Source organism: Watersipora subatra, chromosome 8 (genome assembly GCF_963576615.1).
Source record: "Watersipora subatra chromosome 8, tzWatSuba1.1, whole genome shotgun sequence".
Taxonomy (NCBI): domain Eukaryota; kingdom Metazoa; phylum Bryozoa; class Gymnolaemata; order Cheilostomatida; family Watersiporidae; genus Watersipora; species Watersipora subatra.
Window position 1 is genome coordinate 62,145,259 of NC_088715.1, and position 288,358 is coordinate 62,433,616.

At 34.7% G+C, this 288,358-nt stretch overlaps 5 protein-coding genes and 1 non-coding gene across 8 annotated transcripts; 2 read left to right on the top strand and 4 right to left on the bottom strand.

Moving 5' to 3' along the window:
- Window positions 1-1,636: 1,636 nt before the first annotated feature.
- Window positions 1,637-29,144, bottom strand: LOC137401733 (nocturnin-like). Of its 3 annotated transcripts, none has more exons than XM_068088195.1 (12): window positions 19,097-19,163; window positions 16,919-17,080; window positions 13,367-13,496; window positions 11,598-11,725; window positions 9,876-10,048; window positions 8,377-8,513; window positions 7,398-7,496; window positions 6,890-7,064; window positions 5,723-5,785; window positions 4,805-4,942; window positions 2,579-2,689; window positions 1,637-2,076 (listed from the first exon to the last, which is right to left on the bottom strand). In XM_068088195.1, the coding sequence occupies exons 2-12, from the start codon at window positions 17,002-17,004 to the stop codon at window positions 1,916-1,918; spliced, it is 1,401 nt and encodes a 466-aa protein (XP_067944296.1). In that variant the 5' UTR covers window positions 17,005-17,080; window positions 19,097-19,163; the 3' UTR covers window positions 1,637-1,915. The 3 variants fall into 3 exon arrangements, with proteins under 3 accessions (XP_067944296.1, XP_067944295.1, XP_067944297.1); XM_068088194.1 differs by lacking the exon at window positions 19,097-19,163 and adding an exon at window positions 17,198-17,317; XM_068088196.1 differs by lacking the exons at window positions 1,637-2,076; window positions 2,579-2,689; window positions 4,805-4,942; ... (6 more) ...; window positions 13,367-13,496; window positions 16,919-17,080 and adding exons at window positions 17,628-18,051; window positions 25,180-25,304; window positions 27,004-27,201; ... (2 more) ...; window positions 28,324-28,381; window positions 29,082-29,144 and having other exon boundaries at window positions 19,097-19,169.
- Window positions 29,145-52,323: 23,179 nt separating this feature from the next.
- Window positions 52,324-94,438, bottom strand: LOC137401630 (uncharacterized). Its single transcript, XM_068088072.1, has 14 exons — window positions 94,285-94,438; window positions 93,476-94,044; window positions 93,095-93,346; window positions 89,489-89,670; window positions 81,769-81,937; window positions 79,408-79,550; window positions 78,600-78,827; window positions 73,990-74,111; window positions 69,570-69,749; window positions 62,949-63,062; window positions 62,105-62,243; window positions 56,763-57,023; window positions 54,656-54,806; window positions 52,324-53,434 (listed from the first exon to the last, which is right to left on the bottom strand). Exons 1-14 carry the CDS (start codon window positions 94,406-94,408, stop codon window positions 53,360-53,362), a joined length of 2,709 nt encoding a protein of 902 aa, XP_067944173.1. The 5' UTR covers window positions 94,409-94,438; the 3' UTR covers window positions 52,324-53,359.
- LOC137401902 (uncharacterized) lies at window positions 90,141-91,211 on the bottom strand. Its single transcript, XM_068088376.1, has 3 exons — window positions 91,140-91,211; window positions 90,759-91,043; window positions 90,141-90,398 (listed from the first exon to the last, which is right to left on the bottom strand). Exons 1-3 carry the CDS (start codon window positions 91,209-91,211, stop codon window positions 90,141-90,143), a joined length of 615 nt encoding a protein of 204 aa, XP_067944477.1.
- Window positions 94,439-110,477: 16,039 nt separating the features above from the next.
- On the bottom strand, window positions 110,478-129,677 carry LOC137401494 (oligoribonuclease-like). The gene is made up of 5 exons (XM_068087871.1): window positions 129,657-129,677; window positions 116,460-116,534; window positions 116,073-116,212; window positions 112,893-113,064; window positions 110,478-112,601 (listed from the first exon to the last, which is right to left on the bottom strand). The coding sequence occupies exons 2-5, from the start codon at window positions 116,515-116,517 to the stop codon at window positions 112,348-112,350; spliced, it is 624 nt and encodes a 207-aa protein (XP_067943972.1). The 5' UTR covers window positions 116,518-116,534; window positions 129,657-129,677; the 3' UTR covers window positions 110,478-112,347.
- Window positions 129,678-130,223: 546 nt separating this feature from the next.
- LOC137401574 (uncharacterized) lies at window positions 130,224-197,623 on the top strand. Its single transcript, XM_068088002.1, has 15 exons — window positions 130,224-130,353; window positions 153,705-153,832; window positions 154,131-154,702; window positions 154,870-155,112; window positions 156,335-156,534; window positions 157,091-157,259; window positions 169,471-169,610; window positions 179,296-179,508; window positions 180,710-180,837; window positions 182,959-183,156; window positions 188,538-188,651; window positions 189,229-189,367; window positions 194,005-194,265; window positions 195,243-195,405; window positions 197,139-197,623. The coding sequence occupies exons 2-15, from the start codon at window positions 153,718-153,720 to the stop codon at window positions 197,184-197,186; spliced, it is 2,703 nt and encodes a 900-aa protein (XP_067944103.1). The 5' UTR covers window positions 130,224-130,353; window positions 153,705-153,717; the 3' UTR covers window positions 197,187-197,623.
- Window positions 197,624-227,617: 29,994 nt separating this feature from the next.
- Window positions 227,618-227,690, top strand: Trnaq-uug (transfer RNA glutamine (anticodon UUG)). Its single transcript has one exon. It is a non-coding gene; the product is annotated as a tRNA-Gln (tRNA).
- The last annotated feature ends 60,668 nt before the right edge of the window (window positions 227,691-288,358 follow it).

Genomic DNA, 288,358 nt, shown 5'->3' on the forward strand with positions numbered 1-288,358 from the left:
CCCAAAACACCGCTACACCTCATACTAGACATCAGCACCAAACTACATCTTAAAACATCACTATGCAAAAATTTTCTTTTAAACACATAATTAACTTTACTCTTTTTTGTTTTTGTCTTATTGTCTACTTTTTTTAAACAAGGTTGACCGGCGTAACTAAAGTTAATATTTATTTACCTACCTCCCTGAAGCGTATGTTAGGGTTTCATAGTGAGAGTCAGCCTTACCTGAGGCAAGTCCTTTCTTCGAATGTGCCGCAGTAAACAAGCAGCAGTCGAGTACCTCTACCATCATAAAAAATTCATGAAGCAAACTTGATTTCTTTTGTACGCGCATGCTCTTATAGTGAGAAGCGTTTCAGCAGAAAGTTATAAAAGCACACTCTATAGGTCAACAATTAGGGCCATGGTTGGTATAATGGCCTAATATCTGCCGCAGTGTAATTATGCTATAGGTCTAAGCTTTCTGTTATGATATACAGTAGTGTGAAAAATAAGCGGAAGGCTCTTGAATTTTGAACCAATTCAATAAATAGAGTGTCGTAGTTGCTAGCCAATTCTTTGAAATTGCGCCTACTATATATATCAAAATGAAGCTCTGTATCTTGTGAACGTGAACATGTGTTCCGAGTCTAGGCTCACCTGAGCATTGCTGACTGAATCATCACACTTTAAACCAGAATTATACAAATTTGATTACTGTTTTTATGTAGGACTTTGAACTGTATTATTAGGAGTTGTCAAATCCTTTAATCTGTTGCATCGGCTTGTCATAAAATTAAAGGCAGATTGCCAAAACCATAAACATATCATTCTAGGTTATTATTTGAGGACTTAAACAACATATGTATATATGTTTAATGCAAGTTTTTATAATTGGTACGGAGAGATTTAAACCCCTAATTTCACCTTGCATCCTTGTAGGAGCAATCCCATTAACACGGGAGCCATGAGCCTTTTGCTGTTGTTTAATCATTCCTATGTTATGTAACTGCTTGCATCACTAATTGTGGGCAGAGTATCATTTTATATTCAAGCTCTTGATCTCTACTATTTTTGGTTGATTCCTTATACAGGCTATTTATCGAGGTTCGTTTGTTTCTCGCACATACTACATAAAGGCGCCACTAGTGTCTTGTATGTTGCACATTTTATATTTATTGTATAGGCTATGCACTCTTCTTGATAAACCTGATGTACACTAGAAGGGCTATTGGTGATATTTGAATAAATTCCATTCTGGCACATCTACAGAAATACTAACTAACCTAGTTTATATTTACCTAAGAATTGTATTTCTTTCCTATTACGATAATATTTATAATTATGGAATCCATATTCAATTGTTTCAAAGAATTGAGTAATAACTTATAAAATAATGTTGATTTTGGTATAAAGTACTATCCATTGTCAATAATTTTTTAGAACAAAGAACAACAATGTTTATCATTTAGTGTGGAAGCTTTTTGCTTCATTTTCAGTTATATTCAACTACTCAAGGAAGCTATGAGCACCTCTGCCATGGCTAAAGTGTTGGGTCATACATCTTACAAACGATATTTTTATTGGCTAGGTTTATAGCTAAATGAGATCTTCACCCAAAATATCTATTTATCATAGGATGAGATTGAGTTAGCACTGCCAGAGAGAGATATTCATACGTGTTCAAAGAAGCATTGGCTTGAAACAAAGAAAGAGCAGTACGACTTTTTTAAAAACCATTTAAAAGGAATATTAAAGTACGATAATTGGGACTACTTGAAAAAAACTGAAGTTTAAAATCCAAATCAAAGTTTATTGATGCAACTGGTCCCATAGCCTCACCACCACATGATGCGGTGACAGTATAGAGGCTGCATTGTTGCACCACCCCTTCTGGGCCTTGTCAAAGAAAGTGAACTAACTCTAAGAGAAGTCTAAGAAAGAGGCTGTTTAGCAGGAGCAACAGTTATTTGAGATCCAGATTTCTTTGCTGTTAGAAGTCGCTTGTGGAGGGAGAGAATTCCAAATTCTACAAATTCGGCTACAGTCAGCAGGCTGCCTCCCACACAGAGACCGAGGGTTCCACCGAGGCTCGCTACAAGATTACAGAAGTAAAGTTAGCATCAGCAGTGTAGAGTTTAGTAATAATCTGCCTAGTTTGACACTTAAATCTGCTTCAGACATTCACGCTGTTGCAACATATAGCTATGGTAACATATAGCTTTGGAAGCATATAGCTATCTGATGCAATATAGCTATGACAGCACATAACAATGGCAGCATATAGCTATTGCAACATATAGCTATGACAGCATACAGCTATGACAGAATATAGCTATGGCATCATATAGCTACGACAGCATATAGCTATGGCGGCATATAGCTATGATAGCATATAGCTATGACAGCATATAGCTATGACAGCATATAGCTACGACAGCATATAGCTACGACAGCATATAACTATGACAGCATATAACTATAACAGTATATAGCTACGACAGTATATAGCTACGACAGTATATAGCTATGGTATCATATAGCTACAATAGCATATAGTTACGACAGCATATAGCTATGGCAATTAATCTACTAACATATCATATCATGAAAGGTATAAGCCAAGCGTTCTTCTATCCGTCTATAAGACATCTTCCCATAAAATATATCGAGGTAGACAGCATTCTTTTTCAGGTGGTTCAAAGTACCTATAACAATAATAACAATAATAATAACAATAAACATGTTCAGGGCACTTGTGCTCAATACTTCAAGGAAAGACTTGGCCAATAGACTACAATAAAGAAAGTTATCGGTATATACTTGTATAAACGAGCAACTTTACTAGCTTCATACGTATCGCTGTCGGTTGTCGATTGATGCAGCTGTTATTGCTGTCACAGTTTTGGTCATTGTTGCAGCTGAATATCCAGAAGTGAATCAGATTGATGCAGCAACCAGTGTAAAAATACAAGTTCAATTTTAGGAGTTTTTCTTCATAAATAACACAATTTTTCATCTGTAGACTTCCACTCAATGATCTTAACATTTAATGAATTTGAAGTCACAGGAAATTTTCTAAAAATACTCGCTGGTTTCGTGCTACAGCAAAACCACGACTTGCCATCACCCCAACATACAAATCTCTCGATATGCGACAAAAAACTTGAGCAAACGTTTTTCTGAAAACACAAAATAATTTTAATGTTAAATGTTTCAAGTCTCAACACATTTCAGTTTTATAAGTAAAAACAAAAACTGGTAGAAATTAGAAATAAAAAATAAATAATTTATGAATCGATTGTTACACACGTTGTCCTTCATCGCTAAGAGATAATTTAGAACATGTTATAACAGGTTGCATTCGCTAAACACATCCACATCATGAGTTTCCTATGGAAGTTTTCGCATTTTCAATGCTAGCAGTTTTGCGCGTCTGTGAATCCTCATATCCCAGTTCAATTTCCGTGTGGTGCAATCCTTTTTTCTAATGATTCTAGCATGACTTGAGACAGATGGACAGATGAACATTGCTCTTGTTACAGTAAAGATTATCTGAGCCATTCCTTCCAAGTTTCCATGTTATTCCATGTCACTCGAGTTTTCTACTATTTATTTTGTACAGTTTAACATAATTCTTTCCTTGACCAGTGACAAGGCTCCACCGGAGCAGCGTGAGTACAAAAGTGAACCCTTTATTAATGTGACAACAGAAATAAACCACTACATGAAATAACATGCTACGCAGAAACACTAGCCTATAGGAAGTTTTGAAGCAACTTCCCTTCACTACATAGACTGAGAACCTTAAATTATGCATAATTAGACATCATCTTTGTTGCAAATCTGTCGTATAATAAATGTATAACTTTAGTGGTATTAGCCGTCATCAACAAAATTATGTTTTTCGGTTCTTGCCAAAAGAGAAAAAACGGAGTAAAAAAAAGCAGGAACGAATGACTGAATTGAACAAACGTGTTTTAAAAGTTGGTAAACTAAAAGTATTGCGGACGAGTCAGGATGGTGTGATGAAGATTGTAGCAACAAAAAGTTTATAAACTGAAACATACGATGGTGAATATAGTATGTTGGTGTCACGGAATAGAAAACCATGTTGTAGAAAAAGATCGGCCAATAATAAAACTGGTATTTTTATGCACTATTGTAGCCAATAATGCTGGTTGAACACCCTCTGATAGTGGCAAGAGTAAAGCAAGTTCATCCAGATAATAAAGTTTGTGTATCCAGATGGAAGTCACATTAAATTCTATACCAATTGCTATCACATCATGCTTGCTATGAGTTGTGCCAACTATAAAATAAAAGTGAGTATTTCAAAAAGTCAGATGACCTTGAGTGACCTTCTTGATCTTTCAGTAGTGATGGAGACTACTTTAGAACTTTCATTGGTTGAAAGTACAAGAAAGAGAAAACGTTCTTGTTTAGTAAGAGCTGTCGGCTCCAACCCGCGGTTTGTGGTAAAAGATTGCTTTTCACAAGTTTCGAACTGACTAAATTCAGCTTACTAGCAGACACACGCTAACACCTGCACTGTTCAACCACCTCGCAACATTTCAGAATTATTGTGCGCGTAATTATTCTCTGTGGTTTATTAGCACGCCTGACCATCTCTTATGACACACTGGACTACCAGAGTAGTAATCGATTGCACCCTAATACATACGGTATATCACTGCTACGAAATAGAGATTGCATAAATTGGAGTTGCTCACTCTTCCAAACGCTTTACAAGAGCATCTCTCTTTCTATAGAATAAGACAATTATTTTAAGTTCGTCTGATTATGTAAAGCAGAAGACTTACTATTACTTAAGTTCAATTGTCGGATGTAGTTGGAACTTGGAAATGAATAGGAAGAAAGTTGGGCCGTGTACTCCGAGTCGATGCATGGGTCAGGACAGTTACACTGTCTGATACCTTCCGGATCAGTTGTGAATGTCTCTACAAGTTATACTAGCAATAACTCAAACATTCATTGGTAATTGCTTCAATATTCAAGAAGATCATATTAACTGCGAGGTGAGAAATCATTAGACCGCTAGCTCGGGCTTTCTTATAATACCACCTGCCTAAACCTGCCATGATGAATCCAAGGACAATTAAATAGACGGATAATATGGTCATTAAGTTAGATTGATTAAACTTTATGCTCTACAGTTTCTAATGTAGTAACCAAAAGTGTATCACTATGTCTCCATCTTGCGGATGATGTAGATTTGAAGTTGTGCGCACTTTGAGTTACCATGCAATACCATGTTTCAGTAGAAATGTTGCAGATTAATGTGAGTGCTTGGTTAAAAAAGATAAGGAATTCTACTCATAGCGGTGCTTCAGTAGCATGCTTTCAAAATAGGAGTGATTGAAGTGTGGAAAATGTTTAAAATGGAATAGCTTGCATGACTTTTCCAGTGCATCATTCATTTCTATCGTTTGAAAGCCTGAAACATTCGACAAAAAATTGCGTGTAACAAAACTCTTGTAAATTAGAGTTTTTTGTTATTTTTATTTTGTGGAGGACAAAAACTTGCGGATTCGCCTCATCGTAAAAACATGATGATTAACCTGATGGTTCAATCTCTGCAGAGTCAGTGTGCATTTGAGACTGGGCCAATCAAGTATGAAACTCATATATTCTACATATGTAGAAAGTTGTTTCACACCTACAAACAACTAAACAATACGAAAAATATACACAAAAGAAAGACTCAGAACCACACTCACGCAATGCAGGAGCAGAGCAGTTCAACATGATGGGCAGCCTACAGAGACTTGAACCATTCAGAGCTGTAAAGATAAAATGATCTAAGGTTATTTATCCTGTACAAACTATTCTCACATTTGTGTTTTCATGCTTCGAATAGGTTTGGAGTTGCCCGAACCTATTCGAAGCATGTTTCGAATAGGTTGTTGATGAATTCACACCCTTCCATTTCAACGATTCAACGATGTAGCACTATAGATTTTCCAAAAATTGTTAAACTAGACTCGCTATTTTACAGCAAATGCCTTCGCACAAATTTCGCGAAACGAAATGACGTCAAATGTGTTCAGATGCAACCGTTTCTTTCGGCGAGTGTGGAAGCAACTCGGAAACCAATCGAAGCATGGAAACACACACACACACGCACGCACGCACCACGCACGCACACTCTGTCATACAAACTCATTTAGTAGCGAAGTCTACAACTTAACTGTCCCATTCTACTAAAACCTGTGAAAACCTGCCCTGTAGTCTCGGGAAACGTAAGAATAAATGACACTTGAATACTTGCTAGCCAAGGAGCTGTGTTGTGAGCTTCAATGAGGGAGTACAAAACATCGAAACATTAATTTGAATTCTTGGTGAGATGCCTAGCAATGTAGTTATAGTATCAGTACCTCTTAGTTGACCATAAAAACCGCGGTCTAAAGAAATTGATAAAGAGAATGAACTCTGAATGGAGGTAAAAATCCCAAAAAGAATTATGATGACTTGCAATTAATGAATAGCGGAGTGAGGCTGACTTTTAGCTTGACCGAGAAACACAACGTATAAGTACAAGCCATACATAAATATAGCGGCCATAGTATTGAGGAGCAAGAGAGGACTAGAGTGTAGTAATCTGAAATGTTTAATATCACATACTAAATCACCTTATAAAATGTCAGGTATTTAATATTTTAACATGTATTTTATACTGTATCTTATATAATACGTTATAACGTACACTATAAAATATTAGTTATCTAATATTTTATAATGTATTACATAATGCATTATAAATATAAGATAGCAACTAGGCCTACTTGTCAACAACTGCGCCATCTTCACTCTGGTATAAGATACCATATTATAGCGAGTCAATTATGAATATCAAGAGTGGAACTAGAGAATAAACAAGAAGAAACCTGGCTGAAATGGGTGTCGACATTGACACTTCTTGAACACGTATGCTGCCTTGCACTCTACCATGCACGCCGAGTAGGAGTAATTGGCATAAAAATGCAGTGGATTAGGAAGTTTCAGAGTATCATAGCAGCTGGAGTTGCTTTTATCAATCCGTCTTGGAGGCATTCGCGAAAGCTGCAATAACAAAACTGGATAACTTCATGAGAACTTTAGGCAAGTCAAAGCCATAGGCACAAATCATAGCTCTGTGATTTGGACAAGACCTGCCAGAGTTCAGTGGTAAAGAGACCTAGACAACTGGAGACACGTCCAGTTGCAGAGAGCAAGTTAATGTTGGGTGTCATTCAACGTTGAACCCCCCTGTTTTTGCGGGTCGGGTGTTCTAGACCCGTACGCCACAGCTGCTCTCAGTATAACAGATGTTAACAACAAGTTACCAGCTAGTTTTTAGTTGCGACTTACGTTATGTGCAGTGAGGATTCTGTAAAAACAAGATTAGTAACATACCTCAGACTTTGTGAGTACAACTGAAGTTTGTGTTCCTGGTGAAGCGCCAATGCCAAGCTCTCTAACAAGAGGGACTTGATGTGCCTCATGAAATGTCATCTGTAACATCAAGTTGACAATTTGCAGAGATGAATAAAGTGAAATTAGGGTGATAACACTGTTACCAGAGCAAAGAGTAAAATTTTGAAACACCTTCAGTCCTACCAAATAACTGGAAGTTGCCATTTTATTAAGTTTGAGTTTGCTACTATTACTACTACTACTACTATTAATATTACTACTACTACTGCCACTACTACTGCTACTATTACTACTACTATTACTACTACTATTACTACTACTATTACTATTACTACTACTACTGCCACTACTACTACTGCTACTACTACTACTACTACTGTTACTACTACTACTGCCACTACTAGTACTACTGCTACTACCTCTGTCACTTGAACTCATCCAAAAAAGGATGCAGCCGGTCAGCTGCTACAATGCATAAGTTCTCTGCCTTTTAGAGCGGCTAAAGCTAGTAACATATTAATATTACAATTTATAAATCCTAAGGAGACCTTCTAAATTATATTTTAAGGAAACAAAACAAACTAGCCTTTGTCCCTATTGAATAGAGTATCTTATATATTACCAAAACAAAAGTGAAGAATATCAAGGACAAGGGTAAACCGATAATTGATAAATACAGGCATGTCAACGGGTCACAACGAATAATAGGTCATGGCTAGGAATGAGGTAGTTTAACTGCTATATGAAATCCTACAAGCAGACAGGGAGACAGGTTCTAAGAGGAGATGGGATACTAAAATGGCTACTAAGACTTAAATCACCTAAATAAGCGCACTCAACCTTTAAAAGCTTCGCGGACTCGGCCTTGACCTGAAATGGAAAGCCTTATCCCCAGGATGAACAGCTTCATTTATTACATCGCTAAGGCTATTACTAATAGATGATAAAATAGAGTTACTGTGAAGCCTTCAGCCATAGAAGTAGGTCCATTGAAGTATTCATCTACCAAGGCATCCATAAAGAATGAGACTCCCCCAGCACGTCCCGCCACTGTCGCATTGAATGTACCATCGGAGTTAAATTGAAAGCAATAACCTGTAAAATACATGGAATTACTATAATCACACGCATCATGTTTTAGAATATGTTCACTTTGGTATGTTTAGCAATGATGAAATGTTTTTGACACTCTTTGGTTCCAGCCAATATCTCATCAAGTTTCACCCTTAAAGGTGAAACCTTCAAGGGTGAAACTTATAAATTATAGAAATATGTAAGAGGTAGAAATAACTGAAAATGACTAAATACCTCGGAAGCGATCAGATCACTTCTGAATTTAAAAAAAGCTCATGCTAATTCATAGAGAGATGATATTTGAGACACATTTAGTTTTTTCCACAAATACACTCTATGAAAGTTATTTAGAATCTAAAACATATAAAGTTTAAAATATTATAAGAACATGGAGATGAACTAGTTAAAATTAACCTAAGCCATGGATCTTGAACGAAGAGGTATGAGTGTCAGCAATATTCTCATTACTGAGAGTTATCTACTCTTAACTCCATGGAAACTATTTTCCATAAGCTGCTGTTTGAACTAACCATAACAGGTCAGATAGTGTTTAGGGTTTGTGTTTAGCGTTACCTAGTAGCATTCCATTAAGCAAAAACGTGACAATTGTGAAATAAGGAGGGTTAGAGGAGCAAGTACATGTCTACAGTAGATAGTAGATAATATACTGTAAACTCGTTGGATAAGTTAAACCCCACAGTTATAGAACTGATACAAATATAACTACCACAAAAGTGTGACTATAATGTATGATGTCAAACTATTACAAAAAGGTGATTTGAAATACAAGCGGTAGTTTAGCTTAGAGTAACATGCCACAATAAATGACATACAACTAGAAATAGAGTCGTGATCACATGGTTCATGTTATCTGGAATCTGGAAGACCTTTGTGCAGTGGCTGAGTGACAAAGCCTAAGGTCCTTCACAATGCGCAGACTAGTTAAGTATTGTACACAAGTTCAGCAGATTCTGCCCTTTTTAGCGGTTGGAATTAAATATTTTCCATTCGAATGGCCTTGAGCTGACATGAAATACTACAGCGACTGCAACGCATGGTAGATAAATCGACTTTAAAAAGCTATGCACTTGAGTAAATTAGTTCATACTCAGAAGGCACTTACATCATCAGAATAGAGCTGACAATCTCATAGAGTTAACACGTATTTGTAAATAATGAGACATGGTGAAATGTGCTGAATCATCATGAAGGATAAGAGTAAAATAATGAACTAATAGGATGCAGGAAGGATAATATTGTTATCACGGATGGTCACTGAAGTACTGTGTGATTAACACCGACATAGAGTGATACAGTATAAACTAGCTTCCATAGAGTGAGTCACTTAGAACTTATTAACTGTCAATAGAGTGATTAGCCTACCTCCATCTGTTGGCACGACTTTGAAAATATCCGAGCAGTTCACTTCCCGTTCCAAGATGTAACAGTGGAGGAAACTATATGACATGGGCACAGCTGCCATCTGAAGGAACTCCTCCGCTTCGGCAGGAGATTTATGAGCAAGCGCAGCATAACCTGGTTGACTGTAGTTATAGCTGCATAAACAGAGAAACAAGCATACGTCTTGTATTGATCAACAAAGAACCTTTAAATAGAACAAGAGTGCATTGCTAGCAATGATAGCCGCTATCCATGATAGCTGCTAGTCATGATAGCTGCTAGCCATGATAGCTGCTAGCCATGATAGCTGCTAGTCATGATAGCTGCTAGCCATGATAGCTGCTAGTCATGATAACTGCTAGCCATGATAGCTGCTAGTCATGATAACTGCTAGCCATGATAGCTGCTAGTCATGATAGCTGCTAGTCATGATAGCTGCTAGTCATGATAACTGCTAGCCATGATAGCTGCTAGCCATGATAACTGCTAGCCATGATAGCTGCTAGCCATGATAGCTGCTAGTCATGATAGCTGCTAGTCATGATAACTGCTAGCCATGATAGCTGCTAGCCATGATAGCTGCTAGTCATGATAGCTGCTAGCCATGATAGCTGCTAGTCATGATAACTGCTAGCCATGATAGCTGCTAGTCATGATAACTGCTAGCCATGATAGCTGCTAGTCATGATAGCTGCTAGTCATGATAGCTGCTAGCCATGATAGCTGCTAGTCATGATAGCTGCTAGTCATGATAACTGCTAGCCATGATAGCTGCTAGCCATGATAGCTGCTAGTCATGATAGCTGCTAGCCATGATAGCTGCTAGCCATGATAGCTGCTAGTCATGATAACTGCTAGCCATGATAGCTGCTAGTCATGATAACTGCTAGCCATGATAGCTGCTAGTCATGATAGCTGCTAGTCATGATAGCTGCTAGTCATGATAGCTGCTAGTCATGATAACTGCTAGCCATGATAGCTGCTAGCCATGATAGCTGCTAGTCATGATAGCTGCTAGCCATGATAGCTGCTAGTCATGATAACTGCTAGCCATGATAACTGCTAGCCATGATAGCTGCTAGCCATGATAGCTGCTAGCCATGATAGCTGCTAGCAATAATAGCTGCTAGCGATGATAATTTCTATTGATAATGGCTGCTAGAGATGATAGTTTTTAGTGATGATAACGTCTAGCAATGATAGCTACTATTGATGATAGCTGCTAGCAATGATTGCTGCTAGCGATGATAGCTCTTAGCCATGATAGTTTATAGCGATGATAGCAGTTAGAGATGACATTTTCTATCGATGATAGCTTCTATCGATGATAGCTTCTAACAATAAAAGCTGCTAGAGATGATAGTTTTTAGTGATGATAGCTTCTAGCAATGATAGCTACTATTGATGATAGCTGCTAGCAATGATTGCTGCTAGCGATGATAGCTCTTAGCCATAATAGTTTATAGCGATGATAGCAGTTAGAGAAGACATTTTCTATCAATGATTGCTGCTAGCGATGATAGCTCTTAGCCATGATAGTTTATAGCGATGACAGTTTTTATTTAGACAGACTATTCAGATTTTAGTATAAGTTGGGACAACAATTTCGTGACAGGAAATGATTGAGTTCAGAATTATTTTAAGGCATCGCATTTATATAGCGAAGGTCAAACATCGATCGTCTGCTGCATATGAGTAAATTACCTGAGGGATGCTTTATATGGGTCCTCGCTATGGAGATCTGTCATGAACTGTGGTAGAGCAGCGAAACCGGAGTAGAGGACTGCGCTTTTGGTCCACATGTTTCTGTTGCACAGTGTAACCGTCGGAAACTGATGAAGGAAAACTTACTAGTGAGTCACTGTTATACTATTTTTATTAATCTGCATAGACCTAGCTATCGGGTACTCTCTGATAGTTATGATGAGATACAGATAGATATGAACTTCGTTATTACTGGTCGCTGCCATTCGAAGCAAATTAGACCATTGGCCAAACAAATTTCAATGACATCTTAAAAAATTAAACAAGTTACCAGTCTCGCCCTCTTTTGTTCCTCTCTCTCAGTCAGTGAGTTGACTATGCTTAAAATACTGTTGTACTAGTTAGGAGTCAGTCGCTAGTCGTGTTTATTAGACACAGAAAAAGTTAACAATCCTCTAGCTAAGGATGAGCCGAAAATGAGTTAGTAAAGAGATTTCCTCTTTAACCAAACTCTCATTCACTTCGGAATTCGTGACCGAATGTGAGTCGAAAGAAGATAGTTTTGTACTCTGAAATAGGAACTTTAAAGGAACTATAGATATAATGATTGCAGCAAGTAAATGAATATTAAAAATTTTAAATTTCATTACTTCATTCCAATAAAAAAACTTAGCAAATATAAATGCTTACTAGAGATAACTGTATCAATGAGTCAGGCGGGAAGGTACCTGCACTACACCCATTTTAAGCAAACATTCATACAAAGGATACTGAGGCTTTAATTTTTTCAACGACTCGGCTAAAAGCACTAGAATGTCACATTTCCATTTAGCTGATGCAGGTGTTAATGAACTTATATATAGCTAGAAGTGTGGTAACTATGATAAACAAACTAGACACAAACAATGTAATGCTAACATCGCTAATGGCTAAACAAGCAGCTTTCCGATGGCTAAGATCTGGTCTAAATTTATAGAATTGACAATAGAGCCCATCTATAAGCCTAGCACTTGCAAACTATAGTAACACTAGACTAGGCATTAGGTGTCTTTCTGAAGCGATTCGTGCAGAGAAAAAGGCAGCCATGCGGTTGCTGACAGCTGCCACTAGTTCTCTAAGCAGTACACCTTTATGCCGCGTTACATTTTATAACACCTGCCGTATTTGTGATATGCGTTTAGATATTTACAGTTGTTCTTCATCCTTTTGCTAGTTGCGTTGTGTTGCAGTTGATGCTGCTATTCAGTCAAGTTAGTTTGATGAGTTTTGATTGACAAGTGAACGAAAATCAAGTATAAACAACTAGAATTAAAAACACGATGTAAATCTCTCTGAGTTTATCATGAACTCAGGATAGTATGATCAGACTCGCTACTTCCTGCTAGCATGCAACGCTGTATCTTAGGAAAGCTATAAAATAATGCAAACAGCAAAAATATTTAAAGAAAAAAGCTAGCTGAAGCACAACTTTGAAATGTTATCTAGCTTGAGAATGTTTTGTACTTCCGGATGATTGTTAACGTCACTCATTTCAAAGTTTAACTCGATTGATGACAAAAGCAAAAACCAATAAAAACTTTTAACTCATAAAATTATACATGGTATTCAAACTAAACTAATATGCCTCCTTCTAGAAGGAAACTTGCTCAGAGTCTAGCACACAAAAATAGCTGGAAATCACATTTCTAAAATCTAAATCACGATTTCAATTGTTTAAGACTTGGTGTAGATGTGGTGTGAACAGTTAGCTGTTGGTTGTGCAGACATACCTTGAGTTGATGGGCTTTTTCGAGCTTGATAGTAGTAGTGAGAAGTCTGTCAGAGAAGTCAATGAGGAAAAGACCAAACGACCAGCAGAAGTAAGCGAGGAAGGCTAGGATCAGCAGCAGCCATATACTTCTACAACAGTGTTACAACTGATGAAAATCCAAATCCTTCGACGAGATTTTTTTACCTACAAATATTACTGAGGTCTAAACAATTTGCTGAGAGTCATGGCGATAACGAATAGACAAGTGCTCCAGGATGTCATACGGTCAGTCAGAAAAAACATCAGCATGTGCAACTGGTTTTGTCTTCTCTTTGTTTACAATTCCTACCAGTTCGCCTGTACATCGTTCTTTTAACTTTTGGTTTTCTACGATGTGTTGGAAATGTAGTGATACTAACACACATAGTTAATAGTGTTTCTGTAATGAGAAAATTTACTGAAAAAGAACACTAAGCGCGTGTTGGGGTCCCTTGGTTAAAAGTAAGGTATATTCTTAGCATAACTAGGATACAGCATATATAAGCATATAGTATAATAGTATAATATACTATTATACATATATTATACATATATTATTATATATATTATAATATACTATTATACATATACTATTATATATATGATTATACATATAATATTATATATATTATATATATAATATATATTATGTGCAATCGAGTTCCTTTCATAACTAAATTTACTTTTATATTTTTGTTCTTTTGGAATTTTTTTAATAAACTATAATATAAATTTTAATAATTTATATTATATAATATATTTATATTATGCATGTTTATATAATATATGTTTTATATAACTGTATATGTTATATATATAATATATATCTAACTGTATTAATAGATAACATACGCAGTTAAATTATTTTGGTAGATAATCAAAACATTTGTATTAAATTTTTGAGCAAACACACACATAGGCTATACATTAACTTGCAGATGAGATCAAAGAATTAACTGGCAGCTACTGATAGCTTCTTCAAGGTTGACTTGCAACAAAATTCACATTACAGTTATTTGGTATCAAAAGATTCACCATGTCTTACTCTGTTGTGTTGTAGGTGCAAAATATGTGGGCTTTAATTACAAGCTTTAAAAAGTTAAAAAACGAAAAGCCGCCGTAGATTGGAATCTCTTTATTTCTCTGACGTAGTCATGAAATTTGGTTATCGTCTTGTCATGTGATGCTCTCCCGTGAATTGAAAGGCCAATAAAAAGCTCAATATAAAACTTATCGTAGCACTAGTTTATGACAAACACTTTGGGTTTTACCGAAGACCCCGTATCAAATATAGATGCTCGCTACTTTATAGTTTTGTTTCTCTTTGGTCTAATCGGCAAGTCGTAATCTGATCATGTGATCCAATACTTCGCAAATAATTTCTGCATCACTTTTCGATCATCACAAATCGATCATCAGGCTCGTCATGATTATCAGACAATAATATGTACTCCTTCAAGCTAAGGCTAAAAAATTAAACGAATTTTTACGGTAAATTATAAGATATCATTGCTAAAAGTGACAGCATTAAAATGACGTTAAAATAGACGCATAAGAACAATAGACATGGTTTTATTGAATGTGTGAAGTATATTTGTGACATATTTCGACAAATAAGGTTGCATGAAAGTGTAAACAGAAACCGTCTAACACAGCTATGTCACATTTGAGTCGTTTTGGAAAGAGAACCCAAACTACGACGGTCTCGTGTGGCTGCGATTAACTGTTCGTTTTTTAGCTTTTAAGAGCTCGTAATCACATTCCCACAATTTTTGCACCTACAACACAACAGAGTAAGACATGGTGAATCTTTTCATATCAAATAACTGTAATGTGAATTTTGTTGCAAGTCAACCTTTAACCCTTTTTGTTTTTCAAGAATTAAGACTGAGAAAGAGTTGAAACTGACAGTAGTGACAAGAGCTGAAAACTCCATACTACTCTAATGTACATCGGCTGCAGTATTTGTATTTTGTTCTAGTAGCGCTGGCCATAGCTTCTGATCATTAAATTAATTAGTTGCATATAAAATTTTCATTTTTAAGTGCCTACTTTTAAAACAAATAGTTTTCTGGATGCATTGACTCAGGGGTATAGTTTTATTTCCTAAACATATGTCCATGAAACTGGTAAGAAATATCTTACATTTAATAGACTAGCGAATATAGCATTACGATGTTAAAGTTTATGACCAACTTATTTCCATAATCACTAGTACCCTTACAATCCGGTTTGCTGGGAGACATTGTCAGATGTGATGATAAACACAGATAATAAGTATGTACCCAACTATTCTACAATCCTGCGATGTGAACAATTAACAATGTCGAGAGTTTGAATCCCGTAATAAAATAATAGTTTTTCTCAACACCCAACTGTGTCTTCGGATAGACGAACAGACACAGCTATTATTATAGTAAAAATTTAGCCAATGAATATTCACAATAAGATGATGGACTTGAACTATGTATAGAGTCATGTGTGTGGAGGCCAGAGAAAATAAAGTCAGTATTGATGAATTCCGCAATTGAATGGCACAGCTGTCAGTCATTGTAGCCGTGATTAGGACAATAAAGTCACATTATGACATCTTTGTTCACGGCTAAGATCGATAAATGAAAGGGCTGCTTATAATAGCAACACTCTTGATCTGATCTCAGTGAAAAAGACCTTCGCATTGACAAAGCTCTCGAAAAAAAGTTAGGTCAAGTCTCATAAAAAGTCATCCATGCTGTTCTACTCTAGTTATAAATAAACAAAGGATCAGCACTAAAACAATGGCTTGCAGGGCCCAGCTAAAAAACTGCTTACAAATAAGAACGCATACTCTCTGCTCAGAGTAATAATTGGAATGAGTATTTATGTAAGTAAGACGTGACCAGCTTACTAAAACATCAACGGTTGGATGTCTGTAGTGAAGACTAAAAATTTTTTTATGCATGAATTCCCAATACTACAGTGAAAGAAAACACAGAAAAATATAAAAAGATTACATTTTTTCTACAAGTGGGAGGCTGATAATCCACAACTGATTGATCCAAATTATATGTGAGCTATAATTTATATACTATGCACCATATGAGCTTTGGTGATGTGAAACATGTACATGGATATAACATAAATGCCAAAGTTAGCTCAACCCAACAATATTGAAGACGCTACAATATTGTGGTCTTGATATTGATACAGGTAAATGTCTAAAAGTTGAAATGTATTTGTATTAGTTGTAGCCATGATATAGTTGAGATCTACAGCCTGATTACTGTGAACAAGAAACTGACAGTAGCTGGCAAAGATAAGTACACTGTCTAATTTTCTACTAACTTATACTGCTCCATTCTATGTTGAGCACCGTTATTTTAGTTCTAAGCATTGTAAATTTTAATATATATATATCTTTTGTATATACATATTCACTAGATCTGAGGGTAGATACCAGTTATAGACTTGTTATACAGGCTCTACTTACTGCTGTCAAGACTTTTCATGAACAACACTCAAAACCAGATTTGTTGAGCAACCGTAAACATACCTGCGTAGGGGGTTGAGCTTTTTATCACCGACAGACTTCAGCCCATGCATGCTCGCTCCTTCTGTGAACTCCTGCCATGTCGTCATATTCTCCGTCTATTTCTGAGTAGAATACAACTCCACTTGGCTAGACCTCTTTTTTCGGGTTGTTGATAATTTTACCCTGCTAAGCATCAACAATACATCAGTTTTGAACATTTACCTTAATCCCGACACCAAATAACAACAATTATGCAACACTTGAAATGATCTGATCGCCAAGACACTCGTAATAACCTACCAACCTAACTGTATGATAAACACAGATATAAAAAGAAGGTGAAGGCTGAATACTTGTTACGCGACTAGAAACTGATGACCTTGGAAGTCTTAGTCAGGGAGGAAAGAGCAGCTAAATAGTGTCATATCAAAAACGTAGGAACTCGTAGAATTGATTAACGTACATGAAGACTGTGACAACTAGTTAATTATTTATATGTAAGTACCTTGATAAACAAAACTGCCAGTTGACCAATCATAAACCTATTCAGCGCACTGAATAATATATGAGCCAATAGAATGTCTCGTTCACTATTTGAGCAAACACTCAGTTCCTGTCAAGGCTTCGGGTGGAGATCAATATACCCCGATGAATAGCTCAGCTGCAAGCTATCCTAGACAGCTAAATAGACCTAGTTTGTTTACCTGTATATATATATTTCAGAAGAAATATTTTAAGGTCCAAAAACAAAGAGAGATGATTGTAAGACCATAGTAACTGACATAATATATACCGCTGCTACTACTGTATAACAACAGCCATGTATTGAGTCTGCGACTTGAGAACTGGAAAATATTATGTAAGGAACTACTTCAAATGACTGAAAGTACTTTTACATAAAATAAACCATCAAATGAGCAAAAGATAAATGTTTGTAAAAAAACAGAACTACATGTAGACAAAGACAATATAAAAATAAATAAAATGCATGATTTCAGAGAGGACGGAAAATCAACTTTTTATGGCTCTACGATGGAAGCATAATCAGCGACCATGGAAAGGTGATCAGATGGGTAGTGCATGCTCGGGAGTCTCCCTTCTCCTAAGGCTGTTTCTGGAGGCACCTCAAGGATTCTGTCTACGATTAGCTTGTGCTGTGAAAGTAAAAAGGTCCTTGCCAGGATAAGGCAACCCTGATTGTCACATCACTCTCTCATGGAACAGAGAATGTATAATGGTGTTATCTGTGTCAGTATCAAGGTAAGTGAACGGGCTAGCCTTTATCGTCATTACACTTAGTGCTCTAAACACCAGATCTTGGGCAATCCACTAAATTAGTAAAATGGAGCCCCATATAAATGTTGTCCATACAATTAGTAATAGGGCTATTACGCTGCGAACGCCATGTTGTTGGTGGGCAACATATTGTAAATGCACTAGCCATTGATAATACATTTTGACCAAAGTCAGGCGCATGACAATGCACATAATTTGGATTTATAGTTTAGCAATATTACACAATAGAAAGAGTAAGTTAACTGTCCATTGACAACCACCTTATAAACTAAACAGTAGCAGGATGTTTTAATTTCTTTTTTTGCTTCACATGGGGTCCTTCATAGAGTGCCTCCTAGTGGAGTGCCTCCTAGTGGAGTGCCTCCTAGTGGAGTGCCTCCTAGTGGAGTGCCTCCTAGTGGAGTGCCTCCTAGTGGAGTGCCTCCTAGTGGAGTGCCTCCTAGTGGAGTGCCTCCTAGTGGAGTGCCTCCTAGTGGAGTGCCTCCTAGTGGAGTGCCCCATCGTGGAGTGCCACCTCATGGAGTGACCCCTCATGGAGTCTCCCCTCGTGGAGTACCCCCTCATAGAGTGCTGTCTCGTGGAGTGCTCTCTCGCAGAGTACCCCCTCATGGAGTGCCCTCTCAAGGAGTGCCCTCTCAATGAGTGCCCTCTCGTGAAGTGCCCCCTCGTGGAGCACCCCCTCGTGGAGTGTCCGCTCGTGGAGTGCCTTCTCGTGGAGCACCCCCTCGTGGAGTGCCCGCTCATGGAGTGCCCTCTCGTGGAGTGCTCTCTCATGGAGTGCCCTCATGGGTGCTACAGCTGACAGCTAGCTTGAGCGCTCTTGAAGTTCTGATGAGGAGCGCTGGTTGAAGTACCCGCTCCCTGTAACTAAAGTACGTATGCCCTCCCTCGGCCCTTACCCACCTTAGCTGACAAGTTCTTGGCATATATGTAGTCTTCAACCTTGCACTGCTTCACCTCAGCTCCCTCCACTGACCTGAGGAAATTAGAAAATTTTCCCAAATTATTTGCTTAAAGAAGACAGCTAAGGATAGAATATTGAGCACATGCCATGCAATAAAAGTGTCAAAGCAAGTTTCATTGTGAACATGCCAAAGCGGTGCAACATGTCAAAATATCAGTTACTGTAATGATACAATACAATATACTCACCTATGTACTTATATCGATATATAAATATTTGTATACATACATACTTCCATACATACTCATGTACCTTAGCATGCGCGTACGCACTTACGTACCTTAACACGTATGTACTTATGTACCTTAGCACGTATGTACTCATGTACCTTAGCATGTACATCAGGGGCGCTCAACAGGCGGCCCTGGGGCCGGATGCGGCCCTCAGCCTGATTTTTTGCGGCCCCCCAGAGACTTTACCAATTTAAAATTTTTATACTGAATTTTCTGCCCAAGTTCAGGCCCTAACTTAGCAGAAATGTAGGCCAATTGTAACCACACTTTCTGACCATGTTAACAGCTATGCTATGACTCTTGGAAATCCCCTTCCCTTGCATCACTTTTTTCTTCCTTTCTGATATTACTGCACATGTGGGTAAAATCCCCAGTTTTTAGGGAATTTCCCTAACTGACCTGCTAACTGTTGGTTTATAAATCGGTTCATTCATTTAAACACAAGCGTGGCAAGTAAAAGGAAGATAGACAAAGAGGGCAGAGAATTTAATAACGATTGGAAATTAAGCTATTTTGTGAAACACCACTCTGTAAATCAGGCTGTCTGCGTAATTTGCAACCAAATTATAGCAGTTCTCAAAGAATATAATATTCGACGGCATTATACTACTCGCCATGCACAACAGTATGACCAGCACAGTGGCCGAGAGAGAGCAGAGAAGTATGAAACACTGTCAAAAAATCTCGCATCACAGCAGCGCTTGTTCACCCGCTACACTGAAATCAGTGAAAAGGCTACAAAGTGTAGTTTGGTGATAGCTAACAAAATTGGCCAGAGGCAGCTGCCATTTCAACATGGAGAGTTCGCAAAAGAGGTAAGTTTATCTCTATTTCATCAATATGCTGAATATTACCGGTTCTTGTTTGGGTACCATTTATATGTGTATTATATTTGCATGCATTTTATGTTTTATTTAAATTTTATCAGCATATTCAACAGCGCATGAAAGTATTGTTATTGACTATTGTATTGTAGGTACTGACAGCATTTGTGGAAGAGTTTTGCCCCGACAAGAAAGAAGCACTGGAGAGCATTTCTTTATCAAGACACACAGTAATTAGAAGGATTGAAACATTGAGTAAGGACATTGAGCGCAAACTCAAAGAGGTTGCAAGCAATTTTATCTACTTTAGCATTGCGCTTGATGAGAGTACAGATAATTCAGATATAGCACAACTTGCCATCATGGTCAGAGGTATTGATGATCAGTTCAGCATCACAGAGGATTTTCTCCCAATGAGCAGCCTTCACAGCACCACAACTGGTCAAGACATATTCGACAACCTGCTCAAAGAACTTAAAGATTTCAATCTACCACTTGAGAAGTTATCACGGATATGCACTGATGGTGCGCCGGCAATGACTGGAGAACACACAGGCTTAATTGGCTTGCTGTTGAAGTCCAGAGTGTGGAATGTCCCTCCTATCGTGTACCACTGCATCATTCACCAGGAAAATTTAGTAGCACAGCACCTTAAGATGGGACATGTCATGGAATTGGTTGTATCCACAGTAAATTACATAAGGGCTCGAGCTTTGAGCCACCGCCAGTTCAAAGAGATGCTGAAGGAGATTGAAGCAGAATTTCAAGACGTGACATATTATTGTAAAGTGAGATGGCTCAGTAGTGCAAAAACACTTCGTCGGTTTCTCAGTCTTTTAGATCCCATCGATACTTTCATGAGAGGCAAAGGACGTAACCATGAAGAATTCAGAAATGTGGCATGGATAAATGATCTTGCTTTCCTGGCAGACATTACTGAGCATATGGCGGATCTCAACCGCAAACTACAGGGAAAGCAGCAGCATGTATCATCTCTGTGGAGCCATATAACAGCTTTCCGGTGTAAATTAAATCTGGGGGTCGGTCAACTTCAAAATGGAAACTGCACACATTTTAAGAGCCTGCTGGAGCGACAACATAGTGTTGAAAATCATGTCAGTGCAGAGCCATATGCGAAGCTCCTGACTGGCCTTGCTGCTGAATTTGGCAGAAGGTTATCTCAATTTGATGGCACTTGCATGCATATCAACATCTTTGAAGACCCATTCTCAGTCGACGCAGAAGCACCTGCTCCTCTACAAATGGAACTGATTGATATTCAAGCTGATAAAAGGCTGAGCCAGCATCACAACAGCCATGAACTTGTAGAATTTTACCGTGATTTTCTTCCAAAACAAAGATTTCCAGGCCTATACAAACATGCTTTACTCATGGGCAGTTTGTTTGGCTCGACTTATTTATGCGAGCAGTTCTTCAGCCGTATGAAGCATACCAAAGATAAATACAGGACAACTATCACTGATGAACACTTGACCCAGCAACTAAGACTGGCTTCCTCAGCTACCCAGCCTGACATTGATAGAATAGTCAGAGAAAAGCAATGCCAAGTATCACACTGAAATATCTAATTACATGTTTTAGTGTTTGTAACTGTCCATGAAATGTTCAATTTATGTACCTGTACATGTATATCTCATTTCCTTTAGTTGTACAATTTATTTTACTAACCTAAATAAAGTTTACTGTAAATAGAACTGTAAATCTTAATTAATCAGTTCACGGAACTCTGTGTGCAAACAAAGAGTATAGCAACTTTGACCTAACTTATGTAGATGTAATCTCGGCCCCCTGCCTACAGATAATTTTTCATATTGGCCCTCACTATGAAAAGGTTGAGCACCCCTGATGTACATAATTACGTACCTTAACACGTACGTACTTTTGTACCTTAGCATGTACATACTTACATACCTCGGCATGTATGTACTTACCTATGTATTTTAGCACGTACGTAAATAAGTACATACTTAGCATTGAAGGAATTGTCAGATTCATTATGTGCACCCTCAAGATTAAGTAATCATATAAACAATTGCTATCATGGAATGGGGCACGTGATAAGCATCAGCTTAGTCCTACACGCATAGATAGAATTGGGAGTTATCTTCTATACACTATTTTGATCAATACGATGGAAACAGTAATTATCATATCAATGAGACCCAAACATCCCAAATCAAACAAACCTAACAAAGCATATCCAGCAAGCACTGACCAAGTTTGCTATGCATCAAGCATTTGACTATCGTGGCCTAATAAAATGCAAATATTTACAAAAAAACCTCATGCTATGATCGTTAATGCTGCATCCCCATCGATGTATTTTTCACTGTCAACACGATTACAGTGGACCCTCATGTCACTAAGCAAAACATAAACTACCATAAGTCGCCTTCAATTAGAGCCATTTTGAGTGATTGGAGAAAAAAGATTGCATCACATTGGATTCGAACTCTCAAAATTCAACTTGCTAGACCACCACTCTAACACTTATATTGTATGTAAATCGACAACTTTCCAGTATTTCAGAATAATTGTACGTATAGTTATTACAACTGATCTCTCACGGCACTACGCGACATACTAGATTGTCAAGGTACTGGTTCTCCCACAATTGTGAGTGGTACACTTTTCAAATATGGACGCCTCACATGTACATAAAAATATCAGCACTTTAAAAAAGAAACCGAAAGGTTTGAACGCACCATGTTTTCTCTATTAAATAGTTCTTGTCTCTAGGAAAGCCTTTGAGAAAATGGTTGGGAAACAGTAGATGGTATGTGAGAGGTCTAACTATGAGAGGTACATGAAGCAATCAAACAGCGTCACCCTCGCTGTAGATAACTAGACATCGTCGCAAACTGCTGCCAGTAACTAATAGGTAATGCACTTGAACCCAATATCGTATTGAAGTTGCAAGCTAACCAAACTCAATGAAAAAAGCAGAAATCAAATAGAGTACCATATATCCCTGCATATAAGTCTATCTCGCATATAAGCCGACCAGGAAAAAGCGGCCCTGATATTAAGGAATTTATTAGAACTCGCATATAAGTCGACCCTATAAATCGTAGCACGCCATGCGTACCTATCAAAGCAAAAGGCTGCGGAAATGGAGCGCATTTTGCAAAATGTTACAAAAAGTACAAAAAGTACAAAATGTTTCTGATTGGTGAGTAGTTAGATAATTAGCCTATTGTGTCTCCGCTTAATTGAAAGGAAAGAATCATCTGTTGGCATTGAGCCAATGGAAAACATGTTTGTATTTAACGCTGACCTTAGGTTCGCTTAGCAAAAACACTTTTTATAGCTATTTTTTCTTCGCAATGATCAGCCGCATTCCAGCTACATGTATGTACGTTTCACAAATTGCAGATCAATGAACTTCTGATTATTATCTATTGGGTAATAGTACTAGCGATAGTGAATAATTATATTTAGCAGTAATAATAATGTCTTAAGCTATAGTAATAGTGGTAACTCGTCTAGTAGTGGTGACTCGGAACATGCTTAACTTGTCAACCATGGTAGTATGAAGAACACAAAAAGTGTCCAAACTCATTCTGCAACACATTTGCGGCCTTTTTATAGCAACAGATAATAATCATCAAAATGTCATCTTTCATCATCAAATTTGTGATCAACATCAAATCATCTAATTAATCTGGTCGAATGTTATGACAACACACAATGTCAAATATTTGGTTTTACCGAACATTTTTGTATTAGTAAAAATTTATTTGGTTACGAAAAATTTATAGTAGTGATCTATCAGGCCCGTATTCCCTGGGGCGGCTGGCCGGCCCCAACTTTTTAGGAACTTTCCGCGGCTAAGTACAGTCAAACTCGGATAACTCGCCCTTGGATAAAATGTAACATTTCATCTCAAACACAAGGTTAACTCGAACGGATTTGTTTGGTCCGTTCCCACGCAATGATAAATTGCTTCAGATAACTCGACCTCAACATCATTTATTCGAAAGGTTATTTGCCCAATGGCTATGGAGACGGTTTTTATTGCTGTAGAATATTACTTTATTCCAAGCCATAGAGACAAACATCAACTTTTAGTAGTTCTTAGGCGTCATTATTATCATCATCATCGGCAAAATATTCTTGTTAACGACTTTTATAAAGGTTTGCAAAATATCAAGTTTTACCAAACATCCGCTTGGCCATGTCCCACTTAATGAACTTAAAATAAAATCGGCAAAATTGATCTTTGTTAAAATGCTCAAAAGAAAAAGATGTCTTTTTTCTGAGCGTTTTGCCTGCATACAAGTTTTGCCTATTTTAATTTTAAAATGTCTCGTCAGTCACATCACCTAAAACAAAACAAATCTCAAAAAATAGAAAAATGTTGATACTTTCCGATAAAATTTTTTAAAACTTCACATAAGAGGCCCAACTGAGGCCCTACATAAGAGAAACTTGTTGGGGGCTTACACCACCCCCCCCTCCACACCCCCAGGTGTTCATAACTAGTCGCCTAACATTAGCCGCCCCAACTTGCAACCAGTGAATACAGGCCTGGATACTATTAATGTAATCGCATTTGGGTTTTTTTGGCCAAATGCCCAATGGGCTAAATTTGTATGATGACTCGAGCTTGCAGGAGTTATCTCCTAAATAGACAGATTGAACAAGTGCTCTGCCTTGTAATATTAGGTACAAGACAGCACCGCATAACTTGGGTACCCAGTGAGATTTTGTCGCCTTGCCTTCATTGGCTGAGAATGTTTGAACTTGAATATACAAATGATGAATAGGTTTCTCATTGCCAGTTTACACGGCCTAGCTTGCTTTACCATGTTAGCGTAGAGTATTCTACAATTATACTGAGACCACGATCTCACCAACCACTCTGCCATACACACTTTAGGTATTGAGCAGAGGTAACCTGTTGCAATAGCATGCGAACAGAGCAACACAAAGACATCTCACCGATATTTGCAGGTTGTATATGCGGGTTGCTTTCCGGTAACAGCCACATAGCTGGACTCGAAACCAGAAGATTCTAGAAGCTTGTGAACAGGCTCTTCTGGTTCAGAATTCAGATCACCAGCTATCTGAAGATGGGAGTAATTATGGTTGAACCAACATTTTAGGTAATCTGAGTAGATGAAGTGAGCGGAGAAGAAAGCAGTTACTAAACACATTTCAAATTCAAATGAGCCAACATGGCATCAGCTAACCTGTTACCTATAAACAAACTGTAGATGGGTAGATTTATTATTCAGTTCAAAAGGTCAGCAAAAAGGATTAGTCATCATGAGCACAACCCATTTATTTCATGCTTTTAAACACGTACAGTGAAACCCTTGTCACACAGTGTTTATATATGCCTACTCGTGTGTATGGTTTGTACAGTCACAGCCTTGACATACATAGTTTATATGTGCCTACTCATGTGTGGTTGGAGTACAGTCAAACCCTTGACATACATAGTCTCTATATGCCTATGCAGATGTGTGGTTGGAGTACAGTCAAACCCTTGAAATACACCAATTGTGTGCAGACACTTGTGCATGCTAAAAGCTAATGACCTTATAAGAATACCATAGAACACAATAAAAACAATGAAAATACTCTCAGTGATTATATTCTACATTAAAGAAAATGCATTATAAAAATTGAGTAATAATTAAATAAAGTATTAACTTGAAATAACAGGTTTTATTATTACTTTACTTAAGGTCTGAATGGAAGTGGAGACTCAGCAATACGTAGCTTCTCGACAGAAATGTTAGGAGTTATTTATACTAATCTACCGTATATACATGAATCTCAAAGTTTGTGTGTCCGCGTGTCTGATTCGGTTTGTCCAGTTATAGCTATTAAAATGTTGGAGTGAAGAATCCGTATTAAAGAAGATTTGATCTCAGAACCTCCCGTTCATCAGGCAAATGCCTTACCTATTAAGCTAGGCAAAATTGATCGATTCATTCGACAATATGTGTCGCAATGTGGGTGAAATACGCTACCGCTCTTTGTTATGACGCAAAGTAATTTTATGCTTGCTCTTACGGCTGTTATTAGTAAGCTTACTCAAATTAGCCATTGGCAATGTTCCAGGCTAATGATAGGCAACTATACTACCTCTCACTGTTTATAAGCTGATTTTTAATAACGTAACGCCGGGTATTCCACTAGTTAGCAAATTGAATTCACTTAATTTATACAGCGTTTATTATTAAATTATATTTTCAATTTGTGCCAGCTCTTGTTTTTATGGACTGTACTGTTTTCAAAGTTTCGTACATACCATGTTGAAAATTATTTCTTATGTTGAGAAAAATGTTTGCTCAAAATTCACATCGTGTGCCAAAAGATTTGTACAAAAAGGTGATAGTAAGTCAAGTAAGTCAAGATTTGGCTGTACAAATATGAATGCACTCTGTTCTCATTCTACAAATGAAACAGGGCCTATCAGGAAGGAATCTATGTATAAGACAGCTTACCATAAAGCTACACCTATTATTCACCATAGAGATACTTTTACCAGCTAAAATAAAGCTAGCCTGTAACTGCATCTACAGACTCGTCGACCTTGGTCACGTATGTAGTGATTCAAACAGGAGGACTTAATCAAGTTCCTAGTGCAAATCATAACAGATATTCAAGGAATTGCAGGTTGATAGAGTCAGAAATTCGAGTCTTGGTATAGCTGTATAGCTGCGGTACTGCACAAATCGATGATGTATGGATATGAGGAGACAACTCTCCAGAGTGAAGCAGCTAATATCAGCAATAGCAGCAAGAACTCACAATGACAGAATCGCACTCGGCTTGTTTAGACTTGAAAAAGTCAAGAGTATGCAGGCCCTGTTGCTGCCGAAGGTCAGCGAATGGCTTCTTGGCCTTGAGATGGAGGCAGATTAGGAGCACCTTATGGCCATTTCTCAGCTTCACATTAGCAGCTACCAGTATCTGGTTACAAGGCACACCATCAGCTTGCAGCGTCACCTAAAACTCACAGACCATAAATTGAAATATATGGTTTGGGCCGTTGGCTAAGGGGCTCACAGCCCCACCTTGACACTTGACAACTTGACACTTCAAATATTGTCAAGCACCATGGCTATTTCTGTTCAACTTTGTACATGAATGCCTACTTCAGCAGCAATCACTATGATATGAAAATACAAAGTTATAGTAAACGACAAAAACGACAGAAGTACCTACCGTATGCTGAGACAGAATTTTCAAGGTTGAAGTCTTGCAGAGTATGGCAGAGCCATCTGGGCCAATATTGTCGGCAACATTGAGGCATGGAGAAGAAACCTTTGGGCTCCAGTAAGACATATATTCTAACAAATACGAATGTTGACAAGGCTGTTCGAGTGCTACCGCAAGAAGCTCTTCTAGCAACATGACAAATTTTACATGAAAACAACGAACGGATGAGTAACTCACCAGGCAACCTGGCAGTGAGCTGACTATGCATGTCAACCTCCTGAAGGCATACAAGATCTGGGGAGAAACTTGAAATTTCTTTTACGATGCCGTCCAATCTCTTCTCATAGTCGAGGGCTTCAGGGGGACACTTGATGAATGAGTTAGATGACAATCCTAGCAGACAGATAGAACAGTTTACACTTAAATACTTATGTAAAAATCAATTAGCTAACCAGCGGAGAGTTGTCAACTCATAGAACAATAAAAAATGGTATAATTATCTGAACCGACATACATAATGTTTACCCTGAAACATGCAGGCGCCTATAAAGGAGCAAACTGACTAAGTACAGGTATAACCATTTCAATAAGCATCATTTTGAACATAACAAAAGCGTTATAAACTACAATAATAAATACAAAATAAAATAATACAAAATTATAAAAATATGTAATAATAAAGTTGGTTTCTGACAATAAAACCAAATGCTTCAGGGTAAACCTACAGCTTGACTGACACTATAACTCGGTGTTAACCATGTATATCAGTAATAGAAGCATAGACTATTAATTCACACTAAGTTATACAGCTAAACAAGATCAAGCTGACAAGGAGATGAACCTGTTAAAAGACAGAGTGCTACCTAGACCCTTATAAAGACCCATTAGACACACAACGCATTGAGTCACCTTGTGCTAGAACATTGAAGGTCATCACACGCAGGCGCAGAGAATCTTGTGAGGTCACCTGAAAGAAGAACAAAGAATGGAGAATCATCCATTCTTCAAATCATCCAGAATGAAAGATTGCGAGAGATGACTCAATCACATTGAAACAATGAGTGGACATACACTAGAAACTTTGTGGGTGAGTATCATTCATATGTACATTAATATTTTTAACTAACGAAGCAGACAGTGCACCACTGGAATTCCCCTGGCCTCGCTGACCTCACACCAGTATGCCAATTACTCGAGTTTATGGGGGAATATGGAGGAGAAACATCGTTTCAGACAATTTTATTTGACAAGGAGACAGGACACTCCACAATAGGCCTCAAAGGCAATTGAGAGCTTAGATATGTATCATTAAGACAGAGAGATGTATTTCCAATGATGCACATTCTATTTTGGCTATTTATCACACCCAGATGTTGAGTTAAAGCCGATCAAATCAGAATGGACGTTTGACATATTAGAAAACATGTTCATGCAAGAGTAAAAACAGCTCAACGCCTCCTAATCCGTTGAAACCAACAAAATTAGATATGATCATGGTTTTATTACAAAGTTGAACAGTTTAATTGCACTACCGAATACAAATAATAATAACAGCGTTCAGTTACTGGGGCATGGAACTGCTTAGAAAGTCAAATTTGATGTATTTGTATGATTCCATTGACCACATCCTCTTCCATCGCATTAAACTGCATAGGAATATAGTTTACCTTCAGATCTCTGGCAGAGTTTTCAACAAACTCTCTGGTGATGCTCATTTTGTTCTTTGAGCCTGCAACACAACACACTATTGTAGGCAGACCGGCCAACCTTGGAGTAAAGAAAGGAGTGAGAGTCTATTTTGGGGGCAATGAAAACACGAGGATTTGATAAGTGGGGTAAATTTTCATAGCGTATAAAAACAATACAGCGAAAGATAATATAACTCCATATGGAAACCACATGTCGTAGAGGTGGAGGTTATTGATAGATGAAAATGCCATAAACATGTTTATACATAGTTGTTTATTAATAGTAAGTATATGATTACTACTTGAAGATTGGGGCAAAAAACAGGGTTGCTTGAAAAAAGGGGGCAATTGCGTGACACGGGCGTGAGATGCGTGAGGCATGGGGCAATTGCGTGAGTCTCACATCCAATGCGTGAGAGTTGGCAGGTAAGATTGTAGGCGAAGTTCAACACACCAGTATTTATCTGATTACCCCTTCAATGCTTCAATAATAATGTTTGCACAAGATGGTCTGTATCAGATGTACCCTCTCCCACATACCTGCCAACTCTCACGCATTGGGCGTGAGACTCACGCAATCACCCCAAAGAAAAAATGAAAATGCGTGAAAAATGCGTGAGATTTTTGCCCCAATTTCCACAATTTTATATATACTATCATTGATACATCAATTGCCCCAAAACCAAATCTCACGCATTGCCCCACTCTTGGGTTGGCAGGTCTGCTCTCCCAGTAAAATCCATGAATTTCGTGTCGTCTTCCACTAGTAAGGGAAACTCAATAAAGGATAGATATTATCAACAGAAAAAAAACTTCTTCAATACAAGAAAATTGACTGCAGAGCAACCTTGAAAACTAAAAATCTAAAGTGAACCGTGAACAATTTACGTGTGGCAGCAGCACAAGGAGATGGTGACGGTGGGGTAAACAAGAAAAAGAGAGAACAAGGCATTGTAAAATGTGTTAAACTGAAATAACCTGAAAACCTATTTAATCTATACAAACCCAAATGGTTTTCTCTCAAAGCTTTCTTGGTATTGTGGCTATTGTATGTAATAAACTGTATAATTTAATAGCCGCCGATCTACAAATGAATACCGCAGCTAACTGAACGCAATAACACTTTCATTCTTGTTTCATTTATGTTTTGTTTGTGTATTAATAATAGAATGTAAATTATATTATAATTGTACTCAGGAAATTAGGTGAATTACTGTATATATTTTTATATTGAACTAATGACATTATCATCAACACGGACTATGGCCGACACAGCCTTTAGTTAGTTTTCTTCGTGTCCGGGCAAGTTTACACAGGTTTTACTCGCAATTGTTTATATTTATAATAAAAGAGACTCGAACTTTATAGCGGGCAGTTGGTGTTTGGACACGATATGATAAATACAAGTATTTTACCGGCAACCAGTCTTATTTATTAAACTAGATTATTATCTGGGAGTAATTTGATACGACCCGGTATCTACTTTAAGGACACAAAAACCGGACTACAATATATTACAGGGCTGTTGTCCGGACTACGCAACACAACACTAAGCGGCCCAGTGTCGTATAGGGAGAGTTACGCCAACTGGAGTTGCGTCATTTTAGAGAGTTCCAAACAAAGTCGCTTTGCTATATAAAGTTCTGTTGAAAATTAAGGTATCGAATCAGAAATACGACTTATACACAGTCGAAATCACTATTTTCTTAGTTTTTTTTATATACCATAAAGATCGTCAGAATTTTCTAATTTTTTCCATGTATAACACAAGCATCTTATCTGTGGTTAATTAGATTTACAACAGGCTAAAAGCAAAATTCCGTTTATACGATAGCGTGGAGTTATTTCGATCTTTGCGTCAACACTTTTCTCCTTTATTTTTTTTTTATAATTTTAAATGTAATTGTGATTTAAATAGCATCTTTATCACAATGGTTAATTGTTGGGCTGTGGGATACTCAGGCAGATCCGAATTTGGCCTACAGGTTTGTCAGTTCCCAAAAGATCCTGAAAGAAGGAATGCATGGATTGTTAAAGTGGGCAGATAAGATTCACGTTGTTTTTTAGTGTTTGCAATTGTATAGATTTAGATATTACTATTAACTTAATGTTGAACTGATTAGTAGAAAAGCTAAGGATAGCTGTAGACTATTATTCACAGCCATGTCAGGCCTATGTGAACGGAGTCATTTTTTATTATTTTATTTAAACAGTGTCAACGTGAAAATTACAGGTTGGATTCTGGAAGTAGCAAAAAGAATCCAAAACTTCTGCAGCCAACTGCTTCTTCTAAACTTTGTGAGGTTAGTCAAAATATAATTTAAAATTATCTTGTTTTACGTATATACGTATATCGGTTTTTAAACCATATTGGTATTCGTATTGTCATTGTAATTATTGCTGCTAGTTGTTAGAATACATTTTACAATTATAATAAATGCTATCATCACTTACTTCTATAACATTTTCCCTATTAGCATTACAGCAATTATCTTATCAGTTGTTGTGGCCAGTAGAATTTAGGGGCTCAGGTATAAGTGATATGTATGATTTAAATATCTGTCTAACATACATGTATTTACTAATGAATTCAATCCCTCATCGCCAATGATGATAAATTGCTTGCTGCACATTTTCAATTCACACAGGCAAACGTTTCTCACATTCTATTCATATTGATTTGCAAGTTTATGCACTGTTCAGAAAGTAACAGTGCTCCCCATTTGCTGATGCTTAAATCTTAAAAGTGACTATAATTGTCATTATTTTAATATGGTATACTTTGATTTTTAGAAATTGATTCACTGAGTGTCTTAGAATCAGAACTAGCAACAAGTAAGCCTACAACTTGGATCACATCCGAAATCGAGAGCATAGAACGAATGTTACGGAAGAAGCTTAAGAAAGTATGTTATAAGTGAAAATTATCGAAAACTATCATTTGATATAGATTATTTTAAAAATATAAGCTGATTTACGCTATTATGCATCGAGGTAAGAGCACTTCAGTCTCATATCGGTATAGAACAGTTTTATGCGAGCAATTTTGAGGAAATTTAAGTTCTCTGAAACCCTAACATGTATAAGCGTGTATATGCTTGTTGAGAATTGTGATCGATTTCACTTTGATAACATGCAGATCTATAATGTTGCTATTGATTATTTTAATATCAACTTGCGTAGTCGATTACTCAATAGGGTCAGTAGTGGTAATCAAGAACATTTTCAACAATGTAGCCACTTGTTTAATTTTTGCAGGTCCAACAAGAATATAGGGCTACCTTAGAAAAACTCCAAACCCATGAAATGGCTCTCAAAAAGTTGTTTAATAAAGATCAACTTGTTGCTCTTCAGAGACATTCAACTAGAGGATTGCAATGGCGACTCGATACAATAAAGAAAGGGCTGAAGTTGCGGTTTACTTGTGAGTCCACAGGTTACAATCATCTCCTGGATTCAGGAATGCCTCTTCCGTCTGTTAGGACACTGCAAAGACGACTTCAAACTATCTGCTTTGAGCCAGGAGTTTTCACGACTGTTTTTCAGTACATGAAGGAAAAGGTGAGCTTGTGTAATAAAGAGTTATTTTATGTTTATTTTCAATTTTATGTTTCTCATTTGTTTTGCTAATCGCTTTTTTATATTCTGATGTCTTTGCGGATTATACTGCATTTACAAGGTTGTTTGATTTAGGCTGCGAGTATGGATGAGAGGGGTCGACAGTGTTGCCTTGTGTTGGATGAGATGGAGATTACTGAAGCCCTTGAGTATGATGCTAGCAACAGCTCCGTAATAGGAGAAGTGACGTTACCTGGCCATAGTGGCCTTGCTAGTCATGGTTTAGTGGTTATGCTTATAAGCTGGTGAGGTTAATTTCTTGTTTAATTTATTTATTACTTTCCTCTTTGTGTCTGCAGTTTTACCACTAATATTACTTCGAATCCAAGTGTTGGCTGTATCTTTGCAGGAATTACTGAAAGATGGAAACAAATTGTCGCATTCCATCTCACTGGTAAATCTATTTCCGGGGACAGTCTAGCTTCTCTTATTATTGATATCATAACACATGCAAGCGGTATTGGTCTGAAAGTTGTTGCTGTTACTTCAGACACGGGGTCAAGCAACCAAGCGATGCGGAAAATTGATATGCCATTGATATTGAATATTGATATGCCATGTGAGCAGTGCCCACTTGTCATCCTATATTGCAGAAACTAGTGAGGAAGTTTGTGAATGTTAGACTTCATATTTTATGTAAAAACATACCTCCACCTCACAGTCAGTGCAGTTTGGTAGCAAAAGCATGGCCATGCGAACGCTAGCTCAGAATATTCATCATTAAGTGTTGTTGGAATTTGATGCTTTCTGTATTTTTACTGTACTCATTCTTGTTGACTAGTATAATATGTATATATGTTATAAACATGTGTAAGTCAGCCATTGCACACAAAATACTACGTTGGCGTACCTTACTATAGTACTAGTACAGCTTAGCTTCTTTGACTTGTTTATTCAAAGTTAATAATTTGTATTGTAACATTACTATGAAAGATTTTCTGTGTAGTGCAATATACTCTTTTAGTATTCAGTTTTTATTATGGAAAGTTGTTCAATTTTTATGTTGTACTGTACTTCATACTTCTTGCACGTTTAGTTAAAATCATTGTCCGTAATAAATTTGCGGTTGTCCATTAATTTGCATAAAACAAGCCTGTTTATGATTTTTATGAACAAAAAAATTGGCAAGTGATGATATTATAAATATAATTATCATTGTGAATACATTAAATTGTTTGTTTGGCCGCCCAATGTTGTGAAGTTGCAAGTAAACACAATTTAGCTAAGACATTCTAGTGCAGATAATAGGAGTTATTTACTATGAAGTAGCAGAAAACCTGTAAATATGGAGTTGTCACTTTTACAACTGCTATGTGAGTTAGAGCAAAACCTGAGCTTCCTTGTGGTATACTTGATATTGCTCTAAGGTTACCCAAAGTAGTTTTATTAACTGATAGACAAAAACAGGTAAGAGCAGTCCATTGTAACTCTATATAAAAGTAGGCGTGGCCGATGTTTGTTTGGAACTTTCCATGCGTTTGTATAGGCTCTGTTGATGGCGTAACTCTCCTTATACGACACTGAAGCGGCCAACGTAGTCAATGACAACAGGTAGTAACGATACGGGTACATTGTAGTTGCCCGCATCTAGCCTGTCTTGACAAACTGTTGTTTTTGCGGAGTTGTTCCCCCGTCGAGCCGGCTAGCAACACAACATTGTTGTTGCTCGCCCGCTCGACGGTAGAACAACTCCGCAAAAACAACAGTTAGTCAAGACAGGCTACCCGCAATCCATTACATGTAATCGTTGGTGTTTGTGTGTGTAGACTACGGCCCGGCCTCGGCAATTATCCCGCAAAAAGACACCTGTGTTTCTGACACACCTTTACGCAATGCGAGAGTACTAGGCTATGGGCCGAGCAGGCAAAAGAGCTCTAGAAATGTACCGTTGGCACCCCCTTTCAGTGGTAATTTCTGCAGTGATTGAGAATAATTTTGATATGGATAATTCAAAGCTGAAGAGTTGCTGCAGCTGCCATTCCCACTTCTATAAGAAATTTGACAAAAATTACATTTGAGGATTTATCTCCCCTGTAAATAAAATTCATCCCATAGAAGCATCAGATTTGCAACTTTTTATCATAATTATTTTGCAGCGATTTAGGATGTCAGTGGTGAAGACAAATTTCAGCTTCTATCTATTTTCGAACATTCCATATCCTACGACTGTTACACGCACATGTAAACTATATACATGTATATGCATATATGTACATGTGTATATAATTGTATGGTTTAATAGCTTTATTTTACAAAAAAAAACATTCAAAATACTTTAATTATGTTTATAACCTGACACTGATTAATCATAAAAAATAATAAGATACAAGATAAGTGCATTCATGGTTTGAGCTTTGACATGACTTGTGAAGCCCACATACATGGCTCTCAATAAATTTATTTGATAAACATTGACTAAGCACACAGATCAAACACTTAGTCACTGTTTAGAAAGCTGAAAAAACACTTTTTAGAGAGTGTGAAAGATCTGTTTTTAATTATGTATTCCTTCAACTTGTCTGCAAGGACTCCCAGATTCACAGAACATGCTATCAGAGACTAACTAGCAGTGGCAATGTTGAGCGTGCTAGGATAAAACACCGTGACGTGAGTGAGTATTTTTTAAATTTGTGATACTTTACCACTCAAACATTTAAGGTGAGATAATGGGACTTATAATTATTCTATAAAATAATTATTATGTAATTTAATTACATAATTAATTATTATTATTAAGGTGAAAGGAATGCTGACATAGTAATGTGTACAAACCAGTAGAGGTGGCTACTGATCAAGATATTTGTATTCAGTTTGAAAAACAACTCAATTTCCATCCAGCCAGGTATTAATCATTAGTCATTAATCATTAGTTTATCAAATGTACAAATCACGCATGTATTCACTCTAGTTTTTTGGTCTAAGCTGACTAAGTGATAGTGATTTCCCCAGTCAAAGTTGTCCGGGCATTCATTTAACTACATGAGGAGAGTCAGAAATGATACACCTTGTCAGGATGAAGACGAGCCACCAAACAAAATCACAAGATCCAATTCTGCTGTCCACTTATATGCATCAATACCTACATTTGAACATAATTTATATTCATGATTTGTGAAGAGAAGGTGCAGTATTACTCACACAAATCAACTACTTGCAAAGCTGTCCTTCATGTGACTAAAACTGTGTCTGCTGGTATGTCCATCTATCCTGTAAATTAACCTAAAATATGATTTCTTCAACAGCTTTGACTATGATTAAGTAATTGATAAGTAATTGATAAGTAGTGCCCTGTTTTGTATTACAGGCCAACTTGTACTGGTATGGCACCAATGATCATATCGCCCTACAAGCAACTATGGCCCTCACAACAGATCTAAACTCCTATTGACATCTTCAAGCATGGTTTCGCGTAAACAACTTGCTAATTTTGCTAGCTGTGCACCAGTCCACATATGCAGATGAATTGAAGAATGCTGCTACCATCAAACAGGAAAAACGTGTACTTTGTCGAACTTTGATCAAGATGTGGTTGCTTTAGAGATGGCCTCTCATAATAACAGGTGTTAGGACGAGTATATCTGCGTAATGCTCGATACACAACTGCGTAAGTGGAGGAAATGTTGATCAATCTTGCCTTAACAGAATCAATTAAAGTTGTTCATCACTTACCTATGGTGTCTTGGAACTTTTTATGTAAGGAGACAAGCAGAGAGCTGTGCCTCTATTTGCAGTTTGTAAATATTACAGCCCAGGTTCCCAGAGGGCAACTGAGTTAGAAACCTTATCAAAGGACTAGTTCATATCTATGGCAGACATGATCAAACTATCATAAATGCAGTGACTCCAAGCTATTGAGGATGTGGGGTCATCCTTGTGAATGCCATGGGGCTTATCCAAGCCTTGCCTGCCATTGCCATTCCTTCAACATTCGGACAACTTGCTGATACCATTATTGATGTGCTTATTGCTCATGCCAAGAAGTACCAGGCTGCTTGTGTGGATTTTGTGATCGAAAACTATTGCAAGAATAAAGCTACTAAGGCTACTAAGCTTGGAGATCAACTTCCAATGTACAAATCTCATAGGTTTGCACGGTTTCTCTAGCTGTGATGCAGTTTCATCCTTTGCAGGCAAAGAGAAAAAGAGTCATAGGAAACTCATCAAAACAGAAGTCGACTCTCAGTAGGCAATGAAAGGACTCTGAGAATCATTTAAGTTTCGGGGCAACTTTATTCTCTGTGTGAGACTTACTCATGCAGACTCTATGGCCAAAAAGATAGCACTCAGGAAAATGGCACAGATATCAACTGACTTTTTGTGTCTAGGTTTAGGCCAGTCAGTCTCTCCCTCCTTTCAATCACTGAAAAACATGTGCATTGTGTCAATTATGTAGCAGTTACTTACATGTATATGGAAAGAGGCAACAACATAACTTGCCAATGTACCATTTCCTTTTTCACATGTGTGGATACTGAGTAAGAAAAACGATGAGTATGGAGTAAAGTGTCATACCATAATCATTACCCCACCTGATATTCTACAAGCAGTTCTAAGGGATTGTCAAAAATCTAGGTGCTGAGGGAACTGATGCGCCAGTATCATGGCAAAGCTACCTCACACAGAGCTTTGCACATGCATGCACTAAAACAAAACTGAAACAGAAGTAGCAGAAGATCCCGATAGTGAGGACAATGGCAAAGAACTCAACATATTGAACAAATAGTTAGGATATGCGATATTTTGAAATATCCCAGCTCGTTTTGTAAGACTTGATATTAGCTACTAATAATACTACTACTTATAATACTAATAATAATCACCAATTATTATTTTCTATGATTCATCATTGTCAGGTTATAAACATAATCAAAGTGTTTTGAATGTTTTTTTGTAAAATAAAGCTGTTAAACCATACAATTGTATACACATGTACATATACGTATACACATGTATATAGTTTACGTGTGCGTGTAACAATCGTAAGATTTGGAATCTACAAAAATAGATAGAAGCTGAAATTTGTCTTCACCACTGACATCCTAAATCACTGCAAGATAATTATGATAAAAAGTTGCAAATCTGATGCTTCTATGGGATAAATTTTATTTACAGGGAGATAAATCCTAAAATATAATTTTTATCAAATTTCTCATAGAGGTGGGAATCTCAGCTGCGACAACTCTTCAGTTTTGAATTCTCCATATGAAAATTAGTCTAAATCATTGCAGAAATTGCCACTGAAAGGGCGTGCCAACGGAAATGCAAGATAAACTGCCTTGGCCCACGCCCTATACCGGTCGTTCGGGTTCAAAGAGCTAAGTCTTAATTACAACGAAGCCGAACGCGGTTTCGAACAGCTACTACCTAAAAAGGTTTTCAACTTTTTCTTGGCCGACCAGTATTGGCTGGCGATTAACTCTGCATATTTCTCTTGTCTTGTCAGATCTAGTTGGTTGCAATGTTATGTCAAGTGAGAAAAATCAATAATATTTAGATATAATATATTTAAATAAACTATTGTAATTAAAAAAATTATCTAAATAATTATTTAAACTATAAATTTGAGTTTAAAATTTAATAAGATGTAACTTATAAAATGTAATCGTATTTTCGTATTTTTGTGTAGTTCTATATAATGTTGTGTAAGGTAGCACTCCTGACTGAATTTCTCACATAACAAGTAAATGTTTCGAACTGGCAAAGTGGCTCTTCCTGCCAGGCAAAGAAAATTTTCTCTATGTTAATCAACTGTCAACTTCAATCCTGCAAACTTGTGTATTATCTGTAAGATACGTTATTTAAAATTCTGACACAAGTTGTCTTCTCCTGAATATTTGTATACTTAGCTCTCAGTTTAGTAGTTGTCTTGCCTCGCTTGGGCATCAATGTTGGTTACTTAGTAGTATGAGTGTTAGCAATGATATACAGCCCCCTTGTCTTGCTTGTATCTTATAGAAGTAATTAAAACAGTTACGACTTCACTTTGTATATTATGATGTAGTTGTAATTTAAAGCATTAAGTTATATTAAATCAGTCACAGCACTACATGATCAGAGTAAATAGCTGTTTTATGGTAAAGTTAATATAGCTATCTTATTTGAGCTGCCTGTACGTGAAACTTCTGATTAATTTGTAGAAAACAAAGTTAAGTTCAATTAACTTATGGCTGTCGGCATGTAATACCTTATTTGGCATCTACTCCCAGGCTTCATCAATCACCTACAAACTAGATCTACTGTTCTTTCTGAAATTATCAGTCAGATCAGCTCATTTTAGACACACTAGCAATATACACTTGTTTTGTCTAGTTGCTTCACTTTCTCTGCACTTACCAATCATATAATAGTATAGAACTACTACTGATTAGACAAACTTCTGTTAAGATACAGTAATTCTCAACTGAATGTGCTCATTAATTTGAAAAACTTTATGAGCATTTTTTTAGAGTGAAATAAGAATGATTACTACTATTGACTGGAAGAATGGTTTTTTCTACCACAGCAGATGTAAACAAGTTTTAACATAATGAACAGTAATTATACAAATTTTTGACCAAGTCTACTTAATGTCACCAAATTATTTGGATCATCTATTCTTTTTATTTACCTAGACTTTGCATGTGTGTTTATATGTTATAGTGTTACTAGGACGAGGTATTTTTATATTAATGTGTAACTAGGATATTGTGCTACTAACACAGTGTGTTACTCGTACAATTTGTTACTAGTGCAGTGTGTTATTGTACAGTGTATTACTTGTACAGTGTGTTACTTGTACAGTGTGTTATTAATATATTGTGCTACTAGGATATTGCGTAACTAGGATATTGAGTCAATAGTACGGTGTGTTACTAGTACACTGTGTTATTAGGATATTGCGCTACTAGGATAATGTGTCCAGTATCCTATTGTGTGATATTATGTGCGGAGAGTCTGGTTGGAGCCAAAAAAGCCTGAATAAATGCAAATGTGTTACTAGACTTTACTAAGTGGTAGCTTTTAACTACAACCTTCAGTGCTACCATTGAGTGACACCACACTAGGACAGTATGTGTGAACAAGTTCTATGCGAATCCAAAGAGAACTTTTGGAGCCAAAAAGGCTGATAACCAATCAGTGTGAGTAAAGGACAACAGCAGCTACTTCCTGTCTGAGCTCATAAATAGTACATCCAGTGAAAATGTTTGACTACAATTCTTAGTCAGTCACATTTAAGGTCACACTTCCTAAATATACTGATGACTAGCGTAATATCTCAACATAAAATATATTTCCCGCCATTGATTTATTCTCGTGAAAAATAATCATTGAATGTTTAGCAGTTAGTATTCAGAAGACAAAAAATTAATATTTTTGCCTGTAATTTTATATCACAGTCATCTACTTTTAAGGTCACACCTTAATCTATTAGTTCATAAGATAAATTTGTTATTTACAGTTTTATGTTTAGAAATGATCAGGGTGATATGTGTTTTAAAGAACCTTGCTTTGATCAAGCTAACCTCAGCGCTGACAGGTAGTTTCTCATCAAAAATCTTTAGCAAACACTAAAATAATTAAAGACTGACATCGATTTTTAATATCATTTTTTGATTGTTTTTTATTTTATGGTGAAAATCAAAGGCAAATTTTTTTATTCATCTAACATTAGACAAATCTTCAAATTATTTGATAATCTTCCAAATTTTTTTTAGCATGGATGAAACTATCGCCAACATTTCTCGTATCTAGTTTGATACTCAAACCGAATTACAAATCTTATAATAACTTCAGCAAGGGAAGTATCTCTAGTTTTTATCTGCATGAATACAAAGTTATTTCTGATACAAAGTATTTGATACTATGTTTTTGTGAGTTTCTCAAATTAAAGTTAGTAAACTAGATATCACAAAACTGATATTATAAAAGGTTTTTGGCAGTTTTCTATTTGAAAAACTATATATTTTCAAGGTTTCTTCTCAATTGATGAAATTGATGGAAAATGCCAAGTGTTTTGTAGTATACGCTTAGGGTAAACATAAATGCCCAACTTCATGTTTGTTGTTACAAAGTAACAAAGACTAAATGAATTAGACCTCTATAAGTGCAATTAGCAAATATCTTTCTCTAAAAATCTCAGTGAAATTAAACCGTTAAATATAACGTATTTAAGCAAACATCATACCTACATATATGCCTAATTTAAAAAAATCTAATTTAAAGAAATACTTGATCTAATAGATATATCTGTTAATCTCATCATAGGTTAGATAATTCCTATTAGGCAAGTACTTGTACATGTATCTCTGACATCAGAGTAATACTAAAATAGAAATGAACCAACCAGCAAAAGCTTAATAAATCATCTAAAGTTATCAAGTGAATATTTATATCGACTATTCACTACATCTCAAGTCTCCTTGATTAATATTCATTGTTCAGTCTAACAGTGTAACTATCAACAGCACGCTGACCGCTACCTCATCAATGTTGGCATATTGTTCTTATACTGTGAATGTGTAGTGAGTCTTGTTGTTCTGGATGTTTAGTTTATATATCTTTATTGGTAGATATTTATCATGCTATAATAACACAATGAATGAGTATTTCATATAAGTGTGTGCACTGAAAAACTGACTGGAGATGCTCAGTACACATGCATCAACAACAATTATAAAAGGTAAGATAACTGCTAAGCATATATAGTACGATAACTATGAAATGTAAATGTATGTATAAAGTGTGAGAGAAGCTGACTCTTAATTATATACAACATCTCCTTACTAAGCTAGCTCTTACAGTATGACTTGACATCTATTCATCTATTAATATGACTAACATTCCTCAACCAGTTCAAGTGGCTTGTGTATCACATGATTTTCTCATTTTAGAACCTGGTGCCCTAAGTGTAGGCACCAGGTTTCTAATGTAATGCTGTTGATGATCAGTTACCTTGAACTCGTTATTTGCTGACGGTATTGTTGATCTAAGTGTTCTGTTCATCATGAGTTCAGCTGGAGAAGAGCCTGTGGACAGTAGAGAAATTCTGTATGCCAATAAGTCTGTCGACTTATCCAGAATGTTTTTCATAGTCTGTACCATCCTATCGGCCGCCCCGTTAGCCTTTGGATACTGCGGTGATAGTCATTGAGCAAAACTGGTAGTTTTGGGTAAACTTGCGAAACTCTTCTGAGATATATTAACCAGCATTGTCTGACATAAATATACCCGGTATTCCATGTCTCGCACAAAAGCTTTTGAGGTGTTTAACTATTTCTTCTGATGTGGTGGATTGCAAGGCAGTTATTTTGGGATATCTAAAGTACAAATCCACTACTAAGAGATAATCTCGTCCGTTGCAGTAGAACAAATATGAAGCCAATACTTGCCATAGATGTTTTGGGGTGTTTAGGGGCCTCAAAGGCATTTTCACTTTGGATGCTCTGTTTCTGCATACGGAGCAGTGGCTTATCATTTCTTCTATAGCTTTGTTCAGTAAAGGCCATCACACTTCTCTTCTCTGGGTACATTTAGAAACTCCCAAATGCCCTTCATGAATCTTTTCCAGGATCTCTATTATTTCTAGTTTGGCAATGATTTGATCTTGGTATTAAATGAGGTCACGTTAATTAATTAATTATATGCAACACATCTGCCTCATCTTATTAAAATTGTGGCTAGCTGAGCCAGTATAAAGAGTCTGACAGGTATCATTCATAGGTAATTTCTATGTTACTAACTAAATCTTTTAAAGAGAAATTCTTTCAATTTCGCCAAGTTTTCAGTTTTTCGGATTTTTCAGTGCACAGCAGACTATCAAAAATAAAACAGCGTCAACAAGCTTTTATCAAACACACGCAGACTTTCACGCAATAAGCTTTCAGTTGTGCGGTTATGTTGGTACTTAGCATACAGACACAAACAAAACATAATGTGTAAGACCAGCACGTTTACAATATAAAAGCAATATTCTGGCCCAATGACAAGGAAGCGGTCAGTAGACAGTAAATGCAGAGCCATGAATACTAATTAGGGAAATTCAGTATGCAGTTACGCATCCTGAGTTTTCCATGAGTTAGTTATGCAGACTCCGTGAATAATTACCTAAATATATGAGGATTCATGAAGCGTAGGTTAGTTTATTTATTTATATTTCTGTGCTGACTTATGCCATCTTCTAACAGCAGAATCACAAATAGTTTTGTGCCATGTTTATGTGTATATATATATATATATATATATATATATATATATATATATATACTATACTATATACTATACTATATATATATATATATATACTATACTATATACTATACTATATATATATGTATATACTATACTATATATATATATATATATATATATATATATATATATATATATATATATATATATATATATATATATATATATATACTCATGCTACAGACAGTACTGTTTCGGCTATTGAAGCCTCATCAGTGCAGCTCAGAGCTTAGGCAAGGGACACAAATCCCATTACCAATGAGAGTTGACTTCCTGCCACGAAACAACTAAGTTGCCTCGTAGACTTTAAAAAAGTCAATGTGCTGGCACCAGAGTGCTCAAATCACAAAAGTGATGAGCTTTGCACAAAGGCTAACAGTGCCGCACCTCTCACAGAGTGCTCAACCAAACCGAAGTAAGGGAGCATATACTATATATATATATATATATATATATATATATATATATATATATACTCATGCTACAGACAGTACTGTTTCGGCTATTGAAGCCTCATCAGTGCAGCTCAGAGCTCAGGCAAGGGACACAAATCCCATTACCAATGAGAGTTGACTTCCTGCCATGAAACAACTAAGTTGCCTCACAGACTTTAAGAAAGTCAATGTGCTGGCACCAGAGTGCTCAAATCACAAAAGTGATGAGCATTGCACAAAGGCTAATAGTGCCGCACCTCTCATAGAGTGCTCAACCAAACCGAAGTGAGGGAGCATATTATACTCATGCTACAGACAGTACTGTTTCGGCTATTGAAGCCTCATCAGTGCAGCTCAGAGCTCAGGCAAGGGACACAAATCCCATTACCAATGAGAGTTGACTTCCTGCCATGAAACAACTAAGTTGCCTCACAGACTTTAAGAAAGTCAATGTGCTGGCACCAGAGTGCTCAAATCACAAAAGTGATGAGCATTGCACAAAGGCTAATAGTGCCGCACCTCTCATAGAGTGCTCAACCAAACCGAAGTGAGGGAGCATATTATACTCATGCTACAGACAGTACTGTTTCGGCTATTGAAGCCTCATCAGTGCAGCTCAGAGCTCAGGCAAGGGACACAAATCCCATTACCAATGAGAGTTGACTTCCTGCCATGAAACAACTAAGTTGCCTCACAGACTTTAAGAAAGTCAATGTGCTGGCACCAGAGTGCTCAAATCACAAAAGTGATGAGCATTGCACAAAGGCTAATAGTGCCGCACCTCTCATAGAGTGCTCAACCAAACCGAAGTGAGGGAGCATATTATACTCATGCTACAGACAGTACTGTTTCGGCTATTGAAGCCTCATCAGTGCAGCTCAGAGCTCAGGCAAGGGACACAAATCCCATTACCAATGAGAGTTGACTTCCTGCCATGAAACAACTAAGTTGCCTCACAGACTTTAAGAAAGTCAATGTGCTGGCACCAGAGTGCTCAAATCACAAAAGTGATGAGCATTGCACAAAGGCTAATAGTGCCGCACCTCTCATAGAGTGCTCAACCAAACCGAAGTGAGGGAGCATATTATACTCATGCTACAGACAGTACTGTTTCGGCTATTGAAGCCTCATCAGTGCAGCTCAGAGCTCAGGCAAGGGACACAAATCCCATTACCAATGAGAGTTGACTTCCTGCCATGAAACAACTAAGTTGCCTCACAGACTTTAAGAAAGTCAATGTGCTGGCACCAGAGTGCTCAAATCACAAAAGTGATGAGCATTGCACAAAGGCTAATAGTGCCGCACCTCTCATAGAGTGCTCAACCAAACCGAAGTGAGGGAGCATATTATACTCATGCTACAGACAGTACTGTTTCGGCTATTGAAGCCTCATCAGTGCAGCTCAGAGCTCAGGCAAGGGACACAAATCCCATTACCAATGAGAGTTGACTTCCTGCCATGAAACAACTAAGTTGCCTCACAGACTTTAAGAAAGTCAATGTGCTGGCACCAGAGTGCTCAAATCACAAAAGTGATGAGCATTGCACAAAGGCTAATAGTGCCGCACCTCTCATAGAGTGCTCAACCAAACCGAAGTGAGGGAGCATATTATACTCATGCTACAGACAGTACTGTTTCGGCTATTGAAGCCTCATCAGTGCAGCTCAGAGCTCAGGCAAGGGACACAAATCCCATTACCAATGAGAGTTGACTTCCTGCCATGAAACAACTAAGTTGCCTCACAGACTTTAAGAAAGTCAATGTGCTGGCACCAGAGTGCTCAAATCACAAAAGTGATGAGCATTGCACAAAGGCTATATATATATATATATATATATATATATATATATATATATATATATATATATATATATAAATAAATAGCAGTACTCTACAGCAGTACTCTACAGCAGTACTCTACAGCAGTACTCTACAGCAGTACTCTACAGCAGTACTCTACAGCAGTACTCTACAGCAGTACTCTACAGCAGTACTCCACAGCAGTACTCCACAGCAGTACTCCACAGCAGTACTCCACAGCAGTACTCCACAGCAGTACTCCACAGCAGTACTCCACAGCAGTACTCCACAGCAGTACTCCACAGCAGTACTCCACAGCAGTACTCCACAGCAGTACTCCACAGCAGTACTCCACAGCAGTACTCCACAGCAGTACTCCACAGCAGTACTCCACAGCAGTACTCCACAGCAGTACTCCACAGCAGTACTCCACAGCAGTACTCCACAGCAGTACTCCACAGCAGTACTCCACAGCAGTACTCCACAGCAGTACTCCACAGCAGTACTCCACAGCAGTACTCCACAGCAGTACTCTACAGCAGTACTCTACAGCAGTACTCTACAGCAGTACTCTACTCTATAGCGATATTCATATTTTTCTCTTCCTCATCCAATTATAAACAGTTTGAAAGATATCATTGGTTGAGAACTTCTGTTTGTGACTTCTCTTCTCGTTTAAAGAGGAATTCTTTTAATTGCATTAAGCTTTACTTGTTTTGATATCTAAGTGCGTAGTAGATTAAATAAACAAAACATAATATACAAGACACTCATGTTTGGATGCATCACTCCAACAAATAAATTGGTAATGAAAGCTGAAAAATTATGCAAAATGTGTACATGGACTACTTGGTGTTATCTCTCTTCATTTGCCAGCCATAGCCTTTCTATTTACTACTTATCAAACATATTTCAAGTAATAATTAGAGAAAATACATTTTCATACTACTGGTTAAAATATAATTGTACTCAGTGTTTTGATAATGTACATAGTTTTGTTCTTAATCTCACATTCTTTTTACAATAAGTGATATAATACGTAACTTTAAATATTATAATTACACCACGAAACTTAAAAAAAAATTTCTGATATATACTAACTCTTTCAGTTTTGGCGGCTATTGAAATAGTCTAAATGTGGTAACGCGTAGAGAATATTTGAATCAAAGCATAAACCGTCAATACACATACACTTTGAGACCTGTAATCCATCAGTTTAACTTATCTTCTTTCAGTGAGAGCCATCTGTCTATTTGTAATAAAATCAGTATGGAACCCGAGCATCTTTGATTAAAAGACCATAGTATGAGATGAGGAATGTAAGTTCTCCCATTAAATTCAACATGTATCAATGTAGTATCAATACTTTGAAACAGGGTATGATATACATATAATATTGTGCACATATAGGATGACGCTGAGTTCGTTTTCTCTACTAAAGTCAATCATATGCTTACTTCACCAGAATCTCATCACCAGTTTGTTTTCTCCTAGTGAATTTTTTTCCCTTATGAATATTACAGCTACTTATGAGATTGGACCAATATATAGTATTACCCAAGAGTATAGCTTATTACAATATGCATGAACTTAAATTAGCAATTTAAATTGTTTAGTGAATTAAATTGCGTACTTTTGTTAGACTTGTAAATGAGTTTAAACATCGAATTGTATATACCAAATGTAGGTGATAGTTTTATTCATACTTTAATGAAATCATTTAATTGTAATTCAGTGATTTGAATACTTATTTATTGTCATATATATATATAAAGCTGCAACCTCTACTTGCACAGCACAAGTGAGTTTTATTGTTCTGTTAACAGAACTTGACAGTAGCCATATTTCAAATTATATTTTAAACATGAACAAACTTCTCTTGATCAGTAAGTATAACTTGTTACCTATAACTTTATATTTTTTATTACTATGTTATTTGCTCCTCATTATAATATATAAATACTTATTGCCTATTTTCTTCATTTTCTAAATAGGCTTTGATGTATTTAGTTGTAGGGGTGGGGCTCATGTTACCCGCAGTGTCTGCTACTTCTCTACAGAGATATTTTCAGACAAGACCGATATCTAGAGAGGAGGCTGCGTATATTTCAGATGAAATAGATAATTGGATGGTAATTATTGTAATAATAAACATATCCTTTTTTACCTATAAATTGTCATAATTATTACTTTCCGCTATAAAATTTTGTAACATTGCAAGTCATCTTTATTAGACTTTTGAAAAATTCCTTGCCATAATGTTCGTAAATATTATTGTGTTTTTGAATAAGTTTACAAATTATTTGTGTATTAATTTGTATTAATTGTATGTATTAACTTGCAAATTACATGTAAATAGTTGAAAAAATTTATCAATTATAAAAGACTGAGCAGGTTTGAATTGTTTTAGGCTAAAAAAAGTTATTAAGCAGATATTGATAGTTGAAAGTGATATATTGATATTATATTGATATTGATATTGATATTGATAGTTGCCTTTATTGAAAGTTGAGATCATCAATCGTAAAAAACTTCATGATCTGATTTTACAATTTTAGTTCTTACCTCAACAGTTGGGATATCGAATTGTGCTGGAAAGTTCTGTTTCTTGCACTAACTTTCTTGCTCTGACTAGACAAAAGGTACAAAACTCTCTGTTCCATGATAGTAGATTGACTGATAATATATACATGTAACTATGAAACTTAAATTTGTGTGGTAATTCTTTTGACTAAAACTACTACTAAATCAATAAACTAGATAATCATTCTTAGTTTATTTTGTATAATATAACATATTATACTATAATAAGGTATATTATAATAGAATATAATTTAATATAATCTAACATAGCATATTATATTGTAATATAATACAACATAATATTCTGTTTTTTAATATACTACAACATAGTATTACACTATATTATAATATGGCATAAATACTATTTTATGCTCTATTATATAATACAATGTAATATAATATAGTATAACACATATAGTACAATATATAATGCAAATTAACACAATGTAATATGCTATGATTAAATTACTGCTGTACTATATTATGTTATATCATGTCATAACTTGTTAAGCTGTATTATGTTATTTCCTGCTTCAATGATATTATTGCACATAATTAAACATTATATAAAAATGAAATATGCAATGTTGTATTATAATATATGTTATCATGATCTACTATTATTTATTTTCTATTGACAGTTTATATTGTATAGTATAAAATACTATAATATAAAGTGATATAATTTATAATATAATATGATATATGTAAAGATGTAAACTACCATAATATAATATGCCATAGCATAAAATACTGTTATACTATATTATATTGTGCCATATTTTGCTACTCAGCATTATGTTATTTTCTGTCACAATGAAACTTTAGCAAATTATTAAACAGTATTTCAAAATGAAATATGTTACTTTGTGTTAAACTACATATTATTATGATCCACTATTTAGTTGTCTTTAATAAATTATTACTTCAGCTCAGCATCAAATATTATCAACTCAGAGGGTATCTCTCTTACTTCACTGTTTAGTTTTGAGTAATTCGAGCTAGTTCAAGCTCTATTTACTGCGCTTGATAACTCTATGGACAACAAGGTGACTATAATTCGGTTATGTTAATTTTAAAGGGGGCGGAGCTATTTGCTGACCTAACCAATAAATTTAATTGCTGTCTCTCTCGATTTGGTCTACTGGAGGTCTCAGATAGGAACATGTTCTCTAGGACCAACTCTAAACTCATTTGTGACATGGGAGGCTATAACCTGTGTGAAATAAGCATGGAACCCATTTTGAGAGAACGACTCCCAACATGTCGCTGTAAGTACTACATCAATAGCCACTGCCATCAAAATAGATCCCATTAAATAGAACATCTGAGATGATAAAATATCCTGACAAGTAAATGATATGAGTATTTCTAAAATATGATTACATCAATATTTTCAATTATTTTGCATGTTTATTTCGACATAATCGATTATTGAAATGATTTATAAGTGAAGTGATTTATGAGTCATTGTACATCAGCTTATGTCAGAGTCAACTTATATATTATATTTTAGATAGTGGGCTGACTGAAGCAGTTAAAGCATTGATAAAGATCTCTAAATACTATAAATGTCTGAAATAGAAGTTATCTTCCCCTTACCAATTTTTTTCTTGTCCAGCCTTAATGTCTCTATACACCAGATGTGTATAATGATGAACTCCATACTAGAAGATCCATAATCATGTTGCTGTAGCTGATTATCACTTTATACTCTCATGCATCACCTTATTGTTACTGTATCTATCCCTAGTCATGTATTTCCTGTTTCAGTGAGTTTAATCTCTCTTCAAAGTAAATCTTGTTTAATTTTGTTTATTATAGGAGTAGTATCACCAAAATGCTGTTATTCACATGTAAATTTGTGACATTTCAAAGCTACTTGGCCGCATCAAATGGTGTTGAGATCTTACATACCATATTGAACAATATAATAGTATTTCATCTGCGTTATCGATTGATTTTTTATTGGTCTTTGAATTATTTTCTGCAACAATAGCAATTAAACAAAAGAAACAAGCTGGAAAAGTGATGAAGCCCATAATACGCATTAGCATAGCTATTCGTGGCGTCGGGCTTGTTGTCATCGCTAATCAAGATCAAATTTTATGAGGTTGTGGAAGTTTAGGAGGTTGTGGGAGATTTAGACAGGAATTTGATAATCGGGTTTGATATATTGTGCGAGGGATGAAATTACAATAAAATTCATGATGGGCTAAAAGTATAATGCGATATTAATATTAGTGAACTGATAGGTAATATGAATGATAATTTGAAAAGAGGTTTGGTGTGGGTGAGGCGGGGGTTTTTGTGATGGTTCTTATTACGCGCTTTTGAAGTGTTATAAAATTCGTAAAATTGTTGGGAGATGCATTGCCCCATGCTTCAATGCAATATGAAAGTTGGGAATTAACCATAGAATTGTATAATCAAATCAGAGGTTTGTGGAGTAAATATTCAGATGTGTGGTAGAGTAAGCCTGATAAGGGTCTCAGTTATTTTAGTAAATATTTGATGTATTTTTTCCAAGAGAGATTAAAATCAATGAAAATATCCAATAACTTAGTGTAATCTGTCTGACAAGTTGGTGGTTAAAAATGAAAAAGGGATGAGTGTTAGCTAAACGAAATTTATTTTGGAGGTTTTTTAGTAACATGACACTAGTCTTATCAACGTTCAAGGTGAGTTCAAGAAGTGCACCTGTTTTGAATAGCAAGAAGTTCGTTGTTTAAACAATCTATATGCTCGTTGATGTTAGAGAACTCGAAAGAGAGATTAGCGTTATCTGCATGGAGCAAAGGTGTAAAAAGGTTGGTGACATATGTTAAACCGTTTATGTGAATTAAAAAAAGAGTTGGACCAGAGATGAAACCTTGATCACACCACATATTAGATCTAGTATGGAAGATAAAGTGTTACCAAAAATAGTGTGTTGTTTACATTTGGTTAGATAGCTTTTGATCCAGTTAATTGCAATGATGTCAAAATTACGATTGTGGAGTTTTGAGTACGATATGTTATAACCTCTGTCTCCATTGTTCCTAGTCCCTTAAAGAGCTTTGGAAATTCAGAAATCCAATCATTTTTCATTTCAATATTGTCTAACAGGTTCAAAAGTCCTAATTTTGATATCGCTGGCTTACCAAGTAATGGCATCACCAAGTTTTTTACTACATATACTTGTACATCTTCCTGTATGGTATGTGAACCAGCCGATATATTAGTCTTGGAAACGCCTAGAACTTTAAGACTGTGATTTCCAGCACCTTTCAGTGCCTTCTCTGTGACATTTAATCTTGACACACAGTATTTTAGCAAATCTGGTATGGCAGTTACAGCTGCACCCGTATTTAATTTAAAAGTTATTGGAGTTTGATTTACTTTAGTATTAGCTAACCAAGCCTTGGGTGTCTCTGTGATAACATTATTGTCTAAAGTGTCAATGCCTAGTCATTCTGACTCCGATCCTAGATACAGTCCACCTATCTCATTCTCTTCATCTACCACTTCATCTGCATTTCTATGTAGACTACGCCCCTTGCACACTGCAGATTTACTAAAATGGCCTTTTCTCTTGCATACAAAACAATTAGCATTCCTTGCTGGACACTTGTCTTTAGAATGTGCCTGTTTTCTGCCACAGTATTGACATTTACTCCTGCGATCGGCCGATGATTCATTTTTATTATGTACAAAATGTCTAGGGCGAGTTCTAACCTAATCTAGATTGTCATTTGCTGATGAACTACTACTCATTTGCAGTACTGAAGAGTGGTGCGTAACGTATTGCTTAGCCTTTTGAATTGCCTTATGTAGAGTAAAATCATCAATATCAATTAGGTATTCCCTCAATTTATGATCATTAACCCCCACAACAATTCTATTCCTGATCAGCTCATCTTTCATGTTTCCATAGTCACAGTTGTCAGCCTGTGTTTGAACCTCTGTTATGAATTGGTAGATCGACAAACTTCCTTGTTTCATGTCATTGAATTTGACATGTTCATAGATGACATTTTTAACAGGTTCAAAGTGTGCGTCAAAGAATTTTACTACATTTACTAGAGTTTTCTTTTTGTCTGTCTGTGAAGAATCAAATGTAAATTGATCATAAATTCTCACACTGTCAGGACCCATTAACAGTAGCAAGTTTGCTATCCTTTCCTCCTCAGTCATTTCGGAGTACTTCTTAGCAATCTTTACTATTGCAAACTGGGACTTAAAAGTTTTCCAGGAAGCTGATAATTTGCTACTGTCCTTAAAATCCAGGCGTTGTACAAATCTGTCGTCTCTTGCCTCCGCCATAATTTATTTGTTATGATTACGATCAATAAACAATATATATATATCAATAATAATGGTTCCTACAAACCCCAATTCACTGTTAAGAAATCAAATATTATTTCCAAAATGGTTCCTTCAAACCACTATACAATACTATGTGATATATATGTGACAATCTACTACAATGGTTACTACAAACCAACCTACGAGTATGAAACCTGATCATTAATACTTTATATTACCATTATAAAACCTATTATATTTTAGATAGTGGACTGACTGAAGCAGTTGAAGCATTGATGAAGATCCCTAAATACTACAAGTGTCAAGAATAGACGTTTTCTTCTACTTTCCAATTTTTCACCTGCCTAGCCTTAATATCTGTCCTTCTGTAATAGCGCTTGTGTACTTATTGAAGCTCAATTTCATCTTTCTGTAAAGAGTCAACAATTGGAGCTCTTGTATGCCATTATATTCTTGCTCTATCTATATCCAGCTTTATACTGGTTATCCTTGTTTTGAAATATTTGGTCTCTTTCCGCGGCAATTCTTACTCACTGGAAACAAGGGTTTTATTACAAACGTATTCTTCCGCCAACACGTATCACACAAACACATGAATGAACTGAGAACATTATGGTCATTTTGATGCCGATCGCTCATCGGCAATTTGTATTTGATTGGCTCTTATCCTACATATCTGCTGCAAGGTTGTCATCACAAATTGTTGGTTTTCATAATTTCATTGATTGTTTTATATTTGCATGTTCCTGAACAGTAGATGTATCCATAAAGTTATTCTACTATGATACCATCAAAGTAGCCACTAGCATTCACGTATATCGTCAAAAAGTGTCAAGCTTAACAATCTATATTTTCATCTAGCATAGACCTCTAAATCCTGCACTAAATCCTTAATAATAACTCTAGATATCAGTGATACATGTCAAATATGCTGAAACCAACATAGACAGACGTACTGCGCTACATAAGATAAACACTCCTAAAAGCCAATCAAGGTGCAATCATAAAAAAATAGATTATAAAATTTTGCAAAAAAGTAGACAGCAAAAATGTGAGAAAATAAGGCTATTAAACAAGAAAATAAAAAATTACTACTGATGAAAAAAAGCATGAGCTAAGAGGTTCCTCCCGAGCAGCTTTGTTATCATAAAATCTACCAAACTATAAGATTTGTCACAGCCAGAAATTTTAAACATGTATGCGATGTATCAAGGAATGCAGTAAGAGATGGCGGGCAATACAGACAATGTCAGCTAATTATAGCGCAGTATTGACATCATCTCAGAATTATTGGTCATTTTCCAAATTGGCGGCTGTCTCTTCAGGATTACTAACAACAGCATTTCTTGCCGCGTCATCATACTACAACAATAAGGAGAAATAATGATAGTAATGATGAATATTAAACATGAACAATAATAAAATCTGTAAATGCAAAGAAAAACTTAACAAGGTTCCAGCGTATTTAGTAACAGATCAAACACTAGGGATTGGCTATTACTGTTTAAAGAGCAGATGCGCAGAGTGTGTTTCTGTAACTATGTCCAACTGCAGTGTTGTCTTCTCAATCAAAAAACTAAGCAAATGTGGTAACTTTAGAACTGCTCTTAATAAAAAAATGATGAATCAATAACACGAATAGAAATAATAGATAATTACAAATCAGTTCTAAAAGGAAGGACACCTCAATGTCGCCTCAAATCTGATTCATCTCTCCTCCAGTAGAAGCTAAGTACAGACAAATCTAATAACAACAACCTCTATATACAAGTATTTGACATGACGCAAAACTGGAACAAATATTTGTCTCGCTAATACACACGAATTCCAAGATATAACCAATGTTTCTTGCCTCTCTGTAAATCAGTAAAGATGTCTGCAGATCTCCTCAAAAATGATACATTTCTTTATTTTTAAAATCATTGATCTAAAGAAAATATTACGAGACAAAAGGAAGGACGTGATGTTTTTCTTAAAGTTACAGCAAGATGCTATAATTATAAAAGAACAATAGTGACATTTTCGTATAAATTTTTACAAATGTCTCAAGAAATAACTGTTGGAAAAGGTGAAAGTGATGCAGAGAAAAAAAGTAGGAGGCTAATGAAATCAGAGTGTCGATTCGCGATAATTAAAATAGAACGTAAAAAAGTACAAAAAAAGAAAATTTAAATAAGTTATACGAGGTCAGCTTGAAGGTCAGATAGACTGAGTTAGACCAGCTCCAAATCTCTGTCGGCAAATTTACGACCGTAGCAAAGGCTAAACTATAGCTTACTTGTCTTTCGTGCTAAAGTGAAGTGACAAATAACTTTTTGTCAACTAATGCATTTTGTTTAACTTTTTACACATACATTATATTACTTTTTTATTCAGCTCATTTACATAATTCTATAGAATGCATTTGTCTCAGCATTGTATATAACTGTCTGGCGTGCTTGTTATTCAGTTGACGAGCTCTGGAACAGGTTCAGTAAAATACGATGTATTCCATATTTCTTATTTGAATACTTGCTCCAGCATGCAAAGTCAAAATCAGAATTGATCGGCCTCACATGTCAAAGAAGGTTAAACAATACTGACCTGGTTGAAACCAGCTGCCACAAAGACTTCCTGCATTACCGATAAATCAGAGTACTTATCACCAACATCGAGAATAAATGCGCATGTTTCTTTCACATACTTTATCCTCTCATAATTTTCTCCCTGTGAATTTGGTAGCAGACCACCATCGCTGCAAACACAACCAGCATCCGGCTTTATAGACTTGAGAAATTTTATGGAACATTTTATGGAATTTTATTTTATGAAACAAAAAACCACCTTAAGTTTTACGAGCGCAACTACTGAACCGTCTCAGACTTTGCTCCTTGCTAAAACCAGTGACGATATATTTTTCTTTCATTAAAATATTTGGCAGAATGCTCATTGCAGATAATTTCCATACATAATAAATGGAAACAGGCATACGATTAATAATTCAGACGTTTCTTCCGCCCATAAACATTCAATCACATGAATATATAAAAATGCACTGCTACGATTATATAAAAACCAAGTATACCATAATATTAGTGTAAACCAGTTTTTAAAATTGGGTTACAGTAAGTGGCTGACAGCTACATGTATTTAGACATCTACCTTGAAAGTTGACTTGCAACAAAATTTAAATTACAGTTATTTGTTATCAAAAGGTTCACCATGTCTTACTCTGTTGTGTTGTAGGTGCAAAATATGTGGTAATGTGATTACAAGCTCTCGAAAGCTCAAGAACGAACAGTTACAAAACAGCCATAGGTTGGAATCCATTGATTTTGATGGCGTATTCAACTCGAAGTGGTTATTATTTTGACACGTGATGTTATCACGTAAAATTAAAGGCCAATAAAAGGCTCAATATAGAACGTCTCGTAGCAATAGTTTATGACAAACACTTCGGGTTCTACTGGAAAGCCTTTATCAAATATAGATGCTCGCTACTTTACAGTTTCGTTTCAGTTGGGTCTGATCATCTAGTCATAATCTGATCATGTGACCCATATTTCCTACCAAATGACGCGAACAAGTTTTGGCGACAACAACAGGCTCGTCATGTTCATCAGACAATGATATGTAGTCCTTCGAGCTAAAGTTAGAAAAATAAATGAATTTTCACGATAGGTTATAAGATATCAGTACTGAAAGTGACAGCATTACAATGACGATGAGATAGACGCGTAAGAACAATAGACATGGTTTTATTGAATGCGTGAATTATATTTATGAAAATATTTCGACGAATGAAGTTGCATGAAAGCGTAGACAGAAGCACTACGCGTTCACCTACGTCCCATTTGAGCCGTTTTGAGAGGGATTCCAACCTATGGCGGTTTTCGTAATGGCTGCGATTAAGCGTTCGTTTTTGAGCTGTTAAGAGCTTTTAATCACATTTTCACATATTTTGATCTTACAAAACAGCAGAGTATAACGTGGTGAACCTTTTAATACCAAATAACTGTAATGCAAATTTTGTTGCAAGTCAACCTTTAAAGCTGGTTCACACTATATCGCCGTATGACGACATTTTTCTTTCGGAGTTCATCATCGATTATGTGAGCTGTAAACTGATGACATGGACAAAGCAACGCAGAAAGTTTGCATCAAGAAGGAAACATCAAGAAAGTTTGCAGCTGTCAAACTTCCCCGATATTTTGCCGAGCATCGACAGCCACTTTTTCAATATGAACCATTTCGGCGATAGTAATTCACGATCACGGATGGCGCGACTTAGTTTTCCGTTTAAGATAGCTGCTTTGGGACTAGTACTTGATTCCAGCATACGAAAAAAAAGAGGTTTCTTCGCGAAAATTTAAAAAGAAAAATGAGAAGACTACGTCACAGAGTATTGGCTGATGCAAACGTGGATGGGTTTTTGATAGTGTGAACATCGTTATTATTGACTATCACCGACATATTGTGGCATCAACGCCAAGATATGGCGATATAGTCTGAACCAGCCTTTATTTGTACCTCTGTATCTACAATGATAAAGTATGAAACCCAATAGACAATACAGACTGCCTATTCCAGTTTCTGACAGAGCAGCTAGAATGTGAGCTACAGCGGTTTAGTAACTCTTTGGCATACGTTAAATGACAAGCAAGCATTGCCAATTCTGAGAGAAAAAATTACTATATGAAGGAAAATCTACCTTGGGTTAAGGGTGTAGCTGGCAAAAAACTTCCGGAGCTTGGCAACGTATTTACCAAATCTTTTGTTGCTCTTGACCTCAGGTGACCCGTGGTCCTCGGTCCTCTCCCTCAGTTCTTCCCTAAGGTCTATGAATGCGCTGAGAAGCACTTGAATAGCTGTCCTGAGAAGGTGTGAACGTCGCGCTTTGTCCACATCTTCCATACCAGCCAGCTGTTCCTCCGTCCGGTCTCCACACCAAAACAGGAAATCTGCGTAGTTCCTGTAATAAATGCAAATGTATCACAAGGAAATCTTATATTGGGCTAATTTCTCAGGTATCTGCAACAAAACAAAGTCATCATATTTCTGGGTAAAGAAAGAGCGTAAAGTCAGGGGTTCCCGACTTAGACCAGGGGTTTTGAACCTTTTTTATTCAGTTCCCCCTTATGTCTTTTTATAAATTTGATTCCCGTCGCTCCTTTAACCGATTTCAACGAAACTTGCTAGAAAGGCTCAATTCTGTCTAATTAGATGATTTTGAGTGTTTTACAGCACTTAACTCACATAACTAAAAACAACCAATACAAATTATAATCCTATTTTATTGTACATATCTAAACATATAACAACATATTATTAATTTTTATACAGCACACATCCAACACACAGCATTACATGACCTTCGGCATGGCGGTGAATTGGTTTTTGACTAGGTTAACTTACTATCCAACCAAAATCTGGATAGACGTGTTCACATATATCTGGGTTCTGACTAGTAGCTCATTATTAGTAACATTAGTGTTATAAATAAAACCAACATGTTAAATGATGAAACCCAAACTCACACGGCACTGCAGGACATAAATTAAAAATTTAACAAATCAGACACCTCTCTGTTCCCCTTTGTATATTCAAAGTTCCCCCTAGGGGGGAATTCCTCTCTGGTTGGAAACCCCTGGCGCAAACGATGCTTGGACAATTTAGAAAAGTCAAGGCAAATAGATAATGTCTAAAGAATGTTAAACACTTATTAAACATTCGTTCATTCACTTTAACCACTTTCAAACAACTTTTTAAAATTTGTATATGTGTGATCAATTAATAACAATGACCAATTCCACACTATTTTACAAAAGACCTAAAGAGGAAAAGTATTAACATAATAAACAGGGAGTTTATGTGGTAAACTAGAGAAGAACTTGTGACTCGAACAGTCATGTCTCGAGGCTCGCGGCTAGCCTCGAGACATGACTGCATCTACAGACTGGGGCGGTGGATGCTAGGGGGTGCGAGGGGCCGGCTAAAAACACTAATTATCTAAAGAATTTATGTGTTACGAGTACCCTGACAGTCCAGAGTGAAGGACCGTCATGTGTAATAGCGATGTGCATAATTACTCCATAAAGCAGCAGGTGGTTAAGTGGCAAGGACAGGTTAATGCACCCGGGTGCTAAGCGGAATATCTGAGTTTGATTCTCGAGCGATGGATTTTTTCCTAACCCTTAAAACATGGCCTCAGATAGACGCATACAGCTCTTATTACAGTAAATATTGTTAGTTACTTGTGGATGCTGTGTAGTCGGACAATATTGTTAGTTACTTGTGGATGCTGTGTAGTCGGACAATATTGTTAGTTACTTGTGGATGCTGCGTAGTCGGACAATATTGTTAGTTACTTGTGGATGCTGTTTAGTCGGACAATATTGTTAGTTACTTGTGGATGCTGTGTAGTCAGACAATATTGTTAGTTACTTGTGGATGCTGTGTAGTCGGACAATATTGTTAGTTACTTGTGGATGCTGTGTAGTCGGACAATATTGTTAGTTACTTGTGAATGCTGTTTAGTCGGACAATATTGTTAGTTACTTGTTGATGCTGCGTAGTCGGACAATATTGTTAGTTACTTGTGGATGCTGTTTAGTGGGACAATATTTTTAGTTACTTGTGGATGCTGTGTAGTCAGACAATATTGTTAGTTACTTGTGGATGCTGTGTAGTCGGACAATATTGTTAGTTACTTGTGGATGCTGTGTAGTCGGACAATATTGTTAGTTACTTGTGGATGCTGTGTAGTCAGACAATATTTTAATAAACTAGTTAAAATGGCTGGCCAGACCTAAACTAAGTATAAAGTTTTACAAGAATGTTTTTTAGCAGTAACTGTTGTCTTCACACCACTTTTTCTCATCAGCCAGTCATTGCAGCTTTACCAATTGTGGTAGGTTTATATTTGTCCCCATTAAATATGATTTTTTGGACATGGGATTCAATAGAAGTTTGTTATAAGCGATAATACACCAAGAATTACAGGAAAGGTTTTGTGGACAGCTCCAAATTAAATTTACCACCTTCACATATCACTTATGAGTGAGAATATCTTTGTCTATGTACTATTAATAGTTGTTTGTATGAGGCCTAGTATTCATCATTTGAAAGCGAATTCCAAATGGAATCAGTTTGCTTTGGAAATGAGAATCAATTGGAAATGATATGAGGCTTGTTGCGAATCAACTATTTCAGCCAATCACAGATGTTTTGGTTGGATCTCTAGTGGCGTAAGCCAACTCGAATATTTAGATATGTAGAATGATCTGCGAGCCAAAAGATGCATGTCGTCAGTGCATGTTGGCAATAATGTCTTTAGAGAAAAAGCATTAGTAACGAGGTGAATAAGCGAAATTTCAAGTTTCACGTAATAAATTTCCAGCGCTACTATTATTAGACACATGAGAAACTTAATCGATCCTCCCACCTTGAATTTGACCATAGGCGCACTTAGTCTTTAAGACAAGACTGCATGAACATGTAAGCATTGCGGAGCTGCGATACAGGTAGTCGCTACAGTGTTTACTTTTGCGGCTTTTTATATTTTCAATATACAGAGTTGTAGTCAACTGGCACATTTCTCAGATCTAGTTTGTATACAGAGCTGTAGTCAACCGTCACATATCTCAGAGCCAGTTTATGTACAGAGCTGTAGTCAACTGTCACATATCTCAGAGCCAGTTTGTACACAGAGCTGTAGTCAACTGTCACATTTCTCAGATCTAGTTTGTATACAGAGCTGTAGTCAACTGTCACACATCTCAGAACTAGTGTGTATACAGAGCTGTAGTCAACTGTCACACATCTCAGAACTAGTGTGTATACAGAGCTGTAGTCAAATGTCACATATCTCAGAACTAATGTGTATACAGAGCTGTAGTCAACTGTCACATATCTCAGAACTAGTGTGTATGCAGAGCTGTAGTCAACTGTCACCTATCTCAGAACTAGTGTGTATACAGAGCTGTAGTCAACTGTCACATATCTCAGAGCCAGTTTGTATACAGAGCTGTAGTCAATCATCACATATCTCAGAGCCAGTTTGTGTACAGAGCTGTAGTCAACTGTCACATATCTCAGAGCTAGTTTGTATACAGAGCTGTAGTCAACTGCCATACATATCAGAGCCAGTTTGTATACAGAGCTGTAGTCAACTGTCACATATCTCAGAGCCAGTTTGTATACAGAGCTGTAGTCAACCATCACATATCTCAGAGCCAGTTTGTGTACAGAGCTGTAGTCAACAGTCACATATCTCAGAGCCAGTTTGTACACAGAGCTGTAGTCAACTGTCACATTTCTCAGATCTAGTTTGTATACAGAGCTGTAGTCAACTGTCACACATCTCAGAACTAGTGTGTATACAGAACTGTAGTCAACTGTCACATATCTCAGAACTGGTTTGTACACAGAGCTGTAGTCAACTGTCATACATCTCAGAACTGGTCTGTATACAGAGCTATAGTCAACTGTCATACATCTCATAACTAGTGTGTATACAGAGCTGTAGTCAACTGTCATACATCTCAGAGCCAGTTTGTATACAGAGCTGTAGTCAACTGTCACACATCTCAAAACTAGTGTGTATACAGAGCTGTAGTCAACTGTCACATTTCTCAGAACTGGTTTGTATACAGAGCTGTAGTCAACTGTCATACATCTCAGAACTAGTGTGTATACAGAGCTGTAATCAACTGTCACATATCTCAGAACTGATGTGTATACAGAGCTGTAGTCAACTGTCACACATCTCAGAACTGGTTTGTATACAAAGCTGTAGTCAACTGTCACATATCTCAGAGCCAGTTTGTATACAGAGCTGCAGTCAACTGTCACACATCTCCGAACTAGTGTGTATACAGAGCTGTAGTCAACTGTCACATATATCAGAACTAGTTTGTATACAGAGCTGTAGTAAACTGTCACATATCTCAGAGCTAGTTTGTATACAGAGTTTCAGTCAACTGCCACATATCTCAGAACTAGTGTGTGTACAGAGCTGTAGTCAACCGTCACATATATCAGAACTAGTGTGTATACAGAGCTGTAGTCAACCGTCACATATCTAAGAGCTAGTGTGTATACAGAGCTGTAGTCAAGTATCACATATCTCAGAACTAGTGTGTATACAGAGCTGTAGTCAACCGTCACATATCTCAGAGCTAGTGTGTATACAGAGCTGTAGTCAACTGTCACATATCTCAGAACTAGTGTGTATACAGAGCTGAGTCACCTGTCACTTATCTGAGAGCCAGTTTGCCCTTGTTCAAAGTCTTTGCAACCATCTAGTCAAACTTATTTACAGAAATTTCCTTTATGCACAATTTTAAATTTGCTAGCCGAGGTATCATCAATGTTTGCGCTAACAACTATCCTTTGAATTTAACTCTCTTCCTGCCAGACGGTCTGTTAAAACTTGGCTGAACTGCCACAGAAAATTCAGACCTAAGGTCTTTAGGAAGAACCCAATTGTTTTGTTGAATAGGAAGACAGTTACAGCCTTGAACTACCTACATAAACCCTAACACTAATGTCTGATGATATACTTACACTAATGTCTAATGATATACTTACACTAATGTCTGATGATATACTTACACTAATGTCTGATGATATACTTACACTAATGTCTGATGATATACTTACACTGATGTCTGATGATATACTTACACTAATGTCTGATGATATACTTACACTAATGTCTGATGATATACTTACACTAATGTCTGATGATATACTTACACTAATGTCTGATGATATACTTACACTAATGTCTGATGATATACTTACACTAATGTCTGATGATATACTTACACTAATGTCTGATGATATACTTACACTAATGTCTGATGATATACTTACACTAATGTCTGATGATATACTTACACTAATGTCTAATGATATACTTACACTAATGTCTGATGATATACTTACACTAATGTCTGATGATATACTTACACTAATGTCTAATGATATACTTACACTAATGTCTGATGATATACTTACACTAATGTCTGATGATATACATGTACTTACATTTCCAAGATGGAGATGGTCATGTGATTCTTCTTGGCTGTCGAGCTCCATTGGTCTATTAGCTGCGTAAATCTTTGCTTGATTGTCTCAAAGCGTTCCGGGTCCCAATTTTGAACAGTTTCTAGAGCAAACCTCCGACCTAGATAAATAATCAAACTAGAAGTATCCCATTCAGCTCATTAAACGGTGGAAACTAAGGAAATGGACATGAGATAATGGAATACCGTATGTTAGCCACATATAATGAATTAGCTATTGCAATATAGTAACAAGCTGATCGCTCAAGCAATAATGAAGTTATGCTAGAGAATGTTACGTAGAGAATGCTAAATAATAACTAACAACAACAAATGAGTAATTATGTCTTGCCCTTGTATATTATGACTAGTTGAATTCCCAGCGTTGTGCGGGTAATAGAAACGTTTTTTGCACAGAAAATTTATTTTTAACCAACAAATACAACATTTACCATTCTAACTTTTAAATGAAGGTGTTTATTTCTGTTTGTGCTAAAAGTTTAACTAAGGTTATGCAATATATACATGTATTTATAGTAAGTTGGAGAAGACTCGGTACTTATTTTTTCTTGTAGTTCAAGCGTGCTAGATGACGCCTGCATATTTTAATCAATCACCGTTAAAGAATGGCATGTGTAATAAGTAGGTCTACAATTGTTCCATAGCGTGGTGCAGCGGTTTAGGTACCTGTCTGAAAAACTGATGTTTCGGAATTCAATTTTGGTGCAAAGCGGTTTTTCTGTGCCTAACCTATCGCTATAATTAGACAGACCAACATGACAAGCAAACAAAAAAGTTAGATTCATATAAATATATTTATAGAATACCTTCGCAGCAGAGCATCTGTTCCTCACAGACGTTCTTATGATAATCATCAGCAAAAAAGTTTGTTCTCACTTTCCCATATTCATAAGCGTCATGGTCCACCTCCTCTTTCAAGGCTACAATAAAGCAGACATTATGAAGGCTAAATTATAAGGAAAGAGAGATGACAAATCACCTAATTGCAACTAAGCAAGTTCAAAGTTGCTTAGGTTGAGTGATTTTGACAAGCTTAACAAGCTGGACTGACTCCCAATAAGTTTGAATTATCTGCTGAAGACTATAAACTAAAGTAATACAAATATCTCTTTAAACTATACAGTGCATCTCCAGGATACAATTTTGATCCATTCCAGGGTCGGAATCTTATGATGAAAAAATTGTATGAAGGAGGTATAGAAACCATAGTACATGTAATTATATAATGCAAACATACCTCGGTGAAAATCATCAAAAATGTATATAAGTGCTGTACATACTAAAAATTAGTAATAAAAGAGTATGTTAACTCGTAGTCTGGCAATCTTGTGTGCTGTGAGTGATAGTCAGTCTCACGTGCTGTGATTGATAGTCAGTCTCTCGTACTGTGAGTGATAGTCAGTCTCATGTGCTGTGAGTGATAGTCAGTCTCACATACTGTGAGTGATAGTTAATCTCATGTACTGTAAGTGATAGTTAGTCTCGTGTACTGTGAGTAATAGTCAGTCTCACGTACTGTGAGTGATAGTCAGTCTCACGTACTGTGAGTGATAGTTAGTCTCGTGTACTGTGAGCGATAGTCAGTCTCATGTACTGTGAGTGATAGTCAGCCTCGTGTATTGCGAGTGATAGTCAGTCTCGCGTACTGTGAGTGATAGTCAGTCTCATGTACTGTGAGTGATAGTCAGTCTTGCGTACTGTGAGTGATAGTCAATCTCACGTACTGTGAGTGATAGTTAGTCTCGGGTACTGTGAGTGATAGTCAGTCTCATGCACTGTGAGTGATAGTTAATCTCGTGTACTGTGAGTGATAGTTAGTCTCATGTACTGTGAGTGATAGTCAGTCTCGTGTACTGTGAGTGATAGTTAGTCTCGCGTACTGTGAGTGATAGTCAGTCTCATGTACTGTGAGTGATAGTCAGCCTCGTGTATTGCGAGTGATAGTCAGTCTCGCGTACTGTGAGTGATAGTCAGTCTCATGTACTGTGAGTGATAGTCAGTCTCATGTACTGTGAATGATAGTCAGTCTCGTGTACTGTGAGAGATAGTCAGTCTCGTGTACTGTGAGTGATAGTCAGTTTCATGCACTGTGAGTGATAGTCAGTCTCGTGTACTGTGAGTGATAGTTAGTCTCGTGTACTGTGAGTGATAGTTAGTCTCATGTATTGTGAGTGATAGTCAGTCTCGTGTACTGTGAGTGATAGTTAGTCTCTCGTACTGTGAGTGATAGTCAGTCTCATGTACTGTGAGTGATAGTCAGCCTCGTGTATTGCGAGTGATAGTCAGTCTCGCGTACTGTGAGTGGTAGTCAGTCTCATGTACTGTTAGTGATAGTCAGTCTCATGTACTGTGAGTGATAGTCAGTCTCGTGTACTGTGAGAGATAGTCAGTTTCATGTACTGTGAGTGATAGTCTGTCTCATGTACTGTGAGCGATAGTCAGTCTCGTGTACTGTGAATGATAGTCAGTTTAGTGCACTGTAAGTGATAGTCAGATGTGCCTTTTGGTGATATTCTATCACGAAGAGACTAATTAGCTGCACAATTACTCAGACATACTGAAAGGTGGAGAAATTGTACAGGTGTTAGAGTGATGGCCTACGAGGGTGGGTGCCATGAGTTGGAATCCCACATGATGCAATCTGTATTCAACCGGAGGTACACAACTCTTATTATAGCAAAGAAGATTGTGGCATGTCAGAATAAGCATTTCAAGTTTTTTTTTAATGACATCAGCTGATGTTAAATTTTACGATGATTGATTGGTATCAAAATATTTTTTAAAGAACGAATGGTTCAAAAGTTTTGACAATTTATATGCAACCTTGTCAAATAGTAAGTTTTACCGAATATGTAAATTTGTCCAGGTAAAGAAGTTAATTTAGTCAAATAATCAAGCAATGCATACTGAGTGTGTGGAGTGAATGTGAAAAAAATTGTTCTGGCAAAAGAATTGTGCTGATTGAAGCTAATGAACGAGTTTACGGACCAGCTAAATTTTGCTCTCAGCAAACTTCACTTTATGGAGTCCCATCGATAAATGCCTTCAAGAAATATAGACCGTACATAGTGTGGAGTCAGACACATTCAACTGGATTGAACAACGAAAGGTAAAACTGTTATGTTTGTAAGTAGAGTGTAGGAATGATCTCTTGTACAGTAGACGCTCCTATAACAGATACCTCTTATAATGTATACTTCCTATAACATAAATTCCTGAAAACGCAAAAAATTATATGCAGTTTCGCTTCCTACTGCCTAAAAAATTCCATACAAGGTAGTGTCAAATCATGACGAGTTCCCAAATTCGATTTGAATAAAGATGATGTTGTGGTTAGCGTTAAATCGCTTTCTTTCAATGTACTTGTGAGACCAAGCGATGAGCGTATAGAGTTATTTCTCTATTAAATATGCAAGTTCCATGACATTATAGTTCACCATAATAGATCATCAGATGTGTCGATGAAACAGAGAATAAATAGCTGCGCAATTGTTAATGAGTACTTAGAGGAGATTGATTGGTGCAGGTGTTATACCGTCATACTTTCAGCTGAATGTCCTGAGCTGCACTATCATCGAAAGATATCTTTTATCCTAACCTTGACCTTGATCCCCTAGAGATAGATACACCCATATTTCCACCTACAGATACAAACTATCTTATTTGTCTTATCACTTTTTTATTTCTCTTTGTCACTTCACTTTCATGCAAAACTGAAGTGACAAACACCTTTTTGTCAATTACGTTTTGTTTAATTTTTTATATTACAAATTATTTTTAATTTATAATATAAATTTCATATAAATTATTTTTTTATTCAGCTAATTCACATAATTCTACAGAACACGTTTGTGTCAGCATTGTATATCACTGTCTGGCATGCCTTTCATTTAGTTGACGAGCTCTGGAATGAGTTCAATGAAACGCGATGTATTCCTTATTTCGTGACATGACCCACCTAGAGATAGAAACACGATGGACGTCCATCATGTTTCTGTCTCTATATAGGTGTCTGACTGCTCTTATTATAGTGAAAATATGTTTTTGTTTTACTTTATTGTAGAGGTATAAAATATGTGTTATTAGTTTTTATTTGTAGAATAGACTTTGCTGTCTATAAAAATAAACAAAGAATTTTAATGAGTATTGAAAATTTTATGTAGAACTTATTGTAAAACAATCTCAATCATAGTCTATAAAACTAATGAAATTGATCAGAAAAAAGAGACAAGTTGTTGATGAAAAGTAATAATATAACATTTATGATACGGCCAACAAACTGAAAATTAAGTCCAGTGTTTCTTTTTTGCACGGCCAAAAGGGTGAGTTTGGAAAGATCTTGAAACGGATCAGGCAATTTACATGTATTTTGCTGTTCGCAGAACCTAAAATCACTACAATGTGAACATTCCTAGAATGGATTACTGTAATGGCTTAGTAAATGTACAATGGACGCTCCTACAACATAAATAATCCATTCCAGGAACGTTTACGTTATACGAACAGTAAAATGCGTGAAAACTGTTTAATCTGTTACATGATGTTTCCAAACTCACCCCTTTGGCCACACAAAAATAAAAAACTAGACTTAACTTTTTAATATGTTGTATCGTAACTGTAATACTATTGGTTGGTTGTATCATAACTGTAATACTATTTGTTGGTTGTATCGTAACTGTAATACTCTTAGTTCTCATCCACAATTTTCCTCCTTTTTCTGATCATTTTCACTGGTTTTTACAGACTATGATTGAGGTTATTTTACAATAATTTGATGGGGAACACACATATTCGACGTCAATTTAGAACGATTGGATCATTTCTTTTCTAGACAGCAAAGTCTATTCTGGAAAGTAAAACATACCAAAAATTTTATACGTCTACAATAAAGCAAAATAAAAATATATTTTACTATAAAAGCTATAAAAAGAGTGGTGTCTACCTGTTCGTCATCCTATATGTATCCAGGGGTCAAGGTCTGAATGAAAAATAACTTTTGGCAATACTTCCAACTCGTGAAATTCAGATTGGTAGACCGATGCTGTAACACCTGCACTAATCAATAGCATTTAATTATTTAACAACAATTGCGCAGCTACCTATTCTCTGTTTTGTCAACACACCTGACGACCTATCCTGACGAACTAGAATGTCATGAAAGTTGTATATATAATAGATATAACGCTATATGTACATCGATTCTTTTCACAAGTGCGGCGAGATATGTCGCTATTCAAATAGAATTTGAGAAGTTGCCTCTACTTAATACTTTACGTTATATGTAATTTTTATTTGTATTTATTTATTTTTTATTATAATTTGCATGTAAAAACTTTGCATAATTTTTTTACGTTATCTGGAATTTTCATTAAAGGAGGTACAGTGCACTCTCAGGATACGATTACCTTGATATACAATTTTTTCACTTTAGGCGTCAAAATAACAAAGATGCCGACATGCTGTACGCCGAAAACTTTTTCACAACGCATGGATGTGACACGATGACCGATTTCTCTCAGGTCAGCAATTCTCAACGCATGGATGTGACACGATGACCGATTTCTCTCAGGTAAGCAATTCTCAACGCATGGATGTGACACGATGACCGATTTCTCTCAGGTCAGCAATTCTCATGTGTAAAACGGTAACAATTTCCCTTCAAAGCCAGTAACAAAATTGGAGTTGCAATCCCTTCAATCAACAGGAAACTGGTCAGACGACTTCTCGTAACCTGCTAACACAAATCCACATCATTACAGAAACAGCATCATTCGGGCCTTTTGCTGAATTAGATTGAGAAAGGTTTTAAACAGGTCCGCTAAAAGTTATTGCGAAAGCGAAAACAGAAACTAATACATGTAGGTGGTAAAATTTTAGCGAAAAAGTTGAAATTCAGTAAAATAGTTTAAAATACATACTAAAACTTAGCTTTAAATGTGTGTGTTTAGTAAGCTAAACTCATTTGAGATGATATCAAAGTTTAATGTTTATTGTTATACGTACGTCTGTCTTGAAGGTAAGAACCCTCTATAGTATATACCGTATCATGTACATGGTACACTATATACCATATCATGTACATGGTACACTACATACCGTATCATGTACATGGTACACTATATACCATATCATATACATGGTACACTATATACCGCATCATGTACATGGTACACTATATACCGTATCATGTACATGGTACACTATATACCGTATCATGTACATGGTACACTATATACCATATCAAGTACATGGTACACTATATATCATATCATGTACATGGTACACTATATACCGCATCATGTACATTGTACGCTATATACCGTATCATTTACATAGTACACTATATACCGTATCATGTACATGGTACACTATATACCATATCATGTACATGGTACACTATATACCACATCATGTACATGGTACAATATATACCGTATCAAGTACATGGTACACTATATACCGAACTATGTACATGGTACACTATATACCGTACCATGTACATGGTACACTATATACCGTATCATGTACATGGCACATTATATACCGTATCATGTACATGGTACACTATATACCATATCAAGTACATGGTACACTATATATCATATCATTTACATGGTACACTATATACCGCATCATGTACATTGTACACTATATACCGTATCATGTACATAGTACACTATATACCGTATCATGTACATGGTACACTATATACCGTATCATGTACATGGTACACTATATACCATATCATGTACATGGTACACTATATACCGCATCATGTACATGGTACAATATATACCGTATCATGTACATGGTACACTATATACCGAACCATGTACATGGTACACTATATACCATACCATGTACATGGTACACTATATACCGTATCAAGTACATGGTACACTATATACCGTATCATGTACATGGTACACTATATACCGTACCATGTACATGGTACACTATAATGTTACATTTTATTGCAGATCATAACCGATACATACAATAAACTTACTGTAGGTAACTATAGTTACTAAGGTTAACATACTATTTTGTTACAAATTTTTAATATTTATAGCACTTATATATAACATTTTGATTATTTTCACCAGGGTTTGTTTGCATTATATAATTACTATGGTTTCTATACCCCTACATATGATTTTTTAACTATATGATTCCAACTCTAGAACGGATCAAAGTCGTAACCTGAGGGTGCACTGTCATCATTAGAGGAGCATCTACTGTATTGTAACGACTGCCATGCTAGCTGTACAAGCCCAACGTAACAAATGTAACTACATATCTCACAATAGTAAATATGGAAGAAGTAGAACAGAAGATGAGTCAACAATGACTACTAAAAGAAAACAGCAATTGGCCTAATTGCAACACTAATTACAAAATATGAATACATGACAAAAACATCTCACCCTTCCACTGGCTCTCAAGGCGTTTGAGCTCTTGAATTCCTAGAGTCGTTTTCTGCATTTCAACCTTCAACAATTCCCGTTTTGTGATTGTCTCCATCATAAGGCGAATGTTTCCATCTATTTGAGTAACTTTTTCGCAAACTATGAGCGAAGCCTCTCCTCCTCTCCGCGGTAGGGACTCTGCAATTGATTCATCAACTGTAACTAAAGATTACCTCTTTTTGAACAAGAGCTTGAATAGTCTAAACAAATAAAAAACACCTCTACAGTTTCCCTTAACAATTTAAACGGATACCCCGAGCTTACATAATGTTATTAATAGCTTAAAATTTGTTTATCAGTTACAATAATGAGCACTAGAAGCTGATGGAATTAGTAATATTACGTAATAATATCGTTACATAAGATGCGAAAGCGCCACAAAACTATTGGTTCTTCACTTTTGCATTGAAATACTTGGTCCAAACAGGAGCCTAAAATTCAGACATAGATTGTGAAAAACAGGTATTGAAAAACTATCTCTGGCATCTTTTCTTACATTTTGAAGCAATATTTTACGTACATGGGTCTACAGCTTTTATCTACACACTAAACAACCGGATAAGTGACGTCAATTCACGCGAGTACAGTGCCATCAGAAATTATGAGACCACCTCACATTTTAAGAGACAATTGGTGGTAGCAATGATTTACTGACTTAGTTTTACAAAAGCTATCATAAACCATATACCATTAGATGCGGAATTTTCTACTGATTAATATGAAGCAAATTTCCATCACATAACAATCCATACTTATTTTTTATCTCAATCGAAAGGCATATGCAACTGACATGAATAAAAAAACGAAAAGATATTTTCGTTTTTTTATTCATTTTATTATTTTATTCATTTTTTATTTTTTTATGCCAAACTATTTGACTTTGTGAGATTACAGAATGCACAACACATAGCGATGACATCACGTTTTACCACTAACAAGCTATGTGGTCGGACACTGAAGAGATAACTTGATGACACTAATTCTATCACCAATGCTGTAAAAGAAGAATGAAAGACTCCTGATTTACTTTACTAGAACAAGGAGAAAATTCTGCATCTATTGATGTACAATATGTGGCAAATGAATGAATTAATATGGTGCCAGCAGAGGTGCAAAGTTGAACAAAGGCGAGAATTATTGGGTGGTCTCATAATTTCTGACAGCACTGTATATTTAGACTACAAGAAGTATTAACTGCAGAATTTTTTTTACTCCACAACTGTAGATTACATATTAGTTGACAGCCTGCCAGATTTTTTCCAATCACAGAAACATGAAGTAAAGTTCCAATACAGCTATACCTCGTCTTACAGTAGACGCTATGTACAATAACATAAATTCAAATAACGCAAAGAAGTGATGTGAAGTTTTTGCTTCGTAATACTCCAAAAAATTCCATATAACGTAATGTGCCAAGTCAGACAAGTTCGCAAATTCGATTTGAATGGTAACCTATCTCGCTGCACTTGAAAAAGAAAAAAACAATGTGCTTATAGCAATATATTGTATCTATATATATTTCTCAAAGTATGTTGTATGTGTGCATTGCGGTTATAGCTATTAAAATCTTAGATTAAAGAATCCGTACCGCATAAAATCTTCTGCGTACCGCAGAAGATTTGATATCAGACCCTGCCATTCGCAAGGCCGTCCCCTACCAATTAAGCCACAGAGATGGATTTGTTCACTAGCTGATATACGTCAGTATATGGAAGCAAACACTATATGGGAGCAAGTAGCTTTGCATACTATGCAGGGTCATAGCATAATGTCACGAGAAGCTGGTAGCTCTCATTATTAAGCGTACTCAAGTGGAAGGCAACTCTCATTACTTCTCCTTGCTTATAAGCTGATTTTTAATAGACGGGCAATGCCGGGAAGCACAGCTAGTTTATTATATATACTACTTCCATGACATTTTAGTTCGTCGTGATAGGTCGTCATATGTGTCGACAAAACAGAGAATAGGATAGCTGCGCAATTGTTCATAAATACTTAAAAGCTACCAATTGATGCAGGTGATACAGCACCGGTCTACCAATCTGAATTTCACGAGATGAAGCATCGCCAAAAGTTATCTTTTATCATAATCTTGGCCCCTGGATGCAAATGGACGATGGACAGGTAGTACTGCTCTTTTTTAATAAAAACATGTTTTTGTTTCGCTTTATTGTAGATATGTGAAATATTTGTTATTAGTTCTTCTATGTAGTATAGCCTTTTCTATTTAGAAAAAAGCAAATCTTTGTAAATGAACGTTGAAGATGTGCCCTCTCAATCAACCTATTGTACAGCTACCACAGTCATGGTCTATAAAACCAGTGAAGTTAATCAGAAAACTAAGCAAACATGTCGATGCAAACCAATAATACTGCAGTTACGGTACAGTCCACAAATTAAAAAGTCAAGTCTAATTTTTCCATTTTGTATGGCCAAAGGGGTGAGTTTGGTAAGATTTTTTAACGGATCAGGCAATTTATATGTATTTCACTGTTCGCAGAACCTAAAACCCATATAATGTAAACTTTTCTGGAATGGATTATTTACGTTGTAGGAGCGCCTGCTGTACAAGCTTAACGCTTTCTTGTATGCCGCTTGAGCTGGTATGTCAACTTTCTGGTCCTTCAAAGCAATATTTCCTATATAAAGTATTTAACTACAGATTAATCTGTTCCCATCTTTTAAAAAAAACTACCTAAAACAGGATAATGCACTGGAAAACTGTGTTTCATCGTTCTAATTCACTGCCTACACCCAAAAAGTAACAAATACCTTCCTAGTAGTTATGATCTGCAATAAAATGTAACATTATTATGTAGTGTACTTCATGAACTTCTAACCTTAGAGACAGACGATAGATGCTAACAGTGGTATGAGAGCGACTTGACGACAGCACATTCAGTATGCTACACTTTTGTGACACTGTGTAACGTAACATAAACTTTAAATTTAGCTTAATGAATTAAGCTCATTTAGCACAAACTGAAAAACATTTATTTTCACTTTTTATTTTCTCCTTCCATTCAGATGCTTCTTGACTTTTTTCACTATCACTTTCAGGCCCTTTTAAAACTTTGTCAAATTGATGTGGTAAGAATGACCGAACGAAACCGTTCTCTAAAGACCTCGTAAACGGCCTCTCGCATACTTGGCGATCAAGCAGAAGCATCCAGAGCTATCTCATACGCTTGAATCTTAAATTTGTCTCATATCTCAAGGTAAAAACTTGCTTAATATTTTACTCGTATCTCAAATTTCTCTCTTATGTTGGGGCACTTATATGTCAAGGTATGACTGTACGTGTAGCTGTAATTCTCCTCTACTTAACACGGCAAGATAAGACTTAAACTCGATAACTCAAGCCAAAAATCAAGCGACAGGATTACCTTATAAAACTTTTACACAGAAAACCTTACATGGTAAACAAGCAATACTGTAGAAAATACTGTGATAGAAGTTATCCAGATGAGCTGGGCGGGCTTACTAACAATCAGCCAGTCAAATAAGCCATCAGTAACTGGCCGACAGGAAAATGGCCTGGCACAGCCGAGAGCGACTCGGCTGGGCCTACTGGACCGAGTTGGCCAAGAGTATGACCAACCGGCTGCCAGATGGTAGGAAACGAACCGGTCAGCTACCAGGCCAACACTATAAAGACTGACCAGCTGCTGGGCAAGCAAAAGACGGCCATCTTGCCCAGATGAAAGGGAGGCAGAGCCTAAACATTCCAGGGCAGGAAAATGAGGCAGGACAAGCGTTGGTACAGCATGGGAAAGCCTCACCTTATGCAGTTAATTGTACGCACAAACTTTCAGTTGTATCCCATATATATATTTATTATATGAATATATACCTTTATACACAAACAAAGCGGATGGTTCAAGGTGAACCGCTAAAGAGTTTATGGCGGATCCAATACAATACTACACAGGCGAAGCTCACTTGGAATTGCTTTGGCTGCATTATTCAGCCTTGGAGCTTTTCTTACACTTGAATATATGAACAAGTGAGTTTTGTTGATGTATTGAGTAAAGTAACAGAAAGAATAAACACTATATTTCCAACCCAAACTGGCCCACAACTGAGAAACTACCGTTCAATCAAGGCTTGCTTCTGCAATACCTCTGATGGGGACCAATAAACCTTTTTGTGATACATTTTAATGTGAGGTTGAGATAAAACTATAGAAAAACCAATATAGCCCAAACACAATTTATATCAGCATTCTTAAATAAATTCTAGCGTTTATGACCGCTTTTTCTCTACCAAAGAAAATGTGGGGTTCGTCACACCCTCAGCCTCTCTATAGTCGTGCCAATATTTTTAAGGCATTCTGACATCAATTGATCAGGAATAAGAGAGAGAGTCAGGCTCTTACCAGATGACTTAGTCTTCTTAGAAGCGATGATGTAAATCTCAGCCAGGAGCTCCAAAGGATATATCTTCCTCATCGTTTCCTCATCCACAAGTTTATTAGCAGTCCTCAACTCATTCAAGCGACTGCAAGATATACGATAGGAAAATGATGAAAAGTATAATAATAAGAATTATCATTCCGTTAATAATATTATTATTAAATGAATAACAATTACTGATAACAAAGAGTCTCATTAGGAACCATTAGAATGTTGTACTAATGGTTGGAGAGTAAAGCTAGCTTCCTGATACTTGCTTACTAATGGTGCTTGCAAATGCTGATCATAACAAAGGAGGCGAGAAAAAAGGAAAAACCTAACATCGCGACTAGTATATGACATACAAGCGTATGATATACTAGTATATGACATACAAGAGTATGATATATTAGTATATGACATACAAGCGTATGATAAACTAGTATATGACATACAAGTGTATGATACACTAGTATATGACATACAGGTGTATGATACACTAGTATATGACATACAAGCATATGATACACTAGTATATGACATACAAGCATATGATACACTAGTATATGACGTACAAGCGTATGATATACTAGAATATGACGTACAAATGTATGATACACTAGTATATGACATACAAGTGTATGGTACACTAGTATATAACATACAAGTGTATGGTACACTAGTATATGACATACAAGTGTATAATACACTAGTATATGACATACAAGTGTATAATACACTAACATATGGCATAAAAGTGTATGATATACTAGTATATGACATACAAGCGTATAATACACTAGTATATGACATACAAGTGTATGATACACTAGTATATGACATTCAAGTGTATAATACACTAGTATATGGCATGAAGTGTATGATATACTAGTATATGACATACAAGCGTATGATACAATAGTATATCACATGCAAGTGTATGATATACGAGTATATGACATGTAAAAGTACAATATACTATTATATGACACGCGAGTGCACCATACAGAAGTATATCATATACAAGTGTATCATATATAGTCCAACCTCGAAGTAAAATTCTGTTTATACCGTAAAACTGTTATTTGAACGCCATGAGCTCTATTTTTCAACCTTTCCCTTAGAGTGGCGCTTTATTAGAGGTGATGGTCAAATAAAGGTTGGCGTTGCATTTTTTAAACCCCTGGTCAAGTGTTAGGAAGATAAATTTAACCCTTCCACAGGCGAATTGAATGTCACTTATATTTTGCACTCTCCTTCGGGTGGTGCAACATTAATCCTTCGGGAGGCAAAAAATTTGCTAGATTATCTCCACCTTGGTGATGTTTTAAATAAATATACACGAAGAAGCTGATACATGTCTCTACCAGTTGATATTTATTGCTTGCAATCAACCAACAATGATCTTATAGCTTGCGAGGCATTTTGGAACTTTTAAATGCTTTATTTCGTTTTAAATTTGAAGGTATATTTTCATTTTATAACTATATTTAACAAGGTTGCATAAAAGCTCATAGCACTCATCGATATTTTTTGTTACAGCTCGCAGCCAAAACTGGCTTTTTATGTGCAATAGAACAAGAGTTACGAGCGTTGATCCGTTGTAAGCCGAGTTTATACAACCGCAATGGTGCTATCAAACAATATGCTATAAATATGCAAAATTTATGTTTTATAATAATAATAATCTATCAAGTGCTACAAATATATATATTCAAAAACAAGTGATAACCAAAATTATAATACATGCAGCAACATAGACGATCATTTTAAAACAAAATTATCATTTTTAAAACAAAAATATTAGCATCATTTGCTCGGCTAGTTGTGTTCTGATTGTTGCCTTCGTTTAAAACCATTACAAATTCTTCTGGTTGTTCAATACCTTCCATAGTGTCTTCTGATCTCCAATCCTCTTTTGCACAGATGAGCTAGTCGATATTAGTGTCCAAACCATTTTTTAGCAGAGCAAAACTTGCGCGATGCCATTTTGAATAAAAACTTCTGGCGTGAATAAAGAGAAACCACGTATGATCAAAATAGCCTAAAAGTGTCAAATTATGGGTTGCAACATGTATATTTGTAGATATGTTTTATTAAGTGAAACACCTTTATTTGTCGAAATCCCGACAATTGACTGCCATAGTGACACGGACAGGGCGGGTAATGAATGCTAATAAGTGCAAAACAGAAAGGCATACAAGGTAAGCTAGAGACGCAGGTGGGTTGGCTAAATGCATGTAAACAAGAATTAGCTTCCTAAGACATCAAGTATCTCAGTATACAAATATGGGACAATAATGATGTATGGTCATAAAAAGTTAACAGTACCATTTTCAACACAAAATAAGTAGTTGCACATTTTCCATCGTGAATGCGAAAAGTTTGTCCCATATACATCGGAGTATCAAAACCGCGTTAGAATAGGAGCTAATATTAGCCCGATAGCCTATGGTTACTAAGTATCTCTATGGTGTTGCAATCAAAGCTTCTAACGAAGAAACATAAAAACTTGGAGTTAGAAAATGGACTTTACTACGAACAAAAACAACAAATGAATTAATTGTTATTGATGTAACCGAGTGACTAGTACAGTTTTGCTGGCACTTTTCTACTGACCACTTGCTATCATGGGTTCGGGAAGATTAAGAATGTCAAATAGTATCAAATAGAAGTGGTGTTCAATTAAGGGATAACGCTCTATTTTTCAACCCTTCTCCCATAGTGACCCTCAAATTGAGGTGACATTCAAATAAAGGTTTTACAGTATATACTAGAGTTGCCCCGATTTCAATATCGGAATCGGTGCCGATATGGGTGTTAAATATCTGAATCGGTATCGGCCGATCTTTTCTTAAAAAATCGGAAACTTCAGATACTTTTTACAGATAAACTATTTAGCAGAAAACCGTATTTTAGCCTGCTACACTAATAAAAAATCATCAGCTGCAAGTTCCTTACTTTTACCAAGTGAATTCCGGGCCTGCCACACAATCTATTTCATTTCATGTCTATAGCCTAATAAACATCCACACAGCGGAGGAATATTTTGGCTTTAGTCAGGACGTAATCACAAAGTGCAGTATCTCCAATTACAGTGATATGATTTATTGCAGCCAATCACGAACAAGAGAACAATGAGGAGAAACAAGAATGCGGTGTAATGTTTCTATTTACTAGCATTACAAAAAGTAATTTGAGCAGTCGATGCATAAAGTTACCTATCTCTCTCTTGATACCGACGATATGATGTATTGTTTGTATCACATAAAATAACCTCAGTGGCTTATCGATATTTAGCCTGTCCTCCATCATCTGTGGCGAGTGAGCCCTTCTTCAGTACGACTGGCTACATCGATAGTGGATAAAAGATAAAGATGTCTCACTGAGAGAATTTAATCACTAACGGTAATTAAAAGAACCATCTATTTGCTTTAAGCTTGTAAAGGCGCAGCAGTTCATTCAGCAGTAGAATAAAGACTTAATTATCACAGAGAAAGCTGTACCACTAACAGTCATTACCATTATTAATAACAGATTTCAAGAAACATGGACTGTTTTGTTACTAGATGCACGGTATGGCAGTATGTGAATATATATACATGTATATCTTTTTTCCATAAATACAAACAATACATCAATATTTATATTTTCTTTGCATTATATTTATATTTGCACAATAAAATTAACAATTATCTATGCAACACAAAAGATCTGAATCGGTATCTGAATCGGATTATTTTTCAATAAGAATCGGTATATCGAATCGGTATCTGAATCGGCTGGTGAAATTAGAATCGGGGCATCTCTAGTATATACATATAAGTCGTTTCAAAGAAAGTAAGTTTATAAAGAGAACTCTAAACTCTGTGAGTTGAGTATATTAAAACTAGACGATTTTTGACTAAAATTTCTCGCGGAAGCTATAACGTTGTTTCATGCTTGACGGTATTCAGACGGTAACTGATGGTTTGGCAAAATGGTGCGGCGTGGGGGCAGTGCCTTCACACTGCGCCATTTTCTCGGGAATCGCCTATCTTCTCGGGAACTTCATAGGCCCCACCCACACCACTCGCCATCTTGCCAAACCATCAGTCACAGCCTAACGAGTGCAAGCACGAAACAAGGTTGTAGCTGTAGCAAAAAATGTTAACGAAAAATCGTCTAGTTTACACATACATATAGATTGTGAACCTTATAAACAAAAGGGGGAAAAGGAACTATGAATAGGTGAGTGAGACAGACCACCTCCAAATTGATGAAACAGTTTAAGCAGGTTTTTATGGCATGAAATGTTTTTTGATACCCCTATTTTGCATCTTAGCATGTGGAATTACGCTGCATTATTCTCATGTGAAATTTCTTTTTTCGAAATGGCACTTTTGTTTGACAGCCATTTGTAACACTTTGAGCCTTAGTAAGCCACTGTTAGATGAGTCACACACATTGTTGGATAGATAAACTAACAGTTTGTCAACTTTCTTGTGAGACATGGAACGACAAGACAATATCCATAACAGATAAAAACAAGAATGTCGACAGTAAAATAGATTTGGGACGGAGCCAGATTGCAGTCAAAAGATAAATTTCTTACTCTGGTTTGAGATATCCAAAAGAGACATCAAAGAAACCATTGGCAAACCAATCCTCAGTACTATCATCACGATGACGATAATCGGGAAACATGAATCCAAGATCTTTGGTGGTGACGATGCTGTGTGCTACGACTCTATCCACAAAGTTCTTGTAAGACTCGCTGTTTAGGAGAGGCGAGTCATCAGAAGTCAACCGATCACAGATAGATCGAACCATCTCCTCCCTCCTAAAACAACCCATCAAGTTCATGAGCATCAGGTGGTTCAGCAGCTAGTTTATAAAAAAATGACCTGTGCACACTCATCACACATAACTGAGCACCTGCACATGCTCATCCCGCAGTGATGAGCGTGTGAAGGTGCTACGACTATGAACTAGTGCTACGACAAGTTTTATATTGAGCCTTTTATTGGACCTTCAATTTACGTGAGAAGATCACGTGACAAAACAATAACCAAATGTAATGACTACGTCAGAAAAATAAACTGATTCCGATCTACGGCGGTTTCATGATGGCTGCGATCAACTGTTCATTTTTGAGCTTTTAAGAGCTTGTAATTACATTTCCACATATTTTGCACCTACAACACAGCAGAGTAAGACATGGTGAATCTTTTAATACCAAATAACTGTAATGTGAATTTTGTTGCGAGTCAACCTTTAAAAAAGGAAATATTTTCAGATTTATTCACCTCTATTTACGTCTACGTTGCAGATAAAGAAAAAGGAAATTATTTCTGCTCTCGCATCTACTAAGATCGTTTATGTTTTATGAGTCAGGGTTTGAATAAACACTTTCAACTCACATAAAGTTTTCAGAAGTTGTCTCGAGTGAAACAATGGAAATTATCTCCTCGACCGCCTTTTTAAAGTGCTCACCATTCTCCTCTGACGTTTTCAATGTTTGCTGGCAGTAGGCCATGGCAGCGTGCAAACTCGCAGTTAGCAGCTAAATATAACAAAATACAAACCGAGAATACATGAAAAGGAATCTGAAGACAGTGAAAGTGAGACATAGCATTTCTTTGTGCAATCACTTGTGTAAAGTCAATACAGGCATGAAAGTGAACAGAGCCAGATGATAATATGTTTTCTTGAGTGCAATTGAGGTGACTCATTGCACTCAAGAAGCATGTTCACCAAATACTGTAAAATCTCTATTATCTCTATTGTTTAAATATCTCTATTTGAACGCCATGATGCTGTAATTAGAGGTAACATTCAAATAGAGGGAGGCACTGTATTTCAGGACTAGCTCGTCAAAATTCTTGGAAGATATTTAACCGTTTTATGGGTGAAACGATGCTAATGTTGCACCCTCCCTTGGGTGGAGCAACATTGACGGCATCGGCTTCATCATTTTTATTAAATCATTTTTCCATTAAACATTAAAACATTACATCGAAGTACCAGGCCGAGTCAAACAAGGAACTACTTTGATCAAAACATATTAGCCAGGTACAATTATTAATTATTTCGATGGTGTCGCTTTCAAGGTTTTAAAGAAACAACTGTAGAGCTTTGGAGTACAAAACAGGACTCTGATACACCATAACAATGGCTGCAATTATGTTGTATGGCGTTCTACAAGAGTATTCTTATTGTTCATCAAAACGCTTTGAAATCACTTTCCATTATAAAGGTTTATAAAGATCAAAGAATGTCAGAAGCACTCTATTTTTTAACTCTTTTTATAGTGGCGCCCAGATAGAGGTGGCCTTCAAATAGAGGTTTTAAGGTAACTCATAAAACTGCTTTGAAGATATTTACAGTAGAAGACATATCAAACGTGTAGATTTATGTATGATGGGACAACAAACATAAATGATGTTTATGATGCATATGACAGTATTTTACTTACAAAATAACAGTAATATAATAACAGTAATATAATAACAGTAATATAATAACAGTAATATAATAACAGTAATATAATAACAGTAATATAATAACAGTAATATAATAACAGTAATATAATAACAGTAATATAATAACAGTAATATAATAACAGTAATATAATAACAGTAATATAACAGTAATATAATAACAGTAATATAATAACAGTAATATAATAACAGTAATATAATAACAGTAATATAATAACAGTAATATAATAACAGTAATATAATAACAGTAATATAATAACAGTAATATAATAACAGTAATATAATAACAGTAATATAATAACAGTATTAAAGCCTTGTATCTACTAGCATCTCCAATTAACTAAACGTAGAATATCTTTTGACTGATCTCAGAGTTGTTTTCTCTTTGTTGTTTGCCCAAATTTTTAATTACAAAGCAAACAAGTTCATCTTTATGATAAGAAGCGGATGGAGTGATTGCCTACTGCTAATAAGGGCAACAACCAACTGCCAGGACTCTATCATAAGTACCAGCATATTAAATCTGTGTGACAAACACGTGTAGCCCATTAGCTTTTGAAATAAGGCAGCAGCAATCAGGTTGGAACATTGACAACACGATGCGATCTGGAATAACAGTGCATAAACATTCACAAATAACTTCAGTTAATCTCCACTCTTTACACAGAACAAATTTAATGTAAGTTTTTAGATACCCCTTCTGTCAGCAATACTAAAGGAACAAACGATTAGTTTTATTTGACATATCTATGCATTTGGACTTCTTTGGTTAGACTATTAGATAATGAAGAGCACTCTTCAAGAGTTAACGCGGTGTTTTAGCGACAAGACATGTTTATTCAACAATCTCATTTTATGTTAACCGCTGCTACAATGGGCAACTAGAATCATACCTTGACATACCATGTATAGCTCACTATACACACGCTTGATAATAAGGTTTAATCATGTACTAAACTTAATTCCAATTTTATCTTTGTTTTCATTTTTTATTATTTTCTTCTTGGCTCCTTTTGACTGGCTTTCACCTTGACCTTTTTTGAAAACCTTTTCGAAGTGCTCCAAGCGAAAGACCGAGTGATGCTATTCCCATAAATGGTAACAGAATCACTTGGTCACAGCAAGGGAACCTGCTGAACTGTTTCGTACGCTCGTATCTCAAAACTTCCGCATGTCGAGACACTCGTATGTCGAGGTATGAGTGTAATTTTGGCATGAGTTAATTTTTAGTGAAGCTACAATGATATAACAAGCGCTAACGATAGTTAATTAATTGCCTACTCGTATAGTCACAATCAAATCATGTGGGTTGAGGTCTCCTTTTTTGTGGAACTTTTCCACTTCTTTTATGAGCAAGTCCCCATGTTCGTACAAACAAGGGAGGATGTTACTGGACAGACGTGCTCTACCATCCTTTGGCATAACTCGGGTTAGCGCGGTCAGTGTTTCCCTAAAAAGCAAGAAACTTTTTTTACAGTTAGCTAAAATAGAGCTAAACATAGAACTAAGCATAGAGTGAACAGTCAAGCTACAGACTCCAAAAATTAGTAATACAAATAGGAATAAACTGCATGAGCTGTATCAACAAAAATAGTACCAAAGTGTCAGTTGTGACAACAGTATCAGTGCAACATCATAAAAATAGTTCGCAAATCTGGAGTCAGCCATGACTATAACAATATTTAACCTAGTTAAATAAACTAAATCTTTAATAATATTTAATATATTTTGTAAATACTATAACAATATTAAATAGCCACTCATTTCGGAAGTGAAAATGTAAACTAAACTTTCTAGGCAGAAAGTGCCACTGTTGTACTACTGTTGTACTACAGCTATACTACAGTTACACCACTGTTATACTACTGTTGTACTACAGCTATACTACAGTTACACTACTGTTGTACTACTGTTCTATTCAGTTTAAAATAGTTATACTTAAATAATCTCCTACGAAGCTTCTCTTCATTTTGTCAAAGCTAATCACCGTGAAACCTCTATTTGAACGCCATGGCACTCTATTTCAACCCTTCTCTCACAGCAGTGGTTAAATATAGAGGTGGCGTTCAAATAGAGGTGGCATTCAAATAAAGGCGACGTTCAAATACAGATTTTACGCTAACTTCAAACTGCACAAACTATAACAAATATCGGATGTATAAAACAACAGAGTAAAAATAATTGTTAAAAAATCTTTTAAAAATTCTACAGCACATGACTCCAATATACATCTATATATACACGAGTTAAATGCCCTGCATTGCCCGGGTAGTAAAAGTCTTTGCACAGAAAATTTATTTTTATTCAACATAAAACAACAGCTCCCATTCTAAATTTTAAACTTGAATTCACGAGAAAAGTGTTTTGTGCAGATCAAATAAATTAAGAGAAAAAATCAAACAACTACAAGGGTTTAAATGTAAAAGTGAAATATTTAGCAAGTATTAGCTAAAGTGTTTTGCTAAGACTACCATAAAAGACGATTTGGTAATGATACAATTAATAGGACTGAGAAAACAAAATAAAAACCCTGAATATGTTGAATTAATAATAGTAGTTCATGCGTAGAAGTGTGTGTGTATAAAAAAGTTACTGTTCCAACAGAAACCATCCATCAAAACTTTGAATACGACGATACTGGTACCTCTCGATACTGGTACAAATGTAAAAATGAGATATTGGACTGTCGTTGTCTGCTCAAAAGAAGAAAGAATGTAGAGGCGATTCCTACTCGCGATAATACAATTGTCCGCGTGAATAGTATTAGCCTTTACCGCGGAATTATCAATTCAAATTTACGAAAACTGGAAATAGAAGTTCACAAAAAAGCATCGTGTTTCATAGAGTTAATAGAATTTCAATTAATACATCATTCAGCGGGTGAAATCGAGAAAAGGGAGTACGGTGGATGATAAGAGCGATAGATCACTAAGTTTTGGACTTTATGGCTCAGTGATTAAATGTGTGGTTTGAATTTGTGGTTGTGACCTCTGTGAGTTCAAATCCAGCAGAGTGTGAGCTTTAAATTCCAAAATTTCAATAGCTACAGATAGACATACCTAAGGATATACCGAAGTATACAGTATACATAGAAAAGCTTTGAGATTTATATATATATATATATATATGTATGTATATACAGTAGTCTGCATAATTCGACGTGACTAAATCAAATAGTTTGAATTAACCAGAGTTTGAATTGAATTAACCAAAGTTTAAATTATAAGAATCATGCTGTATCTTGATTTTACATTAGATTAATAATGTACTGTTGATGGTCTATTAAGCCGAGTGAGTTCTCAATGCATACTATACTTGCACATGCAGAATTAAATGCTGTATTTTTTAATCTAAATGTTAATGTTTACTCAGGAATAGAAACACTATTCAGGTATCAGGATTAAAGTACGTATGTATTTTATTGATCATATATATTTATTTCATTGTACATTTACATTTACAAAAGATTTACAGACACAGACTTATTGAACAGAAGAGTTTGTGTTATCAGAGTTTGTCTCAGAACTTCACACTGTACGCTATTTTCAATGTCGAGTATCTACTGATCACCTTATACTGGTAAGTTTTCTTTTAGTAATTCTGTTGAAACTCTCAAGTCATGTTTGCCAAAGTAGAAATTTTTTTTAATAAAGCTTGAAACTGCAATTGTTGATTAGCCTTTGATTAATCACTTATGTATCCGAGATAACTGTTCACTATTGCCCTAGTTTTATGCATAGTAATAGCGCACAATCTTGTTTCAATGAGTCTATTTTTAATCTTTTTTCAAGGTCAGTGAATAAGGACGGCTTCACCAGTAGTGCAACTTGCTCTATCAAGGTTGTGTGTTAGCTGCCAATCTAGAGCTTGGCCTATTAAATTGATGCACCTATCACAATCACCAAGTAATATATGTCACAGCAGTTGCGCTGGATTCTGTGATGGCGACTAATACTATTGAAGTCAGCTGTTTATTTGTACACCTTTACTATCTTTTAGTTTGAAATCGCCAGAGTTGATTCATATTAGTCAAACTATTTACAATGGTGTGTGATATAGAGGGACAGGGAGCGTAACAAAATGTTCAAATTAAGCAGAAATTCGGATTATCCATGTCCGAAGTATTCAGACTCGACTGCAGGTGTATATTGGAGCCATCATTTTTTTGACGTCATCAAGTCGTTTGCACACGCACTCGTTAACGAAAAAGCGGCGTTTTTTTCATTTTTCTTTTATTTAATAGTACATTTAGGTGTTGTTTTGATACTATAATAAAAAAATTGCAAACAAAAGCAGCGTTTTCAAAAATTCACTGCAAAAGCATCGTGTTTATAACAATAAACATGTCTATAAAAATGGCCGACAACGATAAGATGACGTCACGAAAAAATGAAGGATAGAATATATATTATATAATTATACAGTAGCCGCTTCTAAAATGTAAATAATACATTCCGGCAACGTTCATGCTATACAAACAGTAAAAGAAATATATATTGCCTAATCTGTTCCAAAATCATCCCAAACCCCATCCAATTGGTCCTTCAAACAAGAAAAAACTAAACTTAAGCGTTTAATTTAACGACTATACGCTAATGGTGGTAATATTGGTTTGTATTAACGACTTTTCTCCTTTTCATCACTTTCAGTTGGTTTAGGGTTCATAATTATAGTAATGTTCCGTTAAGTGAAGGGGCACACACACCTACGATGCCAATTTAAACTGATATTCTTGCCCTTTTTTCTAGATAGCAAGGTAAAGCAATGTCTATGGTGCTAATGGTAGAATGAAAAAATATATAATTTTGTGGAAGCCTGTCTGTTTTGTGTCTGTCTGTCAAACCACTTTTCCAAAGGCATGGTTACAGGTTTAGATAAAAGATCGATTTCAACGAGACTCTAATTTATGACATTCATATCCTTCGTTTTTTTATGTCATCAATTCGCCTGCACATGCACTTGTTAATGGAAACGCCGCCATACAGTCATACTTTCGACTTACCTACGAGTGCCCTAACATAAGACAAACTTGAGATATGAGCACGCGAGTCAGTGGCAAAGTATGTCGGAGGTGTTTTATGAGAACAGAATCACTCCATATTTTTCAACTGCTCAGATTATAATTTTGCGAAGTGTTTTTTACAAGTTTATCAGTACAGAATTAGGTGTATTAAAAGTGCATAAACCGAAGTTAACAAGTGCAATAAAGGATAATGCAAAGATAAAGCGAATGATAATAATTGATATTAAATGTAAAATTTTTGAGAAATATGAAGAAGGTGTACGCGTGATTGAGCTGGCTCGTCAATATGACAGAAATACATCCACAATATGAATAATTATCAAACAGAAGGATTATATTAAAGGCATTTAGCCTACAAAAGGACTAACCATAGTTTCTAAACGACGTGGTGATCTTCACGATGGGGAGACTGCTCATGCTTTGGATAAAAGACAAACAATTTGCCGGTCACAGCGTAATTGAAACGATACTATGCGAAAAGGCCAGTGCTATCTACCAAGACTATAAAAAATAGACATTTGGACAAGTTGGCTAGTGGTCGTGCATTAGTCCTTTGTGACGACATCTGTGTTCATCTTTTTCGCAACATGTTGAAAGGGTGACAAAGGCAAACGCCCTTAGATAGGTTTCTTTTAAAACGACCGGCTGATGGTGAAAACGAAACAAAGGAAAAGCTAGCTAAGCTGCAAAAAAAGAGTTAGAACTGAATGCCAAAGAAATTTTAATTACATTAAGTTTAAAATGAATGTTTCCTTTTAAGTCTGTGCATCCTAATCCAAATTTATCTAAGTCAAATGTTGTAATTAAATATAACATTTCTCTCCCTCCTTGGCAAATGCTAGCTGCTATTGTATATTTAATTCTACATTTTAATTAATCACATTGCCTTGCACTAGTTTTCAATTGTAGCTTTTTGAAAGCATGTGGTAAGGTAGGACAACTACCAACATGTTTTTTTCTGTTACAATATATTGTTTTAAGTGTTTTTCAGAGTATGAAAACCAATCAACATATATTTAAATGTTCTATATACATGTATAAATAAACTGAACCAACATGCAGATAAATTGTCATACGAGCTCAGTTCCAGAACGCATTAAGCTCGTAAGTCGAGGTATGACTGTATTTGTAGACAAACGATCGTCATTCTCATTCACTTTAAAGGTTGACTTGCAACAAAATTCACATTACAGTTATTTGATATCAAAAGATTCACTATGTCTTACTCTGTTGTGTTGTAGGTGCAAAATATGTGGAAATGTGATTACAAGCTCTTAAAAGCTCAAAAACGAACAGTTAATCGCAGCCACACGAGACCGCCGTAGTTTGGATTCTCTTTCCAAACGGCTCAAATGTGACGTAGCTGTGGTAGATGGTCTCTGTTTACACTTTCATGAAACCTTATTCGTCGAAATACTTTCACAAATATACTTCTCGCATTCAATAAAACTATGTCAATTGTTCTTACGCGTCTGTTTTATCGTCATTGTAATGCTGTCACTTTTAGCACTGATATCTTATAACTTACCGTAAAAATTTGTTTAACTTTTTAGCCTTAGATTGAAGGAGTACATATCATTGTCTGCTAATGATGACGAGCCTGTTGGTCACTTATGATAATCGAAAAGTGCTGCAGAAATTATTTGCGAAGTATTGGGTCCCATGATCAGATCACGACTTGCCGATTAGACCAAACCGAAACAAAACTGTAAAGTAGCGAGCATCTATATTTGATACGGGGACTTCGGTAAAACCCGAAGTGTTTGTCATAAACTAGTGCTACGATAGGTTTTACATTGAGCTTTTTATTGGCCTTTCAATTCACGTGAGAACATCACGTGACAAGACAATAACCAAACTGTAATGAATACGTCAGAGAAATAAAGAGATTCCAATCTACGGCGGCTTTTCATTTTTGAGCTTTTAAGAGCTTGTAATCACATTTCCACATATTTGGCACGTACAACACAACAGAGTAAGACATGGTGAATCTTTTGATACCAAATAACTGTAATGTGAATTTTGTTGCAAGTCAACCTTTAAGTTATTGAAGAGTATTTTTGGTGTTATTTCGATATTATATCGGGATTCTTTGGAAAAAAAGTGTTCAGTGTCGCTATACAAAATTGCGAACAACAGCGTCATTTGCGAAATTTAATTGCAGAAGCTTCGAGTTTTCCACGATAAAAGTTGTCTACAAAGATGGCGGGCCACGATAGAATGACATCATGAAAAAATGAAAGATTGGTAGACCAACACTATAACACCTACACCAATTTTGGTACCTCTAAATAATTGTGCATCTACTTTTTCTCTTTGCTTTGTAGACATACCTGAGAATCTCCCATGATACACTAGACTGCCAGGGTACCGATAAATCTACATGTATATCTATATATATATGTATATATATATATATATATACTGGTGCCCTGGTAGTAATATAATATATATTCTGGTAAAAAATATATATAGATATGTAACTTATATCTATATATACAGTCAAACATGGATAACTCGAACTTCACGATACCGAGCGAAAGTGTTCGAATTATCAGAGCGTCCAAGTTATCAGAGCACTGTCACAAGTCCATGTATTTACTTATTTATTAGTAGATACATGTACATATACAAACTATAATATAAAGCAAAAGCGCAAATGGCTTGTTTCAAATTAAATGCTTCTAATGTAAAGCTTAAAACGTTTTTATCAAAAAGTATAGAGATTTTTCTATCACTTGAGATTGGTTTGTTGTTTGAGGTGATGTTATTGCCAGGACGTTTTTTAGATTGACATTGGCAAAACTTGATCGTTGTTGAAATGCTCAAAAGAAAAGACATCTTTTTCTTTTGAGCGTTTTACCCACGATCAATTTTGCCAATTTTTCTTAAAGTTTATGCAAAGATTACCTCACTTTATCTTGCTTCCGAAGGGCGATCACTAAGTGGATGTTTGGTATAAATCAAATTTCACCAAACCTTCAGAAAAGTCGTTGACAAAAATATTTTGCCGATGGTGGTAATAAAGACGCTTATGAATTACGAAAAGTTGAGGTTTACCTCTATGGCTTGGAATAAAGTGATTTTCTAAAGTGATAACAACCGTTTCGGTAGCCGTTGGGCAAAAAACAGTTCGAGTAAACAGTGTTGAGTTCGAGTTATCTATAGCAATTTATCATTATGTGGGAACGGACCAAAGAAATCGTTCGAGTTAACCATGTGTTCGAGCTATTCGTGGGCGAGTTAACCATGTTTGACTGTATATATTTTTAAAGTGTTGGTGTGTGCGCCCAGCTGTAACTATTAAAATCTTGGAATAAGGAATCTGTACCGTAGGAGATTTAATCTTGGAGCCTTCCATTCACAAGACCAACACCCTACCCAATAGGCCACAGAGATTGAGTTCTCCACTTGCTGATATAAGTCGCTATATGGGAGCTATATTCTAATGGTTTTGCATACCAGACAGTGTGATTGCGCAAGTGATTTTATTAGTTCGCTTACTATAATTTTCCATTGGAAATATGCCAGGCTAATGGCAAGTGTCAGGCAAGTGTCATTCAACTCTCATTACTTCTCATTGTTTATAAGCTGATTTTTAATACCCGGGCAGAGCCGGGAAGCACAGCTAGTATAATACATATCTCAGATACCCCACACGCCATTTCATTTTGCAAGTGTGGTAAGAGAGAAAAGGATACTTTCAAGGCTAACTATGGAACTCTCGGTATTCAAATCGAATTTGATAACTTGCACTGAGTGGACACTTTACGTTATATATAACTTTCTACTTTAAACCACATAAACGCTCTATGGTATGTGGAATTTACATTCTAGAAGGTTTATGTTATAAGAGCATCTACTGTATACACATATATATATGTATATATATACACACACGCATACATACATATTTATATATATACACGCTACATGCATATATATACAGAAAAATATATATGCAGTATATGTGCATACAATATCAACTTAGCCTCGTGTTCAGGTATCTCCCGTCGGAATGTCTTCATGGCTAACTTTATATTGTTATGAGTGTTGAAGAGCTTGGTCTTGTCAAACTTTATCATATCATCACACAACGATCTGTTCCTCATGGCTGAGACAAGCTCGGATTGAAGTGAGTGCGCTTCACGATATGAACTCTAGAATTATATAATGTGATAATATAGTACCAAAATACGACATAAAACACTACACACATATTTAATGTATGTCTAACACTTTAAAAACAATTTAAAATAATAATAACAGCCGTTTCATTGTCTAAATGAGATGCAGACATGCTTCAGTAGGTTTGCATTACGTTTAATGGTAACGGGGTTAGACTAATCATGGAGTTTTTGAAAAAAAATTGAAGTACTTGGTGATTAAATCATTTTTTTCCGATTTTTGGTGATTGAGTTTTTTGTTTGTTTGCTCACATATATTGATTGTGTATTGCATTGCACATCGGAATGCTGGTGAACCCAATTATCATTATTGTGACTTACATGCTTCAATAGGACAAATTCTTATATTTTTTGCATTCAACATTTATACGAGGGTCAGTCAATAAGTAATGGGAATTTTGTCATAACATTTTATTACAATAAGATATAGCGACAGTTTTTTTTCACTTTTCAATATAATCCCCTTCTTTTTCCATGCACTTGTTCCACCTTCCTGGAAGTTTCTCAATTCCTGCAGAATAAAATTCTAGCCGCTGGGTTCTAAACCATTCGCGCACAGCTTCCATGACGGCTGCATCAGTAGTGAAGTGCTTGCCTCTCATGTGGTTCTTTAATGGTCCAAAAAGATGAAAATCGCTTGGTGCTAGATCTGGACTATAAGGAGGGTGTACTAACAGCTCCCAGGCTAGTTCTTCAATTTTGGCCATTGTACGGGCAGCAGTATGTGGGCAGGCATTGTCCTGGTGGAACACGACATCTCTATTCTGGAGGCCTCATCTCTTGTTCCTTATGTCTTGCTTCACCACAGCCAGGAGCTCACAGTAGTTTTCAGAGTTAACAGTGTTACTTTGGCTCTTGAAACCCAAAGTTATAGGACCCTTTCTATCCCAAAATACTGTGAGCATTACTTTCCGTGTCATCCTCTGGGATTTGATCTTCTTCTTTACAGGAGAGGTTGTATGCTTCCACTCCATTGATTGTCGTTTTGATTCTGGTTCGTAGTGATACACCCAGGTTTCATCTGTGGTTACAATCCTAGATAAGAAACCATCTCCTTCCAGTCTGAGTCTTCTCATGCACTGTCTGGCAGCCATAACACGCTGCGCTTTGTGATCATCAGTCAGCATCTTCGGTGCCCAGTGTGCGCTGACTTTGTTGAAAGCTAGCTTCTTATGGACAATATTGTGTGCAGTTCCATGTGAAATGTCCATGGTCTCAGCAACATCATCTATAGTGAGTCTTCTATCAGATCTAATCAGCTTTTCCACCTCAGCTTCTGTGTCTGAAGTTGAAACATCCACTGGTCTACCACTTCTTGGCTCATCAGTAATGTCTTCTCGCCCATTCTTGAATTCATCGACCCACTTATATCAGTTTGTCTGTGACATACAGCTTTCCCCATATTCTTGTTTCATTCTTTTGTGTATGACTCTTGTGTTCACACCTTCAGCTCTCAAAAATCTTATAACAGCTCTTTGCTCTATGAGTGTGCATGCTTTCAGCTTAGTGGCCATTTTGAATATAAATAATATCAAAAGTTGAATCACTAAAATGATGAATTTTTGGGTCAGTGATGACAACTCCCATTTATAAAAATCTAGAAAATATTAAATTGCTAGATAAAATAGAACAAAAGTTATGAGAAAATTCCCACTACTTATTGACTGACCCTCGTATAAAATTATCATGTGCAAACTACACGTAGGTTAGTGGAGTAGAGCTTCTTGACGTTTCACACAAAGTATGAATACAAACCAAAGACATAAAAATGTACTACTGTATGAAATGTTTAAGCAGATTTTTCCTTGGTGAGATTGATGCTGCTGATCATGTGGAATATAAATGTCGGCTTGTCAGTTTTTTGGTACCCAGCTGGTTTGCTAGTTTGGAATGAAAAAACCGAAGGAGGATTTTAGTACTTGAGCTGATTGTCGTAAAGAGTTGGATGTCATAATGACATTTATTAAACAAAGTAGGGAGCAAAAACTGTACCAGTTGCTCACTCGCAATTAATAATGCTTGAGATTCACTAAATAAACTCTATGGTCCTTCCGAAGCATTGCACTACTCGTGCAGTCAACACACTCACTCATGTTGGAAAAAATTTATAGATTTGTTACAAACACATCAAAAAAGATGGTTTGTCAAGAAAAACTGATTTCTGCAAATTCATGAAAAAATTGAACAAATTATTTTTTTCCAAAAAAAGTCATGATTAAAATCATGATTTCAATCACTGATTTAAATCGTGATTTTTCATGCCAACCCTGAGTGGTACATTTTCGATTCTATTAATTACTGTTACAGCTGCCAATGCAATAGCCCATTTCGACCTAACAAACAGCTGACAAGTTGAACTGGTATTAGTTCTTGAAATGCGAATAAAATAGAATATTTTACAAATGTTGGTTTTACGATATTCAAGTACTTTTGACCAAAAAAAATTAAAGCCGAGGTAATAACTTTATGTTCTGACTTACTATAGACCAAAGACAAAATCAATGCTGAGCTCTTTCCTCAAAAGCTCAAGTAATCATCAACATAAATGACTGTTGACAAGCAGATTGTAATATTAGCAAACCATAAATTGCCGGAGATGAGGTGAAAAAAACTTGAATCGACTGTGACAAAAAATATGTCTGAAGGAAAAAAGATTGCCTAAGAGAAAAAATGCTGTCTGCGAAAAAAGACTGCCTAAGATTAAGGACTGTCTGAAAAAAATAGACTGTCTAAGATCAAAGACCATCGGAGAAAAAAGACTGTCTGAGATCAACGACTGTCTGAGAAAAAAGGCTGTCAGAGATCAAAGACTGTCTGAAAGTAAAAAGGCTGTCTGAGATGCAACTGGCTGTAGCGGCTGAAAATGTAACGGCTGAAATGGCTGCAACTGCAAAGGCTGTCTGAAAATGCGACTAAAGATTAATTAGTAGCAACTCTTGGTAGACATGGTGACGATCATGCTGTGCGAATTATATTCTACCTCTTCTTTTTCGCTTTTTCTTTTTGTTTGCTGCTACCTAGCATCATTTAAACACAATAAAACCCTTGTGCATCACCTTCTAAGAAATTACAAACAAAATTATTTAATGAACGGACACTCAGACATACATCACAAGTAAGTATAACAAGTGCAATACTAATTAATTTGTACTGGCTTATGCATCAAATATAATTTCAAACAGTCTCGTGATTTCCCCGAACGAATCAGACTCTAATTCGCAACTGTATGGTTCCTTTGTAATATAATTTGAAGCTGCTGTGTTACAGAGTGATTGATGATGAAAATCTTGTATGCGTCAAAAATCAAAATCTTCGCAGATGAAAAAAGCGGTCTAACCAAATTAACATAGTACTTCTTAGAAACTAAACCAGAGGTGAAGTTCACAACTGTTTTCACCTGATAAGAGGTGTCGGATTCAAGTACAACTTCAGCCAGTGCTATTAGGAGTTCCCTTGTGACTCGCCTCTCTCCAATCATCGTCAACAGCTTAATCAAGTGAATAAACTGATCTTTCTGTTCTTGAGAGGTGCATGAATCAATGATACGGTCAAAGCTCTTACGCAGCATCGCTAACGCAGGGTTTTGTTTCTGCTGTTTGTAATTATCTTCATGCAAGTAGAAAGCCACACCTTTTTCTATTGTAGGGAACTAAAATGAAATAGCATATCCGTAGTATAGCCATAATTAGCCATTATGAAGGGCCACAGCAAAAAATAATGTTTTAAAGCAAGTATAGTAGGTAATTTATTTTGCGCCTGGCTTGACCAAAGATTCTACCTGATCTGTTTCTAAGTTGGCTCGGAGAACTTGCAAGAACACAGGCAATCTTCCTATTTTTTGCTTAATTTCAGCTTTAGCAGCCTCACTCAGGTCTTTGGTGTGTTTTTTGTTTTTAAAGAATTGTTCAAACTCATCATCAGACAGTCCGGTCAGCATGACTTCATGTTTGGACTTGTTTATTAGGTCACAACCGCTGTATAAAGCGCTGTCTTGTTTCTGAGTTGTGATTATTATTGTCCATTGCAGCCGTTGGTTTTGAAGCTGCTTGCAAACATTTTGGTCGATGGAGTACAGGATGTGGTTTATTTCGACATCATCAAATATGAGTAGCTTGTTCTCGTGCGGATACTTTTCAATGAGTGCTTTGCAGATCACCTTCAAATACAAGTCTAAATCATCGCGATCTGGTAGTTCCAAGCCTTCTCGTTTTGTTAGTCTCCCCAGGCTGTTCTTCAAATCAATCTTGGTTGCGCAATCTAATCTGCCAGATATTATATTTGGGTGTTCAGATTCCATTCGCTTTTTGACTTGAAGAGCAACTTCAGATTTTCCGGCTCCACTGACTCCTAAAAACAATGCTAAAATAAAGTTTGCCAAGCAGTCAAGTTTTTAGTGAAAACCAAGCGTGAGTTGGTGAAGCTCACCATTGCGCGAAAGAGAGCTTGGAAGTGTTTTCTAACATACTCCAAAAGAATATTTTGATAAATAACAGATAGAACTTAAAAAGCAATAAGTTCACAATAAAGTAAAGTTTCAGAGAAATGCCATGTCTTCATTGATATTGTTGGCCAAATAAGTCAGTTTACCAGAAATAACTGCGACATTGTAATGATTATGATCTCCAGCATCTTGTTGCTTCGAAAGCACTTCATCAAGTTTATTCTTTTGGACGAAGTCATTTACATCAACGGGAATTGCAGTGTCCTCCATGCTCAAAGCGATCTATGGAAATTTTTCCAAGTAACCTGGAATAAAATTTCAACTTCGTATGAGCCAGATATCAACAATGCAATAATCCCTTTTACTTTTTGTGGTTTACATTCCGAATGTACATATGAAAGAAGAACATCCATGAAATAGAAACCAGATTTTTTTAAATGTGAGCGATAACTTTTTGTTAACATTTCAGAAGTCTTATATTGCTCTCTAAACTTAATCAACTACTATGCATTACTAGGCAATTACATCCACATGGACAAGTATATGTAAGTACATGCGCTTGTCTTTGCACATGCAGCATACAGTACACGCTCCTACAACATAAATATTATGTTCCAGGAGTGTTTACGTTATAGGGATTTTACACTATAACAACTGTTAAATACATGTAAATCCCCAAATCCATTCCAAGATCTTTTCGAACTCCCCCTTTGGCCAAACAAAAATGGAAAAACCTGACTTAACTTTTTTAGTTTGTGGGCTGTATCGTAACTGCGGCATTATTAGTTTGAATCGACAAACTAATGATCAATCTCACTGGCTTTATAGACCCTTATTGCAGTAATTCTACAATAACCTGATGGAGAGAGCACATCTTCGAAGTTCATTCATAACCATTCGCTTATTTTTTCTAAACAGCGAAGTGTACTCTGCAAAGTAAAACTAATAAGAAATATTTTACACGCCTACAAAAAAGTATGACAAAAGATATTTTATAAAAAGCGGTGCTACCTGCTCGGCATCTACCTGTGTCCAGGAGTCAAAGTTAGGATAAAAGAGAACTTTCGATGATACTCCAACTCATGACATTCGAATTGGTGGACCGACGTTGTAACACCTGCACCAATCGATCGTCTTTGTATTTATGAACAATGCGTAGCTACCCTATTCTCTATTTTGCCAACACATCTGATGGATCTATCACGATGAACTATGTAGATTATCGCAAAAGGCGTCAGCCTATATATATAAAAAGTATAACTCTATACACACGTCGTTTTGTATTTTGCAGATGTGACAATATAGATTAACTTTCAAATCAAATTGGAGAACTCGCCCGACTTGGCAATTAACGTTATATGGAATTTTTTTATTCAGTAAGAAGCATAAACTTTTTACGTTATCTGGAATTTATGTTATAGGAGGTATTCGTTATAGAAGCGTCTACTGTACTTGTATAGCAAGCTATATACAATAAATGTTGGGCACGGGTAATAAAACCCTGAACTCGCGGATTTATCTTCTCTCGAGTCTCGGGTAATAGAAATGTTGAGTATTTCGATCTTGCAGGTTCGAGTTTTGATTTGAGAGTTTGAGTTTTAGTAAACAAATCTGTCGAGTAGAGTGGACCAAAACTCGGTCTATTGCGCCCTGCGCTATGATCACTGTTTAACAACCCACCTGTTAACATTGCGAGCACAAATATTGGTCGATAGGAAATAGTAAAGGATAAATAAATTGAATAGAATTATAAATGCATTGAAATTTTTAAGATATGTTCAATGTTTAGAAATTTTACACATGAAATCTGTAACAACAATCCCGATATCTGAAAAACCCGTTGGCCGAGAAGTACTCGTACCAAGCACAACTAGCTTTCCGATACTCGAAAAACTCGACCAGAAAGGGGCGAGTCTAAACTCGTTGGCCAAGAAGTACTCGTGCCCAGCACTAATATACAATTATAATATCCACAAGAGATTAATGAGAACAGAACAGTGACAAATGATGGGGATGAAAACCTAAAAAGGCAGAGTCAATGCTAAATATTCTTGAGCCATCAATGATAAGATAGCAAAATGGTGGAAAGTGCCTGCTGACGATTTTATGTAGATGAAGGAGGAATTGCCAAATTCCCCTCAATAATTGAATAGCAGTCAAGATTTTATTGGAAGACATTCTATTTTTATTGCTGAAATCAACCAGTTGGTTGCCAGGGGATTTTTATATCTGATTATACTGTGGGACCTTAGTGATGAAACTAGTGTATTGCTATACATATTCAAACGCAGGTTGCCAAAGACCTGCAATACAGCAAAGCCGCTGCATTGAAAACCACATAATTAGACCATCTTCTAACTACATCTATATATATATATATATTTCTCAAAGTATGTCCGTGTGTCGTATGTCTGTCTGCATTCCAGCTATAGCTATTATTAGAATAGCCTAGCTGGGCAACAATGCTGAAGCAATGTCATGGAGTACAGTCATTAGAAGCCTAGCAGCTTACTGCAATTTTCCATTGGCAATGTGCCAGGCTAATAGCTTGAAAATTACAGTTGTTTGACAAAGTTTTAAAATTTTTACAGTTGTTTTCATTTTTCTCTTAATTTATTTCAACTACACAAAACACTTCTCTCATGATATGTAGTATGAAAGTTAAAATAGTAAATGTTGTTATATGTTAAATACAAATCAATCTTTTGTCCAGACTTTTTTATTACCCGGGCAACGCCAGATAGCACAGCTAGTTGTATATATAATTAATTATAGTCTGGTCAAAACCTCAAATTGTTAGGACTCGTGCATTTTGAAGGGCATTACCGATTCTTATGCAGGAATCTCTTTGAATATAAAAACTTAGATTTCATATAATAACAGTATTGATATATATTGATACTTTCATCCCACGACCAAACAAGAGTGAAACGATTGATTGTGAGAATTATGATAAATGCACATGTGCACACAACTCCCGAAAAATTATCCGTTAACGGCCGTCACCAAACCCTTGCAACGAAATCCTATCAACAAATTTAACTATTTTTCAGTAAAGTCGTTTAAGTATAATAATGATACAAAACACATATAAACCTATTTAAATATGTTACCAAGCCTTTGAAAGGTTACCGCAAATTCCTAAAACCAACCCATCTGATCGGATTATACATAAATAGACAGATTTATTAGGACGAAAATCGTCACAAAACGCTTGAAAAGCTTGGTTTAATAAAAGTTAAGACCGGAAATTGAAACGCCGAGCGACAGAGAATAGAACGATAAAGTCTTGCCACAAATCGCCACAAATTACTTGAACAGCTTGGTTATTAATAGTTTCGACCGACCTACGAAACGCCAATAAAGCCGTGCGACAGATAGTAGAACTGTTTACTGTGTACTGTTTGAGGCGTAGACCGATTTACAGGTACGAAAATGTGGTACACAGTTTATCAGCCTACGTTTTTGTCCAATTACCGAAGGTTTTTCAAATTATCTAGACCATCAGCCAGATTTCTTCACATCTTATCTACAAGGTAGAACGTTACTACAACGCCCTTTTATGACAAGAATACTTCTTTATTTCACTCCAGTTTGCATAAAACTTCCAGACGCGTAAATGCCAACGCTTGCTCTCTGTTACATGTCGCTGTCAAAACCATTCTACAGTCTTCACAACACAACCAATTTTCAAACTGTTATATTACACATCAGTTTGCCGTTTAACTTTTAATATTGCATTTCAGAGATATAATAAACATATTTCTTTATTGTTGGCATTGTTGTTGTTAGTTAAATTACGTACAGTAGGTTAGGTCTACAGCTTGAATTAATATTTATTTCATTATTGTAAAACATAAGTTTGAGATAGTTAAATATTTATTTTATTAATATTTATGTCTGTTACATATCGTTGTCAAAACTGTTCTGCATTCAACACAACCAACTTTCAAACTGTATATTACAATATATTTTACTTGTAATATTGCATTTCAGAGCTATAATAAACATATTTCATTATTGCTGTTGTTAATTAAATTACGTACAGTAGTTTAGGTCTACAGCTTGAATTAATATTTATTTTATTATTGTAAAACATAAGTTTGAGATAGTTATATATTTATTTTATTAATATTTATTTCTGTTACATATCGCTGTCAAAACCGTTCTACATTCAACACAACCAACTTTCAAACTGTATATTACAATATATTTTACTTTTAATGTTGCATTTCAACGATATAATAAACATATTTCATTATTGCTGTTGTTAGTTTAATTACTTACAGTAGTTTAGGTCTACAGCTTAAATTAATATTTATTTTAACCAACAACCAACTTTCAAATTAAACAAATTTTAAATACTAAACTTTCAATTACACGGCAGCTTGCCATTTTACTTTTAATACTGCATTTCAATATAATAAGAGATATGATAAACATATTTCATCATTGCTGTTGTTATTTAAATTACGTACAGTAGTTTAGGTCTACAGCTTGAATTAATATTTATTTTATTATTGTAAAACATAAGTTTGAGATAGTTAATTATTTATTTTATTAATATTTTTTCTGTTACATTTCTGTTGCGCCTTTTTAGAGTCGTGCTCCCTCAAATTTATTTTATATCATCTCAAACAAGTCTCATTTACATTATACTCTGTCAATTCCTGCTGAGAACTACTTTTTCAACAACCAACAGTACCCTTTATTTTTTCCATTATTACTTTGGTCGTGGGCTGTATGACAGTGGAATTTCTAGTAATATAAAATATATGTTTAAAAAACCTAAGGTTCAGATTAATAATCACTAGTGTTACTGTTGAGCGCCGTGACCAGGGCCGTAGCAATCGACCTCCTGGCTATCATGGTCACATGACCGAGCCTTCCGGACGCAGGAGAAGGCATGATCACTGTTGAGGACACCCAGACGACCGGGAAGACAGTAATAGAAAACCAAACGCAGAACAAACAAAAAAGGGATGGGGCCCAAAGAAAGAAAAGAATGAAAGAAAATATATAAAAAGAACACAAAACAACCGTTAAGGTAGAGTTGTATGCGCCCACTCTCTGCATGCCAGTCTTACATGTATTCTGATGTTTATTATTTATTTAAATATATATATCGTTGGAGTTTAACGCTCTGTGTTATTGCCTGACTGTTTTATGGAAAATAAAAGGATACCAGCAGTTTCTTTTACATTAGCACTTGAGCAATATTTGAGGTGAAATTTTATGGAAATTTCGGTAGTAAATTTAGGCTTTTACAGAACTGAGCATGAATTTGTTTCAGAAATCTGGCCAACTGTTTGGGCCTAGAAATGTTTGTGCAAGATTGCTAAATCTAAAGTTTATCTTTTCAACTTGGCCAGATTTTAGTTTATAAATGAAATCAACTCATATACAGCTAGAGGTTCATCAGCTCTGCTAGAGATGCAAGATTCCAGTTGTTAACTTCAGCTAAATTGAAAAAACTACATTTTTCCTTTATAACAACAATCAAACCGCTATTTTTATTAAAAAGATTTGCTTTGGTTTGAAACAGTAAAACCAGAACATGCTTGTAATGACACTACTGGACCACCCTATCAACGCAGGAGCTGAGTAGAAATACAACTAAAAAAATACCCTTGGTCTTACTTTGATGAAGTCCGGATACATTGTGAAAATACACGATCTATCGCAAAATTTGGATCTTTTGTCATGTTGGAACAAAAATATGATGTGCTAGTTTGCTACTGAAAACTATTGCAGACTCTGCAAAGAACAGTGAGAAAGAAAACCACTGACGCAGGGCAAGTAGTGAAAAATGAAGTATGGTACAGTGCAACCTCAAGATACGATTACCCTTTTCTACAATTTTTTCACCTTACGAAGCTGAACATGGTGATGTTTTCACCTCACCATAGGACTTCTATTTTACCATACGAATTCAGGAAAATTTTCGCCCGAGTTCAAATTTGGCAGTTGGTGTGCTTATTACGTACGTCGAAATAACAAAGACGTCAAAATTCGGATCACTGAAAACATTTTCACAACGTCTAGAAGAGACACCATGACCGACTTCTCTCAGGTCAGCATTCCACATGGGAAATTTTGCGAAAAGTACATAAGTGAGAGCAAATATTCATTTTTAGCGTTATACTCCCTTTTACTATAAACTTTTATTCAGCATACGTATATAACTACACATATCTATATTTAATTAGTTAGCTATGAAATCTGAGACCGATACAAACGTTACAAGACAAAGGAAAAATGATTTCCTCTTCAACAAAGTTGGAAGTCATAAATAAATAAAAAGAAGGCGTCCGTATTGTCAACATTTCCAAGGAATATGGTCGCAACCAGTTAACAGTTACAATTATAATTAAAACAAGAACTCCATTAAAGCAAGCACAAGGAGAAGCTTACGATTGATGACTTGAAGGAGTTCGAGGTCATACACGAAATCAGCATTCTAGAGGAGCAACCATTTAGCAGCGAGGAAGTAGAAGAGACAAAAAAGTGTTCAATTTACTGATGTAGACTGGTACATAAAAACAATACCGTACAATGCATGTATAATGTATATCATTAGTTATGTTCTTTGTGTGGCTGTTTTTCATGTTTTGTTCATTTTATGTTTTGCTTGATCTATTTAATTCTGATTTTATGTTTTTTATTTTCTTGTTTACCTATGTCGTTGCGGGCGGGTTTGTTTTCTACTATGTAAATACAAATCATCGTATGTATGTAACTCATATGTAACTAGCTACTCAAGATACTTGACGCGTCCACATTACTTTCTAGAACTTGCTAAAGCCCAGTCCTCTAGGGTATAAACACGTACAAACTTCGATATGTATGGTTACATTGATTCTTGTACAAATTTTATACAAGACAAACTACTGTACAACTTTCTCTGAATCCTTTTATAAGCGTTAGCTAGCTAGCAATTTTCTACATTGTACCAGCATTTACAGTGCACTAGCAACCCTGAAATGAATCAACATCGTATCCTGAGGGTGCAATGTAAAACATATCCTAATGATGGAGATCTACTGCAAAACCTCTGAAATTAAAAGTATCTGAACGAAACAAATAGTATAAATTTACTACTTCAAAGTAATGGAAATAATGCAAGTTTTAACTCAGCTTTATGAAATCATAGTATATCACAATATGTCGTACAAAAAATTGACAAATACAGGCTTCGCAATTAGAATCATTGTGAGGAAGATATTTGTTACCATCCACCCAGTTTACCAGACGTAAAGAAGCATGGACTTACAAAATAAACCTACATGATCTAGAACATTCTTCTTCTAAAATTGCGCTCAAACAATGACTTTGGAGTAATGATAGAGAGAGATGCTGATAGACTTGACATCCTTTAGAATCACCAGCCATCCTGGATGACAGATGAAATATGTGATTCATCATGAGTCAAGAATTATCCGACTCAAGTTTGAGCTTCAAATCGACCAGCTATAATCTTAATCGTGGAACAGCTTTGAAACAAAACATGTTCACTCTCACTTGCCAGTTACATAAAAAAAACTTAGATACATTGTCGGGCTTCAATAATAGGAGCCAGTGCAGTGTCAAATTTTACAGACATTCTTGTAACTTATTCCGTGCAGTTTACTTCTATTGCTTTAAAAGCTTTCAGTTTTGCTTAATCATATTAATTGTATTTTACTTGCCTCCTGAATGTAAAGGAAGGATTGGCCTTTAGCCGTTGACAAATTTTTAACGTGAATTATATTGTAGTGAATTTTTGCGCTTGTCTCTCGCTAATATAGCGACTTACTGCACTTGCAAACACTACTAAGCGGGTTCTGGTTACAAGTTGTCTTCCGTTGTCTTATACCAAAATAGTATTAGCTCTCATGCACAACTAATTGTTGCAAGCAAGATGACTGGAATAATTAGTATGGCGCTTTATTACGCAAGCTAAAGCTGCACAGAGATGAGTTAATGTTCAAATAATCCACAAATGCCCATATATAGTTTCTTCGACAGTAGACAGTATCTGGTGCTCTGTGCTCTTTGTTCTTCTGTCTCACTAGCGTATCTTCCTTCGTGACTTATTCTTACCCATCCTGTTCTACACTGCTTTAGATATCCTTATATACAGTGTTCCATTGGCTTTCCATGAAAGCTGGCTTGCATATTACTACGCTAATCCCAGAATAGCTTGATGCATGTGGCTATTAGAAATAGCTGAGTTTAGCAAATCCATAACAATATCTGGACTGGGCTAGATATTGTTAAAAGTTGCTAGATAAAAAAGACCTGTCTTTTTTATCTAGTAATCAAAACGTAAGCATACATTGCCAACAAAATCACTGATCACTTTGCAACCACCAATCAATTAAGGCAGTTCTCGTTAGTCTTGGAGCGAACGTAATTAAGCTAAAAGTTATCGGGAGCTCTTGGTCGATTTCAATCAGAACGCTCAAGAACACACTTTGCTATCGAATAACAATACGTATATCAAAGCTACTATGCATCTTTTTATAACAACATCACAAGTAGCAAAGGGCTTCACAGAGCTCTAATTAGTTCTTTTAGCGCATATGTACAACATACTTACAGAAGGAAACCGCATTTAGAATAAATAAACTACGGCTGGTCGCTAATATGAAAGCTCACAACCGGAACTCCAATACCGTTTTAAAGTGCCTGTACCCCTGGACGAACTAGCTACACACCGATTGCAACGGTGGCCGTGTTGATCGCCACCCGATAATACACATGACGTTAGCAATAGTATTCAGGTTAAAAGGCTTTTAGCCTAAAACGCAGCGCATTTTAGCGTAGGCTACGCTACGCAAAGGCCTAAGTACCGCAGTTTGTGCAAAAACCCTATTTGTTTTGTAAATCAATATTTTGTCAAGATCTACTCATATCCAAACGACTTCGGAACTCCTGAAATGAACCCACCTAATCATTTTGTTGGAAGTATGAGTCGCCATTTAAAGCCGTGGGTCTTATGTTTGTTTTAGCTTTGTTACCGGATCCAGAGAGTTAAATGACTCTACTGCATGTTCTAAATACTGCACAATGAATTCGAATGTCATTAGAAAAATCTATTATTTTTATCTGCCTTTCGTTCACTGTTTTTGTAAGTGGTTGTAGTAGTATTACCGGCACTTCATTATCATCATTATATTGTTATGAGTGGTTTGGTAGAAATTATGAATGCACAACTTATCCAAATTCAAACAACATCTTTGTATAATTTGCTTTATCATATTATTGTATTTTGACTATATTTAGTTTGTGCACTTTCGCTTAGTTTCTGTGAACTCATTTGATTATTACTTAGTTTGTGTGAACTAATTTGATTCAATTTGAAGCTTAATAACTTCACCCGGTACTAATGAAGGTATTAAGTTACTGTAAGCAATACTGATATTTACCAGTAAAATCTACTTCTTTATTCTATGACTACGCCAATTAAAACACACAACCAAAAAAATTCTAAACAATAATATTTATGACAAAAGTTTAAAATAGTTGCATCCTTGCTCGAGCAGTTGTCCCTGTTCTTTGCTCAATCTCATACGGCTGTGAGTTGCGAAAGTCATACAAGAGTCATGACAGTCCTTAGATATAGAGGCTCAGCTGGTGATGGATGTAGAGGGTCAAAAGACAGGAGAAAGAATACCTCAGCAGGCGGTGGGGTGAGAGCTCCACAAGTGAAAAAAAGAGTCGCAATAGGCGCTCGGGAAAAAGTGAGGCTCCACAGGCAGAGGAAATGGTCTCAGCAGACAGAGGGAAAAAGGGAGCCTCAGCAGGCAGAGGAAATGGTCTCAGCAGACAGAGGGAAAAAGGGAGCCTCAGCAGTCAGAGGAAATGGTCTCAGCAGACATAGGGAAAAAGGGAGCCTCAGCAGGCAGAGGAAATGGTCTCAGCAGACATAGAGAAAAAGGGAGCCTCAGCAGGCAGAGGAAAGGGTCTCAGCAGACAGAGGGAAAAAGAGAGTCTCAGCAGGCAGAGGAAATGGTCTCAGCAGACATAGGGAAAATGGGAGCCTCAGCAGGCAGAGGAAATGGTCTCAGCAGACAGAGGGAAAAAGGGAGCCTCAGCAGGCAGAGGAAATGGTCTCAGCAGACATAGGGAAAAAGTGAGGCTCCACAGGCAGAGGAAATGGTCTCAGCAGACATAGGGAAAAAGTGAGGCTCCACAGGCAGAGGAAATGGTCTCAGCAGACATAGGGAAAAAGTGAGGCTCCACAGGCAGAGGAAATGGTCTCAGCAGACATAGGGAAAAAGGGAGCCTCAGCAGGCCCATGGAAAATAAAGGCTGTCATTAAATCTGATTTCTATCGTAGATGTTAGCATGTGGGAAGGCTAGCCTGTGGGAAGTAGGTCGAGTGGTAAGGTTCTATGCTTTCTGTCTGGTGTGTAGAGATATCTCGCTTGCGTAAGTTTTTAGCTGGTTCAGATAATGTAAGCATGTAGGGTAGAGCTCATAGCTAACTCCTGGTATTTAGGTCGTGTGTGACAGAGGATGGAAAATCTGTATACATGTAATCATCTAAATCGTCATCAATGTCTCATTGGTGGCTCTCTAGCAAGACTATAGACTCGCTTTCTGTAATAGGTTCCTTCTACCATAGAGTTTATAATTTGGCTATTGTTGCATTTATAATTACTGGATCCTTTGATGTTTTCGGCATTATGTTGTTTGTCTGCATTGGATGTATATATTGTGGTCTGCCTGTTGGTACTCCTTGTTTGAATATATCAACTTCGCTATCTTGTTTTGGAGATATTTCCATACAACTATGTTATTATGATTATTATTTAGTATTCTTACTTACTAGTACTAGTTACTACACACTCACCCACTGTTACCACTGCTGACTACTATCACTTCCTCCTTTCAACCACATCCACCACTACTACTATTTTTATTACTACACAGTAGTTTTAATGGTTGTTTCCTAAATAGTTATTTTATAATAATAATTATTTTAATAAAATTATCATTTTATTTATTTATTGTCTGTCCTTTGACTCTCATCGATCAGACCACTAATTGATATTATTGTTATTATAACTATATTTGTAAATTATCCCACGAACAAACGAGCGGAGCGTATGTTTGAGAGTTTTTATGATAAATGCATGTGCACACAACTTCTGAAAATTATTCATCAACAACGTCGCAAACCCTTGCATCGAAATCTCATCAACAAATTTAATCATTTTTTGTAGATTCGTTAAAGTATAATAACGATACAAAACACATACAAACCTATTTAAACATATGTTACCAAGTCTTTGAAAGGTTACCGCAATATCTTAAAACTAACCCATCTGATCGGATTATACATAAATAAACAGATTAATTTGGCCGAAAGTCGTTATTAAAACTGGCCAAGCCTTACTTTTATCAACTTTAAGACCGGCAAACGAAACGCCGAGCGGCAGAAAAGAGAACAATTAAGTTGTGCGCATTTCACGAAAAAATAACGTGCACATTTCACCAGTCTATAGCATTGTCGAATTGGCAACGGTTTCTGTAATTAACGTAGAAGTACAGAAATCATTTCTTTTTTGCCGATTTCAAAGTAACTGACATTTTGGAAACTTTTGAGTACTTTGGTATTCTAACTGATGTCCAAAGCAGTGAAAGTAAAGGAAATGATGATGATATTTTTTTCTAACGATTCTTATGAGATTATTACAATATTTAATTATAAGTTTGGATATTCTTATCGATACTTCTTGATATTGTTAGCTATGACGTTTTGAAATGTAAAAAAATTTTGCATTGGTTTTATATTATTACTATATTAATAATATTGGTTATTCTAATAATATCAGTGCATTTTACTTCTAATATTGGCCAATATTGCATTTCTCCTATTGCAGGGAGAGAGATATAAACATATAATCTTTTCCTTTCATTATTGCTGTTTGTTGTATATAATAACACCCACACCCAGTACATTACAGCTACCATTGCAGTTATCCTATTGCACTGCAGTGCCATTTGACGGCTAATATTGAATTTCTCAACCATCAGTACCTTTTCTTTTTTCCAATATCACTTTGGTCGTGGGCTGTATGACAGTGGAATTTCTAGTGATAATGCATATTAAGAACAATGTGTGATCTCCGCTCTGTTACGAACTACTGCTGTCTCACTTCTTTCACCTACACTGGCCCCCCACTGGCCCCACATGCCTTTCATTAGTTGGAAGACATACTCCGTGTATCACTTATTGCACTACTGATAATAAAAATGCTATAATAATAGTAAATAAATGATAAATGGTAAAGATATGGTAAAAAATATTCACATTTTTTGTTTCCCTCCCATTTCGAACATTTGAATGAAATTAATTGTTGCTAAAGAAATAGAATATTTGTGTACAAAACATGAGAAAGCTGTTAACTAGTAATATTATGTGATATGGTGACAGTCAACAACATGTTCTTTTCGCCAATTTCTGACTTGCTTGAGATTTCCTGTCTGCTTAGTTGAGAGCAGAGATACCTTCTCTTCATTACACAACTTTTTTAAATGTTGAACAATTATAGAATTTTTCAAAGCATGCCATTTTAATTTTTACTATTTACTGCATTGGCGATGATATTGTTTCAATACTAGCATGTTGGTCTAACCAAAACCACGTCAAACATTTGTGCTGCTTTTGGCCGCAGCAACAACTCTTGGAAAGAATCTGACAAGTCTTACCACAGGCGTTTGGAGCGTTTCACATAGTGTATGTTCATCATGAAATGACTACCCCATGGAACAGGCATCCTATATAATATTCAAGCACATGTATGTTACTATTTTCAACATTACTCAAGTACATGGTATTGGTTGCAGGTTTGTAAGTAACTAGGTGATTGCGAATACATGTTCGCTCTCCCTCCTGTTCTGCTTCAAAATGTCAAGAGTCTTTGCAAGTTGATTTTACCAACCGATCTGGTTGTGCATATAATTACAGGGTGTGAGCAGGTGTTCACGCAATAAAACTCATAAAGCTTCATGCACGAGCAAAGTGTTGTGAATTGTCTTTTAGCTCTTATCAGCCAATCTTTCTTTGAGGATAGATAAAATTCAGGTTTCATCTATTTTAGCGGAGTTGAAGATTGTTAGTTAAGTCACTGTCATCAACAGGTGCGTTATATTATTTCGAAGTACATTGACATATGTTTGAAGTACAACTCTAGATGGTACAAACGAGGTAGTAGTGTAAAAGAGTCAAGAGAAGGACCGGTCATGTCTAAAAGGACTAGTTATCTTCATACATGAGTAGAAGGTAGTGTATGCATAAGATATGGATGCATGCATGCATGGAGATAACATGCGCTCAGAACCGTCAGTCATATGCTTATCAAAGGCAAATAGCTAGTTATTCACCAGTTATTTTGAAATTAACCTATTCTCTATAACGCTGTTGCTGTTTGATTTCACTATTTACTTGATCCATGCTAGGCCCTCCATTTGATGCATGATTCTATCGCACTGAATGCATCCATCAAAAGTCCGACTGAACACTAAATAAACCATTTTGCTTCCAGCCTGATGCTCTATGATAAAATTGAACTCACTTAGGGTTTCTAACCATCTTGCTATTTTAGATTAAGGAGTGGTCCTTAATTACCACCTCCTTACACAATAGTAATGTACAATGTATATACATGTATATATACATGTACATATATACATGTATATATGTACATGTATATATATATATGCGTCGGGAGTCCTTTTACCATTCAGTAGACCAACAAAGACTTCATGTATATACATATGCATACATGTACATATATATATATGTATATATGCATCAAATATATGTATTTCTCAAGTTTTTCATCTGTTTTTGGTATGTCCAGCTATAGCTATTGATATTTTGGAATAACGATTCCATATCACAGAAGATTTTCTGTCAGTCGTCGTCGTACCAAACTAGCCACATGCACTAAATCAATTCACTAGGCGATATATGTGAGCAAATACACGATGGCTTTACGTTCTACGCAGGGTGATTGCTTAACATCACCGAGAAGGTAGCTCCTATTAGTACGCTTACTCAAATTATGCATTGGCAATGTGCCAGGCTAACAGCAAGTGACAGGCAACTGTCATTAATTTTCATTGTTTAAAAGCTGATTGTTAATACCCGGGCAGTGCCGGCTAGCACAGCTAGTATTATATATTATCAATGCATATATAAATATACTAGCTGTGCTACCCAGCGTTGCCCGGGTAGTAAAAGTCTGGACAGAAAATTCATTAGTATTTAACATATTTAACCTTTGCCATTCTAACTTTCAAACTACATATCATGAATGAAGTGCTTTGCGTAATTGAAATAAGTTGATAGATGAAATATAACAACTGCAAAGGTTTTCAAACAAGTGTAAATTTAGAATATCATAACTTGAAAGAAGTGTTTCATTGAAATAAATTAGAAGGAACAATAGAAATGTAAAGGTGTTTAAACGTAAATGTGAACACATTAGAGAGTAATGGTTAAATATAGTCTATTTTGCTATGATTACAATTAAAGATTATTTGGTGTACAATATTTAATTTCAGTTTGTGTCAGTGTTGGCATGTGAAAATATCATAGGCTACAAACATGCATAGTCATATAGAAACCCAGTCATTATATAATGCAATTGCTTCCTGATAAAAATCATCATCACTAAAAATAGTACCAAAATAGTATGTTAACCTAAGTAACTATAGGTACCTACAATAATACCATGTTAACTTTAGTAACTATAGGTACCTACAATGGCTTTAGTGCTAGCTGTACTACCTGGCATTGCCCGGGGAATAAAAAAGTCTTTGCACAGAAAATTGATTTGTATTTAACATATATAACAACATTTGCCATTCTAACTTTCAAACTACAAATCATGAAAAAGTTTTTGTGTAGTTGAAATAATTTGAAAGCAAAACAACTGAAGGTTTTTAAACTTTGTCAAACACCTTTTAAACTTCCTATCATGAAGAAAATGTTTCGTGCATGTCAAATAAATTACAAAAAATAAAACAACCATGAAAGGGTTTAGATATGAATGTGAAATAATTATGAAGAAATAGCTAAATTAAGTCGGTTTTGCTACGATTACTATAAATGATGATTGGGTAATGATACAATTATTACGAACTGAGAAAACAAAATAAAAATCTTGAATATGTAGAAATGATAATAACAATTCTTGCAAAGAAATGTGTGTCTAAAAAGGTTACTGTTCCACCAGAAGATATCCATCAAAACTTTAAATACGACAATACTATTAACTCTTGATACTGGTACAAATGTAAAAATATGATATCGTACTTTGTCTGTCCAAAAGGAGAGGGAATGTCAAGGCTGTTCTCACGAAGACAATATAATTGTCCGACGATTAACTAGTATATATGCTATATATAATATGTATATAATAATATGTAACACATCAAATATTATATATAATATGTATATAGATTTGATGTGTCAATCAATCTTGGCGACCATTTCAATCTTTTCACCCAAAAAGCTTGTCTGAAACAACATGCACTGGACTGGAATTGTGTTTGAAACAATCTATCTTCAACACAGAATTCTCTACTGCTCTAGCACTAGTGCACAGCCATTAGCCCCATTTGCCTTTAGCTCCACATTTTTTACAAATCAGTCCTTGACATGAGCTTTATTTGCGCTCAAGAAGTGAAGGGTCCACTTCTAGTAGACATTGACGATGTAAATCTGTGCGTATGTACATTTTTAAACTAATGCTTTCATCAGCAAGAGAACTGCTCCACAGGTCATGGTTGCGTCAGCAAAACAACATTATCATACCGATAAGAAAGTCAAAAAATGGATGGAAGATCACAATGTGAGATTATTGAGCTGCTCTGCTTAGTATCCAGATCTTATCCTGATTGAGAATATCTGGTGTGAAATTGGTCAACTGATTACCACCGACAAACCAACAAAAAATAGGAGTATTCGAAGCCCCTAATACTCCTAAAACAACAGTTTACTTCAATGTAGTTTACATGTATACATATGTTCACAAACCATGATAGATTCAGCTAACTTTGTCGATAAATTTGCAAGTAGTGCTATTACACCAAAACCAGGCCGAGAAGCAAATATCAGTCTCTATTTAATAATATTAATGTGTGAAACATCCTTAGCTTCCCATTGATGTGCATATTGCCAGAATTCATCTAATCAACGCTAGACAAATGGAATTAATAACAAATAGTGTGCTTATTTGGTGATCTATAATTATTCACCACTATAAACCATTTGGCTCTACCTTTGTCTATACTATGGAGCTATGGCAAAAGTCAGAGGCAAGCAGATCCGAGGATATGGCATTCAAACAAATTTTTTGATGCAATTTCATAGGTAATTTTGTCGCAAATAAATACTTCATTTGCAGAAAGTACAAGAACTTGTTAATGACTCTCTGCATAGGCATTCAAGCAACATACAAATTCTATATGAAACTAGCTTTTTTAAATACATAATATGAAAATTTATCAAGATAATCATGAAATATAAATGATTAGAGAGGTAACGTTGCGAATGACTGAAGGCATCTACTACTAACAAACAAGAGATCAATGAAAATAGTTAGAAAATTACAGAGACCAAAGATCTTGAATTACAAAATGAGTTTTTTGTGTATACAGCAGGATCTTTGCATAGCAAACATAATTCTTCTGAACGCATGTTAGAAGAGTGATATCTAGACGGCTATCTACCTAAATCTATGATCCCAAAAAAAATACAGTAGAAACTTAATGATCTATAGCAGCCCTCAAAGCTGTGTCCAAATTGATGGCTAAGTTTATTACTGCAATGCCTGTTTTATTAGAAAATCTTTAGTAAAAAAGACATCGCTTATCTGAGTCGAAGTTCTTCATCTGCATCAAATGTTCAAACCTTTGTCTCTGAAATTTAATGACAATAGTCAATAAAATGAGTTTGAATAACTTATTTTGACTACAGCAAAAAATTATTTGATTTAATGTTATAAGCTAAGCGTGTTAAGCAAAATACAGATTTAATACCTGAAATATACCAAATGCGCTAATAGATATAACGGAAGGAAATGAATACTTCAATTGGTATGCACCCATTACTATTACTTGTATTCAGTACAATATATAGCGACAACTGATTAAGGGAAAAGAAGACACCTTTCTTGAAACCTGCCTCACTCTTTAAATGCTTCTGTAACAAATATTTTATCAAACATTCCTAAACCGTTATTGAGGGATTCGGAGATGTCTTGAATTGTGCGGCATTAGATGAGTGATTTGATTGGTTAGATATCATTAATTTGACATCCACATGTGCTTCGATTTCAAATAAAAAAGTAATTTGGACACAGCTCTGCTAACTAAACATAATTAATATGCACTCTCTATAACTACTATGCTCTAAAGTAAAATGCTACATTATCAATATAAAAGTTCTGTTGGGCTAAGTTCAGGTGAAACAATCAAATTAACTTCATTATGTCAAATAGATTCAATTAAATAAAATCAACAAATTTCTGGTCATTTCAAGCATAAGGTTTCTTGGAAATGCATATTTGACCATGACTAGAAAAAATATACGGTTTCGACCAATAATTTCAGGATGTATAAAAATAATTGCATGGTATTGTTCATAAGATGCTAGTATGAGCTCCTAAATGCTTCCACCAACAACAACCATATATTTTAGTGGGACATTCACACAGGCACCAAGAACGACCGCGAAACTAGTAGAAACTTGACCTTCAACGACAAATGGATGAAAAGAATATTCTAATTTATACAAGTCTACATCCTTTTTGAAATAGTGATGCTATTAAAAATGATTTAAGGAGATACCTTAGCAAATTATTCAGTTACGTTCATATAATAAATGAGAAATTCAGCTATAAGTTTTTTGAGCAATTACTTTGAATGAAAGTATGGAAGTCAATCCATTAATCAGCTACTCTAAGAATTGCCATAAAATGACTGTCTGGGAAGGTAATTGTTTTTTGAAGAGTGATGAAACATGTACATGTATATATTTCAGCCAGTTACGAAAAAGCTGGCGCTTCAAGTAACCTGAAATTTGGTGATAATACATAAAAAACCTACTTAACATGGCGTTAAGAAATTGTTGCACCTGAAGATTGCCTAACAAACGTGGAAATAAGAAATGGTACGTTACGAACATCATAAGATGAAAAGCAAACTTAGTGAGGAATAAATGCTGCACTCTTGTAGTACTTGAGTTCCTTGATACTCTCACGGATATCATCTCTTGACCGATGCGTATTGCCCTTCTTAGGCGCATTCTTCACCACCTCTGGCATCCAGCCTTTTATGAGCTCCTTTAGGGTTGAGACATCAACTAGTCGATAGTGGAGATGGTCACTGAAGTCTGGCATGTATTTCATTAGAAACATTTTATCCATATAAATTGAATTTCCTCCCAACACACACTTTCCTGAAATACAGTAAATGCAATAATGTGAGGTGTGACAGTGTAGTGGTAAGCCAACAAAATGAATGAATACAGACAGATTAATACGCAAGAGGGATTGAGACAAGGAAATTTAATACACAAAAGACTAGATACTTCGATAATGTGAAAATACCAAAGTAATGAAAGATCATTAGAAATGAAATGAGGGAAGGTTTACCGTCACTAGTAAAAATGTGTCGTGGCACAGCTGATACCACAGAAATACTTGGCCTGTGTTTTGAAGAACAATGACAGTGTCTAACTAATGCTTACCTTTAGTAGTGTAGAGCTTTACGAAGTCCAAAACTGATTTCTCGGCTTCAGCCTCGCTGACTTTACTTTCCTTCACGGCAGCGGTCAGGCCAGACTCTCCATGTGTTTTAACACACCATGGATCCATGGCATCTAACAAGGAGTCTTCTTGGTGTATGATGATATTTGGACCCTGAGTGAGAAAGAAAACAAAACTACAGGTAGGCCTATTCTCATCGCGCACGAAAACTCAACTGATGAAATGCTTGTAAGCTACGTCAAAACTTATTCAATACCTTGTAATAAAATAATTCTTTAATGTGTGTAAGTAAACAATAGCCAGGCAAATGAAGGTTGATTGCAGAGGAGATCTGGATATGATTAAAAACCAAAAAAAGAAACAATGCCATTATGTCCAAAATCATGCACAGAAACTTTGAAGTGCGTCTGTGACATACAATCTGTCTGTTTTTTATTTCAGGTAACTGGAAACTCTAATTTTAGTCTTCTATCTTAGTAAAAGCTAAAAAGTACATAGAGACTTCCATGGTCTCAACCAGTCATCTGACCCCTGCATATCACTGTTTAAAAGCATTAAGTCAACGAAATTGTACAATGTACAACAATGTGTTGATACAAACTACTAATAAGATTACGACTGAGCAAGTTAAACGTAGTTGGCAAGTCTCAACAGGTACCATTAGGCCGAGGGTTCCCAACCAGGGAGGAAATCTCCCCTAGGGGGGATATTTGAATATACCGTCATACTTCAACTTACGAGCTTAATACATTCCGAGACTGAGCTCGTATGTCAATTTACTCGCAACTTGGTGCAATTTATTTATAAATAGAACAATTAAATATATATTTATTGGTTTCCATACTTTGAAAAATGCAAATAAAACACTCAAAACAAGATATTGTAACAGAAAGAACATGTTGGTTATTGTCCTAACTTACCACTTGCTTTCAAAAAGCAACAAATTCGTTTTTAACTTAACGTAATTAAAACTTCGGCGTTCATAGTTTGAAGTTTCTCACTAGTTAGCTAATTTTTTTCACGACAAGCCGGCCGTTTTAAGATGAACCTATCTAAGGACATTTGCCTTTGTCGCCCTTTCAACATGTTGCGATTAGGACGAACACAGGTGTCATCACAAAGGTTTAATGCACGACCACTAACCAACTTGTCCGAATGTCTATTTTTATAGTTTTGATAGATAGCACTGGCCTTTTCAAATAGCGTCGTCTCAGTTACGCTGTCACCGGCGAATTGTTTATCTTTTATCCAATGCATGAGCGGTCTCTCCATCAGCGGTGGTGAAGATCGCTGCGCCGTTTAGAAACTACGGTTAGTACTTTTGCGAGCTAAATGCCCCGAATATAATCCTTCGGTTTGATAATTGTGGATGCATTTCTGTCATATTGCTGAGCTAGTTCAATCATGCATACACATTTCACATATTTTTCAATAATTTTCCGTTTAATATCAATTGTTATCATTTGCTTTTTCTTTGCATTATTTTTCATTTTACTGGCAAACTTTCGGTCTACGCTAGTGTTGGGCCGGCATTGGGTTATCCGCTCTTACCGATACCGAGGGATTCTCGGTATCCGAGGAAACCAATCACTTTCGGTGTCAGCTAGGTATCCGAGGAAACCAATCATTTTCGGTGTCAGCTAGGTATCCGCGGCCGGTTTGATATTATCGGTCTTTATCCGTAAAAGCCTACAGGTAAATGGATATACGGATATCCGGAGAGATTTTTAAAACGCTTCGTGACGAACATGCTAATCTCAGCACGCATTGGCGAACAAATTCAACAAAAATTTCTACGCTTACTGTATCTACTATTATATTACGTTACATTGATAATGCCACCAGCCTCAAAGGTTTGAGAGTTCTACACAGATGGGAGGACGTATAAAAACTCTAACGGGACTGGACTCTAATTGGACTGCGTATAATTATGTGATTACATTACCTGATTACAATATGTGATAGTAAGATTTTTTAAAACTGTTTCAGTATATTTAACAAAGAGAGCCCATTGCCATTATCTATCTGTTCTTTATTATACATAACGTTTGTATCAATAATTATATTTTTAGTAGAATAAACAATAAAAACATCTATCATGAAAATTATATTTCCATCTTTCTTTTCCTTTTTGGTTTTCTAAAACAAGGAGTTTCTTTGCCGTAACAATATACTGCTGACTAAAGAATGTTTTTTTGCACTGGCTACTTTTTGCACAACGATAAAAATTGTTCGAGACAGTTATGATTTAAAGTTTAAACCATTTAAAGACACACTGATAACCACATACCGAACAATAGTATAGACAATACCGAACTTTCTTAGTTGGCAAAGGATACCGAAGATGGTAAATACCGAGGATACCGGGAAAACCGATAAAAATGTGCAAGGATATCCGATCCGGCACTAAATTAGATACCGGCCCAACACTAGTCTACGCACAGTACTTTTAATTCACATAACTCTGCACTGAAAATCGCGAACAAAAACACGGCACAAAAGTATAACCTGTGCAGTTGAAAAATACAGATTGATGTTGTTGTCATAAAACACCTCCGGCATACGACAACTGACTCACGTGCTCGTATCTCAAACATGGCTCGTATGTTAGTGCTAAAACTTGATTAAAAGCTGGCTTGTATCTCAAGTTTCTCGTACGTTGGAGCACTCGTAAGTTGAAGTATTACTGTACAAGGGGGGAACAGAGAGGTGTCTGATTTGATAAATTTTTAATTTATGTCCTGCAGTGCCCTGCGAGTTTGGGTTTCATCATTTAACATTTTGGTTTTATCTATAACACTAGTTGCCAATAGTGAGCTACTAGTCAGAACCCAGATATATGTGAACACATTCATCCAAATTTTGATTGGATAGTAAGTTAAACTAGTCATAAAACAATTCACTGTCATCCTGAAGGCCATGTTTTGTTGTGTGTTGTACGCGTGGCGAATAAAAATTTATATTATGTTGTTATATGTTTAGATATGTACAATAAAATGGGAGTATAATTTGTATCAGTAGTTTTTAGTCATATGAGTAAAAAGTGCGGGGAGGGGGAATCGATTCATGAAAAGGCAAAAAGAGGGAATTGAATGAAAAAGGTTGGGAACCTCTGTATCAGGCAATGGGAGACTTGACAGTGGCAGCAGAATCTTACCTACCTCTGCAATCTTGGTTAGGTCAGCATTTGTTACAGCTACTGCTATCTCAATTATTCTTTCTTTATTTACATCAAGTCCTGACATCTCAAGATCCAACCAAATGATACGTTTATTCACATTATCTGTTGGATCTTGCGCATCTGTTGACATGATAAAATTGCATAGAGCATTCTTTATTTCATATGGTGGAGAAGGACAGTCAAAGGTTGGCACAGCAATAGTAAAACGGAGCACATTACATCATTACAAGCTCAGTTTCGATGACTCTATAAACCATTAAAAAAGTATCATAGATTTATCAATTTATGATTATAAATTATCGCTCAGTATTTGCGAACTCTGGTGCGTGTGGCAAAGATATGTACAAAGATCTTAATAAACGCATACCTGGACCTCCACAACCAACTAAAGGTTCTAAAGGTTCCATATTCTCCAAACTAGTCATCTTGTTTCCCTTCCTGGCTGTAATCAAATTGAACAAAAAAATTAACTGATTGAAACCGCTGTACAACACAGTTTTATATATGAAATATTTTGAGTTGGTGATTGTGTTCAGGTGGGTTTTAGTTTGCAACCCCATTGCTCTAGTTTTGCTTTAACACTTGCGCTACTGAATATCTAGCTCTGTCCGAATTTATTTTTTTATTCACACAAATGTTGACGTAACGCCACCAATTTTGTGATAACTTGAGAAAGAATGACAAAATTCACTTAATTTAAAAACAGGTTATTGAGAAGATACTTTTTTAAGAAATAAATAAAAATCTTAAATTAATTTCAATAAAAAACGATAAATCTTTTACAAACTTTATACAATGTCAGGGCCATTCCATCAGGTTTCACCAAAGTGTGTGCTGGCCCATCACAGATTGTTTCAAAACTAGTTCCATCTCAAAGAGCATGTCAAGTTAGGTACAAATCAAAGTTTTTAGGTTCCTACGTGGAGACGGTCGCCGGTTACGGCCCTTCAAAGTTGCTAGACAGGGGAGACAACTCAGTTTCTTTTATTTTTCAAGTATTTGAGAGTTCAATATCTTAGAAACCATTTCGATGATGCCATTCATATTTTCAGATTTAATACTCCTACATGTCTTCTACAAGTTTCTAAACTTTACTCACCTCCTAGATGCTGTTGATGAAGGTCAGGGGTCGTCAAAAAAGGTCACCAAAGCATATTCTGAGCTGAAAATACGAAATTGGGCTATTTTTAAACACTCATATTTGAATGATAAAGGTACAAAGGCCAGAAAGTAAATGCTTTTCTATAACTTTTGGTGTCTTTCAACATAACAAAGTATCGATTTGAAAAAAAAATTGCAGATTTGAATGCGCGAAAAAGTCAATTTTCAAGATGGCTGCCGACGCCATCGGGTAAATTGCGTCATCTTTGTTGCTGGATTTCACGATGTTCGCACAAAAAATATGGTGGACAAAACATGCGTCCTGCATAATTCATATGTGCTGATTTCAATTCTAGCATTATCATTCTTGCTTTCCCGCTATAAAATAGTCTAATGCATGAATAACAATTGACTATTTTAAATATTAATATTCAGTTACGCAATATAGTAATCGTATTAAAAATCCAATATGGCTATGTATTTCTATAAAAGCGCTCGTAAACTAACAGTCTCATGTGTTGCTTATTTTATCTCTCCTTTTTGTAATCTGTTTATCCTTGCTGAATCATATATAAATTGATAACATACTTGGTTTGTCAGTCTTTCCTAGATTTCTGGATCAAGTTTGTAGTCACAATGGCGATTGGTTGTCTGTAGAATTACTGGCATGAGCACACGTTGAATAGGAACATACAGTTTATCTGGTCTGATAGGATATTTGAATACAGCTGAAAGACCTTCTGGGTGAAGAAATTGTTTTTGAAGTCCTGCTCGTTGATGTTTATTTCAAGAACTGATTCAACATACCAATCGTTGTCATATTTGTAGGCCAGTATATCACCCAGCTTAACGGTAGTCAGATCTAAATGAACTTGCGGTGACACAGTGTTTGCTCTGGCTGCAACATTTTAACATGAACATGTGTATTGAACTGTGATAGAGACATCGCCACCTGATATCCGATGGCCACTAAATCTAGCAGCACTTATCTCAAAACAATGATGACTCCGCGAACTAGCCACAGGAATGGCACAGTCTCTGATTCTTTCCTCTTGAAGTGTACGATATTTAGCAATGTCCACATTGTCATACCATAAAATCAGTACAGACCTTATATTCTCCATAGCGTAACTATAAAGATCTTTAGGTTTTGAGATGAAGTCAGCAGAAGTGCGTTGCAGACTCATTCTACGGGCCTGATATTTTACAACAGCCGTTATGCCGTCACATACAGACTTGCCATGAGAGGTTGCGAAGTAATGCCATTTGGCAGGAATCCCGAAGTCTAGTGTGTGATGCATCAGGCTGCAGAAGCTCTTATAGGATTTATACTGCCCAGTGCAGCAGTCTGTAAAGTAGTGTACCAAATCAATCTCTGGTATCATCGATCTCAGTCTAGGTATAAATTCTCTCATCATTGTGTATACAGCAAGATGGTCATGCTGCATATGATCACTGATATAACAATAAGATATAAGTAAGAGTACTTTCAGAGGACTTATAATATACCACTATCGGGTGCAGTGTTGCTTGTTGCTTCGTTCTTAGTTCAGGATGCCAATCAATCATTTCATTGGAACAAGCAACACTGCACCCGATAGTGGTATATTATAAGTCCTCTGAAAGTACTCTTACTTATATCTTATTGTTATATCAGTGATCATATGCAGCATGACCATTTTGCTGTATACACAATGATGAGAGAATTTATACCTAGACTGAGATCGATGATACCAGAGATTGGTATGGTACACTACTTTAGAGACTGCTGCACTGGGCAGTATAAATTATATAAGAGCTTCTGCAACCTGATGCATCACACACTAGACTTTGGGATTCCTGCCAAATGGCATTACTTCGCAACCTCTCATGGCAAGTCTGCATGTGACGGCATAAGGGCTGTTGTAAAGTATCAGGCCCGTAGGACGAGTCTGCAACGCACTTCTGCTGACTTCATCACAAAACCTAAAGAACTTTATAGTTACGCCATGGAAAATATAAAGTCTGTACTGATTTTATGGTATGACAATGTGGACATTGCTAAATATCGTACACTTCAAGAGGAAAGAATCAGAGACTGTGCCATTCCTGTGGCTCGTTCGCAGAGTCATCATTGTTTTGAGACAAGTGCTGCTAGATTTATTGGCCGTCGGACATCAGGTGGCGATGTCTCTATCACAGTTCAATACACATGTTCATGTTAAAATGTTGCAGCCAGAGCAAACACTGTGCCACCGCAAGTTCATTTAGATCTGACTACCGTTAAGCTGGGTGATATACTGGCCTACAAATATGACAACGATTGGTATGTTGAATCAGTTCTTGAAATAAACATCAACGAGCAGGACTTCAAAAACAAATTCTTCACCCAGAAGGTCCTTCAGCTGTATTCAAATATCCTATCAGACCAGATAAACTGTATGTTCCTATTCAACGTGTGCTCATGCCAGTGATTCTACAGACAACCAATCGCCACCGTGACTACAAACTTGATCAAGAAATCCAGGAAAGACTGACAAACCAGGTATGTTATCAATTTATATATGATTCAGCAAGGATAAACAGATTACAAAGAGAAGAGATGAAATAAGCAACACATAAGACTGTTAAATTACGAGCTTTTTTCTAGAAATACATAGCCATATTGGATTTTTAATACGATTACTATATTGCGCAACTGAATATTACTATTTAAAATAGTCAATTGCTAATCATGAATTAGACTATTTTATAGCAGGAAAGCAAAAGTGATAATGCCAGAATTGAAATCAGCACATATGAATTATGCAGGACACATGTTTTGTTCACCATATTTTTTGTGCGAACATCATGAAATCCAGCAACAAAGATGACGCAATTTACCCGATGGCGCCGGTAGCCATCTTGAAAACTGACCTTTTGCGCTTTTAAATCTGCAATTTTTTTTCAAATTGATACTTTTTTATTTTGAAAGACACCAAAAGTTATAGAAAAGCATTTACTTTCTGGCCTTTGTACCTTTATCATTCAAGTATGAGTGTTTAAAAATGGCTTAATTTCGTATTTTCAGCTCAGAATATGCTCCGGCGACCTACTTTGACGACCTCTGACCTTCATCAAGAGCATCTAGGATGTGAGTAAAGTTTAGAAACTTGTAGAAGACATGTAGGAGTATTAAATCTGAAAGAACGAATGGCATCATTGAAATGGTTTGTAAGATATTGAACTCTCAAATACTTGAAAAATAAAAGAAACTGAGTTGTCTCCCCTGTCTAGCAACTTTGAAGGGCCGTAACCGGCGACCGTTTCTACGTAGGAACCTAAAGACTTCGATTTGTATCAACCTTGACATGCTCTTTAAGATGGAACTAATTTTGAAACAATCTGTGACGGGCCAGCACACACTTCGGTGAAACCTGATGGAATGGCCGAACATAATCTGGTTTACAACTAAACAATATTTGGTCAGCAATTTCTATCATCATATTATGACTGTCGCCATAATATTCAGTTACTATGACAGTTTGTCATATGAAATACATGCACAAAAAAAAGTCAGAATCACTCGATATAGAGTTAAGTCCTTATGGCTAATAAGGCCACCAGACAAGCTTCTACAGTTGTAAACGATCGCGGTATTCTTTTTTGTTTGTGCTTTTTTCACGATGAAATTTTTTGTTGATAATCAGTGAGGCAATAGTGAGAGGCCTGCTGATAAGTCTGTATCGTTAGCAACAAGCTTGTTTTCATGGAGACCAGATATTATTGGTCTATCTGAAGCGACAGCTGAGTAATTATAAATAAACTAACATACTGTCTTAAAGCCGATGTATCGGCATCCGGCCACAAAGAGAAGGTAACCCGAGTCAATACATAGGCTTTTGGTAGCAAAAGATTTGATGTATTATTCCATGTTAATTACTCGATGATACCTGTAAATTACATCTCAGGGGATACCTGAAAATTACATCTCAGGGATACCTGTAAATTACATCTCAGGGATACCTGTAGATTGCATCTCAGGGATACCGGTAAATATGTCTCAGGGGACACCTGTAAATTACATCTCAGGGATACCTGTAAATTACAGCTCAAGGAATACCTGTAAATTACATCTCAGGGATACCTGTAAATTACATCTTAGGGATACCTGTAAATTACATCTGTGAAATACCTGTGAATTACATCTCAGGGATACTTGCAAATTACAGCTCAAGGAATACCTGTAATTTACATCTCAGGGATAAATGTAAATTACATCTCTGGGATACCTGTAAATTACATCTCAGGGATACCTGTAAATTACATCTCAAGGATACCTGTAAATTTCATCTCAGGGATGCCTGTAAATTACATCTCAGGAATACCTCTAAATCACACTTGGATAGGTATCTGTAAAATGCTCGTTAAAACTTTTTTGTTTTCTCAATTCATTATAAATTAGTAAAAACTGTCCTTTCAATAAATCCTGACTTAAGTGGTTAATTTCCCAGATTCACACGAAGCTACGCCCCAGTATTATTACATGACTAAATTATATCTGTTTAAGAAGAAACAGTTAAACTAAACAATAGTTTTACGTAATGATAAATTTTCACAAGGTTGATTACCAATGAAAAACTACTAATCCTCAAACCATTGACCAATTTTATGGTTGCGAAACACCTTTCAGATTGTACACAAAAAGGCAAATGAGTTATGGTTCATTGACACGTTTGCATGTATTTTATTTCGATAGGTGCTTTTTTGTCTAACCTACACATGTGACAGCTGCAAATAAGCAACCTCTCATCTACACTGTATTAGGATAATGCAACAAATACATTGGATATCCTACTATAACAGTCAATTTCAAATCGCTTCAGCAGTGACAATTCATTTCTCATAATCCTTGCAGTCTTATGCTTTCAAGTTGATATTCCTTTGAACAAGTCATTTCAATGAGCTTTTATACCATCAAAGAAAATCATATGTAAGCAAATTTTTTAGAATCTGTTGGTTGTGAGCTGAAACTAATGTTGGTTTATGAATTTATAAACTGTGAAACGTGTTTTACAAAATTTTCCTTTATAACAGCTCCGTATTCCTGTTAACTTACCATAAAAATGACTATTTAAGAGTTACTTATAGCTAAAAACTTAGCCTGTTAAGCGTTTCAAATTAAAATTATTATGAAAGAAGCAAGAAGACAAAAATTGGGGATCTGCGACAGACTAGATATTACTACTACTAGTTGAAACCTTCAGAGATTTTTTGTTTTTATAAGTTGAAAAATATTTTGCACAAAAACAACCTGATAGAATCAAGAAGTTATTGCAGCCCCATCAAAATCACTTAGTAATACCAAGGTACTACTCACTCCATGTCAACAAAAGTTTGACAACTCAATTATTGTTTCAACTCTTAGCAGTGAATAGATCAAATGAGCCTTATTACCATCTCATTCAACGAAAAGCTGATTAAACCTACTTCTTGCAAACAGTGATTTGACAGGTGCTTTACATAATCCTATTTTGAACAAACAATTAAAATTGCCTCTTATCAACAGGGTGTGTTAGTACTTGGCAACCTACAAATCACTACCTGATAGAAAAAAATTATGAAATACATACAGCATAGGTATCTTGAGGTTACTAAACGTAAAAAATCACACTAGTTAGCCATCCAAAGTGATTACCAAGAGTATATAAACAAATCACAGATACCCGAATGTCTCAATCTTTACGATTTATAGAGATGGATTCGGATCAGGATTTTTTCTGAAAGTTATGGAAGGTCGGAAATGATCTGTAAATCATCATAAATCATTACTTCATGCTGCTTATTAGCTATCGTTTACATTTTATTTAACTTGTCTTTATTACATGATTGTGAAACAACAAAGCTAGATGCAGTAATTTTTGAATATGGGCCACAATCTGTGGCATAACTGTTCTATTATGAGTTTGTATTGGTATAGCTTGAGCAAGTTGGCAAGTGTGTGGGGTTTTTTCCTAATGTCTTTGAAGATTTATTTTTGTGAAGCGCTATACAACTTGCAGCCTTAGAACCTTTTAGTGGCATTGTTCTTATGTTCATTTTGCTGAGTCTGGTAAGCATGTATTTGCATTGCGGCAAAAAAAAACAGGATCAGGTTTGATCGATTCCACCGCATGACGGTGGAATCGATCGAAAGGGAAAAGACAACGTCGGAGCGGACTACATGAGCAAAATAGACTCAGAATCTTAATGCTGGAAATTTGACTATAAATTTCCTCTTGAATGGGGAGTTGTCACAGATTCTGAGTGCTGTATATAGTATCATAAATAAAGTTATAGCATGACAATAGCTATTGCGCAATACGCTGATGAGTCATGATCATAAATTTAGAAGCATTGTTCTATCACTAGATTTTTCTGAATGGATTTTCTGGAAGTTTCTAGAATAATTGTAAGGAGGTATAAATAGCCTGACTGCAGCAGTTCAAAACAATTCAGTTTACAGCGTGCATGTCTACAAGTCAGCAATAAAGGATTATACCATACTCTCACAGCAATCTTCTGCATATTACTTTATAGACATTATATTACTTATACATAGTTAGCCGCAATATTACACCCGGACGTCTTAACTCTTAGCCTTGTGCAGACATCAGGATACAATCACAACACCAGATATCTGGAACCTGTCACATTGCATCACCACTTTGTGACAATGGGTTTTCTCCGTAGAATTAATAACGAAAAGAATATTTTGCAAACAGTCCTGTTTTTCCCTCTTCCAACCTTAGCTGTTCAACTTGAATCAAGTTATGCAAGAGAATCAGGAAAATGAGAAAGCCGTGTGTCACCAAACACCGAGTCATTTGTCTTATCTTTTTCTAACAATGGGTGATAAAATCATAACACAGAAACCTTGATAAGCTTTCTAACATACCACAACGCAGGTCAAAAACTTCTCTTCATCACAACTAAAAGCATTTAATAACATCGCGTGACACTCACCTTAATTTTGCTTAGCCTTCATATGTTGAGCCTACCACATGCTAATTTAGACTTAGATTTGCTTCTATTTTTTCATACAGAGTAGCAGTATCCAATAAATGCTTGTATGCATTATGATTACCATAGTTAAATCCCTGCATACCCTCGCCTCAACTTAAGAATGTTCCACACTATTTTGCTTTATATAAGGAGTACTTATTAATAAGCATCAGAAATTTTAACAAAAAAACATTGCAGTTCTGTTAATCAAAGTGCAAAGGCTTATTGAAATTGAAACAAAAATTATTATAAATATCAATAAAATATAAGCCTATGAGTATAAAACTATAAGCCTATAAGTATATGTATAACTCATTTGATGTGGGTTAGAGTAAACAACGTGGCAAATCTCTATTGCCACATTTGCCTCTGATCCATTTATCCAAGAGAAAGTAACAAGAACCTTTCATTTCATAACAATTATTACATATTTTAATCTTTACATACAATCCTGGCCTTACGGAATAGCCTTTACCTATTGAAGGCAAATTTATTATGGATTCATTTTAGATGACTGGTCTGTGAAACAGGATAAACCAGTGACAGTGTATTATTATGGTTACAGGTTTACTTGCAACAAAAATCATATTACAGTTATTTGGTATCAAAAGATTCACCCTGTCTTACTCTGCTGTGTTGTAGGTGCAAAATATGTGGAAATGTGATTACGAGGTCTTAAGCTTATCGACACTTAGAGATGATTCTTCTTGATATTTTGAAAATTTCTCAATCAGTATATAGACAAGATGTTCAATAGAAGTAAGTTTCTGAAGTGTTGTGCCCTCTATTGCTGTGCCTGTTGGAGACAGACCAGGAACACAGCCTCCACAGTGCCATCTCACACCACGCTCGTTTACTTTGGTGATCATAGCGACTTGCTCTATTCCAATACTTTGACAAGCTCCATGATACCATTTCATGCATGTGTCACAAAATCCCTTTAAATATAATTTGTTTGTTTTTTTGATTAGCTGCTGTGGTACCAAAACATTCTTCACTCTTGCATTGGAAGCATATCCTATCTTTATCGTTCACTTCAGCACTACCGGAGTTTTTTTTAGGAGTACCCCCTCTTAGTATTTCTAGCAGTACCCCCTCTTGTCATAATGTAGTTCCTTTTAAACAAACCGTAATTGTTTGCCTAACAATGAAAATCTAATGTGAACCCAGGTAACAGAACAAATTGTAACAATTGTAACAACAATATTAAATGGTGGAAAAAAAAATGAAAGAAAAGCAAAACATAAAAAATCGCACAGAGAATGAGAAAAACCGAGGCAAAGTGATGAGCGAAAGAAAAAAATCAGAAATAATAGAAAAACGTAGTAGTAGGGGAGAGTGGGGCAATATGCACCGTGGGGCATTATGAATCGCCCCCTTTTTGTAAAAATGCCTAGATTTATTGGAATCATTATAACACATGTTGATCACATGACTGATGCTTACTGGGTAACACTTTTATTTCCTGTCTATCAGCAAAGCACATGTTTAAAAGTGAAAAAAACTAATTTTGGACCTCCAAAGTAAATCTAAAGGCCTCTCTTCACAACAAGGTAGCACTATTAAGGTGAGTGTGTAGTACTCCATATTTTTGCGAGGTATACTTTCTAATGTAAGCTTACATCATTAAACATTTTGTGAGGTATACTTTATAATGCAAGCTTTCATTACAACATTAAACATTTTACTGTTTTTAGCTACATTTTGCACAACAAATGTTTTTTGGCAAGTAGTCATTGTGGGGCAAAATGCACCAGCCAGTGCATATTGCCCCACTATTTCACAGACATTCTTCAGTATTTATATTTATGTAATGACCCCGGATGGGCTGCATGGAACAGTATACACAGTAATTTTTTGTGCATGTAAGAGTATTACCATGGTTAGAGTATATAAGAAAAAGTCCAGCCGAGGAAATTACTGGATGACTTCAAATGTTGGGAAGGCAGTGAATATATATGAAGTGGCCGAGTTGGCAGGCTTTGCCTACAACAAAGCAATGTCAAAAGACAACATTGCAAGTGGCTTTCGAGCTACAGGAATCTTCCTAAAGAATGTTGAAATTTTTTACAAAGGACTGTTTTCTACTATCTATGACACTTCTAGGGCAACACGAGGCAACTCCTCAAGTCCAGACATTCAAATTACCCAAGAAAGCAACCAACAGCACTCCTACCTGAAAAGTCGATCTGGTGCAGCTACAATTTTGACAGCAACACCATCAGCTGAAATAACTCTGGTAATGAAGGCGTCAACATCTGTTGGCACCCTATCATTTTCTCCGGCAAAGAAACCATTATATACCAGGAAGCGCAAGAGAGTGCAAGACTCAGAGTCATCTGATGATGACGCTGAAAACATTGTTTCACTGAATGATGAGTCAGATAGTGAAGGAGATATGGAAGAGTTAACTATGTCTACAACCAAAGTTGATACACCAGTAGAGCCCAATGCCATTGAAAAGGGAAACTATGTCCTTGTGAAGTTTGATGGAAAGCGTTGATCAGTCTGCTTTGTGGGTAAGGTGCTGGAAGTAACTGAGTTTGAGGTTTTCGTAGATTTCTATAGAAAGACTGAAAGGTCAACGCTCAAACTACCAACTAGCAAGGATGAGAAGCTTGTAGAAAAGGAGCAAGTGATACAGGTATTGCCTGATCCTTTCTTCAAAGGCCCTCAAACATCCAGAACACTTGGCACCGTTACCTTTGAATGACTTCGGCACAAAATACAATATCACCTAACTCTGAAAGCCAAAATATCTTCAATAGTTCATATAAAGTTTCTTGTTTAAAGCGTATACAATGTAGTTTTGTGTTTCTGTGAACCAATAAAACAAATTCTCAAACATATTCTACATACAAGAAATTAAATTTGTTATTTAATGCTGACTTACAACTGATTTGAAAGCAGTTCTAAAAAAAGAAGCTGATATTGTCCCATGAGTTTGATGCGGACCGGTATTATCCAGACATTTTACAGCAGTGATGTAATGAAAGAGCATCTCTTATCACCTCATGCATTATAACTTCAGTTGGACATAAAATAAGTGCTCTAGATGGACGTATAAGTAGCTACTGTTTCTTGTTCAAATTACCCCGCCAACGTTGCGTAATGCCTAGGGTTGCCATATGTCCTGTATTTGACAGGATTGTCCTGTTTTTTTTGTCTGTGTCCTGTATTTGACCTTGACTGTCCTGTATTTGCGTTTCAGGTGAGCATTATTTTTTATCTGTAACTATTTTCTATAAATACATGTACATGTAATACATATACAACAATCATTACAGCTGTATTGGCTATTGAGCCAACTGGAATATTATGTAATACATAAACCATCAATGATTGATAGATATATAATATAGGCAATGATATACAGCCCCTCCCATTGGTGGGGAATTTCCTTTTTATCTATTGTGGAGTTGACAGTAGATAGAAAGGAAATTCCCCTCCCTACCCCACAGATTCAGGAAAGTTCTAGTGAATTATGATATTATCAGTCACAGCCCCCAATAAATTTGGTCATTCATCCGTCAGCATATCTGAGGCAAGTTCTTCGACAGCTGAAAATCTTCACAATACTCCGCCAAACAAATCCAAGCGCTGGACAGTATATAGTAAAACATGGGAACAGAAATTTATGTGGATAAAGCCTGTGAGCAGAGATAAATACAAAGTGCGCTGCAGTCTTTGCAACAAAGACTTTTCCATCGCATCAAGAGGAGCAGCGGACCTTAAACAACATGAAGAAACCAAGTACCGTAAGACAAGTGTAAGCTCAACTAAAGATAATCAGCTGTTGTCTACGGTTTTTGCTTCTACAGAAAACTTTCAGCAAAGTCAAGTAACTGCTGCTGAGCTTACCAAAGTATTTCACACAGTGAAACATAGCTTGAGTTATAATTCATTGAACTGTGATATGAATCTTGATAGGATTATGTACTCTGGGAGTGTTGTTGCAAAGCAGATATCTTGTGGAAGAACAAAAGCTGAGGCTATTGTCAAGAATGTGTTGGCACTATACAGTGTAAGTGTAGCTGTGCAAATACTACGATATGGATTGCTGCCATTCAGTATTGCGGGTGGTGCTAGTAATAAAGGGAACTAAAAAATGTTTCCAGTGATGCTGAGATTCTATACACCACATGATGACATTTAATCTGTTATATTGGATTTCTATGAAGACCCTAAAGAAGACTCTATAAGCATAGCTGGTAAAAGCATAGCTAATTCAGGAATCGGAAGCTATTCAGGAATCGCTAGCTAAATTCAACATTGATATGTCGAAGGTGACAGCGTATAGTGTTGACAATGCATCTGTGAACTATGGAGTGCACCATTCTATTTACCATTATCTGAAGGTAGAACAACCGAACTTACTAAAAGCTAATTGTTGTGCTCATCTCGTGCACAATTGCTTATGAATGGACTGAGAGACTCCTTGATAGACAGAATGAAAGAAGTAGAACTTTAAAAAAGCGTAATGGGTCTCATACATGCATACAGCATACAATACAAATAATGCAAATTACAAAATTGTTCTTGTTTTTAAAGCTATTGCCTACCTAGAGATATGGTTTGACTTCACAGAGGACTCTTATTCGTACAAAGCAACTGCAACACATGCTTGACTTGAAGAACGATCTTAATTTAAGCCATGTAGATGAGGACATATTGTACGAAGAGCATAGTGGTATCAGGAGAAATCCCTGGGATAACATCAAGTCCTTAGGCTCCTCAGCTGAGAAGTGGAGTTACATCTTAAATAGCACACCACTATTTAAGGAAACAACTAAGCTTTTATCATATATATTCTCCATACCAACCAGCAATGCCGGTCCTGAGCGTGTATTTTCACTCATGACAGCCAAATGGACAAAAGAAAGAAACAGAGCATCAACTGTACTTGTAAAATCAGAGCTGCAAGTGGCATGCAATATGAAAGTAGACTGGAATGCATTTTATGCTGCTGTATTAAAAGATGATGCATTGCTAAAGAAGTGTAGACAATCAACAAAATATTGTGAGTAAGACTGAAGAGAAGAAGGGACAATGCATACTAAGCAGGGTCTAATATACACTACCTTACAGCATTATATGCATGTATATCATTATTATATAAGTGTCCTGTCATAATATCATGCAATTACCATATAGGTAACTCACGGGTACTCCGAGCGTTGCGATAGGCGACGATGAGAAGAAAAAGAGATTCTTCTTATTTTTTCTCACCTCCGCCTATCGCAACGATTGGAGTACCCGTGATATAACTATATACAAGACACTATACGCTATACACTTTGAAATACAGAACCCACTTCCAGCTACAATATGTCCTGTATTTTTTGTTTATCTGTCTGGCAACCCTAGTAATGCCCCACCTCTACTTTTTTGCAAAATCGAATATGCTATGAAAATTATAAGGAGATGAAGTAAAGGAGTGTGGGCTTTTTGAAATACTTACTAAGATCTATGTTGTGTTATATTTCTTGCCCAATATCATTTAAATTGTTCAAGCCAGAGTGCATTGAAAATACCTGGTGCATATTGCCCCCCTCCCCTACATATAAAAACGAAGAGATTAACAAAAATAATTTACGTAAAAGAAAACAGAAAGGCTTGAACTCCTCATTCTCGCTGAACTCTTGCACCATTTGTATAAAAGATTATATATATGAACAAGAAAAACTCATAAATTTGCATATTAGGCTCAAAATGCACGGATCAACCTATGTCGATTCGTAAATTCGTAAAAAATTCGATATCATATTGCCAGTAATAGAGCTATGGCTTTACAATAACGCGCGTTGTAAATGTCACAGGGCTGATCGATTGGTAGGAATGCGGCATATTTGAGGCAAGAACCCGTGCCTCTCATCTGGTATAATTTTAATAATTCTTCGCGGAAGGAGATCATTGTTTTGGGAAAATAAACCAAGGATCTCTCATTTAATTGCTATGTGGAAGTATCCAATAAAAAATAGGGATCAAAACGAAACTGCCAAATACGTCGAGGGTCGTTACTCGTTGAAAATTATAAACGAAACAAATTCAATCTACGTTGCTGTCATGAATTTGTCGGAGATCCTGTTGTCTTACACGCAAAGTTGTACATGTACAGAGAAATAGCTTGTTAGCATCTTACTTTGCCTTTCGTCTAGGCAAGTACTGCTTTGTGCAAAAGTTTAATTACACCACTGTACCATAAACTGTCATGTTGCATGGAAATATTGCGAAAACAACGGCTGCATTAACTAGCGTTTCAGGAGGCACATTGATTTTACACGCGCCTAATCTTTTTCATTTTATAGACACCTAATATGCAACAGAAACCTGCCGCATACAAAATTGGCAGTGTACTAGGCAAGCAGATTTACTGTACATGCTCTTTATTATTGCCAATCGCCAATGGAAATTAATTTGATAATTACTGGTTCAGCTACAATGAAGGTGTTAAGCAAAATCGTACAATTGGAGTTTCTAATTTGCTTGTGTTTGCTTCCCCAATTATTGGTTCTTTTGAAGTTTCGGGCGTCATGTTGCTAGTGCGTGTTGGATGGGAAACAGTCCCAACATCGACAAGTCCGAACCTAGACAAGTTCCAATCTCGACAGAGGTTGGTCCGAATCTAGACAAAGGTTGGTCCGAACATCGACCAAGGCTGATGCAGTTTTACAATAATTTAATTTTCAACAAATAATAAATGTCTTTTTGCAGTTCTATCCTCATTTCAAAAAAATAAAAATCAAAGCTACTCATTGATAGTACATTTACAAATGATGAAATTATATTCTCATCAAACAAAACAATTTATAGAAAGGATAGAAGTATATACGGGGGTGGAGTTTTGATTGCGGTTGAGCCCTCATTGCCTCACCAATATTTCAGTATTGATTTCGAGATTTTCCCGGTGGAAGCCGTTTGTGTCCAAGTAGAACTGGACTCACATAATAATTCTAGGTTAATTATACTTTGCGTATATATTCCACCTATCATGGTAAAAGACTCGATCATTCCTTTGAGTGATTTGTTAGATTTTATATTCAAGAGGTTTGCTGGTGACTTTGTGATGATAGTCGGAGATTTTAATTTTTCAGATGTAGATTGGGAGCATATGGCCGTTAGGCCCGGTTCAAATCAAAGAGAGGTACACAAATGTTTTTTAAACTTAGTTTTGTTTTATGGGCTCCACCAATTGGTGACACAGCTGACTCACGTTAGAGAGAATATCTTGGACCTTGTTCTTACTAATAATGAGAAGCTGGTTGACAATCTGAATATTGTTGAGCCTGGCCTGAGTGACCATTTCATGGTGGAGTTACAGCTCCAGTCAGTCCAAAGCCATCTTGCTACCTCAAAAAAGTTTTTAAATTTGTACAAAAAGGCTAATACCCCATCTGTCATAAAACATCTGGATAATACACTGGTGAAAGTAAAAGATCTAATTAGGGATAATGCAAATATAAATGTGATTTGGAACTGTTTTCAGAGTGATTTACAGATGGCAATTGAAAGGTTTGTTCCCAAATACCAGATCAAAAATTCGAAACCAAATGAGCCTATGTGGTTTAATAAAGAGGCCAAAACAGCTGTTACGCAACAAAAAAAGATGTATAATAAAGCTAAAAGATCGGGCTTGCCAGAGGACCTTGAAGAGTACAAGATACTCAGACGAACAAACAAAAAGGTTTTCAGAAAAATGGAACATGAGCATTATATTAGAACTCTTTTTGAACCGCTAAGCAAGGGGGACAGTAAGCCTTTTTATTCTTTTTACCGAAGAAAGTGTGGCCGGAGTGGTGGTAGCGGTACATCAGCTTTTAAGGACAAGTCTTGCTCAGAGACAGCTGAGATTTTTAACACATTTTTCCAAAGCGTATTTTCAAAAACAGACCACAGGCCTACTTTTTATAGTGATGAGGTAGCAAAAAGTCAGATAGTTGTTTCTAAAGATGGTGTCATGGTAATGTTGAAAGGTCTTAAAGATGGCAAAGCTCCGGGCCCAGATGGCTTGACAAAAAACGATCTTAGTATTGATATATATAATACCGCTGAAATTTTAACGCTAATTTTTCAATACTCTTTGGATACTGGAGTTTTGCCAGACATCTGGAAAACTGCAAATATTGTACCAATTTTTAAAAAAGGGAACAAAGAGCTCCCTGGAAATTTTAGACCGGTGTCTTTAACATGTATATCATGCAAACTTTTAGAGCATATTATTCTTAGCAATATAAGCCCAATACTTGAGGAGTTTTTAAGCCCTGACCAACATGGGTTCAGGAGAGGACTCTCCTGTGCTACTCAGCTTGTTTCTACATCAAATGAAATAATGGCGGCTGTTGATAATGAAACATCAGTACATGCAGCAGTCTTGGATTTTTCCAAGGCTTTTGATAAAGTCTCCCATGGTCTGTTAATTGACAAATTGCTTCGTACTACAATTGACAAGTCAATAATCAAATGGATAGAAAAATTTTTGTTTGATCGATTTCAGAGAGTGGTTATCCAAGGAAGTAACTCAAGCTTTTTGGCAGTTACATCCGGAGTCCCCCAGGGTTCTGTTTTGGGCCCTTCACTGTTTTTAGTTTATGTTAATGATATTGGAAGTTCTCTTCGACATTCTTCTATAAGCCTTTTTGCTGATGATGCTCTCTTATACTGTCCAATTACAACGCCTAGTGATACGCTTTTATTTCAGCAAGATCTTATATCTCTTGAGCGATGGGCTAACACATGGAAAATGGAGTTTAATGTTAAAAAATGCCAAGTAGTTTTGTTTGGCTGGAAGCCACCAATCAACCAAGTTAATTTATCGTATACCCTTTATGGCGTACACTTGGAGATTGTGGAATCTTTTAAATACTTGGGAGTGAGTGTCTCTAATGACTTTAAATGGGACATACACATAGATGACATTACCTCTAGAGCATATCAGAGGTTAGGGATGTTGAGGAAAGTATTACACGGAGCACCCAGAAACGTCAAAAAAATTGCATATCTTAGTCTGTGCAGGCCCGTTTTGGAATTCGCTTGTGAGGTATGGGATCCATACCTCATAAAACATGAAACACAACTGGAAAATGTCCAGAGGCGCGCTGTGCGTTTTATTGCGGATCTTAAAGGGGTGGAAAGCGTAACTATGGCCAGAGACAAATTAGGGTTGGAATTGCTTAAGAACAGAAGGAAGTCGGCTCGAATGGTTTTACTTATAAAAATTCTCTCCAGCAGTGTGCATGAGTCTTTAATCAATAATTTTAACAATATACACAATGACACACACTCACATCATACCAGATCGGTATCCAATGACGTACCTAGGGCTGTTCCAGCCAGCAAAACATTTTATCATAACAGTTTTTTACCGAGAACTTCTCGCGACCTACGAGGAAATTTTTAAAGCACTTTTTATAGTCATGATTTTACTTACTTCGAATATTACTTGACTTTTATTGAAAACATTTGAACTAGATCTAGATACGTACATGATGGCCCTTTTTTTCCTCGGGGATCGAGGTCTTAGGGTTCGATTGACCAAGACCAAGACTGAAGTTTAGATTTCAAATAAAACATTTTGCTAGCATAACAGTCAACCATATTTATGATTGTTACTTGTTTTAGCATTCGTTCTATATTTAGGTTGGGCAAAATATTGTTAGGCATACATAAGCTGGGGAGTGCTGCATCAAATGGATCACAAGATATTTTTGCGCAAATAAATCTTTTACATATAAATCGCTCGTTTTCTATGAAAATAGTAGATGGTAAAATAGTAAAACTGCTGTCGAGATTGGACCAACCGTTGTCGATATACAAACTCGTCGAGTTTCAAACCAGTCGATGTTCGGACTATAAACCGTGTTGGATGTACATCGTGTAGTCTGGCTTCATTCCCTGTTTGTATCTTGTTTCGATGACATTTTAATACAACAAAACTGGCTAAGCCCGCCTTGCCGCTAATAAATATGGCTGCACGTAATTTTGGCTGATGTTGATCTTGTGCTCGGTATATAAAATATACTAATCTTTCTTCACTATACGACAATAATAGGTTTGCCTAGTAAGAAATATACTACACTCATCGTAATACCCGATGGAACAGCTGGCACACTTGCACCAGCAGAATTTGTTTTTAATCATAGCACCAGTGGCTGACGTTAACCAGCGCTAGTTATCACCTGCGCTGTTTGCACCAGTAAATTAGGATCATAAATTGGCAGGTTGTCCTCTGGGTCCTGTTATGTCTGTCAGTTAATAGTTAGTAATTATCATTTACTAATAGGATCCGACATAGATTAGATTGCTGTTTGTTTGGTTTATTATCATTTATGAAATGCAGGTGTGTACTCTGCGATGTCCACGAGCTAGAAAAGAAGTATTAATCCAGGTTGGCCACCTGGTTACATAACGTGTTAATGCGCAGAATATAATGCTATAGTATCACTACGCAACATCCCTTCCCATCTTTCTTAATTCGCTGTCAATATATAATATAATGTTATGTGGTAAACTATAATATTGTGTTGCTATTTCTGAATTATTTGATTGTCAATAGTCGATTGTTAAAACATGTACCCTACAGGATGAATTCATTCGCGGAGTTATATTTCGCGAAAGTTGTCTTTTCATGCATATTCGCGGATGAATTTATTCGCGGCAGAAAATTGCCACTCTTTAGGAAAAGTTAACTCTATTGCGGCTAGTAATAGATATTCCTACGCATGCGCACACCGCGTGTTTCGGTTTATATTTAGCTTACAACTGCGGGGCGACCATGCTATTCTACGGTAAACAATTTTTGCTGCGTCCAGAGGTTTTCACGAATATTTATCGCTTTGGAGGCCTTTGATAAGCCAACAACTTGTGGTAAGTAATGAGTTTTTTACATGTACTAAATTAGTTGAATTTTACTTTGGCTCTTCGGTAAAACGCAATACTGATTTTTTCCATCCATACTGCTTCATTATTTGTTTTAGTGTGAGAGAGATTTTTCATCATACACCGAAGAACAATGATTGCAGGGGTGGTAGATGTCATTCTTAGAAGATCACCAATCATTCAGGGAGGTCTGGAAATTGAGGTTGAAGTGACCGCAGCTACTTACGAGAAGAATATATCTCTTTTTTTAAAAAGGAACAAAAACGCCTTTACGAGCACAAATCTTTGGCCAACGGCAGAACTTTGCAATAGTAAGCCACGAGGAGAGTTCTGATGATAACTTCCTTACCAGCCATGTAGTAGCGAGAGAATCTCCTTCAACACATTTTATGCATTCAGTTCTAATATTATTATATTAGTTAGACTATTCACTAGTTTTTTAGTTAGACTATAGTTTCTTTGCGGTCCTTTTTATTTTTTTGTTGTACACCGCTTTTTAGTTAGTTTACTTGCCGTGGTACCTTGTGGAAAACATATTGTAAAATATGACTATTGATTACCACAATAAATATTGCTCATATATAACACCTACCCAAGACGGTGACAGCGACAAAGCTGTTATTGCCAAAATAACTAGTCAGAAAGCATCATTACACGCTAGTATTCACATATCAAGAGTACCAGTTTAATTTTATTGCTAGACAACCGCCATATGGACTAAACTGTTTATATTTATTCCATTCATCGTTTGTAAAATTTTATTTGTATTTGAAACATTTTATTTGTACACTCAAGTTTGTAATAAATTATAATACATCTATACATGAAATAAAATATATAATTTAATCATGTTTGCTACAGCGAAATCAAGGAGTTGTTGTCGATGAAGGGGGTCTAGGTTGACTGGTTGCCTCTCTGTCAATATTCCTGCCTTGATGAATATTATTACTACTTGTGTCTAGTTTTCGTAGTCAACCTGCAGTAAACACAAAAAAGAAAAAATATTAACGAGTGTTGAGGAAGTACAAAAACAATAGCTGAAGTATTTGATGAAAGCGATCAGTTTTTAAACAAAAGAATTAACTACCCTAGGACACTTATATTTCGCTAGTATTTAGTTTCGTGAGTAGCACACAGAGTAAAATTTCGCTGCAACTTAATTTCGTGGCTCTGATGAGTGCGAAAATATAGTGGTGGGAAAATAAATGCAGTGGAAAAAACATTACATTCCTCAGGTCCAGTTCACTAATAAGAAAAAAATTCAATTTGGGAATAGTTCGTATTTGTAAACCACAGGTTGAAATGTGTGGGTGAGATCGACAATTCAATTTGATCACTTGCTGCCATTTGTTTCTTAGACTATCAATGACGTCTAGGTCCCTCCTGCCGTGACTTTCACACTCTAATCCCAAGAAGAAGAAAATAGATAGGTAACAACCAACTTCACAACCAAAACTGTATAACCCTTACGTTGCCATAAACGCATTTATGCGTTTTCTAGGGGTCACTGACATAAACGCATTTTCTGACTTTCTCAGCAATTGTCTGGTAACCTGATTTTATTATTTGTTGACCACATAACCCACGGTCTTTAAGTGTTTTATGAAATTGACTGTGCTGTCCGAAGATTTCTTTATAAAATCAGCCTAAAACAACGAAGCAATTTTAAACTTTTGTTTGAGAATTTCTAATCTAAAAACGAACATTTTTCTGTGAGTTCATTAACTACCCCGCGCGAGTCATAAAACAGGTAATTAGTTGTTGACGACGTAATAGCCAGTTTAGATTTTCGTGATTATACAGATAATTAAAGTAGAACTTGAAAAATACTGTATACATATCATGAAGCAATATCGGCAATTTCGGTAAAATGGCTGGCACTAGGCCGGTAACGAATTTGTACATGATTGGCAGTGAAAGAGATAATGTGGTTGGACCTGATGAGGGTTGATATTGTTTTAGGATGGTAATAAAATTCATCACTGCAATAATTATTCTTCAATTTTACGACTTCACCTACCAGACTTTCATTCTCACCAGTTACAAATTCGGTGACTAAACTGATATTGCTTTGCCATGCTGCTCAGTTGGTGTATTAGCTATAATGAGTTTACCAGAAATTTCCCATTTATCCTAACCACAGACGAAAGTTGCCTGCATTTCTATTATTACGATTTTATTGTGGATATCAATGAACAAAGCTATTTAACTTCGCGTTTTCGCTCGTTCGTTATGATAGTTTAGTTTCGCTCATTAAATTTTCGCGAAAGGATTACACCGCGAAAACGCGAAAGTTAGATGCCGCGAATACATAAGTGTCCTAGGGTAATGCAGTTGATTATGGAAAAGCGTATCTGCACTGCAAATCAAATACATACCATAATGTCCAGATCAGAATCATGATCGTCCTTGACTTCGGTATTAGAGATTGATGGTGTTGATTCTAATGTAAAAAGACTAGGAGAGCTTTTTTGCTATGCTGAAGCCATGCCGAATAACTTGTGAAAACTTTGAATAATTTTGTATTAAGTTTGACGCAATGGCAATAAAGCTCGAAGCCTGGCGATGATTTTAATGAAGTTTTGGAACTCGGCTACGTTTAGTACTTCTGCCTCGTGGCTATTTTCGCGATGACGCCATTCTGCATATCTTGTGACAACCTCGAATAATTTTGTAAATCAATGTGATGCATTGCCAATGGTGTTAGCTCAAAGCTCAGACAATGATTTTAAAAATGTTTTGGAACTCAATTACGTTTAGTATTTACATTAAAAACTAGGCTAGCGACTAGTTTTCAGTTTGATGCAGTAGTTATTCTCTCTTGTGATTAAAAATGGAACTAATTATTCACTGAATTCAATAATTCGCGGGATTGACTGTTCGCGAAATCGCGAATTTTTAGGACCAACGAATATTTTCATCCTGTAGGGTATGGTGTGTGCATGGTGTTGTTTCGGTCTGTTTTCTATTTGTGATCTTGTTGCAGTCGATTATCGCTTCATTTCAGTCTTTAAATTTTTATGGAGTTTTCCGCTCTCGTTCAGACTGTCTGATTTTCGGGGTATGTGACGTCTCGGTGTTTACTAGACTTACACTATTGGTTGGTATGTTGTCATCATTGACCCTTTCTAGCTGGTTACCATTTGATACTCTCTCTCTTTCTTCATCGTCTACAACAGAAACCACAGGTGGTGGTATATACGATTTAAAATGAGTGATGTTACGCTCAACCCTACGGCCATCACTGCATTTGATGGTTACGTGGTCTCCTGTTTTACTCGTTACAGCGACTAGTTCCCTGTGAAAAGGTTTGTCAGCTTTTAATGGAAATTCTTGTCTCATTAATACTCGATCACCAGGGTATATTTTGGACAATTCGGCCTGCGACTTTTCGTCGAAATACTCTTTTGATTTAGCTTTGTATTGGCTATCACGATCTGCTACTTCCTGATCCATTACACTAGAAGTCCATTGGGGTAATTTAGTTCCAATTTTCTACCAAATAGAAGTTCAGTCGAGGTTTTTCCCGTACTTGGATGTGGGACATTACGGTACGCCCTCATGTATCGCTTGATCTCAGATTTGTAATCTCCACCTTCGCTATATGCAGTCTTGATGCGTTTTAAAAGTGAGGCATTCTGCCTTTCTACCTCCCCGTTAGCCTGGGGATACCTTTGCGTGACACGTTTATTGACTATACCATAATAGTCACAGTATTTAGCAAACTCGTGAGAAATGAATTGTGGGCCATTATCGGTTTCAAGTGATTCTGGAAAGCCATGAGTAAAAAATATGTTGTCTAACGCTTGGATAGTTTTGTCTGTGGTAATTGACTTCATGTATGCAACTTCGTAGAACCTACTGTAGTAGTCTATGACGACTAGTATGTATTCTCCTGAAGGGGGTAGTCCAAGGAAATCGGCTGAGATTTCTTGCCAGGGCGCAATTGGTAAAGGAGTGGTACGCAGCAGTTCAGGATTTAAGCCTCGCCCTGTGATCTGGCGACCATGACAGGATTTGCAATGCTTTTCGACTTCAGCCTCCATACCAAGCCACCAAACTTTAGTTCTGAGATTTTGCTTAGTTCCTACTATACCCTGGTGACCTTTATGAGCAAGACATACGATTTGATTCCTCAAAGTTTTCGGAATTACAATTCTATCCCCTCTCAAAAGCACCCGCCCCACAATGCACAATTTGTCTTTCAAGGTTTTAAAAAGGGGAGGACCTTTAAAGCCGTGCCAATTTTCGAGTTCAAGGCATTTCATCATCTCTGTTAATTCACTGTCATTATCGGCGGCTCGCTCAATCTGCCTAGCAGTTAAAGCACACGGGGTGGAATCAATCACTACACTACGAACTTCCAAGTCTTCTAACTGTGTCCTAGTGAGAGTTTTACTAGTGTCTACAGTCATTAACCTAGACAAGGGGTCAGCAATATTGTTTCTTCCCCTAACATAAACAACATTGAAGTCAAAAGGTTGTAATCTTAGCATCTGGGTTTTGATTTCTTACTATAAATACTGAGGGGAGGTTGGTGGTCAGTAACCAAATCGAACTTCAACCCCAGCAAATAACATTGAAACCTTTCACAGGCCCACACTAACCCGAGACCCTCTTTTTCGGTCTAGCTATATCTACGTTCAACATCAGTGAGCGATCTACTAGCAAAGCTAATAATTCTAGGAACCCCATCTTGGACCTGTACCAAAACTGCTCCTAAACCCACAGGCCCTGCGTCAGCTATGACCTTTGTTTTCGCTCTAACATCAAAGAATCCCAATGTTACATGTCCGCTATGGCCTTTTTGAGAAGAATGGACGCTTGGACTTAGTCAACCTCGTAATCAAACGGAACGTTTTTACAAGTAAGCCTTCTGAGAGGTTCGCTGATTTCGGCTAGGTTAGGAATGAATTTCCCACAGTAATTAACAAGGTCCATAAAAGATCTAACTTTGGAAACATCCCTTGGAGGTGTGGCACTCAGGATATCTCTCACTTTACTTTCACCCGGGGCCATCCCATTACTGGAGAGTTTATGGCCTAGAAACTCCATCTTGCTTACACCGAACTTGCCTTTCTCTTTATTTGGGTGAGTCCACAGTTTGACAGACGTTTGAAAACGTCGTTTTGCCTTTGGTCGTGTTCGTTCTTTGACGAGCCATGTACAACCAAGCCATCGCTCATTTTAGCGACTCCCGGGATACCAGCAACGATCTTATGGATTTTGCTCTAATAAACCTCCGGCGCAGCGTTAATGCTTAACATAAGGCGTTTGTATCAGTACAAGCCGATATGTGTGTTAAATTTAGTTATGTCTCGACTGTTTTCGTGTTGCTGAATTTGATGGAATCCCCACTTTAGGTCTAGTTTACTGAACACTTTGGATTGATTCATATCCAAAAGCATCTCATCTATTATAGTGGGGATAGGGTGTATCTGCCTCTTTATTGCAGTATTTGCCTGGCGCATGTCATCACACATACGGATGTCTCCTTTCGGTTTAGGTACTATAACCGTCGGACTAACCCAATCAGATGGCTTATCTACCCTCTCAATTATCCCGCTGTCAACCAATTCTGGAGTTTGTGTTCAACCTTCTCTCGTAGGCCAAAGAGGACCCTCCTATAGGGCTTAATGACAGGTTTAACTGATTTGTCTACGCTTAGTTTTAGCTCATAGTTTTTGAATAGGCCTACCCCATCAAACACTTCTGGGTATTTGTTGCACAGTTCTGAATAAGCAAGATCAACACAATTGCTAACATGTAGGCTATTTTTAGTACTCCTAAAGCCTTGGCAGTTTCCCTACCTAGCAGTTCTTCCACAGCGTGGTCCACTACTACAAACTCTGATTGGATTTCACCACCTGTGCCTTCACATTTGGCAATTGCATCATAAATCCCTATTACGGTTAGGGGTGGGTCAGCGGCATATGGGTATATGGCTTTATCAGCCTTTTTACTGGTACATGAAATTTGTTGCTTTTTAACGTTTTCCCACAGGTATCGACCTATAAGGTTGCAGTCACTGCCAGAGTCGATGATAAAATTCATAACCACGCCCCCAACATTTACGTTGATTTTGTCTCTGTTGGACGAGGCTGAATTGACACTAAAGGCATACATATTCCCATCGCTACCAACATGGCTATCTCGATTACCAGGCTGGTTAGCTTGGTTATTAGGGCTTTCTTGGGACTGGTCACTTAGCTGATGTACCTGGTTACGGTTTCCATGCTCATGTCCCCTAAAATTCCCTCTACCTCGACCTCTGCTAGGTTGGTTGCCATTTCTAGTTCTACATTTTGACTCATAATGGTCTCGATGCCACATTTTCTGCAAACTTTGCCTCTAGCTGGGCATTTAGGGTTGCTACCAACATGTCCATAGTTACCGCACCTGTAGCATTCAACATTTGGCTGGGGTGTGTGGTTTGAACTCGACCTATAGCTATTGTTAGACTTGGAATACACATGATATGTTTGTGTTGTACTTGAGCCCGCCTTCATTTCCTTACTTTGGCTATCAACAGTTTCCATATTAGCAGCAATTTCCAACAGTTTTACCAGTGTCAAATCTGAGCCTTTACCCAACAGTTTTGATCTCAAAATATTTAACCTGTGAGTACTGACCACTTGGTATTTAATTTCTATTGAAACATCGGTGTATTCGCACCGTTCTGCGCTGTTTAGTAGCCGTGCTACGTACTGCGCTATTGAGTCATCAGATTTTTGAGCGCATTTTTTGAATGTTTTTGAAAAATATGGTTAGGGGCTATGACAAAGTGTTTAGCGAGTGCGTCTACGGTGGCTTGATAATTATCAGCTCCGCCTTGGTTGTCTAAGGTTTTGAATACAGTGTGGACTTTCACACCCGCAGTATACAGCATATATCTGCATCATTTTCACCATCATTTGGATTATTTGTCAAACCTCTACAATCAGCATACGCTTCAAATTCTTCCAGCCATTGTTTTCACCGCAAGGAAACAGTGTTAGCATTACCCTCTACCCTAGGACACTTAAGTATTCGCCGCATCTAACTTTCGCGTTTTCGCGGCAACAGCCTTCCATTCCATTTTATGAGCGAAACTAAACTATCATAACGAACGAGCGAAAACGCGAAAATAAATGGCTTTCTTCATTGATATTCACAATAAAATCGTCATATTAGAAATGCAGGCAATTTTCGTGTGTGGTTGGCTCATTGGGCAAGTTTTGCTAAACTCATTATAGCTAATACACCGACTGAGCAACTTGGCAAAACAAATTAAGATAATAAATTTTTTTTGGAAAAGCCTAGACAAATGAAGAAGATGATGATATTAGTTCAGTCATTGGATTTGTAACTGATGAGGATGACAGTCTGGTAGGGAAAGTCATAAAATTGAATAATAATTATTGTGGTGATGAATTTCATTACCAACCAAAAGCAATAACAACCCGGGGCCTTGGCCACTGCGGCACCGCGTGCTATAAATACTTGAATTCTAATATGGGTACAACATCAGTCACTGGGGAAGGGACCTTGAGGTCATTGATAGTCCAGGAGACAAACTGCAGCAAGCGATCAAATTGCATTATTGATCTCGCCTACACATTTCTACCTGCGGTTCGCAAATACAAACTACCGTACTTTTCGGACATTTAGCCGCTACTTCTTTCTGATGATTTAAGCCATGCGACTTATAAGTAGGCCTAAAAAGGTGCGGCTAATCACTGTGGCTTATTCTGTGGCTTTTTCTTTCACCGCTAGGGCGCATTAACGGGAATCTCCAATTAGTGCACTTCTAGCTGTGAAAGAAAATACGAAACAATGCCTCACGGTACTGTCCCGTTAGGCACTAAGTTAAAAAGCGTCGGATAATACGAAACTGTGCCGTTCTGCACTGTTCCGTTCTGAACTGGACCTGAGGAATCTAATGTTTGTTCCACTGCATTTATTTTCACATCACTATATTTTCAAACTCATCAGAGCTGCGAAATTAAGTTCCAGCGAAATTTTACTCGGTATGCTACTCACGAAACTAAATACTAGCGAAATATAAGTGTCCTAGGGTATATAACATTCGGATGGGCCTCTAAGCTCACTAAACTCAGTCATATTCCCTTTCCCAAGTTAAAACAAAAATATTCTCAAATTATTAACGCTTAAATACTTAGCTTTTATCTTTACGTAGATCCGTTGTTGTTCCTCGTCACCATTGTTGTGTCTGTCAGTTAGTAGTTAGTAATTATCATTTACTAATAGGATCAGACATAGATTGGATTGCTGTATGTTTGGTTTATTATCACTTATGAAATGCAGGTGTGTACTCTGCGGTGTCCACGAGGTAAAAAAGAAGTATTAATCCAGGTCGGCAACTTGGTTACAAAACGTGTTAATGCACAGTATAAAATGCAATAGTATCACTACACAACAGGTCCCAGCTATTTCCTTTGTCAAAACCCAACTAGAAGTGACATTTTTCTCTAGGCTATATTGGTGGGACCTTTCTCTGTTAAGCCTGGTTTCCATATGACAGCGCAATGATCGTGCGCGGCCCACTGATCGTGCGCAATGCATTTCTTGAGCTGCGATGCAGTGTTTCCATAGCGCACGTAGGCGCCATGCTTGCATTAGACAGGGTGGGTATTTCCTTACTTTTTCGTAGCAAAGACCGATTTATTTGGAAAACAGCCCTCCGTTTGAATAGTGGAATAGGTTGGCAAGGTCGAGCGGCGTATTGTGGGATACATCATCGCGCGCACCCGTCGCAAGGATCCATTCTGTTGGATCCTTGCGATCAGCGTATGCACGTTGCGCGATCGTCGTGCGTTGACGTTTCCATATCACAGCTGGCCTACGCACGACGTCGTGTGTCTTGTTGCACGCCTTGCGTTGTCATATGGAAACCAGGCGTTAGAAAAAATAAGATAAGTCAAATGAAGTCAGTAGACAAGTCGAAGACCGAGTTAAATAATTCAAATAGAGTAGATTGACAAATTTCTGACTTGGACTTATGTAATGTTGTTCAATTAGCGATTGCCCGCTTTTGACAATTCTAGCGTCAAGGGGAAGGAATAACTGCGAACATCTTTAACACATTTTGGTGCTGTAAAACTTTCTGTGTCACGAATAGCCTCAGAGTTTGTATGGATAGCAGAGGTTGATACAACACTTTTAGAATTTATACCATACAACTCATGTTTAACACTAGACAAAAGGGGGTAGTGCCCTGGCCATGGGATGGTGACAGCAAAGAGTTTGCAGTCAATGCTCAACTTAATTCTGACTTCTCGTTTGATTTTGCCTAGGCTTTGAAATAATTTAGGAAATTCCCTAAGCAATACCTAAGGAAATATTGCTTAGGAAATTCAATGAATATGCTTAGGAATTCAATGATATCAAACACAAGCTTTACAAGTCCAAGTAATAGTTGTACTGGCAGTTGTCATCAGTTTGCTTTGTTTATGGTATTTACACTCATACACTCAATCGTCTGTCTCTCTCATCTCCAGGACTATGCTCTCAGTTTGCTCATTTCAGACTGTGTACATTAGATTCGAAAATGGTTCCAGCCCTTTTTTTCTTCATTTATTCTGCCTTTTTGTATACATTTTAGTAAAACCGTTGAATAAATAGCTCATAGAGCTTTTTTGATTTGCTGTTGCATTTGCTTCCAGATCGTTTTGCAGCATTTTGAGTTGGCTAAAGTAGCCTAAGCTTTTCTGTTTGTTGTTATGAAATAAAATGAGTTTGCAGACTTTTTGATATTCTCTCTGCTGGACTTGCTGACTTCTATGTAATCGAAGTGTTCTTTTACTCGCGCAGCGGATGAAATAAATTATCTTTTCTTTTCATAACGCTCTTCGGTATCACCAATTTTGTTTCCAATCTTCTGTTGGTATTTGAAAATTTGCTGTTGGAAAGATGCAAATAATGTTTCCGTCATTGTGACTAAACCTCATCCAATATGCCATATTTCACACAACTTTTTGTAGCCTTCAATAACCACATTGACTTTGATCACCCTTGATGATAAATAAGTACTGTATATGATTTGATAGAATAGCAAATACAAAAATAGCATTAAGTTTTTTAATTTGAGCCAGGAAACTCTAACATCGATAAATGTAAAGTGTTAGCAACATGAAAAATCAGTAGTAGATGGTTAGCGTTTCCAGAAGAAGTAGTAGTCATGAATCAAACATCAATATGAATATAGCTGAATGCATTGGTCACATGAGATGCTGCATTGTATACTAACAACATCATTTCTTATAATGCACTGACTATCGTTTTGGCTCCCCTTGTTACGCCATTGGCTTCTATATACATGAATGGCAGTGAGGAAAGATGTATCGTATACAGATTTGCTATTGATGGGGCACCAAGTCCATTCGGTTACTATGACACGCTCTGCTTTTTCTTGTAATATAGAATGTAGTAGAAATCAGTTTGGTGCTCCACCAAACGCGAACCGTGACAAAGGCAAAATTGAAACAGAAATCATAAAAATTGCTCATTTACCCATTATATTACGGAATCATAGTAATATCAATGGTAATAGTTTTATTAATATTGTATAACTGTGTATTAATAGTGCATACTACTGTGTATTAATAGTGCATACTAATAGTAATGGTAATCACGGACAATGAAGAATATACATATGTTCACAATTGACCTCGAATCTTCATGAATTGGATTTTAGCTTGAAATTGCAATACCACATCAATCAATGAAATTGAGGTTCACTGTTTACTATACTAAAAATGGTTTTGAGACCAATACCCATGCATTAATATGGGCTTCGATGTAATAGAAGTCTAACTGTATATCAACTGTCGACTGGAAGCTTTAAAGAAACGGTAATAAAATTGGTATTATTAAGAACAAATTTTCCACTGTCTAGAACAGCAATGTATAACCCATAAAAATAAGTTGGACACTGCTGAAGATAATATGTACTGACCTATCATTTTACCATTTGTCAGAGCTTTGTGTTTATTTGATCTGACATGTGTTAAATTTCTCGAAATTACTGCTCTAAAAAAATATCAAAGCAAGCCATAAAAATTAAGCTTGTTTAATAAATACCAAGTTTTTGAGTAGTCGGCGATAGTAGTTGTACTGATAAAGTTTATGAAATTTTAAGGTTTTGATTTTTGTCTCTGCAATTCAAACTCATCACTATAGAATACTATATTTAGAGGCATAAACATTCTTCAGATCAGGATTGGAAAAACCATGGTTTTTATGAAAAAACACAGGTCCCACAACCAGTTTTTATAGTTTAAACAGTTTTTTATGGTTTTTATAATTTGACCAAGGTTTTTGCAATTTTAAGTCTATTTAACTTACTATAGCTGCATGATTGAGTATTGAACATACATACGTGAAATCATCTGTTAAAAATGGTGCTGCGGGAGTTGTTATGGGAAAAAAGAGAAAAAACATATGGAAATTTCAGAATGAATCTTTAATTAAACATGATTGATGAAATACAGAGCAGAAATCTTATCAGATAAAGTGAATATATTAAATACAGCTCTATGTATAAGTATGAAGTGATTAGTTGTGTGGTAGCGAAGAGCAGAGCATAATGCAGATGCATTGCTAGTGTTTGGAGCTGTGGCAGATGACTCAACTTCTATCACCTGAATACCAGCATCACTGTCTAAATTGGTCTTGTCAGCTTGACATTTTGCTACGTGAGCTTTAAGCCTATATGCCTGACCTAGCGTTACGACAGCACACCTATTATATTTTGACTTGAAAACCTTAGCTTTTTGCAGTTCGAGTGATAAACTGCCAAACGGGATCTTGTTTGGGGCACAACTGAGGCAGAACTTTAACTTTTCAAAACGCAACAAAACTGATAAACTGAATTCTAACAATCCAACTACTTTGACTTGTGCCCAAAAATGAAATACTAGTTTGCAAACTTAATACATTTGCCCAAAAAGATTTTATTTTTCTAATTTCTAATTAGAAGCAATCCTTTCTCACTGGCCAGACTTGAGAAAAGATTCATTCATTATTAGAGACGATGATTGGATTAATCTATTTTACATGGTTTTTATATTTCATCAGAAAAAAGGATCATCATATCACTTGACAAAACCTATTGAAAATGAAATTCACTAATTCATTGTTGTGCTAGGATTTCCTGTAATTTCAACTTTAGCTCTGCCATCACTTTACTACTGTGTCCTAAATAAACTTCCACAGCTGATAATACATATAATTGAATTTCCACCGCGCAGGAACCAATAGGAGCTCAGAATATTATGTTTTTCACAAAAAATAATGACAAAACCATAAAAACCGGTTTTTTTCGGCTCGTTTAAACCACTTGGTTTAAACCGAGCCAACCCTGCTTCAGGTAACCCAACAATACATTTGTTCTACTGCTAGGTGATTAATTAAAATCTAGCTGTGGCCTGGGTGTGGTCATTCCACTAAGTTACATAAATTGATACCATTTTTACTATAATAAGAGCCGTGTTCATTCATCTGTCTAAATTCACGTTAGGAAAAAGGAAGTATCACACAAAAGTCGATCTCAGATCTCAGCTTGACACCCAAGCATGCTACAATCTGTGCCACTCGAATGGTTGTGCAATATATTTATTACATATTTATAATTGCTATTGTAATAGTTTTAAATATTAGTTAAAAACATTTGACTTAGTCACAGGATTGAAGGTGACAACAGTATTTTTTATGATTAGAAATGACAAAAATCAGGAAGTTAGGACTCGCTTAAATTGGTATCTATAATAGTTTTGTTTTGGCGTACTAAATTATGGTGAAATCCCGAAATGACTGCACTTTTTGCTATTGTTAATGCGAGGTGATACAACTGACCTACCTTCGTATGCTGTCTAGGGCTGTTTTGTTTAGAATTTCGCTTTGTAAGACTGTAAACTGTTATACCTGAGCGATGTACATGTAAGTTCAACACAAATGGCCATCATGCCAGTGAGCCTTCACACTTATTTGACATTTACTCGTCATTGTTATATAATCGAGTATTTGAGGAAAATAGCTTCAACATTTTTAAAACTTTTTTTACATTATTACAAAATTCCCTTCTACACGACTTCAACTATTAGGGCTTCGTTGTGTTAAGGGTTTTTGATGGCCTTCATTTGTATATATACACTGTCGGTCTCTTTGCTAAGGCATGAATAGGAAACCACACTCTATTGATATAAATGTCTCCTAGCAACAGTGGTTGATATCAGCGATAAAAATAACTGTACATACCAATAGTAACTTAAACCATAACTGTCATGAACAACTTTTATTGTATTTACTAGGTAAATCAGACACGCTGATTCCAATTTTGTACTCAAAATAAAGATTAGTCCACTAACTTTCAGAGTAATGAAGTCTTATTTACAGTGTTTTAATATCGGTCTCGAAAACAACACGATCGGCATAACAAGCTTCGCCCATAAATCTGTGACGTAACCTAGCTTTTTATGAACAGAAGTTACGTAGGGATGTTTAGACCGATTTAGAATAATAGAGATAGGGGTTTTAAAATCCATTAATATCTAAGTTCAGTCTTAAAAATAATATCAGTCTTTTTGAAAGGTAGATAAGCTATTTATCATTGCATATTTAAAAAAGCGTGATAACAACACTAGCTTGTGATAAAACCGCGCTTTTTGAGCACATTTTTCTTGGCGTTCAGCCCATTTAAACGTCATGTAACAAGCTATGAGCAATTTTAAATAGTTTATATACCCTTCATGAAAAACTGAAATTATTTTACAGGCTGGATTTAGATAATAATGGGTTTTAAGACACCCATATCTATTATTTTAAATCGGCCTAAATATTCCTAACTTCCGTTCCTGAAAAAGCTAGGTTTCGTCACATATTTATGGGCGGAGCTTGCAATGCCGATTGTGTTGTTTTTTAAACGGATATTAAAACGCTCTAATAAAGCCTAAATGACTTTGAAGGTTAGTGGACTAATCTTTATTTTAAGTACAAAATCGGAATCAGCGTGTCTAATTTACCTAATAAATGTGATAAAAGTTGTTCGTGACAGTTATGGTTTAAGACTAATTTTCGACTATTGATTGGAATTTGGACATCTCTCCTTGATCTACAGACAATCGCCAATCAATTCTTTCCATAATTTAGCTATCCTGACTTTGATTGGCTCAATAATAGTAAGCATTGACTTTGTCTCTTTGGGTGTAACCCTAGTGTGATTCATCATTCAATTTTTGTTAGTCTCATGGATTTTAGTATTGTATCAACAATGAACTTCTATAAAAGTATGCCACTTCTACAAGGACAAGGGCATGTATGACTGCTTATTTGAATAGTATTTTAAAAAGTTTAAGAAGCAGTTTAAGTATTTAAAAGTGTATTTAAAACCATGATCCATATTTACAAAACAGCTAGTTTCTATTTTGCAGAAATTTTAATTTTGGATGTGGGTCTGTAACATAGCCCAATGAAGTAGAAGGGATTGATTTATTAATCACATTTGCTTATACAGTGTACCCTCGAGATGCGATTACCCTGATATACGATTTTTTCACCTTACGAAGTCAAACATTGTGAGATCTTCACCTCGCTATACGAATTTTATTTCACCATACGATTGTGAGAAAAGTTTCGCCCGAGTTAAAATTTGGCGGTCGGTGTGCTCATAACGCACGTCGAAATAAAAAAAGACGCCGAAACATAGTGTGCCGAAAACATTTTTAGAACGTTTAGAAGAGACACGATGATCGACTTCTCTCATGTCAGAATTCCGCGTGGAAAATTTCGTGTAAAATACTCAAGGCAGAGGAAATATTCATTTGTAGCGTTATAATATCTTTTACTATAAACTTTTAGTCAGCATATGTATATAACTACGAGTATCTACATTTAATTCGTTGGCTATGGAGTCTGAGACTGATACAAAACGAAGGAAAAAGGATTTCTATGTCAACAAAGTTGGATGTCGTAAATAAGAAGAAGGCACCCGTATTATTAACATTGTCAAGGAACATGATCGCAACCAATCAGCATTTGCAATTTTTATTAAAACAAGAACTCCATTAAAGCAAGCACAAGAAGAAGCTTACGACTGAAGACTTGAAGGAGTTAGAAGGCCATGCATGCGATCAGCATTCAAAAAGAGCAACCAATTAGTAATGGCGAGGAGGTAGAAGATACAGAAAACCGCCACATTGGCAGAAATGTTTCAAATGTTTAATTTACTGATGTGGAATGGTACATAAAAACAATACATGTATAATATATTTAGTTTATCTCTTGTGTGGGACATTTTTCATGTTTTATTCATTTTATTTGTTTCCTTTTGATTTTATGTTTTATTTTTTTGTTTAACCATGTCTTTGCAGATGGGCTTGTTATTTCTTATGTGAATACAATTCATCGTATGTATGTAACTCATATAACTAGCTACTCAAGATAGTTTATGGATTCACATTTCTTTCTGAAACTTGTTAAAGCCTTGTCCTTTAGTATATAAATACGTACAAACTTTGTATGTATGGTTACATTGATTCTTGTGCACGTTTCATACAAGAAAAACTACTGTAGCACCTTCTCTGAATCCTTCTACAAGCGTTAGCTAGCTAGTAGTTTTCTGCATTGCACCAGCATTTTTTCTTTTAAATCAGAAGAAAAATTGGACAGGACTAGACAACTTTCTTTTGCCTGCTAAAAATTCCATTTCATTACGTAGTAAATTAACCTTCAAGTGTACAGCAACATAATTAACATTGATACGTTTTTACCTCCTCTCTGCTTTATTCGCTACATGTACCAGCTAAAGTCACATTACTTCAAAGGTATGTACATCCTGTATAATAGTAAATAAAATTTCATTTTTCTTTTTTGTAGTCATTAAATGGTCAGGTGTGTGAGAGGCCGCTTTCGAGAACTGCATCGCTCGGCCTTATTGAATTCTGGTTGAAAAAGGTTTCAACCAGACACGCTAAATTTTATAATGAAAGTGAAGACAGAAACTTATGAAGGATAACATTTCGTGATAATAAGTTGAAATTCAGTAAACTAATTCACAATACATACTAAAACATAAATTAACATACTATTTTGTTACTAATTTTCAATATGTACCGCATTTTTATAAAATTTTGGACGATTTTTACCTTGCATTTTTCCATTGTATAATTACAGTGGTTTCTATACCCCGACATACGATTTTTTCGCCATACGATGCCAGCCTTGGAACGGATTAACATTGTATCTCGAGGGTGCACTGTAATGGTCTCGTAAGCTCTCTCTATTTCCGATCATTTTTGGCTTGTGAGTTCAAAATATAAATTCTCACACACTGGATGCATTTGTGTATGCAATAGAGGATTGTTATATTGTCGAATAGTCAGATTTTGTGCCGCGTGATGACCAGCTAGTTGTTTTTACGAACTCTTGAAATATGCATGGCTTGAACTTGATCTAAATACAAACTTTTAAAGCTTAAATCTTTATTTTTATTAATTGTGTTGTCTGTTCATTTTATAGCTCACAATTTTCTTGCTATTACAATATCTACGTGTAGCTGTTTGCTACCTACATATCTAGCCAATATATATCGTCAATCATCAGCCTTTTTTATTACGTTTCAACAAAACAAGTTTTTTTTCTTTGATTTTGCTGAATCTTATTCTTTCAGAAGGAGTAAGATAGTCATATGTTCAAGCTATGTCCAGTATTATGTCTTTTCATCCTTCAATCACTTAGATTTCTTTAGGAGGGTATCAAAAGCTATACACTTGAAATGCTGCCCCATTTGCAAATACTATTCCCTCTACATTTAATATCTTTCTTTTATGTGTATACACTGTATACAAACCTCCATCTGATATCTCTCCATTCATAAGAATGTTGTACAAATTTATACACAGAAAAAGAAACATGAATAAAAAAAATCTACCACAGTTTAGGTTTAATATAGAACATGTTTTAGACGTTGGCTTTTAACAGCTTGTTTATTTATGTCATCAATATAGTACTACACATACCTTGCTGTTCAAAGCGACATTCTTTCCTATGTGAAGCGTTACTAAAAATATTTTGTTGCATTTATTCCAGCCTAATAATCTAGCTCATGAGATTTTTATATCATTACCTTGATGAGATGAGCATTGAGACCAAAGTAGTTCAGCTTGCACTATTGAGAAGAAGTATGTTATAAAATTAAGCTAGTCACTGAGAGTAACAGGATTTTAGGCATTAACCGTGGCTGTTTGTCTAGTGTCTCTAAAACAGCTCTGCTCGTGTTTATTTGAGTTTATTGGCTCCAGGGCAGGAGGTTCTGTAATGGTTCTAACTGCTTAACAACTGTCTTATTGTATTTTTTTAAACGTGGACTAGGAAAAAGAAAGTAGCATACAGTCGACCACGGGTTCTTCAGACTTCATTTCTCAGACTTATGATGGTCCCGACAATGTTTGGGTTCGGATGGTTTTTTGACATCGTCGTGTTTGTCTGAGAAATTAAGGGTTTTGACCAATAGGTAACATCACAAAAACTCATCCGCATGCGCCACTTGCGTCCGTTGGTTTCTGCCTTGCCAGCATTTACAACCGATTCTAGAAGAATTTGTGCCATTACTTCGAATTTATTTACACATTCATTATGCCACTAAAGGCAGCAGGAAATGCCCTTCAATGTCCAGTGGAAGATGAGTTATGAACCTTGATCCATCGCACAGTCAGTTTAGCTAAATGCCTTGGCGTTATTACACGTTACCCAACAAATCTGCAAATTGAAAAGTTATAAAATAATTATTTTTCTAATGGCGCAAATATATGTTTGTAAATAAGTGACATAAATAATGTTTATAATGTTTTCATAAACCCAATCAAAAACTTGAAGAAAAGAATTTAACAAGGTTAGTTTTTTCGCTTTTGCTACCATTTGTGATCAGATTGCTGCTCTCATTTTGGATCCTTTCAGCTTGTTCTGGCTGTTGCATATATAATATATATGAAGAATATTATTCTTTGTGGTTTTCTGACGTAAAACCTATTTTTTCATTGCTGAACCAGTCAATATTAGTTGATTATAATTGATCTGACATATTTTTTTAGTATTGCAAACAATTATAGGTGTAGCCATTTTGAATGCTTTTCTTGTAAAAGAGAGACACTTTTAGCAACGCGTACAGCTTGCATACAGCTGTTAACAAATATTAGCCTAAAAATTTTAGTGCTGATTGTATCATATTTACTGATTATTAGTTGTTATATAACAAATTTTTCCATAAGTATGATTTTAATAAGGGTTCATCGAAAGGTGAATTCACACGAGGATGGTCAATATCCGGGGTTTTTTAACGTTCGAACAAGGCCCAGTCTGTATTAGTTCAAACAAATGAGTATCGAAGGACTATATCTGCTAATCACCGACTGCCAAAACAAATCTGAAGATTTACATGTCTGTGTTCTCACTCGCCTATCTGGCTGTAGTAGCTGTTGCAACATAGTGCTGGTGATTACATATTTTGTCTTTGTTTGTTATTTCTTGCATGGCCTTTGTAGTTTTAGATATACAAAAGATGGAATGACTGAACTCTTAAGAATCCTCAGATTTTGCATATAAATCAGTTTAGGGCTTAATTTGAACTTTATTTATATAGGTTTCCATTGAGCATGGAGGACACTGCTATTCCTGTGGGCGAAAAGGACTTTGTTCAGCATGATAAGCTCAACGAAGTACTTTCAAAATTGTTTGGAGATTCTGGTCATCATGTTGCAGTTATTTCTGGTAAAGTGCATTGCTATACATTCATGTTTTTTATACATGCGCTTATTTATTTACTTTACATTTATAGTATCCTATGCCTTATTATGCCTTATTGTCATCATTGAATTTTTCCTAGTTTATTCAAGGTTCATTCAAAAATTTCAATATGCTAGGATAAACAGTCTGGTATGTTTTACATTGCAATGGAGTCTGATGTATCTTTTGAATCATGAACTGATTCAAAATAACTTTTGAATCAGTTCATGATTCTAAAGTTATTTTTTAATTTAATTCCACTTGATTATATTTTCATGTTTAGGTGTCAGTGGTGCCGGAAAATCTGAGATTGCTCTTCAGGCTAAGAAACACATGGTTGATAAGCATGCATCAAATTTGGTGTCTGGCAGATTAGATTGTGCAAAAAATGATGAGTTAAAAAACAGTCTGGTGAGACTGAAAAGATACCACAAATTGGACGTTCCTGATACCAATAATTTAGATGATTTGCTGAAGACGACTTGCGAGGTTCTGAATGCAAAGTATCCAGAACGAAAAAAGCTGCTTATATTTGACGATGTCGAAAGCGCCAAAATGCTGTACTCTATCGATCACAATGTGTGCAAACACGCCGATGCTGAAAAAGACAAGTGGACAATTATAGTCACAACACAAAAAGAAGCTCAGGATTTTTATCGTAATTGTGACATCATCAACCAACAAGATCATGAGGTAAAGCTGAAAGGACTGTCTGATGATGAGTTTGAGGAGTTTTTTCAGAAGGTACCTTCTACCAGACATCTGAGTGAACGAGATAAAAAAAGAATCAAGAAGAAACTTGGGAGACTCCCCGTTTTTCTCCAAGTTCTCCGAGCTAACCTTGACACCGATCAGGTAAAACTTTTGGTCAGACCCTTTATAGTAGAAAATACTTATGCAAAAACCTGGTTTTCTGCTTATATTCTGTTTACAGTCATATTTTTTTCTTTTGTTATGGCTATGCCCAAATAAAATGAAAACTCATCGTCTAGTGTTGTAATTACTATTTTTTGTTGATTCAGCAAAGCCTGGAGGAGGGTTTGAACTTTTATCTGTGTGAAGAACAAAGAAGACAACGAGGAGACATTGGACTCATGATGCTGTATGAGAGCTTTCGTCGTATCATTGCTAACGTTGATCAAAAACAGAAAAAGCCGTTTGTTCACATGATCAAGTTGCTGACAACTATTGGAGAGAGGCGAGTCACAAGGGAACTCCTAATAGCATTTGCTGAAGTTGTACTTGAATCTAACACCTCCTATCAGGTGAGAGCATATGATACACTGTGAGTCGCAGAGCTAACAGCTTCAAATTATATTTCATGAAACCTGTAAAGATACAAGGCTCTCTCTCGAAATTGATACATATACTTTTTGTTTCAATGAAAAAGGCTTGATGATCATTACTACTGGTATATCACTAGCATTTCATTGGTTGGTATTACTTTAACACTTATCACATAGTTATCATTCTGAGGACTATGGGACAAGTTTTGTCGAATTTGATACATTTACCTATCCTCCTAATTGAGGTTTTAGCAGCTTGTGTTTGATAGGTAATGGGGCAGCTGGTTTCAAAGTCCATGAAAGTGAATAGTTGCACCAGCCCCATGTGGTTGTCATTGAGAAATTCTCAAAATATATGGAATTGTTGCAAATGCTCCTTTTTTTGGTTAAACATAAATTGGTTGGCAGCAAATGAATGGTTGCTTGTTATGTTATTTTACCAAGCAGCTAGATTAAACAGTAATATTTTTACTCCTTACAAAAATTGCTGTTGGAAAAACCTTTCGACATCAAGTTTTTTGGGTTGTTATTAGTGATTTTAATTTGGTACTTGATCTAGTACTAATTTGCCTGCTCAATTTTAGTCCGTGCTCATGTTAAATAGGGAACAATTGCAGCAATTTTGCTTTATTCTCAGATGGGTCTTTTTGTGTGAGAAAATTACATAAAACATTACAAAGTGACAAAAAGTGAACCAGGAAGTGATTACAAACTATTACAACAGATAAAAACAAATAGTATTTGTGCTTATTTTGCCACTGTTCAGCAATCTACTATTGCTGATAATATAATAACAGGTGACACATAATAGGTGACACCTAATAACAGGTGACACATAATAGGTGACACCTAATAACTGGTGACACATAATAGGTGACACCTAATAACTGGTGACACATAATAGGTGACACCTAATAATAAGCCATTATCTGGGTATAAGGAAGTAGAAAGGATAAGTCTTGAAGTAATAATGAACTGCAGTGTTCAAGTAGTCAAGTTACATGTAGTTGATAATCAGTATTATGACTCATCAGGCACAATTCTCTGTGTGACTATGAACCTTCTGTTGCTATTCCATTAGTCTTGGAAAAGCTAAGTCTTAGCTATCAGTATCATATTTGGAATTGTAATTTTTAAATATATTTTGCTCATATAACCTCACAGCAATATATGTTGTGCTATTTTGTTTGCTTTCTTTCAGTATTCGTATATTAAAGCATACGACCTTCAGAGTTCCTTTATAAAAGAGCTCCGAAGCAGGTCATTGTGTGATGATATGACTTCGTTTTCCAAGACAATGCTCTACAATACACATAATAACATGAAATTGGCTATGAAGGAATTCTGTAAAGATGACTCTGGTAAAGACATGTCTCCTGAAGACAAAGCTAAATTGATCTTGTATGTATATTTGCTGGTTTTATTTTTCAAGAGACTTAATTGCTGCTCACCTAAATACCCAATAAAAATTTTACATATTTTGGATATTTTTGTTAGCTGTTGCGAGATGATTCTCATTGCTCTAGAAAGATTGCCTTTTGGCTTTTTAAAAAACCTAAATTGTCTTGCTTTCTCTTCAATTGTAGGAAAACCTGTTTCACTGGTTTCTCGAGTTTATTTAAAACCTTCATTACCTTAGTTTGTATATGGTTTCATCTGCATAAGAGTATATGGATAATTGTAAGGTTTTTCTGCTTGTTAGATTGCCTCTGCATCTCCAAGTGGCTACTGTTTATCTTTTCACACTATTCGAGATATATCTACTTATGACTACTAAAAGTGGTGATTCATTATTGTTTTTATTTTTGACCTCAACTATTTACCTTGTGTGATATTTTATATCAGTCATGTCTGTTATATTTTAGAACTGGTATGAACTCTCAGCTAGTGGGAACAATTGTCCTTGTCTATATGAACTATTTGAAGTACCTCTATAACCACTTATCTTGCGTTTCAGGCAATCTTTGACAGCTCTCACTCGAGTTATGCCAAAGGATGGTAGAGAGCATATGTCCCTTGATATATTTCCCTGTTTGTATGAGCATGCGAGCATCCTCATGGATGAGGTCAAGGATCTTTATATATGCAAAGACGATATACCGGAGGACTTGTTTGTCACCATTCGGGTAAGATACTTTCTTAAAGACCATTAGCATGCTTAATCAAGAAAAATCTCAGTCGCTATGATTTTACCACTGAAATAAAATGCGAACTAACCAGTTATTTCGCTGAGGAGAGTTTAAAATTAACTGACATTTTAAGATGCATACAATGGGATTTGTGCCTAACCCTTTGAATTTTGGCCGTCTTTGTCATTGGTGTCACTAACTCTGGGCAATTTCTTCAATGATCCGAATTTTTTTAACTTTAATGAAATATATCTAAATGCGCTCATAATACAATAATATTTGGTAAAACATTAGTAAAAAAAGTTCAGCAATGTTATATAAACGTGTGTACTCACATGTGGTTGAAGCAAAGAAGAAAGCTCTCTCAATCCCCCGACGCCTTTATACTCCCGCAACCTCTCGTACTTCCCGTAACCTCTCGTACTTCCCGTAACCTCTCGTAACTACCTGTAACTACCATGACCTCGGGCATTAGCGTAGCCCGCGGCCCACCAGCTCGATTATACAACATGCCCTTTTTCTTTTCTTTTTATTATAGGCCACTAACCTTCCTGAAATACATTGGAACTCATTCACCGACTCACCTTGCTGGTGAAGTTTACCTTACGCTTTAACCCAGGTCTTCCTCCATTGACACCTCCTGCGTACCATCACTCTCGAGCAACCCGGGGCTGCTGTCGTACTCGGCCGCACTACTCTCCTGATCTCCTCCACCTCCTTCACCACCTCCGTGACCTCCGTCACCCCCACCGTGACCTCCGTCACCACCACCGTGACCTCTGTCACCACCACCGTGACCACTGTCACTACCAACACTACTTCCACCAACCCTGACTAGCCCGGAGTCTTTTGGTTGGGTCAGTAATGACTCCTCAACCTCATCTCCGTCTCTTCCATCTTTACCCCGCTCTCCCCAGTAAGAGGCAGGCTCGACAGGCTTCCTGTGGGAGGTCTCCACCTGGGCCGTAACCGGCTGCACAGGGGGTGGCACCACAGAGCTGGGAGTTGGCATAGGCCCAGACCTATCTAGCTCGACCTCACCTGCAACCAGTGCAGGTCTGCTACCAACAATTCTCCTCTGAACCTCGGCTAACTCCTGCACCACTGCCCTGAATGCCTTGACATTTTCCAACTCCATGACTGCTGCCTCCCGTTTGGCTTTCAGCTTAGCCAATTTCTCCTTCGACTTCCTCCGCACCTCCCTTTCCTCTCTTTCAATCTCTGCTACCTTTTTCTCATGACCTTCTCTGTCTAACATTCCATTGCTGGATACCTCGGCTAAAAAAGAGCAAACCTTTTCCATTACAGACACTGGTTCAGCTACTTTCTCGGCACCTTCCCTTACCTCATCGTGACTCTGTTCTCTATCACACCCCATAGACACTTGCACATCTCTGGTGCCTTGGGCTGTCCCCTGTTGGCTACCAATTTCCACGTATTCGCTACTCTTCACTCCCTTGGTTTTACAAGTCCACCAATCTTGACCTGTGTGACCTCTCTTAACTTCGCTCTCTCTGTCAGACTTATTTGTCAGGTTTTGCAACTCGACGTCATCTGAAACATAACTTGACCCAGCAATAATGGTTCTTGACAAAAACGGCTTAACCGGCTTAATACTTCTACACTCCTTAACAGCCTCAAACTTACTTTCGCATAACGCATGTACAACAGCAAATAATTTAAGCTGCCTTAACTCAGTTATGCCCAAGAGGTTCGTTCTTAATCCTTTCACCACATATACCTCTGTCTCCATAAATCTATATTTACTTTCCAACTGAACACCCGCTTTACCGACTACTCTTAGCTTACGACCATCTATTCCCGCCAAAACAGTAGATGGCTCCTCTAGCTGTAGGTTCAGCCTTTCGGCCGTCCCCTCGGTTACAGCCGACACCTCTGCCCCAGTATCAAACGTAAATTCAACGTTCTTCCCATTGACCTTCAAAACCTGTACAATTCTCCTTTCTAGTCAACTGTCTTCCTCATACTTATCCCTAGAACCAGAGAGCCTAACACTTCTGCCCTTACTACTATCTTGGTACCTCTCCTTATACTTCTCCCCCTCAAACCTATCCATACTGTTGTCCCTGTACCTGCCAAATTTGCCTCTAATCTCGCGGGGGCTTTCTCGGCCCCTGTACCTCTCCCCACTACTGTCCCTGCTACCATACCGCTCGTAGCTATTATCTCGACTACCTCCTGACCTCCTGCTACTACCTCGCCCGTCATAACCTACTTCTCTCCTATCCCTACAATAACGGGATACATGTTCTCGCTGTCCACAACAAAAACATTTAATGGAGGGACAACTCCTCATCTCATGCCCACTACGTTTGCAATTGTAGCATACTCTACCTCCACTGCCTTCTCTACTGCTTGCTCTATATCTAGAGACATGCCTCTCCCTGCTATTATCTCTATACTTTCTACTGTCACTGTCCTTGTTATACTCCCTGCCTCTTGTCCCATATCTACTAGTACCTTGCTCTTCACTACCATAATACTCTCTACTACTCCTAGGGCTACCCCTAGGGGAAGATCTACCTGCTGAATCATAACTTCTGTCTCTATCATTACTCCTGTACTGCGCTCGGCTATCAAACTCTGATACCTTTGCTACTTCTCTCTTAACCTCACTCTTTAACTCGGTACTTCTACCCTCATTTCTCAAAAATCTATCAGAGCTGTTGGCCATTTCACGAGCCCTCAATGCCTCCTGCAATAACGCCCAAGTAAGATTGACATTCTTCATTAACTCTCTGCTTACTTCTCTATCTCTCAACCCGTTAACCGCCACAATAAGGGCAAACCTTACCCTATCATTATTGTTAGTCACCTCCGCATATCTGCTCAAACTCTCTACCCGTTGTAAAAACTCTCTATCACTTTCCCCAAGTGTCTGCCTAGCCGTAAGGAACTTATGCCCCTTTGCGAACATACTCTCCTGTCTACCATAATAATCCTGTAAAACCTCCACTGCCCCTTCATAAGTAGAATTAACGCCATCTACGTCAAACCCTGCACCTCTCAATACTTCTCTACCACTGTGCCCAATAGCTCTCAATAGTGGCACTAACCTAGCTCTACCTCTCATAATAGGCACTCTGTTGCCATCTTCATCATTTACATAACCCCTCCTCTCGACAGCACTCTCTATACATAAATTCATCTCCTCTATAAATCTCTCCCACGACCCATAACCGTGCTCACCGAACACCAGCTTCGGAAGACCACTCTCCATCTCTACCCGATACAATATCTCCCTCGCCACAAATACACTCTACCCCACTCGTATAATTAGTGTAACTCCCACCTCCGACTATGTAATAAATAATTACACCTCAACAACACCGCTACAACACCTCACAACACCACCCTACCTCACTTTACCTCCCCTGCACGCCCGTGAAAGGGTCTATTCAACCGTTTACTTACCCCGCAACCAGAAAAATTATCGCTAATGATAACACAAAAGGAAAAAAAAATCAGAGCTTCGTCAACTGCGCCATGTTATATAAACGTGTGTACTCACATGTGGTTGAAGCAAAGAAGAAAGCTCTCTCAATCCCCCGACGCCTTTATACTCCCGCAACCTCTCGTACTTCCCGTAACCTCTCGTACTTCCCGTAACCTCTCGTAACTACCTGTAACTACCATGACCTCGGGCATTAGCGTAGCCCGCGGCCCACCAGCTCGATTATACAACAAGCAACACACAGCAAATGTCACCAAAAAGAAAAAAAATAGTATTTCACAGCTATTCAGGCTAAAACCATAAAAATTCGTACGACTTTAAAAATTTGTTAAAATCTTCACACTAGCATCATATTCATTGAGCACATGTTTATCATCCTTTCATGGCTCAAAATAATTTGGAATATTATTTTTAGTCCCATAGCATATATATATATATATATATATATATATATATATATATATATATATATATATCTCCTATCATATAATTCTTCATCTGCATCACAATCATTCATGATCTACTAACAAACGAGTTGTATCAATTTTTTTCGCGAAATCGTTCCAATAAAAAATTGTTATTATAAAGAAGGAAGTAGATAAAGATATTTGAAAATGGTTAAAATGGAAGTGAAATTTTTGGTCTGATGCATTGTGCAAGAATTAATTTGCTTTGTTTATGCTGTTATTTAAAAACAGCTTTTGTAAACAGAACCATGTGAATGGTTCTGGTTCTGAATGGTATGCCAGCCGTTGGGATTTCTGACAATGTTTTCTACACAATGCCGTAATACCTGGCTTCAGGGTTCAAAGGGTCAAGTGCCTACATAGGTTAATCATGCATGCTGACATTTATTCACAATTTTTTATCTACCAAATATGCGCTATTAATAGTTGACGATATTTCAAAGAATCACCAAAAACCATTTGCTGCATCAATTGAAACCAGCTGCTTGTTGAGTGAGATGAAATATATTTGTGCCAATATATTAATACAGTAAAAAGTATGCAACATATACACACAGCTGTACACATTGAGACCTTTCCATGCTCTGGTTTCTAGGACCCTAACAGCCCCTTTTTAAACTGGTAACCCTGCCCTCTTTCTGAAGCCAGCTGCTTTCTCTAGCGCTCCTCGGCGCTCGGCTGGCCACTCACTCTCTTGACTGGGTTGGTCGCTTTTCCTGTCGGCCTGGCAGACTGAGCTGTTTCCTTGCCGGCCGGGTAGGGCTGAGGCCGGATGGGCTGAGATCAGCAGAACTTCTGAGTGTCTGGCCAACATTTTGGTTGGCTGGCGGCTCTTACAATACATCATGCAATGGAGCTTTCACTTTTTTGCTGGGGAAAAATATCCCATGAACGAATAGTGTATTTTTTTTATTTAAAATTCAATAAAAATGGCTTTCTATAAGCATACGTAGCTTGAACTCAAATTTATCTGTTTTTTCAAGTTCTTTTGTACGTAAACATCTATTCACATACAATGTATGTATTACAGCAACTGTCTATGTATGGGAAGCTTTAAAACATTATTTTCGAGGTGGACCAATGCCGCAGTACTTACACCATGTTGATATGAATATTCATTTGTAACTGCCACCTCTGTTCTCATTATAAACCACACATACTTTACCCTTTCTCTCTGGGATTGTTTAACACGCGTGTCTAGCTGTCCATCTAGCTTGCATGTTTCTCAGGCTTTGCCAACCACCATGCTTACGAGATTCTTGGTAGCTACCTAGCAGGCCTTTGGTTACCTCTACTACAGTATAAAGTTACAATATTTCATTGGCATTGTGACATTGAGGTTTTGCTTGTATGGAATGTATGCATTAGTCATTGCTTTTGTCGAGTAGTTGGAAGCTTTTGGTTTGGCCTCTCATTGTTCTCCTTTTAGCAGCATAAGTGTTGGTCATCTGATCAGCTATAATGGCAACCCCTCCCATTCCAGCATTATACTCTGCCACTACAATTGGTATGGTTTTGAACAAATCATTTTGAAGCGTCTTTTTGTGAGTCCTTGCTGAAGTGTGTGTAGACAGCATGCCTTCTTGTTTCCTATCTACCCAACACAATGCCAAGATATGGCCATCTCTTATCACTCATTTTTTTCACAGGGAACTCATCTAGTGTAATTATGTTAATCTACTATTAGATGTATCAGACTATTACTGTAACATGTATCTACTATTACATGTATCAAATGGCTTCTCTTTGTTAGATACTTCGAGGTGTTTGGTATAATAAGGCAGTCTTGTGCACATATCCAGTCTTTGAGTCAGCAAGATTGTAGTCTTTTTCACCCCAATATTTTTTATGTCGATGTAGTTCACCAGTTAGTGACAAAGTTTGAATCCCGCAATTGTTTTATTTATTTAAGGTTACTTTGGAGAGATCATAACCTTGCTGCCATCTATATGCCAAATATTTCAGGATTTTTCTAAAATTATATTGAGGATCATGACCTACGCTTCAAGGAGGGAAGCTCGCTAGTGCTATTAGAAGCCTGGATAAATTTTCATTTTTACTTGAAATGCTAAAAAGTTTTGGCTATGATACCTTTGATTGAAATAAGCTTCTTTGTTTGGAGCATTTCACAAATCCTTGTTTAGACTATATCAGATAAATGCTCTTTTCCCTAAATTCAGACCATTGTTGCAGAACTCACTGTTTTGCACTTATCAATTCATAGTATTTGCTCATTTCTGTTACTATAAAGGCCCACAAATTACTTCCACCGTTCTTAATAGGTTGCAGGATGTAATCAAAATGCTTTAAGGGTGGAATTTCAGCAGATGGTATGAAGTTAGGCTCTGAATGAAAGGAAAGATTTTGTGGTATTTTAGCGATGGAGGCTTGTCACCATTTTGACTCAGTGATATTTTTCCAACCTTTACAAGTCTGTTTGGTTGATTTTGCCTTATTCCCTGATCCTCTGGTGGTTGTAAAAGGGGTATTAGAGCTGGTAGCACTGGTGTTATTTGTATTGGGGTTGCTATTATGAGGCACTCGTCTTGTACGCACTGCAACAGATCTAGCAGAGACAAAATAATAATCATCTGACCTGCAAAAATCATCACTGCTCTTTCATTGTATTCAAACTCTTTAGTGTTTACTTCACTGCCATCATCTGAATTATCATATTGATCAGTCAGCTACCATTGAACACCACAGGATCAAAAATGTTTTAAATTTTGATTTTAAACTTCAAGTTTCACATAGACATTTCTTCTCCATCCATTTTATTAGGATAGCGTTTCCATTTTTCTTTAGTTTTTAGCAAAGCATAATGCATCCTCAGTTAATCATTTCATGTAATAGGTCATAGATAAATACATTGCACACAATATTTAAAACTTTATGAAATTGATATCCTTTTCCTGTGTAACTAGACAACAGGTTCATGAACTACTACTAAAAATGACAAATGTCATTTGTGCATGGAAACAATAAATTAAATTTACATGTATATCGTTTTCCAGCTAAAGATTGAGTTCAAAACTTGTTTGAACTATTGCTTTTTAATTTTTGCCATGAAAATAACTATCAAAATGCTAGGTTTATCCTTTTTTGGTAAAGTTTAAAACTCTAAAATGTTTATCAGATAATTGCAGATAATCAGCCAATAAATGTGAGCATTGCAACCAATACCAAAAAACTTCCTATAGACACCATCATACTGGTCTAACTGCGTTTGCCATCAAATACGGGCATCCAATGCATTAGTTTGTGTATTGATCTTTGTCGCCACAGCTTAAACATATGCCATAAATTAGCGGCTTATTGAAATTAGCTTGCCATTGAAAAGAGGTTTGAAAGCTGGCATCAACTCTCTTGTATCTTGCAAAAATAAGTGTTCTTTTGTCAGAGACATGATATTACAGTGAAATGCTGACTTATGATCACTTCTGCATACAACATTTTGAACATATGATGTCAGCTTTAACAAGTAATATCTCGACATCCAATGTAGATTTCAACATGTCTTAAATTTCTGAAAACATTACAATTTTGTAAATTAAAAGAAACAATCGTTCAGATTATAAATATATCATGAAAACAATAAAAAATATATAAAGTGAGTTTAAACTAAAATAGTAGAAGCTATACAAAACAATCGGCGAACTGTAATTAGCTTTCTCTACCATCAAACTCCATTATTATACACACTATTGTGTCTACATCAAGTAGAGAAACATTAAAAGCCTTTTACTTATTAGTGTTTTATTGCTTTGAACTTTGCATATAATTTAAGCTTTTACATTCAGTTTTTGCCTTTTTATATAACGCATTAGTTTTAATACTAAATGTGCCTGTTATTGGTGGAAGTGTTTATCTTTTTTGGATGTGGCAAGATCAAAACTTCTCCCATTTAGCAAAAAGATATTTTTCCTCAACTGATTACAAATATTTCAAATCCGATGTCACCTATTGGTATGTTGATTTCATGTATAGACTCTTATGCACCGTGGCCTATCTTACCAGAAAAAGATCATCAATTGATCTTTTTGGGTAAGATTGGTCAAGGTGCGTAACATGCTGTATCATCATTATACCTGTATCATCATTAAGTATAATGAGGATACAGCTAGTTATAGCTAATAGAATACCATAAAACCTCTAATTGAACGCCATGGCGCTCTATTTTTCAACCATTCCTCTATGTTGGCGGTCATTAGAGGTAGTGTTCAACTAGAGGCTGGTGTTGTATTTTTCAAATAGCTTGTCAGAATTTTGAGAAGATGAATTTAGCCCTTTCACGGGTGAACTGAGGGTCGTCCATATTTTGTCCTCTTCTTCCGGTGGAGCGATATTAAACCTTTGGGATGTCAAAAACCTACTAACTTACCTTCAACTTGTCAAAGATCTATTAATAAATATGCATTGAGAACCGAGAAATATCTCTACCAGTTGATATTTATCTCTTGTAATTAACCTGTGATGATATTATAGCTTTGCAATCCGTTGGAGCTCTCAATTTTTATTTCATTCTAAATTTCAAGACATGTTTATTTTACATTTATACTAGCTGAATGCCTGGCGTTGCCCGAGTAATAAAAGTCTTTGGACAGAAAATTTATTTTATTTAGCATTTACCACATTTACCTTTTTAACTTAACCTTAACCTATTATAGGTCTATACAATATTTTTGCCTTACGATGCCAACACTGAAACGAACTAAAATCATATAATCAAATATTAAATAATTTTTCATTGCAATTTTTTTCATTTGTAATTGCAAAACAGACTATATTCAGTCATTACTTGCTAATGATTTCACATTTACATCTAAACACCTTAATAGTTTTATTTTTCCTCCTAATTTATTTCAACGAAACACTTATTTCATGGTATAAAATTTAAAAGCTACAGTTGTTTGAAAAACTTCTTTTTTCTTTTAATTCATTTGATCTGCACAAAAAACTTTTCCAATGATGTGAAGTTTTAAAGTTAAAAAGGTAAATGTGGTAAATGCTAAATAAAATAAATTTTCTGTCCAAAGACTTTTATTACTCGGGCAACGCCAGGCATTCAGCTAGTATAAATGTAAAATAAACATGTCTTGAAATTTAGAATGAAATAAAAATTGAGAGCTCCAACGGATAGATAGATTGGTCTACAAAGCCTATAGTAATTATCTAACACAATCACTTCCTGGTAAAAATCATCATCATTAAAAAATAGTAACAAAACAATATGTTAACCATAGTAACTATAGTTACCTAGAATAACTTTAGGGCATTTTGTGGTTATGACCTGCAAGAAAATGTAATATTACAATGTACTACGTGCAGAGTTCTTACCTTCGAGACAGACGTGTAACACAAAAGCTGAATCTAGCTTAAATTCTTTAGCTTACTAAAACATACTTGAAGGAAGTTTTAATATGCATTTTAGTAAACTTTTAACTAAAATCTTATTACTCATCTGTTTGCGAACCTTTTTTCACCATAACGGATGACACTGAACTGAAATACAATCGCCAAAATTTAGTTTCGGGAGAAACTATTTTTGATATTTATGTAGTTTGGTGGTAAAAAATTAGCCTTAGTATGACGAGGACGAAGAAGCATTGTGTTTCATAAAGTTAGTAGAGTTCATAGACTTTCAATTAATACGTCATTTAGCGTGTGAAATCGGGAAAAGAGAATACGGTATATAGTAATAGCTATGAATCGTGAGAGCTTTTCTAGACTTGTGGTTAGACAAGGTGTTAACAAGCATGCAGCTACAATCTTCATGAGTACAAGTCCAGCACGATGTGAGCTTTTAATTCCAAGATTTTCATGGCTGTAGCTGGACAAACCGATGTACAGAAGAACAGAAGAACAGACACAAACTTAGAGATTTATATATATACATGTAGATTTACAATAAATGTACCAATGTTGCATAAAAACTCATTGCACTCTCAATATGTTTGCTACAGTTTGTAGTCAAAACTAGTTTTTTTTGTACAATAGAAGAGAAATTACGAGCATCGATCAACTGTAAGATCAAATTACCGCGATGATGCTATCAAATAATATGCTATATATCTGCAAATTTAGAAGTTATATAATGATAATCTATCAAATGCTACAATTATATATTCATGAACAAGTGGCATAAACGAACCATACTTATATTACATACAGGAACAAAAATTATTGTTTTTGAAAGAGAAATATTTGCATCGTTTGCTCGGATCGCGCCATTCCGATTGTTGCTTTCAATGGACCAAACATTTTCTGGTTGTCCAATACCTTCCACAATCAGGCCTGTATTCACTGGTTGCAAGTTGGGGTGGCTAATGTTAGGCGACTAGTTATGAACACCTGGGGATGTGGAGGGGAGCGGTGTAAGCCCCCCAACAGGTTTCTCTCATGTAGGGCCTCAGCCGGACCTCTCATGTGAAGTTTAAAACTTTTTTATCGGAAAGTATCAACATTTTTCTATTTTTTGAGATTTGTTTTGTTTTAGGTGATGTGACTGCCGGGGCGTTTTTAGATTTAAATAGGCAAAACTTGACTGCAGTTAAAATGCTCGGACAAGAAACATCTTTTTCTTTTGAGCGTTTTAACAAAGATCAATTTTGCCGATTTCATTTTAAGTTCATCCGGAGGTTTTCACGCTTTCGATAGGACATTTCCAAGCAGATGTTTGGTAAAACTTGACCTTTTGCAAACCTTTATAAAAGTCGTTAACATGAATATTTTGCCGCTGATGATAATAATGACGCCTAAGAACTACTAAAAGTTGATTTTTGTCTCCATGGCTTGGAATAAAGTGATATTCTACAGCGATAAAAACCGTCTCCATAGCCGTTGGGCAAATAACTGTTCAAGTAAATGATGTTGAGGTCAAGTTATCTGAAGCAATTTAACATTGCGTGGGAACGGACCAAACAAATCCGTTCGAGTTACCCTCGTATTCGAGATACCCTCGTATTCGAGATGAAATGTTACACTTTATCCGAGGGCAAGTTTGACTGTACTTAGCCGCGGAAAGTTCCTAAAAAGTTGGGGCGGGCCAGCCGCCCCAGGGAATACGAGCCTGTCCACAATGTCTTCTGATCTCAGCTTTTCTTCTGCACTGCTGAACTAGTCAATCGTAGCGCCGAAACAAGTTTTTGGCAGAGCAAAACTTTTACGCGTTCAGCACGAATGGAACACGTGAAAGTTTTGCTCGCTAAATATAGCCTTTGGCCTAAACTAGATGTTCCTCTATCATCGTATATTTAAACCGTTTTTATATACATGTACATCAAAGTATCAAGACTACGTTAAACAAGGAGCTACTTTTAGCCTGAAACAGTTATTAATTATTTCTATGGTGTTGCTTTTAAAGTTTTAACAAAAAAAAAGTGAAAAGCTGTGGAGTTGGACAACAAAAAAATTGATTGTTATTGATGTAAACGATTCATTATTTATACGATTTTTGAACATTTTTCTACTGATCACTTGACATTATGGGTTCATAAAAATCAAAGATTGTCAAAGTGGCGGTAAAATAGAGGCTGCGTTCAAATAGAGGGTGGTGCTCTATTTTTCAACCCTTTCATAGTGTTGGTCAAACTAAGGTGGCGTTCATTTAGAGGTGGCATTCAAATCGAGGTTTTATGGTATGTTAGTAGGCAGTGATTCTTAGTCCACATGCTATACATAACTCACTGTAGCTGATGGGTAAGCTTCTGTGGTTTATGGATTTGCTAAAATAGTACTTCCACTCATATTCATTAGTGATTGTTTAACATATTATGCATTTGTGCTTTGCTTATATTTTTTTATTGAGATAGGCATTAATTTTGTAAAGTGTCATTCATGCAGTTGATTCTTCGATAGGTTTCCATTAGCTCATGAAAAACGGTTAGCGGTTAATTGTATTGATTAAGCTTTGCACTGGCATTTTCATCACTATCAGAAAGTGCTAGCTGGGGCTATCCTTATTTCAGAGAACTCATTCTAATTAGAGGTAAAAATAATTTTACCTCATAAAAGAAAAGCAAAGCTGGCCTAAATATATAGAATAAAGTTTCAGCTGTTTTTGAGCCTTGCTTATTCAACGTTATCAGTTTTATTGAACAAGAAAGAACGACTGTAGTCATAAACGCATAGTTTCATGTTTCATAGTTTTCTAATCGGTTCTACACAAGGGAATACATGTATAAGAAAAATCTGGCTTACATCTACTTTTCCCGCCTTCACGCAGTTTTCTTTTCGTCAATTCTCAGTTTTATTTTGGTATATTCAGCTGCTAAAGGCAAATCTGCACACTGCCATGGCCTACTGTCAGCAGACATTGAAGACTTCAGAGGAAACTGAACACTTCGAGAAGGCGATCGGTGAGATGAAGTCCATCTGTCGTCTCACTTCACCAGCAGGAGATGACATGTAAGTTAGGGAATTCCTATTACCAATATATGACACATTGCGCAATCAGCTTTTTTATTCTCCTGTGACCAAATTCCTGCTACAATCCATTGCATTCTGTTAAAACCAGTCGAAAAATCCATCTGTCCAATTCTTTCGCTACGACATGCCCTTTCAGTGACATGGGACATCATTTATTCCATACAGGATGCCACTTTAAAAGCTGCTCGATACGTCATTAGAAAGAAGTTGTATTTCTTGACTTGTACTAGGTGTAGACATTAAATTTCTTTTTTACAAAAAAGGAACATAACTATTATGAACAATAAAATGGTTGGATTCAGTACTTTTTCCAACAAGATATAGGCTGATCAGGAAGAAAGCGTGTCTCGACTTGTGCAGAAGACGCACAAATATGTGCAGGCATAGAGTGCTGCGAATATTTTATTTCATTGGGACTCTAAGTACTCACTTAGTAGTAAAAGTAGCAGTGAATCTGTTGATTCATATGGTGACTGTTATTTGGGTCATGATCTCAGAAACCATGGTTAAAGATGTGGTTGCGTCAAATTTGAGTTGATTTCAAAAGAAAGTATTTTTCTTTGTCTATCAGTTGATATGTTGTTTGTTGTGTTAGGCGATCTCATTGTCAAGATATTTGAAGATTAAAATCGAAAAAATTTGATTGCAGTAAACACGCTCAGGCCAAAAAACATGCCCAGACTTGCCCAAAATGATGTAATGTGCGATACAACCTGTCTCTATCTCTCGTATTCACATTGGCTATTGCGATAAAAGTCTAGTCCTACACGGCTCTATTGACATATATTTTATCTTGTACTTGCGTGTGTTGGCTAGAATAAAATTTTAAACCTAGCTACAGATACATTGTTACCAATGTCTCAAAGGCCTCAAACAAGGAAAATTAAAAACTTGTCATATTTGCTTTTTTTAAATGCTGTGTAAACATCTTAGTACCGACTACCAATTCTACCGGTCTACGGTAATTCTGTCAAGCACACTATGTAGAATGAGGTCTTTGTATCAGCACAGTACCGTCCACATTATGACCGTCGCCTATCCTGGGAGTGGGGCTGTATATCATTGCCCACACCGAAAACTAGTTTCTTACTACCGTAAGTAAAATAAGCAAGCTGCGTCTTTGAAAAGAATATGTGGCAAAACCTACTACATTCCTAAAAGTCATGTACATTGTATAGTCGACTGTCAACGTTATCCAGTCATTATTGGTATCAATGTGTAAAAAAAAATTCACTGGTCATATTTGATTAGTTGATTCAAGTACTAAACAAGTGGTCGAGCTATGCAAAGTTGTCTGTCCATGCAGCTCTGATTGCACCTCATAAATCCATGTATCAGAAAAGATTTCAGCACAGGTGTCAACGAGGCTATGATATATTCAATGTTCTGCAAATCATGTTTTGCATTATCTTCAATAATATTATTTTATTATATAATTTTTAAAAGCAAAAAAATTTTCTTCTTTGCATGAAGCTTTTTTAAAAATATCCATCAAGTCGTGGCCAATCACATAGTTTCAGCTGATACAATAAGACAAATTCATCTACTGCAGCAAACTCAAACAAAACATCATGGTTTATGCAGCACACATTCAAGTCTCTCTTTCCTGTTTATGACAGTCTCCACACTGACAAAGCTGCTTCGGCTGGTGGGACCACATAAACATCCTGTAATCGGTAAAACAAATGCAATAAATATATGTCATTCATAGATATGTCATTCTAACGCGTACCTACTGAAAGCTTTCAAATTGTGAGTTAGATTGTGAGTATAATTTTAAAAATGAATAAATGTTTAACAAAAGCATAAGTACGCTAAGCCAACGATTCAAAGCTTTGGTTCTGGAAGTTAAAGATTTGCATTGATCAATCGATTTTCTTCACTTTCTACAAGTGAGAAGTGAACGTCTAAAGTCAAATCATCAATCTAATTTTCTAGATAAAACTGTCACAGAAAATTTGAAGCAAATATAGCTCGGTGAAACGATAAAAAATTATCAAATGATGATTGGTGATAGCAAAAAGTTATAATTTTATTACATGGATAATTTTAGTACATGTATTAATGAGTACTGAAAATATTACCTTTAGTATATTCATCAATCTAAGCCATTGTATTGCTAGATGCTATGGATTAAAAAGAAGCCGTCAAGAACTCACTGCATTGTACATACGTATCTCGCTCGCGCAGGAAATTGCATTGTAACCTCAAGCAGAGAAATATAATCTGAATGTAAACTCAACAGTATATCTATAGGAGACTCAAAGTAAAAGATAAATTTACCTCCATTCTCCTATCTTCCTCCGTAGAACCTTAACCATCTGATGCCCAGAAAACTCGAAGTCACCTTCGCAGTAACTTTACAGCAATTTTTACAATTCTGTTGTTCGTCAATAAAACGTGTCAGTCGAGTAATTCATCAAAGTAACAATGTTAATTAATTTAGTAAATATCGATGTCCATGCGATTTAATAATAGAGTAAAATCCCTAAATTTGAGAACACAGACAACGCGTTATACGAGTGATAACATTTATTACGACCTATACAAAAATTTCGTGCTGATGATTGGCTAATGAAGCGATCTTATATTTATCGCTCGTGGACTCTTTTCAGATGTATCACTAGTTACGTCACGAATGAAGCACCCGCTGGAATGCGAGCTTTTTAAAAGATGGCCTCATTCAAACGCATATATCTCTGGACAGAATAGGTCTGCAAAGACAAAAATGACATCAAATTTTAGCTGATGTTTTAGCCTTTTATTGGTCTTAATTTCATTAAATCGACCTTTTTGACGCAACCACTTCTTTAAGTCGGGTGTGTGAGATTTGCAGTTTTCTACACTAACAGGAGAAAACTCTCACAGGTAATTTGCAAAAAAAATTTATCCTAGCTTAATTACAGCAGATTTAATGGTCAATAAACTGAATGCACGTTCACCATTGGTGCGAAAACATAGTTCTGAGAAAACTGGTGTTAAAGTTTGAGAAACGAAAACTAATGCACAATTTTGTTTACATTTCAAAACGTCATAGCAACCAATATCAAGAAGTTATAGTATTTATCTAGATTTCTGTGCTTATGTACAAAAAAATATGCCGAGTTTAAAAATCTAAACAGATTTTAGCTGGCTGTCATAGAAATAGCTGTATATCTATCAGAAAATGTATTACCCATTCTTAATTTCGCAGATATTTTAAACGGCTTGGCAGTATCTCGATTTTGGGCCGTAGTATCACCAACAAAACCTTAAAAAAAATATTAACAGTAACATATTGAACACCATCGGACACTATATACTCTGATCTTGTAAATTCGAATAGTTATTCTTATAATTAAATCTTATAATAATAATATAAAATTGAATCATTATTATTATTTTTAAAGGTTGACTTGCAACAAAATTCACATTGCAGTTATTTGGTATCAAAAGATTCACCATGTCTTAATCTGTTGTGTTGTAGGTGCCAAATACGTTGAAATGTGATTACAAGCTCCTAAAATCTCAAAAACGAAAAGCTGCCTTAGATTGGAATCTGTTTATTTATCTGACGTAGTCATTACAGTTTGGGTATCGCCTTGTCACGTGATGTTCTCACGTGAATTGAAAGGCCAATAAAAAGCTCAATATAAAACTTATCGTAGCACTAGTTTATGACAAACACTTCGGGTTTTACCGAAGACCCCATATCAAATATAAATGCTCGCTACTTTACAGTTTTGTTTCGGCATTATTCAATCGTCAAGTCGTAATCTGATCACGTGACACAATACTTGGTTTTATTGAATGCGTGAAGTATATTTGTGAAAATATTTCGACGAATGAGGTTGCATGAAAGTGTAAACAGAAACCATCCTGTAACAACTACATCCCATTTGAGCCATTTTGGAAAGCGAATCCAAACAACGGCGGTCTCGTGTGGCTGCGATTAACTGTTTGTTTTTTAACTTTTAAAAGCTTGTAATCACATTCCCATATATTTTTGCACCTACCACACAACAGAGTAAGACATGGTGAATCTGTTCATATCAAATAACTGTAATGTGAATTTCATTGCAAGTCAACCTTTAAATATTACAATAATCTTATAAGAATCGTTAGGAAAATATCATCATCATTCCCTTTACTTTCACTGCTTTTGACATCAGTTGAAATACTAAAGTACTCATTAAAATTCTCCAAAATGTCAGAGTTATCTTTAAAGCACATAAATTATATAATTTTTTTGTTATATAGTTCAATACATCAGAGTCTTGGCTTTCGATTGAGCCTATATTCAATACACAAAGAATAATAGAACTATGAAAAACAGGGTGTCAAAAGTATGTCCTGCAATAAAAAAACACTTGGTTGCGGTTCCCACAATGTGATGTCATAATTATTATTTAGCCTTAGGTAGTCGATCCTTTTCGCTGCCATTGAGGCTGTGCTTTTCTGTGACAATCGGTACTGTTAAACCCAGAGAGCGCTAATAATAAACTAGGATTCTAGATAATCAACAATGCCCGGGGTCTTGCTAATGCCCAACCAATACAAACACATGTTCTGGGTTGATGAATTATGCTTTAATAAATATACTGTCTTCGATAAAGGTAATGAAATCACATCGATTAAATTGTGACCTGCAGTTGCGTGGCCCCAAGACTATATATCGCACTTTCGCGAGAACACGCAATGTTTGAAATTAACTAGTCTCAGTCGTGCCCCTCAATATCACAATAAAAAGAGAGGGCTACTGCATAATATCATCGAGAAAACATAGTATGGTGCTTGGAATCTGAGTTATTTATTATAGAAATAATCTGTACATGGAGAGCTAATGATACTGGTTCCTTTGTCATCTTCATTGGTTCTCTGGAGTTGTCCTACCTTTGCCTGCCACTAGCGTTGTTATCGTAGTTGATAAATATAAGCGGTAAGCAATAAAACAAGCGGTAAGAGCACGCAACACCGATTATGAAAATTGTGACGTCACAATTTTCGAGCTTATACAATTCAACATTTCTGCGCTAAAGCTCTGGGGAAATCCTATAAACACCAACCAATGCCTGTCTCACCATGTCAAACACTGGCTCATTCGAAAGCCAAAACTCTGATGTATTAAAATATTTGGATAAAAAAATTATGTAATTTATGTGCTTTAAAATCGGCAAAAACTATGTCGATTACTTTTATCGGACGCCATTTTTCAATATATACTTCTTGTTTAGCTCAGCAACAGTTTTAAGGCGGTTTTTACGAGAGTTGGAGACTTCTATTGGCTAAACTGACTTCAGATTCAGAAAGATCACTCTTTGATTGGTCTGGATGCATGTGTTGCAAAAATCATTACCAATATTATAAATTCAGTTAGTGCAGCTTCTAAGTCGGATAACTCAACTTCGCGATTTGCAACTTAACCATGGTTTCTGAGATCGCGACCCATTTAGTTGTAGCTGATGTCTCCAGGAAGAGTAGGTTGGAAAGAAATATTTCAAGGCAAATTTTCAATTTTTTTATCTCAAACACTTTTTTAAAATTGCTATTTCCACTATTTACACCTATTAAAATTAGTCCATCTTGTAGGAGAACATGCACTGATCACTCTCGTTTTTATTTTATGGCGCTTGGATGAATACTTGGTTTAATTTGATTTATTTTATGGATCAATAATTTTCAAATTATGGTAAAAAATTTTGGCCCATGCTCGACTTCAAAAATTTTCAGAAAATTATTTTAGTGCCAGCCAAAAAACTTCAAGTTTTAAAATTCATCTTCTCTCTGAGAACAACTTAATAAAAAAGACTTTGATATGTGAGTGTTTCTATGTTGCATACGCACAAGTTCCTTGCTAATCCAACCTTGAAGCCTGGGCCCAAGATAATTGGAAAATATGTTTTTCCACCTGATCCTATACCTGATCCTCGAGTTGACTCAGATTCAGGTTTTATCTGAGTTTATTCCTAGTTTTTATGTAAAATAAGTTAACTTTGTAATCTTGTAATCTTCCCTAAACTCTGGTTTACGGAAGATTACAAAATTTTTGTGTTTCTGTGTGGTGTAGGATTTTAGTAAAATGCCGAAGTTTCAAGTCGATAGGAATCTTGGTCCTTGAGATAAAGCAACATACCCTTAACACTTATATCCGAATGAGAAATGAAAAATGGTTGCTGACAACACACTAGTTTTTTTTTGCACTTCCGGTTTACGTAGAGTTACTAATCTTTGATTTGATCACTTTTTGCGGTATACGTATGTTTTTATTATATTTCAAGTTGGTTGGACTATTTTTTGAGATGTTGCCAAAATAAACAAATTTGGGGGTTGGGGGGCGTGAGATGCGTGAGGCATGGGGCAATTGCGTGAGTCTCACGCCCAATGCGTGAGAGTTGGCAGGTATGATTTCTAATGACATACTGATAGAAAGCCTTGGTAATGAATATAAAAACTTGGCAAGCTAACTGAAAAATCAAACTAAAAAGCTTTTTCTCCTCAGCAACAATAGATTTACACTAAAATATTTGTTTTTCTATTTTTAAAAATAAATACACTCCATCAGACTCGGTTTACATCAACCATGTTTATTTGGTTACTTCTAAAACATAACCTCTTTGACAGAGTGTGAAAAAACCACTTACTCTATTTGATTTCTGTTTTTTTATCGAGTTCTACAAGCTTGGAGCTTCTCAATGATATTCAGATCAAAAGGAATTGTGTTATCCTACAGGCTTTCATACTTTCATGCTTAACTTACAGCGAAAGTTTTTAACTAGATTTTCACTACAGAAACCTGTGATGATAAGTATCCTAAATACCTGACCCCGATTAATCTTCATAAAATAGGAAAATACCTCCAGAATTGTGTTTTTAAATTTTTTTTGGCTGCATCAAGTTTATAGTTTTTAGCACCAGTTGATGTTGTGCAACTTGGAATATTTTAATTATAGCTAAACTCACATCACGCAAATTTCAAGGCAGCTAGCTGTTTATTTGTACAAAAATTTTGCAATTGTAAGTAAATTGCTGAAATGCAGAAATAGCCTATTAATTGATTTACTAATTTCGTCTGTAGCAGTAAGCCATCGTTGCTGCCTTTTACGAATTTAAACTCGTCAGTAGCCTATAGCAACATCTGAGGAAGTTCATATTGTTGCTAGCTCATTTTCTATGTCGTTATCACTAGCGTAATGTCTATGTTGTTACTACTGACTACCCAGCGTTGCCCGGTATTATGTTGTTACTACTGACTACCGAGCGTTGCCCGGTATTATGTTGTTACTACTGACTGCCCAGCGTTGCCCGGTATTATGTTGTTACTACTGACTGCCCAGCGTTGCCCGGTATAATGTTGTTACTACTGACTGCCCAGCGTTGCCCGGTATTATGTTGTTACTACTGACTACCCAGCGTTGCCCGGTATTATGTTGTTACTACTGACTGCCCAGCGTTGCCCGGTATTATGTTGTTACTACTGACTACCCAGCGTTGCCCGGTATTATGTTGTTACTACTGACTATACCCAGCGTTGCCCGGTATTATGTTGTTACTACTGACTACCCAGCGTTTCCCGGTATTATGTTGTTACTACTGACTATACCCGGCGTTGCCCGGTATTATGTTGTTACTACTGACTATACCCAGCGTTTCCCGGTATTATGTTGTTACTACTGACTACCCAGCGTTGCCCGGTATTAGGTTGTTACTACTGACTACCCAATGTTGCCCGGATTATGTTGTTACTACTGACTATACCCAGCGTTTCCCGGTAATAAAAGATTTTCGCACAGAACTTTCATTTTTATTTAACATATGCACTATTTTAAATTTTTAACGAAGGCGTTTATTTATATATTACATATTAAAATTATTTTAATATTTGGTCGGCGCGTTTGGGCTGGCTAACACCTACTTATGCCAATTCAATCAGGAATTACGAATTTGAAAAATTCAAAGGAAACCATCATAAGCTAATTCACAAAGCAAATACTCTAATGAACTTTTGTGATAATTCAATATTCGTTTGTTGAGGAAAGAAAGTAATAATAAAACAAACTTTATAAACTTATATTATAAACTTTTAAATTTATATCATGTTTATAAATGCAGTATTTATTTAACAAACTAAGAGAGGGAGTAATAACTGATAACTATAACCTTAGGTATATGATGGTACTGTAAAATAGAACAATAACCATGTTTATTCTAAAATGTGATTCAATGATTGTAAATGATTCAATTATGAATTCGTGGAATTTGAAGGACAAAATATGTAGGCTAATTTACAAAGCAAGTAATGAACTTTTGTGTTAAACTTGGATAACGAGCTCGATATTCGTTTGTTGAGAAAAGGAAATGGCACTTGTTAGTATATATCCTTAACTGACTAAAAATGTAATACCACAACAACAATGTTTTAAATGGAAGTGATTAAAGTATTAGCTGTAGAAATAGTTTTAATTAAAACAAATAAAGAAATATCTAATGCGAAACTCTAAATAAAGAAAAGAGGTGAAGTTTTGATCATATTCCATGATTGTGACACACAAGCTATAGGAGCCGAGCGTGCTAGTATTTTAACAATTGTGACATAAGTATTTGCCCAAAACATTTGCGTGGTGTCAATGTAGTGTAATGGCAAACTACCATTTCACAGTCTTGGATGTACTGAGATCGAACCCCGGGAAGTGGATTTCTATTATAAGACTGTAATCGCTATGAGTTGACGAACACTCTTATTTATATATAGACTAAATGTATGCCCCGTGTTGCCTGGGTAATACAAAAGTTTTTACACAGAAAACTTATCTTTATTTCACCTTAACAACATTGACCATTCGAACTTTCAAACTTCATATCATGGGAAAAGTATTTTTGTACAGTTCAAATAAAGTAAGAGAAAAAGTAAACAATGAGTATTTGGAAGTGTGTGTATAAACAGTTAAATGTTGCAGCAGAAGCTCTTTGTATTCAAAATTTTGAGGGATGATCAGGGTACCTCTCAATAATGGTACAAATGTAACAATGAGATATCAGACTGTCTGTGTCTGGTACTTTGTCTGACCAAATAGAGAAAAAATGTAGAGGCAATTCCTACTCTAGATAATACATTTGTCCACGTAAAAAGTATTTAGCTTTTAAAGATGAACGGAAACGTGAAATAGGAGTGTAGCGACACAATTGAAATTGAAACGAAACATTTTAAAATTACGTATTTAATAAATAGGTAATGGTGAGAGAAATTCGCTTTTAAAAAAGTTTGTTAAATTTAGCAATAGTAAAAGGTAATATTAATCAATAATACAAAGCACATATTTAGTGTGTACAATTTTTATAAGGATATATCTGTATGTAAGAGCATTAGAAATGATAAGAACAGCTTAGCCTAGTGATTAGGAGCGCTTGTTCGTAGACTTGCGATTTGAATGCCTTGAGTTGAAATCCTCTGCAAAGCAAATTTCAATTGCTATAACCGGACTCAGAAATGACCAACCAAAAGATAGACAAAAAGACAAACAAATGCTGAGATTTATATGTATAAGTTACCAGATCATTGTTTTTTCCCATGACAATGCTAGTAGCTATATAAGGTTTTTGGTTACAGCATATGATAGCACTTGCTCATAATGCGTGTTTTGGTGACCTCAAAGAGTCTTCCGCCCAGGCAACGTGTTGTTTTTCTCAGGGACACGGCACAGAGAATCTGTAGTCACTTGTCCTCTGCACCTCTCCTCAGCAGCCGGTATTACCAGGCCTTTGTGGATAAAGTCATGGAGCACAGTGTCGTCACCACTAAAGATCTTGGCTTCATGTTTGATGACTATTCTCATGGTGATGACCTGGAGAGTTGGCTTTCCAATGGGTTTTTAAATGTCACTTCGGGATATCTCACACCACGGTAGGCATAGCATACTTACAATTTACCCTGTCATGTAGGTCACTATTCCATCGATGTCTGTGATCGTTGCATTGATATCTGTGATCTTTACTGTCCCCTCAATCATCTACCTTTACTGCGGCCTTTCAGCTTACTCTTCAACACTCAGTTCCAGGAGATTTTAACCGTATCCTAATCTTGCTTTTTCGAAATGCTCAGATACCCATGGGAGAGGATCATATGATGCAGACTATCATTAGGATTTCAAGGTTGCAGGTTTTTTCATGGAACACCAATCAAGCTCTTACTGTATTTAACAGGCTTCAAACTCAGCCTGGATGCTTGTTACAGGCTTCCCAGGGAGATCTCTCTGTCTTTCAGATACCATTTTACAGTGTCTTTATATCTTAGCATTTGACTTCCTAATCTACATGTACCCTCTGAGAGTTAAGTATAAAGTATGAACATCTGTATCCTAGTGCTATCTAGTCTGCTGAAAAGGTCTGTCAATCTGAGAGATCCACTGATAAGGATGTCATACACACATGGTTGTGAAACTATTGTTCGAATGTTTTTATTTATATGTTCTGCCAACATTTGATAATGAGCATGTCTAAGATGTATGCACTGAACTTACTAGCTGTGACAGCGTAAAGCATCAGAAGATTGCTCAGTATAGAGAAGATTGCTCAGTATACTGCACTTGGGGTGGTCCTGAGTTCTTTCTAGTTCCAAACTCAGTCTTGGAGTCTGCTGAATACTCTTGATGCGGCTGTCTTGGTGTTATTTGACTTTTGACCTCTTGGTGTTCTTATTCTGCAGCAACTTGAATCATATAAACATTGAATTACCATAACTTATGCGTGTTTTGCTTGCTATATCTGATATTTTTTACATTTTATTTTTTCTCTTTCACTCACTAAAGATTTTTTTCTCGTGATATCCAGTTGACTCTTTGTAAATCTTTTAAAAGTTGCCTTACGGATGTTTGATCAAGCTTTGTTATAATTTCTCACTTTGATTGTAAGGAAAGCATTGTAAAGGTGCCTCATTCCTGGGTTTCATTGCTACTATAAGTTGCACAAATCTTTTCTGAGACCTCATTTTAAAATTGATTATTAACTTCTAGCTTATGAAAAGAAGACTCAAAGTATGGATTAGTATTATTCAACGCCAAGGAATTTAGATCACTTTTTAGCAGCGACCTTGTGTCATGTTGCAGACGCTTGCAGATTTTGAGGAATGATCATAAACTCTTGGATCAGGAAACAATGAGGAAGATATATCCCTTAGAGCTTCTGGCCGAGATTTACATCATCGCGACTAGGAATGCGAAATCATCTGGCAATGGTAGGTTTGTGGAGACTAGATGAGTAACATGTGATGGTAACATTCCAGACGTAATTCCCAAGTTTTCCATCAACTTTCTATGAGTTTGTTTGGAAAGATAAGCGAGTAAAGGAATCCCAAGTTTTAAAGGAATCCCAAGTTTTAAAGGAATCCCAAGTTTTAAAGGAATCCCAAGTTTTAAAGATGAGCTTATACAAAATTTTAGTAGATTTTATCAGAAAGTGTTGATATTTTTCCATCAATTGAGATTGTTTTTGAGGTTTTGTGGCAGGATGTTTCAAGATTAAAATCGACACAACTTGATCGCGATTAAAAGGCTCAGAAGAAAAATACGGGCGAAATGATGTCTCTGTTTGTTATCATTGTGGTAATTGTTTTCAGCTATTGCGCTCAAGTTGCACTGTCATGCGTCTCTATTCTGTCAGTCTTTTCTATTCTGTAGGTTTTTTGCAATCGTAGACGTCATAATTTCACTTTTGTGTGATCTGAGCATTTTAGCCACGATCAACTTTTATGGATTTTAATCTTCAAATACCGTGGCAATTAGATCACCTCAAACATCAAGACAATCGCAAATTGTAGAAAAATACCGACATTTCCTAACAGAATTTCCTAAAATTTTATGCCAGTTGCTTTTTAAATGTGTTTCAAAATAAAATAGGGCAGAATGAAGCAATGAAGAACGACTAGAAAACCTCACCTAGAAAAACCTCACCAATGTATGAGGAAAAATGCCACTTTCAATGTTAGTCAAATTAGTTTTAATATAAAGTTTGGAAATCTATTTCCAGACTTCATTTCCAGAAAACTTCATAATAAAATACTAAAAACCACTTTTGTATGTATTTTTTGGCTTTCAAATTGTTTTTTGACGCAATTTCATCAGCGCAGTTCCCTTCTATTTTTTAGCCTGCCAGCACTTACATGCAGGTTTGGTTCAGGTTGTCTGCATCAGGTTACCGGTATTCCTTTTGACTAATGCTCCCTCTTTTTAGACTGGTCATTGCATTGAAAATTTCCAACTTTTGAAATCATTGAATAATTTTGGCTATATTAACATCACTATGGTCTTAGTTTTAAATAAGTTTATTTATTTCACTGTTAGAGTTTGTTTGGTTTGTAATTAACAGTTCATCTTTTTACTCGGAGAACAGCCTATGATTGAACTCGAACGCATCGAATATTCAAGAAGTGAGATCTGAAAATAGATTTTAGCAGCGCATTCAGTATAATAACTAGATGAAGTAATTCTATAATACTTTCCAAAGTTCTTGTTTTTCTGGACTGATGTCATTGTGTCATTGAGTTGTTATGAACAAATGCATCAACTCTCTAACTGGCTCTCGATATATAGGTCAATCGGTAAAGGTAGGTAAAGCTTTTTGGAATATTCAGAGTTTTACTTTATAGTCAGCAGATAATAAAATGAATAATGTTACTAATTTGACAAGTCAAGTATGGTGAAGGTGGCAAGATTGCGTTAGTAAGGCCACTCCCAAATGTACATTTCAAGGCAGCCTCAAGAGGCAGCTCCAAAATTTATATTGCGAATGTAGCATTGCGGATGAGTAAGTGTGTCACTGCAGCTTTCAATTAGAAGAGAGACGTGTCACTGTGCGAGTGCTGAGACATAACACTAAATTGTTGGGTTTATTTCTCCGTGTAAACTAGTGGATCTCTTCTAATTATGACCTTAACATATGTTGTCTTCATGGTTTTGCTAGTCGCATGGCAGCATTGCTGTACTTATTTACAGAAACTTTGATAAGAATGTGACAACTCCTCATTGGCTGCTGATTGCTGGAGTAAGAATCTAGCTACTACAACAAATTTGTGCTTCGATTAAAATTTTGAAGGCTGTTTAACAAATATAGGTGCATGTTGAGTATGCTTTACCTTATATAGTTATTCATCATATTTGGGGTTGTGGTCTCAGTCAGTCATGCTTATGCTCAAGTTATTCTCAAGGTCAACATAAGGTCATTAAAGTCTCGATGCAATTGTTATATCTTGTTGTACGAAGAATGTTGTAAACATTCGTGTATGCTTCTTAGGTTTTTACCTAGACATTATTTGGTGTAATAGCATGTAGCTTCAGGCAATCAATTTTGAACTTTCCAGAGAACGGGCCAGGAGTTGAAAGTCTGAGAGAGAGTCGTGGAAATGCTGCGCTCGCAGTCTGTGAAAAGGTCACGGCAATAGGTGGAAATATTCACCTCATGATGGAAACTGTCACAAGACGAAAATTGCTGAAAATTGAAATGCTCAAACCCAATCTGAGTCCTTCTACTCTGGAAGACTTGACCAGGAAATGGAATGGTGAGTCTTTCTCTTCATGTGTATTTCACCTGCTTTTGATTACTGCACTCTGTGGACTTCCCATCTCTTTTTAATAATTGTTTTCTTTTACCAATTGTTATTGCATTGAAGTGGTTTTGTTATAAATACTGTCAAACCCTAGCGTGTGACGTCAATTTGCTTCAAGATTGTCTTACCCGCTCAAACACCTACATTCACGCAGCGTTTAAACAAATATGCCATGCAGATAAGATTTTTTATTATGAGAATCAACATCTTTTGGTACCTCCTATTGAGATTATATAAATATAAAAAAGGTATAAGATTGCTCACATATGAAAATACTAAAAATAGACTTTAACATGCAATTTTACAAAAAAAATTATTTAATTCCATAATCTCCAAATTTTGTTCTATCATAAACTGTACAATATAATGAAAATTAACTTATAAATGAATTTAAAATAAATGTTTTGTTGGTCGTTGACGTCACGATCGTAATGCTTCGGCAAGTAGCATTCAGTTTTATCGTTGTTGTTCTCTACTTAAAATATTAATCTCAAAATGTTCTCCAATTAAAGTGAAACAACTTTCGTTACGGTTTAGATATAATTCGCAAGCATTTCAAGCTCTAAGCACCAGTTTTAGCATTATTAACACCTGCAAGGCAGTGTCACGCTGATCAGTAAAAATTATTATATTTACAGTGGACGTTCCTAACGTATACCTCCTATAACGGAAATTCCATGTGACGTAACAAAATTCTGTGAAGTTTCTGCTTCGTATTACATAGAAAATTCCATATAACGTAAAGTGTCGAGTCGGGCGAGTTTTCAAAATTGATTTGCATGTTAGTTTATTTCACCGCACTTGCGGAAGAAAAAACGCTGTGAGTATAGCATTATATCTATTATACATAACTTTTCCGACATTTTGGTTTGTCGTAATAAATCGTCGAAAGTGTTGACAAAACAGAATAGGATAGCTTTGCGATTGCTCATAAATACTTGAAAGCGGTCGATTAGTGCGGATATATTAGGTCGGTCTACTAGTCTGAATGTCACAAGTTGGAGTGTCGTCGAAAGTAATCGTTTATCTTAACCTTGAAACCTGGATACAGATAGACGATGAACAGGTAGAACCGCTTTTTATAGTAAAAAGAGTTTGTTGTTTTGCCTTATTGGAGACGGACAAAATATTTGTTGTTAGTTTTATTTTGCAGAACAGACTTTGCTGTGTAGCAAAAATAAGCAAATCGTTGTAAATGAACGTCGAAAATGTGCAGTCCCCATCAACTTGTAAATTTACAGCAATCATTGTCTATAAAACCAGTGAGATTGATCATAAAAAGGAGAAAAGTTGTTGGTTCAAACCAATTATGCTGCAGTTACGGTACAGCCCACAAATTAAAAGAGTCAAGTCAAGTTTTTCCTTTTTGCATGGCCAAAGCGGTAAGTTTGTAAAGATCTTGGAACGGATTAGGCAGTTGACATGTATTTTACTGTTCTTATAACATAAATTCCTTATAACGTAAAGCTTCCTAAAATTCTATCAGTTTTTACAATAATAATTGGTCTCGAAACAGCAGCGTTGCAGAATAATGTAAATCATGAACATGGCATTCTTATTCAACTAGGATTGCTATTATTATTATTATAGCAGCAGCGCTAGTTTAAGATTATTCCAGTCTCCATCTTTGACAATGAAAAAAGGCTTATATACACTTTATTTGCAAAATATAATATACAGAAAATTGTAGAATAGATCTTTGTGAATTGCTCCCTATTGGTTTCAATAACAATGGCTAGCTTTATGCATTTTTGTCGTTACCTTTCGGTGTTTGTATAACTACATTTCTGTTCGTAATTTGCGGTGTGAACAAATACCAAATACCTTTTAATTTAAAAATAGTGTTTATATAATATATTATATATATTTATAATATACCGTAAACTACATGCTTGCATTACACTAGTTATTAACCCTTTCGCGGGCAAAGTGACATTTTTGTCGCTTCGCGATACTCCTTCAAATGGGCAGAGCGACATTTTTGTCGCCATAGTAACATATTTCTTTTATTGCGGCTTTTGGTTAGCTAAATGCCGTTTTTTGTTTACTTTTTTGATCAATAGGAAGCTATGATATATTGGCTTCGGTTAGCCTCTAAAAAAAATTTTCTATTTGTACAAAGCGATCGTTTTTATCAGTAATAAATGAATAAAAATTGCGAAAAAAAATTAGAAAACCTGTTTAAATAATTTTTAATTATTTTTTTGTTTCTGTTTTAGCCGTTATTTACTGAAAGCTTCGAGATTTTTAATTTAGTTTATCGTCATGACGACTTCTAAGAGAACCCTCCGTGATTATTCTAATACAGCAAGTACTAGTACCGGGGTTACTAAGAGAACCACAGCTGACTGTGACTTTTTAGATTTAGTAGCCTGAGATGACAATGAATCAGGTTCAAATTGTGTTTCTAATTATTTTACATCTGGAAGTGATATTGATGAAGCTGGTAGCAGTAATGATGATGAGGTGGGTGGGGTGATTCCAGTGCCTGGAGGAATATTACCAATATGAAGAAAGATACATCTCCTACCATTCATCAGTTTGTGGTAGTGAAAAGTCCAGTATTTACTCCAGTAGGTGCTGTGTGATTGGTACAAAGAGACAAAAATAAGCACATGGTGCACAGACTGTGATGTAGGCCTTTGTAAAGGAAAATGCTTTTGGATATATCATACAGAAATTGTGCTTATAAAAGTCAACACTTGTATCATAAAAAGATATACAATATATGTATTTATCTTGGTAGATCTACATATATAAATATTTTTATGTTATACATTTTTATTCATTTATAATATATAGATATTCATGCATCGGGACATATGCATGTATACATATACATGTTTATACATAGATATATGCACACAATAGCATACAAAAGAGTGTATAAACCTTTTAAAAGAAATTGATTTTCCGGAAAATTAATTCGCCCAGGAGGGTCTGACATAGTCCTGAAAATTCTCCCGCGGAAGGGTTAAGTTAATGCGCTTTCCAAATATTCTTGTCACTTGCTAATTTCTTGCTAAATATTGAATAAACGGAGACTGCAACTGCAAGTTTTACATCCACGCTCACTACTACTGAGCTATACAAGGCTTATTGATCGAAGACGTTATCATATACCGTATATTTATTAATTCTATCAACTATGAAACATGATGCTTTTTCATGTTTTTGTGAACTTCTATTTTCGAATTTCCGTTTGGTTCAATTGCTAAATCGTGGTCAAACCCAATACTTTCACGCGGACAATTGTATTATCTCAAGTAGGAATAGCCTCTGCATTCTCTTACCGTTCGGTCAGACAAAGACAGTCCGATATCTCATTTTTATATTTGTACCAGTGTCGAGAGGTAATAGTATCGTCATATTCTAATTATTGATGGATAGCTTTTGCTGGAACAGTATCCTTTTTTATACACACACTTCTATGCAAAAATTGTTATTATTATTTCAGCTTATTCAAAATTTTTATTTTATTTTTTTTCATATTAGTGGTATCATTGCCAAATTAGTTTTTATTGTAATCGTAGCAAAACAGACTTAATTTAGCTATTACTGGCTAATTATTTCACATTTACATTTCAACACTTATATTTGTTTTATGTTGTTTCTTAATTTATTTGACCTGCACAAAAATTTTTCTCATGATATGAAGTTTGCAAGTTACCGTTGTTTGACAAAGTTTGAAAACCTTTACAGTTTTTTTAATTTATTCTCTTAATTTATTTAAACTGCACAAAACACTTTTCTCATGATATGAAGTTTGAAATTTAGTGTGGTAACTGTTGTTATATGTTTAATAAAAATTAATTTTCTGTGTAAAGACTTTTATTACCCAAGCAAAGTCGGGCATTCAGCTAGTATGTATATATAGTTTGTAAATACATGTATATGTATATATAGTGTATATATAGATATATTGCCTCATCGCATGCTTCTGAAGGTACAGGCTTGATTCTCATGAGGTGCGATCTATTTTTAATGTCCAGAGAGAAGGACGGATACAGCTCTTATTATAGTAAAGATTAAGACTAGCTTAACTTACTAGCTTAAGTTCCTCTAATTCATCGGGTAAAGAAACTTAGCCAATGGCAACTGCTTTACCTGCCAATGTTTATAAGCTATTTTAAATCTTGAAAGAATGTGTAGCATAAGAAGTAAGAAATGTTTTTAGCAATCTGTTTTAGCTATACCTCGAGCTTTCGAATAATTGAATTATGTATTGGCTGGGCACACACTAAAATAAACAAACATTTTTATTTGAAAGCTAGAATGGTAAATGTTGTATACGTTGATTAAAAGTACATTTTCCGTTCAAAAACCTCTTTTATGACCCGTACAACACCGGGCATTCAACCTAGTAGCTTATAATGTAGCGACATAGACCTCTCCAATGCTGTCACTTCGCTAAACCATCAACCTTTGCTTACTCTAATTAACTATGGCTATGATATATTGACAAGTTTGCGGCATCTTATCCGGATGCAAATGTATGCGACAAAAAGGCATAATGATACGTAAAATAATAATAAGACAGTAATGCATTCCCTAGCAGAGCATGATGTGATACTTTATGTTTACTGACTAGCAGGAATATAGTACACTGTTTTGGTTTTTTGCATACTTTATCTCTCTTAGCTTGTCTCTTATTTATATATATATATTATCAGCAGCAGCAAATGATGTTAGCTCTATGTAGATGCAACAATGATATTTTTACTCATTTTATCATGTCATTTTATCATTTGTATATGTAGTTTTACGAGCCATCCACATTATCGCTCAAATCGACAATTAGCTGCAAGAGTGACCGCAACAATGGGCTGCTATGACGTCACTTTGCGATGAGTGGTCAATCTAATCATTGCTGGCATCTGATGCGATGCGATGGAGTTTTAACATGTTGAGCTTTGACACTGATGCATCTGATAAAACTGTTAGCATCTTGATTGGCTATTTGTTGGCCGCATCGGATCCAATTTCAACAGTCGTGAAGATGGGTGTTAATTCACATTGGCAAGCGGGGCGAAGAACTACGCTTATGATGAATTGCATAATCATTTAATTAAAAGATGGCAGAAGCGTTTTAACAATAATTAAAAGATTTCTCATTGGTTCTTGGTTAGCGATCACCTAATCAGCTAATTGCTCATAGTGTGTACACCTTATCGTTGGTGATGAAGTAAAAACAGCTACTCGTTGCAGTTAATCGCACAGCTAAACATTGATTTGAGTGATAGTGTGCACGGCCTTAAGCCTGTTAGGTTTCTTGCCAGACATTTCATAAACTCTAGCATTACTTGACCTTCACACTATCTAACACTTTGTAGCCTTGAAGAACGATGTTAACCACGATGCGTATGACTACGGGAAGGTTAGGACAAACTTCTCTAAGGATGACTATCATAAAAGTATTTGTGATGAACAGATACTCCGCTGTGAAGGTAAAATCTATCTGCATTGTAGCAAATGCAGATAGATTGTCAGCTCATATTGTCAGCTCTAGTACGTAGTGCCTTAAATTTCATAGTATAAACATTGTTTATGACGAGCTCTCGACACTGTGAATTCGTTTGAACTTGTTATTGTTTCTTATAGGAACTGATCAAAATTTAGCTCATCTCTGAAGTATTCTATGTTAGTTTACGGAGTTTTGAGTACTTTTAGTAGAAATACGGTTGTCATGATATGCAATTTGAAAGGTAGAACAGCAAAGGTTGTTATACGTTAAATACAAATCAATTTTCTGACCAGAGACTTCTTTTATTACCCGGGCAACACCAGGTAGCACAGCTAGTTTATATATATAAATAAATATTTATTTGTAAAAAAATTGTGTTATACACTATACCATATTTATTATACATTAATTATTTATTTTATATATTATACTATATATTATATATATATATATTAAATATTCACATGTATATTGTAAGTTGTACTATATACATATTGTAAATATAATTGTTGTTATATATAGGCTTAGCATACAACATTCTTATTTGTATATCTACGCAGGTGAAGTGTTTGCTCTGAGGACAGCTCAGCACTGGGATGAAGCCGAGTTTAAACGACTCACAGATCGTTTTGAGTGTTTTAAAAGGAAGGTCGATTCGAAAGCAAAGAAGAATTACATGACCATGTCAATTTTGGAATTGTGAGTCTTTTGTCAAAATTATTATATTGTTGCAGTTATAAACCTTGCCTTCATCATAACTCAATATTAACATAAATCTTTGGCATAATTCTGAGGAAAACCTTGTCTGTCAGTGTTCAGGTGTCAGATTACAGGTTTTTGTTACACCGATGGACTATGAAAATTTCCTTGTCGTACTTTTACAGTTTCTAGGAAATAGTCGTGATATAAAACTTGTACGGTCGCATCTTTGTAATTGTCAAAACAACCACCATTGCTCTTTACAGTAGGGTTAGGAGTTGTTCTGCGTTGTATTTAGTTATCTGCAATATTTGTCGGTGTAATGTATATATGTAAATGTCAAGGTTTGTCATCATTTGTTCAGGTGTCTGCCTGTCCAGTTATAGCTATTAAAATTTTGGAATGAAAAGCTTGCTGCATGCTGGATTTGAATTCACAGAGATCGCAACCACAAATTCAAACCACACATTTAATCACTGACCCATGCAGTCCTTGGTGATGTAATGATATTATCATACACAGTACATCCTTTTCTCTGTTGCACATGTTAAATGACGTAGTAATAGAAACTCTATTAACTTTATTAATTCTATGAAACCTGATGGTTTTTCGTGTTTTCGTGGACTTCTATTTCCGGTTATTCGTAAGGTTCAATTGGTAAATTGTTTAAGTCTAATATATTTTACGTGGAAAATTGTGTTATCTCGAGTGTGAATAGCCTCTGCATTCTCTCTCCGTTCGGTCAGACAAAGTATCAGACAAAGAGTGTCCGATATCTCGTTTTTACATTTGTAATCGTATCGAGAGGTACCAGTATCATCGTATTCCAAGTTTTGATGGAACAGCAACCTGTTTTTATACACACAAACTTCTATGCAAGAATTGTTATTAATAATTCAACATTTTCAAGATCCTTGTTTTGTTTTTTCAGTTCGTATTAATTGCATCATTACCAAAACATCTTTTATTGTAATCATACCAAAACAGACCTAATTTAGCAATTCCTTGTTAATTATTTCACATTTAAAACATTTTTATAGTTGTTTATTTTGTTTCTTAATTTATTTGTCCTGCAAAAACACTTTTCCCATGACATGAAGTTTGAATGTTAGAATAATAACTGTTGTTATATGTTAAATATAAATAACTTCTGTGCAAAGATTTTTATTACCCGGGCAACGCCGGGCATTCATTTAGTTTTTTCTATAATAAGAGCAAGGTCGTCTGTCCAAACCTACGCTTAAAAAGTTGAGAAAAATGATTGTACCCGTGTGAATCAAACTTGTCTATTCAGATTAAAAGTCTAGCACTGCAACTGTACCACTCAACCAACTTTTCACATCGAAGAATAATTGTGCACATAGTTATTACACATGACTTAAATTTATTGTACAAGTAACTGCTAGTGTACTAGTCTGTGTATGAATCTCAATGTGTGTGTGTACGCCCGCGTGTGTGCGTGTGTGTCCAGCTAAAGCTATTAAAATTTGAAATGAAGTATTCATTATATGCTGGATTTGTTCTCAGAACTTTTCTGTTGGCCAGGCAAGTATCTTACCAATTAAGCTAAGATTGATGGAAAAACGAGATTGACAGATTTATCGGGCGATATAAGGGATTATCTACATGCATGTGGGTTAAAATACACATAGCGTTACTTTACGGCACATCATCAGTAAAACTTGCTCTCACGGTTCTTATTAGTAAGTTTAAATAACTAGCTTGCTCAAATTAGCCATTGGCAATGTACAAGGCTAATGGCAAGTAGCAGGCAACTACAGTACCTGTCACTGTTTATAAGCTGAATTTTAATACCTGTGCAACGCCGGACATTCCGCTAGTCTTTACTATAATGGAAGTCATGTCTGTCTGTCTTTCTGAAGCCACACTTAGAGCATCAGGAATAAAGTTTGCGCCTTACATTCTCAGGTATCTGAGCATTGCAGCCACGCGCATTACTAGCCGTACCACCAGACCCCCTTACAACATCAAGGAATAATAGGGCACCTAACAATTACATATGATGACAATAAGTTCTCATGTTGTACGGGGCTTTTAACATACTAGTGATGTAACAACATAAGGAGCAAATCATATAGCTTTGTATGCTGAGGCTTGGTTGTATAGATGGGAGGTAACATTGAAGGACACCCACTGCATAAATCGGTGTAAAACTGTATTTATTGTACATAGAAATGTGTAAATTAAAGCCATAATCAATAACGTTTTAGTTGATACTTTACCTCTAAGGTGCACAAACTGATGGTTGACCTCGGCAATGCATAGGTTAGGAGGTGGGGCTGATGATAGAAGTTAGCAGCAGAACAACTTCCTCCAGCATAAACTAGTTGAAGTTTAACTAACTTACCTTCATCTACCTACTTATCTACTTCATCTACCTACTTCATATACCTACTTCACCTACCTACTTCATCTACCTACTTACCTACTTCATCTACCTACTTCATATACCTACTTCATCTGCTACAGTTGCTGTACTTTTGGCATTTATTTTTAATTGTTGTTTTTTAAGTTTCAGTTGCAAAGCTACTATGTTTGTAGAAGCTTGATACGCGCCATGTTTAAAATGTTTTCAGGTCTAGAATCAAATATCAACTTAAATATTCAACTATGTGTTTGAGAATTTTCATATTTAGCTGATCATGAATAAAGATTTAGGAGCATGTCTATCTTTCTAGCGATATTTATCTATTGTATTTACCTCTAACCATGGTGAGATGTTAAGTTCTTGGTTTGTTTGATTGTTTTATTTTACATCATAATATAACAATATGACAGAAAAATTAAGGTACAAAGAGGGCTCATATGCGCAGTAGCATGGCTATTCGAGGCGCAGAGCCCGAGTTAACAGAAGGTTCTACAAGGTTTTAGGCTGAAGATAAGATGTAACTGACCAGACCAAGAGTGATGCTTGCATTGAACTCTTTCTCACTAAAGTGTTACATTGTACTTCATGTAATTCATATGAGAGCCATAATTTTGCCATTTTAATAAAGTCTCCAACAAGCTCGCTACGATTATTTATCATTTTTCAATTAAAACGCTCATCTTTATACTTTATAAAAATGCTTTCTATTTATTTTGATTCTCTTCCGGCTTCTGAACTCTAAATCTTTCACTATTTGTACCCACATCAGCCAATCATTTCTTCTCATCACTTTCACTGGACATGAACCGTAATTCCTTTGTAACCTAGCATTTTAGCTGTTTCCACGACTGCAGGCCACTTACACTTCTTAAATAGCTGTTATTGTTACTACTACTCTGACAACCCAGTGTGCCATTAGATATCACCATGTATAATGATTATCTGCACCATACATCACTGTTATTTCTCAGCACAGCAATGTGGTCAAGTTGCGCAGTTGGCTACTGACTGCAAAACTTGATTACTTAGTTCAATACCTGTGCAATGCATCTTTTTCTCACCCTCTAAGCGTGACCTTGGACCGATAGACATGGCGCTTATTATGGTAAAGATTATTGTTACTATTACTACTAGTACGCTTGGCAGTCCTGTGTACCGTGAGAGATCATCATGAGTAATCAGTATGTACTCAAACATCTCTTCCGCTACCAAATTGTTTTTTTTACTAGGACGTAGTTACGTGTTCATTAAAGCCTAATATTTGCCAGGAGCACGTATAAATCATCATAACTTTTGAACTATGTCGTCTATAAAAATATTTTAGTACTAAATTACATAATCATCATAAAATGTTACATCAGCTGGTAACCTTAAGATTACTCCAAATGCATTGCAGAATAAGAGCAAACACTTTTTTGAAAGTTTTTGAAAAGACAGCATGTCCAAGGCAGACGATTTAAATCATTACAACAGTTTACAGCATTATTATTACTGACAAAATATGAATGATAGCTCTCAGTAATACTATTGTTCAATAAAAATCACTCTAAGTCCATAGACCTAAAATTTGGTGAAAATTTGGAGCTGTAATGCGTCTTACTCACTAATAATGTTCACATGTACTTACTAATACTGCTCTCATGTACTTACTCACTAATAATGCTCTCATGTACTTACTCACTAATAATGCTCACATGTACTTACCCACTAGTAATACTCGCGTGTACTTACTCACTAATAATGCTCTCATGTACTTACTCACTAATACTGCTCCCATGTACTTACTCAATAAGAATGCTCACATGTACTTACTCCCTAATACAGCTCACATGTACTTACTAATACCGCTCGCATGTACTTACCCACTAATAACGCTCACATGTACTTACTCACTAATACTGCTCACATGTACTTACTCCCTAATAATGCTCACATGTACTTACTGACTAATAATGCTCTCATGTACTTACTAATAATGCTCATCTCATGTACTTACCCACTAATGATGCTCATCTCATGTACTAACCCACTAATAATGCTGACCAGCAGAAGCAGTAGTTACTATTATTCTCCTTTAAGATGGGCCTCCTAACTGATCTTTAGTCCTGTTGGTTCTTGTTTGATATCTTAATTTTGATGCTCCTAAAACTGCTACATACTTTAAATGAAAGTCTATGTTTACCTGTAGAAAGTTGTGCTCACATTTGCTGCTTTCCATTTTCTCATGATCTTTTTGTATTTGTTTCAGGAACTACGCAGACTTCCTGTTTTCGTGTGGAGACCGAACGAAGGAACAGCTGTCCTGCATGTGGGGTGAGGACAAAGAGTTGCGATCGAACCTTCTTAGGAAAGCCATCCAAGAGCTTATCAATGCATTCATATACCTGAGGAAGGACCTGAGGGAGAGTAGTGGTGACCACGAGTCTCCGGAAGTAAAGAACTACAGAAAGTCAGAGAAATATTTGCTGAAGCTCAAAAAGTTTTTTGCCAGCTACAAATATAACCCGTGGTAAACACTGTTCACTTCTTGTTCTCTTTATATAATTATAATTTATGGTAATAACAATACTAATAATGTATGTTAATAATAATACTAATAATATGTGTTAATAATAATACTAATAATGTATGTTAATAATAATACTAATAATGTATGTTAATACTAATACTAATAATGTATGTTAATAACAATACTAATAATGTATGTTAATAATAATACTAATAATATGTGTTAATAATAATACTAATAATGTATGCTAATAATAACACTAATAATTTATGTTAATACTAATACTAATAATTTATGTTAATAATACTAATAATATATGTTAATAATACTAATAATGTATATTAATAATAATACCAATAATGTATGTTAATAATAATACTAATAATGTATGTTAATACTAATACTAATAATTTATGTTAATAATAATATCAATAATGTATGTTAATAATAATACTAATAATGTATGTTAATAATAATACTAATAATGTATGTTAATAATAACACTAATAATATATGTTAATAATACTAATAATGTATATTAATAATAATACCAATAATGTATGTTAATAATAATACTAATAATGTATGTTAATACTAATACTAATAATTTATGTTAATAATAATACTAATAATGTATGTTAATAATAATACTAATAATGTATGTTAATAATAATACTAATAATGTATGTTAATAATAACACTAATAATGTATGTTAATGTAATACTAATAATGCAACTGAGCTGAATTTGTTGGTTAGAATCTGCAACCAAGAGAGAACATTGTTTACAGCTATTCTAGATCTCTTTTAAGAAAAATTTCGTTAGCTAGGGCAATTTCATTGTGTGAGTTCACATTAGCGGAGGGGGATAACTGTAACTTTCTGTTGCAGTACAGTTAATTTTAACATACTTTGCATACAACAATAAAACAGAACAACAATAACCATTGCGTACAATGTCAATGTTATTTTTTCCAGCGCTGGTTCTCTACTACCGAACCCACAAGGAGAAGACTTTGAAAGGAGAAACTATGTGAAGGAGACACGCGATTACATGAGAAGAACTGAGGAGGACATTAATCCAGATTTTGTGATCATGTTTGAAGTCTGTGAGCGAGCCGGAATGAGTGATACAAATCCAGTAAATGATATTCTGCTGTTAATGTGCCTTCTTGTGATATCTAAATGTATCACTAATTGTGAAGGAACTACTGCAGATTGTCCTAGTAACATATTGTATTAGTAACACACTAATATTAACACACAGTGTACTAGTAACACACTGTACTAGTAACACATTGCCCAATAACACACAGTACTAGTAACACACAGTACCAGTAACACACAGTACTAGTAAAACACTGTACTAGTAACACACTGTACTAGTAACACACAGTACTATTAACACACAGTACTAGTGACACACAGTACTAGTAATACACTACTAGTAGCACACTGCACAATAACACACAGTACTAGTAACACACAGTACTAGTAACACACAGTGCTAGTACGTATGTTACGTGGAAACGGACCAAACAAACCCGTACCCGTACGGGTTTGTTTGGTCCGTTTCCACGCAATGACAAATTGCTTTAGATAACTCGACTTACACACCATTAACTCGAACGGTTATTATTATTATAACCGAGACGGTTGTTATTACTTTAGAAAATCACTTTATTCTAAGCCATAGAAATAAACATCAACTTTTAGTACTTATTAGGCGTCATTAGTACCACAATCGGCAAAATTTTTTCGTTAATAACTTTTCTGAAGGTTTGCAAAAAAATAAAATTTTACCAAACAGCTGCTTTGCGATGGCCCTTTGAAAGCAAGGAAAAGCGAAGTGACTTTCGAATAATCTTAAAGTAAAATCGGCAAAGTTTATCTTGGTTAAAACACTCAGGAGAAAAAGATGTCTTTTTTCTGAGTGTTGCAACTGCGATCAAGGTTTGCCAATTTTAACCTGAGAACGCCCTGGCAGTCACATCACCTAAAACAACAAACAAATCTCAAGTGATAGAAAAATATCTATATTTTCTGATAAAAAGTTTTAGAAGTGTAAATGAGAGGCCCTTCCTTCAACTTGCAACAAGCAACCTATGCTTTTAATTTATATATAGTTTGTATATGTATGTGTATCTACTAATAAATACATGGACTTGTGACAGTGCTCTGATAACTTAAACGCTTTGATAACTCAAACACTTTCGCTCGGTCCCGTGAAGTTTGAGTTATTCGAGTTTCATTTTATGTGGTTTTTTCTCTCACTCTATCCCACTACATCTTTACCAGTTCCCTGTCTTCATTCATTTCTCGAACTTTCTTTTCGTTCCTTTTCTGCTTGATCCCATCCTCTCTTTGGTGACACCGCTATTTATTCGTGTCAAAGTCACAATCTTACACGACAGTGCGCATGTTGGTAGTTGGTGTCATTAGATACCATTTTTACCTCATCAGAAGGAATTATCATCCACAAGCTTCCTGTAGCGAATACAAAAGCAGCAACCAGAGCATTATTCAGTCAATGATTTAGCATATTCCCCAGTCTTGTCATAGTACCAATATTGCATAGTCCTGAGGCTTTCTCTTTTTACACATTACTTAAATTCAATTCTGTAAGGAGTCATGTTACATAACTGCTCAGTTTCAGTTTGTTGCCAACCGGGAATTGTTTTTTTAGTCCTTAGGGAGTCAGCAGAAAACTTTGCCTGATTGACTCTGCTGCCACTTGATGTATGCCCTGCTTTATTCCCTAGTTAATCACAAGCTTTTACATTCATCTGTCCAGACATTCATCTGCTGTTTAAAAAACAGCTAGCATCATTTGAATTGTTTCTCTATTGATGATGTTTCTGTTTACTATTGTAGGAGGAGGGAGCAAGGGGAGGTTCAGTGGCTGCTGAGCATGTACTATAGGCTTGGGCACTTGTTGTACCTTGTCATGTAATCCTTGTGTGCCAGGTTTTATTGCTCACAGTATCCTTGTTTCCACATAAATTATTGAGTTTTGACTATCAGTTTTAACAATTTGTGGTTACTATAAGTGTGTTTGTCTTGTGGTAGCAATTATTAATGATAACTTTACTTTTAACCATACTGCTGATTTTTACAAGGAAAAATCCTCCTTTGTGTTGGTTTATGCATATCCATTCCTGTGTTTAGTATACATACGTGTATGTAGGCAGCATTTTTCACACCGTAATCTTATACATGATTTGTATGATTTTGAATGATTTTCTAACGATTTTGCTTTTTTGTAGTATCACTTTGCACCACAGCACTAAGTTCTGCAGATGACTATTGCTTCAATTATTATTAATGTGTTGGCTAATAAATTTCTCTTCAACTCGCTAGATACAGGAGTTGTTAGTAGAATAACTTCCTGGATACTTTTACTGCTCGTAGCCATGATATTCTATTGTCAATAACTCTATACAGCGCAGAAGTTGAAAGAGTTTGATGTCTTGTACCAAAGTATGTTTCACCGACTAGCATCCTTTCTGCAAAATAATTCATTGGTGTTACAAAATGCTTCAAACAACATAAGAGTTAGAATAAACTGGTTCTACGGAATTCAGCTTGTTATTGTTCATACTAGCACCCTGGCTGTCTAGTGTGCCATGAGAGATCGTCAGAAATTCCAATGAAGCACAGAATTATTTCGCGATTTCGGTCAGAATGAACGAATAATTCGTTACGTGTGGCCGTACCTCTATTTTATGCTCGACTATTGTATAATCTATGAAGGTGAACGATAGTGCAACTGGCAGTGTGCCAAGTCAAATGCTGTCAGTTCGAATCCCACATAATGCAATCTTTTTCCAGCCCTCATCTTTAGCTTCAGACAGACTTGTCTCTTATTGTAGCAAAGAGTGGTCTAAAAGCAGCGCCCAATAACTCCAAAAAAACCTTTCATTTGATGGTCTAGTAGGATAATAATTGGAAATGCTCAGTACACATGCATCAACAACAAGTATAAAAGATAAGATAACTTCCAAGCAAATATGGTACGATAACTATGAAATGTAAACATAGGTAGAAAGTGTGAGAAAAGCCAACTCCTAATTATGTACAACATAACATTCTGATTTTGAATAAAAAATATGTTTAATTACATAAGAATCTACAGCATTACTTACAGTAAGTGATATTTCTGATTACTACTATTGTTCATGATAAGTATCTTCTCATAATAGCATTCCCGATTGTCTTTTGGTTGATTTTACATTTATTTGGCAAATTTATCGTTTTAATATACTTGTTAGGGAGTATAGTTTAAGCATGTTAAGAAAGTTATCCAACCTTTCATCTGACGTCCCAGTAGGATAGGAAAACTCTTACTAAATAGTCACCATATCTTTTTAATTTGACAAGCCTCATGGCTCATCCTCCACAAAATTAGTTTTAAATTTTTCAAATTTAGTTATACAAATCATTTGTATGAAGTTTACAAAGTCAAATTTTCAATTTAAGTATTTCAGTGTGTTGTTCTTTATTTTGAAAAATTCATCTAAAAAATATTTTTTCATAGATATTGAGAATACTTCAACTGTTACACTAAAATATGTTCAAGTCAACCATTCAAAGCAGAAAAGTTTTAACACATGTCAGCCGTATTACAACTGATAACGAAAGATGGTTGTTTACGAAAGTAGCCTTGAGGCCTAATGGCTAAGGCGTCTGACTTTGAATCAGAAGGCTGCGGGTTCGAGTCTCATCAGAGTCAATATTTTGTAGCTTTAAAACTTGTTTACGCATAAATTTTAAAAATGCCGTTATCTTATATAAAACCTCAACTTGCAAAAGTCAGCCTCGATCGTTCAGACTAGAAAAAGGTAAATGGCTGATGCCCGTAGAATTTGTAAAATTAAAAAAAGTTAATAAGAAATTATTTGCAGTTTTTTTGTAGACAACTCTTCATAAAACTATTTAAGTTTGGCTGAACTGATTTTTTGTCATTGTGAATGTTTCTTACTAAAGATTATTTGTCCAAAATGTTAAGGTAATTGATTTGCACACAAAATCTTAGTTTTAGCAAATTAAGAATGTTTATTAATATTTAGAAAGCCAAAATTTGTGCACTGAAATTTATCATTACCATTTGTTAGGTCCTAGTATTTTTGTCTTCTTAGCTAGCCCATATTGGAAGATATGAACTATCTAATGCATGATATGGACTATCTATTATATGATAAAGGCTATCTATTTTAAGATATGGGCCATCTATTGTAAGATATGTGCTATCCATTGTAAGATATGGGCTATATATTGTAAGATATGGGCTATGTATTGTAAGATATGGGCTATCTATTGTAAGATATGGGCTATCCATTGTAAGATATGGGCTATGTATTGTAAGATATGGGCTATCTATTGTAAGATATGGGCTATCTATTGTAAGATATAGGCTATCTATTGTAAGATATGGACTACCTATTGTAAGATATGGACTATCTATTGTAAGATATGGGCTATCTATTGTATGATATGGACTATCTATTGTATGATATGGGCTATATATTGTATGATATGGGCTATATATTGTATGATATGGACTATCTATTGTATGATATGGGCTATCTATTGTATAATATGGGCTATCTATTGTAAGATATGGGCCGTTTAAATAAGGAGAGATAACTCCAGGTGAATTATGCGCACACTTTCTGAAATTTTATTAGCTCAAAGTGATTTTTGAGTGTAAACTAATATGGCCCTTGAGCAATGAAAAAGAGAAGTTATATGTTACCCTTTTAATAAGACTAGTAATTTAAGTGTATATATACTGATAACTGCTAGCAGAGGAGACTCAGATGTATCAGATCTTGTATATATGACTCATAGAATAAGAAGTATATTAATATAAAACATGGACTCAACAGCAGCCTAGCAATATTCTTATCTCTGTCTTTCTCCTAAAAACAGGGAGAGTGACTAGCTGAGCTGTTATCTAGAGATTGTAACATTGTTGTACTATGTTGTCATACATTGAGAAACTGCTGGTCATTTTTCTGCTCGTGACTCTCTTTTGTAAGCTGACCCCTTCCTAGGGCACTATGCTTTCGGTTATGCAGATTTTGCAGCGCAAGAGACTAAAAATAAAAACCAGCATCATCAAGCACTTGTCAGACACACTTACACAGTATTCTGACACAAAGTAGAGGTGCAGGTCAGTGCACGGTAGGTAGTTACATTGTTACACTAAATAATGAAAATTAATCAGGGAGACACAGAGATGATGCTAGTGGCCTAAGTAAATAATCACCTAATGAAATGGTAATTTATACAATGCAGGCTAGTTTAATCATTTTTATTTTTGTGTTGATCAACACGTCATCTGAAAACGTTAATTTGTCGCGCAAGATGTCTACTGATCGTGCCTATAAAAGTCTGACGGCTTAAATTTTGATTATCTTGCATCAACAAACAACAAACCTGATTGATAGATGCTCTGAGAAATGAATATCAATCAGAGAGACTGGAGATGCTGTTAGCAGTTAATGTAAATAATTGCTTAATGACTTGATGATTTATAAAGCATGGGCTAATTTACTTGATGATCTTACATCATTATCTAACAGTAGGGTCGCAGGTTAAATGTAATAGGAGTTGTATACTTCTAGATAATAGGAAAGTATCTGCGTAAAACATTTTCATATTTTTTATTATTGGCATATATAAATCAATACATAAAATAGCGACATTCTTTTGTTAAACTTAAACTGTATTCTAATAGAAATAGATAAAACAGAATAGCTAGTAATAACAAAGTAGTAATTACTTAAATACTTCCTGTCTATAAATAACTACCATTACTTTCACGGTCACTCATATACTTCTGCTCAATATCTGTTTAGACTTTTCTGATCGAAAGTTGAGTTTATCTTAGGGGTTAGTAGGTCAAACTGAAACAACTAAATAGAAAAAGGCTTAACATATCGGGCCACGTATGTATTTAGCTCAATAATTTAGTGCCATAATGCCAACGTACTATTAGAACTCATCATTACATCAGTTGAAACTTCAGTCACTGAGAGTTGAATGTCACTGAGATTGTCTGTCTATCAAATATTTATACGTTATCAGCTATAAACCATATTTAACTCTAAGTAGATTTTTTAGGATACATAAATTTAGATATAAAGGCAGTCTTTGTATAATAGAACTTTTGTCTCGCAAGCCTAATTTGCTTGAAAACACCTAGACAATTAAAACAAGAGCAAATCTAGAACTATTGTAACTAACATACCAAACTAAATTCGTATAGTAATACTTTAACATATTTGATATTCATACACTAGTTTTTAAGCCTTGTGACTTACTGTATGATTGGAATCTCGTATTTTTCTTCTGCTGTATATTTTACCATATATAGCAGCTCTGTTTGAGCCAATCCATTTGGTGAGTTTTCACTATTGATTATTCATTAACTATTCATTATTGATTAAAATTTAGGGTTTAATTAAATCAGTTGTTAGGGTAAACCATTTGTTTGCCACTAATGAATTCAACCCTGAATCAATAGTTGAGATTTCATTTTCAACTTAACGATTGACGCCTAACCAAACTTTGTAAATAATTCATTTCTCAAGCTGATTATATATAAGAAAATATTTAATCATAACAACCAAAGCTGCAGCAATCTATCAAAAACAGTGCTTGGAAAATCTCAACAGTGCAGATGAAGTAAGATTTTATTGTTCATAATACATGGTGCATGTATGTAAGCTCTCAATACCACTTGATGTAGCCAAGCAGGTTTACCATGATTTAAATCTACACATGAATAACACTATTTGGGTTATGCTAATTAAATAATAAACAAAACAAGATTTAGCTTATAAGGAAAAACGCTCTGAAGCAGGAAATGGAAAGCTAGATATAGATATGTTGACAATAGAATGAAAGATAAAAGCATAAACTCTGAATCAGCTACATCAACATGATAGTATAGAGCGTAGTATAGAGTAGTATAGTAGCATCTTCTAATATAGAGACAATCATTGTAGACATCTGGCTTGATTATCATGTTAAATAGTCGGATGTAATTGCTTCATCAAATCATTGTTGAGGCAGGACACAAGAGAAATTGGCAAAGGGAAGAAAACTTCTATTCTAGACACAATATTTAGAGATTTTTATTAAAATTTTAACTGCTTCAGTCAGTCCACTATCTAAAATATAATACATAAGTTTACTCAGACATAAGCTGATGTACAATATAAGCCAGTATGATGGTACAAGCAGCTTGAAAAATATTATTCGTCGATAATTTCTAGTAATGACTAATGACTCAATCGAAAATGACTAGGTTATTAACTGACAATGTAACCGTAATAATGTAGATATACTAGCGAAATGTCCGGTGTTGAATGGGTATTAAAAATCAGCTTATAAACTGTGACAGGTAATGTAGTTGGCTGCCAGTTGCCACTGCCCTGACTCATTGTCAAAGACTAATTTGAGTATATAAATATATATAAATATATATATAAATATATATATACATACATATATATACTCAAATTATTGTCTAATTAGAGTATATATATACTCAAATTAGACAATGAGTCAGGGCAGTGGCAACTGGAAGGCAACTACATATATATATATAGTATATATATAGTTATATTTATATATACTATATATGTATATAGTATATATATATATATACTATATATGCATATATAGCATATATTTACTATATATATAGATTGAGATAAACATGCAAAAGCATTGAAATGCTCGACATAATCAGATTTCATAAATACTTATATCAGTTAATTGTCAGGATGTTTTAATATTCCAGATATTCTACTTAATGGGTTTCCTTTTGCCGACAGCAGCCATCAATGTAGTACTTACTGCAACAAGTTGGAAGTCGTTCTCTCAAAATGGGATGAATGTTAGTTTCACACAGGTTATAGCCTCCCATGTCACAAATGAGTTTAGAGTTTGTCCTTGAGAAAATGTCTCTATCTGAGATCTCTAGTAGACCAAATCGAGAGAGACAGCGATTAAATTTGTTGGCCAGGTCAGCTAACACGATGGCCCCCTTTAAAATAAACATAGCTTAATTATAGTCACTTTGTTGTCCATAGAGTTATCAAGCAAATTAAATAGAGTTTGAACAAGCTCAAATTACTCACAACTAAACAGTGAAGTAAGAGAGATACCCTCTCAGTTGATAATATTTGGTGCTGAGTTGAAGTAATTTATCTAAGACAACCAAAAAGTGGATTATAATAATATGTAGTTTAACACAAAATATCATATTTCATTTTGACATATGTCATTTTGCGTGTCCTATGTCTTTTTTTTCAATAATGTGCAATAATATTAAATGACATAAGGTAACATAATATAGCACAGCGAAATATGACAGGAGATGATATAATATAACAGTATTTTATACTATATTATGTTAATTTACACTATGTTATCATATTTTATACTATATTACATTTTATTAAATTTTATTTTAGAGTATTGTACAATATTAAATATTATTTATACTCTACTGTCATATGAGTATCACTATAATGTATTATATTAGAATATGCGATGTTATGTAATGTTATATTACATTCAATTTCATTACATTACAATCCATTAGATTTTATTACATTGCACCATAAAATGTTAAGTAGAAATGATCTAGTCTTTTGATTTATTAGTGGTTTTATTTAAAGGAGATATAAAACTAATATGTGATTTATACAGTTACAGTATCAGTTGTAGTATCAGTTATTTTGCTATTTTGAACAGAGAGTCTTTTACCTGTTGTCTAGTCATAGCAAGAAAGTTAGTGCAGGAAACAGAACTATCTAGCAGAATTCGAAATCCCAACTGTTGAGGTAGGAGCTAAAATCATAAAATCTAGACATAGAAATTCTTTATGATTGATGATCTGCACCTTTTGATATTTAATAACAATAGAAGTAATTTTAGTTAAGTGTATGATACTCAAATGTTAGCCATGTTTTACTTAAGCCTTTCTCTGTGATGCATAATACAATGATTTGTTATAAATCCGGCATCTAATGAAAAAATAATTATGCCAAGCATATTTCAAAGTAAATATCCCTGCATACCCTCACTTCAGCCACAAAATTCTGTTTAATCAACTTTTCAGCTTCATAAAAGTCAAACGTACTCTGTCATAAAAATTAAAAAAAAAAAAAATAATATTTTGTTTTGAAAATTTATAATACATCTAATAAACAAAATAGTTGAAATGATTTTCAGTGTCATTCAGAAACGGTCCGATTATCCAAAAGACGTTTCATTAGTATATAGAATTATTATGAAAACGATATTTACAAACGTTTAATGAAAATGTTTGAACATGTTAACAAAGGTTTTAATGCAAATTAATAATAATGGAAATTTAGAAATAAAAAAATAAAAAATTTTTTGCTAAGATATTTACCATCCAATTATCTATTTCATCGGAAATATATGCAGCCTCCTCTCTAGATATTGGTCTTGTCTGAAAATATCTTTGTAGAGATGTAGCAGACACTACGGGTGACATGAGCCCCACCCCTACAACTGCATATACAAAAGCCTATTTAGAAGATGAAGAAAATGGGCAATAAGTATTTATATGTCACGATGAAAAGCAATGATAACAATTATAATAAAAAATATCAAGTTATAAATAATAGATTGAGAAGATATGACTACAGCTATCATAAAATGTATAAAGTTATAAGTAACTAATTCTACTTACTGATCAAGAGAAGTTTGTTCATGTTTAAAATATAATTAGAAAGGTGGCTACTGTCAAGGTCTTTTAACGAAATGGTTGAACTCACTTATGTGGTGAAACTATACACTACGGCTTATATATATATGACAATGAATGAATATTCAAATTGTCGAATTACAATTAAAAGATTTCCTTAAACTATGAATAAAACTAGGTGCCACATTTGGCACTTTTATTTGGATGCTAAAACTGGTTTACAAATCTGACACCAGCCTTCAATATCATTCAATAAGCATTTTTAAATTGCTGATCCAACTTTCTGCATATTGTAATATAAATTAAACTCTTGTGTAATAATAAATATTCATCTAGTGCCATGAGTAGCTGTAATATTCACAAGGGAAGATAATTCACTGAAAGAAAAACAAGCTGGTAATGAGATCCTTGTCAAGTAAGCATTAAACTGACCCTAGTAAAAAAAATCTCAACTTCATCCTATGTGTCTACAATAAATTATTGACCTCATATCCTTTGTGGTTATACATACTTAATGCTGATTTTTATAAGTTTTAATATTTGTTATACTATATTAAAAAACTGAAATAATTGACTACAAGCAAAAAATTATATGTTACCTTAATTTCAGTCAATATTTTAGAGTGATGTACTTTGGGTAAGTCAGCAAGTAATTAAATAGGAGATTATATGTTACCCACTTAATAAGAGCAATAATTTAAGTGTATATACACTGATAACTACTATAGAGGAGAGTGAGATATATCAGATCTTGTATATATGACTCATAAATTTACAAGTCTAGCAGTACAGAATATAAACTGTACAGCAGCCTAGTATTACTCTCATCTCTGTTTTTCTCATCAAACAGACCCAAGCTTATCCCGTTTAAATAGTGAAACATATCAGTGGTTGACAATTTCTCTTCTAAGATCTTGTACAGATGACTTATAGAACAGTGTTTCAAATCTTCGTGTGTAACTAACTGATAGTAAGACTATAGATGATTAAAAAAAATAGATAACATCAAGTAGGTCGCATGTGCAATCTTTACTATAATAAGAGCAGTCTCCGTACATACGTCCATCTGAAGGCACACTAAAAGTGTTATAAAAGATTTCTTCGCATAAGAATAGCATTCGCATATTCCATGCTAGACAGGCATGCAACAACTGCGCCGCTTGACCACCTTCTAAATCTAATATATAAATCTCGAAGTTTGTCTATCTGTTTGTATGTCTTTCGGTATCTCCAGCTGTAGCTATTAAAGTCTTGGAATTAAAATGTTGCATCGTGCTGGATTTGAACGCACGAAGATTGCAAACTCAGGCTTGCATTCCAATAGTCTAACCACAAGTCCACAAAGGTTCTTTCTATATACTGAGCGCACCATTTTCCTGATTTCACACACTAAATGACATATTTATTGAAACTTTTAATACTCTATTAACTCTATGAACCACGATGCTTTTCGTCCTTGTCGTATTAGGGCTAATTTGTTTTCTGCAAAACGAAATCAACAATAATTTCTCTCGAAATTAAAATTTGGCGATTGTATCTCAGCTCAGCGTCATTCATTATGGTAAACATGGGTTTGCAAACAGATATGTGATAAATTTTGGTTAAAGGTTGACTAAAATGCATACTAAAACATTCTTCAAGTATGTTTTTAGCAAGATAAAGTCATATGAGTTAGACTCAACATTTATGTTACACGACTGTCTCAAAGGTAACAACTCTGCACGTAGTACATTGTAATGGTACATTTAACTATAGTTACACTATAGTTATTGTAGGTAACTATAGTTACTAAGGTTAACATATTGTTTTGTTAAAACTTTTTAATGGTGATTTTTACCAGGCAGTGATTGCACTAGGTAATTACTATGGGTTTCTATACCACCCCATATGTCTATAAAATATTTTCGCCTTTTGATGCCAATACTGAAATGAACTAAAATTATATAATTGTATACGAAATAATTTTTGATTGTAATCATAGCAAAACAGGCTATATTTAGCCATTACTTGCTAATGATTTCACATTTACATTTAAACACCTTTACCGTTTTATTTGTCCACCTAACTTATTTAAACAGAAAACTTCTTTCATGATATGAAATTTAAAAGTTACAGTTGTTTAAAAAAATATGAAAGCCTTAACAGCTGTTTTTTTAAGTTCATTTAAACTGCACAAAAAATTCACTTTTTTAAGATATGAAGTTTAAATGTTAGAATGGTAAATAAAAGTAAATTTTTTGTCCAAAGACCTTTTTATTACTCGTGCAATGCCAGGTTTATTCTAGTCTATATATAAGTCTCCATTCATATTTGATACGCTTTATGTCCAGTTATAGCAACTAAAATCTGTTGATGAAAAACCTGCTTGGGTAGGGGATTGAACATGGAGAACATGTAAGACGCGTTCAGCTCACTACTCCACGCGGTATCTTGCTCTGCTATGACATAGTGCTCATACTTAATTCAGCTATCAATCAAAGTGCTTGTAACTGCGCATCCGTGCACCTGAATGCACCCAGTTCGATTACTGGAATGTGCAATAATTGTTTCCAACGTTTTAGCGACGTGATAATCGGGTTTTTAGGAACGCAAGTTTGTCTGTGAGCTGCATTCGGTTTTAAAAAAGTTTTTGTTAAAACGAACATTTTTCTTAGCTGGCTTACGCGCTGAACAGCTTGCATGCCACAGTTGTTGAATACGAACTAAACTTTGCCTATTTTCTTTATTTACAGTTTTTACGTTCTTTCTTTATTTATTTTAATTAAAAATAATCTTTTACAACTGGATACCTTTTATAAATTTTATTTATAACACCATTGTTTGTATGCATATTGTCGGTTGTATGCATTTTTCATTTGTATGCATTTTATTGCATGTTATATGGATATAATACATTAACATGCAGAATTTTTTTTCATCAACATCTGAATGTTGAGTTCATTACACGCGTTCATCACAAAAGCTCATTACAGTTTTTGTTTGGTATAGTGTCTTACACATTTTCTCCTTCAATTCTCACAAATGGCATATTTACATTTTTTCTCCACTCGGCCAGACAAAGAACATTATTTACCTTTGCATGCTTCAGGATGTATATAATTACGATATCTCATTTTTAAATTTGTACCAGCATCGGTGCAGTCAAAAATTTAATGGATAGTTTCTACAGCAACGGTAATCTTTTTTATACAAAGACTTCTATGTACTCACTATTATTATTAATTCAACTTATTTATAATTTTCATTTGGTTTTCTCAGTTTGTATTATTTGTATTAGTAGCAAATATTTTTACCGCAATCATTGGAGTAGAACAGACATTATTTAGCCATTACTTAACAATAAATTCACATTTAAACACCTTTAATGTCGTTTTATTTTTTCTGTTAATTTTTTTGAAACTTACAAAACACATTTCTTGTGATGTGAAAGTTCAGAGGACTTCCATTCCCGTTTTCATATAATAAAATATTTGTACAACAATCAAATTCCTTAGGTATTGCAAATTGTTTAAAATTTTGGTGGTTGATATGCCTACTGGGGAGCCCGTCACCGTAAAAAGGTGTAATGCGTAACATTCTACCTCCATGGAAAATTACGAAAGTTGTTGTCAGACAGCTCAAGAACGCTGATCAAATATAAAAGTAATCGAATGTATAAAAAAACAAAATGAATGCCCACAAAGGTTTTGCACAGAAAATTTACTTTTAATCACCAGATACAACATCTACCATTATAACTTACAAAGAGAGATATGTGTTAGTTCATTTGTATGCACTGTGCTTATTTCTGTGTAGTTCATACCCTACCAGCTGCAGTGTCTACTACAGCTCTATACTAGTTACAATAGTCCTGCTGCCCATGTGAGTTTAAAGATTTTTCTTCAGGCCAACAATTCTAGCTGAAACATGGGAATGTGTAATGAGAATGCGCGCAATTATTTCATAGTATAGCCAGTTAGACAGTGTAGTGTATTAGATAAATACTTTTCAACAGAACTGAAGGTTCCAAGTTCAACCCCGGTACTAAAAAGAGTTTTCATAGCAAGATTTTAATTGCTATGAATAGAAACAGGGATGACAGAAACAGATCACAAAAGTCTATCAATGTATAACATACATGTAGATTTTGCAACAGCGTAGCAACATTCTGACCAATGTTTTTTTTCATCGAACAAGGCTCATGACCAGCTTAGCCAGGATAAAGTGTTTAAAAAATATTGGTGGTTGATAAGTTACTTGTTAGTGCCTGTATTTTTAATGATATCTTCTTTAAATTGCACTAAGCTTTCAGTTTTCTGGATTTCCTTGTCCAATGCAAACTATGAAAATAAACTAGCCTGTCAAGCAGCCATCAGACACACTTTTGTGCAGTATGACAGTAATATTCTAACACAATGATAAGTTAGCGGTCAGTAAACCGTGAGTAGTTACCTTGTTCTACTGAATCATGAATATTAATGAGGGAGACTCGGGATGCAGTTAGTGACCTAAATAAATAACTAACTAATAGCTTGATGGTTTATAAAGTTTGAGCTGATTTATTCATTTCTATTTCTGTCGTCGCTGCTATGTCATCTTCTAACAGCAGAATCACAGATGGTTTCGTGTACTTGAACTTATTTGCTCTATAATATGATGAAAATAAATCTCTACTAGGTCTGGTTTTTAAAAAACTAGATTTGTACAAACATTATGCATATTGTTTGTACATTAGATATTGTTTAAACATAATGTATTCAATTATCTAATTTTACTCAGATTTTTAGAGAAAGATATTTAATGATTGTGTCTATAGTGGTATATAACTGCAATCTAGTGCTATGATAGTTTCTTTATCGTCACATGTAAATCAACTTTAGCCTTTGGTTTTCATCTGAAAACTGAAAAAAAAACTTTGTTCTCTTTAAATTGTACAAAATGTTTTACCATGTTACCCTATTCAGTTTATTAAATTGGGCCTACATCTGTGCTATCAAACTCAAAACAGGACACATACCCAGGTCAAAAAATGAAAAGTCTGTTACTAAAATCTGTTCTTCAAGTTGCTACAAATAAACAAAAACTATGTGCTGTAAGTTTTTACTTGGAAGGTTTGACCTGAAAAAAATTGAAAGAGATTTTTTTAATTTTCTGATTTTAACTCTGTCTTAATATTTTTGACTACCTTTCATTAAAGTGACGACTTATTTAAACTATGTCCACACTGTTAAAGAAAATGGCAAGCTCAGTCAGTATTAAAAGTTTGAAACATATCAGTGGTAGATAACTTTTCTGCTAGTGACCCTTTTTTAAAGGAGAATCTTTCTATTTGCTTTTATATTTTAGTTGTAGGATTTCCTAGTGCATTTGAAGCTACCACAAATGAAGCAGCATGATCAAGCATCATCAGTCACGCAGGTGCATAATATAGAAGCAATATTCAGACATGATGATAAAGTAGTAGTCAGTACACTGTAGATAGTTACGTTGTTACACGGAATAATCTATTTTAATCAGGTAGACTCCGGATGCAGTTAGTAGTCTATGTAAATAATTACCTAATAACTTGGTGATTTATAATCATTGAGCATTGGCTGATTTATTTCGTTTTGAATACTGCTTCTGCGCTGCTCTGGCGTCATCATTTAACAGAAAAATCATAGACTTGATATAAAAAAATTTGGCTACTCTTTGACTAAATAAAAAGATCTTTATACAGTAGAAAACAAGTAAATTTTTATTTGGTTTACATATTTCAATACATAAAATAATGATTTTTCTCTGATCTTTCTCAGAAGGTAAATTTTTTTCTCAAAAATCTCAGAAATAAACAAAAAAGATTTAGTCTATTTTTGTGGCAGGAAACGCTTATCAACATTATGATATAAACTAAGAAAGTGTTAATACAACTTGCTGTACTTATTCAGAACATTTTAGAATTTATCAAAAGTTTTAGCAACAACCGTACAGTTTTTAACATATTGTGGTAACCATTTCACACCTCTCAATAAATGCTAGCCCTATGTAATATGTACCATGCATTTTGACCAAATGAATGAGACATTCAAATACAAATCAGAAGATTATTGTTTACAGTTCCATCAACTGACACAGTTTCATCAACTTACACAGTTCCATCAACTGACACAGTTCCATCAACTGACACAGTTTCATCAACTGACACAGTTTCATCAACTGACACAGCATCCATCAACACCACTGAGTCAGTTTTCTTCCGGTTGAGAAACTTATATTAATTATGATGACAGTGTTTGCGCAAACACATTTGGTTTCTAGATTTGTCTGAATAAAATATTTCTATAAACAACCAGAAATCTGTTCCATACTTTTAAATGATGAGAACACCCGTTTCAGTTTCAAGAGAGTTAGCCTTGGTAATAATAATTATTAAGTAACAGTTAAAGATGAGTCCATGGTTGTCAGGGAATATATGACTACACACGGATATAGTTTTTATATAATAAAAGCCTCTTTACATACAGTTCAGTTGAGAAAAGTTTTCCATTGAGGCAAAGTTTAAAGAAAGTTATTTGTTTGAATGAACCATTAATAAAGTTGGCATAGTAAGTTAGTTACAAATTAATGAGTTCTTCTACATTATCCATAAGAATTTCTCACTTTTTGTCAAATGAAAGGCTTGTAAACACACTTATCACCTAAATCACTTCTGTAACTAAAATCTCATCAAAGTCAAATGTTTAGTTTGGTTGTTTGCTGAACCTTGTTGTGAAAAATATTACTACTCAGCACCCGGTATATGTTGATCAAAGCAAAAATCTTTTGGAACATTTTTGTTAGGCGCTATATTTAATTGGACTTTTCATAGCCATGATATCTTATAAATAATAACTCTGTTGAGCGTTAATGTACTATGGATTTTATATTACTATATTTCATTAGCCATTATATTTTCTCTAAAATATATTTTGGATCCATTTGATTAAACATATGTAATTGCACTTCATTGCTATAAGATAATAACATCACACAGTTGGCAACACAAGTATATATTATAATTCTAATGACAAGTTTTACTTTGTACCTTTATAAAATTTATTTAGTAACAGTTATTAGGCTGCTAGGTCCTAGTGAGAGTTGTTCTCTCATATTCAACAAACAAGAACTGCTAACCTTAAACCGATCAAGTCCTGTCTCAAATCACAAATATTGAAAAGAAAAATCACTGATCAGTAACAAAACAGCGATTTTACTATGAATAATTTAAATTTTTGCTGACATACTTTGGTTCAATAGCTGTTTGAACTTTTCTGTCTGAGCTGACAGTTAACCAATGGGTAATGAGGTCATGCTAAAGCAGATAAACTGAACCCCAAAAACATATTTGGTCATGTATGCAATTAATGCTTTAGTGCTGGTAATGCAAACATACTACTAGAATTCATAGTTATATTACCTTAACCTTACTAAAGTGTCTGTCTATTAAATATTTATTCATTATATAATAAACTATAAACTATATTTAACTCTAAACAATGATCAGTTGACTTTTTATGATAAACTAGTTTATATAAAAAGCAGCCTATGTATATGATTAATCTGGTTTTGCATGATTACTTTGCTTAAAAACATCCAGCCAATTAAACAAGGAACATACTGGAACTATTCAAACAAACACTGTGACATACATTTATATTGTAGTATTTTTGAATATTTTGAATATTTTTAATATTCATACACTAGTTTTGAAGACTGGTGACTAAAGTCTCCCATTTTTACTCTTCTATATATTTTACCATATATAGCATTTCTGTTTGAACAAATCCAATTGGTGAGTATTTCCTATTAATTGACAGTTAGAGATCCATTTGGTAGGCTGAACCATTTGCTTGTCACTTGTGAATTCCACGCTGTGTCAAAGTTGATGGTTTTCAAATTCCAAGAAATGCTTGTAAACTGAATTTGTGAATAAACCATTTATTAATGTGAATATATTTAAGGAAGTTTTGAATCAGCAAGAACCAGAGCTGCCGCTGTCAAAGTGAGTATTAAATGCTCAGAGCTTAGAGAATCTCATTAGTGTAAATGAAATAATACCATATTGTGCAACATGGTATGTAAGCTTCAATGCCACTTGATGCAGACATGTAGCGAGTCATAAATCTAAATGTGAATAATATTGTTTGTGTGACACTCCTCGAATAATAAACAAAACAGTACGAAATTTCCTGAAAAAATGATCCAACTGTCTGAAACAGAAAATAGAAGGCTAGAGATACAGCCAAGGTAAGGTGGAGATAAGGCTCAACCTTAGCTCGGCTTGGTGAGTATTAGTGTCGACAGCATAAGGCTGTCGACATGAGATTCTCGGGCCTGGCTATTTAGCATGAGATTTAGCCTGTTTAGCATGAGATTCTCGGGCCTGGCTATTTCGCACTGGCCCTATCATCTCTGCTTTTGTTTGGTTCTTGATATACAATTGTTTGAAACTTCTTTGTTTTTTTGTTCGTATGTATGCAATTGTATGTACTATATGTTTGATGAAATAAATGCCACACACACACGCGCGTGCACGCACGCACACGCAGCAACCATAAGGTGACGCATGAGAGAAGCATTAGCTACAACAACATGATTATAGATCTTTTAGTATAAAGATTATCATTATGCACATCTGGCTGGTTAGTTTATTAAATTTCAGGAGGTAAATACTACATAAAAGAAATGTTGAGACTGAACACGAAAGAAATTGGCAAGAAAAAAACTTCTATTTTAGACACTTATAATATTTAGAGATTTTTATTAAAATTTTAACTGCTTTAGTCAGTCCACTATCTAAAATATAATACATAAGTTGACTCAGACATAAGATGATGTACAATATAAGTTAGTATGATAGTACAAACAACTTGAAATATATTATTGGTTGATAATTTCTATGTTACTGACCATTTTTAGATGGGGGAATCTTTCTAATTTCATGAAGCTTTCAGTTTTGCGGACTTCTTAGTGCACAGCAAACTATCAAAAATAAAACAGCATCAACAAGCTCACATCAGACACACGCAGACTTTCACGCACTAAGCTTCCGGTTACGCGGCTATGTTGGTGCTTAGCATACAGACACAAACAAAACATAATGCGTAAAACAAGCACGTGCATGATATAGAAGAAATATTCTGGCCCAATGACAAGTAAGCGGTCAGTGTACAGTAGATGCTGAATAATGAATATTAATCAGGAGACTCGGATGTAGTTATACATCCCGATGTTATTTGATGATTTATAAAGCAGAGGGTGGTTTATTTAGTTCTATTTTGTCCTGGTGCTACTGCAGAATCTCAAGTAGTTTTGTGTCATATATAAATATCTATAATTTTCAGAAGTTAAAGTGCTGTTAGCATAGGCCTGACTAGTTTTTTTAGTTATTAGATTTCCACTGCTGCTTACTTCTATAACAGAAAGTTTAAATAGTTCTTTTGGTTGTTCAAAACTTACAGTAAACAGCATAATACTCAGTTTTGAGATTCTGCAGCAAACAGATATGGTAGAGTGTCTTCAAATCATATAGTTTCTATGAGCAGAATATGAATGTAAGATAATCACTAAGGATTGTTACATAAGAAGTAGCTTTCCCTCAAAACTCCGTAATGTTATTTTCCAATATTATAATGTATAGTTTAGCAAAAGAACTCTTGACCTCCAACTAAAAAAAGCTCATATAAAGCTCAATAAATTTCATAGTTTTCAATTCGGTAATACTAGTCATAATTTATATGTTTAATTTTACTGTTTAATTTTTTATATTTTCATCTTCTTACTATTTCAACACTCTTTACAGTGTTGAAATAGTAAACAATTGATATCCGTATATTTCACTGTTAAACTTCTCTCTGAAAGATATCTTAAAGTAATCCATTAGAAGGAGCAGACATGTAGTTACATGGAGGATTTCATCACTCTTTGATATAAATCTCTCATATCCAGTTACGAAAATATATATAAACTTTGTAGTGACTGTCGTTACTATGTATCACTTGTCAATATATTCCATCATTCAGTATATATTAGTTTACTAAGTAAGAGTGAGAGTTGTATTTTTATATTCCAGAAACAAGCGCTGCCAACTAAAACAATTAGATCCGATTATAAATCAAAGTTACTACAAAAGGAACTAGTGATAAATAACGGAATACAAATTTCACTATGTTTTTTTTATGATCACTCACATATTATTGTTCAACATCTGTTTATACTTTCTTGACTATGCGCAGTCTGTTAAATACCAGGGTTAGGAGGTTAATTAAAAGTGGCTACACAGGACAGACTCAACACATTGATCTATGTAAGTATTTAGCTCAATGCTTTAGTGCTAGTAATGCTAACATACTACTAAAACTCATTATTACATAGATAAAACTTATTACTGTATATTAAATTATTATACACCATGTAATGAGCTGTAAATTATATTTAACTCTATAATATGATCAGCAGAGTTTTAGGATAAACTAATTTATAATGTGAGCAGAATTGGGAACATCGTCTGCAGAAGCGCAAGCAGGAGTAATCTGATCTTGAGTTTTAGTTTAATAAATGATCTAATAAATTAAAACAAACAAAATGCTCGCACTATTTTAACTAATGCACTGAATTACATTTACATAGTAATATTTGTAATATTCATACACAAGTTTTGAAGATTTTCGACTCATGATTAGAATCTCCTATTGTCTTTCTCCGATATATTTTACCATAACCAACAAACCTGGTTAAGCAAATAAATTTTTGTGAATATTTACTATTGATTAAAAGTTAAAAGAAACCACTGGTTATGGTGAGCCATTGACTTGCCACAAATAATTTGAACTCCATCCGAATAAAATGAATTTCACTCAAAATGGATTGAACTCATTGATTGACTTTTGAACCGACTATGTAAGTGAACTATTTGTCAAGTTGGATATATAGAAAGTAATATTAAATCAGTGACAGCCAAAGCTGCAGCTGTGAATATGAGTAATATATATACACACAAAGCTTAGAGTATCTCAATAATATATTTCATGAGCATCTCAATTAGGCAGATGAAATAATATTATATTGCTCAAAATGGTATGTAAGCTTTCAATAGCAGCACTCGATGAAGGCAAGTAGCAGTTCATAAATTTTTATATTACTAAAATGATTTAGCTAATACTACTTAAAAATGGGCAAAACAAAAACGAGATTTTGGCTATGTAAAAAAGCTTTCTGAAATAAGAAACACATGGCTAGAAATAGATACAGTAACAATAGGAAGACACATTAGAGTACAAAATGATACTCAGCTCCTGCAAATGATTATGGATCTTCTAGTATAAAGCTATTCATTATAGACATCTGGTTAGTTATTACATACTACTACTTATATAATATGTAAATGCTTCATAAAATAATTTCTGAGGCTGAACAGTAGAAGTTTGCAAGGGAAGATAGCTTCTATTCCAGACACTTATAGTATTTAGAGATCTTCATCAATGCTTTAACTGCTTCCGTCATTCCACTATCTAAAATATAATATATAAGTTGACTCAGACATAAGCTGATGAACAATATCTTGTAAATCATCTGAAAATGTAATTGTCATAATATGAATAGACAGTATTAAGATAAACATGCAAAATCATTCAAACTCTTGACATAATCAGATCTCAGAAACACTCATATTATTGACTTGTTGACTGAGTTACTTATTTACTTGGATATTTTAACCTCCCAGATGTTCTACTTAATTCATTCTCAATTGCTGGCAGTAGCTATTAACGTAATACTTACTGCGACATGTTGGGAGTCGTTCTCTCAAAATGGGATCCATGCTTATTTCACACAGGTTATAGCCTCCCATGTCACAAATGAGTTTAGAGTTTGTCATTGAAAACATGTTCCTATCTGAGACCTCCAGTAAACCAAATCGAGAAAGACAGCGATTAAACTTATTCACTAGGTCAGCTAACAGATCCGCCCCCTTTAAAATAAAAAGCTTAACAATGGGCACCTAAACATTTATAAATATATCAAGTGCAGAACCAAATAGTTTGTGCAAGCTTGATTACTTACATCTAAACAGTAAATTGAGAGTGCTACCCTCTGAGGTTCAACTATTTAAAAACAACTTGATTACAGTATAATAATTTCTTTTTATATTATTTTGTATTAAATATATGATTATGGCATCATGTCATGTTCTATTATATTACATTATTTTATACTATATTGACAAGGTAATGATTACAGCTAAAGGCAACAAAAACTAATGCAGTAACACATCAATAAATCCATTGCCTTGGACAAGGGTTATATCATACCTGCTGTCTATTCAGAGAAAGAAATTTAGTGCAGGAAACAGAACTTCTCAGCAGCATTCGAAATCCCATTTGTTGAGGTAAAAGCTGAAACCACAAAACAAGAATATATGAAAATCTTTATAGTTCATAATTTTTACTACCGGTATGAAACAATTTTACTTATGTTTATGGTAACTGACAAATCAAAAATTTTTATTTCATCATTTCTCTTTCATTTTATTACATCATTCTATAAAAACTTGATAGAAAGCCAGTAAACTTGAGGTTCATCAACCAGTCAAAACTATCTGTCACACACAATAACAATATATGTCAGAGAATATTTATAATTAATGTAGGAGTGCAAATTCACTTCTGCCGCAAAATTGTTTATAGTCAAGATTATTTCAGAGTTTTATAAAACCGAAACTTATTCGATCTCTAAAAATGATGAAATTGTTTAATGTTACCTTTTAAGTTTTTAGTATGAAACCAATTTAACATAAATACTAGCAGTTTGCCTCCCGATGCACAGAATGTTTCATTTTTGATTAGGCCAGTTGTTTAACACAAATATACGGTAGTTGAAATAGTTTGCTAGTGAAATCCAGCATGTAAAAATCTAAAAAGAACTTTTACAAACATTCTGTTCCTAAATAAAATGCTTTATTACGCAAAGAAAAAGAATGAGAAAATATAAATAACAAAAAGAATTGCTTATTAGTAAGTTGTTTACCATCCATTCATCTATTTTCTCTGAAATATATGCAGCCTCCTCCCTAGATATCGGTCTTGTCTGAAAATATCTCTGTAGAGAAGTAGCAGACACTACGGGTGACATGAGCCCCACCCCTACAACTAAATATATAAAAGTCTATTTAGAAAAAAAGACAATGATCTATAAGTAATTATGTGTATTATTGAGAAAAGATGGTACATCAATAAAAGTCATATAAAGTTATAAGTAGCCAGTTTTACTTACTGATCAAGATAAGTTTGTGCATATTTAAAATATAATTTGAAATATGGCTACTGTCAAACTCTTTTTTATGGAAAGGTAAAACTCGTTTGTGTGGTGAAACAAGAAGTTACAGTTTATATATACGTTACAATAAATAAATTCAAACCACTAGATTGCATTTAAATGATTTCCTCAAAGTATGAATCAAACTATCAGCCACGCTTGGTATCTAGAATTTGATTCTTAAACTGCTTTACGAATCTGACAACAGCACTCGTGTCATTCAATAAACAATTTTGAATTGCTAATTTAAGATCCTGTTTATTGTATTAAATTATACTTTTGTGTAATAAGTGCTCTAGTGCCATGAATAACTGAAATATTTGTGAGAGAAGATAACTAACTAGGAGAATAATAAACTGGTGGTAAGATTCTGCTGAAGTAAGCATAACAATGACCTTAGCAAAGTCACTTTCATTCCATAGGTATACAATATAATATATCATATCCTTTTTTGGGGTAAAAGTACTTGATGCTGATATCTAGAAGTTTTAGTATGTGGTATATTATGTATATTATTATATATTATATATATTATATTATGCTAGCTAACCAAAAATAATGAACTAATACTTTACAAAAAATGTTACCCTCTTATTAAGGAAATTAATCCAAGTGCATATGAGCCTCTTACTACTAATAAAGGAAAGTCAGATGTATCAGATCTTGTTTAGATAACTGCTATATTGAAAAGACTATTAATATAAAACATGAACTTCACAGCGGCCTAGCAATACTCTAATCTGTGTCTCCCTCATCAATCAGGAACTGTGACTAGCTCAGCCAGTAATTATTAGACGGTGTGAATAACTACTTAATAAATTTATGGTTTATAAAGCTAAGGCTGGCTTATCTATGTATAAATCCCAGTGTTTGCCTTTCTGTCATCTATCATTTATACGGGCCTAGGTACCATGATAATATTTTGGGTATAAAAATACACTTCCCAAAGAGTTTGAACTCAAAACCTTCAATTCTGCAGACAGACATTCTGATCACTCAATCACAAAGGCTACTTGCATTACAATTGAATAATTGTACACATAGCTATTAGATCTCTTAGAAAACACAATGCCGTATAGAGTATAGAGTGAAGAGTATAGAGTGAAGCATAATTTGCTAGCTAGCTACTCACTTAAGTTAATTAAATGAGCCAATTTGCTAATTTTGCTATTGGATATTTAGTCAACTTAGCTAATGGCAACTGTAAAACCTGCCACTGTCTATTAACTGTTTTTAATTACTTGTGCAATGTTGGACATTCCACTGGTTCATTTTTATTCTTGGATGTTCCTATTCCATCTTCCCACAGCAGAATAACATATGGTTTGATGAGCTGATAACTATCTACTCCATGATTTGGAGGTGAGTTATCTTTATTAGATCAGGTCTTTCTTTAAACTAGACTTCTGGAACTTAGGTATGTAGGTATGTAGGTATGTAGGTATGTAGGTATGTAGGTATGTAGGTATGTAGGTATGTAGGTATGTAGGTATGTAGGTATGTAGGTATGTAGGTATGTAGGTATGTAGGTATGTAGGTATGTAGGTATGTAGGTATGTAGGTATGTAGGTATGTAGGTATGTAGGTATGATGTTTGTTTAAATGTAATATATTTAGTGTTTTAAATTTACTCAGACTTGTAGAAAAAACTATTTATTGATTGTTTCTCTAGAGGTTAGCTTGTGTTCCTTTGCAACAATGGGCAAGAAGTGTACAATTTATTTTACATTCTCTAGTGAGTTTCCTACAAAAAATTGTCAGTTTTAGCTAACTTCATCACATTAATGTAAAGCACTGATAACCTGTAAGTTTGTAAATGATAGCTAGCAAGAATTTAACAACAATGGAAACCATTTAATGTTTGTTTCAACAGTCCTGCTCTCACCATCTAAAGCTGATTTACCAAGGATTTTTAATTAAAAGGCATTTTATACACAAATTCGTAAATGAACAGAATAACATTAAACATGTTTTTCAGGCTCAAATTTTTGGGGAATTTGAAGCTCAGCCTAACATCCTGCTTAAAATGACAAATGATGTTGCTAACTTTATTCATCCTTGAAGGAAAAATATAGCTTTAATCCAGTGATTTGAGGGTTTCTTCATTGTAACATATATAAATGGTGGCCCTTGGTTTGTACCACCAAACCAAAAAGACAAATACAAATAAACGTGATTTACTTTAAATCATGTAAAGATTGTTATACAGTTGAGTCATTCAAATTTGGTCCACACCAGAACTATCAAATTAACACCCGAACACATTCTTCACTCACACAAGGAAATAAACGCTAGTAAAATTGTTTTGTTAAGTTGATTAAAGTTAAAAAACTATTCGCTCCCAGTTTTTGTTTGATGAGAATCATTAATTGAAAAATGCTGAGCCAGAATCTTTAGTCAGAATTCTAAACTTTTTAAAAGTTGATAAATTTAACTCTGTTTTAGTATTTTTGATTTCTTTTTGTTAAACAAAGACTTTTTCACATTATATCGGTTTTTTTTTATTTGACAGGGACAGCGAGCGGCTCAGCCAGTATTAAGACTCTGAAACATCTTAGTGGTAGATAATTTCTCTGCTCATGACTATCTTTTTTATAGATGAATTTGACTGCTTGCACATAATTGTTAGTTGTACCAATTCTCTAGTGTATTGCAGGCTACCAAACATAAACCAGTGTGTTCAAGCAGCCATCAGACACGTATGTGCACAGTATGAGAGTAATAAGCTGACATGAGCAGGAGGTAGGATTCAGTGCACCGTGGATAGTTTCATTTCTACACTGAATAATGAATACTAATCAGGGAGACTCCGGACACAGCTGGTAGACTATGTAAACAATTACCTAATAAAGTGATGATTTATTACCATACAGCGTCTGCAGATTTATTCATTCATAGCTTTGTTTAATCTCAATCTTCGCCTATTATTTAACTCTCCATCATCACAACCACAGAAGGTTTAGTCTAATTAAAATTGCAATGATTAGTCTGAAAGGAGACTGCTTCTATTATATTGAATGATCTTTATACTGTGCAAAATATATGAGTCATTTTACAATTGGTTTTTATACTACAATATGTAAAATCATAACATTTTTTGTTAAGGCCATTGATCTAATCTAGTCAAACTTAGTACAACGGAATAGATACAGTGTAGCAATAGCAAAAGTAGTCATGACTTAGACCCATTCTAAAAGCGGATGTTACTGAACTTGGGATGGCAGCCCTTTGAGCATCTTTAAAGATAAACTTGCAACAAAATTCACATTACAGTTATTTGGCAACAAAAAATTCACCATGTCTTACTCTGTTGTGTTGTAGGTGCCAAATACGTGGAAATATGATTACAAGCCCTTAAAAGCTCAAAAACGAAAAGCTGCTGTAGATTGGAATCTGTTTATTTATCTGACGAAGTTATTACAGTTTGCTTATCATCTTGTCACGCGATGTTCTCACGTGTATTGAAAGGCCAATAAAAAGCTTACTATAAAACGTATCGTAGCACTAGTTTATGACAAACACTTCGGGTTTTACCGAGGTCCCCGTGTCAAATATAGATGCTCGCTACTTTACAGTTTTGTTTCGGCATTATTCAATCGTCAAGTCGTAATTTGATCACGTGACCCAATACTTCGCAAATAATTTGTGCAACACTTTGATTATCACAGGTAACCAACAGGCTCGTCATGATTATCAGACAATGATATGTACTCCTTCGTGCTAAGGTTAAAAAGTTTAACGACTTTTTACGGTAAGTTATAAGATATCAGTGCTAAAAGTGACAGCATTACAATGACGATAAAACAGAGGCATAAGAACAATAGACATGGTTTTATTGAATGCGTGAAGTATATTTGTGAAAATATTTTGACGAAAGAGGTTGCATGAAAGTGTAAACAGAAACCATCCTGTAACAGCTACATCCCATTTGAGCCGTATTGGAAAGCGAATCCAAACTACGGCGGTCTCGTGTGGCTGCGATTAACTGTTCGTTTTTTTACCTTTAAAGAGTTTGTAATTACATTCCCATATATTTTGCACCTACAACACAACAGAGTAAGACATGGTGAATCTTATGATACCAAATAAATGTTATGTGAATTTTGTTGCAAGTCAACCTTTAACTAATAACTTGATATGAAAGTATCCTTCATAACATTCTTTAAGCTTGTAAGGGCTGATTACATTTTCTGTTAGTTTCTTCAAATTGAAGTACTGAGTTTTAGGCTTATATGTAAAGGTAGCAAACAATTCAGTCAACTCAGAAACATATCTTGCATTTGTAGCAACCTTTTACAGCATTTATTATTAGCTCTCTACATTCGTACAATTTTTAATAAGTTGTTTTGCTTTTAGCTTTTGTTAATCTAGTTTTGCGAGGTATAAATTTCTCCGCTGCGTTCTGGAATCTCTTTGGTATTGTAAACATAAAAGAACACCAGCTTGGCACATTCTAGCGTGTAAAGTTGATTGCAAGTCTCATCTATTGTTCTTGGTTGTCTTTCTTTGGCTAATAGATATGAAAAAGCGTATAAAACTTTCCAATCAGTGTGCGAATGCTGATAAAAATCACCGTATTCCCTAGCTTAGCCCGTTTAAGTTTTGTAGACTTAACTTAAAAGAAACAATTTTTGTTAGAATGTTTAGGGTACTGTCTGCTTAAACCCGTTTCAACTGATTTGGTTTCATAGAACCAATTACTAATGGTTCTATGAAACCAAATGTTTAAATTCACAGCTTACTTTGTGAGAGCTTTGACTGTGCTTAGTGAAATGTGAAAGATATGTGATATGTGAAAGATATGTGATATGTGAAAGTGATATGTGAAAGCTATGTGATATGTGATATGTGAAAGATATGTGATATGTGAAAGTGATATGTGAAAGATATGTGATATGTGAAATTGATATGTGATATGTGATATGTGAAAGTGAGATGTGAAAGATATGTGATATGTGAAAGTGATATGTGAAAGATATGTGATATGTGAAAGATATGTGATATGTGAAAGATATGTGATATGTGAAAGTGAAAGATAAAAGTTTAAATAAGTTTCATCACGAATTCTCCTGTTTAAAATAGACATTAAAGCAATCAGCCAAAATTTAAATTTTGTAATTTTAATTGCAGAGCAATCATTATAGCTATGTAAGAATTGTTAGAAACTCTATAAGAACACTTATTTATTGGTAGCATTATTACAAGTACCATTGTGTGATAGTAAAAGATAGTGATAGTAAAAGCTAAAGTTGTTTTCAAAATGAATGTTTGATAACAATAATAATTGGCAGTCATATCTATTGATTTTGTTGGATTTAATCCTCACCATGTGCTGCATTTTGTTGTATAAAACTGAATACTACCTAACTATTAGTTCACTAATCTAGATAACACAGAGGGTAACTACTACGATAGGTCATAATGTGACACAAAATAGAAGCGCAACACCATTAAGCAACCAACAACAACACGGCTCACACATGGGCTCCTGAATTCTGCACACATCAATGAGTAAGCAATGCACAGCTGGGCTTAATAAAGGATAATTCAAATTCCACCAATAATTACTTTGGAATAATAAAATAACATTTTTTGAATGGCACACAAAATGTCCTTCACCAAGAGAATGTAAAATATCTCCTTGATTATGTCGTCTTGTTTAGAGCTAAGACTTTCTGACACATTTTTTCAATGGTATTGAAACAAGCTTGGCACAAAGATTTTCTCAAAACTCAATTTATTTGTCTGTTTTGCAGTTAGTTTTTGGAGAATTTTTGAGAAATCGCATTTTTATACTTATTTTCATTAAGTAGACTTTGTTCTTGTTTCAAAATTTAAAAGCCATACTTCAAATGCAGTGGTTTTAATAACCATGTTGGCCAAATAATGTAAGTTTTTGCTAGAAACTACAACGTAACTAAGATTTTTCAATAGGCCTAGCGGATAAGTTGTTTAATTTTTAATTGCAAACCTTTTGGTTTGAGCTTGTGAAAAGGAATATACCATCCTCTTTGATAACTGTTGCAACATTAGGTGTTACATGACTAGCTACACGAAAAAGTCATTTACAGCTGCCAACATAACTAAACCAACTAAATGTGCCAACATTCTTATTAAAATATTCTGTGCTCTACACGAATCTATTGTCAAGTTGGGTGTGTAAGAGTTTGACCTAGAAAATTTCTGCCAGTTTGTTTCTGTACAACAAACCAGAAAAGTTAAAACAAATTATTAGGCTGGAAGCTTTCAGCATGAAAAAACATTCTAGGAAACAAAAAGCTGGCAAATTTTGGACAGATTTTTGTTTCTAGACTAGGGATTTTATCTCACATTTTCAACTTTTTATTACTATATGAAAATAAAGTTCAATAAGAAATGCAAATCAACATTAGAAAGAACAAAAAACTGATTTTTTTCTATTGTTGCTTAAATTATTATTAAAACAGATGACAACTAAACAAGCTGTCAAGTGAAGAAATAAAATGGAAGATTATGGCTTTTTAGTTTAGTAAATAAAGTCACTTGTTTTTTCAAATAAAAATGTAGAATGGAGTCACAAACACTTCACTTTTGTCTATGTTGGCGTTGCTCATGAATAAACAATTATTTACAAGATTTCGAGCTAAACTCACTATCAAGACCAGTGATTTCTTAAGCTTTCAACATTTGCAACATTTCTTTTCAAATAGAGGTTTTAACTGGCCAGAAGCGATCTTTATAAACAAAATGAAAACTATAACTTCGTGTTTTCCACTTTTAAATTTAATAAGTTATATTAAAAAATTAGAGGCGGTAAGGAGATCAAATCTCTTGTCGGAGGTTGATTTTGTCTATGTTATTTATTTAAGGTAATGGTTTCTCACAACCCATGTCATTGCGACTGTTCAGAACTGAAAGCTGTATGATAACAACAGCTGACTTTGTGAACTAGTGAATGAAGTGTCAAAGGTTAGGAGTACTATTAAAGCAAAGCAAAGGTATTGCTTTGCTCAATAGTACTTGTTTGCTGTTGGGCTACTCCGCACAAAGGTACAAACACACTTGGCGATATTCAGAGCGATATCGCGCTGCGTGGCTCTAATCTGCGCTAGAACTCGCTCAGCGAGCTCATGCAGAGTGATCCCGCAAGAAATCCTCTGGCACAACTTTATCGCTCGTGAGATGCATTTCGATTGGTTTATTTTTTTCCCAGAATGCAATTTTATGGCGAGTAATTATTTCTTATCGATATTCTATTTTATAGCAGCAAAATTTTGCTATTTTTTATGATTGAAACACCATCAGAACGAACACTGACTTGTTCATAAATTTAATAGAAGCACTCTCAGTCCTGTACAACGTAACACACAAAAATTACAAAAAAACTCAGTCGAAACCAACATTTGGAGTTTATCGTTGCACAGGTTGACCCTCTTGAGAATGATATATATTTAATATATTAAACATGAAAAGCTACTATTAAGTAAAATATTTATATAAAAATTGTAAAATATTTCTGTTAAAAAAACATAAATTGTTTTTCCTTATGTTTTTTTTTGTAGTTTACAATCCGTAAAAGTGAGATAGGCCTAATAACAAAATCGGAAGTTGTTTAGGTCGTTGCCAAGACGGCAACATATTAATTTACTTAAATTTATTAATAACTCCGAAGAAACTGATGTTACGGAATTTTATTGGCAGTTTGTGAGTGTACCTACGTCATTGTTTGCTGATTAATTGCTCAAGGGTGTTTAGGCACACGCCAGCAATATCTTCACGCCCCTTATGACACTTGCTCGAGATAAAATCGCCCAGTGTGTCTGAGCCTTTACTCAAAGCAAAGGTGTTGAAACCAAAGTCTGCTAGATAGCTCACAAAGTGTAAGCTGATCAGGAAAAAGGAGGCCTTTTGCCTTTCTGAATAAAATGTCAGGCTTTGAATCAGAAGTTTCTTCGGTCAAGTAACAAAGATTGAATAGTGGTAACTCACAATTAGACATGAAATTTATTTACCAAAGCTTGATGACTTGTTTTGGAAGTTAGAGCTGTGGAAACTAGTCCATGTAGTCATTACAATGAGCTTCGCCGTTTCATAGTATTATCAATTGAAAACTTATCGATATAATTTTGGAAAGACTTCTCAAGAATGGCCTCAGACTGTGGCTTTGTGTTAAAGCAAAATATATATGTAAAGTAAATTAAAAGCTATTATTAAACTGAACTTTAGCAATGGGACAAACTAAGTGAGAGTTACATTGTGACAGCTGGGGCCTTGCTTAGTAAAATAGGAAATGTGAGAGTTCAAATAACTCTCATCATAAATTCTATTCTTTGAAATAAACATTAAGGTGATCAACAGAAAATAATAAACTATGTGATGCTAATTGCAAGGCATTTATTGCAGCTATGCAAGTGTTGTTCAAGACAGTTAAAGAACACTTATTATCAGTAGCATTGCTACAATTACAATTATGCAATACAGGTAAAAGTATTGTTTTTGAGATGAAATTTTGATAGCCATAATTATTGGTAATCATACCTGTTGTTTTTGAGTCTCTCATTCCTTATCATTCGCTGCATTTTGTCCTATAGAATGTGACACTAGCTTGCTAGTAGCTCACTAACCTAGGTAGTAGCTACTACGTTACGCCGTAACATAACGTAAGGCAGAAGTACGAAACTATGCAACAATCAAAAAGTACTCAGCCCACACACAGCTTTTTTCAACCTCTATACATCAAAAAGTAAGCCAAAGTGCAGCTTTGGCTTATAAAGGATAATCATTATAAATATATTTATAAAAAAATAGAACTATATAAAGAATACAGCTTTCTAGCAAAGCTTGCAGGTTCAGGATAAATGCGCTATTTTGTTAATAACAAACTGTTTTGTGTTTTATGCAAGGTTTTGAGTCATATTGCATATACAGTAGATGCTCCCATAATGTATACCTCCTATAATGTAAACTCCAGATGAGGTGAAAAATCTATGTGAAGTTTTCGCTGCATACTACCTAAAGTATTCTCTAAAACTTAGAGTGTAAAATTGATGAAGGTTGTCAAATTTGATTTGAATAACGAAATATCGTAAATAGCCTCAAAACATGTACTTTTTCTTGCTGCACTTGTGTGAGAAAAGGACATGGCGGGTTATCTTATTATGATTATTTGTACTCTGGCAGTCTAGCTGGTTGTGACAGATCATCAGACATGCTGATAAAACACAGAGAATAGTTTATAATTTAGAGCAAGTTTTCATACAAGTGTCAGCTAGATCAGGTCAGAAAATGAATATTTGGTAGTGACAACAGTGGCTCTGTTGCCTAATGGAAAAGGCGTCTGATTTTGAATCAGAAAATTGTGGGTTCGAGTCCCATCAGGGTCAATGTTTTTTAGTTTTGTAGTTTTAGAAATGTTAACATACTCCGTAAACTGATCATGATTTTGCACGATGATTGTTGTCAATTTTTACGACATTTATTTTTACAAATGATAAGGTTGATTGTTCAGCTCAAACTACATGTAACTGTTTGATGCAGGAAGTTTACAGGAAATAACCTTTATGTTGTCAGACATTAATTTACTAAAACAATTGAATGAAAGTATTTGAATTGAAATAAACCGCTAGTTTTTGTTCAATTATCACGTTTATTGTTTTAATAGATAGTAGCAACTGAGTCTGTAGTCATATGAATAAGGATATATATCCCAAGTAGCTCATGCACACACTTTATGTAATGATATTATCTCTGGTTGATTTATTGAATGTAAATTGATATGGTCAGTGAGTAATAAAACAGTTATATGTTACTTTTTAATAAGAACAGTATTTTGAGCGTATATATGCTGATAACTACTAGTAGAGGAGAGTCAGGTGTATCAGGTCTTGTGTAGATGACTCATAGATTAACAGGTCAATATAGAGTATAAACTCTACAAGCGCCTAGTATTATTCTTATCTTTAGTTTCCTCATCAAACAAAGATAGTGACCAGCTCAGCCAATATTAATTATGAAACATATCGGTATTGATATTCTTTAAAGATTGTGCTTAATGAGTCTCTGGTAAGGATATTCAATTTTTAAGATAAATTTTTTCAGCTGCATTGAGCTTTTAGTTTTTAGATTTACTAGTGTGCAGCAGATAATGTGAAGCAAACAAACCGTAATGTGCAAGGGATGCACTTGCAAAAGTATGAGGGAAATTGCCTGACCTAATAATAAGGTAGCAGTCAGTGTTCTGTAGATAGTCGGATTAATAGGTATACTGAATAATGCATATTAATCAGGGAAACTCGGAATGAAATAATATTTAGAGGTCTTTATCAATGCTTTAACTGCTTCAGCCAGTCCACTATCTAAAATATAATATATAAGTTGACTCTGACATAAGCTGATGTACAATGACTAAAGGACTAATTTGACAATGTAATTGCTATAATATAGATACATGTAAAGATAGATAAAGATGATAGATGAGTTTCAATACAAAAGCATTGAGACTCTTGACATAATCATGTTTTAGGAATACTCATATATATATATATATATATATATATATATATATATATATATATCTGTATATATATATATATATATCTGTATATATATTATAATTATATATAATTATTCAGTAAAATACATGGAAAAAGTTGATGGAACGGAATAAACAGCTATTTCTCAATTTATTATATGTGTTTGCCCCGATAGATAATAGGTTCTCAACTTCTGAGGCTAGGGCTGTACGAATAAGTAGAGATAACCCTAAGTTGCCTGTGCGCACACTTTTTTCTAATTATTTTAGCTTTAATTGATTGTAATTGATTGTTGACTGGTTGTGATTTGTTACTGGTTGATTTGTGATTGATTTAGTGAGTAGTAACAGAGAGAATTAACTGTTGTCTTTATAATAAGAACAGTAATCCAAGTGTATATGCACTGATTCCTATGAGTAGAGGAAGTCAGGTGTATAAGGTCTTGTATAGATGACTCCTAAATTAAGAAGTATTTTAATATAGACTAGGAACTTTACAATATCATAGCAGTATTCTTAACCATGTTTTCTTTATCAAATAGGGACAGTGACTAGCTCAGCTACCGTGTACAAATTGTAACAGTAGTTGATAATTTTTTGCTAGTGATTTCTCATTTTAAAGAATCATTTCAATTTTTGCAGATTTCCTAGTGTGACACAGACTACGGCAAACAAACCGACATTAAAAAGCTGCCATCAGTCACCAAACTTACTAAAGCTTAGCAATATTCTCATCTCTGTTTTCTTCACCCAGCAAAAATGATGATCTTCTCAGCTACTATTGGTAGTCTGCAGCATATCAGTAGTTGATAATTTCTCTGCCAAGAACTATCAAATTTTCAAATGAATTCTACCAACTGCATTAAGACTTTAGTTGTATGTATTTCCTAAGTCAATGCAGACTCCCACACGTGAACTAGTATGCTCAAGCAACCATTAGACACACACTTGCTCAGTATGACAACAATAAAAATTGTCAAGTTAGAAAACATTATAAAAACTATTTGCGAAGAGCTTTTTTTTGATGGGTTTTTCAATTGAACAAAAAATTGAAATAATTTTTGTTTGTAGAAATAAAAAATCTTGTGAAAGCTGGTAAATTTACCTCATCATATTTTTGATTTTTTTATTCCCCTGCTTTTTTAAACCGGGACAGTGACCAGCTCAGCCAGTATTAATGTTATGAAACATACCACTGGTAGATTATCTTTATGCTAGTTACTACCTCTTTTTAAAACAAATCTTTTTACTTGCACTCAGCTAGTATTTTTAAGTACTTGTTAGTGCAATGCAGGCTATCACACATAAACCAACATAATCGAGCAACTATCAGACACGCTTGTGCAAAGTGTGAGAGCCTTATTCTGACACAATGGTAAGGTGCCGGTGTGGGCCCTAAATATAGTTACATTGTTACACTGAATCATGAATATGAATCAGAGAGACTCGAGATGTAGTTGATAGTTTAGGTAACTTATCACCTGAAGACATGATGATTTATGAAATTCAGGCTGGTTTATTCATTTTTCATTAACCCATTCACTGCCGTATGCGCATTTTTGCAAATTTCGCAGCAATCGCGCTATAACGTAATTTTATTATTTATTTAAAACAACCAACCATGTTCAGAACTTTTATGGTATTGACAGTGTTTTCTAAAAATTTCACTTTAAAATTGGCCTAAATTGACGAAGAAATTTAAAATTTTTGTTTGGAAATTTCCTACACAAAAACACACATTTTTTTCTGATGTTTGAACTATTTAGTGTTATTATGGATTTCGTGAGTACCTCCCGAGTTAGAAAACAGAGAATTACTTATTTTGATGACACTATAGCCAATTTAGATTCAGATTGTAGTTATTACATAGATAATTAAAGTAGCAGAACTAACTCTGATGGTGATGAAAGTAATAGTTTTGTAAGAGTAAGGAACATTGTAGAGGATCGTTTTAGCTTCGTAGAAATTGCAGTTTCTCATAGCTGTAACAATGCACAAAGAACAGATAAATCGATTTTTTTGCTTATAACTGTTTGTTACCACGTTAGAAAAATAAAATATATAACAAAAATGTTTTAGGTTGAGTTGGAAGTTGAAAAAATGCATACATATCATGGAGCAGAATCGGCAATTTTTGGTAAAATGGCGGGTAGTAGGCAGATAGTTAAATTTGTACATGGATGGCACTAAAAAGTTTAAGGTTTTAGTATTATGTATATAACTCTCAATGTTGGTGTGTCCGTGAACTTTTTCAGATGTAGCTACTGAAATCTTGGAATAATGAATCTGTATCGCAGAAGATTTGATCCTGGACCGTCCCTTTTGCCAGTCCGACACCATACTAAGTTAGTTACATGAGCTTGATAGATTCTTTAGGCAATATACGTCACCATATGGGAGCAAATATTCTACCGCTTTAGGTCACGGCGCCGAGTGATTGTTTAACGTCTCGAGAAGCTGGTAGCTCACATTAGTGAGCATACGCAAGTTATCCATTGACAGTGTGCCAGGTTAATAGCAAGTGGCAAGCAACTCTCATTACCTTTCATTGTTTATAAGCGGATTTTTAATACCTGGGCAACACTGGATAGCGCAGCTAGTCATCATATAACAGTGGAATTCCAAGTTTAAAGTACCTAATAGAAGTTGTTTATTTATAGATAAGAGAAAAACTAATTTTTACTACTTTTTTATGCTGTATAAAACATATGTATATTTTTTCAATTAGTATTTATGTTTTAATACATAAATTTGTGACATTCGTTAAATTCATCACTGTAATCTAGTAGTCATTAACAAAACTGAGCAGGTAGTAATAACAAAGTAGTAAATTCTTAGACACTTTTTGTCACTTTTTGATAATGTACTAATATATTGTTATTACAGTCTTTATTTAGCATTTTCTAAAATTTTAAAATATCTGTAGTCAATAAATCATTATTTTACACAAAAGTACTTTAATTTGAAAGGAACTACTAGAACCCTTGTATACGTATGTTCGAGGTGCATCTTCAAAATTTAAATTTTCTAAAGTTCGTTTTGATCTTAAACAAAATAATGTGTCATTTTACATGTAAGTGCAGATACTTTGTCAACATATTTGAATTAAAATATAGTAGTTTTACCTTTTTAATAGTGCAGTCTTTGAAGTATGAATTGCATGAATGAGTTGCAAAGGTTGCTAGATATGGTGGCTGCATATACATTGATTATAGTAATGTTTTATTTTATACCAGTAGTAATCTGCCTGGAGCATGAAGAAACAATTTTTTATTAAATTGTATGTAGAACATTTATATTATAGACCTTATCATAAAAGATATGTGAGATTAAGAATAAAAAATTTGCACAAGCAGAAACTTACATATAAGGAAAATTAGTTTAGAGGCTGAAAAATGAAATTTCTTTTTCTTCAAATAATTATTCAGATAAAATTCATTTTCCCTGAAAATGTACTTTCAAAACCTGTTATAACACAGGTTTGCTACGTAGCTGTTGGAAAGGCTATAGCTAATAAATGAGGAATATCAACTTCAAGTAGTCCATGCACACACTTCATGTAACATTTTAGTTTTTATTCCAGGTTTGGTTGTTTGAGTGATGTACCCTAGACTAGTCAGTGAGTTATAAGAAAGGAAGTTATTCATTACCCACTTAATAAGAACAGCAATTTAAATGTATACATACTGATGACTATTAGTAGAGGAGAGTGAGGTGTATAAGATCTTGTATAGATGACTCATAGATTAACAAGTCTAGCAATACAGAATATAAACTGCACAACAGCCTAGCAATATTCTAATTTGTGTCTTCCTCATCAAGCAGGAAAAGTGACTAGCTTGGCTCTCATTTAGATAAGGCAACACAGCATTGGTTGATAATTATTTTGCTGGTGACTATCGTTTTACGAATGAATTTTTTTAATTGTACCAGGCTGATATTTGTGGAGATATCCTGGTGCATAGCAGATTGAGCAAACAAAAGATTAAGTGCAGATAAGCCAGCAGACAGTATAAGATTAATGTCCTGACGTATTGATAAGTTAGAGGTCAGTGCACCAGGTGGAACAGGTGGAATAGTTACTATGTTACACTGAATAATGAATATTTAATGAGAGAGACTCGGGATGTAGTTAATGGCTTATATAAATATTACCTAACAATTTAATGATTTATAAAGTATGAGCCGATTTATTGAATTCTATTTCTGTGTTGCTCTGATGCTATCTACAAATGGCTGGTTTACAAAAGAGCTTGTGCTAATAATAGAAATTATCTACTTTACGATGGGATTAAATCAGGTCTTTCTTTAAACTAGACTTCTGAAAATTAGGTATATAAGTATGATGTTTGCTTAAATATAATAATATATGTAATGATTCAATTTCACTAAGATTTGTTGAGAAAGATATTTGCTTATTGCACTTGTAGAAGTCTAGTATATTTAGCCTTTGTTCCTTGGCATTGATAATCATTACAAAAATGATCTCTTTTTACCTTTGCTCTTGTGCTACAAAAACCTTAGCAGCTTCAGTCAATTTATTCGCAATGAAGTAAAACGCTGATAGCATGTAGGGTTTTAAATAGAAAGCCACAAATGACTTGAAAAAATATTAGGCATCTGGCTTCTAAATTAATAACTTTATTTTGTGATACATAAAAGAGAACACCTAAAAGCATGAGTTGTACTGGAAATACTTTTTTATAAAGTTTTGTTTATAAACAGAAAAAAATTAGATGTTCTTTTATTGCTCAAGCTATTAAAATTTTTTTAATCCAGTTTGAGCATTAAACTGGATATGACAAATGTTGGCTGTACTTTTATTTATACTTAAAAATAATTTAAATTTGATGTAATAATTTGAAAGTTTGTCTAAAGACCAATACAAAGCATAGCCTTTAGCATATACCATAAACCTATAAAACAGTTAAAAGATAATGTCAACAAACAATGTCAATTTTGAATTCCTTCCATGTTTGCAAAAAATCTGATAAAAAGCCATAAAATATGCTGACACCGAGTATATGTTGATCAAATCAAGGTCTTTTTAAAACGCGTATCACTTTGAACATTTTTCAAACATTAGAATGTAAATGACAAGTTTACCTTATGCTCTAATAGATTAAAATGTGACCTTGAAAGTAGATGAGCGTGATATTTTGTTACAGTTCAACATGTTAATTTTTGTGTCCTGGTTACTAAACAAACTAATTACCAAAGGTTTCGTGGAATATTTTTTATAAGAATAGTTCAGAAGTCCAAAATATAATTTGGTGTTACGCCTAGTGATTATGCCATTCATCTGTAATTTTAAAAGTGGTTGACTGACTGAGAATTATGGCAAAATGCCTTCGCCGTGTATACTCTGTATTTATGACCCCAACCAGGAAGTAGCTGCAGTTGTCTTTTCGCACACTAGTTATTAATCAAGCCCTTTTTGGCTCCAACAAAACTATCTGTACACTATATGGCGCAATATGGTACCGGACACGTTTTGTTAGTACCACAGTATCCTAATAACATACTGTACTAGTAACACAATGTACATAATAACAACATTCTAGCGATACCATAATGTTAAAAGCACACATGCAAAGTTTAAGTAAATAAAAATAATCTATGACACAAAATCATTTAGTGAAATTATGTAGACTTGGTTTAATGTCTATAAATACTGTTCATTAAGACAAAATTTGTTTACATCTGCTGTGATGGAAAGAAAACATTCTTCCACTAAATGATATCAATTATTCTTATTGTAAACAATAACCACCACTCAGTAAAGTCTAGGAAAACATCATATGGCATTCTAGAAAAGTGCTCATAAAGCGACTCGTTTGATAATCGCTGTATTCTTAGAGAACTTAGCTTACCTAGTATTAGTTCTACTCTGGTATGATTTGTGATTATTGAGAAAGTAAAGTCATTGGAAAAAACAAGAATGCATTGCTAGTCTGTCTACCATTAGGGAATCTGATCCATAACTCTATAAAAAAAACATTGGATGTAGGTTTAGGTGGTTGGTGAAGTCTGTGAGTAAATTCCAACAAATTATTACATATGCGCTATCCTAATTTAAATGAATTTGATTTGGTTTTCTAAAGGTTAAATAGAAGTTACCATTACAGGCAGCTCAAATACGATACTTTAATTAAATTTACCATAAAACAGTTATTTATTCTAATTCCACAGTACGATGGGTGGTCTATTACACCTTAATGCTTTGAAATCCAACCAGTTCATTATATGCAAACTAAAAATGCAACTGTTTTAACTATTTTTATAATATACAATTTAATTACTAGATTTCTATGGCTGCTAACTTGTATAGCAGAGGATTTACATAAGCATATCGATGTTATTAGAAAGTGAGATAGTTAACAGAATGATACTAACTTTTTAGATACTATGGCGGACAGATATAGTGGAGTGTTCTCAATTGTTAAAGATGCAGTGAGCAAAAGATAAATATGAGATGACAACTAAAGACCATTGCATTAGCAATAGTTTTCACTCAAAACTTCAATGATGCTATTTTCCTAAGCCTTAAGGCATGGCTTATGAAAGAAAGTTTGGCTCTCCAACTCAAACGATCATACGTAAAACATCTACAAAATAAATTTCGTGTTATTCATTTTGGTGTTATTAATTGTAATTTATATGCGATTTAAATAAGACTCTTGAATCATGTTTCAAACTAAAAAGCTTTACCTGCCAATTTTAAATTACTTTTTAGTATGTTTCTTTTGGCTTCAATGGTATCCCTAAGAAAATATATTTCATGTTCGAGATAATCATTTAGAGAAAGTGTTCATAACTTCATACACATTTTAACTAGGTTAGGTGTAAAAATGAATGTTGAGAAGTGACAGCATTGGCCTTGTGGCCTAATAGATAAAGCTTTGTAGATAAAGATTGTAGAAACGAGTTCCACCAAGTTCAATTTTTTAATTTGAAACACATATTATGCTACTTTCTGCAATACAAGTTTGCGTTATATTGCGCTACGGCTTTGTGCGGAGTGAGCAAATATCAACGAACTAGAGGTTTAGATATGACAAAAGCCATCATGAACTTTCATGCCATGTACCAGATGCAAAAAATACTCACTCAGATGAAAGCTAGAGACCCCGGTAACAATCACTTCAATCCTCATAACAATCCTTATAACAAAATTGAATATTAGAAGTTGTTAAACGAGTTTAATGTGAGAGCTCAAGACTTTCTAGAAATTGATCAACCCACTGAAGGTCTGAGATATATACGTGCATAATGTGGGCCTCCAAAGGTAGAGGGTCTCGGATTACATCACCATGAAAAAGTGTATCCTAAATACCCATCGACTGCTTCAGATAACAAGTACATGAGTGCAAAGATCTGGTGCCAATGGCCGAGGTACTTATTACCAGTTTCCTAAATAGAATTTGAGTGTGGGTACTTAAATTATTTTTCAACTCAAGATCCATTTGATTATAGTTGCAAATAGTTTACGAGTTCAGGAATAGTAAAATTAAACGGTAATATTAGGACTTACGTTTAATGGCACGCGAGTACAGGCTAGACAAGCTGGTTCAGGTCACGAATTGCGAAAAGAGTTTTCAACATTAGCCAATGATCGCATTCATGGGAAGCAGTCATAGCAAGATTCGATAAAAAACTTTGAAGATTAATTGAGCAAAACGAAAGGAATGACCCATTACGTCATTGTTAAATGATTGTATTTGATACCCACTAATATGAATGTGAATGTGCTTGAAAACCGTGTTCTGGATTTCAATGATAGATTACAAATAGCCAAAGATATTGTGTTGTTAGTGAAAAACCTGATCGTTCAAAGCCCAAAGTTTTAGCAACACAAAAAATCCAAAGTTGTATCAAAGCCGAAGCTTATAACTTTATCAAACCCTGTTGTAACTTTACCACAGCCCGTTGCAGCTATACTAAAACTGCAAATCGAGCTAGAGACTACTCTAGCACCCAAAGTAAAGATTTCACTAAAACCTAAAAAAGTAGAGAAAGACGTTTTTGAAAATAGAAAGCTTCTACTCATTGGTGGGATTGTAGTGACTGGTATCGCTAACCCGGTTTGGGTTTAGTTTCATAATTTTTAAATTATAAAACTACATTTCATTTACAGCGTTTATAATTTCATCTTTTTTGCTTTTAAAATACTAGTATCTTTACTAAGAGCTGAGCTGTTCATTCTAGCTTCTCTAATTAACCTATAACGTTATCTATAACTATAAACTTTATCTTTATCATTCATAAAATTGTTAATCCCATTTTCGCTTATGCAACCATCGTTCATAGCGACTGAAACTCTCAAAAACATAAAGTTGTATATGGACTCTACTTCATTTGCAATAGGGGTGTGTTTAGATCATTTTTCTCTAAATAATGTATCGGGATAACCATAGAAACAGTACCACCCGCGCATACCGCTCCTAAAATATTTAGCCGGTACTATACCAATTGCGGTACTAGTCAAACCTGCGCCATTTGTGGAGTTTCCTAGAGGGATTACAGTACATAATGTTGCTAAACCTTTACAGGAGTTAACAGCCTTTCTGTATTTTTATACAAATACCTTCTATTTTATACTATCATTTGAATTTCACTACCTAATGCTATTATTTCTTTCATTCCAAATATGTGTGGATCCAGTGGTTGCCGATTCCTCGACAGTAGGATATAATTTATTTATCGCTTCTGCCATTTATATATAAACAAAATATCAACATTGAGGTTCCTTCCTAATTTGCTCATTTATTATACACTCACATCTATTTGCAACTCTCTCACAGAGTTCAACTAGTTTCTTCTTTATAGGTTAATAGATACATCACCGTTACAAAAGTTACCAACTATTATATTATCCACCGCCCATGAGCCCAACTATTTATCAAGTCCATGTAATATCTTATATTATCAGAGGCTGACACTGTCTTTTTATGATGTAGTTTTAGTAGTAATAGAATGTAATACTTACTACAATAAACTTATAGTGCAAAGGTCACTGCAGGGGTCACCGGGTATTCTAGAAACTGAGCACTCTTTGTATTTGTCAAAATTCCAATCTTTAGCAATATCGTGTCTTGATCCTCATACCTCACTCAATAAGATTTTTATCTCAAGGATCCATACTCCAAAAATTGATTTACCACTACCCTCAGCTTTTGGTAGACCTGTGACCTTGATATTTTTAGATTTACTGCTATATAATTCATAAAGTTAAATGCACAAAGTATAAAATTTTTTATACTGTTTATAAAATCTTTTATACTGTTTATAAAATATTATTCACTTTTTAGCAAATGATTTGCAAATTTTAAATTTATTGTGTATCAATGTTGTTTTGTGATTTAGCAACTGATCAGAGATTTCTATATTTTGTATAAATAACACATTCTCTCTATGTGCTCTCCAAATATCATATGAAGTTGAATATTATTTGAAGTTCGCATCACATAACCATAAAGCAGTTGAATCGTCATTTATATCTGTTGTAAATCTCCCCCTTAATATCTCCCCCATCCTTGCTCTAAACCAGGACAAAATTCTTTGGTCTTTATATAGCTTCTTTAGGTTCTTCCTTTTAGTGTCGTATTTTCTAGCAAATACTCCAACTTTTCTACAATATATACACATTTTTCATTAAGCTAACCGTATTCATTGATGCAAAGTCTAGTATAATTGATATGCGTATAATATTTTTACCTTTAGGTCTTTTTGGTAGATGCTGTGTTCGATTTTCATGTGGTATCAAGTTTCTAATGAACGTTGTCATCATTGTATAATAAATAAGATGTTTCTCTAGCAGTCTCCTCCCATCTTCAGCCCAAACACAGCACTTTTGAGTTGATATAATTATCTCCAGATGCTATGTCATTTATAAAATCGCTATCACTAATACTACGGCATCCATTACTCAACTCCTCTCTTTGCTGACTTTAATTTAACTGTCTATATACGATAAGACAACAGCTGCAACATTCCCCAAATAATTAAATTTATGTCGTGTGACAGATGATTTAAATACGCCAACAAACACACTTAAGTTGTGATGTTTTCAACTTGATAGCTTCAAGCCGAGTGAAACTTATGCCGAGTCCGCTGCCGTCATATTTTGGTCGCAAGCCATTGTATACAAATCTTGCTAGGTATAGTTCAATCGACTATATATGTATTTTGACACAAAAACTTTTAATTATTTGCTAGCATCGTCATTTGTAATTGTAACTATGAAACAGCTGTATCTAGTTGGTTTAGGTTTGACTGATATGATGGTGGACAGAGTGGTTTGATTTAAATTTGCTAGTTTGTATATCAGCTCAGTAGTTGCTTCAGATTCTGTACCATGTACTACCTTGCTATCCATGTTTAATTATTATAAGTTATGCTTAATACCAAAATTCAGCTAGAGTAGTATGCTATATGGGGTTGGCTTATATTGCCGTAAAGACATTCATCTCATATAGGCCTACCACATATTTTATTTCATTTTTATTTTTCCATGATTTTTATTTTCAATTTCATAAAATATGACTATTGCTAACCACAATAAGAATTGTTCATGTATAGATTTTAGTGATACTATACTAAAATATATAAAAAAATATTAACTTTAAAAGGTGATCAAGCTGCCGGGAACAGGAAATATAAGGCTAAAGATAAATAAGGTAACAAAAAAATGACACATGAGAGTATAAAATTTTATTTAGCTACAGGAACATTAGTATGGATTTTATTGCGCAAAATTCATTTCTATAGACATTTGGATTGCTTATTACATTAACTTGGAGGATGTAAATGCTTTATAAAACAACTTTGACTCTGACATAAGCTGACGTACAATGACTCATAAATCATCTAGCAAAATATTTGGAATAATATAGATATATTAAGATAAACACGGAAAAGCATTGCAAGTTTTTTCATGATTAGGTTTCATAAATACTCATATTGTGGGGGACGCCAGGCCATGACTGCGTAATTCGTGTAAATATTTTTATATGTTATATCTTGCATGCTGTGTTGTTCTTTTTATTTTATCGTTATTAGTTTGTCCATATACTATATCGCTATTATGTCTTTGTTTATCGCTGTATTATAACCATGCCAACGAATTAGTGGTTTCGTTTATTACTAATTTTATACAGTTTTTACTCTGTTCCATTAGCCGGAACTAGGGGGTTTATTGTATATAAAGGAGCACGCTGACTCTGTTTGGCAGAGCAGATAGCCGTATGCTCCTCGCTTAGTGGAATTTCTTTCTGTAATAAAAACTGAACAAAACTACACGCATTCTCTTCTCTTCATGTAATAATCTAGATTGTGCCAAGTAATGACCGGCAAATTCCTTTACAATATCATTTACTTTTCAAGATGTTTTAATATTCCGAATGCTCTACTTAATGTATTCCAATTTGCTGACAGTCGCCTTTAATGTAATACTTACTGCAACAGCTTGGGAGTCATCGTCTCAAATTAGGATCCATATTTGTTTCACACAGGTTATAGCCTCCCAAGTCACAAATGAGTTTAGAGTTAGTCCTGGAGAACCTGTCTCTATCTGAGACCTCCAGTATACCAAATCGAGAAAGACAGCGATCAAATTTATTTGCTAGGTCAGCTAACAGCGCCGCCCCCTTTATAATATAAAGAACTCAACTATAGCCAGCTAGTAGTCTATAGTGCTATAAAGTACAAAAATAGAAAAGTGCACAAACTCTATTTATAACAAAAAGGCTATAAATAGAGTTTGTGCGAGTTTGAAGTACTTACATCCAAGCAGTAAAGTGGTAGTGCTATACCATCAGAGTTTAAGCTATTACGCTACAATAAATTTCTGTTATATTATATTATAATATATGATATCACATTGTCCTATATTGTATTATATGATATATATTGTTATATTATATTAGTAAGGTAATGCTTGTAGATGCTGTGATGCTTGTCTAGAACCAATACAGTTACACATCAATAAATCCATTATCCCGGACAAGGGTATATTATACCTGCTGTCTAGTCAGAGGAAGAAAGTCAGTGCAGTAAACCGATTGTCTCGGCAACATCCAAAATCCCATCTGTTGAGGTAAGAGCGAAAACCACAGAATAAAAAGTATTAAAGTGTTAATAATCTCCACTACTAATTACATTAACTTACAATTATCAAAAATCTTTTATGATTTTTTCCCGTGATGTGTCATGAAATGAACTGCTAGCAATTTATAATAAATTTATATAAAGCTAGTAAACTTTGAGGTTCATCTGCCAGTCAAGAGTATCTGTCACCCACAATAACTATATATCAGGGCATATTTTAAAAGATAATATAGTGGTGCAACTTCACTTCTGCCACAAAGTTGTTTACAATCAAGAATTACAACATTGTTACAAACAAAATTATATAACACATAAGTGCACATTCACTTTTAAAACATTTAACATCTTAAGTTCTAAGCATAAGTACACTGTCTCACCTGTCTCACAGCATAACACCGTTGTGCGATAAAACTTGTAATAAATCCGGCGTTGCTCGGAACTTTTTCTTTTTTTAATCAGATAATTCTTAAAAAAAGAGTAAAGTTTCACCGCTCATTTCTACACAGTTTTTATGAGAACACTTCATGAATGCATTTATTGATGGCAATTTATTGAAGGGCAAGAATTTCTTGAACTTTATGTAACATGGATTTGGTACCGATAATTCTGTTTGTCTCAAAACAAGGTTGATCAATGCTAGTGGTATCATTTAGATCTAATAAACTAAATGCTATGAGTTCAAGGCCCACACAGAACAACATTTTATGAGGCATTTAATTATTTATCACCTATATTATTTTTTGAAGTTGTTGATATCAAGTTAAATTACAAGACGTGAGAGATTTTATAAATGAATATAAAAAGTGTTTGATATAAATACAAATACGTATAGCTATTAGTTGCTTATTGAATTATACAAAGTGTACAAATTCTATGAGACAATGTTCATGAGCATTTTTTTTATAAGTGTAATGTTATCTAAATTAGTGAAAAATATAATACAAACTTGTGAATAACGGATGAAAATGCTTGTTAGTGATATATTTACCATCCAATCATCTATTTTCTTTGAAATATACGCAGCCTCCTCTCTAGATATCGGTCTTGTCTGAAAAATATCTCTGTAGAGAAGTAGCAGACACTACGGGTGACATGAGCCCCACTCCTACAACTAAATATATAAAAGTCTATTTAGAAAATGAAGAAAATGATCTATAAGTAATTAGCTGTGTTATTGAGAAAAAATGGTACATCAATAAAAATCATATAAAGTTATAAGTAGCCAGTTTTGTCTTATAAACAATGAGAAGTAGTGAGAGTTGCTCGCTATTAGCCAGTTTAATAATGTAAGCAAACAGCTTCTCGTGAAGTTATGCTATGACCCGCGTAATATGCAAAGCAGTTAAGTATTTGCTCTCATATAATGACTTATATTGACAAGCTAGCAATTTTATTTCTATAGTCTAGTGAGTAAGGCGTCAGACTTGTAACGGCAGGGTCCGAGATCGAATCTTCTTTGGTACAGAATATTTATTCCAAAATTTTAAGATCTATAGCCGGACAATCAATCCTACAAATACACATACGACAAACTTTGAGAAATATATATATGTATATATATATATATATATATATATATATAGAACTATATTTCCCAACTAGGAGGCTTCTATCAATATATAATCCATGTTAGGAGGCTCTGAAAAATTAGGAGGCGTCCAGGGAGCCTCCTAATTCTAGCAGTGTTTATAGTGCTTAACAACCCTATAGAAGTATTTTAAACATGATTCCCATAATTGCCTTATATATCTATATTCATATATATGGAAAAGAGGAGACAACTCCAACAAAAATGTGTAATTTTCTATCAATAAATTACAAACTCTAGGAGGCTCTTATATATGGAACTAGGAGGCATATATCAATTTTAAAATATTCTTACTTTTAAGTGTTTTGGTATCGTTTCAGTTAATAGCACAATCTATTTAAAAACATATTGCAATAAGCTTATGACTAATCATCAGCCAATACAAGGAATTAGCAGCTATGTCGGATACAGTCAGTTTTGCTAATATTCATGATAGCTTTATTAGATTTAAAATAAAGTTGTATGTTAACAAACTACAATACATTACAATTTATTTGCTGACCCTCTATATGGTTTTCAAGACTGCCATTTAAGCACTCCCTTTTTTTGCACGGTTTCTCATTGATCTGCTCTTTTTTGTGAAAATTCACATAATTGCACATTATGGTTTCCACTGATGTTTAAGCATGGCTGTAGTAAAAGTTTAAATAAGTGTATAATCAGTACAATTCATATTTTTGCTGCCGTTGCATCCAGCCACAAAATAATTCTTTTTTTGAAACTTTTCATCCGAATGCAATACCTGAGAGATGGTTTTTTAGTCGAAGAATTGATTTTTTAAATTTATTGAAATAAAGTGGCAAAAGTATAACCACAGTATATAACAGCTAGCGAGATGTGGCTGTTATAATGTTGCTGTGGCTGTTAGGACTATTAGTTCTTCACCCATGTAGTCTACTAGAGCTTGGTAGCAGCGGAATAACTACATGTAAGGGAGCACGTCACATTTGGTATTGTTGTTCATGTTATTTTAGTCAATTTACAGTTTATTTACTTGAAACATACAGTTGTAGAAAACCAGTATAAATTTTATTTAATAAAGAAATAGGACTAGCGTGAAAAAAGTATGTTTCAATTATTATAATTTTTAAGGAATGTAGCATAGAACACGTTTGATATATATTTTTTACACCTGTTTATGTCATCCAACTGCTGATATTGTTCTGCATAGAAAAGTCAAGAAAGTTCAGCATTATAGTACCATAAAGGAGAATATCAAAACTTTTTGTAAAATCCTAATTTTGGACTTTATTATTGTTACACGAATGTTCGGTTTTGTAACATCAACACAGACACGCCAGCTGACAATCAATAGTTATTTTAGTGAATCAGTTAATTCTCTAACATTAATCTATTTTCAGTTATTAATGTAATAATTTTTGATGTTTTTTTTATAATGATAAGTAAAGTTATTAATGTGGTTCTACCAACAGTCAAAACTGTTGTTAGAATATCATGATCATTATGTAATTGTATTATTGTTATCATGAATAGTGAGAGTTTGCGTATTTCAGTTATGATTTTGTAAGTAATAGTAGTACATGCATAGGCATAAGCAAGTAAGTGGTGTATATGCAGCCTTTGAATTTTAAAACTTTTAGTATTTAGTTTGAATCTTGTGTAGTAATTGTGTAGTAATTAAGAGCTTAGCTGTTTTATAGAGCTTCAGTAGTAGGAGGCAGACATTCAAGTTTGCCAAAAAACCTAACCAGTGAACTAAAATGTGTATTTTGCATTCATTTTGGTTTGTATATCTGTTAATGCTATTTGAATTATCTATTCATTTTTTTAGAAACTTGGGAAGCATTAATGCCAGTATATTCATCAGATGGCAGAGAGTATTAGACAAAGTTGGATGTTCTTTTCTAGAAAAGGTATGTTGCTAATTACACGTTGGTTTGCATAAAAAATATGTCAAAATAATCAAGGTTTCACCTACCGAATTTTATAATATTTTTTAACATGTACATAAGTATAGATTACAAACTATAAAACATTATATCAGTAAGGTTGTATTTTGAAATGTAGTAATGTTTGACGTTTTGGCAAAGTTACTATGATAAGCAAAACTTTAAATTCACCAACACAAAATATACTGTACAAAGTTTTACTGTAACTAGCAAATGTATACCTGACGTAAGAATGTAACAGCATGCCCAAAATTAGTTTTTCTTTGTATAGTTGCAAATAATCAATGACGCTTCATAATCAAATTAATCAATTAGTTATAGATAACTGCTGGATGAGAAGCATTGATGGCCCACACCAAAGACTGATTTGCAGACATAAAATTAAAGGTATGCAATATTGCAATAAGTTGCTGTCAACTAGCACATTATACATGCGAGCCAAAAATTAGTGTGATAATTTGATATAGCCATAGCTTCAGTAAGAAAAGTTGTCAATTTTTACACGCATTGTATTAGTCTAAGATTAGATTAGTCTAAGATAACCAAGCAGTTTCAAACTTTTTATTGAGAATTTCCAAAATAAAAATGAACATTTTTGTGTAAGTTTTGTTAAGTATCACGCAAGTCAGAAAACATATAATTACTTACATGTATGTTGATGACACTATAGCCAATTCAAATTCAAATTTTTTGTGATTACACAGATAATTAAAGTAGCAGCAGTGACTCTGATGATAGTGAAAATAATAGTTTTTTAAGTGTAAGGGACATTGTAGAGCATCGTTTTAGCTTCGTAGCGATTGTAGCTTCACATAGCTTTAGCAATGCACAAAGTGAAGGTACATTGATTTTTGCATAGCACTATATGTTAACATTTTAGCAAAATTAAATATATTACAAAAAGTTTCTAGATAAACTTTGAAGTTGAAACAAAATTGTATACATGCTTCATGTACATATCATGAAGCTAAATTGGCAATTTTCGGTGAAATGGCTGGCGGTAGGCCAGTAGCTTAGTTTGTACATGGGTGGCAGTAAAAGGGTAAAGCTATAACAGAATTAGAGATACAAGTGTATGTATTTCCTTTTGAATGATTTAGTGAACTTTGATGATTCAAGACAATGAGTTTGGCAAATGATATATATGTATAAGATGCTGCTGAAGTTGCGCAATGACTTGCATTTAATAATTTGTTAGAAATTCAACTCATGGCTTTTAATTATTACCTCAAAATGTTGAAAACACCCGATAGGAAGGGCCAGAACACTACTAAAACTCATAGTTACTCAAACCTGAAATACAGTAGGTTTTATACAAATTGCTATACAATAACAAAACTGCAAAACTATTGGTTAAAATATAAATAGCAATATATATTATTATTTTTGGCCTTCGGTATCGGGCAGCATGTATGCAGTTTGTTTGCTGATGTTAACAAAAGTTTTACTAATAAGCTACATAATTTGCTCAATTATTTGTGTCAACTTTAAAATTGAAAACAAATGTAGTGTTAGCACTTTTAGAATATACTACAAACAACTCAGAGGAACTTTTTGTGGCATCTGACTTGAATTTAAAAGTTCTCTGAAAATGCAACTTGTATTTGCCCATTTTAATACTTTAAAATGTCAAAGGGAGCTCATAATGAAAGCAACTTTAATATAATTTCAAGATGCTCAAAGCGGTACGGATGTTATGTTGACAAACATTAAACGGTCACTCTGTACTATGGCTAGTAAGTATTTACATGTATTTAGATTTTGCATTGATGCTTTCAATTAGGTAGTGTAGGAAATCTATTTACATTAGCTAAATTACAAGCATGTGCAATACCCAGCTTTGTTTCCTATCCATCCCAAACATTTTGCCAATGCTTATAATAATTCATTGCTCTTTTCAAATCTGATTTCTGAACCAAAGGTAGTTTTAGCAGTATAAGAAAATATACTTCTCTTCCTATGGGTCTACTCACTTTTCTGTAGCAGCAAAGGCCATTGTTTTTAAAAGGTCTGAAAGAATTGTATTACTTATTTTGACTTCCATTGGTGCTCGTAGCAAATATAATTTCAGTACAATTTGCATCAATAAAGTTATTATTACTTGTTTGTAAAGTATTTGGAGCAAAACAATATTTTATGTGCACAGCAAACATTTTTGCTGCAAGCTTACCAAAACAAAATAAAACGTTTATTTTTATGTTACATTTTAATTAAACATCATGTTCTATTCAGTTATTGCTGTCAGTACTATGCAGTTATTGCTGTCAATGTTCTTTGTGCATTCTTGGCACACTTTTATGTTAAACTTCCAATGCATTAAACACTTTAGAAATAAAGTGTCCAAACAAGGATGCATAACATGAGATTTGTCACTGGCTTGTTTTGACCTATAGCTAGCACTCTTTAGCCAAAGGTGTCTAGCTTTACTAAAAAAATTTGGTAGTGAAATTGTACATAAATTCATTGCCTGCATACACGTCAATCATGATGCCTATGCTCTTATTATGTGTGTTCTACTATTGCCTGCTTAGCTAATTCACTTTCTACTTCTCAATAGCCTCAGCCTCCGAATGAAAGCTATTGTTGTTATTCCTATTCTTTGTAACTTTATAATGAAGGATGTTGTGGTTGGGCAGCTCATTTGTTTTTCACTCTATTAGAAGTATTGCAGCACAAGTATAACTGCAGTAATAAAATCTTCACAGAATTGCATAATGTGGTCTTATTCTCCAAGGTCTTCTCACTAGCAGAAATGACCTATGTACTTATGCTATTGTGGTTTGTGCTTAAAGTGACTCATTTTCCTAATGTGGCATGGCTTGCTATCTTCTTGCATGCTAGTCAATTGATTAAATAGATTGTAAGAAACAAGCCAACCTCTCACTCCTACACAACCTAAAGACTTATCACATAAGTTCAACCTTCTAGCGAGATTGTAGCCGCTAAACATTTTGCTTTTTTCACGCGTCTAGCCATTTAGGGTTTTGCAGCAGCAGAAGAACAGACTAATCATGTCACAATTGGTATATTTGTTTGTCACAATTGTTTTATATTACTTTTGCCAATTTTGTCATTGAATTAATTGTACCATATTGTGGTGAAAAGGCATCATGAAAAGGTATTTTACTTCGCCTCAATACCAATGCAAAAGGTTAGACCTGTAGTGGCCATTTTTGACCTGTAGGGCGAGCCACTTTAAATACTATATCAAAGCAACTTACTCATGTCATCAAATTGTGACGGCAAACAACAATGCATAGGTTTTCGCAGCTAATTTGGATTTGGATTTTACTGCCTTAATTGCAAGATCGTAATATTGTCAAGTTAAAAAGATCAAGAAACCCCAACTTTATAATGCTAAAAGAATGAAATTATTACTAATTTTCATAAAATGATAACTTTGTAATTATACACGAGGGTAGCTTTGTGAGTGAGATTAACCGACACACATTAAAATAGTTGTGGTAACATATAGCACAGTAGCCAGCAATTGATGAATATCTGTGACTCTGTCGATGCTCCTAACTTTTGTAACTTTTTAAAAAGCATTAAAATAATTATGGATGCTTTTTATTCTGGTTAGTAGTGTTAGCTGATTGATAGCACCAAACAGACAGAATTATTAGTAGCCTATACTTTACTGCCCTGAGCAAGCAAAACGCTGTATCTTGATATTTGTAAATTGTTCAGCACAAGCACAAACGCGTTTTGGTCGAGCCTGGCATCAGTATTAGCAGTATTTTAGTTTCTTTTTTTATTTATTATGGTGAGATATCCAACAATCTTTACCAAATTTTTTTTCGCGAAACTTTAAAATCAAAGGAGTTATTTCACTTAGGGCATTTTGTTTGCTTAAATCGACAATTTACTAAGCTGGCACTAGGCAATCAAAACGCCCTATCTCTGCAGATAGGGCCTTTTGATTGCATAATTGAACTGGTTTCTCATTGTTAGTTTGCCACAAGACCATTTGCCATGACTGGATTATCAAAGGATTACAAGTTTAAATTCTGATATTAACCCGCAATTAGTCAACAAAATGATATATGTTGCAATTCCTATTACTCATCCAGTCAACACATGGATTAAAGCCCCGTAATAGCCATATTTAGCTCAAAAGTTAAGAGATGATCAAAGATCTAGGTATCCTTCAAACCTGATGTCATGAAATGAAAGGAGTAAGTAAAATAGTAGTTTAAAAAAGATCAAAAGCTTTTATTGAAAATAATTTAGAGCAAACAACTGAGTGCAATAATGTCAGTATTTTAAAAAAGCAAAACCTTCCAATGGACATGTAATTAAAACAAATTTTTCATCAATTCTCTTAGTCGGATCTTTAAATCGAGACTTTTGTCACTTAGATATCGTCCTGTCATAATAAATATATTATGATAAAAAATATAGCAATAAGATGAGCACTTAGAAGTGCACTAGCTTGTATGAGCTGCCTTAAAACAACCAAATATATATGCTTCAGTTTCGCTTCCCTTTGTTTATATACTCTTTGATTACATAATGCTGCTCATAATGTCCAACTTTGTGTATGTTCAGGCCAATCAAAACGCTGTATCTGCAGATAGAGAGCTTTGATTGCCACTTTATGTGTGGTAAATGTAGATAGGGCATTTTGCACATTGTGAAAAGTGCTATTTCTGGTGGTCTCAGATATATGAAATTTTGAGACATGTTAGATCTCAACCTAAATTACATATAAGCACAAAAAAGTGAATTTTGAAAAACTTGTCAGATAGGGCGTTTTGCTTGCTTAGGGCAGTATAAAGTTATGATAATGTATTATTTTCATTGTAATTAACAAGTTGATGCATTTTAGTCGTAATTTGATACGGATTTAAACTAGAGGCTGAGTCATAAGTAAGTGACTGGAGTAAATGAAATCCTTTAAATTGCTGAAGCTTTAAAATCTATGTTTCAATTTTGTAGAAGAATATCGCAAGAGATAAAATATTACTGCTTCATAGAATTTTAGTAATGGGAGGTAGGGACACGGATTTGCTGAAAAACCTAAAAACATCAGGCATCTTTTGCATCAATTTTTAATCTGCATAACATCTGTTTGGGCTATTAAAATTGTTTTGCTTATTTTGGTAGAAACCTGGTCACCGCATCCAAGCACTATATCCACCAGATGGAAAATGGTACGAAGCACAGCTGGACGCTTTCTTGAAGGGGGTATGTTGCTGATTAACGGTTAATTTCCACAAGAGCGTGCCACATTAATAAAAGTTTTATTTCAAAAAACTTATAAGAAATAATATTACTATAAAATCTATGTTTGAATGACATGGCACTGCATTTTTTAACCCTTCCCATTATAGTGGCAAAAATTGTCGATTGTGCTTCATAATATATGTTCAATCTTTATTAGCTTCAACTCTATCTAAAACCTTTTTGTTATAGATTTTATTTTTCCAACACGTTAAAAAATAGTACTATTCAAAAAACTTAATGCATTCCTACTTCATGCATTGCTAATGCTATGTGAAGCTACGATCCCTTCGAATCTCAAAAAACAATGCTCTACCATGTTCCTTATTCTTACAAAAACTATTACTTTGACCACCATTGGAGCCACTATTGGAGCTGCTACTTTAATTATATGTGTAATCACTAAAATCTTAATCCGTCAGTCATCAACAATCATCAATAATGTTATCAACATAAGTAATTATCTGTTTTCTATTCTGGATGTACTTGCGAAAGCTATAATAGCACTAAATATTTCGAAAATCAGAAAGAACAAATGTTTCTTTTTATGTTGAAAAGTCCTAAACAAAAATTTAAAATTGCTTCATGAGTTTAGGGTAATTTTACGGGGAAACTTTTGGACAACACTGTCAATACCATAAAAAGTCTTAAAGACTGTTAGTTATGTTGTCAACGAATAATAAAATTAAGTTACTACGCAATTGCCAGGAAATTCGCAACATGCACATATGCCGGTCGTCCATTGATTTCGCCTAAATGCGCATGCAGCGGTGAAAGGATTAATAAAATATTATGTAATCTCTAATTGAATCCCCATTCATTTAAACGCCCCTCTACTAGACCTGTACTATAATAGATGACGGTTAAAGATAGAACGCCACCGTTCAAGTAAACGTTACTTCTTTTGAAAAAAACACATAAAAACTATATAACACACAAACTAAGCTGTGATCCAGTGTTAACATATACACTGGGCGTTGAGCTTGCAAAATGCCATCGTTAACTGCTTATTCTAATGATGTAGCATGTGCAAAAAATTTTAGCCTCAAATAGTAGTACAGATTTCATCATATTTGCTAAACCGTTTTTTCATATATGCCGAACTATCAAGGCCGCTTAAACAATAAAATTATTATCAGCCTGATAGAGTTATTAATTATTTCCACGGTGCTGCTTTCAAAGCTTTAACGAAAACACTGTAAAACTTAGAAGTTAGAAAACTCGCTTCAATATGCATTGACAAAAGTATTAATTGCTATTGTTGTAACTGAGTCATTGTTAGTAAAAATTTGTCAACATTTTTCTATCCATCCTGTCCAAAATCGGATCCAAAGATCAAAGAATGTTGAAGTCGCAGTCAGCTGGAAGTGGTTGTCAATTAAAGGGTGACACTCTAGTTTTCAACACTTCTAGAGTAGCACTCAAATGAACATGGCCTTCAAATTAAGATTCTACCTTATGTCAATTTAGCTGTATTTCAGAATGTTATAATATTGGAGTTTTGGGTCAAGGTTAAAATAGCAAGCATAACTTTGCAAATATCGACACAAAAAGATTTTAGTTTTAAATAAGGCTCTGTTTTCATATATTTGCAAATCACTAATGCATGAATTTAAAAAAAGAACCCAAGGGTATATTTCTCTTTGTGCAGTAGCATCTAATCAAAAATGCATTGATTTTAAATAAGTGCAGAGTGACATACATGGATTATCAACACCGAAGAGTGATTTTCAGACATCAGATTAAATGTGGGTGATGCTATGAAAAGTGGCTTTAAACTAACACAATGTACTAGGGAAACAAGCGTGATTATTTTGCTGTAGCTCAAATGCAGTAGAAAAAATAAAGGTGTCTAACTTTTCAAGCATTTCAGTCAAATTTGTTGCCTACATAAATGCTGACACTAGTGTTTGTGTTCTGCTGCTGTCAGGTTACAAAACATAGCTCTCCTAGTCAGAGGCATTTAGGTATCTAGAGCAATCTAGGCATTAGTGGTTTCAAGAAAGACCTGAACAATGCGTGTTTAACCACAGTGGTTGACCCCATAGGTCAAGTATTAGCCTAATTAATGACTCAATAAATAGCTACCCAGTCAGGTCACACTAAGCTTAGCAGCAATCGTTCTGAACACTGGCCATTGAGACTGCTCAATGAATGTTAATCCTGATCATTTCTCTAATAGTTTGAAGCAAATAGAAATCCAAACTGCTCTATCGCATGCACACAAGTGGCACACCATTTAGTTTCATAATTAGCTACTAAAGTAGTATATAGAAGTGGTCATCAAAGTACCTTCTACAGTATATGTGTGTTTTGAATAACAATACATTGGTTAAGTATTATATTACTAAATGAGAAATGACACTAACGAGCATTAATGTCCTTATTGTTCACTTGTATCTGAGAAACCGTCAATTCTGTTTTGACTTGCCGCACATAAACCAGCTTATTTAACTTTTGAATGGAGCTGAGCAATGATATGTGATTCATCAAAGCCATAGCTTATCAGATTTTTATAAATGATAATTCACATTATTTACTATTTCAGTCAGCAGAAAACGGTAAAGTGCAGAGGAAAAAGCAGAATTTGACAAGCACTGGACTGAAAAATCAGGCAAACTGCCAACAAGATCAGTGTTGGATGCTATACACTCAACGCTGCTTAACAGAAGTGTTATAGTGATTCGGGCTCGAGCCAACAACTTGCTAAAGAAGGCTGCGAGAAAAAATGCCTGCTGAATTTTTATGTTGTTGAACCTTCTTATTATCATTGCGTTGTATTTGTCAATAAATGTGCTCTTTTTGAAGACTAAAAGAGACCAACTCCGCAGTAATGCACTTGAATAGTTATTTTGTATCAAGCAGTCTTAGCTATTATTTTATGTACAGAAAATGTGCATAAAACAATGACTATGATAGATAATACAATACCGACAATAGATATTATCTGTTGTACTGCACTGTACACTATGATGTATTATTCAAGCAACAAGCTCTAAGATAAATTATAATAATTCTTTTAAAGAAAAACCAAATATAAGAAAATATGCCGCAGCAGCCAGTCTACTGACAACTTTCTGTCAAACCGACAAGCCCAAAAAATTACTTAGAACGCTGTGCTTGACTAAAAACAATCAGAAATTCACTACACAATGAGAAATATATCTTTTTGGGTCATTTTCCAAATTTAAGTGAATGTGTCTGAGTAGAATGTTCTATCAATTTCTTGACAGTTCAGGGCATTATTATTACTGGTAAAATGTGAATAATAGCACTCAGTATTACTATCGATCAATAAAACCACCCAAAGTCAAGAGATCTAAAGTTAGAAAAAATTTGGTACTGTGCTGGGTCCAGCCCGACTGATCAGTGCTAACAATAAATTGCAGTAAGAAAGAAGTTTTGAAAAGCGAAAATGCCCTCAAGATAGAATGTTATTGTGTTTTTATTGGCTCTCTATGTGACATTAAGTTTTTCCATGGGTTCTACATAGGCACAATGGGCTTGTTTGGAATCTACCTAATTTATGGTGCTGTGGTATTGCGCAGGTTTTGCAACCTGACACTCCATTCCCGAGTGGGAAAATGTTTTCACTTAACGTTCTAAGAGTGGCTTAAGATGAATAGGAAGACATTGCTGTTATTGTATGTTAGATTGAATAACTAAGTATGTTGTGCGAGTAATTCATATTATTACTGTAGATAATATGCACAGCAAGCAAAGATGTGTGTGTTTCATTTTAGCAATCACAGTAACTGAGTTGCGTCCATGCATTGTTACCAACTAATTTTTTTAAGTTTTTGTATGCAGTGCAGCAGCGATATGTGACTGAATAAGAAACTATAACATAGACCATATTTATAAATATTGAGTTACATTATTCGTTTATTTTAGTGAGCAGAAAGTTAGCAATGATATGTAAGTTATACAAACCTCTTAAATGATATATAAATAGCAGCAGCCTCCTAATTAATATATAATTCATTGCAGCCTCCTAACTGATATATAAATAGTAGCTACCAACTATATGAAATTCAAATTACAGTAAACTCTAATGTGATCTATAAGTCATAGCAGCATCCTAAATTGTATGTAACTGAGAGCAACCTCTGCAATGATATGTAAGTTATAGCAACCTCCTAAATGATGTAAAAATAGCAGCAGCCTCCTAATTTATATATAATTCATTGCAGCCTACTAAATGATATATAAATATTAGCTATCAACTATGGGAAATACAAATTATAGCAAGGTCTTAGGTGATCTATAAGTGATAGCAACATCCTAAATTATATGTAACCCATAGCAGCCTCTGCAATGATATGTAAGTTATAGAAACCTCTTAAATGATATATAAATAGCAGCAGCCTCCAAATTAATATATAATTCATTGCAGCCTCCTAACTGATATATAAATAGTAGCTACCAACTATATGAAATTCAAATTATAGTAAACTATTATGTGATCTATAAGTCATAGCAGCATCCTAAATTCTATGTAACTAATAGCAACCTCTGCAATGATATGTAAGTTATAGCAACCTCCTAAATGATTTAAAAATAGCAGCAGCCTCCTAATTTATATATAATTCATTGCAGCCTACTAAATGATATATAAATACTAGCTATCAACTATGGGAAATTCAAATTATAGCAAGGTCTTAGGTGATCTATAAGTGATAGCAACATCCTAAATTATAGGTAACTTATAGCAGCCTCTGCAATGATATGTAAGTTATAGCAACCTCCTAAATGATATATAAATATCAGCAGCCTGCTAATTAATATATAATTCATGGCAGCCTTCTAACTGATATATAGATAATAGCTATCAACTATGGAAAATTCAAATTATAGCAAAGTCTTAGGTGATCTATAAGTGATTGCAACATCCTAAATTATATGTAACTCATAGCAGCCTCTGCAATGATATGTAAGTTATAGCAACCTCCTAATTGATATATGGATAGCAGCAGCCTCCTAATTAATATATAATTCATAGCAGCCTCCTAACTGATATATAAGTAGTACTGTAGCTACCAACTATATGAAATTCAAATTATAGCAGACTCTTAGTTGATCTATAAGTGATAGCAACATCCCAAATTATGTGTAACACATGGCACCTCTGCAATGATATGTGATTTATAGCAACCTCTTAAATGATATATAAATAGCACCAGCTTTCTAAGTAATATATAATTCATTGCAGCCTCCTAACTGATATATAAATAGTAGCTACCAACTATATGAAATTCAAATTATAGTAAACTCTTATGTGATCTATAAGTCATAGCAATATCCTAAATTCTATGTAACTCATAGCAACCTCTGCAATGATATGTAAGTTATAGCAACCTCCTAAATGATATATAAATAGCAGCAGCCTCCTAATTAATATATAATTCATAGTAGTCTTCTAACTGATATATAAATAATAGCTATCAACTATGGAAAATTCAAATTATAGCAAGGTCTTAGGTGATCTATAAGTGATAGCATCATCCTAAATTATATGTAACTCATAGCAGCCTCTGCAATGATATGTAAGTTATAGCAACCTCCTAAATGATATATAAATATCAGCAGCCTCCTAATTAATATATATTCGATAGCAGCCTCCTAACTGATATATAAATAATAGCTATCAACTATGGAAAATTCAAATTATAGCAAGGTCTTAGGTGATCTATAAGTGATAGCATCATCCTAAATTATATGTAACTCATAGCAGCTTCTGCAATGATATGTAAGTTATAGCAACCTCCTAAATGATATATAAATATCAGCAGCCTCCTAATTAATATATAATCCATAGCAGCCTCCTAACTGATATATAAATAATAGCTATGCACTATGGAAAATTCAAATTATAGCAAGGTCTTAGGTGATCTATGAGTGACAGCATCATCCTAAATTATATCTAACTCATAGCAGCCTCTGCAATGATATGTCAGTTATAGCAACCTCCTAAATGATATATAAATATCAGCAGCCTCCTAATTAATATATAATCGATAGCAGCCTCCTAACTGATATATAAATAATAGCTATCAACTATGGAAAATTCAAATTATAGCAAGGTCTTAGGTGATCTATAAGTGATTGCAACATCCTAAATTATATGTAACTCATAGCAGCCTCTGCAATGATATGTAAGTTATAGCAAACTCCAAAACAATTTATAAATAGCAGCAGCCTCCTAAATAATATATAACTTATATCAGCCTTCTCACTGATATATAGATAATTGCTACCAACTATGTGAAATTCAAATTATAGCATTTTCTCAAGTGATCTATAAGTTATAGCAACATACTTTATTATATGTAAATCAGAGCAGCCGCTCAAACAAACAAGTTATAGCAAACTCCTAAATGATATAGATTACGGCATCTTACTAAAGGGTAGGTAAGCTGTGCCATGCTATGTAATGTTTCCATTGTGACTATTACATAAGTTACAATGGTAAAATTCTAATTTATGTGTAAGTTGTAGCAATCTGTTAACTGGTAATCATTATTTTTGCTTACTCATTGAGGTATGAATTATTTTACCTTCAAATTGATATGTAATTTACAACAACCATCTAGACATTCTCCAAGTTTTGACAGTTTTTCTAGAATGCATATATACAAAGTATGATAAGGCGATGAATATATATTGTATGATACCATATTCTCATAAAATTTTCATAAAAATATATAATAATTAGGGGGTGAATAAATATATATATATATCTACAATGTAGATAAATTAGACCATATAGGAGGCTTACCCATATATATTTGCGTTAACTCCTAATCCCTTATATTCCGAAACCTCCTAACTGGTATATATTTATTCAACTCCTAACTCTGAAATATGGGTATATATATATATATATATATATATATATATATATATATATATATATATACATATATATATATATGGACTATAGAATATAGACTATAGAATATAGAATATAGAATATAGACTATAGAATATAGACTATAGAATATAGAATAAATGGGCTGATTTACTTGATGATCTTACATTATCATCTAACACTAGAGTCGCAGGTTTAACGTATTAGGAGTTGTATACTTCTTGATAATAGGAAAGTATCCTTATTCTGTATAAAACATATTCATATTTTTGCGATTGGCATATATAATTCAATACATAGAATAGTGAAATTATTTTGTTAAATTTGTTACTGTATTCTAATAGAGGTAAATAAAACAGAATAGCTAGTAATAACAAAGTAGTACTCACTTAAATACTTCCTGTCCATAATTAACTACTATTATTACTTTCATGGTCACTCACATACTTCTGCTCAATATCTGTTTAGACTTTTTTGACTTAAAGTTGAGTTTAACTTCGGGGTTAAGAGGTCCAACTATAAAAACTAAATAGAAAAAGACCTAATATATTCGGTTATGTATGTATTTAGCTCAACGATTTAGGGTCATAATGCCAACGTACTATTAGAACTCATCGTTACATCATTTGAAACTTCAGTCACTAAGAGCTGAATGTCACTGAGATTGTCTGTCTATCAAATATGTATACGTTATGTAATCATATATAAACTAAAGTAAACTACTTTAGATAAATAGGCAGTCTTTGTATAATAGAACTTCTGTCTCGCAAGCCTAATTTGCTTAAAAACACTTAGACAATTAAAACAAGAGCAAAGCTAGAACTATTGTAACTAACATACCAAACTAAATTCACATAGTAATACTTTTAACATATATAATACTCATACACTAGTTTTTAAGCCTCGTGACTTACTGTATTATTGGAATCTTGTATTTTTCTTCCGCTGTATATTTTACTATATATAGCAGCTCTGTTTGAACCAATCCATTTGGTGAGTTCTCACTATTGATTAAAAGTTAGGGTTCAAAAATCAATTGTTAGGGTAAACCATTTATTTGCCACTAATGAATTCAACCCTGAGTCAATAGTTGAGATTTCATTTTCAACTCAACGATTGACGCCCAAACAAACTTTGTAAATAATTCATTTCTCAAACTGAATATATATAAGAAAATATTAAATAAATAAATAAAATAAATCTCAACAGTGCAGATGAAGTAAGATTTTATTGTTCATAATACATGGTACATGTATGTAAGCTCTCAATACCACTTGATGTAGTCAAGCAGGTTTAGCATGATTTAAATCTGCACATGAATAACACTATTTGGGTTATACTAATTAAATAACAAACAATACCAGATTTAGCTTGAAAGGAAAAATGCTTTGAAGCAGGAAATGGAAAGCTAGATATAGATATGTTGACAATAGAATGAAAGATGAAAACATAAACTCTTAATCAGCTACATCAACATGATAGTATAGAGTAGTATAGAGTAGTATAAAGTAGTATAGAGTAGTATAGAGTAGTATAGAGTAGTATAGAGTAGTATAGAGTAGTATAGAGTAGTATAGAGTAGTATAGAGTAGTATAGAGTAGTATAAAGTAGTATAGAGTAGTATAGAGTAGTATAGAGTAGTATAGAGTAGTATAGAGTAGTATAGAGTAGTATAGAGTAGTATAGAGTAGTATAGTATCATCTTATAATATAGAGACAATCATTGTAGACATCTGGCTTGATTATCATGTTAAATAGTAGGATGTAATTGCTTCATCAAATCATTGTTGAGGCAGGACACAAGATAAATTGGCAAAGGGAAGAAAACTTCTATTCCAGACACTTATAGTATTTAGAGATCTTCATCAATGCTTTAACTGCTTCAGTCAGTCCACTATCTAAAATATAATATACAAGTTGACTCTGACATAAGCTGGTATACAATATAAGCCTGTATGATGGTACAAACAGCTTGAAACATATTATTCGTTGATAATTTCTAGTAATGACTAATGAATCAATCGAAAATGACTAGGTAATTAACTGGAAATGTAACTGTAATAATGCAGATATACTAGCGGAATCCCCGACGTTTCATGGGTATAAAAATCAGCTTATAAACTGTGACAGGTAATGTAGTTGCCTGCCAGTTGCCACTGCCCTGACTCATTGTCAAAGACTAATTTGAGTATATAAATATATATATAAATATATATATATAAATATATATATATATAAAATATGTATAAGTGGAACTATATATATGTAATTGCCTGCCAGTTGCCACTGCCTTGACTCATTGTCTAATTTGAGTATATATATATACTCAAATTAGACAATGAGTCAGGGCAGTGGCAACTGGCAGAAAACTACATATATGTAGTTATATTTATATATATATACTAAATATGTATATATATACTATATATGTATATATAGTATATATATACTATATATATATAGAGTAGGATAAACATGCAAAAACATTGAAATGCTCGACATAATCAGGTTTCATAAATACTTATATCAGTTAACTGTCAGGGTATATTAATATCCCAGATATTCTACTTAATGGGTTCCTTTTTGCTGACAGTAGCCATCAATGTACTACTTACTGCAACAAGTTGGAAACCGTTCTCTTAAAATGGGATCGATGTTAGTTTCACACAGGTTATAGCCTCCCATGTCACAAATGAGTTTAGAGTTTGTCCTTGAGAAAATTTCTCTATCGGAGATCTCCAGTAGACCAAATCGAGAGAGACAGCAATTAAATTTGTTGGCCAGGTCAGCTAACACGATGGCCCCCTTTAACATAAACATAGCTGAGTTATAGTCACCTTGTTGTCCATAGAGTTATCAAGCAAAGTAAATAGAGCTTGAACAAGCTCGAATTACTCACAACTAAACAGTAAAGTAAGAGAGATACCCTCTGAGTTGATAACATTTGATGCTGAGTTGAAGTAATTTATTTAAGACAACCAAAAAGTGGATTATAATAATATGTAGTTGAACACAAAATATTATATTTCATTTTGACGTATGTCATTTTGTGTGTCATATGTCATTTTTTTTCAATAATGTGCAATAATATCAAATGACATAAGGTAACATAATATAGCACAACGAAATATGACAGGAGATGATATAGTATAGCAGTATTTTATAATATATTATGTTATTTTATTACATTTTATACTAGATTACATTTAATTAAATTTTATTTCAGGTTATTGTACAATATTAAATATTATTTATACTCTACTATCATATGAGTATCACTATAATGTATTATATTATAATATAAAATGTTATGTAATGTTATATTACATTCAATTACATTATATTATAATCCATTAGATTTTATTACATTGCACCATAAAATGTAAAGTAAAAATGATCTAGTCTTTTGATTTATTAGTGGTTTTATTTAAAGGAAATATAAAACTAATATATAGTTTATACAGTTACAGCATGTAGTATCTGTTATTTTGCTATTTTGAACCAGAGAATCTTTTACCTGTTGTCTAGTCATAGCAAGAAAGTTAGTGCAGGAAACAGAACTATCCAGCAGAATTCGAAATCCCAACTGTTGAGGTAGGAGCTAAAATCATAAAATCTAAACATGAAATTCTTTATGATTGATGATCTCCACCTCCTGATATTTAATAACAATAGAAGTAATTTTAGTTAAGTGAATGCTTCTCAAAGTTTAGCCATGTTTTACTTAAGCCTTTCTCTATGATGCATAATACAATGATTTGCTATAAATCCGGCATCTAATGAAAATATATGCCAACCATATTTCAAAGTAAATGTCCCTGCATAACCTCACTTCAGCCACAAAGTTCTGTTTAATCAACTTTTCAGCTTAATAAAAGCCAAACGTACTCTGTCATACAAATTTATAAAAAAATGTAATATTTTGTTTTGAAAGTTTATAATACATCTAATTAACAAAATAGTTAAAATGATTTTCAGTGTCATTCAGAAACTGTCCAATTATCCAAAAACCGTTTCATTAATATATAGAATTATTATGAAAACGATACTTACAAACGTTTAATAAAAATGTTTGAACATGTTAACAAAGGTTTTAACGCAAATTAATAGTAATGGAAATGCATAAATAAAAAAGGGAATGTTTATTGCTAAAATATTTACCATCCAATTATCTATTTCATCTGAAATATATGCAGCCTCCTCTCTAGATATCGGTCTTGTCTGAAAATATCTCTGTAGAGAAGTAGCAGACACTACGGGTGACATGAGCCCCACCCCTACAACTGCATATACAAAAGCCTATTTAGAAGATGAAGAAAATGGGCAATAAGTATTTATATGTCATGATGAGAAGCAATGATAACAATTATAATAAAAAAATATCAAGTTATAAATAATAGATTGAGAAGAGATGACTACAGCTATCATAAAATGTATAAAGTTATAAGTAACTAGTTCTACTTACTGATCAAGAGAAGTTTGTTCATGTTTAAAATATAATTAGAAAGATGGCTACTGTCAAGGTCTTTTAACAGAATAGTTGAACTCACTTGTGTGGTCAAACTATACAGTACAGCTTATATATATATGACAATAAATAAATATTCAAATTGTCGAATTACAATTAAATGATTTCCTTAAACTATGAATAAAACTACGCGCTACATTTGGCACTTTTAGTTGGATGCTAAAACTGGTTTGCACATCTGACACCAGCCTTCAATGCCATTCAAAAAGCATTTTTAAATTGCTAATTCAAGTTTCTGCATATTGTAATATAAATTAAACTCTTGTTTAATAATAAATATTCATCTAGTGCCCTGAGTAGCTGTAATATTCACGAGGGAAGATAACTCACTAAAAGAAAAACAAACTGGTGATGAGATTCTTGTCAAGTAAGCATTAAATTGACCCGAGTAAAGAAAACAATCTCAACTTCATCCTATGTGTCTACAATATAATATTTACCTCATATCCTTTGTGGTTATACGTACTTGATGCTGATTTCTATAAGTTTTGATATTAAATTTTGTTATATTATATATATTAGAAGACTGAAATAATTGACTACAAACCAAATAATTATCTGTTACCCTAATTTCAGTTAATATTTTAGAGTGATGTACTTTGGTTAAGTCAGCGAGTAACTAAAAAGGAAATCATTTGTTACTCTTTTAATAAGTCTAGTAGTTTGAGTGTTTATATAATGTTAACTACTAGTAGAAGAGAGTCAGATGTATCAGATCTTGTATATATGACTCATAGAGTAAGAAGCCTATTAATATAAAACATAGACTCTACAACAGCCTAGTATTACTCATATCTCGGTGTTTCTTCTCAAACAGAAATGAGCTTATCCAGTTTAAATAGTGAAACATATCAGTGGTTGACAATTTCTCTTCTAAGATTTTGTACAGGTGACTAATAGAGCAGTGTTTCAAGTGTACACATGTAACTAGCTGGTAGTTTTTGGTCCTCGCCGTACCTCGGCTAATTTGTTTTTCGCAAAACAAAATCAACCATAATTTCTCTTGAAATAAAAAATTGGCGATTGTATCTCAGTTCAGCGTCATCCGTTACGGTAAACATGAGTTTGCAAATAGGTGTGTGATAAAATTTGGGTTGAAGGTTCACTAAAATGCATACTAAAACTTACTTCAAGTATGTTTTAGTAAGGTAAATTCATATGAGTTAAAGGTAAGAACATTCGTCTGTGTTTAAGGTAAGAACTCTGCACGTATTACATTGTGATGTTACATTTTGTTGCAGATCATAGCCAAAAAATACACTATAGTTATTGTAGGTAACTATATGTATTAGATAAATACTTGTCAGCAAAAGTTCAGAGGTTCTGCTGACAATTTGAGCAGAACCTCTGAACGTTGTCAGCAGGTTTCTTAACCTACTTCTCACAACGTGAGCAGAGGTTCCAAGTTCAATCCCAGTACAAAGTGGATGTTTCACTGCAAGATTTTACTTGTTTTAACTAGACACAGGAATGACAGAAAAGAAAGAACAAAAGTCTACAAATGTGTAACATAGATTTCGAAACAGCTGTAACTATATTCTTACCACTATTTTCCTAATCATACAAGGGCGATGACCAGCTTAGCCAGTATAAAGCGTTTAAAATATATCGGTGGTTGACAATTCATTTGTTAATGCCCTATGTTTTCATTGATGAACTACTTCAATTGCACCAAGCTTTCGGTTTTCTAGATTTTCTTGTGCAATGCAGACTATGAAAACAAACTAGCATGTTCAAGCAGCCACCGAACACACGCTTTTACAATATGACAGTAATATTCAAAACAATGATGAGGTAGCGGTCAGTGCACCGTGGATAGTTACATTGTCACACTGAATAATAAATATTAATCAAGGAGACTCGTGATGTAGTGAGTGGCCCAAATAAATAATTACCTAATAACTTGATGATTTATAAAGTTTGAGCCGATTTATTGAATTTTATTTCTGTCATCGCTCCTACGTCATCTTCTAACAGCGGAATCACAGATGGTTTCGTGTACTCGAAATTATTTACTTATAATATGATGAAAATAAAACTCTACTAGATCTGGCTTTTCTTTGAACTAGACTTGTACAAACATTATGCATATAGGTATTGTTTGAAGATAATATAATCAATCATTTAATTTTACTCAGATTTTTAGAGAAAGATATTTAATGATTGTGTCTATTTAGGAGTTTATAACTGTAATCTAGTGATTTAATGGTTTCTTTGCTGTCACATATATATAAACTGTGGCCTCTGGTTTCCACCTCAAAACTGGAAAACAAAATAAAAAATAAGTTTGTTCTCTTTGAATCATACAAAAGGTTTCATCATGTTACTCTATCCAGTTTATTAATTTGGGTCCACACCAGTACTATCAAATTAAAAACAAACACGTACGCAGATCAAAAAAAGAAAGTCTGTTAGTAAAATTTGTTTGTTAAGTTGCTCCAGATAAAAAGCTATTGACTGTAAGTTTTTAGTTGGGAGCTTTTACCTGAAAAATTGAAAGAGAATTTGTTTTAATTTTCTGATTTTAACTCTGCCTTAATATTTATAAGTACCTTTCACTAAAGTGACAACTTTTTGAAACTGTATCCATATTTTGAAAGACAGTGACCAGCTCAGCCAGTATTATAAGTTTGAAACATATCAGTGGTAGATGACTTCTCTGGTAGTGACTATCTTACTTAAAAGAGAACCATTTTATTTGCTGCTATGTTTTATTTGTAAGGATTTCCTAGTGCGTTTGAAGCCACCACAAATGAAGCAGCGTGATCAAGCATCATTAGCCATGCAGGTGCATCATATAGAAACAATATTCAGACATGATGACAAAGTAGTAGTCGGTACACTGTAGATAGTTACATTGTTACACTGAATAATCTATTTTATACAGGGAGACTCAAGATGCAGTTAGTAGTCTACGTAAATAATTACTTAATAACTTGGTGATTTATAATCATCGAGCGTTGGCTGATTTATTCATTGTTGAATCCTGCTTCTGTTCTGCTCTGGGGTCATCATTTAATAGTGAAATCACAGGCTTACTGTAATACAGTTTGTCTACTTTTTGACAAAATGAAACGATCTTTATTCAGTTCAAACTAATACAATTTGCTGGTTTACATATTTCAATACATAAAATACTAATTTTTTTCCGATCTTTCACAGAAAGTAGATTTTGTTCTCAAAAACCTCAGAAATAAACAGAAAAGATTTAGTCTATTTTTTGTGACAGCAAACGCTTATCAACATTATGATATAGACTAAGAAAGTATTAATATATCTTACTGTACTTATTCAGAACAGTTTAGCCTTTATTGAAAGTTTTAGCAATAACCGTTTGGTTTTTAGCATATTGTGGTAACCATTTCACACCTCTCAATAGATGCCAGCCCTATGTAATATGTCTCATGCACTTTGGCCAAATAGATGAGACATTCAAATACAAATCAGAAGATCATTGTTTACAGTTCCATTAACTGACACAGTCTAATCAACTGACACAGTTTCATCAACTTACACAGTCTCATCAACTGACCCAGTTCCATCAACTGACCCAGTTCTATCAACTGACCCAGTTCCATCAACTGACAGAGTTCTATCAACTAACACAGTTCCATCAACTGACACAGTCCCATCAACTGACACAGTTCCATCAACTTACACAGTCTCATCAACTGGCACAGTCTCATCAACTGGCACAGTCTCAACAACTGACACAGTTCCATCAACTGACACAGTTCTACCAACTAACACAGTCTCATCAACTGACACAGTCTCAACAACTGACCCAGTTCCATCAACTGACCCAGTTCCATCAACTGACCCAGTTCCATCAACTGACACAGTTCTATCAACTTACACAGTCCCATCAACTGACACAGTCCCATCAACTGACACAGTCTAATCAACTGACACAGTCTAATCAACTTACACAGTTCTATCAACTTACACAGTCCCATCAACTGACATAGTCTAATCAACTGACACAGTTCAAACTGATACAGTTTCTTCAGCTGACCTAGTCCTATCAGCTGACACAATTTCATCAACTGACACAGCGTATATCAATACCACTGTGTCAGTTTTCTTCTGGTTGAGAAATTTATATTATTTATGATGACAGTGTTTGCGCAAGCACATTTGGTTTCTAGATTTGTCTGAATAAAAGATTTCTATAAACAACCAAATATCTGTTCCATACTTTTAAATGATGAGAACACCCGTTTCAGTTTCAAGAGAGTTAGCTTTGGTAATAATAATTATTAAGTAGCAGTTAAAAATGAGTCCATGGTTGTCAGGTAATATATAATTACACATGGATATAGTTTTTATATAATAAAAGCATCTTTACATACAGTGCAGTTGAGAAACGTTTTCCATTCAGGCAAAGTTTAAAGAAAATTATTTGTTTGAATGAACCATTAATAAAGTTGACATAGTAAGTAAGCTACAAATTAATGAGTTCTTCTACATTATATATAAGAATTTCTCACTTTTTGTCAAATGAAAGGCTTGTAAACACACTTATCACCTAAATCACTTCTGTAACTAAAATCTCATCAAAGTCAAATGTTTGGTTTAGTCGTTTGCTGAACCATGTTGTGAAAATTATGGCTACTCAGCACCCGGTATATTTTGATCAAAGCAAGAATCTCTTGGAACATTTTTGTTAGGCCCTATATTTAATTATACTTTTCATAGCCATGATGTCTTATTAATAATAACTCTGTTGAGCGTTAACGTACTATAGATTTTATGTCACTATATTTCATTAGCCAGCATATTTTCTCTAATATATATTTTTGGATCCATTTGATTAAACATACGTAATTGCACTTCATTACTATAAAATAACAACATCACACAGTTGGCAACACAAGTATATATTATAATTCAAATGACAAATTTTACTTTGTACCTTTATAAAACTTATTCAGTAACAATTATTAGGCTGCTAGGTCCTAGTGAGAGTTGTTCTCTCACATTCAGCAAACTTGACTGCTTACCTTAAACCGATCAAGTCCTGTCACAAATCACAAATATTGAAAAGAAAAATCACTGATCAGTAATAAAACAGCAATTTTAATATGAATAATTTAAATTTTTGCTGACATACTTTGGTTCAATAGTTGTTTGAACTTATCTGCCTGAGTTGGCAGTTAACCAATGGGTAATGAGGTCATGATAAAGCAGATAAACTGAACCCCCAAATCATGTATGCAATTAATCCTTTAGTGCTGGTAATGCAAACATAGTACTAGAACTCATAGTTATATTACCTTAACTTTACTAAAGTGTATGTCTATTAAATATTTATTCATTATACAATAAACTATAAACTATATTTAACTCTAGACAATTATCAGTTGACTTTTTATGATAAACTAGTTTATCTTAAAAAGCAGCATGTGTATAGAATTAATCTGGTTTTGTATGATTACTTTGCTTAAAACATTCAACCAATTAAGCAAGAAACATGCTAGAACTATTCAAACAAACACTGTGACATACATTTATATTGTCATATTTTTAATATATCAAATATTTTTAATATCCGTACACTAATTTTGAAGACTGGTGACTAGCGTCTACCATTTTTACTCTCCTATATATTTTACCATATATAGCAATTCTGTTTGAACAAATCCAATTGGTGAGTATTTCCTATTGGTCGACAGTTAGAGATCCATTTGGTAGGTTGAACCATTTGCTTGTCACTTGTGAATTCCACGCTCTGTCAAAGTTGATGGTTTTCAAATTCCAAGAAATGTTTGCAAACCAAATTTGTGAATAAACCATTTATCAATGTGAATATATATAAGGAAGTTTGGAATCAGCAAGAACCAGGGCTGCAGCCGTCAAAGTGAGTATTAAGTGCCTAGAGCTTAGAGAATCTCATTAGTGCAAATGAAATAATACTATATTGTGCACCATGCTATGTAAGCTTCAATGCCACTTGATGCAGACACGTAGCGAGTCACAAATTTTGATGTGAATAATATTATTTATGTGATACTCCCCAAATAATAAACAATACAGTACGAGATTTCCATGAAAGATTTATCCAACTGTCTGAAACAGGAAATAGAAGGCTAGAGATACAGCCGAGCTAAAGTGGAGATAAGGCTTCACCTTAGCTCGGCTTGGTGAGTATTAGTGTCTACTCATTTTGCTGTGGACTCTGGCCTGCTACCGGTTAGCTCGACTATTTCGCACTGGCCCCATCATTTCTACTTTTGTTTGATTCTTGATATAAAATTGTTTGAAACTTTTCTTTGTTTTCTTGTTTGTATGTTTGCAATTGTATATACTATATATTTGATGAAATAAATGCCACACACACGCGCGCACGCACGCACGCACACACACACAGCAACCATAAGGTGACACATGAGAATATGAACCATTAGCTACAGCAACATGATTATGGATCTTTTAGTATAAAGAAAATCATTATACACATCTGGTTGGTTAGTTTATTAAATTTCAGGAGGTAAATACTACATAAAAGGAATGTGGAGACTGAAAATGAAAGAAAATGGCATGAAGATAACTTCTATTCCAGACACTTATAGTATTTAGAGATCTTCATCAATGCTTTAACTGCTTCAGCCAGCCCACTATCTAAAATATAATATATAAGTTGACTCAGACAAAAGCTGGTGTACAATATAAGCCAGTATGGTAGTATAAACAGTTTGAAATATATCATTGGTTGATAATTTCTATGTTACTGACCATTTTTATATGGGCGACTCTTTCTAATTTCATGAAGCTTTCAGCTTTGCGGCCTTCTTAGTGCACAGCAAACTATCAAAAATAAAACAGCATCAACAAGCTTACATCAGACACACACAGACTTTCATGCATTAAGCTTCCGGTTATGCGGTTATGTTGGTGCTTAGCATACAGACACAAACAAAACATAATGTGTAAGACAAGCACATGCATGATATGGAAGAAAGATTCTGGCCCAATGACAAGTAAGCGGTCAGTGTACAGTAGATGCTGAATAATGAATATTAATCAGGAGACTCGGATGTAGTTATACATCCCAATTTTATTTGATGATTTATAAAACAGAGGTTGGTTTATTTAGTTCTATTTTTGTCCTGGTGCTATTGCAGAATCTCAAATAGTTTTGTGTCATATAAAAATATCTATAATTTTCAGAGGTTAAAGTGCTGTTAGCATAGGCCTGACTAGTTTGTTTAGTTATTAGATTTCTACTGCTGCTTACTTGTATAACAGAAAGTTTAAATAGTTCTGTTGGTTGTTCAAAACTTCCAGTAAACAGCATAATACTCAGTTTTGAGATACTGAAGCAAACAGATATGGTAGAGTGTCTTCAACTTATATAGTTTCTATGAGAAGAAGATGAATGTAAGATAATCACTAAGGATTGTTACATAAGAAGTAGATCTCCCTCAAAACTCCTTTATGTTATTTTCCAATATTATAATTTGCAGTTTAGCAAAGGAAGTCTTGACCTCCAACTAAAAAAAGCTCATATAAAGCTCAATAAATTTCATAGCTTTCAATTTGGTAATACTAGTCATAATTTATGTGTTTAATTTTACTATGTTTAATTTTTTATATTTTTACTTCCTTACTATTTCAACACTCTTTACAGTGTTGAAATAGTAAATAACTGATATCCGCATATTTCACTGTTAAACTTCTCTCTAAAAGATATCTTAAAGTAATCCATTAGAAAGAACAGACATGTAGTCACATGGAGAATTTCATCACTCTTTGATATAAATCTCTCATATCCAGTTGCAAAAATATATATAAACTTTGTAGTGACAGTCGTTACTATGTATCACTTTGTCAATTTATTCAGTTATTCAGTATATATTAGTTTACTAAGTAAGAGTGAGAGTTGTATTTTTATATTCCAGAAACAAGCGCTGCAAACTAAAACGATTAGATCCTATTATAAATCAAAGTTACTACAAAAGGATCTAGTGATAAATAACGGAATACACATTTTACTATGTTTCTTTTATATAATCACTCGCATACTGTTGTTCAACATCTGTTTATACTTTTCTGACTATGCGCTGTCTGTTAAATACCGGGGTTAGGAGGTCAATTAAAAGGGGCTACACAGGACAGACTCAACACATTGATCTATGTATGTATTTAGCTCAATGCTTTAGTGCTAGTAATGCTAACATACTACTAGAACTCATAAGTACGTGTATATAGATATAACTTTTTTCTGTATCTGCCTGTTAAATTATTATACAATATGTAATGAGCTGTAAATTATATTTAACTCTATAATATGATCAGCAGAGTTTTAGGATAAACTAATTTATAATTTGAGTAGATTTGAGAACATCGTCTGCAGAAGCACAAGCAGGAGTTATCTGATCTTGAGTTTTAGTTTAATAAACGATCTAATAAATTAAAACAAACAAAATGCTCGCACTATTAAAACTAATACACTGAATTAAATTTACTTAGTAATATATGCAATATTCATACACAAGTTTTGAAGATTTTCGACTCATGATTAGAATCTCCTATTGTCTTTCTCCGATATATTTTACCATAACAAACAACTCTGGTTAAACAAATAAATTTTGGTGAGTATTTAGTATTGATTAAAAGCTAAAAGAAAACATTAATTATGGTGAGCCGTTGACTTGCCACAAATAAATTTAACTCCGTCTGAATAAATGAATTTCACTCAAAATGAACTAAACCCAATGATTGACTTTTGAACCGACTATGTAAGTGAACTGTTTGTCAAGTTGGATATATAGAAAGTAATATTAAATCAGCGACAGCAAAAGCTGCAGCTGTGAATATGAGTACTATACACACAAAGCTTAGAGTATCCCAATAATATATTTCATGAGCATCTCAATTAGGCAGGTGAAATAATATTATATTGCTCAAAATGGTATGTAAGCTTTCAATAGCAGCACTCGATGAAGCCAAGTAGCATGTCATAAATCTTTACATTAATTTTTATGTTACTATATTTATATTAATAAAATGATTTAGCTAATACTACTCAAAATGAGCAAAACAAAAACGAGATTTCGGCTATATAAAAAAGCTTTCTGAAATAGGAAACACATGGCTAGAAATAGATACAGTAACAATAGGAAGACACATTAGAGTACAAAATGATACTCAGCTCCTGCAAATGATTATGGGTCTTCTAGTATAGAGCTAGTCATTATAGACATCTGGTTAGTTATTACATACTACTACTTATATAATATGTAAATGCTTCATAAAATAATTTCTGAAGCTGAACAGTAGAGAAATTCGCAAGGGAAGATAACTTCTATTCCAGACACTTATAGTATTTAGAGATCTTCATCAATGCTTTAACTGCTTCCGTCATTCCACTATCTAAAATATAATATATAAGTTGACTCAGACGTAAGCTGATGAACAATATCTTGTAAATCATCTGAAAATGGAATTGTCATAATATGAATAGACAGTATTAAGATAAACATGCAAAATTATTCAAACTCTTGACATAATCAGATCTTAGAAACACTCATATTATTTACTTGTTGACTGAGTTACTTATTTACTTGGATATTTTAACATCCCATATGTTCTACTTAATTCATTCTCAATTGCTGGCAGTAGCTATTAACGTAATACTTACTGCGACATGTTGGGAGTCGTTCTCTCAAAATGGGATCCATGCTTATTTCACACAGGTTATAGCCTCCCATGTCACAAAGGAGTTTAGAGTTTGTCCTTGAGAACATGTTCCTATCTGAGACCTCCAGTAAACCGAATCGAGAAAGACAGCGATTAAACTTATTCACTAGGTCAGCTAACAGCTCCGCCCCCTTTAAAATAAAAAGCTTAACAATGGGCACATAAACATTTATAAATATATCAAGTGTAGAACCAAATAGTTTGTGCAAGCTTGATTACTTACATCTAAACAGTACATTGAGATTGCTACCCTCTGAGGTTCAACTCTTTAAAAACAACTTGATTACAGTATAATAATTTCATTTTATATTATTTTGTAATAAATATATGATTATGGCATCATGCCATGTCCTATTATATCACATTATTTTATACTATATTGGTAAGGTAATGATTACAGCTAAAGGCAACAAAAACTAATGCAGTTACACATCAATAAATCCATTGCCTTGGACAAGGGTTATATCATACCTGCTGTCTAGTCAGAGAAAGAAATTTAGTGCAGGAAACAGAACTTCTCAGCAGCATTCGAAATCCCATTTGTTGAGGTAAAAGCTGAAACCACAAAACAAGAATATATAAAAATCTTTATAGTTCATAATCTTTACTACCGGTATGAAAAAATTTTTGCTTATGTCTATGGTAACTGATAAATCAAGAAATTTTATTTCATCATTTCTCTTTCATTTTATTACATCATTCTATAAAAACTTGATAGAAAGCCAGTAAACTTGAGGTTCATCTACCAGTCAAAACTATCTGTCACACACAATAACAATATATGTCAGAGAATATTTATAATTAATGTAGGAGTGCAAATTCACTTCTGTCGCAAAATTGTTATTCAAGATTATTTCAGAGTTTTATAAAACCGAAACTTATTCGATCTCTAAAAATGATGAACTTGTTCAATGTTACCTTTTAAGTTTTTAGTATGAAACCAATTTAACATAAATACTAGTAGTTTGCCTCCCGCTGCACAGAATGTTTCATTTTCGATCAGGCAAGTTGTTTAGTACAAATATACAGTAGTTGAAATAGTTTGCTAGTGAAACCCAGCATGTAAAAATCTAAAAGAAAGTTTTTTACAAACATTCTATTCATAAATAAAATGCTTTATTACGCAAAGAATAACAATTAGAAAGTGTAAATAACAAAATTAAATGCTTAATAATAAGTTGTTTACCATCCAATCATCTATTTTCTCTGAAATATACGCAGCCTCTTCTCTAGATATCGGTCTTGTCTGAAAATATCTCTGTAGAGAAGTAGCAGACACTACGGGTGACATGAGCCCGACCCCTACAACTAAATATATAAGCGTCTATTTAGAAAATAAGGAAAATGATCTATAAGTAATTATGTGTATTGTTGAGAAATGATGGAAACCAATAAAAGTCATATAAAGTAATAAGTAGCCAGTTTTACTTACTGATCAAGATAAGTTTGTGCATATTTAAAATATAATTTGAAATATGGAATATAATTTGAAAATTTAAAATATAATTTAAAATATGGCTACTGTCAAACTCTTTTTACGGAAAGGTAAAACTCATTTGTGTGGTGAAACTAGAAGTTACAGTTTATATATACGTTACAATAAATAAATTCAAACCACTAGATTGCATTCAAATGATTTCCTCAAAGTATGAATCAAACTATCAGCCGCGCTTGGTATCTAGAATTTGATTCTTAAACTGCTTTACAAATCTGACAACAGCACTCGTGTCATTCAATAAACAATTTTGAATTGCTAATTTAAGATCCTGTTTATTGTATTAAATTATACTTTTGTGTATTAAGTGCTCTAGTGCCATGAATAACTGTAATATTTGTAAGAGAAGATAACTAACTAGGAGAATAATAAACTGGTGGTAAGATTCTGCTGAAGTAAGCATAACAACGACTTTAGCAAAGTCACTTTCATCCTATAGGTGTACAGTATAATATATCATATCTTTTTTGGGGGTAAAGGTACTTGATACTGATATCTAGAAGTTTTAGTATGTGGTATATTATGTATATTATTATATAATATATATATTATATTATGCTAGCTAACCAAAAATAATGAACTAATACTTTACAACAATTTTACCCTCTTATTAAGGAAATTAATCCAAGTGCATATGAGCCTCTTACTACTAATAGAGGAGAGTCAGATGTATCAGATCTTGTTTAGATGACTGCTATGTTAAAAAGACTATTAATATAAAACATGAACTCCACAGCGGCCTAGCAATACTGTAATCTGTGTCTCCCTCATCAAGCAGGAACTGGGACTAGCTCAGCCAGTATAACGAGTCTGGAATATATCAACGGTTGATAATCTCCATGCTACTGATTATCTTTTTGAAAGATGAATCCTTCCAATTTCTCTAAGTTTTCAGTTTTGCGAATTTTTTAGCACTCGACTGATTGGCACAAACAAATCAGTGCCAACAAAATAAAATCAGTCATTCACGTGCTTTAATCCACTTAAACACACCAAGACCAACACATGTGGTAAAGTGGCACATGATAAGTACACTGTATAAGAGCAGTTTGCTGAGACAATGGTAAGGTCAGTACACTGTTTATGCTGAATAATCTTAACAATCTGAGAGAATTGAGACAAAATTAGTAGACGGTATGAATAATTACTTAATAAATTGATGGTTCATAAAGCTAAGGCTGGCTTATCTATGTATAAATCCCAGTGTTTGCCTTTTTTTCATTTATTTTTCACAAGGCCTCAGTTACAAGAATATATTTTTATGTACGAAAAATACGCATTTCAGAGAAATTGAACTCCGAACCTTCAATTCTGTAGACTGACATTCTAATCATTTAATCACAAAGGCTACTTGCATTACAATTGGATAATTAGATACATAGCCATTAGATCTGCTAAAAAACAACCTACGGTGTGTGAGGCGTAACCTCAAGCCATGTTACTAGCTAGTTACTCACTCAAGTTAGCCAATTTGCTAATTTTGCTTTTGGCTGTTCAGTCAATTTAGCTAATGGCAACTGCAAGACCTGCCACTGTTTATAAGCTGTTTTTTATTACTCATGCAAGGTTTGACATGAAACTAGTTCATATTTGTTTTTTTGGTCCTATGCCACCTCCCACAGCAGAATAACAGATTGTTTGGTCAGTCATCTTGATTAGACCAGGTCTTTCTTTAAACTAGACTTCTGAAACTTAATTATATAGATATGATGTTTGTTTAAATGTAATATATTTAGTGGTTTAAATTTACTCAGACTTGTAAAAAAAACTATTTACTGATTGTTTCTGTAGAAGTCTAACACATTTAGCTTGTGTTCCTTTGCAAAAATGTGCAAGAAGTGTACAATTTATTTTACGTTCTCTAGTGGGTTTCCTACAAAAAAATTGTCAGTTTTAGCTAACTTCATCACGTTAATGTGGAGCACTGATAACTTGTAAGTTTGTAAATGATAGCTAGCAAGAATTTAACAACAATGGAAACCATTTAATTTTTGTTTCAACATATCTGTTCTTACCCTCTAAAGCTGATTTACCAAGGATTTTTAATCAAAAGGCATTTTATACACAAATTCGTAAATGAACAGAATAAAATTAAACATGTTTTTCAGGGTCAAATTTTTGTGGAATTTGAAGCTCAGCCTAACATCCTGCTTAAAATTACAAATGATGTTGCTAACTTTATTCGTCTTTGAAGGAAAAATATAACTGTAATCCAGTGATTTGATAGTTTCTTCATTGTAACATATATAAATGGTGGCCCTTGGTTTGTACCACCAAACCAAAAAAGCAAATAAAAATAATCGTGTTTTACTTTAAATCATGTAAAGATTGTTATACAGTTGAGTCCATCAAATTGGGTCCACACCAGAACTATCAAACTAACAACCGAACACATTCCTGACTCAGGCAAGAAAATAAACGCTAGTAAACTCGCTTTGTTAAGTTGATTAAAGTTAAACAAATATTAATATCAAATAAATATTTGCTCCCAGATTTTGTTTGATGAGAATCAGTAATTGAAAAATGCTGAAACAGAATCTTTAGTCGGAATGCTACACTTTTTGAAAGTTGATGAATTTAACTCCGTTTTAGTATTTTTGATTTCTTTTTGTTAAATGAAGATTTTTTCACATTATATCGGTCTTTTTCATCTGACAGGGACAGTGAGCGGCTCAGCCAGTATTAAGACTCTGAAACATATCAGTGGTAGATATTTTATCTGTTCGTGACTATCTCTTTTAAAGATGAATTTGACTACTTGCGCATAATTATTAGTTGTAAGACTCTCCAGTGTATTGCAAGCTACCAAACATAAACCTGTGTGTTCGAGCAGCCATCAGACACGTATGTGCACAGTATGAGAGTAATAACCTGACATGAGCAGGAGGTAGGTGTCAGTGCACCGTGGATAGTTACATTGCTACACTGAATAATGAATATTAATCAGGGAGACTCTGGACACAGCTGGTAGACTATGTAAACAATTACCTAATAAAGTGATGATTTATTACCATACAGCATCTGCAGATTTATGCACTTGTAGCTTTATCTAACCTCAATCTTCAGCTCTTATTTCACTCTCCATCATCACAACCACAGAAGGTTTAATCTAATTGAAATTGCAATGATTAGTCTGAAAAAAGACTGCTTCCGTGATATTGAATGATCACTATACTGTCTAAAATATATGAGTGATTTTACAATTGGTTTTTATACTACAATATGTAAAATCATAACACTTTTTGTTAAGGCCATTGATTTAATCTAATCAAACTTAGTACAACAGAATAGATGCAGTGTAGTAATAGCAAAAGTAGTCATGACTTAGACCCATTCTAAAAGCGGATGTTACTGAACTTGGGATGGCAGCCCTTTGAGCATCTTTAAAGGTTGACTTGCAACAAAATTCATATTACAGTTATTTGGCAACAAAAGATTTACTATGTCTTACTCTGTTGTGTTGTAGGTGCCAAATACGTGGAAATGTGATTACAAGCCCTTAAAAGCTCAAAAATGAAAAGCTGCTGTAGATTGGAATCTGTTTATTTATCTGACGAAGTCATTACAGTTTGGTTATCATCTTGTCATGTGATGTTCTCACGTGTGTTGAAAGGCCAATAAAAAGCTCACTATAAAACATATCGTAGCACTAGTTTATGACAAACACTTCGGGTCTTACCGAAGTCCCCGTATCAAATATAGATGCTCGCTACTTCACAGTTTTGTTTCAGCATTATTCCATCGTCAAGTTGTAATTTGATCACGTGACCTAATACTTCGCAAATAATTTGTTCAGCACTTTTCGATTATCACAGGTAACCAACAGGCTCGTCATGATTATCAGACAATGATATGCACTCCTTAGAGCTAAGGTTAAAAAGTTTAATGACTTTTTACGGTAAGTTATAAGATATCAGTGCTAAAAGTGACAGCATTACAATGACAATAGAACAGACGCGTAAAAACAATAGACATGGTTTTATGGAATGCGTGAAGTATATTTGTGAAAATATTTTGACGAATGAGGTTGCATGAAAGTGTAAACAGAAACCATTCTGTAACAACTAATCCCATTTGAGCCGTTTTGGAAAGCGAATCCAAACTACGGCGTTCTCACGTGGCTGCAATGTTCTGTTCGTTTTAGAGCTTTTAAGAGCTTGTAATCACCTTTCCACATATTTTGCACCTACAACACAACAGAGTAAGACATGGTGAATTTTAACATACCAAATAACTGTTATGTGAATTTTGTTGCAAGTCCACCTTTAACTAATAACTTTATATGAAAGTATCCTTCATAACATTATTTAAGCTTGTAAGGGCTGATTACATTTTCTGTTAGTTTCTACAAGTTGAAGTACTGAGTTTCAGGCTTATATGTAAAGGTAGCAAGCAATTCAGTCAACTCAGAAACATATCTTGCATTTGTAGCAACTTTTTACAACATTTATTATTAGCTCTCTAAATTCGTACAATTTTTAATAAGTTGTTCTGCTTTTAGCTTTTGTTAATCTAGTTTTGTGAGGCATAAATTTCTCTGATGCGTTCTAGGAACTCTTTGGAATTGTAAACATAAAAGAACACCGGCTTGGCACATTCTAGCGTGTAAAGTTGATTGCGAGTCTCATCTATTGTTCTTGGTTGTTTTACTTTGGCTAATAGATATGAAGAAGCGTAGAAAACTTCCAAATCAGTCTGCGAATGCTGATAAAAATCACCGTATTCCCTAGCTTAGCCCGTTTAAGTTTTGTAGACTTAGCTTAAAAGAAACAATTTTTGTTAGCATGTTTAGGGTACTGTCTACTTAAACCCTGTTTCAACTGATTTGGTTTTATAGAACCATTTACAAATGGTTCTATAAAACCAAATGTTTAAATTCACAGCTTACTTTGTAAACTACTCAGCTTACTTAAAAATTATGTAATTTTAACTGCAGAGCAATCATGACAGCTATGCAAGAGCTGTTAGAAACTGCTTAAGAGCACTTATTATTAGTAGCATTAGTACTAGTACCATTTCATAATAGCAAAAGTGAAAGATTGTTTTCGATAGGGTAACTACTACGACAGGTCATAATGTGACACAAAATAGAAGCGCAACACTATTAAGCAACCAACAACATTACAGCTTACACATGGGCACCTGCATTCTACATACATTAATGAGTAAGCAAATGCACAGCTGGGTTTAATAAAGGATAATTTAATCACCACCAATAAATACTTTGTAATAATAAAACAACCATTTTTTGAATGGCACAGAAAATGTCCTTCACCAAGAGAATGTAAAATTTCCCCTTGATTATATCATCTTATTTAGAGCTAAGACTTACTGACACATTTTTTCAATTGTATTGAAACAAGCTTGGCAGAAAATCTTTTCTCAAAACTTAATTTATTTGTCCGTTTTACAGTTAGTTTCTGTAGAATTTTTGAGAAATCGCATCTTTACACTTATTCTCACTGCGTAGATTTTGTTCTTGTTTCAAAATTTACAAGCCATACTTCAAATGCAGTGGTTTTAATAACCTTGTTGGCCAAATAATATAAGTTTTTGCTAGAAACTACAACGTAACTAAGATTTTCAAATAGGCCTAGCGGATAAGTTGTTTAATTTTTAATTGTAAACCTTTCGGTTTGAGCTTGTGAAAAGGAATATACCATCATCTTTGATAACTGTTGCAACATTAGGTGTTACATGACTAGCTACACGAAAAAGTCATTTACAGCTGCCAAAATAACTAAACCAACTAAATGTGCCAACATTCTTATTAAAATATTCTGTGCTTTACACCAATCTATAGTCAAGTTGGTTGTGTAAGAGTTTGATATAGAAAACTTCTGCCAGTTTGTTTTCGTACAACAAACCAGAAAAATTAAAACAAAACATTAGGCTGGAAGCTTTCAGCATGAAAAAAACATTCTAGAAAACAAGAACCTGGCAAATTTTGGAGAGATTTTTGTTTCTAGTCTAGAGATTTTATCTCACATTTTCAACTTTTTATTACTATTTAAAAATAAAGTTCAACGAGAAATGCAAATCAGCATTAGAAAGAACACAAAGCTGTTTTTTATCTATTGTTGCATAAATTATTATTAGAACAGATGACAACTAAACCAGCTGTCAAGTGAAGAAATAAAATGGAAGAATATGGCTTTTTAGTTTAGTAAATGGTGTCGCTTGTTTTTTCAAATAAAATTGTAGAATGAAGTCATAAGCACTTCACTTTTATCTACGTTGATGTTGCCCACTAATAAACATTTCTTTGCGAAGTTTTGAGCTAAACTCACTATCAAGACCTGTGATTTCTTATGCTTTCAACGTTTGCAACATTTCTTTTAAAATAGAGGTTTTAACTGGCAGGAAGTGGTCTTTATAGATAAGATGAAAACTATAACTTTGTATTTCCCACTTTTAAATTTGATAGGTTAAATTATTAGTATTAGTATAGTAGGTATTAAAATGGGAGGTGGTAAGGAGATTAAACCTTTGTCCGAGGTTGATTTTGTCTAGTTTATTTATTTAAGGTAAAGGTTTCTCACAACCCATGTCATTGTGGCTGTTCAGAACTTAAAACTGTATGATAGCAACAGCTGACTTTGTAAACTAAAGAATGAAGGGTCAAAGGTTAGGAGTACTATTAAAGCTCATAACAAAGGTGCTGAAACCAAAGTCGGCTAGGTAGATCTCAAAATTTAGGCTGATCAAAAAAAGGAGGCTTTGGCCAATTAAATAAAATGTCAGGTTTCGGATCAGAAGTTCGGGGCAGTATCGTGTTGCGTGACGTTAATCTGCGCAAGAACTCGCTCAGCAAGCTCATGCAGAATGATCACGCAAGACACTCTCTAGCACAACTTTATTGCTCGTGAGATGCATTTTGATTGGTTGATTTTTTTCCGAGAATGCAATTTTATGGCGGGTAATTATTTCTTATCAATATTCACCGACGTAGAGCAGCAACATTTTGCTACTTTTTTACGATTGAAACACTATCCGAATGAACACTAAATTGTTGATAAATTTAATAGAAGCACTCTCAGTCCTGTATGACATAACACATAAAAATTACAAAATGCTCAGTAAAAACCAACATTTGGAGTCAATCCTTGCGCGGGTTGACGTTTTTGAGAATGTTAAATATTTAATATATTAAACATGAAAAACTACTATTAAGTAAACTATTTATATACAAATTGTAAAATATTTCTGTTAAAGTACAAAAATCGTTTTTTCTTATGTTTTTTTTGTAGTTTACAATCCGTGAAAGTTAGAACAACCTAACAACGAAAGCGGAAGTTGTTTACGTCATTGCCAAGACGGTGCCATATTAATTTACCTATATTTATTAATAACTCTGAAGAAAGTAATGATACAGAATTTTATTGGCAGTATGTGAGTGTACCTACGTTATCGTTTGCTGATTAATCGCTTAAGTGTGTTTAGGCACACGCCAGCGTTATCTCCACGCCCCCATGACGCTTGTGATAAAATCGCCCATTGTGTCTGAGCCTTACTCAAACCAAAGGTGTTGAAGCCAAAGTCTGCTAGACAGCTCACAAAATGTAAGCTGATCACGAAAAAGGAGGCCTTTGGCCTTGCTGAAAAAATTTTCAGATTTTGAATTAGAAGTTTGTTCGGTCAAGTGACAAAGATTGAATAGTGGTAACTCACAATTAGACACGACATTTATGTACCAAAAGTTGATAATTCATTTTTTGAAGTTGTAGCTGTGAAAAATGTCCTATGCAGAAGTTACAATGAGCTTTGCCGGTTTATAGTATTATCAATTGAAAACTTATCGATATAATTTTGGGAAAGACTTCTCAAGAATGGCCTCAGACTGTGGCTTTGTGTTAAAGCAAAATATATAAATAAAGTAAATTAAAGAGCTATTATTAAATTGAACTTTAGAAATAGGACAGAATAAGGTAAAGTTACGTAAATGGGACAAACTAAGTGAAAGTTAGACTGGGGCAGCTGGGGCCTTGCTTAGTAAAATAGGAAATGTGAGAGTTCAAATAACTCTCATCATAAATTCTATTCTTTTAAGTAGACATTAAGGCGATCAACAAAAAATAATAAACTATGTGATGCTAATTGCAGGGCATTCATTGCAGCTATGTGAGGGTTGTTTAAAACAGTTAAATGAATAAATGAATAATGTATAAATCAGAGAGACTCGGATGCAGTTATGCATCCCAGTGTTATTTGATGATTTATGAAGCGTAGGTTGGTTTATTGATTTCTATTTCTGTGTTGCACCTATGTCATCTTCCAACAGCATTATATCAAATAAATATACATGTAGCAATGAAACATTCTCTGGACCGAAAATTGATTTGTATTTACCTTATATCAACATTTGCCATTCCAACTTTCAAACTACATATCATGAGAGAAGTGCTTGTGCAGTTCAAAAATAGTAAAAAAGCAATATATTAACTTTAGTAACTATAGCTACTTACAATAACTTAAGAGCATTTTGTGGCTATGATCTGCAAAAAAATGTAGCCTTACAATGTACTATATGTACTTGCAAAGTTCTTACCTTCAAGACACAGGTTTAACATAAACGCTGAATTTAACTTACATGTATATGAATTTAGCTTACTACAAACATACTTGAAGGAAGTTTTAGTATGCATTTTAGTAGGCTTTTAACTAAAATTTTATCACTTATCTGTTTACAAACCGGTTTTTGCCATAACTGATGACGCTGAGCTGAAATACAATTGCCAAAATTTAATAAAATATATAACGTACATCATATATATAGCCTACAAATATATATATATCTGTACGCTATATGTATTAAAATTTATCATACCTAAAACTAAAATCACAATGCACAATATAGAATGGAGCAGTATAAACTAGTGGAAAATTAGATTGTCTAAAATTTTAACTATAATTATTACCAAAACGAATGGTAAACTTATATAGAAATATATACATATAAATGTATATATATACACGTATATATATATATATATATACATATATATATATGTATATATTTCTATATAAGTTTACCATTCGTTTTGGTAATAATTATAGTTAAAATTTTAGACAAGCTAATTTCCTACTAATTTATACTGCTAATATTTATATTTTAAAATTTACTAATTTATATATATATAAATATATGTAAGAATACATGTAAGAATGCATATACATGCATTCTTACATGTATATATACATGTATATATACATATATATATAAATATATATATATATATGTATATATACATGTATATATTAATTATCTATATAATTATAGATAATTATTCAGTAAAATACATGAAAAAAGTTGATGGAACGGAATAAACAGCTATTTCTCGATTTATTATATGTGTTTGCCCCGATAGATAATAGGTTCTCAACTTCTGAGGCTAGGGCTGTATGAATAAGTAGAGATAACCCTAAGTTGTCTGTGCGCACACTCTTTCTAATTATTTTGGCTTTAATTGTTTGTAATTGATTTGTGACTGGTTGGGATTTGTGACTGGTTGATTGGTGATTGATTTAGTGAGTAGTAAGAGAGAGAATTAACTGTTGCCTTTATAATAAGAACAGTAACCCAAGTGAATATTTACTGATTCCTATTAGTAGAGGAGAGTCAGGTGTATAAGGTCTTGTATAGATGACTCCTATATTAAGAAGTATTTTAATATAGACTAGGAACTGTACAATATCGTCGCAGTATTCTTAACCATGTTTTCTTCATCAAATAGGGGCAGTGACTAGCTCAGCTACCGTGTACAAATTGAAACAGTAGTTGATAATTTTTTGCTAGTGATTTCCCATTTTAAAGAATAATCATTTCAGTTTTTGCAGATTTCCTAGTGTGACACAGACTACGACAAACAAACCGACATTAAAAAGCCGCCATCAGCCACCAAACCTACTAAAGCTTAGCAATATTCTCATCTCTGTTTTCCTCACCCAGCAAAAATGATGATCATCTCAGCTACTATTGGTAGTCTGCAGCATATCAGTAGTTGATAATTTCTCTCCTAAGAACTATCAATTTTTCAAATGAATCTTACCAACTGCATTAAGACTTTAGTTGTATGTATTTCCTAAGCCATTGCAGACTCCCACACATGAACTAGTATGCTCAAGAAACCATTAGACACACACTTGCTCAGTATGACAACAATAAAAATTGTCAAGTTAGAAAACATTATAAAAACTATTTGCGAAGAGCTTTTTTTTGATGGGTTTTTCAATTGAACAAAAAATTGAAATAATTTTTGTTTGTAGAAATAAAAAATCTTGTGAAAACTGGTAAATTTACCTCATCATAATATTTTTGATTTTTTTATCCCCTGTTTTTTTAAACCGGGACAGTGACCAGCTCAGCCAGATATATGCTATGAAACATACCACTGGTAGATTATCTTTATGCTAGTTACTACCTCTTTTTAAAACAAATCTTTTTACTTGCACTCAGCTAGTAGTTTTAAGTACTTGTTAGTGCAATGCAGGCTATCACACATAAACCAACATAATCGAGCAACTATCAGACACGCTTGTGCAAAGCGTGAGAGCCTTATTCTGACACAATGGTTAGGTGCCGGTCAGGGCCCTAAATATAGTTAAATTGTTACACTGAATCATGAATATGAATCAGAGAGACTCGAGGTGCAGTTGATAATTTATGTAGCTTACCACCTGAAGACATGATGATTTATGAAATGCAAGCTGGTTTATTCATTTTTCATTAACCCATTCACTGCCGTATGCGCATTTTTGTGAAATTCTTAGCAGTTGCGCTGTAACTTAATTTTATTACTCAGTTAAAACATAAACGATCTTCAGAACTTTTATGGTATTGACAGTGTTTTCCAAATATTTCTCTATAAAATTAGCTTAAATTGATGAAACAATTTTAAAAATTTGTTTGGAAAGTTTCAACTCAAAAACACACATTTTTCCTGATGTTTGAACTATTTAGTGTTATTATGGTTTTCGTAAGTACCTCCCGAGTTAGAAAATAGAGAATTACTTATGTTGCTGACATTATAGCCAATTTAAATTTAGATTTTAGTAATTACAAAGATAATTAAAGTACCAGCACTGACTCTAATGTTGGTGAAAATAATAGTTTTGTAAGAGTAAGGAACGTTGTAGAGGATCGTTTTAGCTTCGAAGCGATCGCAGTTTCTCATAGCTTTAACAATGCACAAAGAACAGATACATCGAGTTTTTTGCATATCATTGTTTTTTAAAACGTTAGAAAAATGAAATATATAACAAAAATGTTTTAGGTCGAGTTGGAAGTTGAAAAATTGCATACATATCTTGGAGCAAAATCGGCCATTTTTGGTAAAATGGCTGGTAGTAAGCCGATAGCTAAATTTGTGCATGGATGGCACTAAAAAGTTTAAGGTTTCCGTACTGCTTCCACATCTATGTTTATATTTTCAATGTTGGTATGTTCATGAATTTGTCTAGATATAGTTACGGACATCTTAGAATAATGAATCTACATCGCAGAAGATTTGATCCCAGACCCTCCCTTTTACCAGTTCGACACCATACTAAGTTAGCTACATGAGCTTGATAGAATCATTAGGCGATATATGTCTCTATATGGGAGCAAATATTCTACCGCTTTAGGTCCCGGCGCAAAGTGATTGTTTAACGTCTCGAGAAGTTGGTAGCTCTTATCAGTGAGCTTACTCAAATTTCCTATTGGCAATATGCCAGGTTAATAGCAAGTGGCAAGCAACTCTCATTACCTCTCATTGTTTATAAGCTGAATTTTAATACCTGGGCAATGCCGGGTAGCACAGCTAGTCATCATATAACAGTGGAATTCCAAATTTAAACTACCTAATAGAAGTTGTCTATTCCTAATTAAGATAAAAAAAACTTTTTATTCTGTTTTTTTTTGTGCCGTATAAAACATGTTTATTTTTTGATATAGTATATATGTTTTAATACATAAAATTGTGACATTTGTTAAATTCATCGCTGTAATCTAGTAGTAGTCAAAAAACGGAGCAGCTTGTAATAACAGTAATAACAGCTGATAATGTACTAATATACTGTTATTACAGTCTTTATTTAGCATCTTCTAAAATTTTAAAATATCTCTAGTCAATAAATCCTTATTTTACTCAAAAGTACTTTAATTTGAAGGGAACTGCTAGAACCCTTGGATACGCAGGTTTGAGGTGCATCTTCAAAACTTAAATCTTACAAAATTCATTTTGATCTTAAAGAAAATAATGTGCCATTTTAAGTGCAGATACTTTGTCAACATATTTAAACTAAATTATAATAGTTTTACCTTTTTAATAGTGCAGTCTTTGAAGTATGAATTGGATGAATGAGTTGCAAAGATTGATAGATATGGTGACTACATATACATTGATTATAGCAATGTTTTATTTTATACCAGTAGTAGTCTGCCTGCAGCATGAAGAAACAACTTGTTATTAAATTGTATGTAGAACTAATATATTATAGACCTTATCATAAAAGATATGTCAGATTATAAATAAATATTACACAATTGAAAATATAAGTAAAATTTGTTTCAGCCAAAAAAATGAAATTTCTTTTTCTTCAAATAATTATTCAGATAAAAGGCATTTTCCCTGAAAATGCACTTACAATACCTGTTATAACACAGGTTTGCTACGTAGCTGGTGGATAGGCTATAGCTAATAAATGAGGAATAACAACTCAAAGTAGTCCATGCACACACTTCATGTAACATTTTAGTTTTTATTCCAGGTTTAGTTGCTTGAGTGATGTACATGTACCTTAGACTAGTCAGAGAGTTATAAGAAAGGAAGTTATCCATTACCTACTTAAAAAGAACAGTAATTTAAGTGCATACATACTGATGGCTATTAGTAGAGGAGAGTGGGTGTATAATATCTTGTATAGTTGACTCATAGATTAACAAGTCTAGCAATACAGAATATAAACTGCACAACAGCCTAGCAATATTCTAATTTGTGTCTTCCTCATCAAGCAGGAAAAGTGACTAGCTTGGCTCTCATTTAGATATGGCAACACAGCATCGGTTGATAATTATTTTGCTGGTGACTATCGTTTTACGAATGAATTTTTTTAATTGTACCAGGCTGATATTTGTGGAGATATCCTGGTGCATAGCAGATTGAGCAAACAAAAGATTAAGTGCAGATAAGCCAGCAGACGGTATAAGACTAATGTCCTGGCGTATTGATAAGTTAGAGGTCAGTGCACCATGAATAGTTACTATGTTACACTGAATAATGAATATTTAATGAGAGAGACTCGGGATGTAGTTAGTGGCTTATATAAATACTACCTAACAATTTGATGATTTATAAAGTATGAGCCGATTTATTGAATTCTATTTCTGTGTTGCTCTGATGCTATCTACAAAAGGCTGGTTTACGAAAGAGCTTGTGCTAATAATAGGAATTATCTACTTTACGATGGAATTAAATCAGGTCTTTCTTTAAATCTAGACTTCTGAAAATTAGGTATATAAGTATGATGTTTGCTTAAATATAATAATATATGTAATGATTCAATTTCACTAAGATTTGTTGAGAAAGATACTTGCTTATTGCACTTGTAGAGGTCTAGCACATTTAGTTTTTCTTTCTTGGCAACGATAATCATAACAAAAATAATCTCTTTTTACCTTTGCTCTTATGCCACAAAAACCTTAGCAGCTTCAGTCAATTTATTCGCAATGAAGTAAAACGCTGATAGCAGGTAGGGTTTTAACTAGAAAGCCACAAATAACTTGAAAAATATTAGACATCTGGATTCTAAATTAATAACTTTATTTTGTGATATATAAAAGAGAACATCAGAAAGCATTAGTTGTACTGGAAATACTTTTTTATAGAGTTTTGTTTATAAACGGAAAAAAATTAGATGTTCTTTTATTGCTCAAGCTATTATAAACTTTGTAAGTCAGTTTGAGCATCAAACTGGATATGACAAATGTTGCCTTTAGTTTTTCTTATACTTAAAAATCATTTAAATTTGATATAATTATTTGAAAGTTTGTCTAAGGACCAATAAAAACATAGCCTTAAGCTATTACCATAAAACTATAAAACAATTAAAAGATAATGTCAACAAACAATGTCAATTTTGAATTCCTTCCATGTTTGCAAAAAATCTGATGAAAAGCCATAAATCATGCTGAAACTGAGTATATGTTGATCAAATCAAGGTCTTTTTAAAACGCATGTCACTTTGAACATTTTTCAAACAGTAAAATGTAAATGACAAGTTTACCTTATGCTCTAATAGATTAAAATGTAACCTTGAAAATAGATAAGTGTGATATTTTGTTACAATTCAATATATTAATTTTTGTGTCCTGGTTACTAAACGAACTAATTACCAAAGGTTTCTTGGTGGAATATTTTTATAAGAATACTTCAGAGGTCAAAAATATATTTTAGTGTTATGCCTAGTGATTATGCTGATCATCAGTAATTTTAAAAGTTCATTTCTTAAGGTTGACTGACTGAGAATTATCACAAAACTTATTATTATTTATATATTAAATTATGTATACTCTGTATTTACGACCCCAACCAGAAAGTAGCTGCAGTTGTCTTTTCTCACACTAATTATTAATCAAGCTCTCTTTTGCTTTAATAAAACTATCTGTGCACAATATGCTGCAATATGGTGCCAGACACATTTTGTTGGTAACACAATATCCTAATATCATACTGTACTAGTAGCACAATGTACTAATAACACCATTCTAGTAATGTCCTAATGGTGAAAGCACACATTCAAAGTTTAGGTAAATAAAAATAATCCATAACACAAAATCATTTAGTGACATTATGTAGACTTGGTTTAAATCTGTATAAATACTGTTCATTAAAGCAAAACTTGTTTACATCTGCTCTGATGGAAAAAAAACATTCTTCCACCCAATGGTATCAATCATCCTTATTGTAGACAAAAATCACCACTCAGTAAAGTCTAGCAAAACATCAAATGGCATTCTAAAAATGTGCTCATGAAGCCACTCATGAGCATTGATAATTTGCTCAATTGCTGTATTCTTAGAGAACTTAGCCTACTTAGTAGTAGTTCTACTTTAATAGTATGATTGGTGAGTGTTGAGAAAGTAGAAGTAATTTGAGAAAACAAGAATGTATTGCTAGTCTGCCTACAATGAGCGAATCTGACCCATATAACTCTATAAAAAACATTAGATGTAGTTTTTAGGTGATTGGTGAAGTCTGTGAGTAAATTCCAACAAATTATTACATATGCACAACCCTAAGTTAAATGAATTTGACTTTGCTTTTTAAAGTTTAAATAGAACTTACCATTACAGGCAGCTCAAATATGATAGCTTAATTAAATTAACCATAAAACAGTTATTTATTCTAATTCCACAGTACGATGGGTGGTCTATTACACCTTAATGCTTTGCAATCCAACCACTTCATTATATGCTAACTGAAAATGCAACTGTTTCAACTATTTTTATAATATACAATTTAATTACTAGATTTCTATTGCCGCTAACTTGTATAGCAGAAGATTTACATAAACATATTGAGGTTATTAGAAAGTGTGATAGTTAACAGAATGATACTAACTTTTTAGATACTATGGCGGACAGATATAGTGGAGTATTCTCAATTGTTACAGATGCAGTGAGCAAAAGATAAATATGAGATGACAACTAAAGACCGTTGCATTAGAAATAGCTTTCACTCAAAACTTCAATGATGCTAATTTCTTAAGCCATCAGGCATGGCTTATGAGAGAAAGTTTGGCTCTCCAACTCAGCGATCATACGTAAAACATCTACAAAATAAATTTCGTGTTATTCATTGTGGTATTATTAATTGTAATTTATATGCGATTTAAATAAGACTCTCGAATCATTTTTCAAACTAAAAAGCCTTTAACTGCCAATTTTAAGTTACTTTTGGTTTTAACGATATCTCTAAGAAAATATATTTCATGTTCGAGTTAATCTTTTAGAGAAAGTGTTCATAACTTCATACATGTTTTAACTAGGTTAGATGTGAAAATGAATGTTGAGAAGTGACAGCATTGGCCTTGTGGCCTAATAGATAAAG

Bases quoted from the DNA above. Each gene is read 5' to 3' on its own strand.
- LOC137401733 (XM_068088195.1), bottom strand. From the start codon at position 17,004: ATGACGACATGGCAGGAGTTCACAGAAGGAGCGAGCATGCATGGGCTG. The intron at 11,726-13,366 runs GTATGTCTGCAC...TTCCTTCATCAG, and splicing joins AAAAAGCCCATCAACTCAAG to TTTCCGACGGTTACACTGTG. The intron at 2,077-2,578 runs GTTAGTAGATTA...GTAATCTTGTAG, and splicing joins TACCTTTCATGATATGATAT to CGAGCCTCGGTGGAACCCTC.
- LOC137401902 (XM_068088376.1), bottom strand. From the start codon at position 91,211: ATGGCCACTAAGCTGAAAGCATGCACACTCATAGAGCAAAGAGCTGTT. The intron at 91,044-91,139 runs GTGAACACAAGA...GATGAATTCAAG, and splicing joins GATTTTTGAGAGCTGAAGGT to AATGGGCGAGAAGACATTAC. The intron at 90,399-90,758 runs CTGGAAGGAGAT...CGTACAATGGCC, and splicing joins AGTGCATGAGAAGACTCAGA to AAAATTGAAGAACTAGCCTG.
- LOC137401630 (XM_068088072.1), bottom strand. From the start codon at position 94,408: ATGGAGGACACTGCAATTCCCGTTGATGTAAATGACTTCGTCCAAAAG. The intron at 78,828-79,407 runs GTGAGTTGAAAG...GGGTTGTTTTAG, and splicing joins ACAACTTCTGAAAACTTTAT to GAGGGAGGAGATGGTTCGAT. The intron at 69,750-73,989 runs GTAAGAGCCTGA...AATCAATTGCAG, and splicing joins TAAGAAGACTAAGTCATCTG to AGTCCCTACCGCGGAGAGGA.
- LOC137401494 (XM_068087871.1), bottom strand. From the start codon at position 116,517: ATGACTAGTTTGGAGAATATGGAACCTTTAGAACCTTTAGTTGGTTGT. The intron at 116,213-116,459 runs GTATGCGTTTAT...TCATGTCAACAG, and splicing joins AGTTGGTTGTGGAGGTCCAG to ATGCGCAAGATCCAACAGAT. The intron at 112,602-112,892 runs GTAAGCATTAGT...ACTGTATTTCAG, and splicing joins AAAGCTCTACACTACTAAAG to GAAAGTGTGTGTTGGGAGGA.
- LOC137401574 (XM_068088002.1), top strand. From the start codon at position 153,718: ATGGAGGACACTGCTATTCCTGTGGGCGAAAAGGACTTTGTTCAGCAT. The intron at 155,113-156,334 runs GTGAGAGCATAT...GCTTTCTTTCAG, and splicing joins AATCTAACACCTCCTATCAG to TATTCGTATATTAAAGCATA. The intron at 195,406-197,138 runs GTAAATGATATT...TTACTATTGTAG, and splicing joins GAATGAGTGATACAAATCCA to GAGGAGGGAGCAAGGGGAGG.